This window comes from Procambarus clarkii, chromosome 48 (assembly GCF_040958095.1).
Source record: "Procambarus clarkii isolate CNS0578487 chromosome 48, FALCON_Pclarkii_2.0, whole genome shotgun sequence".
Classification (NCBI taxonomy): Eukaryota; Metazoa; Arthropoda; class Malacostraca; order Decapoda; family Cambaridae; genus Procambarus; species Procambarus clarkii.
Window position 1 is genome coordinate 10,343,298 of NC_091197.1, and position 263,856 is coordinate 10,607,153.

At 40.8% G+C, this 263,856-nt stretch overlaps 9 protein-coding genes and 1 long non-coding RNA gene across 23 annotated transcripts; 4 read left to right on the forward strand and 6 right to left on the reverse strand.

Moving 5' to 3' along the window:
• Positions 1-1,504: 1,504 nt before the first annotated feature.
• LOC138349691 (synaptic vesicle glycoprotein 2B-like) lies at positions 1,505-32,186 on the reverse strand. Of its 2 annotated transcripts, none has more exons than XM_069302595.1 (13): positions 31,546-32,186; positions 19,708-19,761; positions 18,488-18,649; positions 17,684-17,846; positions 14,687-14,808; positions 13,274-13,379; positions 12,014-12,146; positions 10,465-10,640; positions 9,335-9,413; positions 7,961-8,147; positions 7,020-7,179; positions 4,131-4,258; positions 1,505-1,745 (listed from the first exon to the last, which is right to left on the reverse strand). In XM_069302595.1, the coding sequence occupies exons 1-13, from the start codon at positions 31,589-31,591 to the stop codon at positions 1,690-1,692; spliced, it is 1,572 nt and encodes a 523-aa protein (XP_069158696.1). In that variant the 5' UTR covers positions 31,592-32,186; the 3' UTR covers positions 1,505-1,689. The 2 variants fall into 2 exon arrangements, with proteins under 2 accessions (XP_069158696.1, XP_069158695.1); XM_069302594.1 differs by lacking the exon at positions 31,546-32,186 and adding an exon at positions 24,886-25,090 and having other exon boundaries at positions 1,545-1,745.
• A 2,448-nt stretch (positions 32,187-34,634) lies between these two features.
• On the forward strand, positions 34,635-62,711 carry LOC138351047 (sodium/hydrogen exchanger 8-like). The gene is made up of 15 exons (XM_069302596.1): positions 34,635-35,140; positions 37,231-37,454; positions 38,412-38,542; positions 39,092-39,172; positions 41,679-41,737; positions 42,738-42,821; positions 44,450-44,551; positions 44,833-45,011; positions 49,465-49,709; positions 50,515-50,684; positions 52,962-53,103; positions 55,093-55,235; positions 56,044-56,127; positions 57,943-58,086; positions 59,613-62,711. Exons 1-15 carry the CDS (start codon positions 34,955-34,957, stop codon positions 59,718-59,720), a joined length of 2,082 nt encoding a protein of 693 aa, XP_069158697.1. The 5' UTR covers positions 34,635-34,954; the 3' UTR covers positions 59,721-62,711.
• Positions 62,712-64,556: 1,845 nt separating this feature from the next.
• LOC138351048 (large ribosomal subunit protein eL31-like) lies at positions 64,557-71,081 on the reverse strand. Of its 2 annotated transcripts, none has more exons than XM_069302597.1 (3): positions 70,980-71,081; positions 65,450-65,670; positions 64,557-64,740 (listed from the first exon to the last, which is right to left on the reverse strand). In XM_069302597.1, exons 2-3 carry the CDS (start codon positions 65,668-65,670, stop codon positions 64,587-64,589), a joined length of 375 nt encoding a protein of 124 aa, XP_069158698.1. In that variant the 5' UTR covers positions 70,980-71,081; the 3' UTR covers positions 64,557-64,586. The 2 variants fall into 2 exon arrangements, with proteins under 2 accessions (XP_069158698.1, XP_069158699.1); XM_069302598.1 differs by having other exon boundaries at positions 70,860-71,007.
• Positions 71,082-75,050: 3,969 nt separating this feature from the next.
• On the reverse strand, positions 75,051-92,953 carry LOC123764760 (non-SMC condensin I complex subunit H). 4 transcript variants are annotated; one of them, XM_045752866.2, is made up of 14 exons: positions 92,815-92,953; positions 91,381-91,568; positions 88,846-89,034; positions 86,766-86,858; positions 85,266-85,445; positions 82,522-82,680; positions 81,864-81,969; positions 80,362-80,568; positions 79,758-79,976; positions 79,135-79,348; positions 78,555-78,675; positions 77,793-77,951; positions 77,157-77,275; positions 75,051-76,512 (listed from the first exon to the last, which is right to left on the reverse strand). In XM_045752866.2, exons 2-14 carry the CDS (start codon positions 91,528-91,530, stop codon positions 76,281-76,283), a joined length of 2,148 nt encoding a protein of 715 aa, XP_045608822.1. In that variant the 5' UTR covers positions 91,531-91,568; positions 92,815-92,953; the 3' UTR covers positions 75,051-76,280. The 4 variants fall into 4 exon arrangements, with proteins under 4 accessions (XP_045608822.1, XP_045608820.1, XP_069158701.1 ...); XM_045752864.2 differs by lacking the exon at positions 92,815-92,953 and adding an exon at positions 92,442-92,594; XM_069302600.1 differs by lacking the exon at positions 92,815-92,953 and adding an exon at positions 92,335-92,407.
• A 2,870-nt stretch (positions 92,954-95,823) lies between these two features.
• LOC123764761 (metabotropic glutamate receptor 2) lies at positions 95,824-161,500 on the forward strand. 4 transcript variants are annotated; one of them, XM_045752867.2, is made up of 16 exons: positions 95,824-95,942; positions 132,004-132,097; positions 136,697-136,837; positions 138,656-138,754; positions 140,908-141,068; positions 144,762-144,953; positions 147,826-147,981; positions 148,147-148,305; positions 148,911-149,124; positions 150,850-150,980; positions 151,332-151,493; positions 152,424-152,549; positions 154,000-154,194; positions 154,802-155,053; positions 157,959-158,152; positions 159,921-161,500. In XM_045752867.2, the coding sequence occupies exons 1-16, from the start codon at positions 95,940-95,942 to the stop codon at positions 160,219-160,221; spliced, it is 2,580 nt and encodes an 859-aa protein (XP_045608823.1). In that variant the 5' UTR covers positions 95,824-95,939; the 3' UTR covers positions 160,222-161,500. The 4 variants fall into 4 exon arrangements, with proteins under 4 accessions (XP_045608823.1, XP_069158703.1, XP_045608824.1 ...); XM_069302602.1 differs by lacking the exon at positions 159,921-161,500 and adding an exon at positions 158,358-159,879; XM_045752868.2 differs by lacking the exon at positions 151,332-151,493.
• Positions 143,566-178,235, reverse strand: LOC123764762 (uncharacterized). 3 transcript variants are annotated; one of them, XR_006773619.2, is made up of 4 exons: positions 178,170-178,235; positions 167,950-168,116; positions 163,989-164,097; positions 143,566-144,890 (listed from the first exon to the last, which is right to left on the reverse strand). It is a non-coding gene; the product is annotated as an uncharacterized lncRNA (long non-coding RNA). The 3 variants fall into 3 exon arrangements; XR_006773620.2 differs by lacking the exon at positions 143,566-144,890 and adding an exon at positions 154,034-154,174; XR_006773618.2 differs by lacking the exon at positions 143,566-144,890 and having other exon boundaries at positions 162,989-164,097.
• A 1,474-nt stretch (positions 178,236-179,709) lies between these two features.
• Positions 179,710-188,251, forward strand: RpS12 (ribosomal protein S12). 2 transcript variants are annotated; one of them, XM_045752870.1, is made up of 6 exons: positions 179,710-179,830; positions 184,172-184,209; positions 185,586-185,717; positions 186,113-186,317; positions 187,884-187,963; positions 188,138-188,251. In XM_045752870.1, exons 2-5 carry the CDS (start codon positions 184,193-184,195, stop codon positions 187,947-187,949), a joined length of 420 nt encoding a protein of 139 aa, XP_045608826.1. In that variant the 5' UTR covers positions 179,710-179,830; positions 184,172-184,192; the 3' UTR covers positions 187,950-187,963; positions 188,138-188,251. The 2 variants fall into 2 exon arrangements, with proteins under 2 accessions (XP_045608826.1, XP_045608827.1); XM_045752871.1 differs by having other exon boundaries at positions 188,141-188,251.
• Positions 188,252-189,919: 1,668 nt separating this feature from the next.
• On the forward strand, positions 189,920-206,050 carry LOC123764764 (isobutyryl-CoA dehydrogenase, mitochondrial). The gene is made up of 9 exons (XM_045752869.2): positions 189,920-190,834; positions 192,075-192,175; positions 192,624-192,793; positions 193,442-193,628; positions 195,075-195,183; positions 197,728-197,892; positions 201,181-201,278; positions 203,246-203,398; positions 203,913-206,050. Exons 1-9 carry the CDS (start codon positions 190,672-190,674, stop codon positions 204,066-204,068), a joined length of 1,302 nt encoding a protein of 433 aa, XP_045608825.1. The 5' UTR covers positions 189,920-190,671; the 3' UTR covers positions 204,069-206,050.
• On the reverse strand, positions 193,365-215,858 carry LOC123764766 (centromere protein X). Of its 2 annotated transcripts, XM_045752874.2 has the most exons (5): positions 215,669-215,858; positions 213,218-213,301; positions 208,115-208,225; positions 206,287-206,336; positions 193,365-193,584 (listed from the first exon to the last, which is right to left on the reverse strand). In XM_045752874.2, the coding sequence occupies exons 1-4, from the start codon at positions 215,681-215,683 to the stop codon at positions 206,322-206,324; spliced, it is 225 nt and encodes a 74-aa protein (XP_045608830.1). In that variant the 5' UTR covers positions 215,684-215,858; the 3' UTR covers positions 193,365-193,584; positions 206,287-206,321. The 2 variants fall into 2 exon arrangements, with proteins under 2 accessions (XP_045608830.1, XP_045608829.1); XM_045752873.2 differs by lacking the exon at positions 193,365-193,584 and having other exon boundaries at positions 204,917-206,336; positions 215,669-215,857.
• Positions 215,859-217,781: 1,923 nt separating this feature from the next.
• LOC123764767 (double-strand-break repair protein rad21 homolog) lies at positions 217,782-248,170 on the reverse strand. Of its 2 annotated transcripts, none has more exons than XM_045752875.2 (18): positions 246,554-248,170; positions 235,800-236,071; positions 235,266-235,393; positions 234,636-234,708; positions 233,354-233,469; positions 232,704-232,912; positions 231,754-231,861; positions 231,430-231,574; positions 230,530-230,596; positions 230,154-230,313; positions 229,037-229,186; positions 228,491-228,682; positions 227,311-227,432; positions 226,321-226,409; positions 225,777-226,094; positions 222,972-223,155; positions 221,232-221,590; positions 217,782-219,986 (listed from the first exon to the last, which is right to left on the reverse strand). In XM_045752875.2, exons 2-18 carry the CDS (start codon positions 235,940-235,942, stop codon positions 219,913-219,915), a joined length of 2,637 nt encoding a protein of 878 aa, XP_045608831.1. In that variant the 5' UTR covers positions 235,943-236,071; positions 246,554-248,170; the 3' UTR covers positions 217,782-219,912. The 2 variants fall into 2 exon arrangements, with proteins under 2 accessions (XP_045608831.1, XP_069158705.1); XM_069302604.1 differs by having other exon boundaries at positions 246,541-248,170.
• Between the last annotated feature and the right edge of the window lie 15,686 nt (positions 248,171-263,856).

Genomic DNA, 263,856 nt, shown 5'->3' on the forward strand with positions numbered 1-263,856 from the left:
TAGCGAGTCTCATACTATAGTGGGTCTCATATTAGAGTAGACCTCATACTAGAGTGGGTCTCATACTACAGCAGGTTTCATACTAAATTGGGTCTCATACTACAGCAGGTTTCATAATAAAGTGGGTTTCAAACTAGAGCATAGGTCTCGTACTAGAGCGGGTTTCATACTAGAGTAGATCTCATACTAGAGTGGGTTTCATACTATAGTGGGTCTCATACTATAGTGGGTCTCATACTAGAGTAGATCTCATACGAGAGTAGGTTTCATACTAGAGTCGGTCTCATACTAGGGCTAGTCTCATGCTAGAGCTGGTCTCATACAAAAGCAGGTCTCATACGGTCTCATACTAGAGAGGGCATGTATACAAGAGATGGTCTCATACTAGAGTTGGTCTCTTCATACTAGAGCGGGTCTCATACTAGAGCGAGTCTCATACTAAAGCGAGTCTCATACTATGCAGGGTTTCATACTATGCTAGGTCCATACCATACCTTGAGGTTTTCCGATGATCAATGTCCTCGCAGCCCTATCTTTGACCAGGTCTCCTGGTTGGTTGGTTGGTTGTCTGTTCACCTTTAGATGCAGCTTCAAGCATACTTAAGAATCACTGCCTAGTTGAAGGTTGGTTGTCTGATTCAAGGTGTTTCAAACACCTTCATTTGAAGATGTTTTTCAAGTTCTCACTTAAGGACCAACTGTTCCTGGTACCTTAAAAGATATGAATATTTTTCCTTGCAATGTTTAACAAAGATATTTTGTTACTCCTGCCATGCCTTTATAATAATGAACATGTGATGTTCATTACATTACTGGTGAAAAAAAATATCTCAACTCAGAGAGTGGAAATTCCCCCGAAAGCAGGCACTGTTACATAATCAAAACCCATTTTAAAGATATCATCTCCATGTTGTCTCGGGTAAAAGATGACATACACGTTTGACAGTGTCCATAGTAATCGATTAGGCCACTTTAATAGCATCTTAAAACTGTATATAACTTGCTTGATCCAGTGCAGGTGATATTTCACAGCCTTAGTCAGGTAGTGTGAGAACATGAACCTCATTTCCAAACAAAATGAGGGAGTAAAAGAAGCCAAAATCTTGCCAGTATTATAGCCCTTCGAACCGCATTTATTGTCTTGAAAGATGAAGGATCATATGTCAGATTATGAGTACCTGTATTTAAAAGACCTAAATATAGTTCAATCACAAGAGGGTGATCAATAATTTAAGAAGACATGTTGATAACATCAGCAACACTTGTGTCACACACAGGAACCAACAGCAACACTGGTGTGTGTCCATTGTGTTGATAACACTACTGACTTCAACCCACCTGACTGACCTCACTCCTCCGTGTTGACCCTCTTATAACACCAGTCCTGTGTTTATAGAATTTAGACTCTCCGTTAGACTTGGTAAAGCACTTACAGACAAAACAATCTACCTTTCACATCTACTTTCATCACGATGTTGCTCTGCAGCATTGTTAACATTTTCTGCTTTTTCTCTCTTTTTTTTTTTTTTTTTTTACTATGTCAGGTCTGACACTAATAATAATTTGAAAATTGCTATGCTTTCCAATAAACTAAAACCAATATGTAACCAAGCTGCATCTGATATCACAAGCTTACATATATGGCAGTAAAGCCAGTCTTCGTCTTTATAGATTGGTAATGATCCTGTTTCAAGTTAAAGACTTCCTTGTCATGTTAGGAAGCAAAAGTCCAAGAAGTCCCCCACCTGCAAAATAATAAAACCATATTAATACTCTCTATACTGTTATTATATCTATGAACTGTGAAATTCAATCCAAAATGAACTCAATCTATAAATAACTGTTACAATATTTATTTATAGAATTTCTGGTTCTTCAGCCCTTTCACTGCAGCACCTCATTGTTCATATTATTCTCACCAAAGGTTGAAAATCTACCTTTAAATGTAAGGAAACTCAACCTTTTATTGGATTCCTCGGTGGCTTCCCGACCTCTCCACCTGGTATCCTCCAAACGTAGTGTACCACACTAAGTTCCAACAAAACACCTATACCTACCAGAAACTGGGACCAGAATCTTGCCCCCCACCCCTCCCCTTCAATAAAGGCATAGGGAAGTCTGGGGATACACGATCACCACAGTAACAAAGGGAAATCTACCACAAAGATAAAACAAGAAACTGGTTAGACAACATTTGTAACCTTAATGTGAACAATGTACACACTTGTAGTCTCGGTACAGCTACTAGTTAGCACACCTTATTCACAGCCAGATGACAGCTCCAGCAACTAGAGAGTCACAGCTAGCTACCGGTCATTCATACATTTGGTGCAGTTCCTCCGGATACCTCACAGCTCTGCAGTCATTAGTTCTCAGCTAAGTTCTGGCTTCCTTTTTTGGACCTTGTCCTGTGCAAGGACATGTACTTGTTATATTTGTTCTATTTCAGGCTTCACATGAGTGCTATTTTGTGGCAACTTGTAACATATACCCCCAATTTCTTGTTCACCTCGGTTGTAAAGTATATAGCCAGAGTTGCCTTCTCTAGATGACACAAGCAATGCCCCTGAATTTGGTCAGGGTACTCTTCCAGGAGAGTTTGAGAATCCACCCCTTGAGATCCACTCCTAACAAGGAGCCTGACAGTTGGTAGTGCATGTGCCTTGGCTCCTCTGCAGATCCAGTAGTTGATGTCGGGAAGGGGGGGGGGGTTCAATTATGAGTGGATATTTTGGAGATATTGAAGGTGGCTGCACTGTTTTCCTGCAGCAGTTGTGGTGGAGGCTGTGCCCTGGTTGTTTCCCATTTTCCTGAAGGTTGTGGGGAGGTCTTTTCTGTGGAAAGCCCTTTGTGGCTCCCTGAAGCTATCACACTGAGATGGCTCTCAACTACTAAATCACATCAGTTGTGAATTTCTGTTTGGTCTACCAGGGACCAGAACCAGAACCCGGCCTTTCCCCTCCCTCCCTCACAGATGCACAGAGAGCTGGTGACACTTCACCACCTCACCAGGAAAGCATCCAGAAAGTCAGCAAAAAAATACAGACCACTCTGGGGTTCAGAGACCGAAGCCTCAAAACTGCCAAATGAACTCCCCCAACAATATAAACAACTGATCAAATCTCTAGAAACAAGCATGCACTCATTCACTCCAACCCTCCTACTTATTTGGGGGAAGGGGAGGGGGCGGGACAAATGCTGTCTGCTGGCAGGGCCATCAGTTCTGTCACCTTTGTTACCTCTCCTCCATTCTGTAGTTCGGAACACTCAGGATTCCTTGTCAGTTTTAAAGTGGTTGTGCAACAACTTGCTTTTGCCTGCATGATATTCCCACTGGATATGTTTGGCTAAGTGCACTATCCCAGTTTCTCCTGGGAAAGTTGGCTAAACCTCTGCAAGAGCCATCATGTCCCATTATTGGTAGTTCTGTGATGCTTTCTCTGTTACCACTAACCTCCTTGGGCTTCATGGAGTTTAAAGCCATGGTATCTTTCTCTCGTGATCTCCTTATTTCTGGACACATCAGCTGTCAGCTGAGGTCCATTTCTGGGACCCACCTCCTGGCTGTTCTGGACCATTGGGCAGTTCATCTTCAGCAAATGTACTTTACAGTTTACAAGTTTTAGCCGTTTGGTTTGATCTATGGTGTGTTTGTCTTAGCACACCATGTTGTGACTCCACTCCACCTACAACCAGAGCATGTGAATTCAATCTTTTCTGCTGTAGTTGCAGAGGCTACAATCTCGTAGTGAGTGGTGCTAACTAGCAGCCAGATCAAGAAAACAAATATGTACAGTTTGCATGTGGGTTGCAGGTGTTGTCCAAGCAGCTGTTTGTTTTGTGAATTACAGTTCAGGTTGTCTTTCCCTCAGTACTGTGGTGATTTTGTATCCCCCTGACTTCCTATGTCTCTAATGAGGAGGCCAAATTCTGGATCTGGTCTCCAGTAGGCCTTTCCTGTTCATGAAGGTCTGGTGTGGTCCCAAAGACTTGGAGGATTACAGGTGGGTAGCTCAAGGATCCAGCAGGAGGAGGCATTTCATTACATTCAATGCTGGATTTTTAACAGTTCTTTATGAAAATGTATGTACAGTATTTACACAGTAAAGAAAATAATTACATGTACTTACCAATTAAGAGGAAAGCAACCATAAAAAGTGGAATAGCACAATACACATCCACAAGATAGCCAAACACCACATTGCCCAATATAGCCCCTATTCGAGCAGCCAACAAGGTTACAGCCAAGGCTGTTGACCTGTAAAAAACAAATGGACAATTAAAAACAATCATATGGATTATAGTTACCATCCCACAGTCCCACCCACCTCGGGATTGAGATCACCGAAACAAAAGTTCTTGGTTAGATTTAACCTTCGACAGAAACTTTTCTGTAAAAAAGAACCTCTCTTTCAGTATCTTGCTAGGTTTAGTGGCCAGATTTGAGATCAGTGTCTGACTTCATAATCAAAAAGACATTGGCCATAAAGTCTGATATGGACACTATGGAATTTACTGAGCTCAATGCCCAGTAAACAGGTCACCATTATTGGCTTGTTGCAGCCAAGTTAGTAGAAAAATGTGATTGTAACTGAGGAGGACAGTGGGTGGCAGAGGAGTATGATATTGGTGCTAGTGCTGTTCCTGACATAATATAAGTAAAGGAGGCAGAAGATATGCAGTAGTTTGTGGGTAAAATAGAGAGCAGTGGTGGAAAAAGAGGTTACATAAAATGCATTAAAACTATCTAAACACTTAACCATGAGAACTGAGAATCTGATGGCCAAAGATTTAACAGAACCATAACAGACATCATGCCAATATTATAACTGCATTTTGCTGCACCGGGGTTATCAATGCCAGCCTGCCATTAAAAAACTAGCATTGAATGTAATGAAACTCCTTTTTCTGGGTGAGCCCTAGAGGCTTCCTTACTCCAGGGAGCCAACGGAGCTCCCCTCAAAAAATAAGGCAATACAGTAAACAAATTAATGGCATAATTATTATTTATATGCATATAACTTCTTTATTTATGTACAAGATATAAGTCACAGTAACGTGCCTAAAAATTTAGACACCCAACCCACAAGTCTGAAAATTTTACAATGATCCAGGATGGACAAAAATGTTGTCACCTCCTTTGTTTTCAGATTTGTGGGTTAGGTGGGGTTAAATAATGTATTAATATATACATTTGTTATATATTTTTGTATATGCTGAAACATTTATTATATCATTTGCTACAAGAAAAAATTGAAAATTATTTGGAAATCTGGATTGGATCCAGAATGATATGATTCATGTTTTGGAGATAGGAGTGTATTTTGTATGTGGCAACTTAAGTCTAATTTGTTACCTATAATTACCTAAGTGTATTTGCCAAAGTCTAGTTACAGGATGAGAGCTATGCTCGTGGTGTTCCATCTTCACAGCACTCTTTGTCATATACCACTTTGAAACTACTGACAGTTTTGGCCTCCACCATGCCTTGTACTGTGCACCCAAAGGAATGAGCCCCACCCCTGACCCTGGGTGGTGGTGAGCACTGGCCACAAAGCACCAACCCAGAGCCAAGGCACTGAGTTATTGGGAAGAGTGGCATCACATGACTGCCCCCCAAAAAGCCTGAAAGGGAAGCTACAGAAGCAAGAGCTGGCAAAAGGTAGATGGGACCCAAACCCGCTGGTACTGGTAGTAGCATAACAGTCAGAACCAGGAAAACCGGTACAATGCTTGAAGTCAAACTTTGCCCAGTGGGAAAACCATGCATGCAAAATTTTGGCTCCTGCGCACAGCTCGACCAACTGACGACTCACCTGACGAAGCTGTTAAGCAAGGCCATCGAAGGCAGGGACCTAGAAACTGGCCAAGAGTCCCAAACTATGCTTATTCAAGTCTGAACCTGAGATGGAACCAATTGGGCGAACCTCCAGAACCTTCAGTTCCTCTTGAACCTCCAGTTCACCAGGAACCTGAACCCAGTTAACTGGGGAAGATTGACTGCGAGGCCAACACCAGCAAATCATCTAGGTAGTCCAACACGAAACCTCCCCAGAGAGATGCAGCCAAGCCACAACGACCCAGGTTAACCTAGTAAACACACTAAAGCCAGCCAATCTATGGTCTACTGTAGGGTCCATGATGTTCATAAGGTCTTGGCTTTAGCCAGTTTTCGCCAATATGTCATGAGCTGATATTCCGCCTCAGGGGTTTCAAGACCTAATAGGGTCTTGGAGGCTAGGTAAGTCTAGCCTCCAGACTTACTATTGGCAAGTCCTATTTGGTCTTGTGTTGCCCTGGACCAGGTAACCTGGCCTGGTGTTTCTTCTTCAACTTTGTAACTGTCACCTATCATCTTTTCTGGTAACTTCCATTTGTTTCTTCTTCCCTGTTGTTAGTTAGCTTCAGAGAAGCCACCAAGGGATTGCCTCAGAAAACCAGCACTGAATGTAATAAACACCCCTCTCTGGGTGAACCCCAGTGGCTCCCTAACTCCCTTCTTTTCCCCCTACTAGGTGTGTTGGTTTTGTAACCCATCTCCAACTGACCGCTTGGAATGCCAGCTTGGCTGGGACATATGCGCTTGGGGTGTTTCTTACCCAGTTTCCTATGAACCATATTGTTTTGAGTGACTCTTCTCCTGTGTCTGTTAGAATTTTCAGTGCTTTTTTTTCCATGAACCAAGCAGTTGTCTGTAATTTCTGATCAGCTGTCTGGGTACTTTCTTGAGGATGGTTGTAACAATCTCCAGCTCCTTGTGCCTCTTTTTCTAGGAGGCCAGATTTTGGCTCTGGTCCACAGAAGAACAACAGGATGCCCATGACTGATGTGACTAAGTATTGGTAACCTATAACAGTGACATAGCTTCAAGGAGTCACCAAGGGGCTTCCCCAGAAATGTTCATTTGTTTCTTAGTGAAAAATGGAAAGGAGTATTTCCAATTGCACACACACTCACTGTCCAAAACAATAGCAGTTCTTTAACAAAAATAAAATAATATAAAACTCCCTAAACCATACCGTAGATGTGTGGGAAACAGTTCTGCACCAAGACAGTCAAGAGCATTGAAACCCATAGTTGAGACAGCTCCAAAAACACAGCCAAGTATAAGGTTGTCAGTTGCTGTCTTCACAAAATATACACCAAATGCTGCACAACCAGAGAGCACCATACTGAAAACTGAGAGGAAAAGGTTGTTAGTAGTCACCTATACAAAACATGTACTAAAAACTGCCCTACAGAGAGCACCACAATGAAGGCTGAGATATATGAAGTCAGGGTTAAAAACACCATCATAACCTAGTTGATCATCCTTAATTTTCCTACTTGGCAAACTCTACAATCACTGTTATACTAATAGAATATTATGAAATGATTCCTATGTTCTAGATCCAGTACTTCGTCCTGAATTTTTCTACCACTCATGTCTTTATTTAATAATACTGCACTCTTCACAGTTATTGATTCCCTTATTCTATTAAGTTTTCAAAATGGATTACTTCCAAATCTGCCAGATCATAACCTGAATGGTCTAAACCTACATTGTAATTATCCCAAGATCTAAATCATTTTTAATACACAATCAACCTTTAAATCTTAACAGGTCTACATTGCTGATACTATACAATGAGCTTTGACAAATTTGACGTAGTGATGCCCCACAAGTTTTATTTTGAGATATCATATCAAGCCAAATTATTGGCTTGATCAGATTAACAATATCAAACAAAATCTTAACATAAAAAGAGCTTTAAGAATAGGTAGTAGTTGTAGTTGTCATTGCTGCCACCATCATTATTTTATTCTACTTCTAAAACCCTAAAATTATCTGCAAATATCTTGCTTATTATAATAGTCAAAGCCATATACAGAATTGTACTAAAATAATATTAATGACATTATATAGTATATTATATAATACAAATAATTCATGAATAAATGCTCACAGCCTCTCACATACCAAGAAAAAATTTCCTCCCAAGGCTATCCATATAGAAAATGGTCCACAAATTAGACGGCAGAGGAGCTACAGCAGTGATGAGTGTATTGAGTAGAGCTTTTGGATCCACAGCTGGCTCATTTGACTCACATGGGGATTGCTCAATGGTATTGTTTCCCTGAAAGTTTGTGAGTTTGCACACACTCACCTGCAAATAAATACAACAACATATACAGCAATGTATTAAAAGAAAACATAAAATAAAAGAAATCAAGATATGTAGTGAATATGTGGGCCTGCGGGCTGCTCCAAACAACGGCCTGTTGGACCAAGTTATCACAAGTCGAGCCTGGCCTCAGGCCGGACTCCGGGAGTAGAACTCCCAGAACCCTCTCCAGGTATGCTCCAGGTATACTGTAATTGGGAAGCTTTAGCCGTTTATAGCATACACGAAGGGCTGATGAAGGTACAGCATATCCAATGCAACATTGAATATTGCAGAGGCAGAGACTGGCCCCTTCACAGAGGTGAAGAGGGCAGGTGACACTGACACCTCACCAGGAAAGGCACCTAGAAAGTCAGTGAACCAATACAGACTACTGCTGGGTTCAAAGGAGACCGAAGACTCACAATCCACTTGATGAACTCCCACAACAAAGTAAACAATCAAATCTTTCGAAACAAGGATGCATTCGTTCACTCCACCCTCTCCCACTCGTTTGGGTGAGGTGCTTAGAACAATGAAACATTCTGTTTTTGTTATTAGTACACTACATATACACATTATATATAACTACTGTATCTACATTTTCAGGCACCATCAAAAATCACTAAGCAGTTCTGGTGGGTGTATGGAGGTAATAATCTTGTAACCAGTTATCAGGATTTATCCTAACCCCACATGTTTTGTGCAAAACTGTAACTGCACATACTAAATATATTATTTTCTCTATATTTCTAATGTTTTTACCATTGTTTTTTCAAATGCAATGATTCATTGGGCTATCAATAAAGTTATTTTTATCACAAAACTTGTAGAACATTGGTACACATACATTTGTGTCACTAACATGCACACAACATTATATTCATTGAACAATAAAACATACAGTTTTTGCTGTTATAACACTATATACACACATGTTATATATAACTATCTACATTTGTATGCACCATAATGAACCACTAAGCAGTTCTGGTGAGTGCTGGTAATGAAATCGAATACATATTATTGGATTTCACCATAATGAAATCCAATATAATTCAGCGTGTTGTGCTGAAATACAGCGCCACAAACTACACCACCTGACTCGGCAAAATGCCCCCCCATTATACTACATACATTGCTAATGCCTGACACAACATTGTCATTAAAGTATTCAGAATTACACATACCCTGTCATCTGGATGATCATTGTAGAACTGCTCAAGGCGATTGAAAAGCTCAGGAAACCATAACCAGAGCCCATAGTACCTATAACAGTGATTCAATATAACATTAAACTTTAAACCTGTGATATGACAACTGTGTAAAATATGCTAAAATAAAATGGATAAAATTCATTATGAAATATTTATCACTGTCGTATGGTATACAGCCAAGACATTTTGGATGCAGTTACAGTTTACACAATATTTTATATCCATAATCAACTACACCGATCACCTCTGCTGGCTACAGTGAATTGTAAGGTTAGCAAGTGTGTACAGTACCAAGATGGTTTGATCATGTTGAATGAGTGAATGATCATTTGAGATGAGGTGAATGTATTTGAGTGAACTAGATGATAATTCATAATTTAATTAATAATATAAGAACAATAATATAATAATAACGATAATAAGAAGGAATATATTTCTTATTTTAATAATATAAACAATAATATAAGTGCGATAAGGATAAGAAGACCAAATGTAAACTGTGTCAACAAAATTATTCGCACACCCTCCGTCACTATGTGATGAAGTGCGAAAAGATATGTGAATTTAGAGACAATTCTATAACCAATGTTCCAGCGATGTGTAAATATTTCATTCAAAATGATCTGCTACCAGAAATTTTAGCCAATTATCCCCAGTTTGCAAACTGTAGGTAGTAATTAAGTGATTGTAACCTATCCACCGCTGCCCACTGGATGGGGGGGCGGTGTGCAGGACAAACATATAAATTGTGACTCTAGCTCTTCACATATGTCAGTTGCTTAATTTAGAAACTGTACTTGTGGTCGATCTCGAACCCATTGTTGATGTGACGACTTATATTGAATTTTGTAACTAGCTCATCAAGATTGTAACTTGCTTAGCTAAATGAATTGTGGAGTTCAGTCCCTGAGCCCATTATGTGCCTCTGTAACCCCTTTTCACTACCGCCCACAAGATGGGTATGGGGTGCATAATAAATGAACTAAACTAACTACTAAAGTACGTTGATGCACCAAGGTACATAATTATGGTTGGGTGGTATTTGAAATGAGTTGTAACCAACTGCAAAATCTGTAAAAAATATATATAACATTTCTACGTACCCAAATTGTATAGCAAAATTAATTAGTAGCATGATAACCGTGATCCGCAGAAGAGAGCGGCCAAACAGAGCATTGGTTTGATGAAAAGTAAGAGAGAAAGCTTTTTTAAAGGACTTCCAGAAGCCCTGGTTGATGGTAGCTTGCACTCTCAGTCCAGATGGGTTAATTAATACAATCTGCAAAGAAAATACAACTAATAAAGTTGCCTTAAAATTACTAAAGCTACTACAGTATTAACTACAATATGGTTTGCAAATATGAACATCAGAAATCAACAAAATTATAAATAATCTGTAGAATTTAAACAAATTAAACGAGAAATGGCTGTGCACGACACATCAAGACTGTCTGGTGATTTTAGTAACATATATATAATCTATTAGTCAGACTTTACAAATTTATGCTTTCAGAAAGTTGAGAAAATGTTGGTTAAAGTTGACAGAGTATCCAAGTTATTGCCTGATTTACTAAGTAACATACAGTGGTAAGGACAAAATCTCAAAAAGTACATTCCTTGCCCAGCATTCTAGATAAAAGCATTTTTTTCTCAGGTTCGCTAGGAGAATTCGGGTGGTTCTTGGCTCATTTCCTAGATTTTCAAGATGCCTATGGGTGCATTCCCATCCATCCAGAGTTCAGGGATTGACTGGTATTCATTGTGGGGCATCTCTTGAACAACTTACATGTTCTGCAGTTTAGCTTGAACTTGGCCTACAGGACATTCACCAGAATGACCTGCATGGTTCTTTAGTGTATCTGTTGGGGACCCACATTCTTGGGTTTCTTGTCAACTGGAGGAGGTCTCAATTGTGCCCTCTCAAGTTCAGACTTGGTTAGGCCTGGTCTGGGATGTCAGGAGAGCCTCCATCTAGCCCTGTGGAAGTTACATGTTCACCAGTCTGGTGTCACCGAGTGTTTGATTTTCCTGTCAGTCTGTCGAGCATCTGTTGGGCAGTCTTTTTATTTTTGGGGGGCATAGAAGGCTTTGGTTTTGTGGCATCCTCACTATGCATTGTTTGAGCTGTTTAAAGATGCATCAGATCATTGCTATCTGAGGCCTCATCAAGCATTCTTCGATTTCCAGCCAGGATTCTTTTTTTAGGCTCTAACCCCAGCACTGATGGGGTCAGGGTTCTACTCACTGGCAGTGTCTCGCATCTCTTGATGCTTGTTGCCTGCCATCGAGTGGTAGTCAGGCACACCACAGTTAGGGTACTTACCCTGCAACAATAATATTTAGCCTGGCTTCCATTGGAAGCTTTCTTTCTTTCTGCTTTCTTTCAAGCAGGCATTTATTTTGTTGCACTATGCTTGCCGATGGATTTTCCTAATTTTGTTTTTGATCTCTGATTTCCTGTTCTACTTGCCACATAAAGTGAGCCAGATTCTGGCTCTAGCTCCCAGCAGGTGACGAATGGTTCTCAGAGTCCTAGTATATTAGGCTAATGTTTAATGGAACCAGAGCTAAGCTCAAGGAGCTACTGGGTCCCCACAATAAAAGAGTATTTCATTATGTCCAAGCTTGATTTTTGTTTACACCATATCTTACCGGATATTTTGTGGGTGGCATCCGTTTATTCTGAGCAAATATTTCTTGGAGAACGGCTATAGTTTCATCATGACGTCCCCTAAGCAGCAGGTACATTGGAGATTCTGGGAGCCAAAGCATTAATATGGCAGTGCTGAAAGAAAGTATAAAATATTTTACATTACACAAGCAAATATGTACCGTATAATAAAAACTTTAGAAATTGGACATGTAAATGCAATTTGAGTATCTTGGTCTACATTAAAATTTAAAAACTACATTTCCCTTAGTATTCTAATGATAATGAAGACACTACCAATAAAAATGTTTACACATTTTGTAGCTATTTGGAAAAATTGTAACTGGATGATGTGGAAAAATAGTGAAAGAGGCTGACTAATTTAAATATCTTGGAAATGGGTGCAAACCAAACATGGAGCCGTGTTTGTAAGAAATACAGGAGAGAAGTTTAACAGGAATATGATAAGATCCCCCATAGAACATACGAGAGCAAGTTATTATGACTGCCAAAAGGAACGATACTTTCAGCGTCAGAACCATAATGGAAAGGGACACAGAAAATCTAACAAAATCCAGTGACCAGGAAGATATCAATAGCACATGACTAAGATAAAGATGACAAAACAGAAATACCATGATGGTCTTGAGCATGAGACAATGTTCCTTAAACATCCAAGACTTGTGGATGTCCGCTCGGCCACTGGCGCCGAGCGGACACACACACACCGGTGTGTGTGTGTGTATGTGAGTGTATGTATGTATGATTAAATGCAAACCTATGCATGAACCCAGCAATGTGCTGCAATTCCCTTTAACTAGTTGAGGTGCAACATGACATGTTCTATCATACAATTGTTTGCAACTGTGAGCTGAGCTCACCAATTGTGGGTCAGGTTGAGAGCAACTAGAGGCAAGCCAATGTTTCTCTCTCTGAGGACATTTTGTAGTTGTTTGACAGCAAGTGTGAATTGTATAGCATTTGGAAATTGTAAATTAATTATAATTTACTTAGCTTCCTCAAACAATCTAGTAGCCTGCTGCATTTACATTATTATCATTATTATTACCAGACATTAATGACTTTTTATGATGAAAGCAGAACTAGCAAGGCCTGTACATCATTTAATTCAGCACCTCAAGACATTTAAAAAGACCCTAATAAAAACACTCCTTAATGAACTTTGGGGTGAAGGGTAGACTCTATAGTATAACTATTACACACCAGTAATTCAACATCAATTATAACATTTAATTTCTTACATGAATGCAGGAAGAGCACACACCGTGAGGAAGATTCGCCAAGAGTTGTAAGAAAAGCTTGGGCTCACGAAGCCAATGTCATAGGGAATGATCGCTACAGCAAACACTGCAAGATCAAACGCATTAAACACAAATTAATATGGATGCACTTAAATATTTTATATGACATAACAAATACAATATAAAAATTAATATTCATGAAAAAGTAATGAAGCAACCATTACGAAGAAGTGAAAATTTACATCACACCATCACCAACTTGCATTTAACCTTACTGAAACACCTTATGCTTTAAAACCAAAATAGCTGTTTAACACAGTGACATAATTATTCTCAATGTATATACATGGCCAGAACATATTTTCAATCTTTTATTCAGATTTCCTACCCTGGGAACCACCGGGATCCAAGCCCAGGAACCACCAGGCTCCCCAGGCTAGAAACTACCAGGCCCCCCTGCCTGGAAACTACCAGGTCCCTTCCCTGGAAACTACCAGGGGCCCCCTGTCTGGAAACCACCAGGCCCCCCCAACCCAGGAATCACTGGGCTCCAAGCCTGGTGGTTGCCATGCCTGAAATCCTGATAATCAATGGGCCACTACTCCAGGTAACACCAGGCCCTCAGTTTAAGGATTTTCTGCCATACATCTAAGAAACCTTGTGGCAAGTAACCCAGGAAGTACTGAACATGCAACCCAAGATTCAGAAGTCATACAGTCCATTCACCAAATAGCCGGCAGTCGAGGAAGCAGTATGATCTGCAACCTGGAAACAATCAGGCATGCCACTCAAGAACTGCCAGATATGCAGTCCAGAGCCCAGAGTGATAATTCAGCACCAGGGCAGGAAAGCACAGTCCTGGAGCAAAGACCACAGTGCTGGAGTGCAACATCAGGACCTACAGGTGAACCTGCATATGGCCAGAGCAGGCAGTGCAGACACGCAACCAGTCTGACATCATACCAAGACGTATACATAGGTGGTGTGAACCCCTTACTCAGGGAATATGAAAAATATGAAAGGGATGGTCGTACCCCAACAAGGCTAGAGAAAAAACCAAACATAACAGTTGAAACAAAGCTGGGGCATCACACAATCAAATAGTCATGGGAATATCTCACAAACGTTCTACACATGGAATGGAAATGGAGAGTGCTGAGGGGTAAGGATGAGCTACGTGATGCAAGCAAAACACAACCTGTAACACCAAAGTCTGTCTTGGTAACACTGGCCAAAAGAGGGACTTCATGAGCTACAATCGCCACAAACGCAATAAGAGTTCCAATCGTAGGATGAAGAAAGTGACAAAATCTTTGTTATTAAGTAAAATGTATATAACAGAAAAGTATTACCATAAATGCAATAAGTAAATCCAAAAATAGCAATAAAGTGGTTACAAAAGTCAGTACATGCCTGCAACAAGAATATTTCCAACCATCCAGAAGGCAGCTATAACACTGAGTGCACCACCACGCTTGTTGGCAGGCTGAAATTCACTGATGTATGCCCATACTAATGGTATGCTTCCACCAACCCTAAAGAGTAAGAATAAAATATTTACCAATTGATATTATATATAAGTATAATGTATTTATATAATTTTATTTCATTGTAAAATATAATAAATCAATTCACAACTAAAATGTGATTTGAATCTGACATGGAATGACACAGAAAACAGTATTATCAAGAAATCTCCCCACTGTACAATAAAAATTAAATGTCATGGATATGAAGAAGTAAAAAAAAAACAGCATTGAATGTAATGAAACGCCATTTTCTGGGCGAGCCCTGGAGACTCCCTGGAGCTTATCGGGCTAATGTATGTTATATTAGACCGGGACATTAGCTATGGAGTTCAAACCTACCATGGACCATGAGCCAGAACCTGGCCCCTTCAGAGATGTTGCAGGGAGCAATGGCCTTGGAAACCCCCCCCTCGCGATTTGGGGTTTTCCTTATTTGAAATCGACCGGGGTTAGGCACCCAGAAAGGTAGGCATAACAAAACAAACCCCACATTGTAAGAAACTAACAGCAAAAACCGAACAGAGAGGAACTCCCTACAATCCCAAGGAAACAAGCAAACAAGCTACTGCTGCGCCGCTCGTCCGTGCAGCCCTCCCTCCCTGAGAGGGGGAGGGGGGGGGGCCAGACCTCACCGCGCCGGCTGCATAGCACTCCAGTTCGGAAGCTAAGCTTCAACAAACGTAAAAAAAATGCCGACTGGTGGGAGGGAGGGTTGCCAGGGAGCCTCCGGGGCTCACCCAGAAAATGGCGTTTCATTACATTCAACGCTGGTTTTCTGTGGGGAACCCCTATGGCTCCCTGGAGCTTCATACCCATAGAGAAGGAAAAGAAAGGGCTGACCCGGGAGGCGGCCGCCACAAATTCCGCAACGCGAAGTCGAGACAAAAGGCTGCAACCTGCGACCCAAAGCAACACCAGAACACCCAGGAGCAGACATGCTAACAAAATAACGGGCGGCCACGAACCTGTACGACCTCCAAATCCCTGCCCCCTAAATGAGCCCAAGACACGTTACCAAACACGGCAGCGAAAGCTGCAAATGTCCGAACTGCACGAGCGCGAGGATAGACCGCAGGCTGGCTAGACCTGGGAGACCCGAGCCCTGAAACAGGGAACAAGGGAAACCAGATCAACACAAAGCTCGTCCCTGGTGTCAGAAACCGAGGTGCACAGATAATGGCGAAAAGCCATAACAGGACATGAACACATGATGCACCCCCGGACTGACCAACCAAGTATCAATGACCCATAGACATCTTGTTCATCGCCATAAAAAAAAAAAAGAAGACAGCTGCAAATGAATAAACTGACTATCAGGACCAAAAGAGCAGAAACCCTTGCGCTGGAGGAGAGCATGAAACTCACCAACCCGACCCCCAGAGGCCACTGCCAGCAAAAACAGAGCCTTGGAAAAACAACCATAACTGATGGGGTGGTCGCCATAAACCAAGGAGAAGACAGAAAAGAGAGTCCCTGGTCCAAGGACCTGGACAGCTCAGGCAGCGCATGAGCAGGCCGGAGGTGAAACAATGCACAAAAAAACTTTCAAAATGCGGCTAAGTGACATCCTCCCCGAACGCAAGCTGAAGCGGTTCTGCCAGTACCGCACAATAAGAGGCAACAATATTGAGCATCAAATGACAGTTCTGAAAAGCCAAGAGAGAAAGGATAAAACAACCCTATCAGAAATCAAAGACAACCTACGAAGAGAGAGAAAATGGCGAAAAGAACGCCAGGAAACTTCATATTGTCACCGAGACGAAGCTCGCAGGTGAGACACCATCAATGAAGCCACCTGATCACCATACAAGTGGTGACATACCCACGTCAAAAAGACCAGATGCCAAGAGCGGAGGAGTAAACCAAACCAGCATTGTACCGGACTGGTCCAATCTGCTGAAAGAGGCGGAGCCGCAAAAAACGCCCTGGGTTTGAACACCGAGCAAACAGTGCCTGAAACCAATGGTGGGCCGGCCACCAAGGAGCCACCAGGACGACTCTCCCAAGGTAAGTCTCCAAACCAGCCAGGACCCAAAGCAACAGCTGGACCTGGGGAAGAGGTATAAATAACCCCACCTCGACCAGTCCTGCCGAAAGTCGTCCACCATGACACCTCCGCAATCGGGGAAGGGTGCCACATAAATCAGGAGATGCCGAGACCATGCCGATGCGAAAAGGTCCACCTACGGGAGCCCGTACATCCGGCAGAGCCAATTGAAGGAGTCAGCGTCGACCGTCCATTCCGTGGACAGTGGAATGAACTGAGACAGGCTGTCTGCCAGAACATTGGACACTCCCCAGATGTAAACAACACGGAGAGCCAAACCCCGAGACTCCAGCAGATGAGTCCCCCAGAGGCCAAACCAAGCGAAGGGGGGAAGGGATGTCCCCGAAAGAACCAGAACAGATGCCGAAGCCAGACCCAGCCCCGCTGGTAAACCAGCACAGCGAAGTTCAGACTCCCGCACAGCTACTCGAGCAACCGCTGAGTGACCCAGGAACCCCCTAGAAACACCTGAAGGCTGGACCGCAGCCACAGCAAAGGGACACTGAAAGGAAGGGACACTGCTTCAAAGCAACAGTGGGAAATGGGGTAATAATAATGTATATATCTATATACTGTACTGTATATATGAAGCAAAATTTAGGAAATACTGTACAAGAGAGCAAATAATTTACCAATCATGCAAATAAACTATATTACATATAAAGCACATAACATTGAGGTGGCTTATACAAAAGACTGATTCTTAGGACAGTACAATACTGTAATATTGAGTTTCCTGATAAATGTTAATTTTTATCTCAGTTTTTATTATTTTCTGCATAAATTCTTAGTGTGTGGGAAGAAATAGCAATAAATTTCAAAATGATCACTTACCCTAGGCCTGATATAAACCGGAAGAAGAGAAATAGGGGAAAAGATTGCGCAAAAGATGATAAAATCCCAGCAAGGGCATTCACCAATAGTGAGACAATTAGGACATTTCGACGTCCATATATATCCCCAAGACAGCCCCAGATGTACCCACCAGCCATCATCCCTGCAATGATTCCAAAATAAATTTCAAATATAGTACAGTAATAAATTACATGGCCTGCCCACTGAATTATCTATCTGATCATGCCATAAAAACACAAAACTGCTTAATATACTGTAAGGCCATTACCCAGAGAATATCATGTAACTTGGTGTAATTAATGTCCATTAAATTATGTTCTTACTAAATCAAATCTGAAAACTTAGAAACTATCAAAACAATTGAAGGTCCATGTAAATTAAAATATATACAGCAGTTTAATGTAAAATGAGCATAAATTCCATACTTTAATAATAATAACATTAGAAACGCTAAGGCATAAATCTGAGCAAATTATCAAAGACATTTTATATAAAGTACAGAATTGTATGGTTTACTATTTTGGGGGGACAGAAAGCTCATTAAGCTTATCAAGGTTTCCCTAGACTAACTACTACAGGATGCAGCCACAACTGTTGCCCAACTCCCAGGTATCTATTTACTGTTGGGTGAACAGATGCATCAGATTAAAAGAAACCTGCCCAAACTCCTCTATCCTGCCAGAGGAATCGAACCAGGAAACTTTCATCTGTGAACTGGCTGTGGTGTTCAAACCAACAGAAATCTATTATACAACATATCTAAAAGCATATAAAATAGCTTACCAAAAAAGACTATTGAACTAAGCCAGCCTTTATCACTTGTAGTCATGTTTAAGTCACATTGTGCTGCTGGTAGAAGAATGGACACACACAGGATTTCAATTGCATCACTTGCATTTGCAAAGCCTCCAATGACCAGAAGCCAGTAGTGGAAAAATCCATAGCCTGTAAATAAATATGTGACTACAGTAGATTCTAACCAGAAACAAGAAGCATCTTATGTTGATATACTGTACTGTATATCATCCATCATGTTATACTACCCCTCAAAAGATTTAAATGCTGAAAATAATAGCTGCCAAATTTACAAACTAAATAGCAAATCACAGCAGTGGTAGACGGTTGCAACAAGTGAAGTGTGAAGGTTCAAGTTCAAGTATATTTATTGAGATAAGAAAAAATACATCTCAAAGGGATAGAGTAGCTTAAGCTATTTCTACCCCCCCCCCCTCTACTTCAAGTCCCTCAAGGGGCGCACAAATTCAGTGAATACAAATACACAAATCACAGTACAAGAATCCCATTTAACATTGCAGGTTAATATAGTAAGCACAGCATATAAGTGTTAGACTCTTGGGGCAAAATTCTTGCAGCTCCTAAGTATTCTGTCTATCATACCATTATCATACATCCAAACAATTTGATGTGGTACACTACTTATTTTCTTATTTCTATAGTTATCAAACAGTTGACACTCTAATACATAACATAATGTTCTAAGGTGTGGGCATGCGGCATACTACATAATTTACACTCCTTATCTTTTTCACTGACATCAACACCGTATTGCCAGATATATTTGTATCCTAATCTTAATCTTATGTAAATTGATTCCTTCCAAGTAGATTTTCCTCTACCATAGGTGAAGGACGAATTTGTATATATTATTGAATAATTCTTAAGTGTGTTACTACTGTCCACCATTGTCATTCTCTTTACCATTCCTTCACCCTCTTGGATAATCTTGATTCTTGTTTTTATTTGTTTCAAGGTTAACTGACATACAACATCAACAAGAGTTTTTTCCGTGACTCTCTTCGCTATATCATTAAGTGTAAAAGTGGTGGAGGCCAAAACAGTCAGTAGTTTCAAAGGACAAAAGAGTGCTGGGAAGACGGGACACCAATAGTGTAGCTCTCATCCCGTGATTACCATGCACATATATCTACGGTATATACAAACTGCAAATGTAATTAATACTGAACAAGTCATTAAGACCTCACCAGTGGCACTGATGGCTGTCTCAAAATCATCCCCTTCTTCGTCCTCAGCATCATCTGGAATGAAACAATGTCTAGTTTATTTAACCTTCACTTGTTAGAATAACCAACAATCAAAATCCCCCCCTCACCCTTCCTGTGTGTGCGCGCACGCATGCACAAAAAAAAAAAAAAAAAAAAAAAGCCGGAGAGCCGGTGGCCGAGCGGACAGCACGCTGGGCACGTGATCTTGTGGTCCCGGTTTCGATCCCGGGCGCCAGCGAGAAACGATGGGCAAAGTTTCTTTCACCCAATGCCCCTGTTACCTAGCACCTTATGCTCCTGTTACCTAGTAAATAAGTATCTGGGAGTAAGTCAGCTATCACGGGTTGCTTCCTGGGGTGTGTGTGGTGTGGGAAGAAAAAAAAAGTAGTAGTAGAAACAGTTGACAGTTGAGAGGCGGGCGGAAAGAGCAGAGCTCAACCCCCGCAAGCACAACTAGGTGAATACAATGTGAATAAATGTCACATTATGGAATGTTAAATATAAAAATGAGCCACAAGCAACATACAAATTATGTGAAAAGGCTTTAAAGAACTCTGATAAATAAATACATGGCTGCTGCTCGTTAGAAAACTGTCACCTATGAACCGCATAGAGAACAGTGTGCGAGGAGCCTATGGTACGCTGTCCAACCTCAGAATCTTTTAAATATGCAGTAAATGTATGACTTTAATATATCAAGAAGCCCATCAGTAAACTATTTATAAGTACATGACACAGATACCAGCCAAAGATAAAGATAATAAGTAATGATACAGACACTGTACCGTGCTAATTTATTTATTTATTTATTTACAAGAAGGTACATTGGGTTTGTGAGAATACATAGCATAGTATTTACAATCTTGTAAAGCCACTAGTACGCATAGTGTTTCGGGCAGGTCCTTAATCTAACATATTATAAGGACAGAATCAGAACAGCTTCTAACAGACTAATGCATGACATTCACAGACCGACAGTTAAGCAACTGTTAGAACATAAGAATGAAGGTAACTGCAGAAGTATTGGCCCATAAGAAGCAACTCCTATTTATTTCCACCAACCCAATTGTGGGTTGCATCCTGGGCAAGGTCGGTAGTGGGCAAGATTAGTACTTGGCTGAGGCCAGCCAGCCCGTCCTCCAAACAAAGACCCAAAAGTGATTCCATGCACCTGCCAACCCCCCTGTTTATGAATGAAAAACGATTTACACACAACCCGTCCTTGACTCAAGTCAATTTCCATCTAGCGGTCGACCCCACAGACGCATTCATAAATTTTAACATGCTGCTCATTCAAAACAGGAATCTTCTCAAATATAAATTAATATTATAATATACAGTATTAGCATATTGTGCATATATAGGCATAGGTTAGGTTAGGTGTTTAGGTTCTGTTGGCGATTATTTGTATTTGTAGTAAGTGGGTGAAGCATTTATAGCGTTGTGGTTCGAACAAAATTCGTCAGTGAAGCACTTGTTCCGGAAGTGTTCGAACAAAATCAGTTGAGTCGTATGTAACAGCCCGTCCTCCAAACAAAGATCCAAAAGTGATTACATGCACCCGCCAAACCCCCTGTTTATGAATGAAAAGCGGTTTACACACGACTCACAACTGCTGACGTTCGAACATATCCGGAACAAATGTTTCACTGACGAATTTTGTTTGAATCACAACACTATAAATGCTTCACCCACGTACTACAAATACAAATAATCGCCAACAGAACCTAAACACCTAACCTAACCTAACCTATGCCTATATATACACAATATGCTAATATATTATAATATTAATTTATACTTGAGAAAATTCCCGTTTTGAATGAACAGCATATTAATTAAAATTTATGAATGCGTCTGTGGGATCGACCGCTGGATGTAATGGACTTGAGTCGAGGACGGGTTGTATGTAAACCGTTTTTCATTCATAAACAGGGGGTTTGGCGGGTGCATGGAATCACCTTTGGGTCTTTGTTTGGAGGACAGGCTGTTACACATGACTCACAACTGATTTCGTTCGAACCCTTCCGGAACAAGTGCTTCACTGACGAATTTTGTTCGAAGCACTATGCTATTAATGCTTCACCCACGTACTATAAATACAAATAATCGCAACAGAATCTAAACACCTAACCTATGTCTATATATGCACAATATGCTATTATTGTGCATATATATTATTGTTGTTGAATATGACCGAAATGGTAAGATTAATAATTCTAACACGAATTTTCTCAATATTTCTTATGATATATATATATATATATATATATATGTATATATATATATATATATATATATATATATATATATATATATATATACATATATATATATATATATGTCGTACCTAGTAGCCAGAATGCACTTCTCAGCCTACTATGCAAGGCCCGATTTGCCTAATAAGCCAAGTTTTCATGAATTAATTGTTTTTCGACTACCTAACCAACCTAACCTAACCTTTTCGGCTACCTAACCTATAAAGATAGGTTAGGTTAGGTTGGTTAGGTTCGGTCATATATCTACGTTAATTTTAACTCCAATAAAAAAAATTGACCTCATACATAATGAAATAGGTAGCTTTATCATTTCATAAGAAAAAAACTAGAGAAAATATATTAATTCAGGAAAACTTGGCTTATTAAGCAAATCGGGCCTTGCATAGTAGGCCGAGAAGTGCGTTCTGGCTACTAGGTACGACATATATATATATATATATATATATATATATATATATATATATATATATATATATATATATATATATATATATATATGTCGTACCTAGTAGCCAGAACTCACTTTTTGGCCTACTATTCAAGGCCCGATTTGCCTAATAAGCCAAGTTTTCCTAAATTAATATATTTTTTCTAATTTTTTTTTTATGAAATGATAAAGCTACCCATTTCATTATGTATGAGGTCATTTTTTTTTATTGGAGTTAAAATTAACGTAGATATATGACCGAACCTAACCAACCCTACCTAACCTAACCTAACCTATCTTTATAGGTTAGGTTTGGTTAGGTAGCCGAAAAAGTTAGGTTAGGTTAGGTTAGGTAGGTTAGGTAGTCAAAAAACAATTAATTCATGAAAACTTGGCTTATTAGGCAAATCGGGCCTTGCATAGTAGGCTGAGAAGTGCGTTCTGGCTATTAGGTACGACATATATATATATATATATATATATATATATATATATATATATATATATATATATATATATATATATATATATATATATATATATATATATCAGAACATATGTGTGAGAAATATATGTGTGAGAAAGCTGCATGAACGCGCAAGCCATTGACGATCATTGGTGCGGTGGTCACGGTACTGTGTACGTTTAGGGGTGATCCTGGACGGCATGGGTTCGAATCCTGGCCGGGTCAAAGAGTTCTTAGTGATATATATATATATATATATATATATATATATATATATATATATATATATATATATATATATATACACAGTATATATACAGTATATACATATATATATATATATATATATATATACACAGTATATATACAGTATATATATATATATATATATATATATATATATATATATATATATATATATATATATAAATCGATAGTGCCAAGTGTTGGTGCTTCAAGATGCACTTTATTTTCGTTACTCTTTTTCGTTGATAGGTGTAGATAGTGGAATATCATTAGCTAATTTTTGTACATAGCACAAGAATTAGTATTACATTTGAAGAGGTTGTCATTACTTCTACTCAAGTTCAAGTATGTTTATTTAAGACAAGAAAAAATACATCTCAAAGGAATAGAGTAGCTTAGGCTATTTCTACCCCCTCTAATTCAAGTCCCTCAAGGGGCGCACAAATTCAGTCAGTACAAATACATTAATCCCATTTAACACTGCAACTTCTACTCAATCAGTTCGTATACAAGGCTGATGCGTCGATGGCCGCACTTGCACGGCTAAATCTCTCTCTTGACCTTGATACAGATCGTGTTTACCTGCACAATTCTTTCGCAGTTGGTGATTAGTTTGAGCTCTTTCATGTTGATGAATTGTACATCTAAAGGCACCCACAATTATACTTAAGGCTTCATTTTATATTATTTTAAGTGCGGTAAGCCCAATGCTGGGGAAATTTCGACAAGAGGCGACGTACGGCATTGCATTTTACACAATTTCGGAGTGAGGTTTGGTTTCACTCAACTGTTTCGATCAGCTAGTGAATGACCACGTGTGATAGGAAATAAATAACCCACTAATGTGCGCAGGTGACCACTTGCGTCACCTGCAGGTGTTACACCAGCAGCAGTTCGTGTCACCAGCCGATACCACAATATACAATAACTGAAGATTTGGTGATATACGTTAATTCGCTTCTAGTACATAGATGCTATGTATGTTCAGTGTACGAGCTGTGAATTAAACCCATAAACAACAACTCTACTAGTATCCTGTTAAAATCTAATATTGAAAAGTATGATATTACCAAAAGTACCTTCACTGTACAATAATAATTTATATTGTTAATACGTATTAGTTGCAATGAGATAATTCTCTTGCTACAAGGCATTAAGAAAGAAACAGAAAATCTAGGGACTGTCGGTGAAGTCAAGAGAGCTGTGAAAATACTAGCCAATCAGGAAAGGGTGATCAAGTTCTTGTGGATTCCATCCCACGTTGGAATCCGTGGAAATGAACGATCAGATATGTTGGCGCCGAAGGAGACCATATAAACTATTTCATACCCAAAACTTCTCCCAAATTAGAGGTAACATAAGACATAACAACACAGTGACAAAGTAGCTGGGGGAAGGAGGATAGAACAAATAAGTGAATCTGTACCCTGGTATGGTAGCATCTGACAGCCTCAATTATTATGGACGAGAAGGAAAGAATCTGTAATAACGAGAATTCGTCTTGGATACAAATTCCCTAGGAGATACAAAATGGAAACGACCGCAGAGCTGCAAAATCTGTGGTTACAAAAAATGGACTCCACCTTGACCACTATTAGATACCGTGCCCACGTAAGATGATCGAAATATGTTCTTCGGCATTGGCTTACATCAATATATTTCAATTCACCATCCAAACTGGACTTGGAGAGAACTCTCGAAACCGACTACAGGTAATTCAACACACAAGACACACTTACCATATTTCGCAGGCTGCGGCTGTTGCTGATGCACCACTTGTGAGAGTGTTTGAACACGTGCGCTCTCTTTCAACTCCATGACGAGGCTAGCCTAGCCACACAGCTCGCTCTAACCACGCGTAAAGTCAACAGGTTTAACTGAATATATGTTTGGTGTATGTATACATATGTATAGATGTAATTTTAAGTATGTGTAATTTTTATATTAATGTAAAGCAGCAAGTATTTAAATTTATCAGATACTTCCTGAATCAGCCTTTCAGAATGGTAAATCCTAATTGAAATGTACAGGGAAAGTCAAATTTGTACACAAGTTAAACAGGTTAACACGGAAATCTCTCTTGCTTCTCTTTTTCTGTGGGTAATTGTACAGTTCCGAATGCAACGTCGCCCAAAACATGGGGAAGGATAAGGCAATAAGCTCTCCTCCCTTGATACTGGTCAAAACCTCAAAATAACCGTAGCTTTTACGTACCAGCTACGGGCTCGGGGGCAACGATAAGACAAGCTACACTAAACGAGCCTCTCGCCACACGACCTGCGCACGTGGGATGCCTCAAGTCACCACCATAACACATCGAGTGTTTATCTTGCTACTGATACCAAGATTAACACTTGACCAAAGTTCTGTTTTTTTTATTTAAACATAGATTTTCAGCAGCGTCATGACTACATTTCTTGGCTTAAAATATTGGGCGAGAACATAAGATTAGTAAATGTGAATTTCAAGAGCCCATCAAGTTCTTGATATTAACATTTACTGATTACATTAATTAACATTAACGTGTTATCAAACATCATATCACTCGCTCATCAAGACTGGAACTTGTTTAGGTAACTACATTTTGGGGTTCAGTCCCTGAGCCCATTATATGCCTCTGTAGCCCTTTCCACTACCGCCCATAGGAATGGTATGGGTGCATAATAAACTAAAGTTAATATGAAGGTTCCACAACAAAGAGCTTTATGTACTGAAATCAACTACAGTGTTAAATGGAGGATATAATTTATATAATAGTAACCATGTTCAGTCATTTATCGGTTGTATGAATATAAATTAATAAAAACTTGAGATATTTCCGTCCATTAAGGGAGACCCAATTAATTAATATCCTGTGTGTGGGACACAAATGTAGTTAACCAATAAGAGAGCAGTCTTGCTTGTTTGTCTTGAACATACTTAGGAGAGATATCGAAATCACGAAGTAATGTTAGACTGACGAGTCTTCACTCAAATGTAAAAATGTGATAAGTAATTAATTCATATAATACAATTCATTGCGTCGGGTAACAGGGAACCAGTGCGTATATACATGTTGGGCTCATATCGATGCCCTTTCCGAGGTCAAACTACTGACCCTCCCCAGGATACAACCGCACAAGCTAACTCCTGGGTACCTATTTACAGCTAGGTGAACAGTGGCATTAGGTGACGTGCCCAACCATTTCTGTCTCGCCAAGGATTCAAACCTGGAATTTCCGATCGAGTCGATAACGAACCCAACTGTACGGCTTGGCACTGATTGCAGATGGCGGTCAAGCAAACACATTATCAGCTGGTATGGGACTGTTACCGCTCAACAACTCCCTCTGAAGTGCCACTTGACTTATCTAACCCGACCCTACACTTGATGCAACCAACGTGGTTATGGTTGGGTTGGCGTGTACAATAACAACAGTGCATACACCTGAAGTCAGAGTACTTGGATGGGGTTCTAGGAGTTCTTCAACTCCCCAAGCCTGGCCCGGGGCCAGCCTTGAGACGAGACCGAAAACGGTTTAAATCAAATCAATGTCTATATCGAGAAAATGTAAAGTATGCTACATGTGATTCTGGAGAAACACAAAATAAAAAGTTCAGAAAACAATGCCACAGACATAATAATTTCCCGGTGACTGCTCCCCACCGCGAAGTCCAGTACCATCCATTAATGGTTGTAAATGTGAAAAACTGCCAATATTATAATGTAAACAGAATTCCAGGCAGAAAAGAGAATTTGTTAGTGACAAACCTTCGATTTCAGAAGAAAAAAGTGGGAAAAATGAACTTGGAAAATAAAAGCCTCGCAGTTACTGTTACCTGTACTAAAGAAAAGCAGGTAGACTTTGTACCTAGTGCGGCAACTCGTATTCAACTTGCAAGTACAGACTTATGCAATACTATCCTTAACAATCGCATACCTGGACTGGACAAAATCAGCAACTTCAGATGAAAATCCGTGAAAATATCAAAAGCAAAAAAACTTTTCATGAATTATTCTTGGATTATATCAATCGATAATCCATGAATATGATTATCGAGAGAGCTGTACGTGTGAGGCAGGCAGTTAATCAGTCTCTCTTTGTCTCATTCTCTCTCTCCCAGTCTCAGTCTTTCACTCTCAGTTTCTCTCTCTCTCTCTCTCTCTCCCAGTCTCAGTCTTTCACTCTCAGTTTCTCTCTCTCTCTCTCTCTCTCTCTCTCTCTCTCTCTCTCTCTCTCTCTCTCTCTCTCTCTCTCTCGAGCATTCACAACGTCACTGAAGTGATGTACAGTGTACTAAATTACCCGAACCTAACCTAACCTAACCCAGGATTTATGAATAGAAACCAGGATATCACGTCAATTTTGCGAGCAGCTGTGATTTTTAGTAAATACGTTTTTAATCTTAAGAGATTTATACGTCAAAAGGCAATGTACTATTCGAGAGGACATCTGTCGAATAGTACAGCGAGACAAAAGTGCACTGAGAGACAATAGTACATCGAGACTCACACTCACTCACTCTCTCTCACCCTCTCATCCTCCGGCGCTACAAGAACTATATCAACAGTCCAGATCCAGTAGAAGGCAGAAAAAGAGGTGGCATATTCTCGGCAGTAGGCAAGAGATATCTTTATAGCCCATATTCCTGTTATAAGCTTTATACCACGGGGTTTGAGTCCCCTCATGGTTGCTACTGATTTTCTCATTGATACATCATGCTAATGAGATTTCATTGTCAATATTACCTCTATATTTCTGAGTGGTTGCAGGGCTCAAATGAGGGCAGTTGATACGATCCTCACAACACTCCTTTCTCCATTACTGAAGAGCTCAAGAGCCTGCAGGATATTACAGATTTCCTTCAGAGAATTGCAGAGTTTAACTAACGATTGCAGGAAGGAGTGCCCCTTTTCTCTTTAGATGTTTCTGCCTTATACCTCAAGTAGAAGCAGCATGTCGAGACGCATCTTTCTTCAAGGAATACAAGGGCAAAATCGCAGACAATCAAATCAAATCAAATGTTTATTTAGGTAAGGTACATACACATACAATCAACAACATGCCAGAGTAAGACGTCCCCCAGTAAAGATGTTACGGTCTAGAAGCCACAGACTGTGACCATGACACGGAAGTGTATACAGTATAGCTATTCTCTTTACAATTCAAAGTTTCTTTGATGCCCAGGGAAGATTTCTAACTTGGGTACACGATTCTGGTATGGGAAGAGTTTTCCCAACATGGCCACCAGGAAATTTACTTAATGTTGGGAAATTGTCTATCTTGGGAATGGTTGCTTCTAGCCAAGAATTGCATAGGTCCAAAATTGTTCACTAAACTTTATTACACTGTATTAAGTCACTTATAACATGATTTACCTGCTTTATTTGATACACTGTAAATGAATTGCATACTAAATACTGTACCTTTATTTTGTTTTTCTAAAGATTCTGTAATACTTTGATGAAAAATTCAATTTGAAAACAACATGGAAGGCAACTTACGCCAGTTGCCAGAGAGTTACCTGTTAACATTGGCATTCCCTGGGGCAGTATACCGTACTTGGTCCTCTCCTCTTTCTCATCTACATCAACGACCTTCTGAATGCCTCTCAACCCCTCAAGCCAATTTTATTTGTTGATGATACAACCTTCATTTTCTCCAGTCCTAACCCTCTTATCCTGAATGACACAGTGAATACTGAACTAAATAAAGTCCATCTTTGTGTAACTGCTAACAAACTCTCCCTTAACATTGATAAAACTTTCTATATTTTGTTTAGTAATAAATCCAGTGATCAAATTAACCTAAAAACAACATTCAAATTAATAACAGAGTAGATGGTAAATTCCTTGTTCTCATTGATAAATTAAATTTCCAGTGCCATATACAAAATATAGCTAAAAAAAATTCTAAAACAGTTGGAATTCTTTCTAAAATCAGATCCAGTATCATGTACCTCACCCTGCCCTGGTAACACTCTATTACACTCTCATCTATCCTTATCTCACCTATGGTATCTGTGCCTGGGGTTCCCAAAATTATCTACAACCTCTAATTACTTAACACAAATCAGCAATTAGAACAATATTAAACTCAAGACCCAGACAACACTTGGCTCCCTTACTTAAATCTTTGTATATGTTAGATATTAAGTCACTACACATCCTCTCAAGTGAACTCTATACTGTATATAAAACTCTGAACTACAAAGCAAATCCGGACTTTAAATGCTTCCTAGAGGGTTGTAACAGAATCCATGGGCACCACACTAGAAACAAATATCTATTTAATATTCCAAGAGTGCAACTTAACCAAAGTAGAAATGCTCTGCAAATCAAGGGTCTGAAAATGAGGAATGACCTCCCCAATCACATCGTCCCTCTTTCTACCAGTCTAAATGACAAACTAAGTACAGTACTACCTAATCAACTCTATGTAACCTACCTTACTTCCTAAATGTCAATTACAATATGTTTTTCTCTTAATTAATATTTAATTTAACTGAACCTGTAAACAGCTGATATCTGTTGTGTAAAAATTAAAAAAAAAATGGATCTCTTCTGTTTATTTAGTGACAATTACTATCTATTGTTCTGTTTCCATTTCTGCTGCACCAATCACCATGTAATTACTGTATTGTCATTTGTTTATTTCTATACTTCAGTTCATTTTTGCTTCTGATCTCAATTACTGTAGTTTAAAGTCTTTAATTTTTAAACTTTTTCCACACCAGGCCCAAAATGCTGTGTGTTTTAATGGCTTTAGGCATAGTACTTGTCCTACCTAGAAATCCAACATTCTTCTTGTATTGTATTTTTCATATACTGCATGTACTTTTGCCTGAATAAAAAAAAATAATAATTATTATTATTTTTATATAGGGAAGGGAGTACCATCTCTGGCTGGAAGAAAGAGACCCTTAGCCTCGGAGGACCACACAACGCATTAGAGGGAATGTTTAGGTCCCCTCCAATACAGTTTCTGTGTGCTTTTCTCCTACCACCTCCTTCATTTTGATTTTTATTACTACTATTATTATTATTATTATTATTATTATTATTATTATTATTATTATTATTGAGACAGTACATCAAAATTGTGTTTCATATGTGGAGTAGATGATAACAGAAAGAAAACATACAGGACTGACAATGGTAGGAAACAATTAACTGATGCTTCAAAGACTTGTGATGATACAGATCTACATGGAACACTAGAAAAAGGAGTTGAAGTGGTTTATCATCTAGACTACTATAAGAAATATTACTTAAAGCCACAAACCATATTAAGGGCATCCAACATCCTTAAAGAGATCTCTCCCCTACTCTTTAGGCATTCGGTTAAAGCAGACAATGTGTGCACAGCAGACTCAAAAAGGATTTACATACATTATGGTTGTTCTTCAGGGACAGGGGATACCCAGAGAGGATTCTACAGGAAACAGCAGAGAAACTTTTGGGACTACAAAGGCAGGTCTTTCTGAGGAACAGACAGCACCTGATTTCCCCCTCTAGAATGGTGCTCCCTACAATGTACAGTATATTCCTACAGCTACAAGAACTTACAGGAAGGAGATAAACATGCTTTGGCAATGCATGGAGGGCACCTTTAGGGAACACACAGGATGGCAACATTTTCCCTCAGAATCTCCTTTGATAGCCTGGAAATGGGCAGCCTTCTTGCATGTTATGGTAGTAAGGGTATGTTTCCCTGCCCACCCATGGATTTCCTTGGTAGAAATGGGGATAACAGGAATAGAAACCCAACCTATTCTAAACCAACCTTCCTATCCTGATGTAGACCATAGGGTCTCCTTTGCTTTGACTGAAATGCATGCAGCTACAGGAGCTCCTAACATATATGAAACATTGATAGGAAAATGCTTGTTTCCTCTGTCAGGTCATTGACATATACAGTATAAGAGACAGGATGGGCACCAGAGCTGACCCTGGTACTTCACTTGTAACCTCTCAAATCTTATATCTCCAATCTAACTGTAACCCATTGCTTCCTTCCTTCCTGAGAGGTACTCTCTGACCCACCTTTGGACTCTTCCCCAATATACAAGTCTGCCTCTCTAACTTCTCTAACTTATATCAAGATTCCCCTCCCCCCCAACTTTCCACAGGTCGAGCTACTGTACTGACTCTCCCCAGGATGCAACCCCACAATAAGCTGACTAACTCCTGGAACCTATTTACTGTTAGGTGAATAGAGGTATTAGGTGATAGGAAATGCACCCAACCATTTCTGTCTTGCTCGAGATTCGAACCTGTAATTCCCGATCGTGAGTCAAGAACGAATCTGACTGTATGAGATACAGTGCTTCTTGTATTACTATTCAGGCTATTACAATATTCCTGTACTACTAGTATTCAGGATACTGGAATGAACAATTAAGGCTTAGATACTCACCATCTAGCCGCCCCTCCCCTACATCCAGCAACACTCTCCTCTCCATGGGTGAAGCACTAAGTGTCAATTTTACATTTAGCCAAGCCACTACTGGGAGATGCCTATTAGCAAACAGGGGTTAGCAAGTAGTCCAGTAGTATCTCAGTTTGCATGAAGGCTCTCTTTATAACTGCATGATCAGTGATGGCGATGGTTTAATTTCTTCAAATTTTACTTCATGCGCAAACTTCACAACAGAATACGGTTCATGAAGTTTGCATGAATATAACCCCCTTATGACTGCAAGAGCTGTGCATTGCACTGGGGTACATGATTACTGTTATTTATGATTGGAGATACACTATATACCAGAGTCGTCCTCTTTCCTCTTGGAGGTCAACACAATTCTTATCCTTATGTTGAATATCCCGGACTACACTGGGATAAGATCACAATAATAATTAGCGTCTTATGGTGATCCCTGGTGAAGCAAGAGCTAGACTCTGCCACGTCCCAAGGACAAAAATGTGTTCATAGATGTCTTCTTCTTAATGGTTACAAGCAGTTTGTGTAAAGATTTCCTCCTCTCGTTAACTGCTCGAGTGGTAATATTTGGGAGACGTGTCACAATGGCCCACTGACAAGGGTTGGTTGTTGTTGTTGTGTTGTCAGCTGATCGCTCCTGCTTCTGTAGCCAGGGTTTCGTTTTCTATGTTGGTTTGAGTTGTGTGAATGAGTCAAATGTGTTTTATTTATGTATTTATTTATTTATTTATTTATATACAAGAAGGTACATTGGATTTATGAGATGAGCGTACATGGCATTGATGTTTTCACATTCTTGCAAAGCCACTAACAAGCATAGCGTTTCGGGCAGGTCCTTAATCTGACATCATGTAAGATTACTAATGTACCATGTTCGTGATCTCTACCAAGAAGAGACAACGGCACTTCTCTGTACTATAGGGGAGATCATGACCCATATTTTGTAAATGTTTTGTACACTTCATGCAATTTTTGTGTAAAATTCAGGTAGAATCAGAATGCAATCTTTTGCCATACATACATGCCACAGCACATAGAAGGGATGCCAGAGCAGGGAAAGGCATGCTGTGGCAGGGCAAGACCTGCCATGCCACGAGTTATGCATACCACCGCACGTTGAAGTGTTATGAATAACACAGCACTTACAAGATTTGGTAGGAAATGTATATGTTTATCTCTCAGAATGTTCGGTAATACGTTCATTACTTGTGATGTGTATCTATGTATGTATTAACACGATGTACTGAACGGGGTGAGAATAGCTTGAGCTACCTCATCCCTTTGTGTGTATTTTACCTCAATAAACTTATTTCAATTTCAATTTTCAATACAAGATTTGGTGTAGTGGGTATGGCGTTTTGGGCAGTGACGTCGTCGTTGGCATGTTCGCGTTCCGGTCTTGTTCTCGCTCTCATGGTGGGTAGAGGGAATAGTTCCGTTATTTGAGTATTTATGGCTGGTTGTTCAACTTTTATGTGAATGGTTTCAAAAATTTGTAATCTTACATATTGGGTTTGTCTAATATGCAAGTATTTGTATTCAGCATTTATCTTGTTAGGGTGATGTCATGGGCTTCTCTCATGTGACTTTTAAGGGCACGTGATTGAAGTTGATAGGTCAAACGCCTCTTGAGCTTGGTCGACCTCATACCTATGTACTTAGATTGAAGGTTATATCCTTCATGGGGATATGCATGTACACCACATTCAACTGCTGTAAAGGGTTCTCAGGTGGCTTCGGGCTGTTTTTAATGAGGTCTGTGGTCTTCTTTGTTTTCTAGTATATGATGATGTCTATGTTTTGGTTAGGGGTTGTGCATTTTACTCCTTTACTGATTATTTCTTTCATTATTCTTTCTTATATTCACTGTGCATGGTGGATTTGTAATTAAATTTTATTGGAAGTGTTATGGTTTCTGTTCTTGGTTCAGGGTTGTACCACCGGTCCAAGAGTCGTCTTATAGTAGGTAGTGTTTATCTCGTGGTTACTATAGCCATTGTTCGCCAGTACTTGAGTTATCCTTTCAAACTCCCTACTCACGTTGTTCCATTCGAAGCAGTGGGTAATGGCTCGACGAATATAAACGTTGAGGACACTAGCTTTATATTTTTTAATATAAAGCCAGTGTTCTCAACGCTTATATTCGTTGAGCCCTTAAATGAATTTAATTAAATCGCGAAGAAATGAACACGTGATGAATAACATGACAATATAGAAACTTTATAACTATGAAGGAAAAATGTAATAATAAATTACTGAAGCAATTTCGTGTCAATCAATACTTCATCACAAGTACCTGTATATCATGATTTATTCATTAACAAGAAAGTGCTTTTAACAAGAAATCAACAAGAAATGTTTTACTTTTCCTTCGTGTTATACATTGTCATATAATTGCATATATGTTCAGTGACTAAATCGAGTCCTTGAAGGCGAGATCAATTGTGAACGCCACATAGCGCACAAGTACAAAATCGCTCAAAATACTTTAACACAAAAGACAGGTGAAGACAGGCGTGTGGCTTCTAACTTTGTTTTTATTATTTAATATTACATGTTAGGCGTTTACCTTTAATATATATTATTATATACAAGTATAACTATCACATAGTAAATGTAATAGGAGTTTACCAAAAAACTGGCTACAGTCTAGTGTTTAGTGCGTTCGATCATGTTTGTGGGCCTTTAGATGTGTATTGTTTATGCTAGCGGGCATCGTTCTTATAAAGCCCGGATTATATCCATCACATCACTGAACTTCATTTAATAACTATATGTCTATTAACTATAAGACTTTTAACTGTTAATAGCATTATATATGTAGTTATACTATGACCAATCACAAATTTTGTGTCCGAAATGGTGAAAATGTGTTCGATCCGTCTACTGTACTAAGTATAAATAAATAACAAATAAATTTTTATTCAGGAAAAGTACATACATAGTTGATTTACAAACATAATGTTGGATTTATATATAGAGCTAGTACATACAATACCTAAAGCCACTAATACTCATAGCGTTTTGGGCAAATACGCATAGCGTTTCGGGCAAGTGACTAGTATCCGCTCACAGTCAGCTGTTGTCACATTGAGTCCAATCAGCTGATGCTACGGTCACTGTTGTGATCGTCGTCGCCCCTCAACCAACAACAACAACTTGGTTGTTGTCACAGTCATCCCACTGTAGCTAGAAGCTAGTACAACAGTTAACTGGTGGTAGTCCACAGTCTGGTTGTGTTATCTACAGCTGGAGATACGGTCAGCTTGTGTTAATACGAGCAAGGCGCTGCTGGTTGGTCTGGAGACAATGACAGACCAGAAGGGACTTGGCACCCTAAGTCAAGAATAAAGTATCAGCACTCTTGAGTTTAGAGCTGGTGATAATGCAGTGGAGGCTACTAGTGGTGTCAGCAGGGTTGTGTGTTGTGTTGGGAGACGTCTCCACCTTGGACGGCCAAGCCAAGACTGGCCAGTTCTCGGACAATGGTAAAAAGAATGCCACGACAGTACCCGGGCCAGGGCAGAGTGGCGTCAAGCCCATGGCTGTTCGAGATGAAGCCGAGTTGAAGGTTTGCTCTTCGTGTATTTCGTTTTTGACGTATACTGTGCATTGTTGTATGATCATTTGTGTGTGCTGGCTTGTATATTATATAACATCTTTATGCCATATTTAATGTAGGGATGCCTTTTTTTTTCTATGCAGTACATTTGCACAAATTTTTTGGCTCACAATGCAGATATGAGCCTGACACATTGTATAACCTTGATTTTGTAGATATTGTACTACAGTCATACAATATGGCATAATAATAATAATAATAATGAGAAAATCTGTAGGAGCTGTGATGAGGGTTCAAATCTATGCTGTAGGTGTTCACACGCTTTAGTCAACTAGGCCACAAACACCCGCCACATAGGTTTGAACCCTCATCACGGCTCCTACGGATTTTCTCATTGACACATCACATTAGTGTGATTACTCTGTGTAATAATAATAATAATTATTGTATTTAAAAAAAATATTCAAAAGAATAATATACTGTGGATTGGATTAATGAGTGTTACAATGTATAGTATAATTAATGAAGAAACTAATACTCAAAACATTTAAGAAATTCATTAGGGTGATATGAAGATGTGATGAAACAATACTTAACAGGAAGTAAGCAAACATAAACATAGTTCAAGGTATTTAGTAAATGATATACTGTACAGTGGTATTTTAGTTTTCAAATTTAATTCGTTCCCAGAGACAATTCGAAAACCGAAATGAATTTTTCCATAAAAAATAATGTAAATTGAATTACTGTAATCCGTTCCACACTCCCAAAAATATTAACTAAAAAATGCACTTTATACAGAATAATACTCATAGGTACCTTACCTTTATTGAGGACTCTTGTTCACATATGGAAGACAGAAAAAGGGGAGGAAGAGAGGTGTTAGTGTTTGGAAGGGGAGTCCCCCTTCCATTATAACATAAGCAGTGATGACATTTCTAGGGTACTCTCTTACGTTTTGCAGGCATACCACTAAGACCTGGCTGTGGCTCACTGCTTGCTTGTCTTACTAAGAATCTGTCTATAGACACTTGTTTTTCCCTAAGTTTTAACACTTGTTTGTAGTGAGACTCACTATTAATGATCTTGTTTTTCCTCTATCATCATCCTCACAACTATTTTCTTAGGTTGAACTTTACCATTGACATTTTTGGAACCCATGGCATGATATATAATAACTTTTATGTTCAGAAACCAAAAAAACACAAAAACAATGAAATTCTTCACAAAGAATTCAAATGCGATATCACTAGGCGGGAGACACTGGTAAACTGAAGCACGCTATGTACTCGGTCAGTTATATGTGTATTGACAAACTCGTGCAATGTAAACTTCGAGTACTGAGTCAAATTTTTTGAAGAAATTGAGCTTGAGAACTGAAAAATTTGAAAACGGGGGCATTCGAAAACTGAGGTTCCACTTTACAACTTTTAAAGAAGGCATAATGTAAACAAAGCTAGGAGAAAATGATAATGAGTTATGGGGTAATACATCGCTAATTCTAGCTACAACACTGCTTTTATTACAGAATCCTGGTCACTAAATCCTAAATGTGAATAATTTTCCACATGTTCATTTTCTAAAGGAACACGAGGTCCTGTTTCATGATGCGTCGATGCACCAAACCGAGGCTGTGTGCTGTGGATGTCTGCCTCGCATTATGAACGTTGTAGCCAGCATTGGGTTACAATGTTCATAATGCAAAACATCCACAGTACACATCGGAACCATGCACATAGTCTTTAGCACTGTTAGGATCTTCTTTGATACCATTATTAAATATTTGCAGATGTACTTGTTTTTATCATTATTAAGTGATGTTGTGGACATAAGCTACGTATGTACATCATTGGGAGTGTGAGACTAATCTCTCAGTAAAGAGAAACTGAAGTTAGTGTCACAAATGTAAACGGGAAGATACATTGCACTGTATTACAGTATTTACTATTTATTTACATACAGTATTGCACTGTATGTATTTAGTAGTATTCCAAGAGTGTGGGAATACTACTAAAACAAGAATTAAGTATAAAGTAGATTTTTGGTATAAATACTGTACATTATTGTGCCTTATATATATGATAGATTAATTTCTACAGGATGCTGATGCCAAAGGCTTCCTTCCCACATCTTCAGTGAGAACAGTGCCTATGACCACCACCACCACCACCACAGAGGCTCCACAGATCAGTCTTCATGTCGGGAATAACACCATCAGCAATGTTTGCAACATTACCTCTGAGGATTACAGCAAGTTAACCTCCTTTTACCCTCAGCACTGCACCAAGGATGATGGGGAGCCAGAGGGACAAGACACAGATGGGTACAATACTTAAATGCTCATCAGTAATTAATTTTAATAAATATTTTTGAGGGTTGTTTTCCAGAAATATATTGTTAAGCTACAGTTTTGTGAGAAAAATGGCAATGGAAAGTTCCACAGCTGAGGAAAACATGAGTTCGATATTTTTTTATGTAACATAAAAATCTTTATAACCCCTTCTAATATGTCATATGATGTGAGAGCTCACTTTCCTCAAGTTTTTCATAATATACCATAACAAAAGATAAATTTGCGATTACTGCTTCAGGAGAAAGTCAAGGAGGTTTCCTGTTGCTGTAGAAAAAAAATTACCTGTATACATAGCGAGAACCCCCCCCCCCCCTCCCCCACTTCATTAGGCACTTTCAGCTTAGACATGTCTTGGTGTTTGTTTTTTCAATAGATTATTCTCTGTATCAACAATGGCACAGGTTACAGTCTCTCCTCGAGCCCTGTATGATTTCTGCCTAACACTTAGGTTGGAGTTTAACAGTCTGAAGGAGCAATGAAGCTTCTAATGGAGGTAAGGAGCTGACCATTGATGTGAGGCAGGAGGATATATAGCAAGAAAGCTGGAAAGTTGTGGGCAAAAGGAAAAATAGGCTATTTCCCTGTAAGGTGGGGCATGTATTTGAGTCTTCAACAGCATGAGTTCCTTTGTGTGAGAGAAGAGTCTCACACAGTAGAAGAGCTATAGATAGCACTTAATTAATTCAATAAGAGACTACAAGGATATTAATATGCAGGCAGAAACTAAACAGCATTCATTTGATAATAATGGAAGTTTTTAAGTCAGAGAGAGACAACAAAACATGACTTTTAGCTATCCATGAATTCACTCTTATTGGAAGCTATTCCAATGGTTAGTGTTAGTGTAAAGACACAGTACTGTATTATAGAAGCAGATCACTTCCCAACAATGTGTCGGTGTGATATGGAGTTGATGCTTTACTGCAGAGTTGCTGTTGATGTTGAGGCTGCCAATGAAACCCAACCATGCCACACTAGTGTTGACCTCCCTGAAGTAGGTGCTGCGGAGCAAGAACACCTCTCGTCCCTCTCCATATTTCTCATACTCTGCGTACTTGGTAAGTGCAATCATTATTTGTAATTAGCTGGTCATCAGCTTGTATGTAGTCACTATACAAGTTGGCAAAATGGAATTTTCTGTGCATAAATATTAGCTTGACTTTTAATATTTTTGGATGTGCAGCACAGACGCAAATTAGCTTTTAGTGTACTAAAATAAACACAGCTAGTGTCTGTGATGCAATGGCACCTTGCCATTCTGATACCCTACGGATTGGCAGCCTCAATGCTATGTTCCATGAACTATGAAGTGACCCAGCAAAAAAAAGTGTTTAATTACATTAAATGATTTATTTCCTTCTGGATATGAGCCCCACACTATTACTGCATACTCTGATTTTGGTTTTGTGTGTGTCAAACATTATTTAACATACGCTAACTCATTTTATGTGTGTAAGCAATTCTAAAATTAACCAGAATAACATATTCCTCTCTAACTATGCCCTTGAAATACAGTATAGATAGACATTGTGGTCAATCTTTTGTTGATATTGTTTACGATTAGTACTTACAGAATTATTTCTCTACTGTTTGGTATATTTTTTCAGCTGTGTGTGTGATACTGATCTTCTTTCTCCTGAAGACTAAGCTGAACTACCTCCCAGAGAGTGTGGCCTGTGTTATAGTTGGTGAGTTACAATCCTAAGCTTTGGAGCTTATCATCGGAAGAGCTCTGCAGTATATTTCAGGATTTAAAAAGGTTTTAATATTTGTAATTTTTGTCATATTTTTGTGTGCTTGGTGCTATGATTTTTTAATGTTATACAAGGCATTAATGTGTGTGTGTGTGTGTGTGTGTGTGTGTGTGTGTGTGTGTGTGTGTGTGTGTGTGTGTGTGTGTGTGCACACTTTAGAACTGGACTTGTAAATTTTTCTTTCACTGATCTTCAGACTACCTGATGGCTATACTTATCCACTTATGCAGGACCACTACTCTACTCTCACACAAAGGAACTCATGTTGTTGAAGACTCACATACATGCCCCACTTTACAGGGAAAAAGCCATTCAAATAGCTTTAGAACATGCTCTTGCTGAGCCAATAAGCATATCATCATACTACATTATAAATATTTGAGAACTGCTATATAAACCTTTGCAACAAAAGTGCCATTGTGATGAAGTACAGGCATACCTCAATTTAAGAGTTTAATTGGTTCCTGGAGATGCCTCGTATTCCGAAAACTCGCATTCCGAAGCTAATTTCCCCATAAGAAATAAAGGGAAATGAATTAAATCCATTCCTGACTACCCCAAAAACCCCACATCAAACTAAATTTTTATACCTAATTCATCTAAATAAACCTACAAAACTATGTTCAAGTTATTACTTACCTTGCTGTTGAATGCTGTAGGCGTCTGGAAGATGGTGAGGAGGTGGGAGGAAGAGAGGAGTTACTGTTTGGAAGGGGAGTCCCCTTCCATTATCACATCAGGCAGTGAGGACTTCACTGGTATGCACACTCTGGCACATTTTGCCTGCATACCACTAGGACTTGCTTGTTTTACTAAGAATTTGTCTAATGACACTTGTTTTTCCCTACATTTTAACACTTGTCTGTAGTAAGACATCACATTATCATTTAAAAGGTCAATGCAACGGCCTGCTACAGCTTTATCTGGGTGAGTTTTTTCAACAAAACTTTGCAGTTCTTCCCATACTTCACACATTTTCTTAATCAAGAAGGGACATCCTTTACTGCCTCTACTCACAGCTATTTTCTTAGGTTGAACCTTACCAATGGGTTTCTTGAGACCCATGGCAAGATATATAATGACAACTTTTATGCTCAAATGGCCAAAAAAAACGATAAAAAACTGTAAATCCTTGTGAAGAATTCAGGTGGGATAGTCACTGGACACGAGACACTGGTAAACTGAGGCGCGATCGCCATGCCACCACGCGCCAGTCGGCCTGTACACGTATCAACAAACTCGCGTCCCGAGGTAACCCTCGCCTTCCGAGACATATTTTTGGAGTAAATTCTGCTCGTCTTCCGAAAAACTCGCATACAGGGACACTCGCATTCCGAGGTACCACTGTACACCTTTTCACAAAAGTTAAAACTTTAATGCAAACACCGAGTGCCAAATCATGTAGGCATATCAGGTAATGATATTGCAAATGAAGCTGCAAAAACTACAACTAAAAGGAGGAATATAAACATTAACATACCACAGTCAAGCACAGTTAAAACAATTAAGAGTTAAGGCAATGCAGAAGATGTACAGTGATCGTAATGCAGCAGTTGCAGTGTAAAGACCTGGAGGATTGTACAAGAGTTTTAACTATGAACTGATTGTTTTATTGAGAGGGCACAATGGAAGAAAATAGCTGCACATGCACCATATCAAGCTTGGATATCCATATGCATGAGAAATAAGCTTCCAGGTTCCAGAGAACCTGGAAGGTTCTCCACAATGTCAACGATGTGGAGAAATGTAAGAAAGATCACTGGAACATTATCTAGCACAGTGCATTTACAAATTAAATCAGATTACCACTGATACTTAAAAATGCAATTGTAAAATACATGAACATAAACATACTGAAGTCAACATAAGAGTCAAACACTCGTCCACTGCTTAGGTAATATTGACATAAGTACAGGGTGTCCCTCAACTATGAGCAGGTTACATTGTGAAAAGGTGTTTGTAAAGCATTTGTTCAGAACATGGAACAAGATTTCTCACAAGCACAATGCTGTTAATGAGGGATGCATTCCTGGACCACTACATGTATGTGTGTGAATTGTAGCACAAAAACTGGGACATGGGAGGCAGTTTTCATGGGCGAGTGTTTGTATAGTGGGTGTTTGTATAATGGAGGACTACCCCCTGTAACACATAGCAGGCCAGCCAGAGGTTAAGGCCTGCACAAAAAAATTCCAGCAGAAAAAAAGTAGATCATTGTGGGTCATGGAGGCCTCATGTGATTCATAAGGCTTGGTTGTACCAGCATGTAATCTATAGGAAGTTACAGAGAGACCACCAGAATAGTGCATTTCATTACATTCAACGAATGATTTGCAAGATATTCATATACAGGTATTGTGATGAGAAACATTGCATGAACTGTACTGTAATTGTAATCATTTTGTAAATATACCATAAAGGTTTTTCATTGTGTTGGCAGGTGGTGTGATTGGTATGGTGCTGAAGATTTTGTACAGCCAACATATAGCAAACTGGCAGGTAAAATCGATTTCTTTACTATTTCATTATTTATAATTTTATTACTGTAATTGTTTTATTACTGAACAGTATTGTATTCCTGTTGTCTTGAAGTAGTGATATACCCTTATAGGAAAATGCTTCATATAATTTGAATACAGTAGAATCATGATTCTATGGAGATTAGTACTTTTAGACCTGTAAAAATGGACCAGTCAGTACAAGTTAGTGTATGTACTGAACTGTGGCGGTGATGGTTTGCCTCGTCTCCTCATAGTACCGTACCTAATTTACTCCAAGCAGTTGCTTGTTTTGTTGTACTTATGCTTTCTGGTGGATTTGTTCTCAGTCTAGAGGTGATATTTGATTTTCAAGCCTTCCCACATCTCTTAGATAAAGCCAGATATTATTGCTATCTCCTGGTAAGGAGTAGTGGGCCTTTGCCAAGTGCACCAGGCAAAGGCCAGTGCTTAATTCAGAGAACATACCAGAAAAGGGCATCTCATTGCATTCAGTGCTTGATATGTTAATAATATTTCATTGGAGAAGGATAACTTTCCTCATAAATTAAAAATCTAAAAATGTTGTTTTGCGTACAGTATAACCTAGATTATTGCCTATTGCTATGAAGCAGGAATTGGACTTTTCTGTTAAGGTTGTTTTTCTAAAAAAAAAAAAAAGTCTTAAAATTATAAAATTGGTATTTGAAACCTGTTATAAATGACAAAAAAAAGTGGAACTATTTAGAAAGCTACATATACTGTATGTTGATGTGCTGCATACCTTTGAATTGTGAAGGTTGATCTGAAGATTATTAAAGTATTAATACAGTACACGTATACAAGGAAATAATCATTTTCTTGGAATCAGAAAATAGTACTGTAGTTAAAATTAAAGTCACAAGCTTGCTTTTACTCAATTATAACAGTAATTTTAGCAGCGAGAAATCATGTTATCATAATGTAGTATTTCATTTGCTCCATTACTTTTATTAATTATTACATTCATTTTGATGTAACAGAAGGAGGAAACGTTCTCTCCCACGGTGTTCTTCTTGGTCATCCTTCCCCCCATTATATTTGAGTCGGGCTACAATCTTCACAAGGTAAGTAAATGTCCCCATTCAAATTTAACTTACATCCAACTTTCCAATAGAATTATATAAATAAATAATAATAATAAGTAAATGTTTATTCAGGTAAAAGTAAATACATAAAAGATGAGTTACAAACAAAATGTTGGATTTCTAGATACAGCTAGTACATACTATGCATGAAGACACTAATGCGTACAGCATTTTGGGCAATTGATTGTCTTAGACGTGATAAATTATGAAAGCTGTTCCTGAGCTGTTACATTCACCTGCACATGAACCCACAAAATGCATCCAAATATAAAGTCCAGATATTTTTCAGTTCCTCCTGCTGGATCAGGACCTTATCTCATTTATGGGCCTGGCCTCCTTCGGGTCTGCATCTGCCTTTTGGCTTTGGTATAAGGCCCTTGATTCTCTCTGGAAATCCTCTACTTTCTTTAAGGGGCTTGGCAAGGATTCTCTTGAACCTAGACACTTGAATGGCAGGAAGTGAGTTCAGCCTTTCAGGTGGTCTTGGGCAGTGTTTTTTTTGTTTTGTTTTTATCTTTGCACTACTTGAGAACTACTTGTTTGCTCCAGAGCTTCCCAAGGATGTAGGCAAGTGGCAGCTCCATGTTCAGCTGCCAGTGTTCTTTGGAGTTTTTATTGCGGAGAATCACAGGACTCGTTCCCATTTACCGGATGTTCTGGCATTTGTCCCCGATATTGTGACAGATGACAGGAACCAAAGAGAACTACTCCTTCCATCTGGTTGAGACACTGAACCATGGGTGAACAGTCCAAATGGAAACAAAGCCCTGAGCCTGAGATAATCTGAATCCTCTGCAGTGCATGCCACATGGCTGCAAATTCCCACACTGTAGTACTTTATGTGCTGAATGAAGGGGGAGGAGACCAGTGGCCCTGGCCAGCTTGGCGAGCACTGGTCACAAAGCCTCAACCCAGAGCTGAGGCATCAGTGAAGACACCAGGGAACCGAACCTTAAAAAGCCTGAAGATAAAGTCGGCGGTGCAGCAGCCAGTGAAAGGCCAATGAGGCCTGCACCCAATAATCACGGCAACGGCAAAAGGGGCTGCAGAGATAGATACCAGAACAACCATCAAAGCCAAATTCTACTTAGGGGGAAAACAACGAAGCTAAAATTCAGGCTTTGCATAACTGTTCGAGCAATTGCCGAGTCACCTGGCACTGACTCTGCGCCATCAGACAGTGGTGTTCCAGTCGGGTCAAGGCCCCCAGAGGAAGGGGTAAACGAAACCAACCAAGAATCCCACATGAACCCCAGCCAAGTCCAATCGTGGAATGGAACCAGCTAGGAATTCGTACAGCTCACCAGGACCCCAACCCTGGCAAGCTGGGAAAGAACCAGATCCCTGGCTAGTAGACACGTGGAACCCACCAGGAACCCACACCAGCCAGTTATCAAGGTCATAAGCCAGTCACTAGAAAATGGAGAAATGACTTTCACCATTTTCTGATGTGTGGGTACCCAGGTAGCTAAAACAAAGGAGCCACTAGGGAACCACCAGAAAGAGATATTTCATTACATTCATCACTGGTTTTTGTTACCTGATTACAATAATGCACTTGTATTATAATGCGTAATGTGATGTAATTTGTGCTTTGTCTTACCCAGGGCAACTTCTTTCAAAACATTGGATCCATAGTTGTGTTTGCAGTGATGGGCACATTGATCTCCGCACTGATTGTTGGCGGAGGGGTTTATCTCTTGGGACAGGTAAGCTCATGTTAATATTAAATTAAGTATAAAAATCTGTTTTGAGTATATTTATGGAGCCATTACAATCATCTGAATATATATATTGTAAATTTAAGTCATTTTCTTTTTCTCTATAAATTACACATGGATTTTCTGGTGTGAAACGTAATATTTCTCCTCTGTATTGCTAACTAGTTAATGATAATATAATTTTGTAACAGGTATATTTAGTTTCAGTTCACTTTTGTGGTCTATATGAGTGCATGTTTTTACCTGTGCACATTGCTTATTAACCGCAGGCTGATGTAGTATACCAACTAAGTTTTGTGGAGAGCTTTGCCTTTGGCTCTCTTATATCAGCTGTGGATCCTGTGGCAACATTAGCCATCTTCCATGCCCTAAATGTGGACCAAGTGCTCTACATGCTGGTGTTTGGGGAAAGTATCCTCAATGATGCTGTCTCCATCGTTCTCACCAGGTGAAGCATTATAATGATTTGTTCATCATGATTATGCTTATGTTTATGAAGAGTATGCAGCAGATGGTTACAACAGCAGGAGCTTTGCGTGGTTTCTCGGGGAATGTAGAGTACAGTATAGTAAACCAATTTTAGAGGGATCAATTTATGAAGTTCAGTGTGTTAATGTGGAGCTGCAGGGTAAAGTGTGTGAGCAATTGTATGTCAAACTGACACCTTCACCATTGAAAAAGTATAACGTTATTGGGATGTGTTTGGCCTTGGACACCAGGATGTGCTTAGCCTCGGAAGCCAGTGCGCTTGGCTGTGATTCCGGGGCGTGCTTGGCTTCAAAGGCCAGGGTGTAATTGATTTTAAAGGCCGAGGCATGCTTGGCTTCAAAGCCAGGGCATGCTCAGAAATAGACATCAGGGTCCTGCTTGGTTTCAGACATTGGGGCATGCTCGGCTTCGGACATCAGGGTGTGCTTGGCTTCAGACGTCGGGGTGTAATTACCTGAGTGCAGTTACAGGATTAGAGCTATGCTCATGTTGTCCCATCTTCCCAGTGCTTTTGTCATATGACACTTTGAAACTACTGATGGATTTGGCATCCTCTACCTTCTCACATAACGTGTTCAAACCATCTACTACTCCATTTGCAAAAGAGAATTTTTTAATATTTTCCAGCACCTTTGTGTCCTTACCCGAAGTCTGTGACCTCTTGTTCTTGAAGCTGCAGGTTTCAAGAATTCGTCTTTGTTAATTTTAAGGATTCCTATTATTATTTTGTGTGGATTGATTCTGTCACACCTAATTCTTCTATCTTCTAGCTTTGGCATATTTAACACCTCTAGCTTCTCCTTGTAACTCTTGTTTTTCAGTTCCAGAAGCCACTCTGTGGAAGGTCTTTGCACTTTTTCTAGTTTATTGATGTGCTTCTTGAGATAAGGGCACCATATAACCACAGTATAGTCCAGTTTTGATCTCACAAGTGTTGAACAGTTTTTTTACCATTTTACCATCCATATATTTAAAAGCAATTCTGAAATTGGAAAGTGTAGCACATGTTCCTCACACAATGTCCTTTATCTGGTCCTGTGTGAGTCTGCTATTCATAATCACCCCTAGATCTCTTTCTTTGTCAGGGTTCTTTAGTGTCTTTCCACATGTGTAGGTTGTGTGTGGCTTATTTTCTCCTAATCCACATTCCATAATATTGCATTTATTCACATTCAGTTCCATTTGCCAAATGTTGCTCCATACATTTGTTTTGTCCAGGTCATCTTGAATGGCATGACAATCATCTAAGTCTCTTATTTTGCCTAGTAGCTTAGCATCATCAGTAAACATGTTCATATAGTTCTGTATTCCTTCTGGTAGATTGTTCATATAGGTGATCAACATTACTGGCACAAGAACTGAACCCTGTGGTACTCCACTGGTAACACTTCTGTGTGATACATTACTTCTGATTACCACCCTCATCTTTGTCAGAAAATTTTCATCCATTGTCAGCAGTCTGCCTGTAATGCCTCCAGCATGTTCCAGAACAACCTCTTGTGTGGGGCTCTGTTAAAAGCCCTTACTTTTTATTTTTATTTAATTCCAAATAAACACGGTGAACCCAACCATCTCTTTCCTATAAAATCTCTGTGGCTTTATCATAGAAACCAAGTAGAGATGTTACAAAGAATCTTCCTGTTCGAAAACCATACTGTCTGTCTGTCTGTTATTGTGCAAACAATGAGTCACAACATGGCTAAAAATATGATGACCAAACAACACATCAGAAGATGGAGAAGCGAGGACGTTTCAGTCCGTCCTAAACCATTATCAAGTTGTATGTATATGTTATTGTATTGGCTTCAGACATTGGGGCGTGCTTGGCTTCGGACAGTAGGGCACACTTGGCCTCGGGCAGTAGAGCACACTTGGCCTTGGACACCTTAGCTTCCTTTTCCTTCAACAACGGGGTGTACTTTGCCTGAGTCACAGAGATGTGCTTGCAGTTGCTTAGAATATGAGTAGTGGATGAGTGGAATGTGAGAGGAATAGATGAAGATTATAGTACATTTAAATGATGTGCTTTTCATAATAAATTTCAAATTAAGGCATGTGAAATGAAATTAAAAGGTAATGAATTATTAAAGCTGAATGAAAGATAAGGTAAAAGTAGCATCACCTTGGATTGTAGAAGCTGAAAATGGTTAGTGATTAAATGATGCATTAAATGATGCATTGTATATAGATGGACACAATACTATTGATCACTTGCAAACACTAGCACCTCTCATCAACTCATCAAACTACTTTTTCTTCCTCATTAAATTCATCCCTTGGTGAATTCATTCCCCAAAACATATTCATCATCTTTTCATACATTTGTTTACCTTCTCTCAAAGCATCTTGTTATTTGCTCTACATATTTTATCAAAACATTTTCTATATCCTCATTTAAATCATTTCTTCCACTCCAATTACCCACCTGGAGTCCGCCAAACCTCAGGTATCATCGGGAATGGAACCTAGCCTCACATCATTCATAACATTTTTGTCTTTCATAATTTTTCTTGAACTACAACTATCATTTCTGCCTTTATTGCTGTGTGTGTACATAACATCAATACAATTTACAGTATTAAAATTTATTAATAATAATAATTTATATTACTGTATAAATTGCATTAAAGATGAGTTGATTTTATAATCTGGTGGAGATTAGTTGTGCTTCGATGGTACATATAATTATAATTTGTATCAAGTTTATTGCAGTAAGATTAGATAAAGTAGTTACTAAGTAACAACATTTAATGGCAATAACATGGTTACCTCTGATATTTTTGTTTTCAGTGGTAATCAATCCAGTTCAACTGCCTCCGTATCCGATTCAAAAGGGGCAACCCCCTACCGAATCGGGTCAATACATAATGTTTGCACCCACCAATAATTCTTATATACAGGAGTTAGGACTTTGATATGAAATTGGTTATCAATAATTGCTCTATTATATGCAATATTCAAATTTATAAATACATACTGTTATAAATCAACTTTCTGATAATTTTTGTTTAATATAGATGATTAATACAAAAAAATTTACTTGAATTTACCCGAGGGTCACTAACACACTAGTGACCTTGACGAGGGCGGGAAGCCAGCAGCTTCCCAAAGATCCCCCTATTTGTCCTGTTGATTTTTTCAACCTAAATATATTTTAAAGTTCAACATAGTTTTGGCATTTGTTGCTTCGGCAGGTATGCGGTTCCATGGGTTAATAACCCTATGAGTGAAAAAGCATCTCCTGTTTTCTGTTCTACATTGTGGTTTGTTGAGCTTGAAACTGTTGCTCCTTGTTTGTGTTACATCTGACATTTTGAAGAAATTGTCTGGCTCAATATCCTCCAAATTGTTCAGTATTTTAAAAGTTTTGATGCGATCATCCCTGTCGTGTCTGGTTTACTGTGATGTTCGCCATGTGGCCCTCGGCTGTTCCTGGTATGAGAGGTGACTTAGTTATGGAACTAGTATTGTTGTACTGTACTTAGTATTGTTGCCCGGTGTTGAACATTCTTCAAAGAAGCTATGTCTTTCTGAAGATGAGCCATGCTTGGATACAAGAACTCAAGTAAACACCAGAGATTTATACAGTTGAACAATACTTCTTTTTCCTTAAAGACAAAGGTACACTTGATTATTCCTGATGTGTTATAATGGATTTGTATGTGCCCAAATGTGCTTCATTGTTATTAATGACGGTATTTCACTAAACTACTCTCCCATCAGTTTATTTACTCGGCCTTTAAATACATACTGTCATATGTATTTAAAGTACATATGACAGCACTAATGGCAATCTTGTCGTTAGTTTGTGAAGGTAAATCGCAAACATTTTCATGCATTATAGTGGATGTAAGCCCATTGATTGTTTTCCTTGAAGGAATGGGGTTGCCTTGGGTCTTGGCAGGTCAAACAAAATTCCTTATGGAACAAAATGCCTCACCTCATATAGTTCATTTAAGTGAGGACACACTGTATACTGTATATATTTTAAAGTCATAAAGAAACAACACAATGCTGCATTATTTTCACATGTATTTTAAAACCTTCACTAGTCTCCCATTCACTTTAATGAATTCTGCAATTCTCTTTGTATATTCTTGTATGCTTGTTCTTGTCCTATAAGATAATGTTCCAGAGTGTATTACCAAAATATAACCACCACCTTGACATCTCTGCTGATGTTCCACAGTCTCCTAGAGTTATTCCTATTCTTTTTAGCAATTTTATTTACACAGTTCAATTTTATTTACACTGCGGTAACCTGTGTATCTGGAAAAAAAAAAACATTTCCTTACTGCACTGCTTCAAACGAGATGCCATACAAAGGATATTCTTTAAGTTACACCTAAAATATTATTATTTATTATCCTTAGAATACCAATAGGAATGTTTTTTATTTTGCTTTATTTCAGTACCATCATTGAAATGGCATCTCCAGCTATGGCATCCATGGGATCTGGAGAAGCAGTTCTTTACACAATCTGGAGATTCTGTGTTATGTTCTTTGCGTCAGCGGGTATTGGCGTAGCCTTTGCTCTGCTGAGTGCTCTGACCCTCAAGCACGTTCCTCTGAGGGAGTACACCTCCCTCGAACTCTGCATCATGATCGTCTTCATTTATGCTCCGTACACCCTTGCAGAGGGCATACATTTGTCAGGTAATACAATATGTAGTATGTCTAATTATCTACACTAATACCTGCTAAACACAACCATATCAGCTGAGAGTTTGGAATAAACGAATTCTGATAGTTCTTTACAAGAATTTAGTTTTTCTGAGCTGGCCTCCTTGGTTACTTTCTGAGTGAGGGTCCGCATACACTAGAAAGTTTTCTTTTGCAAACAGAGTGGTAGACAGAGCAAGTTAAGTGAGGTGGTGGTGGAGGCCAAAACTGTCAGTAGTTTCAAAGTGACAAAGAGTACTGGGAAGACGGGACACCACGAGTGTAGCTCTCATTTAGTAACTACACTTGGGTAATTACTACAGAGGCCAGGTGCCAGGCACTCTATGACTTTGTCCCACCATGGCATGTATCTTTTCAAACAGTCATGCAAAGTGATTGGGAGGAGAACCAGAGGAGAATATCCTTGGTCTTCTGCTAAATCAGTCACACTCTGTAAGACAAAAGATCTGAAACAAGCTGAACACCCAATTCCTAACAATAATTTTGTCAACAGGTAACTCCACTGGTGACACTCCTTAGTGGAGTACTACAGGGTTCAGTTCTAGCATCAGTAATGTTCATTGTCTGTATAAGTGATCAATAGTCTGGGTGTTGAGGAAATACTACTAATAATTGACATCATTCTCCTAAGTACAGTACTGTGAATTTTAGTCTGCCACTGACTTTCCAGATTAGTATTCAAAAAAAGGTTGTCGATTCCCAGAATTTGGTTGCTAAATTAGACATTTGATGATACAAATAAAGCTTATTTTCTTTAAAGAAATTTCCCCCTTTACAGGTATAATGGCGATCTTGTTCAATGGAATTGTGATGTCGCACTACACCCATTTCAACCTGTCACCAGTGATGCAGATAACTATGCAGCATCTTATGAGAACATTGGCCCTTATTGCTGAATGTACAGTTTTCATATACCTGGGGCTAGCACTTTTCAGCTTTAGACACCAGGTTAGTTTTTAAACTTTCAGATGAGTTGACTATAGCAACAAATTGTCTGATACCTTCGTTTTAAAATGTTAAAAGAATTATAAAGTTCATAGAGTACAGTATAAACATGTTGATTCTCCACATCATATAGTATTTGCAGTTTATAATGTACATATATTTTTGAACTCGGACGTATATTTGGGGACAAATGTGCGTATATTTATACTTGATCATCAACAACACCTGGAAGCCACCCACCAATTACCAGTCAGCTTTCTTTGGGGTCCTAACTAAGAGTGTCTGATGTGGAGCTAAAGGAAATAAAAATGTGAAGTTTACAAGGGTCTTCTAAGAGCAAGATGGAGATTAAGGGAAAATAATTAGGACTTGGCAATGAATGGATATCATTGAAGATAGGGATATTAGGAAATACATAAGAGAGCAAAGATAATGACAGGAAGTAACTGCCCATCAAGGTCAGGGAATGCAATTGACTGACAACCGAGTCAAGGGATCTGCAGGGCCGAACAAGGCTGCATGGAGGGTTATTCATACAAAGATAAAGACGTATATGAGGGGGGGAGGGGGGGGGGGGGAGGGATGCGAGGAAAAACACTATAAAGTGAGCAGTGAAAAATTTAAGAGGTGTGTATGTGAGGAAATAGTTAATGCAGTACTAAGGTGGCTGACAGGCTCCAGGCATATATATATAAATGGAAAGACCATTGAGAGGATACAAAGATGATAACAGGGAAGCTGGGTAAAGATTATAGAGCACCTAAGGGATAAATTCAATAAGGAATAAGTAAAATATATAATAGGAAATAAAGGGAATGCAGAAGATGCAACAGCCAGATGTATACAGAAGAGAATGAAACACAGAGGGTAGTTAATTAATAAGAAACCAAAATGAAGGCAGAGTGATGATTGTAGAGAAAATGTACTCATTGGAAAGTATATACTGCATTGAAAAAGACTTTGCCATTTTTAAAGTGGCACCAGGTTACAGGTGGAGATATAAATGTGTGTTATTTCTGCATTTATAAACTGCCAGAATGAGAGAGATGGACAAGGGCAGGCACAGTACTGCAATGAGGCTGGGTAGAGTGTAAAATAGGATCATTCATAAAGTCTGAGAGAGTCCTGCAGTTCGTGAGATTGAATAGTGTACACTACCTGGAATATCAGGGGTAATCAAGAGGTCGAAGAACCAGAGGGGAAAGGAGTTGTTTCTCTCTTGAGAAAGAAGTGGTTGTTTCTCTTACAATACTGTAATGTGTTGAGGAAATAACAATGATAGCATTAGACAATCTTTAGGATTATGTAGGCATGACAGCAGCAGATAATAAAAGGATAGTGACATTAGGCATATATTTAACTCCCCGGTAAACAGCAGAAGGCCCAGGAGAGAGTATGATAAAAGCAATAAGTACCTGAAGATTGTCGAGAAAGGTGGCAATAGTGGCAGAGGTTGTAGTTCACAAATACTTGAGATATAAATATGAGAATTGATTGTGCCTACTGTTACCAACTCTTGTATGTATATCAATATACAATACTGTATACATATATATATATATATATATATATATATATATATATATATATATATATATATATATATATATATATATATATATATATATATATATATATATATATATATATATATATTATATATATATATATATATATATATATATATATATATATATATATATATTTATATATATATATATATGTCGTACCTAGTAGCCAGAACTCACTTCTCAGCCTACTATGCAAGGCCCATTTTGCCTAATAAGCCAAGTTTTCATGAATTAATTGCTTTTCGACTACGTAACCTACCTACCCTAACCTAACCTAACTTTTTCGGCTACCTAACCTAACCTAATCTATAAAGATAGGTTAGGTTAGGTTAGGTAGGGTTGGTTAGGTTCGGTCATATATCTACGTTAATTTTAACTCCAATAACAAAAATTGACCTCATACATAATGAAATGGGTAGCTTTATCATTTCATAAGAAAAAAATTAGAGAAAATATATTAATTCGGGAAAACTTGGCTTATAAGGCAAATCGGGCCTTGCATAGTAGGCCCAGAATTGCGTTCTGGCTACTAGGTACGACATATATATATATATATATATATATATATATATATATATATATATATATATATATATATATATCTTACTGTACTTGTATATACATAACTATAGCTCAACAAAATAGGCAAGATATTCAGATTTGATGTGAGTGTAATGTTTCACTGTTGCTTTTCTCTCCATTTTGACAGTTTCATTTGGCCTTGGTATTATGGAGTATTGTGCTGTGCCTCCTGGGTCGGGCCATGAATATTTTCCCTCTCTCTTGGCTTGTTAATAAGTTCCGTGACCACCAGATCAACTACAAAATGATGTTTATTATGTGGTTTAGTGGTAAGTAACAGAATTTTTCAAACAATTTTTAGTGTTATTTTTAAGTCTAAAGATGGTTTATATAAAGTTTATAAAAAGTCAAACTTTATTTTAAAAATTAAAAGTCATTTAATCTCCAAATGGTTCTGGTGTGAATGGCTTCTAAGTATCTGGTGTAATTAAGTGTAATTGCCTGACTGTACTTGCAGAATGAGAACTATGTTCATGGTGTCCCGAGTACTGTCATATGATGCTTTGTAACTACTGACTGTTCTGGCCTCCACCACCACCTCACTTGTTCCAACTGTCTACCATTGTTTGCAAAAGTGAACTTTCTATATTTTTTGGCAGCTTTGTTTTCTTAGTTTGAGTCTATGACCCCTTGTTCTTGAAGATGTAGATTTCAAGAATTCTTCTTTGTCACTTTTGTTGATTCCTGTTATTGTTTTGCACATGGTGATCATATTGCTGCTCTTTCTTCAATCTTCTAGCTTCAGTATATTTAACATCTTTAGCCTCTCCTTATACCATATAAACACCTGCACCACAAGTATATGTACAAACCCCCCTTTTCTTACCTTATCAACATCAGATTGGAGGTTTGCAGTGTCCTCTATATTGTCTACTCTCATGGAAAATCCTTGTGTCATCTGCAAAAGATGATACAGTACTATACAGTAGTTTGTATCCTTGTCTATGTCTTATATCCTTGTCTATATACAGACGAGAAAACGTACCAGAGCAAGCACGGTATCTTGGGGGACTGAGATTTTTATGGTGAATGATCCGGAGTTTACTCTGTCGATTATTACACTCCAAGATATTTGTTAGAAAGTTAAAGATCCAACCCCCTACTTTGCCAGCAATTCTTTTTGAGCGCATTTTGTATGCAATAACACGATGGTCACATTTTTTTTAAAGCTTTTGCAAATTCTGTATAATACATAAGCATCTTGCTTGTCTTCCAAGGAATCTAAGGCCATGTCTTAGTAGTGTAGCAGTTGTGAGAGGCAGGAGCACACTGTTCTGAGCCCATGTGGCCCAGGGTTATGTAGGTGATGTGATTCCATGTGTTTTGTAATCCTACTTCTTATCACTTTCAAACATTTTTATGATGTGTGATGTTAGATCATATGAACACCTCCCCTACCACTGTGTGAACGCTCCCCCCACCACTGCAAGCATGTAAACGCTTTCCCCCACCACCAGAAGCATGTGAACGCTCTTCCACCACCGCTAGCATTTGAACGTTCTCCCACCACCGCTAGCATTTGAAAGCTCTCCCACCACCACTAGCATTTGAACACTCTCCCACCACCGCTAGCATGCAAACGCTTTCCCACCACCGCTAGCATGCGAATGCTATCCCACCACCACTAGCATGCGAACACCTTCCCTCTCCCCAATAACTAGCTATAATGATAATGGTCCAGGACAGACCAAAACATTGTCGTCTTTTCATCTTCCGGTGTGTAGTTTGGTCATCAACAAAATCACAAAGTATCATACTGACATACAGTATGTTCATAAATTAGATATTAAAGCCGTAAATATTCTTCAGTTTTATATTTTTCAAAATAAATCGTAGGGCATAATGAAATTGAGCATTTGAATGACTGCCAAAATGAGTGTGATACACAGGCTTACTACACCATTCATAAAATGTTTTTGGTGGAGACACGTACCTCATAACTTGGTGCACTGTGTATCCAAGACGTATCCCGTGTATCCATATCAGAGTACAGTACAGTATATTTACCTTGGTCCTTGAAGTATTAAATTTTATATGCCTTTTCTACACACCACAGGTGAATTGAATACTGTACTGCACATTGTTTAGTCATATATATATAGTACAGTACAGTAGTTAGTCATTGTATAGCAGGTGAATGACTAAAACTCTGTACATATAACTAAAAAATCCAGTAAACGAGTCATACTATTTTCAAATTCCCAGAGATTACTCCCTAGGAAAGATTGATGTAAAATGAACCACTTCATTTTTCCCAGGATTACGAGGGGCCATTGCTTATGCTTTAGCCCTTCACTTGGAGTTCAGTGATGAGAAGCGGCACGTAATTGTAACGACGACTCTCACCATTGTATTGTTCACCATATTTTGTCTTGGGGGCTCTACCATGCCTCTTATTAAGGTAAGCACGGTATATTGGGTTAATTCCTCGCTAAAAAAATGTTGATTAGAACTTAGGGGCCCCAAGGATGGTTTATGTCAAAGCTGAAAGTTCTTAGCTTTAAAATCTTCAGCCTATGCTGATATTCGAGGTCACTCAGTTTTGTGATGAATTTGGTTACAGTGCATTGAACTTTTACATGTGATGGAATGCCCTCTTGAACGTTCAAGCATGACATAACTTAAGGAAACTCTAGAGAGAGCATTACCACAGAGAAAAATGATAGTGTCTATATGGAGAGTTATTAATTACAAGTGTAGCAATAGATGCAGTGACAAAGATGAAACATGAGGCATTGTCCTTAACCATAAGAGGGAAACATTGGAATGATGGAACAGATAGAAATGGAATAATGGCTGTAGAAACATTATTTAAGAAATGCAGGTGATATTAAGTGGAAAGGGATAAGGAATAGGAAAGCATACACAACATTTTGAACAATGAAGAATTCCAGGTGTCAAGTGTAGGATTGTAACGTGATTTAAGAGAAAACCCTTGTAGAAACCTTGCTTGGACATGTAGAAACTGTGTTGGTGGAAGGGGGAGCAGGAAGTAACCACTTATCATTTCAAGGGGACAGCAGAGGAAAATAGATAACTTTGCCTATAAGGTAGCTTATTCTATGCTAAATAATCTTGTGAAGGGACTGCTACAGTACATGCAAAATTTATAATACCAGTTGCACATAATTACTGTAATCAGGAAGACAGATGAAATAGAATACTGTATTTTACCAGTAATTTAATTTTACCTGTTTTGTCTCCCTAAGTACCTTAAGGCTGACAAGAAGCAGAGAAACAGACGACCTAAGGAACGCGATAAAGAAATGACCCTGAGCAAAACTAGAGAATGGGTAAGTTTAATATTTTTTTCAGGAGGGAACCCCCAGTGGCTCCCTGAAGCTTTCTTGCTGAGATTGCTCCATACTAAAAGATCTCACCAGTTGAAGAATTTCTATTTGGCCTTTTTACCAGAGCCAGAGCCTCGGGCCCCCCTTCAGAGGAATGAGGAGCAAGTGACAATCCACCACCCACTGGAAAAATCCTCCAGAAAGACAGCAAACCTTTACAGACAACTGAAGGTTCATAGAAATGAAGCCTCGGAATCACCAAACAACTCTCCAAATGATTCAAATAGAATAAGGGATTTACTCAAATTAGTCCAAAATTCACTAGTACTGTACTGATTACCACCATCAGGCAGCCCTGCCCTACCCTTCAGCAAAGTCCCCATCTTAGTTCTGTTTGCTCATGATGCAGTGAGAAGAGCTGTTTGTAGTGTTCTGGTCCATCAAATTCTGGGCAAGCCCCTGTTTCAAGACAAGTGCTGGCCATCCTTCAGTTCTGTTGTCTTGTGGAGGCAGGTTGAGAGTCTTCAGTCTCTTTTTTTTTTTTTTTTTTTTTTTTTTTTTTAAACCCAGCAGTGGTTTGTTTTGTTGCAGGCAAAACTCGCTGACTTTCTGGACATTTTACCACCTCACTGGGTGAGGTGGCGAAATGTCACCATTCCCTCGCCTGTGAGGGTCCAGGTTCTGGTCCCTGGTAGGCCTAAGAACAACATGGCTGACGCAACTTGGTAGATGGGAACCATCTCGGTGTGTAGCTTCAGGGAGCCTCCAGTGTCTCCCAAAAAAAGGCATTTCATTAAATTTAACACTGGTCTTTTGTTCTGAGGTTAGTTTGTTTCACGTAGCACTGGAAAAACTTCCAGAAACCCAGTGTTGAATGTACCTCCCCCTCCCCCTGCCATCCCTCCAGGTTCTTCGTGGGTTGTTCATCCAGCCCATCCTCCTAAGATTTCCCAAAATAAAGAAACTATCATATTAAAATGCCCTTACCTTAACCTACCAGAGGACCCAAAACAGAAAACGGGACAGTGTGCCAACTTATCGAACTACTACCGTTTTCTAGTGCGACAATTTTTGGCCTTGGGTAAAGTATTGAACATGTACTTTAAACGTGGACAAAATGAGACGTTCTATTAGGAGGACGGGTTAGTTCATCAGCTCCAGAACTGAGATGGGGAGTTGGCTAAGGGCTGGTACCAGGCTACCGGGTGGCTGTAATCAGTATTTAACAAGTTTGTAGCTAGTTAAGTTAATCCCTTGTTCTGTGTGAATCATTTGCAGAGTTGTTTGGTGTTTTTGAGGCTTCAATTTCTGTTGTCTGTAATGTTTTTGCTGACTTTCCAGAGACAAGGGTTTTTCCATTGGGGTAATGCACCTCTGTGGAGGGCTAGGTTCTTGCACTGGTTCCTGGTAGACTAAACAGAACTTCCATTACTGATAGCTTCAGGGTGCCACCAGGGCTTCTCCAGAAGGCATTTCATTACATTCAACAGTGAGTCTTTTTTTCTGCTTGTTATTTTAAAACATAACTTTTCTTAATAGTTTATGCAATCAGTGTCCCAGAACCTGACTTTTATTCATTCAACCATTTTGAAATTACAGTAGTACTTAATTTTTTCTAAATGGGCATCATTCATTGAAACAAAAAGCACCCAGTTGGGCTGATGGTTGAACCCATTAAACAACCCAAGGTATCTGAGCAGATCATCAATTGGCACCATGCAGATTTCAGATTTCTCTGACTCTTTCACAAATACTGTATATTAAGGCCCTTCAGATTAAATTATACATTTTGTACAATGTACTGTGTATAATTTTCAGGGTCAAGCATTGGATTCTGAACATTTATCAGAGTTCACAGAAGATGAGAGCGACACACCAATGGGTGCACAGGCCCGAGGATTCCTACGCCTCGACCTTCTGTATCTCCGTCCATTTCTCATTAGGCGTGTGACACATCAAGAGGTAGGCTGTCTCATCACTGCTGGTGTCTGATATTATGAATAATATTTCTCTCATTTTTATTTCCTAAAATTATACTTTCAGATTGTAATAGAAGAAAGGTACCAATATGCATAATCAAATTAAATTATTAACAGGAATGATAATCTTTCTTTTTAAAGTAATGATGTTTGAATACCTCTGCACACCATTCCTGCCAAAACCCACCATGTTGCCCAGAGTTGTTGCCTGGTTCCTTTCCAGTTGCACAGTACAGTGTGAGCTTGTAGCCATGTGGCATGCCCTGAGAAGGATTCAGATTCCTGTAAGCTCCAGGCTTTATGAATTGATCCGGTATTCTTGGTTTCCAGTTCCAAGACGCATGTTATCCAGGTCATCAGGGTATCATGAAGTCCACCCAGCCTGCGATCTCCCCGCATGCCTACAATATTCAGAAATACACTGCCCTTTCCGCAGTTTTTGCTATCATGTTCTGGGCTGATATTTGGACACGAGGTTTTAGCAGTCTAGCAATTATTTGGGTTTTGCCTCTCGACCTGGAGTCTCGTCTTCATTCTCACTGCCTGTGGTTTCTCCTATTTCCTAGTGAGTCCCCACTTTCTTCTCTGTGGGTAATTAGCTTCAGGGAGCCACAAGGGGCTCCCTGAAGCTAACAAATGTAATGAAACTCCTCTTTGTGGGTGAGCCCGTGGCTCCCTTATTCCCTTTTTCCCACTCAGGGCGTCAAACAGTGGGCACTATAACCTCCAGGATTCCCTTCACCCAGTTTGTAGGTGTTAAAGCTAACAAGCTTGTGCTTGTTTTGAAAAATTCAATCTATTTACATTGTCATTTGGGAGTTTTGGGGCTTCATTCTCATTAAACTCGGCAGTGGTCTTCATTGATTCGCTGACTTTCTGGATGCTTTCCCAGTGTGGTGTCTCACTCCCTATGAGACACCTCCACAGGATGTCTCATTCATCACCGATCGTGAATCAATGACATCATGAGATTTCCTCTCCACCACAGCCAAAGCTACATAAACAATTTCTTTTTAAATCTCCCATTGCCAGTGAATGCATTTTAACATTACAGTACAGTATTAGAACAAATTTAAAAAATTTCGTGCACACAATGTAGTTGTTATATGAAACAGGTGTGTAATATAGGGATTAAGTTTTATTTTGTGGAGTCTACAGGTATGGTAAAGTTTTGATTATTACTGTACAGTATATTTATTGTGTTAATAATTTAATACGGTGCATCATAATTTACAAACCCTGAGATCACAAAGCATTGCTATATCTTGATGTGTTCTGATATCTATAAACAATATTATCGATGTTTCTATAAGTTGGAGTATCTGCATCGGTTTATAAGGTAGTATCTGCATCAGCCAAAATTTGGGTATCAAACATTTCTAGTTGTTATATCCAGGGATCTGGATGATCTGAATCCATATACAGGACTATAATGTGAAGTACAGGTATACTGTGTATAATTCCCTAAATCTTTATATATTGCAACTTAGCCTAATATATCTACCACAGGTGCGGTCACATGCCAATGACCTGAAAAAGCAGTGCTATCAGTCAATCAATGTTCAAGCCTCAGAGTCTGAAGAAGAAGAAGAAGACGAAATCTTCACAGCTCGCTAAAGATTTTTTTTTTTTTAACAAGACTATGATCAGTTTGCCTGTTGTTGAACTGTTGCCTCAGTGCTGCCCACACTTCTTTTCTTGGTTTATAATATCGCACTAAAATGTGCTAATCTGTATTAATTTGTCTTCAGTTCAGTCAAAAATATACTGTACTGTAGACAAGAATATTGAAAGATATTATTATTGGTTTTCTTTTGGTGAATATTAAGAGTATGGTGTGCCAATACCAGAATACTGTTGTCTGCAGTGTTTACAGGCAATATTTCTGTAAATGTTCAACAGGTTAATAACTTAAAGTTTTATTGTATAATGCATAAGAGGTTGCCATCTGAATTTTGACATGATGAATACCTTAAAAATATATAAATGTATTGCTCATTTTACAATTTCTATATACAGTAGTGTTATATAATTGCTAACTACTTTGACAGTTACAAAGGTATGACAACTTTCTACATTGCATTTCACGCCATAAATGTTTATATTGTATAAATTTGCAGAGATCTGGTGACTACTATATAAAACACACATTTTATACGTCTTCTGTGTCCAAGTCATTAAAACAATTTGCTATAGAATATTTTTAATAAATTATAATGTGGCCATACATAACTGTAAATATAATTGTACAGTTGTACCTATTTTGTTAAAGTATCCTTGGTAGGGATATCTTTGGGTTGTCTTATTTTATTTTCTTCCAATACGTTTGTTCAGCATTTGGAATGCCTCATACTATTATGAATGTGATTCATGAATAATTCATAATGCTAAGGCAGTGTGCTGCCTATGCAGTCCCTATTGACTTTTAACTAAAAATCTTGTAGTCCCCTCCCCAATCTAATGAATTGATTCATACTGAACCTGTATACAGGGAAGTTCCCAACATACGAACATCTGAACTTATGAATAGTCTCAAATCCCCATTTTAGCTCCTTGTCCTGTTATATGAACCCATTCCCATCTCCCCACATTATGGATAGTGCAGGTAAGCGGGAAGAGTCGCTTTTACAGGGTAAAAACTGGCTAATCAAGGTATGAAGGATCATAACCGGATTGAATTTTGCTCATTAAATGTATACAGTACTGTAGATGAAATCTGGGTTCAGGTAAATAGGACTTTACTGTACACTCTAGTATTTTTTCTAATTTGACATATTTGTGATACAAAAGTGATGTGGTTGTAACCATAATTATCTAGTCAGGTTAGGATTTAAGTGAATTTTGAGGTAAAGTTTGTAATATTTAACAGTAAACAGGTAGTAATAATTTTACTTTGCAAAGAGCATTTCTTAACAATATTTATCCTGGTTCTCATAATTCATTACATATATACCAGTCTAATCTTTCCCACTTTCATGATGTAGGGTGTTATCAGCCTAGAGGAGAAGAGTGAGATACAAAGTAAAAGGTTACAGACTTTTAATAATGAAACATTAAAAATATCACTCGAGCCATTCATATAATCATTCACAATGCAATATAGCATCACAGATACGCACACATTACTTCACTCCAGCAACCAACACCAGTGAATTGGCATATACAGTACTGCAAATTATATAAAACACTTCTTAAAAATTGCTTCCACCTAGCCTTGTTCTTTGCTATATTCTATGCACTAACCATACATGCACATCATGTCTGCACACTCTTTTCCCTGACAATCTTCCTCTTCCTTAAAATTCACTTTAATATACACCATTCTGTTATCCATTTGTGCAACATAACAAAACCACCCATCTTGACATACTCTTTACTTTTGCAATTTATTAACTTTCACACTACACATATCCATGATCTTTTTATTCTTTACTTAATCTACTTTCCTATTGCCACACATGATTACCAGATTGGCCATTTCTACTGTTTTAACTTAATTTTAAATATTCATACCACCCATCATCTAGCAACTATAAACAAGTTGGGCACCATGACTTCATGCAGATCTCTGACTTTCTATTTCTAATTAGTGTCTATATAATATATATATATATATATATATATATATATATATATATATATATATATATATATATATATATATATATAATACATTATATATATATATATATAATGTATTTATATTTTATGTATACATACAGACACAGGTTTCCTCTTTTTGCCAAATTCATACATACTCATTCTTCGAAATCCTTCTCTTTGTCATGCTAATTCATATTCCATGCTTGCCATGTGTAGTTCTTATGGATTGGTTGTGCAAGCTTCTCAAAAAATAAGAATGGTACCAAAAATCGTAATGACTCTGAGGAAACACAAATGGTTAAAAGGAAATCAACAGTATTAACTAGAATAATTTATGAACATTAGCTTTTCCAAATTTGATTTTTACTTGACCCTTTGATTTCTAGGCACAGAAGTACACACTAGGGTGGCTTGTACCTTCCTCCAGTCTAGACATGTATATTTGCCATCGATTCATTTCTGCCTGAAATCAAACCTAAAATGTTATGTCTGTATGCATGTCTTACATATTACAATCTAACCAATCACTTTGTACATAATTATTAGGCAACATATCAGTATACATCGAAAGATGTCTCAATTTATTGCCATCTGGGCACAATATAAGAATACTTTCTCATTTTATGGATTACGTCAAGAAAGTAGGTGACAATTGATATTTTGCTAAATAGATATGCTCACTCCAAATGAATAACAAAATGTTCATAAAATCATGCTTTATTTCATTGATGTGGCCCATTTTATCACCTAAATCACTTTACTAAATTTAATCTTAGTACAGTACATTGCCTCACATGGGGAAAGTAGGCCTGTTGTTGTTCAGGTGTTATTTCATATGGTTGACTCATTATTCTGTGATAATTGTACCAAGTAATTGTTTTCCATAAAGTAAAAATATAGCCTGACTTTAAAATGTTTGTACAAACTTCACTAGTGACAATATGATCTGATTTCCAGGTTGTGATTTTGTTGGCTGCATTAAAATATCATTGTTTCATTAAACAATTATCTTCTCCTTAACCTACATTTGTCCAAAATCATATATGATAGTTGCACATGATAGTCTGCAAAAGATGAAAAAAAACTATGATTTACAGCAGTGGCCACCCCTTCAAAAGTTTCACCTTGTGGTGAGAGGGGCTCACATATGACTTCCTAAAGTTAGTGGGGGTTGTCTTGGTTTTCTCTCCTGCCCCTTGCTGGTCATTGTACATGTGAAATGACATGGTTCCCATTCAGGTCATCGTACAACCCACTCGTCACCCAGGTGCTCCCCTTTGGGTGTCCAGGTACCGGCGAGAGAACGTAGGACTGTTGTCGTAGGACTCCGTTAAAGGGTGGGTACTGCTTGAGAATACACAGCCTCCCTTGCTTCCCTGATATTCCTGACTGGGACCCTAACCTTTGAAACAATGAGGCATGGTAACATTTCTCAAACCGGCTTGCAGAATGGACAACCCGCCAAAACTGATGGAAAATCGGGCTCCATAGCCCCGGACCATTCCCCTCCTTCCTTGGCAGGGTAGAGCTACAAGCACCTAGTCGTTAAGTCACTCATCCAAATGGCATGGTTCCATATTTTGACAACTGTGCATTTTACCTTCCTCCTTAATGTGGGCTCACAGCAACACGAGTGAGTCCTTAAAACATTGCTACATTCCATGTTTGCCCTTCTATGCGGCTAATGAAGATGGTTGAAAGCATGGATATCAGCCTGGATAGATATTTGTTGAGGGCCAGAAGTCTAAGATAGTGAAGTGGAGAAGGGATGCACTGTGGTTGGTAGAAGACTGGGAGGAAGTTCTAGTTAGTGATGGAGGAACACCTTCAGTCTCGGATCATAGAGGTGCAGAAGGGAAGCCGGTGGAGCAGTGCAACACGTCGAAAAATCAGATGAAAGACCTAATGCCTTGCACTGTGGCAAGATATGTGGTCATGATGCCCAAAGATGTGGACTGCTTGTTAATTAATGGTTTATGTATGGGAGAAGGCAGTGTGTAATTATAAAGATGGTGCCAAGCTGGGAAGACTATGTAGCAAAGTAGTTTGAAGAACGAGGTTTCAGGTGGTTTTTAGACCAAACCTTTGACCAGAACAAATTGTTCTGGTCAAAGTAGAGGTGACAACAAATAACCAGAAACAACACTAGATGGAATTGAAGTTAATGTAGAAGAGGTTTAAAAAAATGCCTAGAGGAACTAGATGTAGCATAGATTACTGAAGGAATCTTGTTACCCATTAATCGTAGTGTTCAGCATTACAATTACGGGAGACAGGAGACCTAATAGAAATCTGGAAAAACAAATGTAGTTCCAATATTCATGAAAGGGGGCAGAATGAATACTGTAGTAAACTATTGACCCGTGTCACACATGAAAGATTCTAAAAAAATAATCCGAAAAAGAACATCTGGGGTGTAAATTTTATCAACACTACTTCAGGTAGGTAAGATCATATTTAAATTCTATTGAATTCTATGATAATCAATACAAGACAAGGAAGAGTGGGTGGCATGTAATTTTCAAAAGCCAGGGAAAACTATGTAGTATTAAGACTAGTAGGTTGCTTCTTCCTAGATTGTCAAAAAACTGTTGATACAGGTCCTCAGGAAAGGTTAAAACAGGTCTCTGTACTAGGACCATTGTGTAAATGACTTCGCAGAGGAAGTAATGTGTTTGATGACACAGGCTTGAGAAAAGGGGAGGCTATATAATAGTAAAATGACAGTGGTGACTGAATTACATGATGGATGCCATATTTTTTCCATACTACAGTACACAACATGGACAAACAAGCTCCAGCACAATTACAGTAACATTAAATATCAGCAAGGAAATAGAAAAAGTGAAGTAAATTTTTTTTCTTTTATTGGTTCAACATTCAATCATCGGAACCTTCATCGACATTTTCAGTTCCAAGTCCTTTGAATGAAGCAACAGGCACAAACGTAACTAGAGTGTAAAAGGGTTGTGTCGAATCTTCATCTTCGTTACGACGACGCGAGAGACGAACACGAATCCGGAATGGAACATTCCTGAAAAGAAAGTTAAGTTTTGTTCATATCATCGTACCAAAAAGAGTCTGCATCAGGAATTAATAGATGCCTGCCCAGATTGCCACCATGCAACCTTTCACAGCTCATCCAACTAGTAAGAATTTTAAGTTTCTCTCACATTTTGCATACAAGTTAATAATTCTACAAGGAAAACATGTTAGAATTTTTTTTTTTGCACATAGGCAGGTATGACCATATTTCAATAGCTGCATGTTGAGGGGTTAAAGTACAGTACACAAAAGTAATACCATCTGTGGTTCTAAATGAAAACTAAATGTGTACACACACAAATCACAATAGCGTTTGTGATTTCTGTGTGTAATGAAGTAAGGGCAAAGAGGTAGAACGGCCTATTGACATAGCTCGAGTGCATGGGGGAATTGTGTAAAAGCCTGGTTTGTGTCTCAGAGGCTGAAGGATCCAAGTAAATTCAGTAGAATGTCTGGCTGCAATTCTTATACCATGTCGTAGCTCAGTCGATTAAGGCAGCGTCTGGGATGCTCTCAGACGAATCGAATCCTCGATTCGGACGAGGTTCGAATCCTCGTCACAGCCCTTGTGGATTTGTTCAAAATGTGTAAAGTCATCTGCATCATGAGCGGTAGCAGACTCGTCACCTAGTATTACTTATAACAAGTGATAAAACACAAGTAAAGTCATGTCAGCCGACCTGTCAAAGTTTGCTTACCTGATGCCACGGCACCAAATGTGCTTATTCAATCTGGTATCAATGCGCACATCCTCTGTGTTCATTTGCTTCTTGGCAAATTTGCGAATTTCCTTAATAGCACGGGGAGCTCTCTTCTTGAAAGATACACCATACAGCCGCTTGTGCATATTTATGGTGTACTCCCGGGTCACCACCTTATCAATGGCCGACTGGCCCTTCTCGCCTTTGACACGGGGCATCTAAAATGTAACAAAATAAACTTGTTAATATTAGTTTTAATATGCATACTGTATATACTAACAGACATTGGATTAGTTTCCCCAATACCTTACCTACCGTGAGTTATTTTCAAAGACCACAGCATGATCTCTGACAAGAACTTCTACCAGTACAAATACATTACCAGAAAAAAGCTCGCAACCTTCACTGTATTTTAGCCAATCAGTAGTTGTGTACAGCACTGGGCTACCATCTTGACAACTTAAGATTCAAGCAATTGAAGATGTCATGGCATGAATACTATTTATAATATTTCCTTGGCACTAAAGACCTAAATACTTTAAATGGTCAAAACTATTTGAAGCTACTTATTTGGGGGGCTACTTTAAATATTTAATGTAGCCTAAAAAATTTTCTTTTCCATACACAGATTGTATTTTAATGTTTCGAAAAAGGAAAAAAATTCCATTTATATTCACCATGGGAACCAGTCAGCTGAGCAGACAGCACACTGGACTTGTGATCCTGTGGTCCCGGGTTCGATCCCGGGCGCCGGCGAGAAACAATGGGCAGTTTCTTTCACCCTATGCCTTTGTTACCTAGCAGTAAAATAGGTACCTGGGTGATAGTCAGCTGTCACTGGCTGCTTCCTGGGGGTGAAGGCCTGGTCGAGGACCGGGCCGCGGGGACACTAAAGCCCCGAAATCATCTCAAGATAACCTAACCACTAATTATAGCACCCAACTGGATTGTACATGGATGGGGTTCTGTGAGTCCTACTCTCCAAGCCAAGACTGGGTCCAGGGTTGATTTGCAAGAGCTTGATCCAACAGGCTGTTGCTGGGAGTGGCACGCTGGCCCACATATCCACTACAACCTGGCTGGTCCAGTATTTATTGCCAAAAACTGTCCAGTTTTCCTTGAAGACTTCAACTTTTGTCTATCAATATCAAGGCCTGTTGTATTATCATGCCGTCGGTGCTATCTGCTACACTTCCCTGTCATCTTTACCCCTGGCATACCAAATCATAATTTAAAACTTCCTAACTTCAGTTTCATCCCTTAAAAAATACTGACGCAAGAATTACAACTCCTGCACTAGCATTCTTTGTTTCTCACTCTCTCTGGATAGAATGGTAGGCTTCCAATGAATGAAACTTCAGTCATGAATCATGGTATCTAGGAGTTGTTTTAATATATTCCAAACTTGACAAATAATTGTAGCATACCCAAAGTAAATGTCCTGCTCTCAGTCCCTTGCTACTGCTCAGTTCTATACAAAACTCATGGAATATATTCTTACATATCTAACATACAATTCCCATTGTTCGAGTTTTTCAAGTATTTATTGCAGTTACCACAAGTTAGTTTGTTACAGCCATATTGCTATTGTTTACAGTTGTGTGTCTCATGCTTGGGAGGACCCTCCCCACAGTTGCAAAGTGTTGTGTGTGCTTGGTTTACACTTCTCGTCTTAAGAAAAATTCAAATGTAGCTATTTAATTGTAACACTGTAAAAGTGTTTGGGTTAGGTTATTTAAAATATATATAGAGTACATGAGTCACAGACAAGGATCTGAGAGGCGCCAGTTGTCTGCCTGAGATCTCACACCTCAAAGCGTTAATGACCTCAAGTGACCTGAGGTCAGATCATGAGAATTTCACCTTGCTTCCGCTAAGCTCTTAATTGTAGTCTGGTAGCCTTCAAACAAGCCGACGTTTAAGGAGTGGCTTGGTAGTGCCGGAGGCTATCTATTTGTGGGCGGAGTTAGCTACTAGGTTCCCCAATATAAACTCGGAGAGCTATCCAGAAAGAGCATTAACAGACAGAGCAGCAGACGAGAGAGAGAAGACGTCCCTACCAGGGAGGCTGTCGGCCGGCAGGGGCGAGACAGTCTCTGTCAAGCTACAGACCCCCCCCCCCTCTCTATTCAACTTAGACTCAGTACTCGGTGAGTGAACATTAAGGTGACTTGGTCGTGTTTACATATGTTGTGTGATGATCAGGGGCAGTCAAGTTGTAGGGTTCTCGAATTCTTGGATGATGACTCACTTTGCATATTAAACTGGAACATTTTAATTGAATTGCTAAATTATGATACTTCATGTGAAATATAATTATGAATTTATTATTTAAATTGTGTTTAACTTTGTTCCCTAGAGCTTTGAGTTGAGGATTTGAGACAGCCTCTGTGGTTACTGGGTTCATGATATAAATGAGTACATGTTTGGAGTTGATACATGGTACAGAGGGAACATACTAATAATGAACTCATGATAACATCCTTTGAGAATTTTGTGATACAGGCAAGTTCCATTCCTTGTCTTGTATGTAATGATCATGAATGGATGGTGGCAGCATTTCGTCTTCTACTATCTACTCTTCTACTTCTACTATCTACTCTTCTCCTTCTACCTATCTACACCTCTCCCTCCACCCCTCTCTAAACTCTCACTTTCAACTAATGACCCTCCTCGCTCCTCCCACCTCTCTCCCTCTCACCCCAAACCCTCACTAATTACTTCACTATGCATTTCTTTCCTTTCGTTATCTCTTTTACGTTTGTGGCTATGATTTTTGTATTCTAGAGTTCTCTCTAGAGTTTCGGGTAGCCGATCCAGTTACGGCGCCTTGTATTCTTAGCACCTAGGTAGTCAAATACCTAGGTTACAAGGTGTTGAACGAGAGAGGTTGCCTTAGGAACTCTGGGAGGTGCTCTAGAATAGTTAGCTAACTGGGGACGGGATAACGGACTAGAGAGAGCTGTTTCCCCCGGCCTCGTTAGTTAACTGGGGGGTGGAATAATGGACAAGATAGAGTTATTTCCCCCACCCCCCGTTACATAATGAATATGGATACAGGTCATGGAATTACCCAAAGCCACCCAAGGCCTCTAGGATATATGTAGAGGAAATATATTTTCTTACTACCTGTATACTGTAATGTAGAATACGAAAACAATTGTAACAAATATAATAAAAGGAAACAAAATTGATAGAGGGTGATGGTAATAAGTCTACGACACACAAAAACCTTGACTCATTGATGTCATCTATCAACATTATTTTTATAATCAACTGAGGTTATTTCTAAGTATAAAAAAACTTGTTCTACATTCAACACCATAATTATAGTGAGCAAATGTCAATTTATTCCTTATTAATGTAATTAAAGGAGACTGGCTGGCTTGGGTAGCCTAAGATAGCCTAGAGTAGCTTTTGGTAAATCTGTGGACCCCCCTCCCCAACCAAGACAAATTCACCCATGGATATTATCTATATAACCAAACTACAATATACAGTAATTTTAACAAGTAGAAAAAAGTTGTCAAGTGCCTGAATACAATCTAACCTTACCTCAACACAATGCAGTAATGAAACTGCATTTTGGTTGCATCCGTTTGTTAAACAATTTGGCGGGTCGAATTCCAAGAAAAATAAGAATAAGGACCTGCCCGAAATTTTATGTATGTTAGTGGCTTTACAAGAACGTAAGAACTCTTGAATATATAAAAAAATAAATGAGGAGAGATTAGGGAGTGATAGTGCTTTATTGCTTGAAGCAAAGCAAGAAATGCACTGAACTGAAAAAAAATAAGTAAATAACAGGCTCCATTCACATGGTACTAAGAGCTTCAATAAAGTGTCATGCACTGAAAAAATCAATGTCTACTCATGAAGACTGCATAATTTATCCCCCCTCCCCTAATAATATTAGTACAGGTATGATGTTCTAGGCATAAGTAAATATATTTAGAAATGAATCAATACAAAGTCCATTTAACAGTTTAAACTATCCTGCCTCAAATGAACATGTGCTCATTAAATTTAAGTAATGAAACTTTTAAGACAATCTTCACTTGGATAAATACTTTCAATTTTACATTGACCAACAATTTGCTTTTAATACAGCTTACAAAAGAGCATGGAAGATGCTTACAAAATAATGTAAAGGTAAAACTATATATTTTGACAATTAAGATTTGACCAGTACTCAGCAGTCATTCTTAAGTTGGATTTTTTTTTTTTTTTTTATATACACGAGTTCTTACATTCTTGTACTGCCACTAGTGCACAGTGTTTCAGGCAAGCATTTAATCCTACTTTTCCCAGGAATACGACCCACCAAATCGTTTAAGCAGGTACCCATTCACAGCTGCGTGAACAGAGGCTACAGTTAAGAATTGGCGCTAAGTAAATCCTCACCTGGCCAGAATACGAACCCAGGCCAAAGCGCTCGCGAAACTGTAGGCGAGTGTTACCACTTCGCCACAGGGACTATCAAGCCTCAATTTAAACAAACGACTAGAGGGAATCTTTGAGGGGAAAAGGGAGATTGCCACGAAAGCCAAGAGTGCAGACTATATATATATATATATATATATATAGACTATACTGTACAAGTATATACTTGTGCAGTATATTGTATCTTCAGATGGTGTCATTAGCCTTTTCCAGGTCAAAAAGGGCAGCAGCAACAGAGGTCTTTGCAGCAAAGGCAGTACAAATGTAGACCTCTCAAGCAAAGACCTCAAATATTACATATTTGTTCATTAGACCTCTTAAGATTACTAAAACAGTCGTGCAGCAACACATGATAGCCAAATTGAGAGGGAAGAAGTGGTGATAGTGTTTAAAGCACATTAGATGACAATTGGAAAAAAGCATATTCAACACACCCGTTAGTGTCTGTATACAAATTGAACAGCCACCTTAATTATACAAGGAGCAATGGTTTCAAGCTCAATTAGCAGCAATGTATGATAGAAAAAATATTTTGCACCTTAGGGGTTATAAACCTACTAGCCAAATTCATAGCTGCCAATATTACTGCAGTACTGAAAATGCAAAATGAAACTAGAAAAATTGAGCATCTTTCGGCAAGCCGGCGGCTTCCTGTCCCCATTTGACCACTAGAGACGTGACCCTTCAGGTAAAACGTGTGTACAAAACTTCAGCATCCGTCCAGGCGAGAGGACTCGACCCTTAACGGCTATTATACACAAACTGACTGGCTGATTACTTGGCCCAAGCACTGTACCGACACTTAAGCAGTGATCATGCAGCAGAGAGCGCCTGGAAGACACACTTAAGTGTGTGTGAGAGAGACTCAAGGTGGCGGCATGAGGCGGCCTGGTGACCACATGTAAACAAGCGTGGCCACTCTCCCTCCCTGTTATTCTCCCTCTCCTCTCCCGCCCTGGCTTACCTCTCCTGCTCTAGCGTCGCCTCCACCTCCACAACACTACCCACTATCACTACACTATACACCACACTCACAAAAGTGAGAGCAATAGTGAGAAATTTGGACCAAGTAAGGAGTAGCTACCTCGCCTGACGGAGGCCGACGGTAAAGAGGCGCACCACAAGATGGCGGCGGGTGACCGTAGCCGTGAGCAGCGACGAGCGCATCCGCCTCCCGGTCTTAGATTGGTTTTGTTTATTTATTTGTAGGAAAAAAAATAATAGGTTATTATTTATAAATATTTTGTGTAAATGGTATATTCTCATAAAGCATCGTAATTTAAATCTGTAAAGTAGATAATACAGTCTCCTGGTGTAGTTGCCTTCGTTCTCGATTCACAATCTTGGACCCGGGTTCGATTACCAAATGGGACAGAAATGGTTAGGTATGTTTCCTTTCACTTAATGTCTCTATTAACCTAGCATTAAATACGTACCCGGGAGTTACTCAACTTTTTATTTTTTTTTGTTGCCGCCGGAGGCGGCTAGTTTATTGTGCACCCCATACTCACCCTTTGAGTAGTAGCGCAAAAACCATTACAGAAGGCACAAAAGGTCTTTATCAGACCTCAACGGAGATTATTACATAAACAATTTCATCTATCCTTCACATCTTATAATTACAATGTCAGCTAGCCTAAAGTAATACAATATATATATATATATATATATATATATATATATATATATATATATATATATATATATATATATATATATATATATATATATATATACACACACACAGACTTCCTGTCCCTAACAAAAACGAATTAATAAATCGTTCAGACAGGTTCTCCTATGGGATTAGTCAGTAAATGGATGGATGATTGCACGGACAGACTCCAAATTCTGAGCACACCTTCACCAGGTAACACCCACCTAGACAGGTGCCACAGCCACACCCCAAGTACTCCTCTCATTTACTCGAGGATTACCCTCGAGGTGACTTATCAAGGAATGAGGAACCGCAAAACACCTCCTGGAGGGAGCTGATAAGTGATCATTTCATCATGGAAACATCATGGGAAAATTTTAGGGACATTACAGATCTCGTTCAAAAATATGTGCCAAAGTGGAGAAAGAAAACAAAGGGAACTAGATGGATGACACAGGTAGTAAAAAGAGGCATTGATAACTAAGCGGAACCTCTGAAGAAGGTATAAAGTCACGATGAAAATCAATGATTATGAAATATATAAACGTACACTAAATTCAACCACCCAGGAAATTAGATCAGCCAAAAGAAACTACGAAAGAAGACTTGCCCAAAACATAAAGAAAGATCCTAAGACGTTCTATGCCTATACAAGAAGTAAAACCAAAACAAAGGACTCGGTAGGACCCTTAAAAGACGAGACCAATCAAGTTATAATGAACGTTAAAAGGGTAACAAACACTGAATGAATAATCTACATCAGTGTAAAGTATTAAATAACATCCCATTGCCCATACAAATGTTTGAAGGGGGTGAAGAGAACGAATTAGGGGTATACCCATAACGTGCGACAATCAGAAAGAGCATTGATCGACAAATGCTCTACTAAATGCCAAACTAAGGACTCAAAATCCCCAAGTTGCACAATAAGTGAGTGCGGCAGTAAAAACAGCTAGCCAAACCCTAGGAATAAACAAGCGAACCTTTACCTGTAAGGAAAAGAAGGTAGTCATTCAATTGTATGTCTCTGGTGCGCCCTCATTTGGATTACTGTGTCCAAGCATGGAGACCTCATCTTCAGGAGGACATAGCTGCTTTGGAGATAGTTCAACACAAGGCAACAAAATTCTTTCCAGAACTACGTCAACTCTCATTCCAGGAACAGTTGAGAGCCACAGGACTAACAACACTGTAAACCAGACGTGACAGGGCAGATCTTATCAAAACTTTTAAAATACTGAACAATTTGGAGGATGTTGATCTAACTTTCTGCAATTTCTGCAAAAAGGTCACATGTAACACGAAGATGGAGCAACGGTTTCAAGCTCAACAAGGGACAATGTAAGACTGAAAACAGGGGGATGTTATTTCCCACCCACAGGGTTAAAAACCTATGGAACAGCCTACCCGCCGAAACATAAATGTCAAAACGTTATTAAAATTTAAAATCCAGCTGGAAAAAATCATCAGGGCAAATAGGAGGATCTTTGACAAGCCACCGGCTTCCTGTCCTCGTCGAGGCTACTAGTGTTAGTAGCCCTCAGGTAAATTCAGGTAAATACTCTCCAAACCTACATGCATCAACACAGGGCAAGTTTCAGCCCACGGGACCAGCTTTGCGATCGCCGATCACTTATTTCAATGACTCGTAATCTTCTTGCTTCTTATCATACGTTACATTGAAACTATATGTGGAACTGGTTCCATATTCATCCAACTAGTTTTCAATCCACTTACACATTTACTTGTGAGTTTTGCTTAGAGGCATGTCGTTGCTCGTCCTCCGTTGTCACTATATAGTAATCTACCTTTGTATAGGGATAATGCCAAACTTTGACACTTGTTTGTCTTGGTTACCCCATGTCACTCACCTCAGAGTTAAATGTTCTAAAGTCTTGTTCCGTACTTTCCTAAATGGAAATGGAGTTTACATGGCTTCTACACAAGTCAGAAGCCTAGTAAATAAATCTGATGCAGTGTGGTTATACGCTGGGACAGTTTACTTGCTGAGATCTGTTTTGAAGAATTTATGATGGAGTAACTTTGTTTCAAGGCCTCATAGTTTTCTGTAAATATTATTAATTATTTGCCAGTGGTGGTGGTATACACACGGATACTCCACAATAAAGTAAACTTTGAACTAATCAGAGCCAAGAGCTGTGCAGTCATAATTATTAGTGGACGAGGCTGTATTTCCAGTGATTTACTTATTTATTAATTCATTTTTATTAGTAAACATTATTTACATACTCTTTCATACTACCGCCTCCAATTCTATGCTGTGCCATGCTATCTCATATAGGGGGTTAAATAAACCCAGGCTACTGTATTACTGAATACCGAGTCAAATTGGAAATATCAGAACATTACTGAGAGGTTATAAAAGTACATTTTAACAAGAGTGAAGGACTAGGCGGATGAGAGCAGAGATGGTCGTCGAGGCAACATTCTTTCCTGGTGGTGTGTCAGTTCCGGATGAAGGCCAAGGAGACCAGGAACCAGCAGAGGTGTTGACGGTGTCATCAACCATCATCAACTAAGTGATTTTGTCGTAGTGGTCAAGTAGCTGTGAGAGGCATGATCTTCCCACCTTAAATCCATGTTGGCTTGGCTGAGAAGGTTAAGGTGCTCTAACATCTGTGGCAGGATTGAATTACAGCTGACCAGATACTGCAATAATCCCCAGCTTTCTGCACCTGTGTTGGGGCCAGGTTCAAGCTCTGGTCCCCAGTAGGCCAACAGGACCCATGTGGCTAATGTGACTCAATATTTCTATGAAGCTATCTCAGTTAGATAGCTTCAGACAGTCACCGGGGAGCTCCCCGTGTGCGTCCTCGTCCGAGTTCACCCTCGCCCGTATGCACCCTCACCACGCCCTTCCTCTGATCTTGGTGTGTGCAGAGTTTACGCCATTCTCTTTGGATATTACTTTCATTTACAGTAATAAGACTTGAAGTTTATAACTTTAAATTTAGAATGAAGTGGAACAAATCTAGCCAGAGGCATACAAACGTCAGGCCATATGCCATAAAACACATATATAAATATATTTAAATATATAAATTTGTCATATAAATGTGACAAATATATTGTATGACATGGACGTGGGTCAGTAATTCTTCTTGGCTTCAGTTGTAGTCAGGGAAAGTTGAAAATTTCAGTATGCAGCTTCTGAAAACTTTTCTTTTTGAGACTGCCCATAGCATAGTTGGCAATTTGGATGGCAATTTATACTTTGTTAAAGTTAATTGATGCATCATTTTCACTAGATGAGTCATAACAGATGAAACAGTACCGGTATTATTTAAAAATAGGCAGCACTTTTGTGTGTACAAGCGAGACAAGAAATCCTAGGAAAGTAATCAATTGCTGGCAGACTTGATGCATTTCAGGTCTCACAAAATCAACTGCTTGCAAACAATGTATACACTAAGTAATCATCAAGAGAAGGCATTAAGCTGGGATGGGAACACTCTGAGGTCTTAAACAAACACAAGAGAAATTAACATTTTTATGTAATATTATGTACATTTTAAAATTTGCACAGAAGTGTTTACTCAAAACTAATTTTTTCCATTCCATATAAGCAAAGACTAACCAAAAACAAATAATGGCAGATCTGTAATTTGCACAAAATAATAAATTAGTCAACACTCGCCAATATTTAATTTTAGCAAGATTTCACACCATATTCTTGAAATTATGATAAATTCTATACTATTTGATTAATTTTTTCTAAACACATTTAAATATAATTCAAATATTTCTAATATAATAGATTTACCATAAACACCAGTCTAATTAAAAAAGATCATTTTATATATACAATTTTCTTTCAAGGAACATAACGATTTGAATAATTAAACTGAAGTTTAAGTGTTGAAAAGAACTATACAGTATATAGATGTACAAAAAGGAGAAGAATTTTTTTAGATATATGAGAATTATAGTTTCTATATTAAACGTCCATTTTTATAAAACCTTATGAAATAGTTCTACCTTAGACTGCCTAGCATTATCAGGTACAAGTGGTATGTAATATGCATCATAACAGCATCACCTACATCAATGTTGAACACCATCATATTCTGATACCGGTCTAGCGGCACCAACTTGTGCATATCTATCGCTGCCTACAGGGATGTCATCTTTGTCATCTTTGAGTCAAGATGTCATCTTTGCTCTTTAAACTATGCATGGAGGCCGCTTCCAAAATTTTGTGTTATACAATGAATTGACTCCAGAACTGGGGACACTGAATGACAGTAATTTAAGTTCCTTTTATAGAGTGGTCATCCAATCTCCTTAGTCCCAAGCTAAAAATAAAAAGTCTGGCCACAAGTTGGTATTACCAAGGTGGATTTTGAAAATGGCCTAAAGCACAGCCCCCTATTCTTGGACCCTTGTGATGAACAGCCCCCATTCCTTGCACGATGAAGCAAAACCCTTATCCTTGCACAATGCTGATGCACAACCCCCCTATTCTTGCGTGATGGTGAAACACAGCCCGCCCCTAATTCTTGCATGATGGCAAAACACTGCCCCCTATTTTTGCATGATGGTGAAGCACAGCCCCCTATCCATCCATGATGGAGAGTTACAACCCCCTATCCTTACTTGGTGAGACAGCCCCAATCCTTGCATTATGGTGAAGCAACAGTCCCCTATCCTTGCATCATAGTGAAGCGACAGCCCCTTATCTTTGCATGATGGTGAGGCAACAGCCCCCTATCCTTGCATGATGGTGAAGTCCAACAAGTCTCCTCTGTCACAAAGCTTCAAGCTGTGCTCATTAGCCAAGTGAAGGAGCGCGATGAATGCCAATGGCACCGAGAGGTTCTCCTGCATCTTCGAAGACAATTTTGGGCTCAGTTTCTTGTATATACCAGAGAATTCAATAATGTGATTGGGGTCCATTTTGTCAAGGCTCTCCTGCAAGTTATCAGCTTGGTTCTCTGATCTGAAATATTACAGAAAAATATCTAAAAATATATATAAATATATGGAATTATCTTTTCTCTTAAATAAAATGAAATGCCATCAAAAGCACGTGCCCCAGCATGGCCGACACCAACCCCTAAAGCAGTCAGGCACACATGATTACAAACTTACTCTCAACACAATTTCAAGCAATTCAATGAAGAAACTGTTTAACTGTCAGCCTGAAACAATAATACTTAATTCAAATAATTTATTAATTTCCCAATGAGCCAAAGTATATCATGATAATTGAAATAATAATAATAAATACCCTATATAAAAGTAAATACATTTGATACATGAAACAGTGGAGAATTTGTTGGCAAGAAATGTACATAATACAAAGCAATTATTATGCAGTGCATTTCAGAAACAACAAAGATAATTACAAGATTTATTTATAAGTTTAATGGAGTAATACTTAAAACTAAAAAGAAAGTAGTAAATTAAAATTTTTAATTGTTACAGATATTTAACAAGTGTTAAAATTTGTAATGATATTTAAAAACTGCAGTGTTTAGCGTGAGTACAAATATAGTATTAATGTTAACAATAACAGCAAACAAAGGTTGATATGCAGGATGAGGAGATGCGAGTAAAATAACTAAACTATACCATACTTACTGTCGTTCATTTTCCTTGTTATTTGCTGGATCCGCAAGCAAACTCCACAATGTTCCCTTGAGTTTCTTCATGTCAACTTTTTTTGCAGTTCGAGCATAACCGATGGTAATTTTGGCCACCTGAAAAGTAAGACAATATATTTCATATTTCTTACAAATTTAAAGGGAAAAATCTAGCATTGAATGTAATGAAATGTTCTTTCCTAGACGGCTACCCCCTGATTTCTCTCCTTTCCCTCCCCACCAGTTTAACTCTTAGTATGATCAAGACTTGGCTCAATACACCAGGCCTCAGTGGTGTATCTGTCGCCTACTGGGAGCCAAGACCAGAATCTGGTTCACTCTATGTGACAAAGGTAGCAGGGCCAAGGGATCAAAAATATAACTGGGGGTAAACTGAAGAAGCAATAGCCCATTCTCCATTGATGATAGTACAGTACTTGTAGTAACTATCTGGTGAAATGAACAAAAATTGGACTGTTGGACTAAAACAGTTCATGTTTTCACTTTTGAATTAGCCCAATTGACATAATGCATAATGTACTAAAAAAATTTAAAACTAAAGAACCACCCATGAAACAACCCTGATATGCGCAATTCAAGGGTTAAAAACATAAATAAATGTAATTGTTCTGACCTTATTTGGAGCAGTAACTAAGTTTTCTAAGAAGTCAGATGCTCTATTCTCTGCATCCTCTCCATTGAGTGGCTGTGAGCCAACAACAGTCTGACTAAACAGCTCGGTCATGTCGTAGCCTGGTACCGAGTTGTCACCATAGCCACTCGCGCCATCATCCTGCAAGGAAAGTGCTGATGATAATGCAATTATAACACCACAAAGCATAACATATGAAGCTCAACTACCTTAGGCATCATTGAAAAAATTAATGAAAATATGCTTGTGGCAACTTGCGAGTCTTGAAGCGCCTGCACAACCGCCTCCGGGAACTTACTGCATGGGCAAACACATACCAGTGACATCACATCGCATCTTCTCCATGTCGTCACAGCCAAAGTAACTTGTTTTTTATATATTTTTTTACATATGCATGTTCAGGGAAAGGATTTTAACAATTTACAAGGAATTTTTTTTGGTGGGGGAACACTTCAACTTCCGTGCACCACCAGAATGTCACAAAGCTGCGCAGCACGGAGGTTAAATTCACTAGAATACACTTTTCACGAGTCTTTTATAATATCTGTACATGTACTTTATGTAAATAAAAATTGGTGGTTTAAAAATTTATTCCAATAATATCTGTGTATAAAATAAATTTCTTTTAACGATGAAAACAAATTTAAAACAAAACCAAGCTGTACTATGATTTTTTTAAAAGCTAAATTGTCTAGCATAGAAAAAATTTCTTTGGAACAGATATTGAGACAGAATTATACTCACCACGTCTGCACAATAATTATCTCTATCATTCTGGTTATCATAGTCATATTCATGGATGCTGTCATCCACAGTAGCTGCCTTTTTCTGCCTCTGTATGACAATTGCTGGACGCCCAAACAATCTAAAAATTTAAATAAATCAATAGTGTTAACTCAAAATAACAGGCCAAAATTGATCTGCATATTATTTTGAATTCAATACAGTATTGTATTTCTTAAACTGGATACTCTAACATAACACATACTAAATACACAAGTCAACTTAAACCAAAAGATAACCGAGCAAAATTCTAAACAATTAAGTTAAGAGATTTGGTTACGTTCAGCATATTCAACAAGAGGATATTTAAAATTCAGCTGAATGATATCGCTTATAACGTGAGACGGTTTTGTGTGAAATAATGATATTTCTAACATTGTGAATATAATGCACAGACACAAGGTTTACCATTTTCTAAAAATTCCTTTATTCAAAGGTGCTAATCAGCACAATTCTATTTTCCTCCAGCAAAGAATCTATTATCCCTGCCAACATATTTAACTTCTATTCAGGGAATATACTTATGGTAAATAAAACTAACTTGGTGAAATTTCTTGATTCATAGTGAAGATCAATAGGCAAGGTGGTTTTCTCTTTGCTCCAAACTTTTAGAGTGGAATTTGATAGTTTGGTCGCTTTGCGGGTGACAGTAAATAACTTGGCAATCTCTGGATCTTCTTCCTCATATTTTAAACTGATCAATTCCTTTTTCTTCTTTTTTGCCTCATCTGCTTTAGTGCTGCTAATGGTTTTTACTGCAGAAGAAAATTGTATTTTACCATTTAATTTTGGAGAGACATTAATGAATTACAAAAATACATACATACATAATTCAAGTAACTGTTATTAACCTCTCAATTGTTGTACTTTAACTGAGAATCACAAGGATGGGACACCCAGGCTCAAAGAACCATGAATTCTGCCAATCATGACAAAACTGTACTCACCTCTCTTCTATCTCAACATATTACACATAGAATTTTTTACCTAAATTGTTAAATATTTGACTATGGTGAACTGACTTAAAAGTAGCTTATCACATACTGGAACATACAGTAGGTCATGTTTAACTAAACTTTAACAATGGAAATATTTTCTCATAAGAGAGATAGTACACCTCTGTGCTATAAAGACTGCCTCGAATCTAGACACAGTAACTACAACCTTTAGATAACGGTTTCATTCTCCAATGTCCAGGGCCAGCCCAGGCTGACAGCAAGTGGTTGTCAAAGTAGGAGTATTCAGATGGGTTTAGCGCCAGGTGATCCTTGAGGTGTACAGCCTCCATGAGAGGTGGTGGAGCTTTCTGGTACCCCTCATGTCCAATGGTGACCACAGTGCCATCCTCGGGGCACTCGTCGTCGTCTCCCATCTGGTCTGCTCCTTGAGGTCGGTAAAAGAAACATTATAAATATTGAAAATAATTTAATTTGACTTTAGTTTGCTTTCTGTTAATATTTAGAGCATCTATCCCCATCTACAGACCCATCACAGGAAAAAACTAAATCATATGAAAGTTGAATCTGGCTAAGATAGGAAGCCTCAACCAATACCCTTATTTTATCCTGCCTACTAAACCCATTTAATATTCTGCACCTCTCATGGTCCTTCCCATGCACTCTTCCTATCATGATTCTGAAACAGTACTGCTGACTTCAGTAGCTAAAATATAAACTACCAAAATAAAATATATTGTGAACACAAACACACAAGCACAGTACATAAAACTTTTATAGTTTAACATGTTAAATGATTAGACTCGACCTACCATACTCATCATCAGCATCAAATTCATCATTGCCAATTGGTGCTGGTATAGCATTGACATCAAATCTGTGGGAGTCATTTCCACCTTGGTCATCATCCTTCTCGTCCATTAATTTTGATGCATCACAAAAGGAGTCCTCATCACCTAACTTCCAAGTTGTGAACTCAAAGGTTGCAAATGTTGGGCATATCATCAACTGGCTCAAATCTGTTCAAAGAAATTACGGCAAGTATTATTCATATTTGCACACATGAATAAGGCTGCAAAATCAAGAAATTATCACGTTATGTATGCTGGGTCAGAAGTCAATCAAGAGAGTGATTCTCAGGCAGGCAATCACAAAATATAAAGTGGAGTAGCAGGTACAGGTGTAGTGGTTACAACCACTTCTATTCACAACTTCAAGACAACATATAACTCAGAACATAAATATTAAAAGAGGAAATAGGCACACCAGTTATAAAAGCCTATTAGGCATGGCATAGACCTAAATCTCCCTCTTCTGAAGTCACTGATACTTAAGTAATTCATAAGCAAATGCAAGCATCATAACACTGTTCTTCCCAGAGGCCTCTGAGAACCACACACTGCCCACATGCCTCTGACAAATCCCCCCCTCTGCTCACAAGGATCAGACACCACTACCACCACCACCAGTTCAGAGTAGTTAACAAATGGAATGCATTAGGCAGTAATGTGGCAGAGGCAGACTCTATACACAGTTTCAAATATTGCTATGATTGAGTCCAATAGGCTCAGGAATCTGTATATCAGTTGGTTGACAGTCGAGACGCGGGACCAAACAATTGAAGCTCAACCCCCGCAAGCACAACTAGGCAAGTACCACTCTGCTGACAATGCTCTGACAACAACTCTTCCCACATGGTTCTGACAACACTACTTTTCCTCACACGGCTCTGACAACACTACTTTGACTTGTCAACCACACTATTGTGGAAATAAACTCCTGGACCTCCAAGTGCCCAGGTGAATGACATTTATTTCCATGGTAGTGTAGTTGACAATTTATATGACATGGGCGTGGATCACTAATTCCTCCGAGCTTCAATAGTAGTCAGGGACAGTGGAAATTTTAGCGGGGCAGCGGTTAGTTGCTTCTGGAATCTTTCCTTATTAAGGTTGCTTGTTCATAGCCCAGTCAATAAAGCTTCTGACTTACGCTCGTGGGGTCGGCAGTTCGAGTCTCCAAGTGCCCAGGTGAATGAAACACTACTTTGCATACATCACGATAACAATCCCACTCTGCTAGCAGGGCTCTCATAACACTATTCTGCCTAAAAAGTTCTGCCCACAAAGCTCTGACAACACCACTCTGCCCACAAGGCATTGACATATCACTCTGTCCATAAGGCTCTGATAACACCATTCTGCCCACAAGGCATTGACATCATCACTGCCCATAAGGCTCTGACAACACTATTCTCCCCCATAACATTGCACCCCGACTGCAACACAAAAGTAAATAAACGTGCAACTCTCACCTCCTGGTTTTGGTATACATATTTTTTCCGTCTTTGCAGGAATTGTGCCTCCGGACATATCCATCATGATTGTTTCAGAATCAAGAATCAAGAAGCATGAATCATCCTGTCAAAAAAGAAAAAGAGACATGGCATTCTCAATTACAAAAATTTAACAGAAGTAATTTTTTTTTACATCAAATACAATACATACAGTTACATAAAACCGACACAAGCATATTGCTAATTTATATTGTAATACCAATTTCAGATCCAATTAATAGGCATCTTTTGTGCATGTGAATGTGTGTGTGAATGTAATTGCCTAACAGCTATGCGATAAGAGATACTGTATTGCATTGAATGGGTTAAGGAAAGATTAATACGAATTAGTACTGATAATGCACATTAATCTTTAGGTATACAACATTCTTTGTAGTAAGTTGAGTTATATATATTAGTGATGGGATGACAAATGGAAACCGGCATCAAGAATCGGAAAAATTGATTCTTCCCGATTGGCTGCCTGATCAACCAGGTCTATTACTGCCAGCGGCCCACAAGGTAATGTAGCCATAACAACCTAGCCAATTTGGCACAAAAAACCTGCAAGGTTCAATCAAACCACTTGTACAAAATACCATGTTAGCATATAGGGATACCTTAAGTAAAGACTTACCTGTAAATGGAGAGCATTGAGAAATTGTCCACTCCCTGAGCGGCCTTCATCAAACTGTGAGGTAGTCTTCTTAAACAGAGGGTCAACATCAAATTCTAGATCAAATTTGGCAACATTGATGTTCTTTAGGTTTGTTTCCACAACAGCTTTCTTTTTTACCTAGAATAAAAGAATAAAGTACAATATGACAATTATTCTAACTTAACATAGCAGATAGGCATAAACATTTTAGGAATTCCAGCTCTAATCTCAAACACAAATTACAATTACAATCTGATACATAACTAACAGTGAGGCAGTGAATCTCAGTCTAGTTTCCTTTATTGGTTATCTTATAAGGCAGTCATAAGTGTCATATATAACCTAACTGCAGCATCATGTAGCTTCTCACACTACCTAAACTACATAACCACTATGTACACAGTAAGCTGCCCACCCAATTGCAATATTGTGATATTATATCCAGATCCGAAAAACTTATTATTACATAAGCATTACCTCCATGTAATGATTACCAACAGTGATAATTACTAATAATACTCAACAGTGAACTATAATTATATTGGAACACTGTGCCCTCTGATGGGGAGATCAAAGCAAAGCAACAGGGTAGATATGGCTAGATTATTTAGCATGGGTAATACACAAACAAGATGACACAGATACAATTAAAGTACCCACTGGAGCCACAGAAATATCATAAATAATTTTTCTAAGTCAGGATAGTGAACAAATGAAATGCTAAAGTGAAGTGGTCAAGGCAAACTATTCACAGCTTAAATGTAGATATGACAGCAACCAGGCTCTGGAATCTACACAGCAGTCAATTAAGGGTTGTGAGGCTGAATCCAAGAGCTGTTGCTCATCTCCCTGACAATTAACTAGGCATGCATAGGACATCATGTGAAAAGCCCACTGGGCATCCCATTCTGGTGAGCATTTACACAGATGATGAAAACCAGCCAGCTAAGCTGGTAAAACACCCAGCTCACTAAATAGCAGCAACAAGAAACAGCTGACCGGCAAAAAGAAAAGAAAGATGGGCACAAAAACAAAAGAGGGACTTAACTCAAGACAACTCTCCATAGAACTGGCAGGCACAACTCCTCTATGGTAAGCAAGTAAGTCGAAACTAGAACAGACATACAAACTCCAGCACCCACAGAGCAGGAACAAGTCCAGAAAATACCAGGGCAACACCCCTTCTCCAAGGCAAGAGGTGAAACCCAAGAGCCTGGCAGGGTCAACAGAGGACCAACAGGGAGCCACATAAAACCACCTCCACTATGGGTGGCATTTGCCTTAAAGCGAGTCTGGAGTTTTTTGCTTCAGTCTTTCCCCGGTTGGAACACCTTGGCTGGTGGAGTGCACTGGTTGCAAGCATGCTACACTTCAATGCACCGTGGTAGTTTTTCCTAACTGTCTCATCCAGGCTGGGTTACTTTACATGGAACTTTTAAAAGTACTGGCATCATGTCCCAGTGCCTGGGTGCCCAGCTTGGATTAAGTAAGTTAGGGGGCCCCCTGTAAGTTAGGGGGCCTCTGGAGTGCCCCTGACCCCTCCCTCGCTTCTTGCGAGATGAGGTTTGGTCATCGTCTGTCACAGGGAGACGTTTATTGCGCGTGCTTCTGCTATGCTGCCTGTTGAGTCACACACACACACACACGCGCGCATGTATATATACTGTATATCTCTGAACCTAAATCTTATAATTGTACACACACAAATTGTATTTGCCTGTAAATATATGTGGTAATCATTCAATTGCTATTGTTAAAAGTTTGATTGTTCCTAGTATGGTTGCCCTACACATTCAGACACTGGATGGTGATGCACCTGATAGGGGAAGTCTGAATATTTTTACTTGGCCCTCAAAGGAAAGAAAGGGACTTAGGATCTTTCCCAAATATGGCAATTGATTGACAGAGGTCTCTAGTGTCAAATTACATCCCCCATAGACTGGGGGGCTATTTAAAAAATGGGGCACCTTACATCATCTCCAGGTAATTGGAGCACATGGGCCAATTACCTGGAGATGATTGGAACAATTTAAGGGTTAAATGGGTAAAAAGATGTCAGTGAGACAAAGGTAGAGTGAGCAAAAAATAACCCAAATTTAGCTTAAGATACACAATTAATATTAAAATAGGATATAGTAAGTGGACAATGTGGAAGGGAAGACACTGGTACAAACCAGTAAGCAGCACTGCCATGCGAGTCTAGCCAAAGAAAAGAAGCACCAGTTCAGTAAACAGATCTTGTATGCAGGCGATGAGTCACAATAACCTGGCTAAAGTAAGTTGACCAGACCACACACTAGGTCGTCATCCTTTCACCTTCTAGTGTGTGGTCTGGTCAACAGATCTTGTATTTTTCAAATACAGTATTTTCAAAATATTGATTTCCAGAGGCAGACAATAAGTTACAATAATGTGGCTGAACATATAATGACCAAACCACACATCAGAAAATAAAGAAACATATTTCGGTTCATTACACAACTGGATAATGGTCCAAAAGAGACGGAAATGTGGTTTCTTCCTTTTTTGATGTGTGGTTTGTTCATCGTTGCTTTCCAGAATTAAATTTACACATACTTCAGCTTCACCAAGAAAATCTAATAAATATATACTTTATTAATTCAATACTCAGTGTCCTTCCCCATGACTAACTCAACAAGAAAACTGGGTATTGTTTACAATAGAGTACAATAAAGAAAGAACAAGATCATGTGACCATTTACCTTCCGTTTTTTTTTATCTCCTTCGACTCCATCTTCTATGTTCATATCATCATCTTCCTTATTCTTTTCTTTATCCTGAGTTCGCCCCAAGCCACCTGCCATTTTCAGTGTGTCAGTATGAACGCTGTCAACACGGTAAGCATAAATCTTTGTGCTTGCATCCAAGGTACAACTAGCAACCTACGGATGAAAAAATTATACATGAATGAATAAGTGCAATTTAAATAAAAATATATACAGTACATAATTTTAATTTGATTAAGCACACACATACACACACACTTTATTGACTTTGCTCACCACATAGTTCATATAAGGTTACCCTGCATTGCAAAAACAAATTTTGCATGGCATCTGAATGATTTATCTGTTTTAAGAACTAGGTCTTTAGTGTCAAATAATCTAATATTAATTTAACCTCTGCAATAGGTTTAAAACATAAGCTAAGCTTGCCAAGAGAATGAAATACTTAAGTGGTATCCAATCCTTTAGCAAGATGAGAGACCTAACTAGCCAAACTCAACTGCCTTATGGTTGGTCAGTGCATGGTTCATCACAGAACGGAGAGAGGGCATAGGGAACTCCAACTCTGATAAAGCTACATTCACTACAAATTTAAGGTTAAAAATTCTGGATAAAAGTTTGTTTTTGTGTTTTCTTGTTGTAATTTCATATGGTTAAAATGTCAAATATGTCAAAATGTTAAAATACCAACATACTGTAGTTATGAAACACAACAGCAGTAACTGATAACGAAGATAGTAAATTTTGTTTAGGAAGGCATTTTCGATATACTGTATATGACATCAGTTGGAACCTGGTCCCAAGGTAATGCCGAATACCACTTCATGCTGGGCATAAACTTCCATGCAAGCCTAGAGTAGGTATGGTGCAGCCTTACAAAAGTTGTTTCATCACTGTGCAGGGCATCTTTTATGGCTGCTTATGAAGATGGCTGTACATGAGGCCACAAACAAATTTGATGATAGGTTCAACAAAGACCATGGTTGAGAAATTATCAATGTCTATAAAATAGTCTATAAAATAAAATTATCATGGGGTCTATAAACTCTGTGGGTTTATAGACCACAAGAAGTAGCTGAAAGATGACATTTATTTAAGCTGATGGCCAAGCACTGGAATATGAAGATTATTCAGGTTTGCAATTCATTGAGTTTACTAAATACTAGGAATGCAAATATTTGGTTGAGGTTCAGTTGTTTGATATAGAAATAATAGTGACTTGAGTTACAATTGGCTTTATTAAGACTAAAAATTATAAACACACACCAGCCTGATGTGAAAGTGATCACATGTTATACACAGCAGTTCACTATATGTACCTCAGGGAGCGGCACAATATACCTGCATATCCTCAGAATATAACACTGTTTACATTTTTTCTAGTTGTATATACATGATAAACTATTGATAAACCTGATTATTTAGTATTAGTCATGCTACAAATGTAAATAAATGAAATACTGAAAACAGTCTAACCTGGAAGTTGTTCATATCTGAATCTTTTCTTTTAAGCATCTCAGACATGTAGTCAATAAGCTGCAGATTGAATGCATTCTTCACACTGATTTTCTGAAACAAACAAAAAATTATTACAAAACTGTAATGACCACTTGACTAATTTGTAGCAGCATTAGGTATTCTTAATGCCGTTTCTAAAAATATCCATTTAATAACAAATTGAAAAGTCCACTGGCAGAAGGAGTCATGTAAGATTATGAATGGAAAAAGGGTAAAAGGCCTTTCTGGGTTTCTATGATGTAATGGTTTTTACCACATTCTTCTGAGCACAATGACGTTTGGAGCAGTTTGTGAGGTTATCTAAGGAGCACTTGGTTTTCATTAGGTATAGTTCTGCTGGCGATGCCAAAGTGTTTTAGTCTTGCTTAATATTCGATCAAGTTGACATTTTTAGCCATTCTTGTTTTCCTGCTTTTGCTAACAATTTCACTGATATGGAGAGTTTTGGTCATTTTCAAATAGCTTTACTGGCATTCATTTGGTTTCTCTGATGTGAAATACTAAGCAGGCTTGGCCATAGCAGTCTCTCAATTAATAAGCCACTACACAGTTCTGGCTCCATAGGAGCCATCACGGCTCCTACAGATTTGCTCACTGTTACAGGGTAGTTTCTGGCTTTGGTCTCCAGCAGACCAAACAGAACTCCCGCAACTTATGCGACTTGTATGGAGCAATCTCAGCAAGATAGCTACTGGGAGCAATCAGGGCTCTACCAGAAAGAGGGATTTTATTACATTCAATGCCAGGTTCTTTACTTTACCACTGATACCTTAGAACCATTCCACTTACAGAATTCGCCTAGAGCAGATCATGCCGGGCAAAAATGGACTATGTGGTACTATGATAACATACTCAAACATGATAATTGACAGAATTTGAAGGAATTTTATCCTTTGATTTATTTAAAGTTTCAGTAATGTAAGTAATAAAGATTGTATATTATATATAAAAAATAAAGTATTGTAATAATGTAGTTTCAACTTCCTTTACATTATTATTTTGATCTGGAAAAGAAACTTAGGCATTAGGAAATTAATTGTTCCTATCTTGGTAATTTTTTGGCTCTTGGCATTTGCAACTTGTTAATTTTCATTGCACACAGAAGTTAAATGTCAATTACTATAATTTATTTTTCCATCGGTTGTGATATATTTCAGGAGATAATTGATTTTGAATTTCATTGCTATATTACTTAAATGTTCCAAGATATTTAATGTTTAGCATGGAGCAGACACACCTGGAAACCTTCCCTTCACTGCCCCTCAAGAATTTTGGAAGGGCCTTGAAAAATTTTGGAATGAACCTTGTGGTGATTAATTTTGGTAAATGAACATCCCACATGCCTCTCCAGCACCAGCATAACCCAGCAGGGGTATATGAAAACATCGCTTCTGAGCTGGTGCACAGCATTAGTATGTCCAGATAATATCCAACATCTTACCCAGGTGACCAATAGGATCAAGCCTTAGGAAGCAACACGTCTCGTTTTTAAGAAGTGCACTGGGCGATGCATCGAAATAAACATAAGTAACTTGGCGGCACGATCATTGGTGTGACATGTGACAAGAAGACAGGTCAACTAACATGGTAGACAATCATATCTTTACCACTTAATCATTCCTTGCTAAAGTTTGAAGACAAAATATATCAGGTTAGATTAGGTAATGATAAATTTGGATAGAATATATTAGATTATGGTTTGGAGAAAGTTGGAAAAAAAGGTTATTTGTACCAGGAACCTCGGAGTGTCATGGATCGAGCACATCACAAGTAAAAGGAATAGGGTCTAGTCCCAAATACAGCAGTTCATACAGGCAAGGTTACACTACAATCGGTAAACAAGAGGAAAAACAATTGCATGCAGCTAAGAAGGTAACAATGTTTAGATATGAATCTTGATATTTCTAAGATATAAACCATAGTACTCTATTTTTAAAAGCTCAATTAATTTGCTGAATACATACATAGAAGGTCATAAATAAATTAACCTCTAACAACACTGTCAGAGATTAAATATTAAAGTGATTAATATGATTACATTTTCAGCAGATAGCTGAATGCACTTTGCATAGTGCTCAGTAAGTTGCTGATTAGTGAGACCAGCAACGGCACTGAGGGACTTGCGTTTGTCAGGCTGTGCTGAGCTGGGAGAAGAGTAATGCCTCGCCTGCAACTGCTGCTGTAGACGATTCAACTGCCGCTCCTTTTTCTCCTGCTCATCATTATTCTGAAAGTAGAAGCAACAAATTACTTCTACGCATTCAGTTCAAAATAAAACAATGATGCACAGCAATGTGAATAAGTAATAGTAGTCTTATCACAAACACAATAACATAGGATAAAAAAGCCTCACTTATGTATTTATGTAAAGGTCTGAACTACACCAAGACTTACTTGCCTCAGTACATTTTAAAGGTCTGAGTACTGTATAAGGTTAGTCGTTGAGGTGCAAGTCTTGTCCAAACCATATATACTGTACTCAGACCTTGATAATGCACTCAGGAGAGTACAAAAGACTTGGTTCAGAAAGTTCAAATCTTTACATAAAATACAGAAATACACAAGTGTGGGTTGTTTATCCAACAATGTAAATGAAATGCAAATTATTTGTCAATAAAACGTTAAAACTAAAAAGATAAATATTAGGTTATCTATACCTAAGAGCATGTGTGGCATCACTCCCATTGGCCTGATATACAGTACAGTATTTTTATTTACAGATAAGTAACTTTGACAGACCTATGAATTGAGAAAACATGGAGAGATGAATGCCATAGGAGTTGTACAGTATACTGATTATGTTGCTCAAATATAATAGAACAGATTGCTAATGGCAGATTTTTAACTGAAATTTTTAAATGTGGTCAACTACAATTATTTTTATACTCTTGCCACTCACTCTGAGGGCAGACTTTCCTGATATTTCTCTACAGGCTATTGCTGCCTCTAAGTCAAATTAACAATTAAAACATAATTTTTCCAAAGAATACAGTACATAAATTTGCTTTTAAAAGTTTCATGCTTTTGATATTAAAAGAGTTCCCAAAATGTCCAAGATCATCTAAGCACCTGCTTTGAGCACAAGACAGACCTGGGACAAAGAGGTCATCCAAAAGGAGGGGACAAGGAATGAACCGGTTCAGCCTGGAAAGATTGAGAATGAAACAAAGGTTCAGTGAATCAGTATCGGAGCCAGAAAAAGATTTGAGACTTACAGAAGAGATACAGTCATTTCAACCACACCAGAAGCCACCCAACTCCACGATGCCCCAACGAAGGTGAGGAGAGGAGAGGAAACCTGCCCTGAAAGGTTTCTGCTTTTAATTGCTTTTAAATACTATACATGGATGGTGAAATACTAAGGAAATTGTTCTCGACCTTCGTTAAATCAAAACTGGAATACTGTATGCAGCGGTTGTGTGGTGCCCATATATTAAGAAGCACATCAACAAACTGGAGGAGGTGTAAGGACGTGCAACTAAATGTCTCCCAGAACTGAAGGACAAGAGCTACGAGGAGAGATTAGAGACATTAAATATGCCAAAACTAGAAGATACTGTAGAAGAAAGAGAGGCGATATGATCACTTCGTACAAAATAATAATGGGAATCGATAAAATTGATAAGGAAGAATTCCTGAGACCTGAAACTTCAAGAAAAAGAGGTCATAGATTTTAACTAAACAAAGCCGCCAAAGAAATATAAGAAAATTCACTTTCGCAAACAGAATGGAAGACGGTTTGAACAAGTTAGGCGAGGAGGAGGTGGAGGCTAAAACCATCAGTACTAAGTAGTTTCAAAGTGATATATACAAAGAGTGCTGGGAAGACGGGACACCACAAGCATAGGTCTCATCCTGTGACTACACTTAGGTAATTACTGGACAACGAACCCATAGGGGATATCCAGCCTGCAAGGGGTAATAACTTTACTGGAAGCCCAGACTCTGGGATGCTACGCCTACCAACTTTCATCTAAATCTGAGATGATCATACTGGGAGCTTTGATGAGTTAGCATAGAAGAAGGAAGTAGAAGACCCCCCATTAAAGTAGAAGAAAAGGTGATGCACCGGTGGGAACCCATTGACTCAACAAGGATGAGAGATTAGATGAATTTATCAAATAGTTTTATCAGAATAAGATTCAGAATAATCAGAGGGGTACCCAATATGAGAGAACAATATTCAAGGGGAAATATGGGAATGTAATACAAATTTATTTAATCTACAATATTCAAGAACATGCCAAACATAGCTCAGAATATGTAAATAATGAAGCTAATGAAGAAAATATACCTGCTCTTACACTTTTAACAATAATGTACATAAGCTTTGGATAATTAATGTATCAACAATCAAAAGATGTTTATAACACACATCACATGAGGTTAAGATGCATGATAAAATAAATTTATTTAAAATATTGTAAGACAGTTTTCCAATTACTAATACATACTGTGATAATTTAGTGCATATCTATTGAGAAACTTAGCATCACTCATTATTTATAAGGAAAATATTAATATTCAATTATCTCTATGATGGTATAGATGACATAAATGGTACAGTACTCACTTCTGGTACATCAAGGAAAACTTGATCTGATGTCATTGACACATCAAGAACTGAGTGTCTCTTGGAGCGTGGACTATCAGGCATAATGCTGCGACGTTTGGTGGGGGAGAGTGTGAACCCAATCGTAGACTGTCTATTGCTTCGTGGCATCTTGGCATACCCAGCCTGGCTCAACCATCAAATGCTAACTGAAAGTACAGTATTCATAAACATCACGATGTACAGTACATTTGTGTGTAATATTATATATATATATATATATATATATATATATATATATATATATATATATATATATATATATATATATATATATATATATATATATATATATATATATCTATATATCTATCTATCTTCCACACATATATTATATATATAAAATAATTTACTATGGGCTCCAGCCCATAGTACATTTGAGTTCAAAATTTGTGTTCAAAATCATATAGTGGCCTGGTAAAGTTTTTTATCATAAGTTGAAAATTTAAATAAAAATCGACCATTAAAGATTTTACTTCAAATTTTATTAAACTTCATGAAACTGCTTAAGATATAGACAGCATGCAACGATGTCCCACAGTGAAGCATATACATGGGTATGTCAGAGCCTCGACATCCACAGATACTTTATCAGTGGCAAACATGTTATATGAGAGGCATGATGCCCAATGATACATTACTGGCAGAAGCTCACATAATACATATTAAATCCACAATGCCCATTGACACATTACCTGTGGAATCTGTGGGCCTCGACGTCCAGACTTCACCAGTAGACTCTTACATATATATACACGAGTCTCTTGACCCCTACAGATACTTTCCCAGTGAGAGCTACGTGTGTCTGAGGGTATCGCCACTTACAGCTACAGTACCAGTTGAAAACACATAGGAATACGAGTCAACTCAACTATCAAATGTAATGCTATGAAGTGCCTGATTAAATCAATTTACCCGCAGCAATATGCAGCAAGGTAAGAGCCTAACCACAGTGGGTGAGATAAGAGGAGGGACAGAAGGTGGGTGTACAGCCTGGTGTGACACCCTCCGGAGCTACTCACCAAATATCCCCCAAAGAATTCTTTATTCTTCTCTAGACTCGGCGTCTGCGAGTGGGTGAAGGGTAGTGGGTTCTCCTCCGTCAGTTACCACCAGTTACTACCAGAAGGGGGTCACACTACGTCGCTATTCCTCATATAATACAAGTTATTCCCAATTCGCGCGGGAGAATCTTCAACCAAAACAAACATATTGGGGGGGAGTAGTTTAGCCCCCAGACCTCGGTATAATGGCTCCCCTGCTCGTCTTCTCTTCTTTATTCGCCCCTCACGCACACTCCAAACTTTTATCCAGCCCTCATGCCTAGCCACGCCTTTCTATGAATACAAAATAAGACCTAAATCACTTAACAGAATTTGAAAAAGTTGTACCAACCCGCCGCTAGTGGAAGTTGTGGCGAGATCTCGCGAGACCCCGCGAGACCCCGGCACTCTGCGCGCCAAATTTGATTGTATCTTTCAGTACATGCTGAGGTAAGGTAATTATTAGGAGGAAACGCTTAGCCATTATCGCTATATAATACTTGAAAGGGATGAGGATAAGGATTTGGGATGAGAAAGGGGCGGGGGAAGGAATGGTGCCCAACCACTTCCACCGTCCAAGTTGGACGGTTGGGGACTGAAAGCTGATCGACCTGCATGAAGCTAGACCGTCGCTCTACCGTTCACCCCAAGGGGTTGGGCTTACTACATGTTGAGTCACAACTATCTTTATATCTATACCGGCAAGCATGAACAAAACTAATCACAATATTTAAGATAATAGTGTTCAGAATGAAGGTCCAATCTCTCAGTCCCCTAGGAACAATGTATAGAAATAAAGAATTTAATTACCTGGTAATTAAACTTGACACGTTGATCAAATTCGTTTATTTTCGTGTTGTCGGTGACAGGAAGACTGTGCACATATATACTTTAGGCTTGTATCGATATCCTCCCCTTCCCAAGGTCGAACTACTGATCCTCCCCAAAATGCAACCTAATAACCGTTCCCCAATTCCCGGGTGCCTGTTTAATGCTAGGTGAACAGAGGAATTAGGTGAAAGGAAATGTGACCAATCATTACTGTCCCACCTGAGCTTCGACTCGAGTTGACCGGCTTTGCCCAGGTCTCTTTTCCCTCCTCCCCATCTTTCTCCTCCCCCTATTTCCCAATCTTTCCCCCCCCCCATTTCCCAATCTTTCCCCCCTGTCTCATCTCTCATTCCCTATTCCTGCTTCTGTTTCCTTCTCTTCTCCCCTTCTCTCTCAATCTTCCCTTCTCTCACCAAATTGATATTCAGACCCCTCTCCCCCCTCTGGTCTGAACATCACACCAGAAATAAACAAAATATATCTTTGATATTCCTGGTCTGACTCAGTCTATACAAACACTCCATACAACATAAAATTTAATATATTAAACTCCGTTCACAATGCAGTCAAAAAGTGTTCAACCTACACTTTATTCAAAAAGTAAAACCATGAAATAGTTGTAATTTCCTTACTAGTGTGTCCCATCTTGTGCTAAGTCACCATTACTCTGTAACTCCTCATAGATAGAGCTGTATATCCAAACTTTGCGTTTATTTCATTTATTATGCATATCATACCCATCATGTGGGCGGTAGTGGACTCCATACCCATCCTATGGGCAGTAGTAGACTCCATACCCATCCTGTGGGCGGCAGTGGAAAGGTTATAGAAGTATATTATGAGCTCAGGAACGGAACTCATATTCAGGTAAGCAAGTGACATCATTGATGACCAAGTTACAGACCTTGGTTATATATTCATCAACAGTCTACTCACAGGTTCGGTAAGTTTAGTATAACACGAAGGTGCTACAGTTACATAATGGGTTCAGGAACCTATAAAATGTAGTAGTTACAGGCACTCAAAGCAGAAATGCAATGCAAATTAGGGGCCCTAAAATGTGGAATGATGTTCCAAATGTGATTCTATACTATATATGTTTTGCTAGAACTACAGATTCCATAATAAAATCGTCTGTGTCTTTCTTCATTAAGTATCGCTTAAAATCTGTATATCATTTGCTAAATTTCTTGAACAATTCACATATAAGTTAACTTACTTCTCGTTTAATATTAAGTGTTTATTTCATATATTGTATGTACATACTCTGTAACAATTAATAAACCATTGTATCATATTCTTCTGTATATTTGTTAAATCAATTATTATTATTATTATTATTATTATTATTATTATTATTATTATTATTATTATTATTATTACCTCATATATCTGTGATAAAGTTATACATGGCTGTGATATAATTTCCTCACTGTAGCTATATGATCATATGTATCCCATATGGTCATGGGAAAATTATAAGTAAGAGACATGTAGGCAGCGCACACTTACACACAGTCACTACACTATCTACACATATACATATGTTAATATTAATAAAATGAACCCCATTACGTTGGATATGTTTTCCATGTACTCACCTTGTTGTGCTTGCGGGCGTTGAGCTTTGGCTCTTTGGTCCCGCCTAGTATGGATGTGCTTTTCAACTTCCTTACCGGCTTTAAGACTGAAATATGAATTATTGGCTTTACGAGAATGTAGGCTAAAAACTATATTCCCAAACTTGTAAAAAATAACCTATTGTATCTTAGAAATTATTAAACAATTAAGTTAATAAGAATGCACGGTAATTAAATTGCCCGAAACACTGTGGGTATTAGTGGCTTTAAACATAGAATATACTCGTTCTAACTAGAAATCCTATATTATGTTTGTAACTCATTTTGTATGTATGTACTTTTATCATTATTATTATTATTATTTATTATTTATTTATTATTATTATTATGTGATTATTAATTATTTATTAATAGTTACTCTATTATTAATACTAAATCTCTATAAACACTCAATGCAAATAAAAGGACCCAGTCTATGGAACTCACTCCCTGATGAATTAAAAAAATTATCCAACCTGTCTTATTCAAAAGTAAAACCAAAAATTACCTAATTTCATCCTCATAGTTTCCTACCTTGTGGTTGGCACACTGTATCTTGTACTACCCACTTCCCCAATGTCAGTACTTAAGATATATATCTTTACCATCTTTACCACTTCTGTCAGTTTATATTGTAGGTATTTATTGATATAAAATCTTGCTACAATGTATGTTAGATTAAGGATCTGCCCGAAAGGCTATACATGTTAGTGTCTTTGCAAGAATGTAAAAATACCAATGTTATGTAATCTCACCAACCCATTGTACCTTCTTGTGACTAAATTATTATTATTATTATTAATGAGTGCGATATATGAAGAGTGATGGAGGTGCCAGACGTAAGGTGGTTGTCATGGTGACTACGGAAGCATAATGGCGAGCTTCTGGCGGCCGGGGACGCCAGTTTAGCAGGAGAGGCGAAGGTGGGACGTACACCCCCCGCTCTCTGTACTCCCTCAGGTTCTCTACACTGCGGCGCCTCCTCCACTCTCACCATCAACACTGAGACACGTCGCCAAGAGCTACAATGGTGAGTGTCAGTCTCTGTCAACCTGACTATATGACATCTCTATTGTTTACATTATAAACTTATATATATAGCCTACTATGGAAGTTTTTTTGCTGCAATTATCACAAAGTTATGCAGTTTGCAACTGGGTGATATATAGCAGTAATTAAAATAATTGTCATCATTTACATCTTTCAAACGTTAGATTATTTGAGTGTCCCGCTAGTTCAGTCGGGTTTGTTCTCGATTCACAATCGAGAATTCCAGGACTGAAATGTTTGGGCGCATTTTCTATCACCTAATTATCCTGTTCACCTAGCAGCAAATAGGTACCCAGTAGTTAGTCACCTTGTTGCGGGGGTGGGGGGGGGGGGGAGTTCAGTAATTCGACCCTTTGGGGGGGTCAGCAATTCGACCCTGGGGGGGAGGGAGGACCTGTAACCAGGGGCGCGTTGCTAGTTACAAACCAGGGGACCATTTATTCAACTACCTCCAGAAAGCAAGAAAACGGGTAATAACAGTGGACAAGAATTATGAGTAGAAGCGAAATCCGTCAGCAATTAAAGTGCTGCAGGTCAGAAGCCCTTCCATCAGAATTACACCAGGGGGGCAATTATAGATAGGGATCTTGCAGCGAAAATACACGCTGTACCTATAATCCAAGCCACAGATATGAAACGAAATGGAAGTGACTACCTTTTATTCATTCCTGCTGGACCCTTGGCAAGTCCTAACTGAGAAAAAGTAGTTTCTTCAGGACGTGCCGAAGCCTCGCTACTTCCATTTCATATGTATGGGTTTAGGGTATTTCTGTCCAGCCACATTATTTCGACTTATTTCCTACATATAAAATATAATATTGCCGGCTTCAAACATAATGTTATTGCAACGGCCACAGAGAAAGTTACCAGTAAAAATATGTACAATTTGATGTGCACATATATCATAAGCACATGATATATATGTGCACATATATCAACGCATATATACTTGGGGCAATACCCTGGTGGAGACCCTAAATTGCCTCCTCTGCTGAACGTCAGACGGAAACATGTTCTCCGCACGCAGTGTTACTGTACAAATATGCTTATAGGACACCGGGGGTGTCTATATCCTAGCATGGAGACCTCGCCTACAGAAGGGCATTATCACACTGGAAAATATTCAAGTTACTGAATAAGGTAGATAACATAATTCCAGACAACTGTCTCAATAGATCCAGCATGACTCGAACAAGAATCAACACTTAAAGTTATCAAGCCTCATTGAATCTTGAACAATGCAAAATACCAGTTCGTCCTCATCAACAACATCCAAATGCTTGTTAATCCATCCGCCAAACCCCCTGTTTATGAATGGAAAAACAGTTTTCACAAGATTCTTAAAAAAAAAACTGTCCTCATGCAAGGCTCGATAAAGCAGTGGCTGTCCAAGACCCATTCATAAATTTTTACGTATTATTAAAAACAGATTTGTTTTCATATATAAATTAATATTATGAATTGACGATCTATTTATAGTTAGGTGTAGGTTAGATTAGATGTCCAGGCTCTGTTGAAGGTTAATTTTATTTGAAGTACTTGGGTGAAGCAATTACAGCGTTGTGGTTCCAACCTTTCCTCGGACCTAATCCATTCCATCTAGTGGTCGACCCCAAAGACGCATTCATCCAACCCGTCTTCCAAACGAAGACCCAAAAGTGATTCCATCCACCCGCCAAACCCCCTGTTTATGAATGAAAACCCGTTTACACACGACTCACAACTGATGACGTTCGAACATTTCTGGAACAAGTGATTCACTGACGAATTTTATTCGAACCACAACGCTGTAAAAACTTCACCCACATAATACAAATACAAATAATCGGCAACTGAACCTAAGCACCTAACCTAACCTATGCCTATATATGTACAATACGCTAATATAATATAATATTAATTTCGAGAAAATTCCCGAAGAAACTTTCTTTCTCGGAAGAAAATTCAGAGAAAGAAACTCTGCCCATTTGTTTTCGTCTCCGCCGGGGATCGAACCCGGAACCTTAGAACTACGAATCCCGAGGTGGTGGGAGAACGCAATGTTCATGTGGTGGTGGTGGTGGTTGTGAGAGAGGGGGGGGGTTTAACCGTCCACAGGGGGGGGGGGAAGGGAGGGGTCCCCCCAAGATGGGGCTGGGGGTGCGTGTCCGCCGGACCCACCATGCATGATTATGGCACTAATTACGTTACCTCCCCCTCTCCCTACACTGGTGGTTCCTCTCCCTACTCTGGTGGTTCCTCTCCCTACACTGGTGGTTCCTCTCCCTACACTGGTGGTTCCTCTCCCTACACTCTGGTGGTTCCTCTCCCTACACTCTGGTGGTTCCTCTCCCTACACTGGTGGTTCCTCTCCCTACACTCTGGTGGTTCCTCTCCCTACACTCTGGTGGTTCCTCTCCCTACACTCTGGTGGTTCCTCTCCCTACACTGGTGGTTCCTCTCCCTACACTCTGGTGGTTCCTCTCCCTACACTGGTGGTTCCTCTCCCTACACTCTGGTGGTTCCTCTCCCTACACTCTGGTGGTTCCTCTCCCTACACTCTGGTGGTTCCTCTCCCTACACTCTGGTGGTTCCTCTCCCTACACTCTGGTGGTTCCTCTCCCTACACTCTGGTGGTTCCTCTCCCTACACTCTGGTGGTTCCTCTCCCAACACCCGCAGTTCCTCCCCCTACACCTCACCTTCACCGCCCCCCCCCCATTCCATTGACCGTTGCAGTCCTTACCACCCGCATACAGTATCTCCCTCTACTTATAAATCCTCACTGCCCCATCCACCCGCATATCTCCTTACCCCTCCACCCCCACCCCATGCTTAGCGGCTGTGGTGGTGGTGTGGGTGGGTGAGCACCGGGTGGAGGTGGACCACGTGCTCAGAATAGTGTCGCGGGAAACTGGTTCTGGGGGTGAAGTAAACTATAGTAAAAGCAGGGAAAAATATGCCAACCTGTGTCCTCTTGCCTCCAACGTCTATTTTTGTGCAGAATGGACAAATCTGTTAACAATGCGGCGAATTTAGTAATGAGAGCGTCATATTGGTGAGAATGTATTTTTGTCGGGTTCGATATGTTAGGTGGGGATGCTGGGTTTTGTGAGCTTCTGGTTAGATGGTTGGGGAGACGACCCACCTCAGCAGACGAGGGAGCCAGGTACCTGGTTAGATGGTTGGGGAGACGACCCACCTCAGCAGACGAGGGAGCCAGGTACCTGGTTAGATGGCTGGGCAGACGACCCAACCATCTAACCAGGTACGACCCACCTCAGCAGACGAGGGAACCACTAACCTTCAGCGGTGTGTGAAGGTAAACACCGGCGACCAGAGTTGGGTGCCGTCGGGACTGTTATTGCTAGTAATGATTTTTTTTCAGTCATAAAGGGTAAACAAGGAAGGCTGGACGGACGGGTCCACAAGGCTGGGGAACCACGCAGTCACGCGTCCCATAAATCTTGGGTAATAAATTCAGGTTTCCCTTGGAGAGGTGTCCCGGCCTGGCACTGCTTCCGTGGAGCTTTCCGGCACTCAGCTCTGCCCTGCCACGCCTGCCACCAGTAATGGAAGTAAAATTATGGCTCTCGTGAATGCTAACAACCAGGTGAATCGAATTCACACCATAACTCCTCCATACTATCCCAAGGTCAGAAAGACGCGTGGGTGACCTGGGTCGCCCCGGGCACGAGGATGACGTGAACCTGGAGGTCAATACCAGGTTGCGTGAGCGTTGATGTCTTCCGCTTGTGTCGGTCGCCTTCATCCGCGGGTCGTGCCGCGCCTCTCATTACTCGCCTGAAACAAACACGCACTGGCCACATGCAGTTGGCCAGCGCATCTCGGGTTCAATTCCTGCGGCAGGGCAAAAGCGTCTGTGCAAAAGTTTCTTTTTATCCGATGCTTCTGTTCACCTAGCAGTATAGGGGAGAGTTTGACTGTTGTGGGTTGCATCCTGTGGAAGCGCAGCAGTTGGCTTAGGGAGGACCTTGAAAATCCTAACGAGCTTCTTGTCCCCTAACTATGAGAAATCACACCCGGGTGAGCGGGCAACCCGTCTCGCAGACCCGTGAAACGGGTCAGGGCATCATCCAGGGCATCAACCACGGGTGTGCAGCAACCATGGTTGGTGTCAGAGGTGGCTCACAAGTACAGTGCTGAGAGTTGTGGCTGTGTCCCATTATAGCTTTCCCCCGCCACCCATAACTCTGGTAATTCACATTCTACAGTGTTACAGGCCACATGTACGCTGCAGCAGGAAGGAGCACGGTGTGTCGTGATGCTCGGGGTGATGGGGGCAAGCCTGCGTGTTGACTACACATGGTTTACGTCACTTTATTAAGTGTCTCTTTGAGTACGATAATGTAAAGTTATGTGACATTATACATTGGTCAGGCTGCATCACACAAATAAACCTTCTTTTTTTTTGAGTTGGCTAATATATATATATATATATATATATATATATATATATATATATATATATATATATATATATATATATATATATATATATATATATATATATATATAGTGGTCTACACTACACGCTGTTTACACTTGACAAAAATTTACACCGGAGGGCACAGGAGCAGTGAACTCTGACCTGTTAGTAAGCTTGCAGCTTCATCTCCCCATAGCTCATTTTAAGCCTTATTTACATTTGTATTCTTCTTTATAACACAATTTGACAATCGGTTTATAACCAGGTCCGCAAATTAATACTTTGTTAACATGGTCAAACAGCTAAGGATCGATGCGAAATCATTTTGCATTCACTCCAACTGTACTGAAATTATATTGGTCATTATTTTTCCAAGAACTATTCATGGTTCAAGTTCAAGTATGTTTATTGAGATAAGAAAGAAATGCATCTCAAAGGGATAGAGTAGATTAGGCTATTTCTACCCCCTGCTATTCGTGGTAGACTACACAATTATAATCTCTCCCTTCCCACACAAGAAGCAAATTTAAGATCGTGCCAAACTTGGTCTAACGGCAAAGTAGAACACCTGAAGTGATTGATCAAGGAGGGGGTGTCACCCCCGGGCTGCATGCTTTACGACGACAATTCGTCATGTTGGCGGGGTCCTCGCTGGTAATGAGAGAGCTGCGAGTGAAGAATGAGGCGCTATGATGAGCGACCCGCCTGGGGATATTAGATTTACGGTGGAGTTATGTGTCGGCCCCGGTTGACAGGCTTGTGGGCCCCGGAGGGTTGCCAGGCTTGTGGGCCCCGGAGGGTTGACAGGCTTGTGGGCCCCGGAGGGTTGCCAGGCTTGTGGGCCCCGGAGGGTTGCCAGACACCCTGTTAGCGTTGCCCTGAGTATGGAGCTATACGATGTACTCACCTAGTTGTGCTTGCGGAGGTTGAGCTCTGGCTCTTTGGTCCCGCCTCTCAACCGTCAATCAACTGGTGTACAGATTCCTGAGCCTACTGGGCTCTATCATATCTACATTTGAAACTGTGTATAGAGTCAGCCTCCACCACATCACTCCACAAAGAACCCAAATTACGGAACTATTCACTCTACCCACAATGAGAGTAAGAACAAGACCGGAACATGAAGATGCCAACATAGAAGACACTGCTCAACATACTCGGCCTCCTACACCTGATTAGTCTTTGTATGTACTTCGTCCCTTGTTTTCACCTTTTTTTCTTTTATGCCTTACCTTTTCCTTCATTCTTGACCCATTTGTATAGATCTACTTGTCTTCACCTGACCCCTTACTGGTATAAATCTAACATGCCTTGTATTTTCTTTTCACTTGAGAATGAACCATGTAGGTTCGAAACGTTGTGCAAATTTTGTAATAAGTGTAATACATTCTACAGTTATTTATTTCTTTTTCTTCACCTCGAACGAAGATGACCTTTGGAGAACTCCTCTTTCAATTAAACCAAGATGCTAGAACACTAGTCAGAGGGAGAGACGCCCTAAACAAGAAAATAATCAATACAGAATATGCAGTCATATTCAATGAAACATATATACATATATATTTATTTTTTACTCAAATGTTTCCGCTGCCTGTGTCTTAAATGTCATGATGTTTGATAATATTTTACTTTCAGTAAATCACATTATTATCCATATTCATTTTGATGAAATAATTCTTGCAATAAAATCCAAGCGGTATGGGTAGGAAATCACAGACAGTGTATTTTTTGTTTTACCTTAATAGGAGACTAATTTAAGCTGATTTTAAGACAGATTCACCTGGATATATAAATATAGATCCTGAATTGTTGTCGCCTCTCAGAGGGCGTATACTGGCCGCTCTGTGCACCATACTGCTGCGTGTACACGCACTGTGAGTTTGTTATAGTCCTGTGTATTGTGCAGGCCTGAAGGTTGGCGAGTTAGGTAGTTGAGGAGCTTTATAACCACTGACAATGATAGGTTATGAGCCCCGCGCTCTGGCCTGGCGATCCAAGAATCCTGAGTTTGATTCCCGGTTGGGAGGCCGTGCTGTGTGCACGGAAGTAAACTGACGCTTGTAGCACCTGAAAGGTGAGGTTGGGGGGGGGGGTAGGGGGGAGGAATAAGCATGGTTCATCTCGCATGTAAACTGCTGATTTACACACAACGACTGCCTTATATTTCCACGTGGGGCACTCAGTACTATTTCCTATCACTTAATCACTGTAGGATATAAACAAATCATATGTTTATATTGTCATGCTCGGTACCTCATAAATGAACATCCTCTCGTTGACTTTTAAACATTCAATGTTAAGTCATGTGTTATATTACATTGTTCTTATGGTGGTTCAGTACCATTGGGGAACGTGTCGTCATTCCTCACATATAGTGTTGTCACTGAGCGCGGGGCTCGGCCTCCCACCACCACACTTTTCCAGGTGTTGCATGATGAGATTTGCATCACCCAGAGGCTATACGCTGTTTCCTCACATCGTTTCCAACATTACCTAACCTTAACTTGTCACAGTACGTATGTAAATTCACCTAGCATTGCCTGACCCTAAATCACCTCATGTTGCCCACGCTAAAATCACCTAACATAATTTTGTAACCCAGTCTATTTTTCCTTTATTATGTGTGCCTGATAAACATACATATATGTTTATCGCTAAAACAAACACACACACACACACACACAGTGGTCTGACCCAGGGGGCCTCTCGGTTGAGTGGAGAGCGCTCGGAGATCGTAGTTCTAAGGGCCCGGGTTCGATTCCCGGTCTAGGCGGAAATAAATGGGCAGAGTTACTTTCATCCTGATGCTTCTGTTCACTTAGCAGTAAATAGGTACCTGGGAGTTAAACAGCTGCTACGGGCTGCTTTCTGGGGGTGTGTGTACGTGCGTTAGAGATAAATATATGTTTACCTGAGAGCCACTAACACTAGTGGTCTCGACAAGAACAGGATGCCGGCGGCTTGTCGAAGGTCCAAGAGGTAATAACTCGATTCTGCAGACACAAATAGTAAATACACACACATATATCCCCAGGAAGCAGCCCGTAGCAGCTGTCTAACACCCATGTACCTATTTACTGCTAGGTGAACAGGAGCTTCCGGGTGAATGAAACTATTTGTTTCTGTCTCGGCCTGGAATCTAACCCGGGCCCCTAATTACCCGACTATGACCCCCGAGTGCTGTCCACTCAGCCGCGGGGTGAGAGTGATTGTGGGGGGGTGAGTAATGGGGGTCAGGGTTGTGGGGGGGGGGGAGTGTGTTGGGTGTAAGAGTGGAGAGTGTGAGAGCATAGGGGCGAGTGTTGAGGGGGAGAGTGTGGGTGAGAGCGAGAGGGAGGGGGAGAGTACACCTGGTGTTTACAGGAAGGCTGGGCGGCGGCCGCTGGGGTCAGGCGTGGCTGACTCGTGCCGGAATTAATAAGACAACCCTGGATGTTGAGCGCGCACCTCTCCTGGAGGAAGCTGCCCTCTATTACCCCTCCCTAATTACCCGCCGCCCCAACCTACGCCATCCCCCTCCCCTCCCTGCCTACGCCGACTCCACCCTTCGCTGCTCCCACCCTACGCTGTTATCTCTGACGGAAAAGGGAATGTTACACAATCTGTCCCATCTATTAACCTCTTCTACGCGAACTTCTCTGTCTTGTGAGCCCAAGAATAGGGGAGTGGTTTGATTGAATTGGGAGTGGATTGCCACCTACAATGGGAGTTCCCTATTGTAGGTGGCAATGGGGAACAGCATGACTGGTACCGACACGACACAGGTGACCTGTGTCGTGTAAGCAGACGACACAGGTGACACTATAGGAGCACCGCCAACTTCCTCATGATGGAATCTCCCGACACCAAACAAAACACCGTGACAAAAAGACGACTGTCGTGTATGCCTTTACAGGCCTATACGGGCACTTCCAGCCCCAACCATCTCGGTAAACAAAGAAAAAATAAGAAGTAATGAATTCAGAGTCGAAGTAATGAATTCAGAGTCGAAGTAATTAATTCAGTCGAAGTAATTAATAGAGGGTCGAATTATTATAAATTAATTATGTCGGGGGGACAGGCAGCCAGTTTATATATACAGTATATGTTAGACATATCGAGGTCCCCCCCCCCACCTCAGGATTCAACTCCATAACAAGCTGACTAGTTCCTGGGTACGTATTTACTGGTAGGTGGACAGGTGCATTAGATGATAGGAAACGCGCCCAACCATTTCTTTTCCTCCCTGGACTCGAACCCGGAATTCTTCATTGTGAGTCGAGAACGAACCCTACTGTCCTACCGGGACCATACAAACAATCAAAGCTCTGTCAAAGAACACATAATCAAAGCACACAAGCAAACCATAACCAGAAATATCTTGACCAACAACACAGAAATAATGGAGAGATACGACCATAACAGAAGATCAGACATTGCCAAAGCTCTTCGTGTCACGCATCCAAGTATCAAGAGCCAGCTTCACTGTCATGATTATAAACAGTACTACCACTGACAGATACCGTTGATGTCGTCTAGGCGTCCAGGATATGGTAGACTCCTTGTAAATGGCCAGGTGAGGACACTCACTCACTCACTCACTGTGGTTGCAAAGGCTGACCTGTGTGCCTCATTACCAGTACCTGGAAGCGGCCAACTATGGCTGGAGGACATTTTCAAGAGGAAACTAGATTTATTCCTCTAAGGAGTGCCGGACCAACCGGGCTGTGGTGGGTATGTGGGCCTGCGGGCCGCTCCAAGCAACAGCCTAGTGGTCCAAACTCTCACAAGTCAAGCCTGGCCTCGGGCCGGGCTTGGGGAGTAGAAGAACTCCCAGAACCCCATCAACCAGGTATCAACCAGGTGTTGACCATCTGGTCGTTAAATTAGAGGAGGAGGCGCGGGGCCAGGTGTCGACACGGAGGTATTGATTGGGTCGCACCACATAGAGAAGCCTCTGATAAATAATCATCTGCCTAATTTGTAACAGGTTGGTCTGTAATTTTAAAGGTCCCGAGCTTAGTGGTTCACTTGTTTATGGTCGCGTATATAAATTAACTGTTTGTTGTGTAAAACTCTGGTTTGTGTCTCGGAGAGGCTGCAGGATCCAAGTCCAGTAGAACTTCTGGTTTCAACTCTTTTTACCATGTCGTAGCTCAGTCGATTAAGGCAGCGTCTGGGAAGATCTCGGACGTAGGTTCGAATCCTCGTCACGGCTCTTGAGGATTTGTTCATTTGATAAATTAACTGTAATGGCATTTCTGTTGTATACTAAATCTACTTCATCCCCCGAAAAATTATATAACTTATAGCAATTAGTTAATAAAACGTAATAAAACACGCTGTTGAACTATAAAAGTTTAAGTTTTGTACTATTAATTTAATAATTGTTATCGTAAATGGCACGTTATGGAAATTGAACTTTCTAAGCAACCTAATAATACCTGTCATAGGCCTAAATAAACAATTCTAGGCCTAATTTAGTTCAATACACTATACTAAGCCAAGAAAAGATTAGGGTTGGTTTTTGAACGTGAACTTTTTGGATGAAACGGTCCATTTTGGTACGTTCCAAGAAGTAGTTGTTATAAGTACTATAATTTCTGGAAGACGGGCTAAATTGTAATTAGTCTCAAACTTGTTGAAGTATAAACAGAAAAATGCATTCAGCTCGACCTAACAAAATTATTGATTTGTCCAATTTGGAGGCTTGGGGTGGACGGTAGAGCGACGGTCTCGCTTCACGCAGGTCAGGTTGGGCGGTCGATTCCCCATTCCTCCCCCCCCCTCCCCATCCCTAATCCTTATCCTGGCCCCTTAAAAGTGCTATATAGAAATTTTAAATTTTTAAATTTTGCCCCGAGGGGCGAGTTTATTGGGCAGCACCACTCATCTTGTGAGTGAACATACCGCCATAGCAGCATGTACAACACTCCCCAATAGGAAGAAAACCCGCTGGGTTGTTCATCCTGCTATATAGTCTTAATAGCTTGGCATTTTTACATGATAATTCCCTCCCCCTCAATTTGGCGGGAATTTGATTCATTGTCATAAGAGTGTTTTTCCACTTGCGTGTTTGGCCGGTGTGAGTCTTATGGTCGCTCTCACTGTCCTCACTCCTATCTCACAATTATGCCACGATAATTATGCTTCATCAACTATTTCTGCTGTGTCAACTGTTTATTAGAGGGGAACTTGCAAGTATCATTAGCTGACAACCGCGTTCATAGCTGGGAAAAAAATATTGCACTAGGAATACAAGAATTCCAGTATATTGTACAGAAAGCATTACAAAGTGCTCATAGCTGAAGTATGCAGTAATTACAGAGTTGGCCTCGATATTAAACGCACATTAGACAGAGTTTTATTACTCTGATGTATTGCTTTATTGCAAAATATTTATCTATAAAGGAAGAAATGTATGTATTTAACAATCAGACTATTCGGTAAGGCCTCATCCCTTTGTGTGTATTTATACATTAATAAACTTCGCATTTGTGTTGCTCACGTGGCCCCAAAAAATGAGGTGATTTGATAAAATAACTATGCCCAAGATTACCATCAGAGTGCCATCGGGATGATGGGCAAATAGCCTCGGATACCATCCTCTTTTGTACGGTCGTGATGGTCGAGTGGTTAAGGTCTCCTGTACACCAGTTACATAGTGCTCCTGGCAGTAGGGGTTCGAGTCACTTGTGTGGTGTGGAGTTTTCAGTTGCATATATGCCTGGGGACCATTCAGGCTTGCTCGCATCAATAAACTTATTTAAATTTCAATTTATTCATAATTTATTTTTCGGGTGGTAGTTTTGTATGTATACTAAGGTAATTGTGCTTGTGGGGAGTTGAGCTAAGGTTCTTTGGACCCTCAATTCAACCTTCAATTTACTGATGTATAGGATCTTCTACAGATCTCTGGTGCCTCTGATCAATTTACAATTGATTGATGTATATAGATCCTCAATTTCCTGTATTTCAATTTACTGATGTATATAGATCCTCTACAGACCTCTGGTGTATACTGATCCTCTACAGGTCTGGTGCGACCCCCATTTGGACTAGTGTGTCCAAGGGGAGGGGGGCGCCTCATTTTCAGAAAAAAGCATATCTATTATGGAGAAAGATCAACACCGGGCAACAAAAATCCTCTCTTAGGAACGGCTGAGGACCACAGGACTGAAAACACTGTCAACCAGACATAGGCGAATCTCATAGAAACTTAAAACACTGAACCAATTTAAGGCTGTATTAATCCAGGTGACTTCTTTGCAAGGCCACATGTAACACATACAAGGGGCAACAGTGTCAAGCTCAAACCACAATGTAGGACAGAAAACTGAGGTTTTTACACCTATACGATTATAAATCCAATGAACAGCTTGCCCGCCGAAGCCATAAATGCCTAGACATTTCTGCAGGGTGAGAAGGGTGTTAGATTGTGGATCAAGTGCTCACATGTAAGTGTAAACATCTGTCTTACCCAGATGAGTTGTGTATTGTCTTGTAAGACTTACTGTGAGGTCTTTTGAGTTATAACAAAGACTTGCTATGATATTAACACTGTACACCTTATGATTGGCTCGGGCAGGCACTTACCAACCAGCTACTCTCCCTCCCCCCACCTTACAACCAGCTACAAACAGTTGTTTATTAACAGTTAGGTGGTTTATAATGCGTTGTCTGTGAAGTCGCGCTGTGTTCTCTTGGTGGTGGGCCTATGGCCTCACTGCGCCTTAGTCACACTGGTTCATGCCTCGCTTTATGTCTCGCCATGATATATGGTATTTAACCTTAAGCTGGTTATAATCCTAATGTTGTACACGTTGACTTCCTTGCTTCTCTCTTCACTGGCACTATCATAACTCTAGCAATACTATATGACCGCGGCGGCACTGTTGCTCTGCGTGGCACTCTTGTCGTGCCCACGTGGTGGGTTCTTGCCTATTTAACCCAATGATTAATGGCAATCGCTGACATTTTTATTTTCTAACCGGAGTTATGCGTTTCATAATATCGCTAGGCTACTGAAATGTCACGAAATATGAATACCTTTTTCCAGGAGCGCGACTACACGTTTGCCTCTCTAATTGGTGTGTGTGTGTGTACTCACCTAGTTGTGCTTGCGGGGGTTGAGCTCTGGCTCTTTGGTTCCGCCTCTCAACTGTCAATCAATAGGTATACAGGTTCCTGAGCCTACTGGGCTCTATCATATCTACACTTGAAACTGTGTGCGTGTGTGTGCGTGCGTGTGCGTGTGCGTGCCAGCCCACCTTGTTGGGTGTGGTAGGGTAGAGGGTCGAGGAACACCGCTAAGTGATCACCACTTCCTCCTTCACCCCCCGCCGCCTCCTCTCACTTCCTCTCTCCCTTTGTTACCCTCCTCCCTCTACGGTGGTTTATACATATCACTTTACTGGATGCACGTTTTATCGTGCGGGATACACCGAGATTGTGGCGGCAGCGGCGGCGGTGGTGTAGGGTTTAGGTTCAGCCCGGCGCTCTGTTGGGCTATAATCCCACTCTTCCGCCCGGGGCCCATCCGGATCTCCTGTAGTTTGACCTGAGAAGTGTCAGTGCTTATACTGTTTTATTTAGGAGTGTATATATGTGGAGGGGATTGTGTTGGCCGGGTGAGATGGTCCTCAAGCTGTGTGTGTCCAGGAGTCTGCATGTGTCTCACTGCGTGTCCAGCGAGAAAGTTGGATGTGTCTCACTGTGTGTCCAGGGGAAGGCTGCATGTGTCTCATTGTGTATGTATTTTAAATTACATGTTCTCTTACATATGTGGCTGCTGACTGGAACATCTCCTGTACACTACCTTTCCGAGAGAGAGAGACACTACTCTCGAAAGTTTCTTTTAGTTCTACCAAATGAAAGAAACTCGGCTCATTTGTTTCTGTCTCGACCAGGAGTCGAACTTAAAACACTTCCTTTAGGTCTATGACCCCCGAGCGCTGTCCACTTAGCCGCGAGGACCCCCCCCCCCTCAGTGTGTGTGTGTGTGTCTGTGTATTCAGCTAGTTGTACTCACCTAGTTGCGCTTGCGGTGGTTGACCTCTGGCTCTTTGGTCTCGCCTCTCAACTGTCAATCAACTATTGGACTCCGTCAATTCTACATTTGAAACTGTGTATGAAGTCAGCCTCCACCACATCACTGCCTACATGTGTGTGTGTGTGTGTGTGTGTGGGTACTCACCTAGTTGTGCTTGCGGGGGTTGAGCTCTACTCTCTTGGCCCACCCCTCAACTGTCAATCTATCAACTGTTACTAATTACTTTTTTCTCTCTTCACAACCCCCCCCCCCCTTCCTCCAAGAAGCAGCCCGTAACAGCTGTCTAACTCCCAGGTACCAATACACTGCTAGGTAACAGGGGGCATCAGGGTGACAGAAACTCTGCCCATTTTTGTTTCCGCCGGCGCCAGGGAAATCGAACCCCAGACCACAGGAGTACGTATCCAGCGTGCTGTCCCCTCAGCCACCAGTGTGCGCGCGCGTGTGTGTGTGTGTGTGTGTGTGTGTGTGGTGTGGGTTAAGGAGGGGCAGGAAGAGGGAAGGTGGTGTTGGGTGTCTCATGTGTTCGCCAGATGCAGCTCCGTCACACTGTGCTGTGTGACGGAGACACTGCACAAAAAAGATCTTCGACTGATATTTGAGCGCCTTGGTTTCCTGCACGTGGTTTTGGTGCTGTCGTACCAAACTGGAGAAACTGTCGTACCAAAGTGCCTTATCCTAGCCTACCAAGAGGACCCGCTGTCTGATAGAAAACGGGGACATTATGTCAATTTCGCGAACCGCTACCATTTTCTAGTACGACAGTTGGGTAAAGTATACGTCAAATTGCGACGTGGTATTCAAAATTCAAAAATTCTGAATGTTTATTCAGGTAAAAGTATATACAAAAAAGATGAGTTACAAACATAATGTTGGATTTATAGATAGAGTTAGTACATACAGTACCTGAAGCCACTAATACACACGGCGTTTCGGGGTGTTAGGAGGCCGGGTTGGTGGGTGCCTCCACTTACAAGACGGCCTGCTGCGTGCCTCCACTTACAAGACGGCCTGCTGCGTGCCTCCACTTACAAGACGGCCTGCTGCGTGCCTCCACTTACAAGACGGCCTGCTGCGTGCCTCCACTTACAAGACGGCCTGCTGCGTGCCTCCACTTACAAGACGGCCTGCTGCGTGCCTCCACTTACAAGACGGCCTGCTGGGTGCCTCCACTTACAAGACGGCCTGCTGCGTGCCTCCACTTACAAGACGGCCTGCTGCGTGCCTCCACTTACAAGACGGCCTGCTGGGTGCCTCCACTTACAAGACGGCCTGCTGCGTGAAGCTTGTCTGTAGAGTGCACAGATTACCTCACATTAACTTGGCTGAGGCGAGTAAACAACACCTTTAACACTGGTTCAGGACGGCCAAATACGTGGTCTCTTTCACATGTGTGGATTGGATTATTTTGGTGTGTCAGGTGTGTGTGTCCAAACACGTGACTAGCGAGTGAAATGAACTCATTGGGAGTGTCTTGTCGGGGAGGCATTGCTTATTTTGTATACTGGAGGAACATCAATACAGACTTCGGTGTCCTCTTAATTCTTCTTTCTGTATGTAAATTTACGTTTAATTCTTGTAAACAAGAGTTCTCTTGTGAAACTTTCGTCTAAAAAATTAGGAAAAGCGTCTTTGTTGTGAGAGTCATTAGAGTCGAGAGTGTCATGAAACGCAGAGTGAACGCTGGGTTAGTGTGTCACTCTTATGTACTCGCCTAGTTGTGCTTGCAGGGAGGGTTGAGCTTCGGCTCTTTGGTCCCGCCTCTTTATGCAGTGGCGGTGTTTGTGAGCCACTACTGGGAACACCAGGCTGCAGCCTGGCCAGTAGTCATTCATCTCAGATACATAGATTATCTCTTTTTGCCTGAATTTACCTGAGGGCTACAAGCTCGAGTGGCCTGTGGTTCTGTGAACCACAGAACCAGGTGAAGCTGGGGTCTGGTGTGAACCACAGAACCATGTGAAGCTGGGGTCTGGTGTGAACCACAGAACCATGTGAAGCTGGGGTCTGGTGTGAACCACAGAACCAGGTGAAGCTGGGGTCTGGTGTGAACCACAGAACCATATGAAGCTGGGGTCTGGTGTGAACCACAGAACCAGGTGAAGCTGGGGTCTGGTGTGAACCACAGAACCAGGTGAAGCTGGGGTCTGGTGTGAACCACTGAACCAGGTGAAGCTGGGGTCTGGTGTGAACCACAGAACAGGTGAAGCTGGGGTCTGGTGTGAACCACAGAACCAGGTGAAGCTGAGGTCTGGTGTGAACCACAGAACCAGGTGAAGCTGAGGTCTGGTGTGAACCACAGAACCAGGTGAAGCTGGGGTCTGGTGTGAACCACAGAACCAGGTGAAGCGGAGATCTACCGTAAACCATAGTAAACTAGAGCGAACTATTATAAACAATTCAAATACTGTGATTTACAAACCTGTATAACTCCATCTGCATGATAATATTGGTGTACATTTGTCCTAGCTTGGTGGGGGGTGGGGCGTTGTTCATAAAATATTCAGACTATCCGCGGTGAATCTGTATGCAATGTACACGCGGGCCCTTGCAAGGCTGCATAACCCAGTGCAAAGTTGTTGCGTGGGATTGAGGGGGAGTTGCACGCGATAATGGGAACTGTGTCGTCGTCTTGCTCAACTACACGGCAGCCGTCACCTCTGGCAATATTGTGCTAGTTTTACATCATATAATTGTGTTTCATAAAGTTGATAACTTTGGTATACAGTTGAGTAAAAATGTCGTTATCGTAAACTATGTGGGTTCTTCCTGGGTGGGAGAGAGAGATTGATAAAAGCAATTTTTGTTGTATATTTTCTAGCGTACGTTGATTTAATGTTATATATATAACCAAAAACTCACACCCGAGAAGTGACTCGAACCCATACTGCCACGAACACTATGCAACTGGTGTACAGGACACCTTAACCACTCGACCATCATGACTGGACCAAAGATGATTGTAGCCGAGGCTATTTCCCCATCATCTTTTGTCCGGTTGTGATGGTCGAGTGGTTAAGGTGTCCTGTACACCAGTTGTATAGTGCTCCTGGCAGTATGGGTTCAAGTCATTTCTGGGGTGTGAGTTTTCAGTTGCATATATGCCTGGGGACCATTCAGGCTTGTTCGCATATATATATGTATATATATATATATATATATATATATATATATATATATATATATATATATATATATATATATATATATATAATATATATATATTATGACCTTTTATGGACAGGTGTTAGATGTGTTCTCCTACATACAGTTGAGCTGGTTGATGAAGCACTTGGCTTACTTTACTGACTGTTCATGAGACCCTTGACCAATGTTGCTGTGGCCATGGTCCACTAGTCTGGTGGAGAGTTGATGCATCCTTCATCCGTGACGCTTAACTCATCCTCGTGACCAAGGGCTCAATTCATCACCACCATGACCACTGGATTTACTCATCTTCTCTTGGATCAAAAGCTTGTATTCATCACGTGGGCCACTACACCTTCTCATCTTGATGAACTCAGACGCCTCGGCCTCAGATTAGCTTACTGTCAGTTGTTGTTGTTATAGATTCAGCTACTCGGAACAGGTTCCAAGTAGCACGGGCTATGGTGAGCCCGTAACTTACCTGGCGTTGCTTTGCTGTCAGTTTGCAGCACTTAAGATATAGTGAACCGGTGAGCTTGTGTCAGCCTTGTTGGGAGGGAAAAGGTGTTGGCAAGACTCGTCAGGTCCAGACTAGATTGATTGATTGATAAAGATTAGGCCACTCAAGAGGTGGCACGGGCATGAATAGCCCGTATTCCAGACTAGTACTTACCTCTCAGGATTTAACTGGGAGTGAGGTCTCTCCTACCGCCCAGGGTGACACAGCTCCCGCTCCTGTGTCAGGTAAGTCTTCCACGGGCTCACCATAGCCCGTGCTACTTGCCGCTCCTGTGTCAGGTTAAGTCCTCCACGGGCTCACCATAGCCCGTGCTACTTGCAACGTTTTGTTTCGAGTAGCTGAATCTAAAACAAGAAACAACCCAGTGTGACCAAAAGGTTGTGACGAGTGACATAAGAACATAAGAACATAAGAACAAAGGTAACTGCAGAAGGCCTATTGGCCCATACGAGGCAGCTCCTATTCTATAACCACCCAATCCCACTCATATACTTGTCCAACCCGTGCTTGAAACAATCGAGGGACCCCACCTCCACAATGTTACGCGGCAATTGGTTCCACAAATCAACAACCCTGTTACTGAACCAGTATTTACCCAAGTCTTTCCTAAATCTAAACTTATCCAATTTATACCCATTGTTTCGTGTTCTGTCCTGTGTTGATACTTTTAATACCCTATTAATATCCCCCCGGTTATGTCCATTCATCCACTTGTAAACCTCTATCATGTCACCCCTAACTCTTCGCCTTTCCAGTGAATGCAACTTAAGCTTTGTTAATCTTTCTTCATATGAAAGATTTCTAATTTGGGGAATTAACTTAGTCATCCTACGCTGGACACGTTCAAGTGAATTTATATCCATTCTATAATATGGCGACCAAAACTGAACTGCATAATCTAAATGGGGCCTAACTAGAGCAAGATATAGCTTGAGAACCACACCAGGTGTCTTGTTACTAACGCTGCGATTAATAAATCCAAGTGTCCGATTTGCCTTATTACGAACATTTATGCATTGATCCTTTTGTTTTAAATTCTTATTAATCATAACTCCCAGATCCCTTTCGCAATCCGACTTCGCAATCACAACACCATCTAGCTCGTATCTTGTAACTCTATCATCATTACCTAACCTCAGAACTTTACATTTATCAGCATTAAACTGCATCTGCCAATCCTTTGACCATTTCAAAACCCTATCTAGATCAACTTGAAGTGATAGTGAGTCCTCCTCCGAATTAATTTCCCTACCGATTTTCGTATCATCGGCAAATTTGCAAATGTTGCTACTCAAACCTGAATCTAAATCATTTATATATATTATAAACAACAGAGGTCCCAGGACAGAGCCTTGAGGCACTCCACTTACAACATTTTCCCACTCTGACTTGATTCCATTTATACTAACTCTCTGTTTCCTTTGGTATAGCCATGCCCTAATCCAGCTTAATATAACACCCCCAATACCATGAGACTCTATCTTTTTAATCAGTCTTTCATGTGGCACTGTATCAAAAGCTTTGCTAAAGTCAAGGTATACAACATCGCAATCCTTACCACTATCAACTGCCTCAACAATGCTAGAATAAAAAGATAACAAATTTGTTAAACATGAACGGCCATTTATAAAACCATGTTGCGACTCAATTATTAATTTATGTTTTTCAAGATGAAGACGAATTTTATTTGCTATTATAGATTCGAGTAACTTTCCCACAATAGACGTTAGGCTAATTGGTCGATAGTTAGACGCAAGTGATCTATCTCCTTTCTTAAAAACTGGTATCACATTAGCAACTTTCCAAAACTCTGGCACTCTGCCTGACTCTAATGATTTATTAAATATGGTTGACAGTGGGTCACAAAGCTCCTCTTTGCATTCTTTAAGCACCCTGGCAAACACTTCATCCGGCCCTGGGGATTTGTTTGGTTTGAGTTTTACTATTTGTTTAAGAACATCCTCCCTGGTAACTGTTAAACTCGTCAACCTGTCCTCGTCCCCACCCACATAGACTTGTTCGGCTGAAGGCATATTGTTAAGTTCCTCTTTAGTAAATACAGATACAAAATATTTATTAAAAATACTACTCATCTCTTCATCACTATCTGTTATTTGACCTGTCTCAGTTTTTAATGGACCTATCCTTTCCCTAGTCTTAGTACGATATAACTGAAAAAACCCTTTAGGATTTGTCTTTGCTTGCCCTGCTATGCAAACTTCATAGTTTCTTTTTGCTTTCCTTATCTCTTTTTTAACATTTCTAACCAGTTGTACGAATTCCTGTTCTAAAGTGACCTCCCCATTTTTAATCCTTTTGTACCAAGCTCTCTTTTTACCTATAAGGTTCTTCAAATTCTTTGTTATCCACTTTGGGTCATTAGTATTTGATCTATTCAATTTGTATGGTATACTACGTTCCTGTGCTTTGTTTAGAATATTCTTAAATAAGTTATATATTGAATCCACATCGAAATCCCCATTTAAGTCACCTATCGCTGGGTTCATGTCTCGCTCCAAGACCGGCCCACACCCCATACCCAAGACTTTCCAATCAATTTGACCCAAAAAATTTCTTAGGCTATTAAAATCAGCTTTACGAAAATCTGGCACTTTAACAGAATTTTCTCCTACTGGTCTATTCCATTCTATGCTAAATCTGATTTCTTTGTGATCACTGCTCCCTAGCTCACTCCCTATTTCGATGTCATTAATTTGCGTTTCCCTGTTAGTTAACACTAAATCTAAAATATTATTTTCCCGTGTTGGTTCCTTAATGTGTTGCGTAAGAAAGCAATCGTCAATTAATTCTAGAAAATCTTCTGCTTCACTATTCCCTGTTTTGTTCAACCAGTTTATTCCGCTAAAATTAAAGTCACCCATGACATAAATACTGTTAGATCTAGATGCTCTAGATATTTCATCCCATAGATGCTTTGCTTCCATTCTGTCTAAATTTGGTGGCCTATATATTACTCCTATTATAATATTATTAGCTTTTTCGTTTAACACTGGATAGTTACGTGAGGTTGTGAGTGGGTGGTTGTGAATAGTGACACATCACTATAAGTACGTGTATGCATCTAACATACAGTCACTCACACTGGCAGAATTGTGTAATGGTGTTACTGAACTGTGAATCATACAAGTCGGCCTTTAGCAGACTATGTTAGTCCCCCCCCTTCGTGACCTAACCAATCTGTCCTTGTTAAACCACTACTAGCGTATGCAGATTTCTAGGATATACGTAACGCTATCATATCTTTGTGTTATGATTTGTATTAATTTATATACAAGGTACATTAGCTTGTGATAGTACACAACACTGGTATTCTTATATTCTTGCAGAGCCACTAGCACACATTGCGTCTACGGTAGAACGGAATATATGATATAGTATGTATGATATAGTATGTATGATATAGCATGTATCATACTATAGCCTAATTTTTCCGAGGCTACTATTCACTGTGCAAAATAAAAGGGTGATCACGACAGACCTTTAAATGGGGCAATATTACTCTCACCATCTGTTACTTCTTAACGTTTATAATCATTTTAATTCGTCTGTTCTCCCAGTCCAATCACTTGGGCTGGACGGTAGACCGACGGTCTTGCTTCATGCAGGTCAGCGTTCAATCCCCGACCGTCCACAAGTGGTTGGGGCACCATTCCTTCCCCCCGTCCCATCCCAAATCCTTATCCTGACCCCTTCCAAGTGCTATATAGTCGTAATGGCTTGGTGCTTTCCCCCCTGATAGTTCTTTCCTTCCTTCCTTCCTTCCTTCCTTCCTTCCTTCCTTCCTTCCTTCCTTCCTTCCTTCCTTCCTTCCTTCCTTCCTTCCTTCCTTCCTTCGTGTGTCGTCCCGTAATGCAGCATAACCTGGACCCACGTTATCATGTCCTCTATCTTAATATCAGAAGCAACTTGGGAGGACCGTTGTTGTGGACGTTGCCACCATAGCGGGGAGTTCTTACCTTGCGTGTCTAGTGTGTGCAAAAATAATTAGTAAAAACTCTTTGATATTGCACACGCGTGATAGTGACTTGGCCAGAATGTACCACTTAATCATCAAAATCTGTACTTTCGCAACCTATTGTACCGGCTTGTGTGTATTTATGTATGTATTTAAATAATGTAAATCTATCTACCTATCTATATATATATATATATATATAATATAATATATCAACACAACACGACATTGCTCGCCTCACAGCAGTAGCAGCCCCACATGCAGGGGATTTCCTGTTAGCAACCCCAATGTCGGCAACTGGCACGCGTCTCGCACCTCACGCCCTCCGAATTGCTGTGGCCCTCCGCCTTGCTGCCCCAATCCACACCAATTATAGGTGTATTTGTGGGGAGGTGGTGGCTGACAGGTACGGCCACCATGACCTACTCTGCCAAAGCACAGGAGGATGGCACTCGAGGAACAGTGAAGTTGACGACATCATCAAGAGGAGCCTCACCACAGCTGGATGCCTAGCTAAAAGAGAGCCCCGTTACCTATACGCCCCGTAACTCTTATTGGCTAACACCTACATTAACTTCGGTGTTGCACAACCAGGTGGTACTGCCACTCACAGAAAATCAGCCAAATCCCGTAAGTACAGGGAATTGGATCACCACTACAATTTTGTCCCCATTGCTTCTGAGACACTCGGCTCCTGGGGCAAGAGTGCCACCAGTTTTTTGAAGGAACTGGGTACTAGGCTAATTGAAACAACAAGAGACCCTAGAGCTGCCAGCTTTCTTTTCCAGCGCCTCAGCGTGGCGATACAGAGGGGAAATTGCACTCTGCATTCAGGGTTCCTGCCCGCCGTCTGAGGAGCTGGAAGAACTTCACAACTTATGATAATCATCTTTGTTCCCTATATGTAACTCCTTTTTTGTAACAAAGTTTAAATAAGACAAATATATATAATATATGTAATATATATTTATCCGATAAGCAGGCCATGAGTCACAATAACGTGGCTAAAGTATGTTGACCAGACCACACACTAGAAGGTGAAGGGACAACGTTTCGGTCCGTCCTGGACCATTCCCAAGTCGACTGTCTTGATCGTATTGCCATACTGACCAGCACTTTATCCGATAACGCTTGACCCCGCCCCCCTGAAAGATTCGAACCCGGTCAGTCAGGATCGCCATGCCCCCCTGGCAGTACAATAGCCAACACCGTCAAGTGCTCACATGTCCAGCACAGTCTATACCCTCCCACACTGACTGCTCCAACACAGAGAGTATAGACTGTGACATTCTTGGTATTTTGTAAGCTTGGTAACTATGAACTCTAAACATAGGATTTAAGCTACCACTTGGTGGGTCGTGTTGGAGAGTGTGGGGCACTCAAGGGGTGTAAACCTCAGAGTTACGGCTGCGAGTTACGGGGCTGTGGACTGCCTTCCCCTGCAGACGAGGGCAGTGACATTGATTGTGGTCGGGGTCGACGTCAAATCAAGGTCACGCAAAATGTTGTTATCCAACACGAAGGCCAAAAGTATCGTTTTGAGAAGAGTTTGTTTTAGTTTAGTTCATTTGTTATGCACCCCATACCCATCTTGTGGGCGGTAGTGGAAAGGGTTACAGAGGCACATAATGGGCTCAGGGACTGAACGCCACAATTCATTTAGCTAAGCAAGTTACAATCTTGATGAGCTAGTTACAAAATTCAATGTAAGTCGTCACATCAACAATGGGTTCGAGATCGACCTCAAGTACAGGTTCTAAATTAAGCAGCTGGCATATGTGGAGAGCTAGGGGACTATAGATTTCTGACTAAAACAACATGTTAATTTTCGTTAAAAATCGCCTGAAAAAATTATAGCTTTCTGTTAAGTTAAAAATGTTATATTCCGTTTGTGAATATGAGAGATGACTAAACCTTAAAAATTACAACTGAATAATTTAATCACAGTGATTGTTATATCTTAAATAAAACTTCTTACAGTTTGGTTAGAAGGTGTGGAGGGCACGGACGGTATAAAGAGGACAGCAGACAGACAGACAGACAGGCAGTTACGGGGTTACCATAGCCCGTGCTACATGGACATTTCGTTCTGAGTAGCTAAATCTACCTTCGACCACCACCTGCCAACAGACAGGTCATCCAACTTGCCCTCTTACAAAGAACGTCGCCTTTCCCTCGTATGCGTTACATAAGGCAAAAAATTGTCGTACTAGAAAATGGAAGCTGCTGATGAAAGTGACGTACTGCCCCGTTTTCTGTTTTGGGTCCTCTGGTAGGTTAGGAGAGACCACATTAATTTGGCCATTTTCTTGGCGTTGGGAAACCTTAGGAGGACGGGCTAGGACATCGTAGATGGTAATACCAATGTTTCCATTCTCTGCCTTGGTGAATCACAACTCTTTAACCTAAGCCTTTATTCTGCTCCCTGATCGACGTCTTGATCAATATATAAGTACTTGTTTACCTCTGATATAAGTGGCGCCGTAATGCCATACTGACCAGCGCTTTCTGATAATTGCTTCAAAAGTTCATATGTTAAGTAAATACAAATACAAATAACTTGCAAATATGTACCATACTTCTCCAGTAATATAATTGAGCTTTGTAATTCAACTGGCGGATAATAACTAACACTTTATCATAGGTTTGTTGAGATCTTGACAAGACCAGCAACAGACTTGTGTTGTGACAGTGGCACCACACAACTAACTGGTTACAATAATTATCAACGTATATTCAAGTCCACAAATTTATAATTGGTGCTATAATTGAAAATAAATTTTGGATTTTCTTTTCCAAAAAAGCAAATTAAGGGTCCTAACCTAACTCTGGTAGGTTAGGAGGACAAGAAGTTCTCCTAAGGTTTCAATGTCATGAAAACCGTTAATTGAAAGTTTCCTCTCCTAACCTAACCGAGTAAGCCAGAGGACTCAAAGCAGAAAACGGGACAGTACATCACTATCGTGAGCCGATTTCATTTCTAATTACGTCCATTTTTGGCCAGAGCGCGCATACGAGCGAAAAGCGACGTTTTTAAGAGGAGGGGTTGAATGAACAGTGCTTTGTCTTTTTTTTTAATTTTGCACGGATATTCCTGTGCGGGCTCTAAGCCTCTGATCAATGAGTAGCACTAATACAGGAATGTGCCTAATACATATTTGTATTTGCAATACGATCAAATATACAACCTTGAGATTTTGCAAATGTAAATAAAATACAAATATTGATTTCACTGTATTTGCGAATACAAATGCGCATTCGTGCCGGTCCCAGGTTGGGTCGAGGTGTGCATAATATATACATACCTTACAGCTTGCGGCGTCAGTGACCAGATGGCGTGACAACAGAGGACGCACTTGACCATTCATTCGCACGGCTTTCAATGCAATTTTAGAAATTCCCGTAAAAGCGATCTTTGCGAAAGAGATGATTTCTAAGAAAGTTGTGTTCCACCCTCCCGGACCTCACCGGCAGACTTCATGCAGAGCATGAGTCTGATGCATAGCTGGCAGACACACGAGGAACTTCCCTCCGTAGTTGAGGCTACCATGATCACATAACCTTATAATTATTATTATTAGTTTTCGGATATCTGTTTATTTGTATATTCTACTGGTACTTCTGTTCTTGCTGCTCTGGTGAGCTTGTGTGTTGTCTCCAGTCCTCAAGTATTGTCTTATCATTTGCAGATGATACTTGGATTTTCACGAGAGTAGACAATATAGGGAGGGCTCAGCAAACCTCCAATCTCGTATTAAACGGGTCTTTTAGTGGGCCACAAACTACAACATAAGTTTTAGCCGGGGTACCTTCTAGCATAACACAAAAATGTTAAAAATAAATAACTAAGATAAATAAATAAAGTAGGCTGCTGATTGAGCATATCATTACATTTCGCTAATTACGTTGTTTCCAGGTGGGCGTGTGCACTAGTTGTCTCGGGACTATCTGGACGCTTCCCAGTGTCGTACACTGGTGTTATTACCACTGTACTCACCTAGTTGTACTTGCAGCACGGGTTGAGCTTTTGCTCTTTGGTCCCGCCTCTTAACTGTCAATCAACTGGAGTACAGATTTCTGAGCCTACTGGGCTCCATCATATCTACATTTGAAACTATGTATGGAGTCAGCCTCCACCACATCACTTCCTAGTACATTCCATCCGTTAACTACTCTGACAAAATTTGACTACTTTGAATAACTACTCTGACACTGAAAAAAATAAAAATGTGTGTAGCCATCATGATGATTGTGCTGGCTGAAGCTGGACTCTTGGGGGGGGGGGCGATCAAGAGAAAGCGCCAAGCCATTACGACTATATAGCATTGGGAAGGGATCAGGATAAGGATTTGGGATGTTTTTGTTTGGGTGAAGTCCTGTCAACCACGAGGATTATGAGACCAAGCCCCCCCAACCTTGCAGGAGTCATGGCGAGTCCAGCCATCACCACTACAGTAGTCCTTATCACAAACACAGCACGTTTTCTGCGTGGTCAGCCACTCGACCGAAGCAACCAGCAACCCTGTTAGGGCGTCCCACCTGCTTACACCTGCGCCCTCAACCACCCCTGCCTGTGTCTGGGGGCAGCACGGAGGCCCGGCCACCTTCCACCACAGGCTCGTGCCTTCGTCCTCATCACCGCCACACTGACCCGCCTTGTTGTGTCGTGTAAGAACAGGGTGAGGATATAACAGACTTGGTCAAGACAACACGGGCGGGCGGGCGGGTGGCCCATATTAAGACCCTGTCAAAATAACTCCCTTTAATTCAACATGCCCAGCACCGCCCTCCCGCTCGACAGGTGTTTGGTTCCCACTTGCATTGTGAGACCAAAGTTACTGGCGGCGCTGATGGTGTTAATTCCTGAAGTCCTCTACCGAGTGTAATAAATAACATTATGTGTTGTAAAACGCGATGAACATTTGCCATAACCACGACGACTAGACTTCATGGTCCTTCCCAACGGCTGTCAAACATGCAGGCAGATTTCTTGTGTTTTATAATATCGTGTAATCAGATGCTGTCCAAGAGGAATGTTAGGGGGTCGGCATACAACCAGAACAGTTAGTAAGAATATACATGTGAAGGCAATTTGCTCTGTAATCAGAGGCCCAGAATAACACTGCTGTTATTATTTCTCAATCATCCTGGCAGCAATTTCTCTATAATGGAATAGTGGCCTGTGCGTGTGTCAGCTTCCCAGAGCTCGGGCTTTGCAAACACTGCACCTGGGATTACCTTTCTTCTCGGCTATGTGCAGACACGCAACCTGGGGTGTTGGTGAGTCGGCAACACTCCCTCTCTGCTCTCCTCTGCATCACGCATCACAAGTGACCCACATGTGCCATGCTTGTAGTCATGTTAGTCAGCCGGTCCTGTCTTCCACTAGCAAGGCTAGTTCATTTGATTAGCTTTATCTTAAGAGCCATTTTAATTTGTAGCGATCTTGAAATATGTCGCCGGTATGTAGTATAACCGTATCTAGTTTTTCAGTGAAATGTTGAATTTTAAGAATATGAAAATGGACTACTTTATCACCTATCAACGCATATATGATCTAGTAACCGCCCTAGCAGCGCGTCTATCACCCAGTAACCACTCTAGCAGCGCGTCTATCACCCAGTAACCACTCTAGCAGCGCGTCTATCACCCAGTAACCACTCTAGCAACGCGTCTATCACCTATCAACCGCCCTAGCAGCGCGTCTATCACCTAGCAACCGCCCTAGCAGCGCGTCTATCACCCAGTAACTACCCTAGCAGCGCGTCTATCACCTAGCAACCGCCCTAGCAGCGCGTCTATCACCTAGCAACCGCCCTAGCAGCGCGTCTATCACCTAGCAACCGCCCTAGCAGCGCGTCTATCACCCAGCAACCGCCCTAGCAACGCGTCTATCACCCAGCAACCGCCCTAGCAGCGCGTCTATCACCTAGCAACCGCCCTAGCAACGTGACGCGCCTGCCCACCTGACTATTTATGACAACAATGCGTCTAGACTGCCTGCGCTTGCACCAAAGCAAGCAATTATTCTTCGATCAAAGCCCGACTGAGTTTAAAAATTTCAGACTCCTTCGTCGCTTTGAAACCATTGAATTTTTCATAATCAATTTGTTTAATAAATGAGCGAGATGATGATGGAACGATAGTGGATGACTGGAGAATACGATGACGGACTGCCTTACCCCGTCAAACATAAAGCTTTGTTAAGGCAGGCGGTGACAAAGCTTTTAATAACATGACATATGTTATTATAAGTTATGTAAAATGTAAATATATGACCCGGATAGTTTGTCAAGCACGGTATATTAATAATATTCCTGGTGTTGGGGGATAGGCAGCCTGTACTTAAGCTTATCCAGTCCCCCACTCCTACTACCCCCGCTACCCTTCACTACGTCAACCCAGGAATTTCCGCAGGATGCAGTCCGCACCAGTTGCAGGTCATTGAGTACTGTATGACTGTGAGAGAGTACTTGATCTAACACTCACTGGCGGCTAGTTATGCACTGCTGTCAGGCTGATCCAACCATGGCAGTGTTTGTGTGTGGGACTATATCAAAGGCTTTTTGGCAATCTAGGAAGTTGCCATCCATCCATCCTTTTCTCTTGTTCCGTACCTTGGTGATCTTGTCTTAGAGCGTAATCATACTCGTCAAGCAAGCCCAAGTCCCCTCGGAAACGATTCTGTTCCGTAGTTGCAAAGTTGTCTTCGGAGGTTCCACTCTGCTGTTTAATTAACTTTTCCAGTAATTTATATGGGATGCATGTTAGTGAAGATGGTCTCATATCCTGAATATAGGCATCACCTTGATAACATTCAGGTTTTCGGGAGGGAAGGGGGGGGGGATTCTATATTCACTTGTGATGTATTATATACCCGTGTTAATGGGTCACAGAACATCTCTGCTTCATCTTTAACCGATTGTAACCGTGATATATATGTGCTTCAGCCTACAGTTTAGACCTATTGTCTTATGTATGACCCTCTGTCCTGCGTGACAGTGAATACCAGCATTATCCTCACTTTAATAAGACTTTATCAAAATCCTCAGATTAGGCAAAATTGTAATTAATTTTGTCAATAAAGATGTTAATAATAAAATTTAACCATCCTAGACTGTGTGTGTGTGTGTGTGTGTGTGTGTGTGTGTGTGTGTGTGTGTGCGTGCGCCTCAAATAGTACATTACAAAAGGTAGCAAAACTTTCACCACAGCCTGGGGCTGGTCGACCTTTGACCGGCCCAGAATACGTCAACTTTAGTGATCTTTGCTACACAGACAACCAGGAAAGAGTAGTGTCTTGTGGCTGCCTTTCTCTGCAGGTAAGAACTCTTTATCATACATCAGCTCATCTGAAACCTGCCCCCTAGAGACTCATTTATATCACGAGATTATTATTTGAATCATTAGGAATAAACTTTATTTAAATCTAAGTAACTATCATAGAAGGAATAGGATAAGACAGTAGTCAACCGTGTGTCAGAGGCGGTATGTGATTGATTGATCTCTCGTGTATCAACCTCTTGAACGAACAAGTTCCAGATGCGTCTCAGTCTAGGTATGAATGATCACTGATGGAGTGATGTTCTTGAGAAAAGCAGTTCCAGCATGCGACTGCTGAGAGTCTTGTGTTACAGGTGCCAACTACTGGTTGTTCACGAAGTTGGGCCAGGTGCGGAACTTTGAGAATGTTGGCCTTGTACATAACAGTAAATCCACCAACATCATGACGGTGTTGGATGCTCTGATATACAAACCATTTCAACCAGACTTGGTCATGACTAGAGAAGACATGGCCTTCTTTTTTTGTTTATTATAAAAAACATATAAATACAATTAAAGGCAAGGTACCGAAGCACCATAACAAAGTCAAACACCACAGGATACATCACCAGCAACAGAGCACTAAGCAATACAAAAATAAATACACTAAATCAATACATAAACAAAAACATCATTAGAGATACAAGTACACAAACCAGGGCACCGCACAAATGCGCGCACGAAGGGGAACCATAACTACACTAGGGAAGCACAGATGGGACCAAAGGTGACCAAAGAACCAGAGCTCAACTCCCGCAAGCGCAACTAGGTGAGTACAGGTACTCACTAGTACCTGTACCTGGTTCTGCAAATATAGAACTAGGACCACACAACACGTAAACACAGAATACACAAGAGATGAGCCTTCTCGCACAGTTCTCCACTTTTAGAATGCTCATTTAGAGCATTCTACTTGTTAACTACTCGCGCAAGGTACCAGTACTTCCTTATATCTCTTCGGCTCATTTGCGCTTCTAGCTTCCACCTGTGTCCTCTTGTCCTGCTTTCTCTCAATCTGAAGAGGCTATCTTTGTCCACCTTATCTATTCCCCTCAGTATCTTGTAAGTTGTGATCATATCCCCTCTGTTCCTTCTATCCTCTAGGGTTGTGAGATTTAGTTCCATTATCCTAATGTTCGTAGCTTAACCCCTCTTAGCTCTGGCACCAGTCTTGTTGCAAACCTTTGTACTTTTTCAGTTTTGGCTTCACGGATCAGTAGGTACGAATTCCATACTGGTAATGCTTATTCCAGTATTGGTCTAAGAAATTTTTGTAGATTGCTTTGAAGGAGTTCTGATTCAGGTTCCTAAACGATGTTCTTATATTTCCCAGCGTCCCATATGCTGCAGATGTTATCCTGTTTATGAATGCTTCCCGTGTGAGTGTCGGAATTATATCCATTCCCAGATCTTTCTCTCTTTCTGATTCATGTATCTGCCTTCCCTGTATGGTATAGTTGCCTGCTGGTCTTTCCTCTCCCTTTCACATTCTCATTAACTTATATTTGTTGGGATTGAATTCCAGCAATTGTTTGACTACTCCTAGAGTTTGTCAAGGTCCTCCTGTAACTTTCTGCAGTACTCATCTGTTTTCACGTTGCTCATCAACTTTGCATCATCTGCAAACATTGACATGTTTGAGCTCACTCCCTCGGGGAAGGTCGTTCACATAAAATTATGAACAGCGGGGGTCCCAGGACAGAGCCTTGAGGGACCCCACTTGTTACATTCCTCCAGCTTGAAACCTTCTCTCTGACTGTGACTCTTTGTTTTCTGTCCTTCAGGTACTCCCTTACCCAGTTCAGTGATCCCCCAGTTATCCCAGCATGGTTCTCCATCTTGTACAACAGTCTTTCATGAGGAACAGTGTCAAATGTGTGTATGTGTAATTACTTAAGTGTAGTTACAGAATGAGAACTACGCTCGTGGTGCCCCGTCTTCCCAGCATACCTTGTCACATAACGCTTGGAAACTACTGACGGTTTTGGCCTCCACCGCCTTCTCACTTAGCTTGTTCCAACCGTCAACCACCTGTTTGCAAAAGAAAACTTTCTAATTTTTGTCATCACCTTTGCTTCCTTCGCTTGAATCTGTGACCTCTTGTTCTTGAGGTGTGTGCGCGCGTGTGTGCGCGTGTGAGCGCCACGAGACAAGCTCCTTCTCTCCAATTTCTCTGGATAAGTTTCCGCTGGCTTCCGACATTCTGAAGACGCTTATATTACCGCCGAAATCTTTAAACACTTGTACGATTTCTCCGAATTTCCCGCAGTCAATCGTCTCTTGCTTGTCACGCTCTGGCGGGAAGGTGACAAATTTGCCCCACATTTAATTATACACGTTTAATGGACCTGACACGTGTCTCTAAAGGATACCTCTCGCAAAATGACATCTTAACACTATCGGAGACAGATGAAAAGTGAATACAAATGGGCTTTGACAGCAGTATATATCACCAGCTGGTGAAAAGAGAGCTGGGGCGGTTATTGAGTGTAGTGCACTCGGTAATCTTCGTGTATGCTAATGGGTTGGCTGGGGCAGTAAGTTTGGTGTAAACTACCAGTTTTCTCTGTCGAGCAGTTAGTAGGTCGCATCTGATTGTAACTGTGTACAATCTGATTGGCTGTGTATAATTGGATAAGTTTGAGTTGCAGTGTTTTAACAATATCTGATCATTTATTGTCTCTTTATCTGTGACTTATTTTAGTGATGGTGGTCGAGATATCATCCATCGGGATGCCACACCATCTGTGGTGATGGTGCTGTTGTGTGTAGAGATGATAGGGCCTCCTTACTCTCGTAGGATTCAATAGGCTACATCTTTTCTTCAGTGCTGTAAGAAGGTAACGGTATTTGCCTTCACATTTGCTTTTGCCCCGAGGATGCTAAGGTGTACTTTCGCGACACACGTCAAGCTCATTAATAGTGTAAAAGGAACTTTGGAAAGTTTATTTTTCAACTTCCTTCACAAGTGAAGACCATAAGAAATATAGACGAGATTCATGCTAGAATCATTGATCTATCCCTTCTGTTCATATTGAATATTATGTCTTGAGTCAAGGTTATTTGACTCCACTATCATACTAACAGGAAATTTTTCCTAAGAGTCGACTGAAAAAAAGTTGTTTTTCCGATGTGATACATTAAGCAAATCTTACAGTTGACTCCAGGGAAAATTTCGTGATGTTAAAGATAAGTAATGTGAGAACTGGGAAATTGGATAAGGACTGGGATTGTAAGTTTGGATTGATAGGCTCAAAGATTGAACCTGGAATATGTTTTCCAATTCCTACTTGCAGGATCTGATACCTAAGCAACCTCTAACATATGAAATGTTTACTTTGGTTTTTGCTTTTATTGACGTTTTGGATTGGTCGGTAGAGCGTCGGCCATGTCTCTCACAGGGTGGGCGTTCGCTTCAACTACAAGTCAATTTAATCCCTTGGACCGGAAGGTCCAGGTGATTAAACACTTTTCCTTTCGCACATCCTGATAATGTAGTTCCTTGTCCCCCCATATCCCACCCAATTTTGAGGATAAAGCTTGGTGCTTTCTGCTCATAATTATTATTGACTTGAGGGTATGTTAGCCAACGACCTGCCGGCAGCCATATTAATACTCCTAAAGTTTAGATTCCGAAACCTTCACAAGGGTGACGATTTTTGCCCCACGTCCCAGGAGGCCAACCTGCCCTGGGTATGTATGAATGATGCCGAGCAATAGTTTTATGTATTCCCCTTCTGCTACTTTATATAAAAAGTACAAATTTAAATTGCAAATATATTATAGTCCAGCATACTTACAAGAGGCTATGTATAGAGTTAACATTCCCCAGAGTACTTGCTTGTTTAAGAGTTACTTAGGAATCGACCAGGCTGCCAAAAATACGACTTATTGGAACCAATTAAAGCAATTTTGCCAGAAACGCTATGCGTAATAGTGGCTTCATAGATTGTAACACTCTGATACGACGTTTTCTATGCATCAGCTTCCAATGAGTTAGGTGGGTTCGTACATTTCTCGTGAAGGAAATCAAGAGAACGAATTGAACTCTCTTCCTTGAACATTTATAGGGCAAGGGTTCTCTAGTAAACATGCATAGCTCTAACGCTGTTTCCGGAATATGTGTGTTGTCATGTGACTATACAGTAACCAGCAGTATTGTGAGCTGCATGGCGCGAGAGCGCGAGGCTTGGCGGGCTCAGCGCGAGACTTGGCGGAAGAGCACCAAGCTTGGCGGGCTCAGCGCGAGACTTGGCGGAAGAGCACCAAGCTTGGCGGGCTCAGCGCGAGACTTAGCGGAAGAGCACCAAGCTTGACTGGCGAACGACAGGCTTGGGGGAAGAGCCCCAGGCTTAGAGGACCAGTAACACTACATTCATCCATGATATCTTAAAGGTACAGGTAGTCAAGCCTTCACAGCCAATATTACCAGCGACAGTCTCGCCTGAAAGCGGCAGGAAGGGGAGGAGATAATCTCCATACACGGATATATATGACAAACCCCCATTGGCCAGAGAGCTAGAGAGGCGAGGATAGAGGCAGGTGGAGGTGCCGGGATATAAGTGGAGGCTAGCCTGACCAGGAAACACCAGGACAAAAGGGTCATCCATATATACAATTTCTTTGGGAATGAGAGAGACAGTGCGTGGCAGGAGTTGCCAGCGACACTCATCTGTGGGATTCTTGTGGGGACTGTAATGCCCCCCCAACCAACGTCAATTTGTTCACTTGAGCGGCTTGAAAGTTCATTAATCAATACCTGAGTGTGGGGTCAGCAACACACAGTAGTGCTGTTGGGTGGAACACGTTGCCAGCAATAACCTGGACATAATGCCCGTTGTCGGGGACAGGAAGCCTATTAGGCTTCTCCAGGTCCTCTTATGCCAACTACTAACCTTCATCAGGATACAACACAATAATTCCCTAACTCTAGGGTACTTTTTTACTACTAGGCAATCGGAGACATCAAATGAAAAAAAATGTGCTAAATTATTTCTGTTCCACCTGGGGTCGAACTCAGAATCCTCGATTATGAGTCGAGGACGTAAACCATTATCCTACAGAGCATCCTATTGCAACTCTGAGCTGGGATTGAGGGGCTGAGTGCAAGACTGATTGGTTCATGAGTGCAAGTACTTCACATTTTCCTATAGTTTTTTTCGAATTTGCAAATTATTAAAAAAGATATGTTGACGCCTGTATTAGTACTTTCTAGTGTATTGGTCACAACAATGGTCACATAAGCGAAGCAAAATATATATTTTGCTTTCCCCGAGATGACTTTCCGTTTTTCGGATAAATTGGTTTCGGGTCGTCGATTTATTAATTTAATTTGAACCTTTACTTCTTTGAAAGTAATAATTTGGTTGCATTAGTCCTAGCTGAAATTCAGATGTCTGCACAAGGGGCTATATACACCAGTATAGATGTACCACACTTCTCTATATACACGGAGTTTACTATAGTCGTCAAATTTGGTCACAACTAAAGTGTAGTTGCTGGTAGACTAATAAGTTATTTTGGAGGCCTTAGTAACCCCTGTACAGATTGATAGAAATAAACCAAGAACCAACCAAGAAAACTTACAATAGATGATAAGCAATACTTCATTGACGAACATATCAGTGAGAAATTAAATTTTCTCTTTTTTGTTAATTTAGGTGTGAGGCTTTGTCACAGCTTCGCACATCGCAAAGTCATTAAAGAAGATGCAGTCAATGGAGACTTAGTGGCTATTTAAAAGTTTACGAGCAACGAAGTGCTACGAAATCGTCCACGATAATGACATTGGGTTGAGGATGACTTCGTAAACTGTTAAGAAATTATTGACTGAGCCGCCATGGTAAAGATAAGAGGTACAAATGTTGTAATATACACGAAAATGCTTTATAAATTCTAACCCAGGCTGTCAGCGTTAGGTTGGGACCAATGGAATGATGACTCTGAGGGCTTTAGTCAGGCAATGAGCCCAGCCTTCTCGTCATGAGGCTGCCAGCCGTGTAATTTGAAGACTGTTTTAAGTGTTTTCTTCACGCAGACCAAGCAACGTCACCGTTTGCCACTTAGCGGCAAACGGTGTAGCAAGTTTCTCAGTGCTGCGTATCAATAAAGTATCCACTTGGGGGTATGATGAATGAATTAATTTACAAGAATATAAGTAAGTAATTATCTGAAGAAGGCACCAAGCCGGGAAGACTATGTATCATATAAGAATATAAGAACTCTTGAATATATAAATAAAAAAAATAAAAAAATTACTTACATAAACCTCAAGTTAAGTTCCTTACTCGACTAAAATATAATTTTCAACACGTAGTTTAATTTAATTAAAGTTGATCATATTACCCGAAACACATGTTTGCACTTAGACATCCACTAGACAGTGTGATATTGTATTGTAATTGCCAGAATTAGGCTGGGATATCGTTATCAATGGTAGGTGGCTGCAGGTAATGAATCCCCCAATGGTGAACATTCCAATTGTAAACTATGTGAACAAGAGCTAGGTTGCTAGGACATACATTATATATCAACATTATATCTGTGATTGCCCTTTTATCAATGATTTCAGGCCAAATGGTGTGAGGTACTTTGAGCTCTGTAATTACTTCATATACTCAGGAATATTGAAAGATATTCTTGTGCTGTACCGAGATTTTGCTAGTGGAGGCTAATAGATCAGCCTTACATTTAATGTTCTCTCCTGATTCCATGTATAACTAACCATCCTGTGAGATGGGGATATTAGATTAACTTATAGCTAGTTTTTGATCTACGCTGTGTAATCTTTCATATAGAATAGGGTAGCAGCACATTGCTGTGTCTACCTAAGCATGTTAAATAAAAAAATATGCATACAAAGCCGCTGGAGCATGCGTGGAGAACTTGGTCCAACAGGCTGTTGCTTGGGGTGCCCGCAGGCCCACATATCGATTTCAACCCGGTTCGTCCGAAGTTCTTGCAGAAAACTGTCCAGTTTTGTTCCTAGGAACCTTCGTAGCAAACCTGCTTACGAAGAAATACATGGAGCTTTGTGAATCTAGGTCCTGGACCATTCTCACTTTCGTTCCTTCACTTTCTAGTGTGTGGTTTGGTAAACATATTACATAACCTTCCCGGTTTGATGTCTTCTTTTAATAATTACTTACTTACTTGGTCAACATATATATTGGGCCTTTCCTTTACCTTCACTAGATCAATAATACGAAATTTACATAGTTTTCCTAACAGTTGAGGGCTGAACTTATTTTTTTATTAATACATTTAGGTACATCTGCATTTGTGCAGCTGCCCTAGACAATATGACAGTGTGTCAAAAACTAGCTAACTACGTGATGCTAAAAATCCCCATCACACAGGATGGTTAGTTATACAGAAGCATGTGATAAGTAGTCTGCACTGGCTGAACTGACATGAACCTGTTTTGGATAGACTTGGTAGAATTGCGACTCTGACAATACTTCAGAATATGAACCCATATATCAGGACATTTGTATTATTTTTAGTGCTCTTCTCAAGAGGTGGCATTGAAGGAATGCAGTCGCTGGTTGAAACAGGACGTAAATACTCTTCGAAGTTATTAGTCTGGTTAATTCACGTTTTGTCTTATTTTTCAGGCGAGAATGTTACTGATAATATTGGTAGGAGCTGTGGGAGTGACTTGGTCGCTGGACCCCGCACCTCTGTCCCTGCTGGGGGACGTTACTATAGGTGAGTATCACACCTCTTCCTCTCCACACTAAAATTTATTTATTTATTTAAAACACTGATTTTATAAACACATTAGTGTTTTAGGATAAATTATAGTCTTTCTGTTCATACGACTTGAGTTTCTCGGTAATCTCAGTACAGTATAGTGTTATTTAGTCCCCTGTAACAGGACGGGCCGAGTCAAACTGATGACGACTGAACACTTCCGGAACAAGCGCTTCGTTGACGACTTTCGTTGGAGCCACAACGCTGTAAATGCTTCACCCACGTACTATAAATATAAATAATCGCCAACAGAATCTAAACACCTAACCAATGCCTAAATACGCACAATATGCTATTATATGTTTTAGATCTTGTGCTAACAACAGAAGAGGGTATGATTGATAAAATTCTTGTGAGGAGAAAAGCTAATCCCCTCATGCGACCACCATGTTTTAAGATGGACGACGAATATAAAAAAAACACATAAAGGCTTAATTTAGAAACTGTACTTGTGATCGATCTCGCCCCCTATAACAATGTGACAATGTGTATTTAACTTTGTAACTAGCTCATAAAGATTGCAACTTGCTTATCTAAATGAATTGTGGGGCTCAGTCCCTGAGCCCATTATGTGCCTCTGTAACTCTTTCCACTACCGCCCACAAGATGGGTATGGGGTGCATAATAAATGCACTAAACTAAACTAAAAATAAAAAAGGGCCATTTTCGGACCTACCGTTTTTGTCATATACGTCAATGGCATAGATGAGAATATTACAAACCACATCATCAAATTTGCAGACGACACAAAGATTTATAAGTGGGAAATAATAATGATATTGAAGCCTACAAAGAGATCTATATGAACTCCACAAATGGTCAGAAGACTGGCAAATGCTTTTTAATACTGACAAATGCAAGACCATGCAAGTGGGGTATAACAACCCATGCCACGACTACCAAATTAATAGCATTGCATTACGGCAGATTGACGAAGAAAAGTACTTTGGAGTTAAAATTCACCACTCATTAAAAGTTGCACAACAGGTGGGTGCAGCAGTCAGAAAAGCTAACAAAACTCTTGGGATAATCAAGTGTACTTTTGACTATAAGGAAAATAAGGTAATAGTTCAATTGTATAAATCTCTGGTGTGCCCCCATTTGGAATACTGTATCCAAGCATGGAAACCTCATTTCCAGAAGGACAGAGCTGCTCTGGAAAAGGTGCAATACCGGGCAACAAAAGTTATTTCAGAGCTAAGTCATCACCCATATCAAGAACGCTTGAAGGACACAGGGCTATCAACACTGCAAACCAGGCATGACAGGGACAGATCTCATTGAAACTTAAGATTCAGATTCAGATGTTTATTCAGGTAAGGTATATACATACAAGTGATGTTACATTAATGGATTGATATATAGATAGAGCTAGTACATACAATGCCTAAAGCCACTATTACGCAATGCGTTTCGGGCAAGAAAAACATTAATATCTAGAACTTAATACTAATTGAGCATAAAGAATAAAAGATGTTGAGAACAAATACAAATAAAGATAAAAAAAAAAGGGGGAACATGACTGAAAAAGCAGCACAAATACAATAGGTTGACAAACAGTGTTGATTAAAAAAAAAAGAAAAAAAAAAAGAAAATAACAGACATGGGTTGACAATAGAGGAGTGAGGTAGATTACAGGGAATTTATTAGGTAGTGTTTAGTTTTTATCTTAAACTGGTTGAGAGAGGTACAGTCTTTAACATGGTTGGGAAGGTCATTCCACATTCTGGGCCCCTTGATTTGCAGAGCATTTCTAGTTTGATTAAGACGTACTCTAGGAATATCAAAACTGTATTTATTTCTGGTGTGGTGCTCATGGGTTCTGTTACAACCTTCTATGAAGCTTTTAAGATCAGGATTGGCATTATAGTTTAGCGTTTTATATATGTATAATACACATGAGAGAATGTGCAGTGACTTAATATCTAACATATTAAGAGATTTGAGTAGGGGTACCGAGTGATGTCTGGGGCCAGAGTTGGATATTGTTCTAATAGCGGCTTTGTGTTGGGTAATTAGAGGACGTAAGTGATTTTGGGTAGTAGAACCCCAAGCACAAATACCATAGTTGAGATAAGGATAGATAAGGGAGTAATAGAGAGTCACCAGAGCAGGGCGCGGTACATAATATCTGATCTTAGAAAGAATACCCACAGTTTTTGAAACTTTTTTTGATATATTTAGAATGTGTCCCTGGAAATTCAGCTTGTGGTCAATGAGAATGCCAAGGAATTTGCCATCTAATTTGTTACAAATTTGGGTATTGTTTATTTTGAGATTTATAAGACTAGAGGATTTATTGCCAAACAGAATATAGAAGGTTTTGTCAATGTTAAGGGTGAGTTTGTTGGCAGTTAGCCAAAGATGGACTTTATTTAGCTCAGTATTTACTGTGGCATTTAGAGCAAGAGGGTCAGGACTGGAGTAAATGAAGGTTGTGTCGTCAGCAAATAGAATTGGTTTGAGGTGTTGGGAGGCATTTGGAAGGTCATTAATGTAGATGAGAAAGAGGAGAGGGCCAAGTATGCTGCCCTGAGGAACACCAATGTTGATGGGTAGGGTGGGAGAAATTGTATTATTCACAGAAACATATTGGAGCCTGTCAGTAAGGTAGGACTCGAGGTATTGTAGGGAGTGTCCTCTGACTCCATAATGATGTAATTTAAGAAGAAGGTTATGGTGGTTGACAGTATCAAAAGCTTTACGCAGGTCCACAAATAACCCAACAGGGAGCTCCTTTTTATCAAGAGCTGTATGAATCGAGTTAAGCATACTAATAAGTGCATCGTTAGTGCTTTTTTTGGGTCTGAAGCCATATTGGCAAGGGCTAAGTATATTGAGTTTGGCTAGATATGAGTAAAGCTGCTTGTATATAAGTTTTTCAAAATTTTTTGACAAGTTTGGCAGAATTGATATAGGTCTGTAGTTGTTAACATCTGTGGGGTCACCACATTTGTGGACAGGCGTTACTCTCGCTTTTTTTTAGAATATCTGGAAAGGTTTGGAGTTCAAGTGACTTGTTGAAGAGCAAAGCAATAGCAGGGGCTAAAGATCTGGAGGCTTTTTTGTAAATTAAAGTTGGTATCTCCTCAAGGGCACCAGACTTGGTTTTAAGGGAAAGGATTATCTCATTGACGTCAGTGGAGTTAATAGGCTTTAGGTACAGAGACTGTGGATAGTTACCTGTAAGATAGTCCTTAATGTCAGTACTGGAAGATGGAATATCATTTGCAAGGGATGAACCAATGGAAGAGAAGAACCTATTGAACTCAATAGCAGAATCAGAGGCTGAAAGCTGACCATCGTTATTAGACAGGAGAGTCGGTTTGTTATTTAAAGATTTCTTTGATCCCAATATTTGTGAAATTGTGCTCCAAGTTTGTTTAATGTTGCTCTTTATTTGAGTAAATTTATCTTCGTAGTAATTAGTTTTGGCTCGTCTAATTATCTTAGTTAGCAATAATGAGTAATTCTTTGAGAATTCTTTGGAGACAATTCCTAACCTATACTTCTTAAAATACTGAACAAGTTAGAGGATGTTGATCTGGAAAATTTCTTCAAAAGGTCATATGCAACACAAACAAGGAGCAACGGTTTCAGCTCAACAAGCCACAATGTCGGACTGAGAACAGATGCTTTTTTATCCACAGGGTTATTAACCCATGGAACCCCCTACCCGCCAAAACCGTAACTGCCAAAACTGTGTCAAGTTTATAATATACCTAGAAAAGATCATCTAGGATCAAATAAAATATATTTAGAATATATTTGTTCTACAATGTACCTATTATTACATTTTTCAGATAGCTTAAGGACCTGCCCAAAATGCTATGTATGTTAGTGGCATTGCACTGCTCATTATAAACTCTTACAACCCAATGTACCTTTATTATATATATATATATATATATATATATATATATAATATATATATATATATATATATATATGTCGTACCTAATAGCCAGAACGCACTTCTCAGCCTACTATTCAAGGCCCGATTTGCCTAATAAGCCAAGTTTTCATGAATTAATGTTTTTTCGTCTACCTAACCTACCTAACCTAACCTAACCTAGCTTTTTTTGGCTACCTAACCTAACCTTACCTATAAATATAGGTTAGGTTAGGTTAGGTAGGGTTGGTTAGGTTCGGTCATATATCTACGTTAATTTTAACTCCAATAAAATAAAATTGACCTCATACATAGAGAAAAGGGTTGCTTTATCATTTCATAAGAAAAAAATTATAGTAAATATATTAATTCAGGAAAACTTGGCTTACTAGGCAAATCGGGCCTTGAATAGTAGGCTGAGAAGTGAGTTCTGGCTACTAGGTACGACATATATATATATATATATATATATATATATATATATATATATATATATATATATATATATATATATATATATATATATAAAATAATGAAGGATCATGTTTTCTCCTACTATTTTGATCAAATATCTTTATGTGTAGGTCGAGTTATTTATTTATTAACAAATATGTTTAATTTTACAATAGTAAATGTTTTACAATGCAGTTTGGTTGGTACAGGTGTTGTGGGCGACTTACATGGGCGCCGTGGGTCAACTGGTGGGTGTGGTGGGTTGAGCAGCCGGGCAGTGGAGCAGGTGGGCGCTGCAGAGTGGGCCCTCGCTACCATTAACAACCAATCCTACCATGACTACACCATTGGTACGACAAACAACACATTCTCTTTGTATGTTTGATGGCTCCAGGGATATTAAACTCATTATCAAACTAGAAAACAACATTAGAAGTTAGTGTATAGAGCCTCAGCAATCCAACACTACAACACCGTTGAAAGAAAATACTGTATAATATTGTTATCTCTCTTGCTGAATTAATACTTCATTAATATAAATTGTGATGCACGATCTCATTGTGACTCGCATTCATCTCACTTAACTCAACCCACCTGATACAACCCCTCTACCTTTTTATCCATGATAATGAAATGTTATCTGGAAATTTGTCTGTTCTCATCTTGGTATTTCCATATAAATGTATCCATACACATTAAATTGTGATTGACAATGAATCTGCTAGTTTGTGTTTGCACTCTGGTCTTTTCACATTCATCTTCTTATGTTCTGCTCCATAATTTAACACTACCACTATGCATATATGTGGCCCAAAGGCACAAAATGCAATTTTGTACATCCCAGAAAATTCTGAAACATGCTAAGGAAAAGTGTATGCCATTTTGGAACATTACGTAGATACTTCCACCCTAAGCTGTGCAAACTCTCAATAAGAGGGAATGCTATGATCTTCAGTGCCCAGATTTTCACATCAAAGGAACAAAGCATTATTGATTGGAGGAGGACCAATATGATAATTCTGAAAATTTTGTAGAGGCAGGCAGAAGCAGAGTAAAACATATACAGTATGAGAGGAAACCAGGCAGATAGAAACGTTGCAAGAGTACAGGTTAGGAGAGAGAAACAAAAGTTATATTTAGCACCCGAGTAAGTAGCATGAATGTTCAAATTCAGGAATTCCACCACAATGTTCATACTATTTAAATCACTAATGTTGTCTCACCACGAGTACTGCTCTTTACTCAATTTCCCTTTCAGAGCAGGAAAGAGTTCTGAAATAAAGGTAATACAGAGAACATATACCACACACACACACACAGATATGATAAAGCACCTAAATTATTGGGACTGTCTCAAAGCTCTCAAAACGTACTCAATAGAATGGAGACGAGAGGTATCAAATATATACCTGTACATTGGAGATACTGGAAGGCTGAGTCCCAAATTTGTACAATAAAGTAACATAGTGGAGCAAATTTACCTGAGGGCTACTAACACTAGTGGCCTCAAAGTGGACAGGAAGTCGGTGGCTTGTCAAATGATATGGAAAAATATGCAGAATAGAACCAGTGAGGAGTAGAGAGTCATAGGCACAATCAGAGAATACTGGAACAAAGGTGGACTTCTTAAGAAACAATTAGAGAAGTTCCTGCAAGATGTACTCGACCAACCAGATTGTAGTGGATATGTTGCTTCAAGTAACAGCCCATTCAACCAACTTATCACAAATCAAGCCTGGCCCCAGGCTGGGCTTGGGAAGTAGAACTCCTGGAACCTACTTCAGGTAAACTCAAGTTTATTTCCAATTTGACCCACTGAATTGCACCAGACAGATTTTCAGTGTCCCATGCTATTAAGTTTCTCCTTACTGATTGCAGTCAAGTTCTCATATAAAACAAGTTCATTACATCTCTTCATTCTTTAAATGGTGGGTGGTACTCAGAGAGATGGATTTTCCCCTTCCATTATCTCATTTACTTTCTTTGTGTATATGCATAATATGTACAATTTATTACCCAAGCTTTTGGTATTTGTGTAGACATTTTAATTTCTTGACATTGTTTTTAAAAGGAACAACCATAACTTTTATTTCATAAATTTGTATGTATCCTTATGATGCAAGTATTAATTTATTTAACTAGTTCTGTATTTGCATGTGTCTTTGCAGGGATACGAATATATGATGCCTGTGGGGACCCTGATCAGGCCTTGAGGCAAACAGTGAGGCTTCTCCAGGACTCTCAACCACCGCAGCCACCTTTACTGGGTACCGAGATATCTACAGTACCTTATTTCTCTCGAATACAATATCTAGATTTAAAAGCTATATTATTTTTCAAATTAAGAATAGTAAATGGTCTATGGCATTTACACCTTTTAACCAAGCAGGTTTAGTACTTTGTTGCTAGAAACCATGGATCAGAATATCATTTACCTTGGCAGTAAAAGGTAGTGGCAATGATTTTATGGATAAGGTCATATGCTGTAACAGCAAAATGCTGGATTTTAGAAATGTTAAGATTTGTTCTATAGTGACATGATAGGAGGTGAAGAAATAGAGAAATTTCTGTAAAAAGCCCAGAAAGATACTAAAACAATCTGCCACAAACTCCATAAACCCAATATTCCTATTCCTATATACTGTAGTCCACCTTTGGTATTTCTATCACTCCTCCTAGACCTAATTGTTGGCATTTATTAAAAATCCTTATCAAAATAGTTTGATACTACTGTATTATGCACATCTTGACACACACCAACAATTTACTACAGATTATCAAGAACAATAAGGTGAAGAATAGGAAGCTTGCTAGTCTGGATATCACTGAGCTGTTCATCACCTCATCAACAAAACCCTGAGATTATTGAAAGAAGATCTGCCAAAACCTGTTAGTAGATCTTGGGATAGGATATATGTAAATATGGGACATCAGGAAGAACATGCAAATACTGTACAATCACCATAGAAAGTGTAGAAATATCCTTAGTACAGGTAAATGTTCCAAAAACTTCAACTTTTTTCACCCAAAACTTTGCAAGAGCTCTTTAAATAAGAGAGCCCAAAATATATACTAGGGAGATTTATTTTTAGCAAGAGGAAGAAGAGAAGAATGGCTAAAAATGTTTAGACTTTACCACCAACTCAGTCAAATGCTAGAGGAGACAAAAACAGTGGCCCCCTTACCTGAGCCCCCAGCCCCAGATATTTACACTAAGTAAAATGTCGAACACTTCAACAAATACAATAACATCATTTGTATTTGCTAACATTCAGGGTATAAAAACATGCAAATGAAACAAAGTTCACTTTATAGCTGGCCTTCTAAAAGAGGCAAATGCAGTGTTTGCAGCCTTAGCTGAAACCCACACAAATGACTATTATAATACAGTATGATATAGATATTTCACTGTGATTGCGAAATATGGATTCCAGAGTACAACCTTTTCAGATATGACAGGAAGCACAGGCTGTCAGCTTGTACATCAAAGATACACTCATATGCACTGAGCTGTTAAACACCACAAATGATATGGTGGAAGTGCTGTAATCAAAATAGAGATCCTAAATGTGGTTATTGCCCTTGTATATAAGTCACCAGAGGCAAATCCTCAGCAGTTTAAAAACCAGCTAATGAAAATAGAATACTGCTTAGAAAAACTCACAAATCCAGCCCCAAACATCATCTTGTTTGGGGACTTCAACCTACAACACCTAAAATGTAAAAACATAACAAATGCAGCTATATCAGAGAGACTCCTAGAAAGTAACATAAGTGAACTCGCACACAAATACGGATGTGTGACAGATTTGCCTTAAACCAGCAAATAGTAGAACCTACTAGAAAAGAAAATGTGAGACCTTCTCTTCACAAATAACAATGAATTGACCAGGAACATAATGATTACAAATGCCTGTTACTCAGATCACAACTTAATTTAAGTTGTGATCAATTTACTGTATGTGTACCACATACAGTAAGTTCAGACCTGTGCAGCCAATCCTACATTCTAAAGGAGGAGGAGGAGAATACAGCCAATTTAATTATAATAATGAACATTAACTGGGATTAAATAAACAAAAACCTCATAGACATAATCTGGGAAGAATAGCTAGAAAATGCAAACCTAAACCTGTGCCTGGAAAAATACTCGGTAGCACTAGAAATTTGCTTATGCAACATACCCCCAAGAAAAAAAAGAGGAAGAGATGCAGATTGGAACAGAAATGGCATTCCCTCTCTAGACAAATAAAATGAATCATGGAACAACTTGAACATTCCACCCTATTTCAAGAACAACAAAGAAGGCAACAGTACAGGATTTCGAAAAATAGAATGGATTTCTTTTTCTGGATCTCATGATTCTTGTAGCTACAGTTCAATTGTTTTTATTAATAATAGTAATTATTATGTTTGACAGGTGTGGTAGCTCTTGGACCTGCCACAGTAGTATCAGGGACAGCCGCACCATTACACGCTTTCAATACGCCTATCATCATCACTGATGCTCGCACTGCACACACAATTATCCCAGCTGATAATGTCTTCACCACTGCTCCACACCTCACTGATCAGTTACAGGTGGGCCTTCTTATCTTATTTTACTGTAGGTATGGTGAATCAAATTAATCTAATGTATTTAACTGCTTGGACTGGTCAGTATTGTATAGTGATGATCTCACTTCTTGCATGTCGCCATTCGATCCCTAACAGTCCAAGTGATTGTGCACCATTCCTTCCCACCATCATCATATTCCTTTCGATTGAGCACACACTTGTTGCAAGAATTTTTTTATCATTTGTTTACATTGTTGGGGAAATGTGCTCGGCAGATTGTGAGGCTTCAGTCTCTTTGAACCCAGCAGTGGTCTGTATTGGTTCGCTAAACTTCTGGGTGCCTTCTCTAATGAGGTGGAGGAGTATCACCTGCTTCTTGCAACCATGTGATGGGGGTCTAGGTTTCTGATTCTGGCTCTGGCTCTGGTCTCCTTTAGGCTGAACTCAACTCCACAGCAGATGTGATCCATAGTTAGGGGGCCATGTCAGCAAGATAGTTTCAGGGAGCCACTGGGGTTTTCTATTTTGCTTTCCTGACTGCAATGCGTACTTCACCAATGTACACGTGGCAGACGCTTCACAAAGCTGTTGGAATCCAGCAGAGAAAATACAAGAGCAACTGTACAGGGCCTGGGAGCAAGGTTGAGTTAGAGTTCTTGAGGGTCTCTTCCCAGAGTAGCCTCACCTGGTCCTGATCCACGTTAGTCGTTGGAATCTCCTCAATGCTTGAAACACTTTAAGGAACTCTTAGGGTCCTCATCACATTTATAGTTTAGTGAATAATAGGCAACTCGGTGTTGAAGACACCTGGAGCTGAAGACTTGAGTAAATAGTTGGCAGTATTCAGAAGTGGTTCAACAGAAACACTGCATAAAGCTTAATTGTAGTTTATTTACAAACTTAACCACTAACACAAAGGGTGCTTGATTTACTTTAGATTGGCATCAGAAAGACTATGGTTGCATTAGCGACTCATGACGTCTGACTAATCGATTCGGATCCACTCGTGGAGAAACAGCTAACTTAACACAATTGACAGCCAATCATTAACACGGCAAACCTAATTGCCGGTGTGCAAAGGGTTATCTTGAGGTTATCTTGAGATGATTTCGGGCTTTTTAGTGTCCCCGCAGCCCAGTCCTCGACCAGGCCTCCACCCCCAGGAAGCAGCCCGTGACAACTGACTAACACCCAGGTACCTATTTTACTGCTAGGTAACAGGGGCATAGGGTGAAAGAAACTCTGCCCATTGTTTCTCGCCGGCGCCTGGGATCGAACCCAGGACCACAGGATCACAAATCCAGCGTGCTGTCCGCTCGGCCGACCGGCGCCCTGAGGGTCGCAGAAGTTCCAACCGGATACTCGGGTAATGATGATGCACAATAAATCACAGTGGCACTGTCAATGGGATCATGCACAATAATAATGTCACACAATAACTAAATGTGTGGTGTATGTGAAACTCACATTCACAAATGAGTGTAATGTCGTGATACCACACAGATAAACACGCATACACCGTCGGATGTCTAGGTCTTCACCTATACCTGTGTCAGGTATGAGAAGGTGAGAACTGTGGTTGATCCCTCAGATCAACCCACAGACAGACACAATAACAAAACACAAGATCACCCAACATGACAGTTTTCGATCCAGGGTTAACAGAGGTAGGGCTTGTGCACGAGATCGGTGCACTGTGTACTGCAATGAGTCATTCAAGTCAGCTGTGGGATATTTTGAGAGACCATACTCTCACACCGGGGCTTGCCCAGAAATTGGCGCTTCATTACTATTTTTTTTTTTTACTGCAGCTCCCACTTGGTGTGCAACTTTCAGCAAGTGGTTGATTCTGACTCAAGGTCCTTTTGTTCATCAATCTGCTGGAGGGCAATATTGTTGATTTAGTAGTCTTGATGCACATTGTTATGCACCATATGCAAAGGTCTTGCATTTACCAATCTTCCAATCATTTGTAGAGTTTGTGTAGATCTCTTTGTATGATTTCAGTATCATTTTCACTTTCTACTTTACCATAAATCTTAGCATCGTCTGCAAATTTGATATGGTTTGCAATATTATCATATATGTCATTGCTATATATTACAAAATAAGTTGACCGCAATATGGAACCTTGTAGTACACCACTAACCAAATTTCTCCAGTTAGATTCGTTTTAATTTAGGATGGCCCTTTGTTTTCTTTGTTTTAACCATTGCTTTATCCATTCTTGTATTATAACATTTATTCCATGTGCTTGAAATCTCCTTGCTAGTCTTACAAGTGGTACCTTATCAAAAGCTTCATGTATGCTACATCGACTGGAAATCCTTTGTCTGTATAGCTGGTTACCATTTCCAAAAATATGAGCAGGTTCATATGCAAAATTTATTTTAACAAAATTATGTTGTGTTGATTTTACTGGATTGTTCACGCTGAGATGGTGAATGATTCCTTCGTTTAGGATTCTCTCCATGAGCTTGCAGATATGCGATCAGGCTGATTGGACGATAAAAATAAAATAAATAAATAAATGTTTATTCAGGTAAGGTACATACATACAAGAGATTTTTACAAAAATTGCTAGGTTTATAGATAGAGCTGGTACATACAATGCCTAAAGCCACTATTACGCAAAGCGTTTTGGGCTGGAAAAACATTAAAGACGATAGTGTTCTGTTGAGCATTTTCTGCCTTTTTTTTAATAGGAGTGACATTTGTATATTTCTATCCTGGGGACTTGTCATTGGTCCAGAAATTTCCTGAAAATAAGTTTCAGCAGTAGACATAATTCATCTGTTAGTTCCTTTACAACTTTAGACTGAATTGTGTCCACACCTGGGGATTTTGAATCTTTAGTTTGTCAGTGCTCTTCTTCATTATATAATGCATTATGGGAATATTCCTTAATTCATTCTCTTCACTTGCTTTAATATCTTCAATATCAATGTTCACAGACAATATATAGCATCATTGTTTAAATTTCTGAACCTGCTAAACATACCAGTTTCTGAACATGTAAAACATACAAATCTCTGATTATATGTGATATAATCACTATGTGCAAAATAGCAACATGAATCGACAAAATTGACAAAGAATTTTTTTTGAAAACTGCAGCTTCAAGAACAAGAAGACATAGTTTCAAACTAAGGAAACAAAGCTGCCAAAAAACTAGTTAGGAAGTTCACTTTTGTAAACAGAGTGGTAGACAGTTGGAACAAGTTAAGTGGTGGTAGAGGCCAAAACCATCATTGGTTTCAAAGCATCATATGACAAAGTGTACTGGGAAGACTGGACACCATGATAATCCAGTCTTCCTCTCTCATCATGTAACTACACTTGGGTAATTACACCCCTGTCACCATGTACCACATGCATGTGTTACCGTGTATAACATGCACATACAATTGTCACCTTGTACCACATACCGTAAGCTCATTGATCATAAATAAGTAAATAATAAATAAATGTATATTTAGGTAAGGTACATACATACAAGAGATTTTACAAAGATTGATGGATTTATAGATAGAGCTAGTACATACAATGCCTAAAGCATTATTATGCAAAGTGTTTCGGGCCTAATATAATAAATAATAATACTGATCCTTGGCAACTGTACTTTAAAAGGTTTTGCGTGTAGATTCTTATATGTAAAGTTCAATAAATAATCAGTTTAGTATAGATCTATCATTTATTTAAATGCCAAACTTTCAGGCGGTGCTTTCTGCTGGTGTGCGTCTCGGCGGAGGTGTTATGGGTGTGCATGTGGTGTCAAGCTGCAGCCATGCTTCCCAAGTCTTAAAGGAGTGTGCATCAAGAGCAGGACTCCAGATCCTCAGTGTGCTGCAGGTTGAGAATGAAGACAATATGATGAAAGATATAACAGATTTTATAAACAATGAAGTGGTAAGAACACATGTTTTTGTGCATGCTGTATAAATTTACAGTATTTTTGTCAGTTTGAAGGTAAAAGGTAATGCAGTAGGATACATTTTATCCATTGGAAAAATTGTTTCTGAAGCTTAGTGGCTTGATTCTTTTAATATCAGGTGGTTACCTTCAATACATTATACTGTAATTGAAATTTGATCCAATTATGATTTGTTCATTGTAATGCATAATTAATTTAATGAAACATAATTAATCCATGGAAATATTGCTACCAATAAGACTAATGCCTCAATAAGCAGCCTCAAAACCAATGAGGTTTTGAGGCTGCTTATGACACCACCAACAAATGAACTTTGATTTTTTTGTCATAAGGTAATTTGATGACCTCATTATGGAATATCATATTAAATAAAGTAATTTTCACGTCACCACCTTATTGTGGGCTTCATTAATACATACACCAAAACACTAGGGTCTGAACCCAACAGTTGCAGTGACAGTGAAATGGGTGAACCAAAGAAACCAAAACAGTCCCTAAAGTCACACCCTGCCTAGCAGAAAAGCCACATGGGCATAGTTCAGGCATCTGCACAACTGCTCAAGCAAACACCGAGTCACCTGGAGCCATTTCAACACTTAAACAGTGGCAGCTTTGCAGCCACAGCAAAGCCGCCAGGAAAAGAGAAAGCAACACCAAACGAAAATACCACACAAAACCCAGCCAAGTTCAATCTTGGATCAGAACCATCGGTATAAGCGAACCATGAACAGTGATATACTGTACCTCTGTGAATTGCGAGAGTAGAGTCGATGAACAGAAAATGAGCTGACAATGGGAGGCGCATATGACACTGAATATGTCTGGAATGGAGACCTACCCTGACCAGCAGAAGACAAAGACCCGGCCCTACCAGGCCACATCTGAGAGCAAGGATGAGAATCCCGAGAACATAGGATGTGACATAGGTTGTCATGAAGCGACCGCTGAAGACAAAAACTGGACAACAAAATCTTCTGGCAAAAGGAGAGTCAAGGAAGAAGAGGTGAGGTGGACAAACAGGCCAAGGTCCAAGCCAAATCTAATGACTGGGCCAACACAGCCTGTCGACACATAAAACAGGTAAAATAGAATGCACCGACTACCTCCTGGAGCATGGGCTCATAGAGCTTGAGCAAAGCCTCTGATGCCACCATGGAAGGAAACAAGGCACATGCACCTGACACAGATCCAAGCGTATCAACATCCTCACAAAACCATTCAATATACAGCTCCACAAGGGCTGTGTACTGGATCAACATCCTCCACAATTTGGATATTCATCCAAATTGAGGATGTTGATCCATACAGTTTCTTCAAAAGGCCAGATGTAATACAAACAAGGAGCAATGTTTTTAAGCTCAACAAGCCACAGTGCTGGACTGAAAACAGGAGATGCTTTTTCCCCTATAGGATTATAAACCCATGGAACTGCCTATCTGCCGAAGCCGTAAATGCCAACACTGTTTAATTTTAAAATCCAGTTGGAAAAAATCATCAGGGTAAATGGACCTTTAACAAGCTGCCAGCTTTCTGTCCTTGTCAAGGCCACCAGCGTTAGTGGCCCTCGGGTAAATATTATAAAGTAGACCAACACAGCCTAGTCAATGTGGCTGTGAAGGCCAACCTCGGCATGCCATGTAAAAAAGTGCACAAACCACCAGTGTGCCCTAATCAGCCAAAATGTTTGCACCCACCCAGGGGTCTAAATAGAATGGCAGAAAGACCCCCTGACACCCCCAAGGTGAGGTCCTCACCCCGGTGGGCTGGCTTTTGAAGAGCTAACTCCTGAACACACCAGAGAAGATGAGTGTCAGTGCATGAACAGTGGTAGGGAGCACATAGGGAAGGTACCCCTGAGCACATGCATCTCCAAGCACCCTATGAGCTAGGTCCACACAATACAAACTTGACAGAAAATATGCATGTGAAACTTCAGTAAAACATGGAACAACACCAAGTAAATAGCTCCTGCAGGAGAAAGTCCAAGGATGGCTGGTACTTAAATTAGAAGCATTGGGACCCCACATGGCTTGCTGATGACCCAAAAACCCTTCAGTGGACCTTCACAAACATCCACTTCAGTGAGAGAACTGCTGTGGAAGGCTGGAGGGGACTGGGAGCTCTGCACTTCCCCCCAAACTGGTGGAGGGGTTCAACAGATTCAATCATTTGTTTACATTGTTGAAGTTTGTTTGATGGTTCTGATTGAGGCTTTGGTCGCTTTGAACCTGGCAGTGGTCTATATTGGTCAGCCCGTCCTCATAAACAAAAGCTAAAGTCCATTCCATGCACCCACCAAACACCCTGTTTATGAATGAAAAACAGTTTACACAACTCACAACTGATGACGTTCGAACACTTCCGGAACAAGTACTTTGCTGACGACTTTTGTTTGAACCACATTGCAGTAAATGCTTCACCCACGTACAGTACTACAAATACAAATAATCGCCAACAGAACTTAAACACCTAACCTAACCTAATCAGTGCCTAAATATGCACAATATGCTAATACTGTATATAATAATATTAATTTATAATTGAGAAAATTTCTGTTTTGAATGAACAGCATGTTAAAATTTATGAATTTGTCTTTTGGGTCGACCGCTGGATGAAATGGACTTGGTCTGAGGATGGGTTGATATTGTTTTATTGACATTTTGGATGCTTTTCTGGTGGGGTAGCAGTTTTTCACTTGCTCTCTCTGCCTCTGTGAGGGGGGACCAGGTTCTGGTCCCCAGTAGGCCAAACCGAATTCACAGCTGATGTGACATTTTGACGAGATAGCTTCAAGAAGCAATATAGGACTTCCCAGAAAAGCCTTTGATAACTGCTATTTATTTTCAGAGCTTTGGAGGAATTGTAATATTGCTGTTGAGTGCTGCAGAACTAAACATCTTCAGTGCTGAGGTTGATAATCAAATGTTGATAAAGTCCAAGCTTCATTGGGTGCTTTCTCCATTAGATGGAGAACCGCTGGCTGTAGAGTTATCCGAGGATGAGGTAACAAAATGCATGTCTCTCACTGAGGAAGAATCTTCAAATAAAAAAACAGTACTTTGCTGTACTACTAAATTTATTGTGGAAAATCTTGGTTATATTTTATATTGCAAGTACAATTGTCTGTAACAATGCATATTATTATTAATATAGTATTTATTCTCTCAGCTAAGGAAAAAGTTGGATGGAGCACTGTTGGTGGAGGCTCACTCGCCTGTCATCCCAGGGTTCAGACAGTATTTTGCCGCTGGTATCCACAGTAATACATCAGTGGTTGCTCCACTAGCCAAGCAGTATATGGAGATTATATCCCATTGTGATCCTGAGGTATCTCATTAATATCCATGTATTTTTGCCCTCTATGAGAATTTAGTGCATTTAAACTTTTGGTGTAAACTTGCTTTTGCAGAAATCTTCATTGAGAAATTATGGAAGGAATATTTGGATACAAATTTTGAATGTTTTGAATCATAGTAAATATTATTATAGTTAAAATGTATTTAAGATAGCTTCATAAGAAAAATACATAGGAGTAGAATAATAGAAAGAATGTTGATGTGTTGTGAGGGAATATTGTATTGTATAGGTGGTGTGAAGGGAATATGTACAGTATATATTGGTTTAGTCTGCATTAATTAATTTTCACATAAGACCAGGAGATTACTGTATATAATTAAAGTGTAAGCAAATCTGTGTATTTTAAACCATTTAGAATTTGTTTGTTTGTAATCAATATTCTGGGTTAGTAAGTCTTGTGGTCAATAGAGAATCTTTGAAAAAAATATACTGTATAATAATTACATCTCTATGCCGTATTTAATTTCACAAGTTGTGTAGGAAAATCTGTTACATGACGAAAATAGAGCTTGACTTACTGGTGGTTTTTAAATGCTGTTGTTTAAAATGAGTATTGAAAATATGTGATATTTCAGGCTGTTATTCTGCCATCATCATCATCATCAGCCTCATCGGCGCCATGCTCACGCCTGAGCGTAGAGGAGTTAACAAAGTCTGTCAGCAGCTCCCCGACCACAGCCACTGTCAAGGCTGTGTCGTCCCTGGCTGCTGCATTCCGTCTAGTACAGATAGAGAGGTGTTCAACGGGGGTCCACTGTCTAGATGTTCTGCGCCATGATCTTCACCAAGGTGTGTTATTCTTGCAAAGTTTATTCAATTTTATGATACATCATGTTTTCGGAGACATGTGCCCATACAACTGTTTCGTGTGATCAACACAGCATTATATGACAGAGAGAGCTGGGAAGACGGGACACCGTGAGCATAGCTCTCATCCAGTAAATGCACTTAGGTAATTTACAGATTTCTGAATGTACAGTACTCTAAAGAAACTGACCTCAAAATATATTTTAATTTTCAAATCAAATTATGATTTATTTATTTTATTTATTTTGTTTACTTATACATGTATATTTTTATTTATTTTTGTTTATTTTTGTTTCTTGTATTTATATAAACAAAATAAATAAACAAAGTTAAAAAAAAGAAAGTAAGTTTGGGTTCCTTGAGAGTTACATTCTTGCAAAGCCCTTAAGGCTTTAAATCCGGACTCAAAAAGGGTGCCTCTTTGGTACATGCTTCATAAGTGCACCTTCTGGGATGTCAAGGAGATTACAAACTGGATCCCGATAAACTCTGTCCATCCTCATTCCAATAGTCTCATCCTATTGAGAATGATGAGACCTGTGAACAGTAACTCAATATTAAGAGACACTCCCTCACCTACATCGCATCAGGTTTGGATACCCATGTGCATTGGAAATAGGCTTACAGGTTCCGGAAGATGAGAGGAAATGTCAGCACTGTGGAGAAATGCCCAACAGACCACTGGAACATTATCTAACACAGTGCACAGTTACAAACCCATTAAGATTTCAATTTAGATTCAACAGAGCAGAAGTTGTTAAACACATATGGCAAAATCTTACTGAAGTGACCATACGAGTCATAAATACTCATACTCCGCCCAAGTAAAACAGAAACAAGCAACACTTAGTGGGCCAGCCAGAGGCTTAGGGCCCACGCAGGAATATCCCTGAAAAAAAAAAAAATTACTCCTGATGCCAGTAACCCCCACAATAAGTCAACAAATTCCTTTGGAAACCTAAGGCTGAAGGCAAAATTTGTTAAAAAAAAAAAAAAAGCACAAGGTTAGAGAAGCACCTGGTGCTGCTAACCTGGTACTGCTCTAACCTGCTCTAAGTTCTCATATCCATACATAAATTTACCTGAATTTACCAGGGGGGGGGGGGGCACTATCTCTACTGCTATTTCATACAGCCCTCTGGCAGCATTTCTTCTTTTCATTTTAACCAAGGCTTTTATTGCACTACTGTAGTAATTTTTCTACTCCGACTCATTCATTATAAGCTTGCATTTACAAATTTCTCTTTTGTTGCACATTCAAGATATTAAAACTGGTCACACTAGCAATTCTGTTTACACAAATTTCACACAGAATTTTCATCTCTCTCCATTACTATAACTTTACTTTTGTTCAAATATACTTATAGCAGTGTTCTCTCTCACATATCAATAAAACTTACAAGCTACATAGATCTATCAATCTCTTAAATGTTTGGCATCATCCACATTCATAAAATTTCACATACTCTACTGTACATCAATTGCTTCTGTTGGACAATATTCACATCTTTTTCTAATATTTTTATATTTACGTGCCTCATGGTCCCATCCATATATACAGTACTGTATATTGAACAACCAAGGGTACATCACCCAAACTTGGTGTACACCTATAATAATATCAAACCTCATTCACTCATTACACCAATAACTCTTACTTCTCTACTTCCTATATGAATACTAACATTAATGTGATTTCTGTTGCAGATATATTAAAGGCACTACTGAAGCTGTCATTTACAGTGGGTGGGGGTGCTGACAGGATTCGTTACACTGCTGATGGTCGTCTTGTTAATTCTTTCACCATCAAGCACACTACTTCAAAAGGTCTACGTCAGGTTGGTAACATGCCAGTTTTCTAAAAGATGTTTATTATGAATTAGTCTTTACATGTCCATTTAGTTAAGTACAAATAAAGGAAAGTATTTTCTGTTTCTGTACTGTGGTTTGGCAAACTTAAGTTGTTGAATCTGTGATGGGTATTTTATTCTACTATAAATGTGATATATTTGGAGTATTACCGTACACAGAATTACAATTTTATAAGTTAAATTAAATTTTTTATTATGAAGCTCCAATTTATGCAGTGTTTTGGGTGTTATAATACTAATAAATATGTTAATTAAACATAATTGTATTAAATATAGTACTATTAAGGTCTTACACACAACTCACTCTCTTATGAACAGGTAGGTGTATACCGTGAGGACACTGGTGTAGTGTGGACCCCTGGGGAGACACTGGCCTCAGAGAAAGTGGAGCGTGGACGAGAGGGAAGAACATTGGGCTTAGTATCTGTCAGAGAGAATGAGAACAACAGTGCTGTTCGGTCTGTTTTGCTAACTCATGAAGTAAGTTCAGTCTTGTCTTTGCAAGTGAGGTAATCATAAGCTATTTTGAAATTTTAATATGGATTGGTTAATCTTCAACATGTGGCTGTAATCAAAATTGTCACTTTGCCTGTACAGGGGAAATGGGGGGAACCAGCATTTTTACCAAGTAATGAAAAGTAATGAAACTTTTAAGCCAAGTAAAGGAAACCAAGTAATGAAACAGTTGTATCCCAACCTCAGTACGGTCAAGATCTACCTGCTCCCTCATCTAGGGGTGAAGTTTATTTTGGTGTTTAGCTCAGTCTACACACAAGGGGACTGATTAATACCTACCATATACTGCGCACCTTGTTCCATGCGGGGGGCTGAGGCATGTAATGGCATGGAAGATCAGATAACAGAGGCATTGGCTACTTCTCATGAAAATTTTGACATGGACATAGACCCAGAAAACAGCAGATCAGCGGAGAATGATTTTCAGGAAGTGTTAACCAGGGGGGCCAAGGCAAAGTGTAGACAGTGACAGTGAAATTAATAGAAACAATAAGAGACTGTAGAACGATCAAACCCGTGTCAATGCTAGGAAAGAACAAACTTTGGAATTTGCCTAAGAATGTTACAGTCAAAGGAGGTAGAGGTTTCTCTTCCCCCCCCCCCCTCATGCACACTGACATAGCACCAGAAGCTTCTGTAGACAGGCAGTCTAGAAAGAGAGCATCACAAATTCAAGCCATTACTGGGTTGAATTTGTGTAATCACCTATGTATATACTTTCACAATTCATTGTACCTTCTTATGTATAAAGAAATTAATTCAGATAAATAATACAGTAACATCACTGGAAAGGTGGTATGTGGAATCACAGCATAAAGTAGCAGTGTATTTATTGAAAAATAAGAAATGTTCACAAAATATATGTATCTGACAATTCTCTCACATGGGTAACAGGACTATGTGGGAAGAACTTGGGCCTTTTCCGTGCTAGTTGTGGCGTGCTTGGGAGTGGTGGTCTCACTCTACATAGCTGTTTATGTGGCTCTGCGTATATGTGATGGAACTCTCACTGGTTCACAGGTAAGGTCTTGTAACCCTTGTTGACACCTACTCAAGCAGCACTTGTCTGTACTGTACTTTTAAAACTCAAGTTTGACGTTATCTTTATTTATGATTGTCACTGTTTTAAGTTATTTTATTCTTGGGCTCTAATATATATATAAAATATTATCTCAGTTCATGCAATAAATTAAATAAATTCTTTAGTTTAGAAATTTGAATTGAAACAACAAAATGAGATCATAATCATTAGTCTAGTAATCACACTGAAAAATAATTTATATTTAGTATAACAATTGTGTACAAAGTGATACATGCTATGATAATAATAAAGTATAACATGGTGAACCTAATTTTACATAGCAATGGGGATTAGTGATTTGTGAGGCTTTATATGGATTTCTGTGGAGAACCCCTCAAGCTCCCCCGCAGCTATACTGGGCTGATATGTATGTATTAGACTACGGCATCAGTCAATTCGATTGGAGTTCTAGCCTACCGGGGACCCCGAACCAGAACCCCCCTCAGAGAGGCATGAGGAGCAATGGCCTATAGAACCCCCCATGTGGTTGGAAGCATTCTATGTCTGCCATCTACCGGGTTAGGCACCCAGAAAGGTAGACCCCAACTGGTGAAACATTGCTACCAAAAACCGAACTGCTGAGCAGTTCGGTTTTTGGTAGCATTTATACAATCTGAAAGCAAGTAAAAATGCATGACATCACTCCCACCGTTGTGCCGCCTGTCTGCACAACTCCCCCTTCTCCAGGAGGGGGAAGTGGGGGGCCCCAGACCCTTGTGCCGGCTATCCGACCTCAGTTCTGAGGCTGTGTTGTTAAGTGGCAGTCGTTCGACTCTGACTCCTGACTCTGAGCAGTGCTGTGCCTTGAGGGGTTGTTCTGCTGTATTGTGGTGTGTGAGCCAGGAATAATTCAAGAAGTACTGGGGATTTATGTGCCTAGGGTCTTCTTCCCTAGGTGCCCTGTAAGTACTGCCCTTGTATCTTGGGGTTCTCTTCCACAAGTTGTTCAGGAACTACCTCCATAAGGGTCTTTTGCTACTCAATGATTGCCCGCCCTTGGGGTCAACTGGGACCCCAAGGCCCTAACTGTTCTTTGCCATTGTTTGACCCTGGGTGAGAGGTATCGTCACTGGTTCTGTGAATGGGAATGGGTTGAGGGGAATCAAAGAATGGGATCAGCATGGGGTACACAAGGGATGGGATCAACATGGAGGTACACAAGGGATGGGGGAAGACAGTCCAAGAAAAGATGGAACATGTTAAATGGAGAAACACAGACAGCAATAAAATATATATGTACACCATCACTAAGGAATAAAGGGAAGAGGAAATATAACAAACCTTCTCCGTCCCTCCCCATCCATCCATTTATTATCTTCCTACATGTCCTATATAAATATAGTAATAGCATATCTCGTAAGAAAGCTAAAACATGATTTACATGACCAGGTTCTTGGTGCAGTGCTGCTGCTGGGGGTGATGGGGCTGTACGCCTCATGTGTGATCTATGTCTTGCCTCCAACGTCCATCACTTGTGCTGTGCGGGAATGGGTGCCACCTATGTGCCTTGCACTCTGCTATGGCATCCTTCTTGCCAAATCAATGCATTTGCGAGCACTGGTGTCTATTGGGGTTGGGGGAGAAGTAAGTACCAAGATGTTAGTAAATAGTTTCTCAACTCCATAGGTGTCAAGGATATATATATATTCCACAACTCTTAATTTACTTTCTTGCTTCTGGTCTTCCTTGGCACAACTTGATAAAGACAAACCAAAATGTTGCCACTTTCCTTTTTTTTCATATGTGGCTGAGCATTCATTTTCAACTGTGTTATTCTGACTTATTCTCTGCATATTTCCATGTGGCTAGAATACAAAACATAGTTTAGGTTAAATAATTACAATTCAATACTGTCAAATATAGTGGTGGAGTGAAGTCAGCCTACAAACGATTATTTCTGGGCTAGATTTCCGGGCAGAGCAAGATGCTCGAGTATGTTTCCTTATACCAACACCACCACTACTATATACTCTCTTGTATTCCCTACTGTCACTACCTCTCCTTATACTCTTCTGTGACTGTACATGTGTGTAGTAGGTGTAGTTATTAAACTCTCAAATTGCTTGGAATAATAGCTTGAAATTTTGTGCATTGATCGAGGCTGATAAGATCTTATAGAGCACTATAAATTATATCAATCATCTGTGATTGGTGGGTTATCAGGGCTAATATTTGTCTTGACATATTTCAGGTGTCTCAAGTAAACCTTCATGTTTCCCTGTTGTTTATGGTGAGTGTACAGGCTGCACTGTGTATGCTAGGCCATGCAGGGGGCTTACTCACACAAGAAGAACCCCTGATCAAGATTGGACTGGATGGCAACAGGCAGTGTGGGCAGAAGCGTATAGCCACACTTGCCACTCGCGTCTATCTCCTCCTCCTGCTGTTTCTTACCCTCATCCTAGCCACTGTGAATCGCAAAATACAAAGAAACCATAATGAGGTAAGGAATGTTGAACTAGTTCTTAATTAATGTGGATGACTCATTAGGTTTAGTGACACTAAAATATCACTTAGATTTTATCATAATTTTGTAGTCCATATTCACCTACAAGTAGCTGTATATGATTTCCTGTTTTGAAGAGGTAAATTATACTTCTGTCAATTGACTATCTCCAAGGCATCTTTTTACCATAATGCTCGATGAACACGGGCATTATGTGTAAGGAAATGTGCCCAAATGTCTTGCTCCGTCCAGAAATTGAACTTAGGTTCAGTCACCTATGGAATGATTCCTTGACAGTGTTCAAGTATTCTGTTAAAACTTTTTTCAGAAGGAGCCTCTTGGTTGCTCCCTGAATCTATCTTGCTGAGGTGGCTTCCCACTACTGAGTCGCATCAACCATACGAGTCCTGTATGGCCTAACCAGGAACATGAGCAAAAACCTGATCCCCTCCCAGAGGCACAGGGAGCATGGGAGTGTTACGATCACCCTCACCAAGAAAATATCCACAAAGTAAGCAATGCAATGCAAACAACTGCAAGGTTCACAGAGGAAAAAGCACTGAAACAGTCACATAACTTGGCAAACTATTAATTAAAAACGATTACTCACTCAAAACTAGCTCGAACCACCTAGTGCGAATGGCCACCAACAGAGAGCAGCCCCCATGGAGCTCTTAAGCTCCTGCAATGAGTCAATCCAGTCGGATAATGGATTAAAGATTTTGGAACCCGGATTAACCTCTGGGATGCACAGCTATTAATATTTAACAGCCCGGTGCACAAGGAAACAGAAAAAAATAAAAGAATCAGCAGTGAGTGTAATGAAATGGCAATTTCTAGGTGAGCCCTGGTGGCTCCCTGAAGCTATTACACTAATTCAGTGCCATGCTACTAGGTGCCATCAGTTGTAGTTCTTATTGGCCTACCGGGAACCACGAGCCAGAAACTCCCCCCCCTCAGAGAAACAGGAGACAGTGGCACTATGAACACCTTACATTTAAAGTTATTCATGTCTGCCACCACCTGGCAAAGCACCCAGAAAGTCAGTGAAACAAAACAGACTAATGCTTGGCTAGAAATGAGACCATAGCTGGGGGTCTCGCGGCTGAGTGGACAGCACTCTGGGGTCCTAGTCCTAAGGGCCCAGGTTTGATTTCCAGCAGAGGCAGAAACAAATGGGCAGAGTTTCTTTCACCCTGGTTCCCCTGTTCACCTAGCTGTAAATAGGTACCTGGGAGTTAGACAGCTGCTATGGACTGATTCCTGGGAATGTGTGTGTATGTGTAGAGAGATGCAGTATATGTATGTAGTAGATATAATAAAGAAAAAATGGATTGGTTAGAAAAGCGGGATCCAAGAGCTAATAGCTCGATTCTGCAGACACAAACGGTAAATACAGCCTCAAAACTCCCTAAAGAACTCCCCCCCAACAATGTAAAGAAATGATAAAAAATTCTTGAGACTAGCATGTGCTAGAATGCACCATCTCCCCCTCCCCCCCTTGTTCGAGGGGAGACAGGCAGGTCCAGCCCGCTGCCTCCAGTTCTTATGATGATGGAAAACATGCTGATGCCCTGGGGGTGGGAGGATGTCAGGGAGCCACCGGGGCTCGGCCAGAAATTGGTATTTCATTACATTCAATGCTGGTTTTTTTTTGGGGGGGGCGGGGGGGGGGGGCCACCTTGTAGCTTCCTGAAGGTACTGTATCTACCCACAGTGGAGGAAGAAAGGAGACACACCGAGGAGGAGGAAGCACCACAGGTATCAAGACAAAAAGAGCTCAATGGCCACAATTCCAACCCAAGGTCACACGAAGCCACAGAAGACCGTGAACATCCACAAGAAACCCAGTTGCTGGTACCCTTTGTGACCACCAAAACTCCTGCACCCAAAGAATGGCCCCAAGACAAATGAGCAAAGAATTCCAAAAGAGAAGCCTATGGAAACAGAGCAAGGGTATGAGGATAGACCACAGGTTGGCTAGAGCAGAAGATATTGCCGACAACCTGAGAAATACAAGCCCTGGAACTGGGAACCAGGGAAACTAGAGTGAACCACAAAGAGATCACTGAAACAAAACCTGTGGCACGAAGGCAGTGGCATAAAGCCCCCACCTGACAGCACATGATGCACCCCAGGCAAAACCAACCAAGCGTTCACCACCAGACAAACCCTCCCCCCCCCACCATCAGAAGCCACTCAACGCATTCGCCCAGTGTTCGTTTCTGAACCCTGGAGGTGCCGCACTTATACAGGGAGGGGGGATAAGAAAACCCCTCTCCCTGCAACAAAAGACCCTTTGCAGAAGGTATTAAGGCCCACAAAGAATCAAACAGGATCTAAGGGCCCCACTTAGACTCCCCCAAACTCCGGGAACTGCAGAAGAGGGCCCCCCTGGGGAGAGCCATCATCCATGGCCACTGCCCGGGATAGAAGAGCCGAGTCCACGGAAAAGGCTTCAAAAGAAGGGGCCAGCTGGAAAGACCCAGAAGCCTTGGTGTGAGCGAGAGGTTCGGTTCAATGTGCAGTTGTGTTCAGCAATCACCAATCCATGTGCCTCTAAGGGGGGCCAGGTTTTGGTTTGTGGTCCCTGGTAGGCCAATAAGAACTCTGCGAATGATGGCACCAAGTAGTAAAGCATTGTATCAGTATAGTAGATTCAGGCTCTCGGAATATACTATAGTTTGCTTAATGGGCATGCAGAAGACTTACTATCATGAAGAAATTAAGTTCTTCTAGCTTTTCTATTGAATAGAATATAGCTTGAGTAGTTATTTTTACAGCTATCCAAACCCTTCCCACTTCCCCCTACACTTCTGAAATATTACTGTAATTCGAGGGTTTTAAAAACTACTGAATGTGCATTTTACAAGAGTACATGTCCGTTATTAACTTTCTTTAGGGACAGTGGCTGCTGCTAACTTCGTGCGTGTCTGTCCCTGTGGTGGCTGTGTGGTCAGTTATGAGTTATCTTGCACCGTCTGCCTTGGAAGCTCCTACAACCAGTGTGGCATTGTTGGTTCTGGCCTCAGTAATTCTGGGACTCGTATTCATTCCCAAAATGAGGATCATTGCTCAACAGGCCAAAGACTTCAGGTACAGTATTTGTAACATTACATGTGGTAATAAAGTAATGAAAAATGTAATAAAAATATATTTAGTAGAAATAATGCACTAATATAAACAAAATGTTACCACAAATTGTAGGTAGTGACAAAATACAGTCCCACTCAGTGGTGGGTAGTGGCAAAAGGCAGTCCTATTTATTTAATTATTTATCTATTTTTTATTTTTTATATAGGTACTGTACATCGAGTTGAGAAAGTACATACATTGAGGTTTGAGTGTAACATTCTTGCAAAGCCACTAACACGCATAGTGTTTCAGGTAGGTCCTTAAGCTAAACAATACAAGTAACAGAATATGAGTTAAACATAACTACATTACAAATTGATAGAATAGATTATATATCATTCACCCGGGCTGTACAAGACTCGAACCACGGTCCCCACATGTGTGAGGCTGAAGCTCTATCGACTGAACTATGAGTAGTCTTAATAAGGAAAGATAACAGAGGCAACTACTGCTGCCATCTGGAAGCTGATCCCAGATCCCTGCTGCCTCTGTAATCTTTCTTATTAAGACTACTCATAGATCAGTTGATACCTCACATGCGTGAGGTCCGTGGTTCAAGTCTCCTAAAGGCTGGCGCATGCAGCACGAGCTCACAGCACCACTGTGCAGCTAAGGGTCACAGCACCACTTAATAATGATGATTACTAAAATAGGTAAAAATCTGCTATCAGAACAATAAAAAACTTTGTTTTCAGACAATACGCAGCCCCAGTTTAAATCCTTAAACATGTTAAACAAACTCACTCCACACATTCTCTTATGCCATTTACATATACAAAACCTTGTTCCGAGATGCAAATCCTGATCTGAAACTCTTCTTTGACAGATGTAATGGAACCCATAATCACCACACCAGAAATAAATATTTCTTTTGATATCCCTAGAGTCAAATTTAATCTGTGTAAACACTCTGCAAATAAAGGGATCTAGTCTATGGAACTCACTCCCAAATGAACTGAAAAGTTGTCCAACCTATACCTTATTCAAAAATAAAACCAAAATGTACCTAATTTCATCCTCATAGTTTCCTACCTAGTGCCTTAAACTTGTACTGTATTTTGTGTTACCCACTCCCAATATATGTGCCTAAGCCATATTTAACTTCATCATTGCAATCACTGCTATCATCTTATTCATGGTTGTTATATTAAATGCATATTTTACTACATTATACCTAGAAATAATCCTAAAATTATGCTACAATGTACCTACTAATCTTCATCAAATTTTCTTACAATGTACCTATTAACATTTATCAATTTTGCTATAAATTATCTACTTAAAATTATCTGTTAAATTAAGGATCCGCCCGAATTATTATGCGTGTTAGTGGCTTTACAAGAATGTAAAAACATCAATGCTATGTATAGTACTGTACTCTCAAAACCCAATGTACCTTCTTGTATATAAATAAATACATAAATAAATGAATTATGTACTCCCACAACCCAATGTACCTTCTTGCATATTAATAAATACTGTACATAATTAAACCATCTTGAAGATATCTTGAGATGATTTCGGGGCTTAATGTCCCCATGGCCCGGTCCTCAACCAGGCCTCCTTTTTGTTACACACCCCAAAGAAGCAGCCTGTAGCAGCTGTCCAACTCCCAGGTACCTATTTACTGCTAAATTAAACGCTGCTAAATAAACCATACATTATTACTTATTTTGGCAGATATACTGTATGTTCTTGGCTTGTAATATTGTTTGTATATTATCTGTAGACACAAACGAATGGCAGCTACAGCTTCCATCTCCACCATTTTTACGCAAATGGAAGAAGGCCCCTTCGGTGGTGTGCCAGCTCTTCAGGAGGATCTGAAGCCTCTCTCCAGCAACAGCCCTCGAGCTCATCACACTCATCGAGACAATTCAGGGTCAATAAGATCGTCTCTTGCCTCTCAAAACAGCTACAGAGCAGCTTTTACTAATGTCTATGGCTTGCCTCAGCAGTCTCCTCTAACCACTCCCCGCCAGGTTATGAGGAACCATATTTGTGAGGCTTCACATGGAGCTTATCCATGAATTCCTAAGCTAAAATCAAAGGAAAATGTCTATTTTTTTAATACAAAAATGACTTGATCAAAATCCAGTCATAATATTCTTAATGATGCAAACCAACATATTTTTAATGAGTAACTGAGTATAAGACCAAAATATATCACATTAATTTATGTGAATAAAGTTTGAAGAATTTCAATTACAGTGAGTAACTAGATGGGGTATTTATGGAGTATATCCAGACAGTTAGATGTGTCAGAATTAGTAGACATGCTTAGTGTACAGTGAGAGCTCAGTTGACTGCATGTTGAATACACATACAGTACTTTATTTTGATGGACATTGATGGACATGTGATTCATTGTCCTTATCATACATATATATGGTATGTAACTGAAACAATATACTCATACACAATATTAATTATAACTAAAACAATACACTCTTATCATATACAATATTAAATAATATTCACATCTTGCTACAATCTGAGTAATATAGCAATGTGTGAAATAATGAATGTTAAATATTTGTATTATAAAGGATAATGTACAAACTTGTTCATATAGTTGCACAAATTGTCTTGATGTTTGTGGAGCATGAAAGCATGTAGTCACTGTAGTAGTCAGTATAGTAGCCAGTGCAGTAGTCAGTGTATTAGTTAATATAGTAATGAATGTAGTAGTCAGCATATTAGTTAATGTCATAGTCAGTATAATAGTCAATATAGCAGTCAGTAGAGTAGTATAGCAGCCAATATAGTAATAAATTTAGTAGTCATTACAGTAGTGGTGTTGTAGTTGTTAGTGTTGTAGCAAACATAGAAGCCAGTGTTCAGCATGATGAACAGTATGCCAAACATTAACTAGGCTACATTTTTGTGTACACAAACTAATGACTGGCAGTGTGATGAATATGCTGTACCGTATTTTACATTTACTGGCTTGTAAAACTAAATTTCTTGCAAATGGAGTACTTATAAAAAAAAGAAGATACAGGTTACCGGACTACAGTGTGACTTTGCTTGAACGAATCATGTTGGACTGGAACCCTCAGGGGGGGGCGAAAAGAATGAACTAATGGACAAACTCCTGGTGAAATGGAACATGCTGTCTATGCCAATAAATTCTTTTGATAGACTGGCCTGACTTTGCCAAACAACTACAGTACTGTACCTATATTCTGTAGTTTTTATGTTTTTGTTCTGTCTTTAGTACTAATACTAATAAAAATTTATTTGTTTAAAAATATTTCATTGCTGTACAGTACTTGAGTATGTAATTAATAAAACTTATTTAATAAAGGTTGTTTGTGACCTTTTTTTGTGGTGGTTGTAACCCTATTGCTACTAGATAGCACCAGTCTCCATGGTGTAGTGGTAAGACACTCGCCTGGCGTTCCACGAGCGCTCTGTCATGGGTTCGTATCCTGCCCGGGGAGGATTTACTGGGCGCAAATCCTTAACTGTAGCCTCTGTTTAACTCAACAGTAAAATGTGTACTTGGTTGTAACAATGATTCTTCGTGGCGGGGATCGTAATCCAGGGACCTGCCCGAAACGCTACGCGTACTAGTGGCTGTACAAGAATGTAACAACTCTTGTATATATATAAAAAAAAATTGTTAGGAACAAATCCACAAGGGCCGTGACGAAGGTTCGAACCTACGTCTGTGAGCATCCCAGACGCTGCCTGATATTTCTGTGTGTAATGTTAGGACGCTTTGGGTAGTTTGCTAGGAAGCTTTGAGTATCTTTGGGTAATTAGACGAGTCCGTCTTGTTTCACAAATTATCTCAAAGCTTTGAGTAGCTTTAAGTCCGTCTAATTACCCAAAGCTTCCTAACTAAGCTACCCAAAACTTTCTAACATTACGTTAGTAATGAATAAATATGATATATTTATTCATTATAATGTTGATGCTGAATGTAGAACATGGAAAAAATATATTTCTACTCTGAAAAAACATCATTTCATAACGAAATTAGACGAGTCGACGTTTCAAGCGACTATGTTTTGGAGCGACTTATCCAAGACACATTGTTGCTTGGAGTGTTTGCTGTCATATCAGCCTTCTGTACCTAACCAACCTACCCAAACCTAACCTAACTAAACCTAACAATATAAGCTGTGGGCAACAATATATCTTGGATAAGTCGCTCCACAACCTTGTCACTTAGATCGTCCACTTCCTATGGCCTCTCGGGCTACTTAGTTTCGACTAATTTCGTTATAAACGTACATTATTTCAGAGTAAACATTGTTTTTTTTCATGTTCTACTTTCAGCACTAACGTTATTGTGAGTAAAAGTATTATATTTCTTCATTACTTACGTAATACTAGGAAGCTTTGGGTAATTAGACGGACCCGGGAAGGGGTACCTTATTTATTTATTTATTTATTTATATATATACAAGAAGGTACATTGGGTTTGTGAGAATACATTGGATAGTACAGTATTTACATTCTTGTAAAGCCACTAGTACGCGCAGCGTTTCGGGCAGGTCCTTCACCTAGCAGGAAATAGGTACCCAAAAGTCAGTCAGCTTATTATGGGGTTGCATACTGGGGAGGGTCAGTAATTAGACCCTAGGGATAGGGGGGAAAGGGGGGGGGAACCTGGATACAAACCTAACATGTACTGTATGTATAACCTGGCTGCCAGTCCTCCAACTCAATGAATTATTATTATTAATAAATTATTCGCAAAAAATTCTTTTATGATGCGTCTTTTTTATGGATTTTTTATGGATTTATGGATTTTTATGGATAATTTGGTATTAAAATTATAGATGTACACACACACAACTTTATTGAAACCAAACATTCAAAAGGAGAGAACTTTTTCACCAAGCTTGAGAGAGGAAATGAGGAAGGGATAGTCTCACACCCTCCCTCCCTCTTCCCCCATGCCCAGCATTCAGCCGACTGCTGTTGCTTTGTCACACTTTTGGCTCACTTCACGCTCATGCCATAAATTTTTCAGTAAAGTGAAAATGTATTTTGACTTAATTACAATCTTCGGCACAATAATTACCGAATAATGGACATCCATGTTAGTCACAAGGGTTGAGTTGACGGTTCTCCAACCTCCTATCAATTAAAAAACTAGAAAGATCAGACCTATGTGGCAGGTATTGAAGTATTATTAGTGTGACTCCAACTGTACACACAGAAGATGATGCAAGGCACCAACATGGCACACGAGTCAGAATCAGACATAACACACACTAAAATACCCAGCAACAGACCTGGCCACGTGGACCGAGTCCCAAGCAGTACTGATGTAATGGCAACTCAAAAGGAGAAGCCCTGACTAGGACAACACCCAGAATCTTGAAAAATATTACTGGTGGGAATGGGTAATACAAACTAGCTACAAGGCAGAGAGTTGAGAAACTAAATCAGAATGAATGAACAGCTAAGGGCACACAAGATGGGTGCCTTAAACTGACAAGTGAAGCATGAATATAAACAATACAAAAAGCATGGCTCCCACAGAAAATGTTCCCATGAATGCCAACATCACTTACATACAATATACAGTAGTTCATAAAATATGAGTTGAAAACAAAAAAAAACTGAGCAAGCTAGTGCCAGGATGAATAGGGATGATAGTGGTAGACAATAGGGATGATACCGTGGGCTACAGTAGTTCATAAAATATGAGTTGAAAACAAAAAAAAACTGAGCAAGCTAGTGCCAGGATGAATAGGGATGATAGTGGTAGACAATAGGGATGATACCGTGGGCTTCAGAACAGACCCTATAATGCCAGAAACCCAAAACTTACTCTCATCATTAGACCACACATGCTGAAGATCATGCCTAGTACATTCATGTAGTCAGTAGTTGGATCTTCACCAGGGGCCCCTGGAGTCCCTTGTGCTGATGGTTTGTACCTGTCAATGGTCAAATTACATTATATTGCAGTTGGTATGTATAAAAATGTAATATTAATGTATTATTATTACTGTATCAGTAAGGTGTTATTGATCAAATAAGTAACATTAAAGCATGTGTGAGAAGGCAAATAAAATGAATTCAATAAACACAGGTTTTATAATTCTCTTTGCAAGAAGCGATTAGTTATGGAAAATCAGGAGGGAAGAGGAGAGAACATATTACAAATACAAACAACAATGAAGTTCAATAATTACTGTACACAAACCCTCACAAAAGTAACATTATTTGAAAAAAAAAAAAAAAATACAGCACTGAATGTAATGAAACACCATTTTCTGGGTGAGCCCAGAGGCTCCCTGGAGCCTACAAGGCTCTCCACAGAAAAGATTTTGAAAAGTTTTTTACTTGTATCGTACTTAAGTATGATTTCCCATTGGGACAAAGCCAGTTAGGTTTATCAAGGTCCCCTCTAGGCCAACTACTAGTCTTTCCCAAGATGCAACCAACAATAGTTGCCCAACTCCTAGGTACTTATTTACCGCTAGGTGAACACAGGCATCGGGCAAAAGCAAACGTGCCAAACGTCCTTGTCCTGCGGCAGAAATCAGTCCCGAACGTTTCAATTGCGAGCTGACTGTGTTGACCACTACACTACAGTATTTTGAGGTTATCTTGAGACGATTTCGGGGCTTAGCGTCCCCGTGGCCCAATCCTCGACCAGGCCTCCTTTTTGTTACACCCCCCAGGAAGCAGCCAGTAGCAGCTGTCTAACTCTCAGGTACTTATTTACTGCTAGGTAACAGGGGCATCAGGGTGAAAGAAACTCTGCCCATTTGTTTCCACCTCCACTGGGGATCAAACCCGGAACCTTAGGAATACAAATCCGGAGCGCTGTCCACTCAGCCGTTAGGCCCCCCCTGACACTTCAATATTATTCACTACAATGGGTTATTTGTACAAATGAATCGCCATTATCTGTACGTTCTTGTAAAGCCACTAACATGCATAGCATTTTAGGCAAATCTTAAAGCTAACGCAAAATTTGCAGTGAATTTTAAATTATTGTACAAAGGAAACAGTTAATCTTAAGAGAACAAATCTACAAGGGGCCGTGACGAGGATTCAAACTTGCGTCCAAGAGCATCCCAGACGCTGCCTTAATCGACTGAGCTACGACATAGTATAAGAATTGCAACCAGAAATTCTTCTGAATTTACTTGGATCCTGCAGCCTCTCCGAGAGACAAACCAGGATTTTACACAACTCCCCCCATGCACTCGAGCTATGTCAATAGGCCGTTCTACCTCTTCGCCCTTACTTCATTATACACAGAAATCACAATAGCGTGACATCTAAGCTAAGCTAATTGTTAAGCGAGAGGTAAGGTAGTAATAAGGGTGATGAGAAATTATGTTGATGGAGTGCATTTGTAGATAGTACAGCACTAGATGAGTAATTAGCACAATGTAGGATACTAAAGTGAAGACATTGGGTTAGGAAATTCCACACATTTGGTCTCTATATTCTAGAGACCTGCATAGAGAATCTTAGAGATATTTCAGCAGTGATGTTCATGCAGAACATCACAAACATTCTTATTTCATACAATTCGGAAGTTTAAAATCTGAGTTAGTATTAAGGAACAGAGCTTTGCAAGTGTTTATAATGTGAAGAGAATGAAGAGTACGGATTAAATGTTTAGTACTGTATGTCCAGGGGTTTGAGCAAAGAGGCTGTATGTTGTCTGAAAACAGAATTTATTATAGTTGAGGGTATCACAGTGTAATCAACTCTCATACCAGGAACAGTTGAGGGCCACAGCACTAACAACACTTCAAACCAGACATGACTTAGCAGACCTCATTGAAATTTTAAAATACTGAACAATTTGGAGGATGTTGATCCAGATAATGTCTTATAAAAGCTCAACAAACCACAACATAGGACTGAAAACAAGAGATGCCTTTTACCCCCATACGGTTATAAACCCATGGAACTGCCTACCTGCCAAACATAATTGCCCAAACTCTTACATTTTAAAATCCAACTGGAAAAAATAATCAAGGCAAACGAGGGGACTTTGGACAAGCTTTTCTGTTCTCGTCGAGGCCACTAATACGTTAGTGGCCCTCAGGTAAAGTCAGGTAAAAATCGGTTGCCTTCCCCCTTGACTCCCAATTGGGGATCCTGGGTTCAATTCCCAGTCAGGACAGATATGGCTGGGCACATTTCCTTTCACCTAATTCTTCTGTTCACCTAGCAGTAAACAGGTACTCGGAAATTAAACAACTGTTGTGGGTAGGATGATATAAATACTGTACTTTGTAAAGAAAACCAGATACAGTTCTGTAATAACAAAATATATTTAAATTAAGATTATAGTGCATTTTAAAATCTGGTTATGTGGTCGCTGATGGAGAGTTTCCATAAATACGTAACTAACATGAAACTGGCCGCTAACAGTTTCATGTCAATGGCTGCTTCGGCCAGCTGCATTTAGTTCAATAAACATTTCTGTATATTACCTGTTGATGGTTTTAACAGTTCTTCACACACAGCCTGGCCTTTATACGGGTCATGAAAGGTCTACCAGAACCTAGTGAGTTACTTGAAACACCTAACATTTTTATGCAAACTTTGTACAAAATTATTAATTACTACTATACACTGATAACACAACTGTTGTTTTCCAATAGTTGTGTTAGTCCTACATTGCTTTTTTATCACTAGTAAAACGGTCTGTAATAATGTGTCACCCTGTACACATGACTGTTCACCAATGGATTGGAAAATTTACCTAACCTTACCCAGGCTAACTCAAACCAACCAAGCCTAACACAGCCTAATCTTGGCTAATACATCCTAACGTATCAAACTTTATGGATGGTACTTTTTGGACATGAAATAATTCGACGATGCTCGTTTTCCCGTTTGTTAAAACCGTATACACTATACTGTTATGGTAGGATGTATTAGCTTAGGTTAAGCTGTACTGGACTCCATTGGTTTGGGTTAGGTTGATTCTTGGTTTGGTTAGTTTAGGTTGGGTTGAGCTAGGTTATCTTGAGATGATTTCGGGGCTTAGCGTCCCCGCGGCCCGGTCCTCGATCAGGCCTCCTTTTTTGTTACACCCCCACCAGGAAGCAGCCCGTAGCAACTGTCTAACTCCCAGGTACCTATTTACTGCTAGGTAACAGGGGCATCAGGATGAAAAACATTTTGCCCATTTGTCTCTGCCTTCACCGGGGATCGAACCCGGAAACCCTAGGTTAGATAGGTTTTAACATTTGTTTGCGAGTCATCGTGTATGTGGTATGACTTGTATCTGATTTAATATGGTCTTATCTGTCAAAACTAAAAATTAAGTAAAAATCTTATATACCTTCTTGTATATAAATAAATAAATGAGCTTTGTTTAACCCTCGCCATTTCTTTTCAAACTCCAAACAAAATGGGAGTAAAAAATCATTTCAACAAGGCTACTTTTCTGATAAAAATGTACTACTAAGTTAGACTTGGTTATGTTATATGGATTAGGTTGTTTTATTATTAATCATTATCGTTTTAAGTCTGCTAACTAAGCATCTTGTATACGTAATGACCTATACCCCCTACAGCAAAAATACCGAACTATAATACCCTAAATCCCACCCATATAGGTGTACAGACAAGTAATTCTTTAAACATCACACCAAAGCATTGTACAGATACAAGAAAACCCATGCCTATATAAGAACGAATTGTCCATATGATGACCTACTAACTTCCTCCCCCACACACACACAGATCCTCATCATTACACAATAATAACATCTTGCACTACAATATCCCCCCCTACATTCACTTACCTAACAATCTTATCCACTCTCCGTGGGTCAGAGCTGTTGTTTGACGTCTGCATTTTGAGTGGGAATGTTGCTGGCGAGCTGCTCCTGTATGTCGTCTGCTGGTCCACAACAGTGCTGGTGGAGGCCGAGGGTTCCGGGCCACGGGGACCTCGGTTGCCAGATCCAAACTGCGGTAAGTACCGAATTTGTAATAAGAGTAATATATATATTATATATAATGTATATATTGTTAAATATGACCAAAAAGGTAAGATTAATAATTCTACCACGAATTTTCTCAATATTTCTTATGTTTCTTTTTTACTGTGGATGGTAATTGAAAAATCAATTCTCCAAAATTCATTTTTATTTCTAGTCTGACGCGAGGCTTGAACGCGTTTCGTAATAACTTGTTACATTTTCAGAGACTTTAGTTTATACACACACAACTGTAACCTGAGAACACTAAACAGAGTTTTACTTATGCTAACATTAAACAGCTTGTCTTATATACTCGCATTTGGGTGAGGTGATGTGTTGCAACAGTTTTGGAAGAGGTGAACAAACTTTTGACCAACGCAGAACATGGAACAATGGGTATAAATTGGATAAATGAGAGGGAAGAATGGAAGTAACTGCAAAGGGCCTAGTGACCCATACTTCCTCTTGATGCTTCTATATTGGTACGGAGTCTTGAAGTGGGTAGAATATAGTTGTGCATCAATTGGCTGTTGATTGCTGGTGTTGACTTCTTGATGTGTAGTGCCTCACAGATGTCAAGCTGCCTGCTATCGCTGTATCTATCGATGATTTCTGTGTTGTTTGTTAAGACTTCTCTGGTGATGGCCTGGTTGTGGGAAGAGATATGTTTCTTAATGGAGCCCTGTTGCTTACGCATTGTTAATCGCCTGGAAAGAGATGTTGTTGTCTTGCCTATATACTGAGTTCTTTGAGGCTTACAGTCCCCAAGTGGGCATTCGAAGGTATAGACGACGTTAGTCTCCTTTAAGGCGTTCTGCTTTGTGTCAGGAGAGTTTTTCATGAGTAGGTTGGCTGTTTTTTTGGTTTTATAGTAAATTGTATCTTCTGATTTTTGTCTGTAGGGATAACGTTCCTACTAACAATATCTTTCAGGACCCTTTCCTCCGTTTTATGAGCTGTGGAAAAGAGGTTCCTGTAAAATAGTCTAATAGGGGGTACAGGTGTTGTGTTAGTTGACTCTTCAGAGGTTGCATGGTGTTTCACCTTCCTTTTTATGATGTCTTCAACGAAACCATTGGAGAAGCCGTTGTTGACTAGGACCTGCCTTACCCTACAGAGTTCTTCATCGACTTGCTTCCATCCTGAGCTGTGGCTTAGAGCACGGTCGACATAAGCGTAGACAACATTCCCCTTGTACTTGTCTGGGCAGCCAACCCTATGCCCTACCAAGAACCCACCCGAAGCCGGACAGACACCCACCTGGAGCCCAAACAGTCACCCACCCGGAGCCCGCCAGCTGAGTGAACCGGGGCCCGCCAGTTGAATGAACTGGAACCAATCAGTTGAGTACCTGGAGCCTGCCGAGCCCGACCAAGAACCCACCCAGAGCCCTACCGAGAAACCACCCCGATCCCTACAGAGAACCCACCCCAAGCCCTACAGAGAACCCACCCTGAGCCCGACCAAGAACCTACCCCGAGCCCTAAAGAGGTACCCCAAGCCCGAGAGCCCACCCCGAGCTTGACAACCGAGAGCCAACCCTAAGCCCTACCAAGAACCCACCCCCAAGCCCTACCAAGAACCCAGCTCCAAGACCTACCAAGAACCCACCCCCAAGCCCTACCAAGAACCCACCCGAAGCCGGACAGACACCCACCTGGAGCCCGAACAGTCAAAACACCCAGAGCCCGCCAGTTTAGTAAACCAGAGCCCGCCAGTTGAGTGAACCGGAGCCCGCCAGTTGAGTGAACTGGAACCCGTCAGTTGAGTACCTGGAGCCCGCCCCGAGCCCTACCGAGAACCCATCCCGATCCCTACAGAGAACCCACCCCGAGCTCGACCAAGAACCTACCCCGAGCCCTACAAAGGTTCCCCAAGTCCGAGAGCCCATACCAAACCCGAAAGAGCCCACCCCGAGCCTGACCGGGAGTCAACCCCAAGCCCTACCAAGACCCCACCCCCAAGCCCTACCAAGACCCCACCCCCAAGCCCTACCAAGACCCCACCCCCAAGCCCTACCAAGACCCCACCCCCAAGCCCTACCAAGAACCCACCCCCAAGCCCTACCAAGACCCCACCCCCAAGCCCTACCAAGACCCCACCCCCAAGCCCTACCAAGACCCCACCCCCAAGCCCTACCAAGACCCCACCCCCAAGCCCTACCAAGACCCCACCCCCAAGCCCTACCAAGACCCCACCCCCCAAGCCCTACCAAGACCCCACCCCCCAAGCCCTACCAAGAACCCACCCCCCAAGCCCTACCAAGAACCCACCCCCAAGCCCTACCAAGAACCCACCCCCAAGCCCTACCAAGAACCCACCCCCAAGCCCTACCAAAAACTCACCCCCAAGCCCTACCAAGAACCCACCCCCAAGCCCTACCAAGAACCCACCCCCAAGCCCTACCAAGAACCCACCCCCAAGCCCTAACAAGAACCCACCCCCAAGCCCTACCAAGAACCCACCCCCAAGCCCTACCAAGAACCCACCCGAAGCCGGACAGACACCCACCTGGAGCCCGAACAGTCACCCACCCGGAGCCCGACCAGTCAAACACCCGGAGCCCGCCAGTTTAGTAAACCGGAGCCCGCCAGTTGAGTGAACCGGAGCCCGCCAGTTGAGTGAACTGGAACCCGTCAGTTGAGTACCTGTAGCCCGCCCCGAGCCCTACCGAGAACCCATCCCGATCCCTACAGAGAACCTGCCCTGAGCCCTACCAAGAACCCACCCCAAGCCCTACAGAGAACCCACCCTGAGCCCGACCAAGAACCTACCCCGAGCCGTACAGAGGTTCCCCAAGCCCGAGAGCCTATCCCGATCCCGAAAGAGCCCACCCCGAGCCTGACCGGGAGCCAACCCCAAACCCTACCAAGAACCCACCCCCAAGCCCTACCAAGAACCCACCCCCAAGCCCTACCAAGAACCCACCCCCAAGCCCTACCAAGAACCCAGCCCCAATACCTACCAAGAACCCACCCCAAGCCCTACCAAGAACCCACCCGAAGCCGGACAGACACCCACCTGGAGCCCGAACAGTCACCCACCCGGAGCCCGACCAGTCAAACACCCGGAGCCCGCCAGTTTAGTAAACCGGAGCCCGCCAGTTGAGTGAACCGGAGCCCGCCAGTTGAGTGAACTGGAACCCGTCAGTTGAGTACCTGGAGCCTGCCCCGAGCCCAACCGAGAACCCACCCAGAGCCCTAACGAGAACCTACCCTGATCCCTACAGAGAACCCACCCCGAGTCCTATCAAGAACCCACTCTGAGCCCTACAGAGAGCCCACCCTGAGCCTGACCAAGAACCTACCCCGAGCCCTACAGAGGTAACCCAAGCCCGAGAGCCCATCCCGAACCCGAAAGAGCCCACCCCAAGCCTGACCGAGAGCCAACCCTAAGCCCTACCAAGAACCCACCCCCAAGCCCTACCAAGAACCCACCCGAAGCCGGACAGACACCCATCTGGAGCCCGAACAGTCACCCACCCGGAGCCCGACCAGTCAAACACCCGGAGCCCGCCAGTTTAGTAAACCGGAGCCCGCCAGTTGAGTGAACCGGAGCCCGCCAGTTGAGTGAACTGGAACCCATCAGTTGAGTACCTGGAGCCCGCCCCGAGCCCTACCGAGAACCCACCCTGAGCCCGACCAAGAACCTACCCCGAGCCCTACAGAGGTTCCCCAAGCCCGAGAGCCTATCCCGATCCCGAAAGAGCTCACCCCGAGCCCTACCGAGAACCCACCCCCCAAGCCCTACCGAGAACCCACCCCCCAAGCCCTACCGAGAACCCACCCCCCAAGCCCTACCGAGAACCCACCCCCCAAGCCCTACCGAGAACCCACCCCCCAAGCCCTACCGAGAACCCACCCCCCACGCCCTACCGAGAACCCACCCCCCAAACCCTACCGAGAACCCACCCCCCAAGCCCTACCGAGAACCCACCCCCCAAGCCCTACCGAGAACCCAGCCCAAAGCCCTACCAAGAACCCAGCCCCAATACCTACCAAGAACCCACCCCAAGCCCTACCAAGAACCCACCCGAAGCCGGACAGACACCCACCTGGAGCCCGAACAGTCACCCACCCGGAGCCCGACCAGTCAAACACCCGGAGCCCGCCAGTTTAGTAAACCGGAGCCCGCCAGTTGAGTGAACCGGAGCCCGCCAGTTGAGTACCTGGAGCCCGCCCCGAGCCCTACCGAGAACCCACCCTGAGCCCGACCAAGAACCTACCCCGAGCCCTACAGAGGTTCCCCAAGCCCGAGAGCCTATCCCGATCCCGAAAGAGCCCATCCCGAGCCCTACCGAGAACCCACCCCCCAAACCCTACCGAGAACCCACCCCCCAAGCCCTACCGAGAACCCACCCCCCAAGCCCTACCAAAACCCACCCCCAAGCCCTACCAAGAACCCAGCCCTAATACCTACCAAGAACCCACCCCAAGCCCTACCAAGAACCCACCCCAAGCCCTACCAAGAACCCACCCCAAGCCCTACCAAGAACCCACCCGAAGCTGGACAGACACCCACCTGGAGCCCGAACAGTCACCCACCCGGAGCCCGACCAGTCAAACACCCGGAGCCCGCCAGTTTAGTAAACCGGAGCCCGCCAGTTGAGTGAACCGGAGCCCGCCAGTTGAGTGAACTGGAACCCGTCAGTTGAGTACCTGGAGCCCGCCCCAAGCCCTACCGAGAACCCACCCCCCCAAGCCCTACCGAGAACCCACCCCCCCAAGCCCTACCGAGAACCCACCCCCCCCAAGCCCTACCGAGAACCCACCCCCCCAAGCCCTACCGAGAACCCACCCCCCCAAGCCCTACCGAGAACCCACCCCCCCAAGCCCTACCGAGAACCCACCCCCCCAAGCCCTACCGAGAACCCACCCCCCAAGCCCTACCGAGAACCCACCCCCCCATGCCCTACCGAGAACCCACCCCCCCATGCCCTACCGAGAACCCACCCCCCCCAAGCCCTACCGAGAACCCACCCCCCCAAACCCTACCGAGAACCCACCCCCCAAGCCCTACCGAGAACCCACCCCCCAAGCCCAACCGAGAACCCAGCCCAAAGCCCTACCGAGAACCCAGCCCAAAGCCCTACCGAGAACCCAGCCCAAAGCCCTACCGAGAACCCAGCCCCAATACCTACCAAGAACCCACCCCAAGCCCTACCAAGGACCCACCCGAAGCCGGACAGACACCCACCTGGAGCCCGAACAGTCACCCACCCGGAGCCCGACCAGTCAAACACCCGGAGCCCGCCAGTTTAGTAAACCGGAGCCCGCCAGTTGAGTGAACCGGAGCCCGCCAGTTGAGTGAACTGGAACCCGTCAGTTGAGTACCTGGAGCCTGCCCCGAGCCCTACCGAGAACCCACCCTGAGCCCGACCAAGAACCTACCCCGAGCCCTACAGATGTTCCCCAAGCCCGAGAGCCTATCCCGATCCCGAAAGAGCCCACCCCGAGCCTGACCGGGAGCCAACCCCAAACCCTACCAAGAACCCACCCCCAAGCCCTACCAAGAACCCACCCCCAAGCCTTACCAAGAACCCACCCCCAAGCCCTACCAAGAACCCTGCCCTAATACCTACCAAGAACCCACCCCAAGCCCTACCAAGAACCCACCCGAAGCTGGACAGACACCCACCTGGAGCCCGAACAGTCACCCACCCGGAGCCCGACCAGTCAAACACCCGGAGCCCGCCAGTTTAGTAAACCGGAGCCCGCCAGTTGAGTGAACCGGAGCCCGCCAGTTGAGTGAACTGGAACCCGTCAGTTGAGTACCTGGAGCCCGCCCCGAGCCCTACCGAGAACCCACCCTGAGCCCGACCAAGAACCTACCCCGAGCCCTACAGAGGTTCCCAAAGCCCGAGAGCCTATCCCGATCCCGAAAGAGCCCACCCCGAGCCCTACCGAGAACCCACCCCCCAAGCCTTACCGAGAACCCACCCCCCAAGCCCTACCGAGAACCCACCCCCCAAGCCCTACCAAAACCCACCCCCCAAGCCCTACCAAAACCCACCCCCAAGCCCTACCAAGAACCCAGCCCTAATACCTACCAAGAACCCACCCCAAGCCCTACCAAGAACCCACCCCAAGCCCTACCAAGAACCCACCCGAAGCTGGACAGACACCCACCTGGAGCCTGAACAGTCACCCACCCGGAGCCCGACCAGTCAAACACCCGGAGCCCGCCAGTTTAGTAAACCGGAGCCCGCCAGTTGAGTGAACCGGAGCCCGCCAGTTGAGTGAACTGGAACCCGTCAGTTGAGTACCTGGAGCCCGCCCCGAGCCCTACCGAGAACCCACCCTGAGCCCGACCAAGAACCTACCCCGAGCCCTACAGAGGTTCCCCAAGCCCGAGAGCCTATCCCGATCCCGAAAGAGCCCACCCCGACCGAGAACCCACCCCCCAAGCCCTACCGAGAACCCACCCCCCCAAGCCCTACCGAGAACCCAGCCCCAAGCCCTACCGAGAACCCAGCCCCAAGCCCTACCGAGAACCCAGCCCCAAGCCCTACCGAGAACCCAGCCCCAAGCCCTACCGAGAACCCACCCCCCAAGCCCTACCGAGAACCCAGCCCCAAGCCCTACCGAGAACCCAGCCCCAAGCCCTACCGAGAACCCACCCCCAAGCCCTACCGAGAACCCACCCCCAAGCCCTACCGAGAACCCACCCCAAGCCCTACCGAGAACCCACCCGAAGCCGGACAGACACCCACCTGGAGCCCGAACAGTCACCCACCCGGAGCCCGACCAGTCAAACACCCGGAGCCCGCCAGTTTAGTAAACCGGAGCCCGCCAGTTGAGTGAACCGGAGCCCGCCAGTTGTGTGAACTGGAACCCGTCAGTTGAGTACCTGGAGCCCGCCCCGAGCCCTACCGAGAACCCACCCTGGGCCCGACCAAGAACCTACCCCGAGCCCTACAGAGGTACCCCAAGCCCGAGAGCCCATCCCGAACCCGAAAGAGCCCATGCACCCTGAGCCTGACCGGGAGCCAACCCTAAGTCCTACCAAGAACCCACCCCGAAGCCCTACCAAGAACATACCCGAAGCCGGACAGACACCCACCTGGAGCCCGAACAGTCACCCACCCGGAGCCCGACCAGTCAAACACCCGGAGCCCGCCAGTTTAATAAACCGGAGCCCGCCAGTTGAGTGAACCGGAGCCCGCCAGTTGAGTGAACTGGAACCCGTCAGTTGAGTACCTGGAGCCCGCCCCGAGCCCTACCGAGAACCCACCCCGAGCCCTACCGAGAACCCACCCCGAGCCCTACAGAGAACCCCCCCCCCCGAGCCCTACCAAGAACCCACAGACCCCCGAGCCCTACCAAGAACCCACACCCCCCCGAGCCCTACCAAGAACCCACACCCCCCCGAGCCCTACCAAGAACTCACACCTCCCCGAGCCCTACCAAGAACCCACACCTCCCCGAGCCCTACCAAGAACCCCCCCCCCCCGAGCCCTACCAAGAACCCACACCCCCCGAGCCCTACCAAGAACCCCCCCCCCCCCCGAGCCCTACCAAGAACCCACACCCCCCCGAGCCCTACCAAGAACCCACACCCCCCCCCCCGCCCTACCAAGAACCCACACCCCCCCCGAGCCCTACCAAGAACCCACACCCCCCCGAGCCCTACCAAGAACCCACACCCCCCCCGAGCCCTACCAAGAACCCCCCCCCCCCGAGCCCTACCAAGAACCCCCCCCCCCCCGAGCCCTACCAAGAACCCACACCCCCCCCCCCCGAGCCCTACCAAGAACCCACACCCCCCCCGAGCCCTACCAAGAACCCATACCCCCCCCCCCGAGCCCTACCAAGAACCCACACCCCCCCCCCCCCCGAGCCCTACCAAGAACCCACACCCCCCCCCCGAGCCCTACCAAGAACCCCCCCCCCCCCCCCCCGAGCCCTACCAAGAACCCACACCCCCCCCCGAGCCCTACCAAGAACCCACACCCCCCCCCGAGCCCTACCAAGAACCCACACCCCCCCCCCCATGCCCTACCAAGAACCCACACCCCCCCCCCCCGAGCCCTACCAAGAACCCACACCCCCCCCCCAAGCCCTACCAAGAACCCACACCCCCCCAAGCCCTACCAAGAACCCACACCCCCCCAAGCCCTACCAAGAACCCACACCCCCCCAAGCCCTACCAAATACCCACACCCCCCCAAGCCTTACCAAGAACCCACACCCCCCCAAGCCCTACCAAGAACCCACACCCCCTCCAAGCCCTACCAAGAACCCACACCCCCCCCAAGCCCTACCAAGAACCCACACCCCCCCCCAAGCCCTACCAAGAACCCACACCCCCCCAAGTCCTACCAAGAACCCACACCCTCCCAAGCCCTACCAAGAACCCACACCACCCCAAGCCCTACCAAGTACCCACACCCCCCCAAGCCCTACCAAGTACCCCCCCCCCCCAAGCCCTACCAAGAACCCACACCCCCCAAGCCCTACCAAGAACCCACACCACCCCAAGCCCTACCAAGAACCCACACCCCCCCAAGCCCTACCAAGAACCCCCCCCCCCCCCAAGTCCTACCAAGAACCCACACCCCCCCCCAAGTCCTACCAAGAACCCACACCCCCCCAAGCCCTACCAAGAACCCACACCCCCCCCAAGCCCTACCAAGTACCCACACCCCCCCCAAGCCCTACCAAGAACCCACACCCCCCAAGCCCTACCAAGAACCCACACCGGGCCAAGCCCTACCAAGAACCCACACCCCCCCAAGCCCTACCAAGAACCCCCCCCCAAGTCCTACCAAGAACCCACACCCCCCCCCCAAGTCCTACCAAGTACCCACACCCCCCAAGCCCTACCAAGAACCCACCCGAAGCCGGACACCCACCTGGAGCCCGAACAGTCACCCACCCAGAGCCCGCCAGTTGAGTACCTAAAGCCTGCCCGGAGCCCCGACCGACAACCCACCCCAAAGCCCCGACCGACAACCCACCCCGGAACCCCGACCGACAACCCACCCCGGAGCCCCGACCGACAACCCACCCCGGAGCCCCGACCGTATCTCAGAATTCTCATTATCTGCTGATGTAGACCTGACCAAATGTAAACTGTGTATCAAGATTGTAACTTGCTTAGCTAAATGAGATCGTATTCCAGGGACCTGCCCGAAACACTACGCGTACTAGTGGCTGTACAAGAATGTAACAACTCTTGTATATATCCCCCCCCCCCCCAAAAAAAAAAAAAAAAGTTATGGGGTTCAGTCCAAGAGCCCATTATGTGCCTCTATAACCCTCTCCACTACCACCCACAAGATGGGTATGGGGTGCATAATAAATGAACTAAACTAAACTATTGCAGTATTTGTACATTGGCCTGTCGCTTGTCACTAAACTTAGTTGTTAACTATTAACTTGATGAAATAATATTACCTTATACGCGAGAATAATTCTGAATACACAGCGATAAAATTGACGAATGAGGCTTTGGGTCGGGCGGCGGCGTAGGCCAGCCTGGCCTGAGGACAGGCAATTGTAAATGCCTCTCCCTCTATATACTTCAAGTGAAAATAATTGCCAACAGAACGTAAATACCGAACCTACTATACGCCTAATTAATTATAGAATATAAAATTAATTTATACACGATAAAAACTATTTTTAATACACAGTACATGAAAGTCGATAATAAATGCGTCTTGGGATGTGGGGGTAGACGACCGCCGCGTTAACGAGCCTAGCCTGACGACGGGGTAGTTTAACAATGGGGAAGTGTATTCTACATAATATCCTACCCATATAATGTTGACAAATCATGATCCTCAAAATCTTCCACAATATCCGAGAGAGAACAGACTATTTAGCATTAGTGGAATACAAACATTTGAATACTACAGAACCCGGATGAAAAAAAAAATACGAAATCAATGACCCGCGAGACATTACAAAACTCAATGTTATAATAGCGAGCAAATGTATAATGCATTAAGCCTTGTAGGTGGAGGTAGACTATATATTCATGCGTACCTCCCAACTGCTCAGATATTTAAAAAAAAAAAAACTTATCAGCCTTACCTACACGGGAGCGACATGCTCACGGCGCCGCTGCTTCTTGACGACTGACGGGGTCGTCGTCGATACCCCGTAGCGACCAACCGATCCAGAGACTCCCTGCCTAAAATTATTTGAACGCCTTATTGAAATTCCTAGTGTATAGCGCCAGGAATGTGTAAATTAATATTTATATGCATTATAGGCCTTTCTAAAGTAATTTATAGATCTGAATATCATATATTGTCTAACAAACGAATTATTTAAGTTAAGATTTTAATTATGCCACATACAAGTCTCATCGAGGCACATAATCGGTTCAGGAATTGGCCGTTAAGTCTCATCGCACACAAGAAGATTCGTCAGCGGATTTTTTTTTATTTATATATAAAAAAAAAGTTTTTAAATTCTTGTAAAGCCACTAGCACGCATAGCGTTTCGGGCAGGTACTTAATCCGTGGTGTATATACAGTCTCCGTGGTGTAGTGGTAAGACACTCGCCTGGCGTTCCGCGAGCGCTATGTCATGGGTTCGTATCCTGGACCTATAATAATAATAATAATAATAATTTTTATTTAGGTAAGGTACATACATAAAGAGATTTTACAAAGTTTGTTGGCTTTATAGATAGAGCTTGTACATACAATGCCTAAAGCCACTATTACGCAAAGCGTTTCGGGCAGGAAAAACATTAATGACTAAAGCTTAAAACTAATGGGTAAAAAGAATAAGATGTGTTGAGTACAAATAAAAATAGAGGTAAAAGAGGGGGGAACATTGTTGAAAAAGCAGCACAAATACAATTACAAATTATTACAGAAAATTACATTCAAAGAGCGTTGATTTGAAAAACAAAAAAAACAAAAAACATACATGGGTTGACAACAGAGGGGTAAGGTGGGTTACAGGGGAATTTATTAGGTATAGCTTCGTTTTTAACTTAAACTGGTTGAGAGAGGTACAGTCTTTAACATGGTTGGGAAGGTCATTCCACATTCTGGGCCCCTTGATTTGTAGAGCATTTCTGGTTTGATTAAGTCGTACTCTAGGAATATCAAAACTGTATTTCTGGTGTGGTGCTCATGGGTTCTGTTACAACCTTCTATGAAGCTTTTGAGATCAGGATTGGCATTATAGTTTAGCGTTTTATATATGTATAATACACATGAGAGAATGTGCAGTGACTTAATGTCTAACATATTCAGAGATTTGAGTAGGGGTACCGAGGGGGTATCTTATGATAATGAGGTTTCAATGCTTGAAGTCAATAATCAAAGTGAGGCTTCACCACTGTAGCGAGTAAGCCTTATAAGTTACCTGAATACCTGAATTACCTGAATTATTACCTGAATAAACATATGTTTAGTCATTATTATGAAATTGAAATTCAAATAAGTTTATTGAGGTAAAATAAACACAAAGGGATGATGTAGCTCAAGCTATTCTCACCCCGTTCAGTACATCGTGTTAATACATACATATACACACATCACAAACAATAAACATATTACCAAACATTCTGAGAGATAAACTTGCACATTTCCTTTATTATTATGTATATAATAGCGGCGAGGGAGTGTGAGTGCGCAGGTCGGTGTTCACTTGTGGGGTGAGCGGCGGCGGCGGCGGCCCCGAGGCCTGGCCCCGGCCTCATGTGGTGAACGTGGCGCTGGACACTGACGGTCGTGAGTTGCTCCTCTTGATTCTCGGTTTTCTCAGTTCCTCACACCCGTAGTGAGTTGTGGGCGGCGTGGTGGGTGTCGTGGGCGGCGGGTGGGGCGTGTAGCGGGAAGGTATATTGGGGAATATGAGGGTTTTAGGCGAAATTTGTGTTTGTGGACTTGGGATTTGCAGGACACCATGTGGTGGTGTAGCTAGACGGCCCCGTCACTTCCCGCAAGACAATTTTGGCTTCTTAATGAGAGATTAGTAATGTTTTAATGCGTGCATTGTGAGTGTAAGCCTGGCTTACCGGGTGGTGTGGTGTGTAGGGAATTTAATGGAGCTGTAGGCAGGTCGCAGACCATTATTAAGTCAAAAGTCTAAACTATGCCGTCTGCACGCACTATAGCGACCCTAGGAGTTCATGTTTGTTATTAACACGGTGGGTTGTGGGCTTTAGGTTAGAAGTGTTTGTGTAATTGAAATGTATATGACATTTGGTTTCACGTAATTTTTAAAACTAGCATTGCCTAAAAAAAAATAAAAAATAAAAATATTGGGTTTCTAATGAGTTATTTATCTTGGTATTTGATCAATCTGTATACAGTACTTGGACAGGCCACAAATTGTACTTAGCATAACATTGATACTAGTATAAACACACTTGATTCACACTCCAAAGGTTGCTGGGGTTAGTCATTAGTCAGCGATCCATAGACATAGACTCAAAGCCTCATTAAATTACGAATCCAAAGGTGAGAATAATTTTACTTTGAAATATAATGAGACCAAAATTTGTGAGAATTCGTAAGAAAATTTGTATGAGCCTCGAGGAGTATTGTAACATGCTCTGGGTACTGCCAAGCATATGCCTGGGTGAGTACCCAGAGCATAGATTTAAAGCCTCCTCGTGGCTCCGACTGATTTTCTCATTGATCACATTGTAATTTCTTCGTGCACCAAAATTGGTGGAAGACGATGACCATAAGTGCGCCATCATCTGGTCTTATTTTGTTATAAAGTTGAGTAAAATTGCTTTTTCACATTCTACAAGTTAAGCAAATGTTATATTTCATCTTGTGTAATTTAAAGACTTTGGATGGCTTTGGGGTACTATGGATCCTTTACTTTTACAATTTAACCTCATTTCATATAGTATTTTGCTTTTTCATGTCCATTTCCAGTGCTGCAATATATATATTCAGCTTTATGCATCAGCCATATGTTAGACCAATTGACTAGTTTTTAGGTCATCTTGCACTCTGCTGCTGTAAGTGTTGTAGCATTGCTGTTTGGTTCTGGCAAACTTTTAGTGTGCTTCTAAAGTACATTTGTAATTTACTTTTATATAAAAAATAAGGCATAAGTCCTAACTGAACACTATCACTGCATCAAGCCATCTGTTTTCATGTGACAACTTTGTGATGCAGGGATAATAACATTAACTGAATTTTTTTAAATGTGCAAGATTTCAATATTGCCAAATAATTTTCATTTCATTTGTTCACAAAGCGTGAAAAACATTTCTCGTTAAAATGTAAAATTTAATATTTTTTTGCACCCTATTGAGCACCTTAAGGTGCTATTTGTACTGCAGGAATTGATGCATTTCCATCCAATGCTGAATTTTTTTGTGCCCAGTTTGCCAATTTTCCATTCACGAGTCTTTTATACCATGCACACTTATCTTGAAAACAAGTTTTCTATGGTGAACTTTGTTGAAAGTTCAACATTTTCGAAATTTTTGGTTGCCTAACGTATCTGCTAGCCTTTGTTGAAAGGCTAGCAGATACATTAAGCACTTTTTACAATGCTGGGAATTGTCGATCTTTTGTTAAAAGTGCACTGTTTTGAATGTTTCCACAAATTAAGTCTACTGACATTAAACTTATTGGTGGATAATTACACATCAGATTTGGCTCTTTTTTGTGTTACATTTGCACGGTTCCATTCTGGTAAAACTACTGTATTCCTGTTGTAAGGGTAAAAAATTTGTTTTGCAATTTGGCTTTTTACTTTAACACTGCAGTGTGGCTATTATCAAAATTGCTACCTCATGTCCAAAAAGAATATTTGTTCCTAAATACTAATGTTTGTACACAAGAAGCAAGGTGGCAAGGTCGGTGTCTGTTAGATGCAAGGTTTGCAGTGTGATACGGCTAAATGGATGTTAGTTTCTTTACTATTTTACACTGTTTAAACTCGTGAACAAATACACAAGGGCTTTGACGAGGATTCGAACCTGCGACAGAGCATCCCAGACGCTGCCTTAATCGACTGAGCCCTTGTGGATTTGTTCATTTGATGCATCACACTATTGTGATTTGTGTGTAATTGTATAAACTCCTTTGTACATATTGGCAGTACATTGTGATGTGTACTTTTTGCAAGGAACCTTATGAGCACAACCTTAAAAGAATGTCTGATCCACTCATTTGCTGTGATATGGCTAAAAATGTCATTCAGGCATGGAATCAAATTCCAGCAGTAAACAGCAAAGATAAACAGTCCCCCTAGTACTTGATAACTTTACTTACATAGCAGTTACAAAGCTGCAGCAGAATTTTTCATGTCACAGTAAACATTAGCATTATAGCTATCATAACTATGATTTGTGTAAAAACTGGGCAACTACTAGCTATGTGACCAAAACTACAGCAGCAATGGACAAATCATAGTTAAAGCACTTAGGGATAGTAAATACTGTACAAAAATATGGTAAGTAAAAATCTTATTAAAACCTGCTATATCTGCTTCATAATTTATTAGTCTGGCTTTTATAATTTTAACCCTTACAATGTCTGGAAAAATGGTTTGTAAAAAAAAAAACGAAATGCATGCAAAATATCAGAAAAATTGGTAAAATAAATCTCATTTCACTGGGTGGAGGTGCTCTGCAAGGCTGCAATCACTTGTCAACCTTTGCTGCTCGATTTTGCTGATGCTTCCCGTTTTATCTTTCACTGGTTTTCATTCTTTATTTACATCCATTGAGCTATTATAGCCTTATTTGCATCATACATGTAAAACCCAAATAATAGTTTATATTAAAATTAATTAAAAAAAATAAAATTGGTAATGACAAAAATTGCATTACCCTGTGAATGTACATACTGTACAATATTATGACTGCTACCTAAGGATTATGGTTGAATGGTGTAGGGTTCTGAGGCTAGTTATTAATAATTAGTAGGAATTTAAAGTACAAAAATCATTGCACAAATGTTTGGATAAGGCAAATAGGCTACTGGGATTTTTTTCTGTTGGCAACAAAACACTTCATATTATTCCCGAATTAACTTTCTCTTCTTGGGTCTCATTTCGATTATGCAGTTCAGTTGTCACCATGCCATAATGTACATACATAAACAGTATAGAATGTACATGTATAAACTTGAACACTTTCAGTGAATTATGAGTGTTATCCCAGAAATTAGCAGCCTTCCACATGAGACGTTTTAGATTGTTACTCTGAACAAAAAGTTCCAAGCAGCACGTGCTATGATGAACCCATCATACTCACCTGGCACAGGAGACTGAGAACACTTAATTTATTTTCTTTAGAAAGGCAAAGCCTCGAGTGACACGATTGAAGTGTACAAGTGGAGGAATGTATAGAACAAGGGTGATAGTAATAAGGTATTAGATATATCAGCACAATAAAACATGAAATAATTTATATAAATTGGAAAAGTATATTTAGGTCAGACCTGTGTAAATACAGGTTACAAAGATTGTAAATTTGTCGAACAAATTACTGGGTAACATAAGATACAGGATCACTTCATTGTTTTAAGTGCAGGCTATTCATATACATGAGTTGAGTTTGGATGGATATAAATGGGAGCTGTCTCACGTTAAAATTTCTAGCCTGGTGCCCCTCAATGTAAGTAATACTGTTAAATATATGCACAGTTGAGGGATTTAATACTGTTGTACACAGATATCACAATAGCGTGATACATCAAATGAACAAATATGGGGGAATTGCGTAAAATCCTGGTTTGTCTCGGAGAGGCTGCAGGATCCAAGTAAATTCGGTAGAATTTCTGATTGCCATTCTTATACCATGTTGTATAAGCTCAGTCGATTAAGGCAGCGTCTGGGATGCCCTCGGACGCAGGTTCGAATCCTCGTTACGGCCCTTGTGGATTTGTTCATTTAATATTGTTATACAATACCGCATGGCATGTAGCGGTACGAAGTTACTGAAAACCCATCAGACTTGTCGGTGGATAACTAAATTTTTTTTTATTTTATTCTCCCAAAATATCAAGTATAAAATACGGTAGTTACAAATTACGTTAGTTTAAACAGTATATAGTATGCATTGTTTTAGTTAATATTTTCTTTTTTCTTTTCAGGAGGACATCCTATAGTTCAGCATGTCTGACGTGGAAGGGTAAGTTAATAACTTGTTAATCATGTTAAAATGGTACTTTTTTGAATAAGCGAAGAAAAGCTTGAAGCAAATTTGAGTAGGAAAGAAATTTGTAACCTAATTGCCATTTCTGTTACCTAAATTCATTGCAATATGGCAATCTCTGTACGTTCTCAATATTAATGTTAAAATTTCTGTATCAGATCTTCAGTTTATGTCCTAACAAATGATTCATTTAATTATTTCCTCACACCCAAACAATTATTTATGCTAATGCCTTGCTAATGTTACATCTGAAGTTCAGTGAAGTGATAGTTACCCACTTACCTGACCAGACTGGATTTTTTTTTTTAGCTTCAACCCTGCAACTGTGCATCAGTCGGGGTTGTTTTAAGTATAAATCATAACTCCCACACAAGGGGGGGCTCATCTGCATCCTTGGGCCTCCAGTAACCATTCCCCATCTTGAAAAAAAATACCAAGTCTCACTTTCATTCTAAGGCCTTAGTAAACAGATGATCATGTCTGGCACATCACCATCCAGTGTTTGATTGGTCAGGGAGACCATACTAGGAGCCATTGAACTTTTTTTCTTTCTCAAATTATATATAATGTACACCATTTACACATCAATGCAATTAGTCAGCATGAAAAAACTAAATATAGAAACAAAGAAAATAAACATAAAAAAAATACAGCTAAACCTCAAGAGATAGACTTCAGTTTTTATGCTTCCAGGATGCCAATTAATATGCTTATCAATCCCCCCCGCCTTCCCACCCGCATTGCAGAATTGGTACATTTATCAGGTGTGCAGGGGTTAAAAACCCTGAGCTGGTTAAAAATGTTTGCTTTAATATGGACCAACTTAGTTTTCTATTTAAATTTAAAATGGCATAATTTTATCTATTATAAGATACAAATATTCAGCCTTCCCCAACCTTGTATAATGGGCCTCGTAGCCTGGTGGCTAGCGCGCAGGACTCATAATTCTGTGGCGCGGGTTCGAATCCCGCACGAGGCAGAAACAAATGGGCAAAGTTTTTCACCCTGAATGACCCCGTTACCTAGCAGTAAATAGGTACCTGGGAGTTAGTCAGCTGTCACGGGCTGCTTCCTGGGGGTGGAGGCCTGGTCTAGGACCGGGCCGCAGGGACACTAAAGCCCCGAAATCATCTCAAGATAACCTCAAGATAAGATAACCTGGATGGGTTGAGTTTAAAAAGTTTTTTACAAACCTGAATAGAAACCAGAATTCATAGTCATCTTGTGTGTGGGATTTAAATCAGGGCTAAGATAGTATAAAGTGTGTAGTTTTATTCAGATTGTTTATGGTTTACTGGATTTTTTCGCACTCTTCCCCACTCTTAATTTGTTTGAATTTTATTTATTTTCAGAGACGTTAGTGTTCCCGTGGCGGTGGGTGGCCCCATGGACTTGAACACCGCAGTCCAGGAAGTGCTTAAGCAGGCTCTTATGGCTGAAGGTCTTGCTCGTGGTCTTCATGAAGCTGTGAAGGCTCTTGATAAGTAAGCACACAATAATTTAACATTAATGAAAATGAACATGATAGTGTATGAAACTTTTAATAACCACTTCCTGCATAAAATGCGTCTTGTCATAGAGTAGCATGAGTCACTTGTTGGTTCATGTTGCTCAAAGATGATCTGGACTGTGCAAGGGAAGGAGAACAATTTTCATCCATACATGCTCCCTCAGGACCTCTTTCTTAATGTCTAATTGGGGTTGAGCTAATAAATGGATGGTACAGTCACCAATGTGTTATATCATGTTATATCATTGGTGTCAATAACCAATGTGTTATGAGCTAATAAATGGATGGTACAGTCACCAATGTGTTATATACTGATTATTAATAAATACTTGTATGGAGGAAAAAATATTAATTTAATGCTTTCAACAGACGCAAGGCACTTTTGTGCTTATTAGCCAACAATTGTGATGAACCTGGGTACTCTAAACTTGTTGAGGCCCTCTGTCAAGAACATCAGATAAAACTCTTGAAAGTTGATTCTAACAAGATGTTGGGCGAGTGGGCTGGTCTCTGCAAGATTGACCGTGAAGGGAAGGCTCGCAAGGTCGTTGGATGCTCATGTCTTGTTGTTACTGTAAGTACTGTATTAATAATTGTATGCCAAAATTCTTGCTCATCTTGAACTATAAAATTTCTTCAAATTATTTCCAACCCTTACAGTTCAGTTTCAAAATTTGATTGCACAATTTAAGAAAAAATTGGAAAATGGTCTTTCTTTGCAAATGAACTAGAGTAGGAAATATTAAAGCTGCATTCCCTCTGATACAGGCTTCATATATAAAGCCCTGAAATTCTATAGGGTTGTCCTTTAATTTTAAGTTTGTTTATTTAATGAAAAAATACAAAAATGGCGAGGCATTTATGATTAATGTTTAGTTTTAGCGTATTTATTTTTTCACTGGTACTGCATTGCCTCCACCTGCATTATTAGACCTTAGCTTTATTATTTTAATTCCACCAATGAAAGTAAAAGGAATTTTCTTGTTAATTCTTAATTTTGACTTATGTTCACTGAATTTTATTAGTCTTGTGTTAAAAGACCAATTAATTTAATTGTCTTGGGACAAATATTTCTTTTCCTTTGATATTAGGACTGGGTACAAAAGTCTTGGCGATTGTGTGAAAAGCTAGATCACTTAATCACCGACAGGAAAAGTTCTCAGATTGGAATTTGTTAAAGTGCAATGATGTATTGGTCTGTCAGTGTTTGTATCACAGAACATGCAGAACTTGCAAACAGATATACTTGTCACTAATATGTGCACTATTATATTCTTTGAACAGTAAACCATAGTTTTTGCTTTATTACACTGTTACTTGCATGTTGATACTGAATGACATTTTCCCTTTATAAGTGGTATAAGTGATAAGTCAAGCTGATGTAAGGCATTTTCATAGGGTAACTGCATTCTTTCTTTCCAGAATGTCTGTAAATACCTTTGCATGGTGTCACTTTTGTCATCTGTACTAAGTGTAAATGATTGCTAAAGTTTTTCAGACTGCGCTATTGTTTGCATCAACCAGTCTAGAACTTGTGAAAATTTAATTTGTGGGCAATGGCATGATTCGCACATAATCTATCATAAACTCTTAATCGATACTCTAGAGGATTCACCAAATTTATAGTTATAACCCTACAAATAACTTAAAAAATGCAAAGTAAATATTTTGTCGCCATGTGGGGCCTTGAGGAGTTCAGAATGTTTACTGTCCAGAACGAGAAGGGCCGAACCACAAAAGTGGTGGTTACTTCTTTCCGGCTTATTGTAATGTCTGGGCTGGTCAAGCATTGTACTGTTATATTTTGCCCGGGTGCTCTGTTAAACTCCTCTCCGCTGTTTGAATGTTTTAAATCTTCCCTTCTGTTCTTGTACTATTATTTCAGCTTCTGCACCATTGTTTTATATCCATTCTGCCTGTAGAGTTGCTAGGCTATTAAAGCCATTACTCTGTCTTTAGACAGAATAATGTTATCCAGATGATATGCTTCAGGCATGCAAATCTGTCCTGCATATCAAAAAAAAAGGTGGTGACCTTCTTGCAATCCTTTATTATTTTTCACTTTTGGACAAGAACTGTGAAATTCACTTGTATATACATGTAATTGTTTGTTCAGAGCTCTTAAGAACATGTTTTCCAGGACTATGGTAAGGAGACCCAGGCTCATGATGTTGTCAATGAATATTTCAAGAGCAAGGGGCAGTAAGGAATTATATTCATGTAAGTATACTGCTATGTACTAAGTTATTAAAATACATAATGATGATACTCTTGATACAGAATTCCCGTGTTGGTATCTAAAGCTGATTTAATGAGTCTGAATTTGTTAGTTTTTCTTCATAATGTGTGTATAATTGTAGTAGTTTTAATTACACAATATTTTTTTTTTACCAGCAGATACAGCCATGGAGTACAACAGTGAATCGGAGCTGCAAGATTCTGCTTTGCATTTTCAAGGGGCTGCCGATTTCCACGTTTAAAAAAAATAAAATTAACAAAAAAAGTGAACACGTTTTTTCATTGGCTCATATGTTGACATTTATTATTCTGTAAAATTAGTCATATTATGCATAAGTAGAATGTGAAAATTCATTACTTTCAATCTGTCAAGCTGCTTTTACTTAAAACGCAGTGGCTAGCACGAACAAGCTATGAGACCTTGCCAGAAGGTTAAATATCAGAGCTGGTGTTACATATGATCTAACCTAGACACCTAACCTACAAATCTTAAAAGATACTATTTTATCGGTTATAGTCAGGCAATAGTAGATATAAACTACATGAGCAGTGGAATATTCATAAGTACGGTGCCTAAAGTTACAAAACTGCATTTCAGGCAATTATTTTTGTTTTCCCCTTTGCTGATCTCTTGAAAGCTTCCATTCTAGTTCACCTTTAACTATTTTTTCTAGTCATTTAGACAGTATGAAGATGCTCACAGGGTAGTGTCCTTTATAGATGTGTGGCTCCTCTTGCATCATCGATGGAATTACTCTTCTCACTGCGTAACGGCAGAACTTTGCTATTTTTGTGCTGTTCAGCTGCTTTATCAATCTACCTTTCATTTTCGCAGTGCCCTCACGGCTCTTAGTCCTGTAACCCGGTCCATCCTGTGGTGAAATTCAACATTGCAGATTCTAGCAGATTTAGGAAGAATTTTGCTGGGTTCCCAGCCATATTGGTGTCCTTAAATGAGTGCGGACGCTGCCCTAAGGAGGCTATTCGCACTTATCCCATCTGTAAAGGTGTTCTTTATTCCGGCATCTACTAATACTCATTCCTCAATCCTTACCAATTTGCAGAATCGTTGGTCTGTTACTGGTAACAAACTGCGTGTTCTTAGGGTAGCATGTATGGTCAATTCTTACCAATTGACCATACACGTTTTAACTCTTGGGCATTTAATAAGGGCGGCACCCCATTTTCTCTTAGTTGTGCATATCCTTGTTGAATGTCCAGACTTGCTTTCCCACCGTCCCTCACGGTCACTAGAATTCTTGGTGAATCTGATACCTTTGATACCGCTCGCCTTTTACGTTTTTCTCTTATTGGCATCCTTAGTGATAACGCCTTTTCAATATCTCATTTGATGGGGCTATATAGCCTTCCAGGCTTGGTGCCTTCTTTTGATAGTTTCTTGCTGTAAAATCCAACTGGAAGATATCGTTTTAAATAACTTTTTTATTCTGAAATATGTAAATTAGTTAAACAGGCGGTTGGTCATATTTTGCCCAAATTAACCTGTAGTTTTCAAAATACGATGAATATTGAAAATGACGAGCGGAATTCAGGCTGATTGCACGAATTTGTAGTTTATAAACTACTTTTTATCCCGAAAATATGTAAATTGGTGAAAACTGCGGTTGGTCAGATTTTGCTCAAATTGTCCTAGTTTCCAAAATAAGAGATCTTTCGGAAAAATGACGAGCGTTATTTTTTTAGCGGAATTCTTGGTGATTGCACATATTGGGAATTGTAAATTACGAGTTTGTTTTACCGAAAATATACAAATTAGTGAAAACTGAAAGGTCATAAGTGCAAATGAGGATATATTTGACACGCCCCCGACTTCCTGTCCTCGTCGAGGTCACAAATGTGTTGGTGGCCCTATCTTGAAATGGTTTTGGGGCTTAGCGTCCCAGCGGCCCAGTCCTTGACCAGGCCTCCTTTTTGTTACACATTCCCAGAAAGCCCGTAGCCGCCGGGTTAACTCCCAGGTGCATATTGTAAATGTGTGGCCACGTTTGTGGTAAAAAATAATAATAAAAAAAAAAAAAAGTGCATATTTACTGCTAGGTGAACAGGAGCATCAGGGTGAAAGAAACTGCCCATGTGTTTCCTCCACCGGGGATCGAACCTGAACCTTAGGACTACGAATCCTGAGAGTTGTCCACTCAAAAAAAAAAAATGAAATAAGCAGGCAACCAAAGAAAGCGTAAAGTTTTTAACTACAGCAACCAAAGCGACTATCCGACGCCATCACAACAACAGTCATCGCCCACCGCCGGCCTTCAGATTTTCTCTGCATCACCACTAGTGCAGGCACCTGGAGGGAAACCTTTCACGCAAACTGCACGTATCATACAGAGGAAGGAATACATCTAATTCTCACCGCCAAGCATCAAGTCTAATTCTAATTAAACTATTTAGGCCTTTCCTAACCATAAATATTGGCGTCAGTGACTGTCTCCCAACATCATCACTCGTGGAGTAATCGCGAGGAAAAACCCTAATGCAAAATACACGCATGATAGACATGAATAGATCCCAAGAAACTTGTTACTTTTGCCCCTAAACAACAACAGTATTAGCAACACAAAAGAGTCTTGCCTAACCATTGACATTGACCTGTGAGCCTACAATACCACTTGTGCACCCATTGGAGGGAGGACATCTACACACACACACACACACTAATCTTAAAAGATATGATGGTGGCATTGAGCCTGAGAGGATGTGCGAGGCAGGTGAGGGCCCTGCAGGGAAGGCTAGTCAGGAGTGAGGCCCAGTGGGGGGGCCTCGTCAGCAACATGGCACCACTAGCGGCGACTGTAATGGTGCCACGGAGGCGGTTGGTCACTTCCCTACACTGTGAGTTCTACCAGATAAAACTGGGGGTTGCTTTTTCTATATTAAATATCTGCCAAACAAAACGTAACAGTATTAGTAATATTTTTGTAGCTTCTAAATTTCTTCGTTTAAATAATAGAACCTTTTGTAGGTACTGTAGTAAGTGATGCCTTGTACTCATTTATTTAGTAAAACTATTGCAGTGCAACTAGAGACATAGTAACTGTAACATGCCAGAGCGAGAGTTGTTAGTTTAGAAGTGACGATGATCCTTGGCATACTGAAAAGTATTAGAAACTGCAACCACGTTTTTATTTTAAATAAAATATAGTGGAAACATAGCATAAATGGAGTTGAGTTTTAGTGGGAAAGCTGTTGTAAGTGAAGTGCCCCAGGTCTGTTCTGTCCTCTTCACATGTACAGTATATATATGATTAAGATAAAGGACTGAACAGCATTATTTCTAATTTGCAAATACTGCAAAAATAAGGTTGGAAATAAATTCAGAAGACTTAAATTTGTGAAGGAGCATCTTTACAACTGCTCTCTACTTCCGATCCTCCAACTTGGGATGATGCCTTTCTGTCCCAAACATTGGGCATAGAATATGCCTCTGCCACGGTGCCTTCATGGTTGGCTTCTGGGACCAGGGAGGGAGCCCATGGAGGGTCCTTGGGTGCCCTACAACCCTTCTTGGACATTAGCTCCTTTTGGGGAGGGTTGTGATAATCCCCTGTGTTTGGGGAGGTTCAAGTTGATTATGATAATGATTGACTTGATAATGGTCCAGGATGCACTGAAACGTTGTCACCTCATCTGGTGTGTGTGTGGTTTGGTTATCATATCTTCAGCTACGTTATTGTGACTCGTCGTCTGCATTTGTTTACATTATTTGGGGGGTTCTATGGCATTCTTGAGACTGCAGGTCTCAGATGCAGCCAGCAGTGATTTACTGTACAGTATTTGACTCGCTGATCTGCTGCCTCAGTGATTGCATAAATTAATAACTTAATATATAAATGCCATGGATCTCTGCATCTCTGTGAGGGGGGGGGGTCCAGGTCCTAGCACTGGGTCCCCAGTGGGGGTGTATAACTCCGATTTAGTTGTCATGACTGATGGCACCTACATTGGCGATAATAGTTTTAGGGAGCTAACAAGGTTTACCCAGAAATTGACTTTTCATTACATTCAATAGTTTTTTTCACACTAAAACAAGTTAACTATACAGCCTTTATTAATGCCATACTTTCATCTCCAGCTTCCCAAGGTCTCACAGAAGAGCAGACAGCTATCCAGCAGATGGCAGCAAATTTTGCTAGAAATGAAATGCTGCCTAACATGGCAATGTGGGATGAAAAGGTCAGGAAGCTGTGCATTGTAATTACTGATATTGCATAATGTATTTTGGTTATAATTCTAAATTATTTAATTGCTATTTATTTTTAGGGCTTGAGTGCCTTATAAAATTATTTTTTATGGGAGGGTTCCTCACCAGGCCCTTTGAATCATATATGCTTATTGGGGACCTTTACCATAATCTTGGCCCTTCAGTAGAGCTAAGACGGGTCAAAATAGATGGGAAGAGCATCTGAGGGTCAAAATAAAAAAATCTACAAGATTTATTATCTATGCACAAGACAAGCTTATATTTTGTATAACATAATACTGTATAAATTTCAATTATCTTTTACTGATTTTGTGTGCGTATTCTGCATTAATGTCAGATTTTCTGCACAAACACTGTTTTAATATATACTGGTAGTTTAAAACTTAATCTCATTTTAAATTTTATTTTGTGTTTTAACAGGAGATGTTTCCAGTAGACACAATGCGAGCAGCTGCTGCCCTTGGGTTTGGGGCTATATATGCCAGTGAGGAGTTTGGTGGTACAGGACTGAGTCGTCTCGATGCCTCTATTATATTTGAAGCTCTCTCACAGGGATGTACCTCCACCACAGCATACATCAGTATTCACAAGTAGGGTAACATGAAAAGTGAACTAGAGTATATAATTAGTTTTGTCAGGGACAAGCAGCCTGTTTATATATATATTTGATAATAATTATTATAATTTTTCATTGTGTCGGGTGACAGGCAGCCAGTGTCATACACGGTAGGCTTATATTGAGGTCGTCCCCCACCCAGGTCGAATTACTGACCCTGCCCAGGATGCAACCCCACAACAAGCTGACTAATTCCTGAGTACCTACTTACTGCTAGGTGAACAGACTCATTACGTGAAAGGAAATGCACCCAACTATTTGTCCCGCCCGGGATTCGAACTCAGAGTTATAATTTTCCCAACTATTCCCACTGTGAATAGTTGCCCAGTAATCTTCTGAGTACTGTACTGTATTCCCATTGTAAAGTATAAAAATACTGTTCAGAATGTACCACCTACCTTCTGGCTTTTACCATGGTAGTTTGTAAGTCATCAGTAAAGCTGACTCAATTTGGTGTTTCTCTACATTGTCAACACTTTGTTCTGTCTTAAACCTTATTCATTGATGATTTTTAAGTATGCTTAAGGGAATAAGAAAGCTCTTCATACTTTTATGTACATTAAATTTTGGTTTTAATAATTATTATTTATAACATACTGTACCAGAAATCTTATACTTTCAGCATGTGTGCATGGATGATTGATGAATTTGGAAATAAATCTCAGCGAGAGCACTGGATACCTCGGCTAGCTTCAATGGAAAAGTTTGCTTCATATTGTCTAACAGAACCCGGTGCAGGTTCCGATGCCGGCTCCCTCTCAACAGCTGCAAGAAGAGATGGAGAAGACCTTGTTCTTAATGGTTCGAAGGTGAGGCTGGCATATACTAAATTGTCAGCAAATGTATTTTTCTTTTCACTTTAGGCTTTTGTTTCTTTTATGAAATCTCAAAATGTTAGATGAAATGTGCAGTAATATTGCACTATCACACAATGATGTTCTTTGTCCATAATATCTCTTATAAAATCATTAATGTAAAATTTAAAAAATTATATTAAAGAGTTTTATCTATTGCATTGTCGGCAATATTTCTGGTAGGGGGCCTCCCTTTGTTATCTCGCCGAGCTGCACACTGGTACACCTGTCAAACCTCCAGTATCATACCAGGCTCTAAAAATTTATGAGTACCTACCAGAGACCAGTACCAGAATATGGGCCACCTAAAAGAGGGAGAGGAAAGTCTGGGGAGGTAGGGGTTGCGTCTAAGACCACAACAATAACCAAGAGAAAAGTCTACCTGAAAGGTAAAATGTACCGAAACAAACAACTAATTGGATCATATTTGCAACATCAATCCTAACCTATGTAAACAATTATTAATTGAACCACAATATTTGCTTGTAGCATATTTGGAATTGACCAAGTCCACTTTCAGACTTCATCCTAGATATCTCAGGCCAGGAGTGGATTCATTAATTAATTCTTGTTGTAACTACTGCATTTTTTTCACAAATATTGTTGCAAATAGTGACATATTCCATCTTCTTCAGCCCAAAGGCTGTCAAATGAATGTCATGTTCAATACTAGTGTTTCACTGACTTTGGAGGTGTTGCCACCCCATGCAACAGACACCCATGTCTGTCAGTGATTCAGTCATTCATGAGTGAGAGGAAGATTTGACTTGTGTGACTGGATTGCCTTGTCACACTCAGCTATTTCATGAGGTATCCCAGAAGGAAGACCTCATAGTTTTCACTTTTTATTTTAATCCAAATTTAGAGTTTACAAAATATCCATAGAATGCATTCTTGAATCTTTCAACATGCATGTTGTTGTAAGTGTACTTCATGCACATGTTATATTATGGTTTTAGTATTTCACATAGCCTCAATATGTATTTCATATGCCACGTGGTTTGACTCTGGTGATACATAACCGTAACTCTGGCAGGGGGTGACAAAATCCAATATGAAGGCTAACATTCACCACTACGAGTTATCAGAGCACTACTTAGCAATCATTTTTCATCTTGCGAGTGCTGGGGGGGGATATTTTGAGTCCTTAAGAATGTTTTGTATGGGGAGTTCTCGGTGCTAGATTGAATGTTCTCCAGTGCTTCCTAGTACCAATAAGATGCTGTAGAGATTTGTTGAAACTGACCCTGCATTGTTGGTGCAGTGTGTAGCTCTGTCTTGACTTTGTCCTGTCCATAGGAAGCAATGAAAGGTAATGCACAAAGCTTATTTTATTATTTTTTAAATTGAACACCAATAAGCTTAATGTTGCAACTGAATGAAGATGTTCTTTCATGATAGGCATTCATTAGTGGCGGAGGTGATGCAGACGTTTACCTGGTGATGTGCCGCACAGGAAGTGAGGGGCCCAAAGGAATCTCGTGTGTGCTTGTGGAAAAGGGAACACCAGGTAAAGTTTGCTTGCTTTTATTACTATATTGACACTTTATAAAATGCTCATCACCACTGCCATTGCCTTAAATGTCATTTTTATCATCATTATCAATCATTACTATTATACATCAGCATCAATATCAATCAATATCATCATTAACCCTTTGCAGATGTTATTTTCCATATCTAACTACCCCAGTAGGATTGAGTTTTTTAGATATACTGTACTGTATTGGAAAAATTACTATTTAATATAAGGAAGGGCCACTTTCTGGTGGGCCCCTTTGCAGCTTCTTTAGATACATGCCTAGCTATCCGACATACAGTACTTAAGAACTGCACCAGGATCCATTGCTTCACGAGCATCTGTCGGGGACCTGGACCAGGTCTGTGGCAGTTATTAACTGAGCTGAAGTATTTGTCTGTCACTTGTGCTCCCTGCCAGGTGGTAACACACTTAGAACACCAAACCCTCCAAGCCTCAATATTAGCCCTCAAAGAGCAGATATATATCAAAATTGTCACCACACCTATATACCAATTTTTTTTTATGTAATGAAACCTTTCTGGGTGAGCTTCAGTGGCTTCCTGAAGCTGTCTTGTTGAGATTACTCCCATCTACTAGGTCTCAGCAGTCGCAGAGTTCTGTTTGGCCTACTGCAGACCAAAGTCAGGACCTGGTCCCCTCATTAGGCTCAGAGAGTGAGTGACATTCTGTCACCCCAGAATGCTTTATTGACTTTCTGGATAGTTTCCTGGTGAGGTGGCCAGAAAACTGGTTCTTTCACAGTTTACAGGGTTAAAATTCCTGGTGAGCTGGTAGTAGTCCCAACTGGTTCTGTTCCAGGTTCGACCTTTGCTGGGCCTCATGAGAGATTCTTGGTCAGTTTCACTTTCCCTTCCTCTGGCGACTTTCCTTTGGCAGCAGCACCACTGTCTGCTGGTGTTGAGGCAGCCCCAGGTGATTCAATGGTTTCTTGACAGGTTGTGCAGGAGCCTGAACTTTGCATGCATGGTTTTCCTGCTGGGCAGAGTGTGACTAGAGGGTTGTTCTGGTATCTCCAGTTCTGCTCCTTTCACCGTCATTGCAACTGCTGGGTGCCAGCTACATCATTGCCGGCCACCTCTTCGGGCTTTTTGGGATTCAATTCCGTCGCCTGCCTACGCCCCCTCTCACTTGATGTCTTTACGGGCACCTTGGCTCTGGGCTGGGGGTTTAATGACCACGCTCTCCAAACCGCTCAGGGTCGTTGCTTGCTCTAAGTAAGATTCGGATTCCTCTGGGCTCCATGCACCAGCTTTATTTGAGTTGTTCTCCTGTGGTTCATTGTCTGGATGACTGTCGATAATGGTCATTCTCAGTTCATGGCCGTTGGTTTCTTTTTGTCTTGTTCCCTGCAGTGCTTCCTCCTCCCTAGTGATTGTCGTTTCTTCTTTCTCTGTGGGTAGTTAGCTTCAGAGAGCCTCAGAAAAGCAGCATTGAATGTAATGAAACGCTAATTTCTGGGTGAGCCCCGGAGGCTCCCTGACATCCTTCCTTCCCCAGTGGGCCGGGATGGTTTCCATCATCATAAAAATCTATGATGGAGGCAACCGGCTGGCCCGGCCTGCCTCCCTCTTCACCCCAAATGAAACGGGGAGGTGGTGTGTTCTAGTGCACACTAGTTTCACAAATTTTCAATAGTTTGTGTATGTTGTTGGGGGAGTTCTTTTTGGCAGTTTTGAGACTGCGGTCTCGTTCTAACCATGCAGTGGTCTGTTTTGTTTTGCTGATTTTCTGGGTGCTCTCCCTGGCGCTGGCAGACGTGAATACCTTTAAATGTACGGTGTTCATAGTGCTGCCACTCTCTGAGCCTCTCTAGATGGGGGCCAGGTTGTGGCTCGTGGTCCCCGATGGGCCAATAAGAACTCGGCGACTGATGGCACTGAATCAGTGTAATCGCTTTAGGGAGCCTCATGGGGCTACCCCCAGAAAAGTAATGAGTAATGTAAAGTACAATGTAATATTTACATCTGCATGTAAATTTGTTCCTGACACAGCTCAAATCCAATCCTTTGCTACTTTTCTGTCTGGTAATGGCGTCCAGAAATAAATTCAGACACTGGTGGGAAAAAACAAATTGTAATTTCATAAAAGTCAAAGGCTACTGGTACATGATTACCTTATTGTACAGTAAGCAATTAAGAATTTTAACTTTGTTAACACCTTTACACACATACAGATGTATGTGAGTGTGTGGAAATGGTGAGTGTGTGTGAGAGGAAGCATGGAGCAAGTGTGAGTCATGCATTGAATACAGCATATAATGGACAAAGCTGGGTGGAAGCAGTTTATAAAGAGGGCATGAATGCAATTGAGTATATTGTACAATATGCAAAAAGTCATCTGAGATGTGGGGCTGTTTTATTTGGTATAATTTGTAACTTTTACTTTAAATGATGGAAACGTTGTGTTCTTAGCAGCTCTAAAGAATGCCACAATAATTAAGTGTTTGAATTAAAATTTATAATAATAACATTAATGAAACAGTAATACAGTATGGAAATTTAATATTTGCAGGCCTCAGCTTTGGCAAAAAGGAAAAAAAAGTTGGGTGGAATTCACAGCCAACGCGGATGGTGATCTTAGAGGATTGTCGTGTGCCAGTTGCAAATATTATTGGGAATGAAGGCCAGGGTTTCAACATAGCCATGAAGGGCCTTAATGGAGGCCGCATCAATATAGGTAAGTTATTCTTGTGTGATTCGATAACGATCTTTATGAGTTTAAGAAATGGATTTTAAAAAAGAAAGATTTTAAATATATGATGATGTTCTACAAGATAAAATAAAATGTAGATTTATTTATTCCACATTAGTTTTGCTATACAGTACTGTATATATTTTGATTAGAGAGAGACAGATAATGCAACCCGTTCTCGCAAATTTAATAAGTCAATATTGACTTATTAAATATGTGCATAGGTGACATACTTAACATAATAGTTTCCCTTGAAAAGCTTCATAGAAAACACCGACCTTACCTAACCTACTTAGTAGGTTTAGATAAGCATCTTATTGCTTCGTAATTACAATTATTACCTAACCTATACCTATAATAGGTTAAGTAACAATTGTAATTACGAAGCTATAAGATGCTTATTTTAACATACTAAGTAGGTTAGGTAAGGTCGGTGTTTTCTATGAAGCTTTTCAAGGGAAACTATTATGTTTAGTATGTCACCTATGCACGCAACTAATAAGTCAATATTGACTTATTAAATTTGCGAGAACGGGTTGCATAATGTGGGTTGATCCCTCCATGTCTTATACTTTTCTGTATTTTTATATTCAATTTACCTGTTCAGATATAAGTATTTTACCATTTTATTAAAGAAAATAAGAATATATATATATAAATAATTTGCTGGTGATAAGTTGCTTAATTATGACTTTCATGAACTTATTTGTTTTTGCAATTATTGTTTATGTAGTAAAACAATATTAAATGATGTTTCTCTCCATTTTACTTGTTTTTTCATAAACATTAATAAATATCAAGTACTTGTGACTTCATTAATTATACACCCAGACCAGTTTGCAACTCTATTTCCTGATACAGTACTGCCAAGCCTTAACCAATCACATGAGGCCTCTGAGACCCACCCTTGGCTACTGAGAGCCAGGTAGGCAAGGAATTTGAGAATCAGTAAGAACAGGTGCTACTGCTTGAAGGACATTAGGACGAAGGACTCGCGGTAAACAAGTTAAACGATCATTGGTGTGGAAATAAACACACTGTGATACACCTAACTGCCACCAGATGGCAGCCCAGGTCACCCTGGGTCTGGGCCAGCCTGCCACCTCATTCACTGAGGTGGCAGGCTGGTGTTATTAGCTGCACATCTCTCTGACTGGGCCAATTACCTGCTTCATGCTTTCAGTGTTGGTGCTGGCTGCCTTCCCCAACAATGGGGAACCATTTAAATCTTAGTTTCTGCAGAGGTCAGTCCTTTGTTATTGTTCATTTATATGTATCTCATATAGGCCACCAACTTTGCCTGTGCCTAAACTTCATATTACAGTCTAGTTGGGGACATGGTTATTTTCCCTGGGGTCAGATTGAGTTTCTTCTAAAATCATCTTACTTCTTGGATATTGGATGTAACTTTTTCCCCAATGCAGGGCTTGTTGACGGGAAGAAACAGACATTTGACAGTGTCCTTGTATACCCATCATACCTGGTCCTGATCCTAGTGCATATTGAGCCGTCATGCTTTAGCCGAGGGTGCATGCATGCATAATTCTTATCTGTGGTTGCATATGCCCTCTTTCTTTGAGGGTTACAGGTAGAACTTCATTGTTTGTTTAGCGGAGATGCTTGCCTAGTGCCTGGCATGCCTGTGTCAGATGAGTAGCAATTGTTCCCCCATCTGAGGACCAACCAGGCTGTAGTGGATAATATGTGGGCTTGCGGGCTGCTCCAAATAACAGCCTGTTGGACCAAGTTATCACAAGTCGTGGAGTAGAAGAACTCCCAGAACCCTCTCCAGGTATCCCTGTTGGGTTTCTATCATGTAAATCTTGTCAGCCAGGTTACAACTTTGCCTTCTGATTCTGTACCTGATAATGCAGTCTAGAGTTTTTCAGGGTGTGATTTTATTTTTTAGACTCCACTGGCCATTCCTGTTGCCTTCATCTTGCAATCTGTTAGGTTTAGGGGTCCTGTTCACCCTTGGGTGTCTTGTCGATTGTCAGTACTGAGCTTCTGTCTTAACAAAGTTGCCTTCTTAGGCCCATTAATCTGCAACTGCTTTATATGACTTGGTTTGATAGTATAGGATCTTGCATCCTGTCATGGATACCTTTGCAAAGCTTCTGCTGGATTTTTTTGCCACTTCCAATTCAACGGCTTCTGTTCTTCTGGTGGATAACCAATTTGGCTGGCTTCTATTTGTTTGGTTTTCAGGGCCTCCTTCGTCAATTTGTTTCTAAATGAGTGTCTCTTAGAGGCCTGGTGCAATTGACTAAGGCTTTGTAGTGCTTAAGCTCAGGAAGTTACTGAAGATCTGGCAGGAAAGAGCGTTGATGTAATGATATATTTGATTTTTCAACCAGCTTTATTATGAATGGCAATGAAGGTGCATTTGGGATATTAGGGATTTGGGATATTTGGGATATTTCCACACACTGCAACTTGCCAATACAGTATATGGTAACTCCGAGCCAACCAGATTTGACAGAAATTAGTTGAAAGTTTGATCGCATGATAATAAGGGGCGACACTTTGATGCTAGTATATTAACTGTTATAACCCATTATAACAACTGTTAAAATTGAAACTGCATCTTGGGTTTGTTTTCATTTCTTGCATTATATGCCCTCACTAAAAGGGGCAAGTTTAGTTTAGTTCATTTATTATGCACCCTATACCCATCCTGTGGGCAGTAATGAAGAGGGTTACAGAGAAGGCAGTGAGATTCTCCTGTACTAATAACAATGCAAAATATGTGTGTGGACTGTTTGCCATCCATCATAATGTGATAATTTTCATCCTTTAGGAAGATAGATTATCTCCTGTGTTTTCATGTTCCTTGTCTTGCATGAATAATATGATTTTGGATAACTTCTTGTATTCTGTACAAGTTCTGTCTCTTTGGTTGATCTGATTTCCTGTGTGGATGCATACAAGATTTGTTTTTAGACATTTTAAGCTATTCTTTGTTATGCATGTGGTAGAATAGTTGATGTAGCTAACAAATTTTTATTATTTGTTTAACCCATTAAACACCTTAACAAATTTGGCGAGTTCAGTATAGGAGGTAATCGTAGATATCAATTAGAGCAGTGTAGGGGTTAATGGTTATGAAGGCACTCCAGCAAAGTGGAGAGGCCTAGTCCTAATTCTGTAATACATAACCTTATATGATAATATTTATATAAGCCTGAAAATGACTTTTTCCTTAATAAAAAATAAATCCAATGATTACAAATATTTTAAAAGATACAACTAATGCTTTGAAAAATTTTCCAGCTTCCTGCTCATTAGGGGCAGCACAAGCAAGTATACAAGCTGCAGTTGACCATGTCAAAGTTCGAAAGCAGTTTGGGAAACCTCTCTCAAGTTTTCAGGTTTGATATGTATTCTTTGATAAGTTTCCACTTATATTTCTGCAAGCTTTCTTTATCCCTTGCATGCATGCACTTGTTCACTTTTTGGAGAAGCCCCATGGCGGCTCCCTATAGTTATCTTGCTGAAATTATTCCATACTACAACTAACATCAGTTGCAGGAATTCTGTTTGGCCTAATGGGGACCAGATCCAAAACCTGGCTCCCGTCAGAGGCGCAGAGAGCAAATAACATTGTATCATTTCACTGGGAAAGCATCCAGAAAGTCAGTGATGTTTTATAGACACTGGCTGGATTCGCAAGAATCACAACCTAGAAACTGCCAAACAACTCTCCAAACGATTGAATGAAAATAAAGCAGTTCCCTCGAAACTAGCTCGAACCCTTTTGTATCAATCACCTCTGCCAGGCAGCCAGGAGCTCGGTTCTCTGCCAGCTTGCCATTCAGTTCTGTCACTGATGTCTTGCCAAGTGCATCGCAGTAGTTCTCCATGGTCATCATCTTTCACAGTAGATCCCATTGCTCCTAAGCCATGTGACAACCAGTCTTAAGATTTGTCTTGTATATCATTTGCCTGTATATTGTTCCATTATAATATAAGCTTTATGTGCATGTTTCTTATCTGATGTTCTTGTGTGGACTTAGCTTTTTATACCCTCACTCCCTTTCCAGCCTGTTGTCGTTGTGAGGGGGGCTTGGTGGGCGGCTGCCGGGGTGTGATGCTCCATGGGGGCAGTCCTCTGTTCTTTTGAAGCCTTATACTCCTGCTGCCATCTTTACATTTACAAATTGTGCTGGATGGCTTTTTTCCTCTTATGTTTTTTTTTCCCCTCCCCCCTCTTTTTCTTTCTGATTGTCACTTCCAACTGACTTTTTTACTTTTTTTATTATTTCTTTCCAATTTCTTCTGTTTTGATGCTGGGTGTTTAGGGACACCCGGCATCAAAAGGCTTTTTGATGCCGGGTGCAAAGACGCATGACTGAGGCTTTTACCCTTCCTAGTTCTAAAACACCTTTTTCTTGCTCACTTTTCTTCACACTCCAGCTCCATCTCCATCTTCCCCAATGGATCTAAGTCTGCTGGCAGTGTAGGCTACTTCGTTGTGTTTCCTGACTGCACCTATATATGTCGCCTGCCTCCAGAGACTAGCATTTTCACGGCTTAACTTGTCGTGCATATCCTTGTTGAACGTTCTGACTTCCAGGATGTGCGTGCATCTTGCTTCCCAACTGTCCCTTGTGGTCACCTGACCCTCAGTATTGTCCTTGGTGAATTGGATGCCTATGATGTTGTTCGCCTTATGCGCTTTTGTTCTTGTATTTGCATCCTTAGTGATATTTAGTGCCTTTTGAATATCCCGCACTTTTGACGGTGCTACATAGCCTCCCGGCTTGGTGCCTTCTTTTGATAATTACTTACTTGGCTTTTGTGCTTCAAACTGCATGCATCCAGTGGTTACTTCCCTGAACTAGTCAATTAAACAATTCCAATCATGGATTGATTCATGCAAATTTGTGGTATGTGAATCAGTTTTTGAAAGAAATAATATTGACTCTTCATTTATCAAAAGTAGTGAATTAAATAATGTTATAAGTCCAGGATTATATAAATTAGATAGCTTTGTAATTGGTAAGATTTGTGATAGGTATAAAATTATGTAAAGGATAATTGTATGTGTAGAACATTCCATGAATTATGACATACCCTGTTAATCATCCCACCTTCATGTCATTTCCATTATTATGGATCTTCATCTACTTGGGTGTAGTGGGATATATACAGTACAGTAATCCCAAACTCATGTCTTCTGTTTATATTCTTTGATGTGTTGAAATACAAGAACATTAGGCATTTTCATTTCATTTTCCCAGTGGATACTTGTGCATAACCGAATCATGTGTGTTTTGTGATTATTTTTGCAAATAAAAGATGTAGTACAGTTTAATGCTTGGTCTTTGCATTTCAGAACAGTCAGTTTCGCCTGGCAGAGATGTCAACTGAACTAGTAGCTTCACGTTTGTTGGTCCGGAATGCTGCGCAAGCCCTGCAAGATGACCATCCAGATGCTGTTGTCCTCTGCTCCATGGCAAAATATTACACTACAGAAAAATGCTTTAATGTAAGCACAATAGTGAATCTCTATAGAGTAGACTAGTTGGACTGGACCTCTTCCATCTCACCAAGGTTCCAGACTGCCAAGGTCTTAGCCAATTTTGTTAACACTAATGGTAAACACATCTTGAGCATACTGTATACAGTGTATATATACAAAATATAAACAATGCAGTTTAAATGTACTGTACTGAATATTATAAGAGAAAAAATTATGAGACAATTTTTAGGAAATTTTAAAACTTTTCCGAGCTGTTTTATCAATAACTTCCTAGAACGTAGGCAATAGTACCGTAGGACCTCTTAATTAACACTTTCACTCGGTGATTACTCAATGTTGAGTCGTCCGTTTAGTAGATGGACTTCCAGCCACGACGCAATGCTGCGTCGTCAAGCACTTTAAGGCGCTATGCAGGGATTAAGCAAATTACATTTTAAATGTTACACCATTTTGGATTAACACATGTTCAGTGAATATTATGGAAACACTGTAATGTGTTTATAATTTATAATATTTGCAGATAATCAATGAGGCACTTCAACTTCATGGAGGGTATGGTTACCTGAAAGACTACAGTGTCCAGCAGTACTTAAGGGATTCGCGTGTTCACATGATTTTAGAAGGAACCAACGAAGTCATGCGGATTCTAATTGCACGTCATGTTCTTGCTGATTGAGATTTGTGTAAATACTGTAGTGAAAGATGTAGTGATATTACTACTTTTCTAGTTATAATTTCAGGTAATGTTAAATCATCATTAACTGTGAAAACATATATTGTATATATGAAGTATATATCACAGGTAGGAATCTGTTTGTAGATATGTACCTCCAAATCCTGTTATATGATTGCATAGTATTACTACAGACCAGAAAGAATTGCAATGTGTGGTGCAAAAGTCTGTATATTTTTCTCACTCTTGCTGTTTATAAAGCTAGGTTAAGTGAATGAATAAATAAATAAATGAGAAGTAAAGGATGTAATCAAGTGCCATTTGAGGATAGGAAAGCCAGGAAGTTGGATGGCCATAGTGAATGTGTGAGGCCAAAGGATTTAATATGGATTGCACACAATATATTAAGGAACAGGCTAGGTGGAAGCAATCTGTAAGTGTGAATGAATGTTATTGTATATGACTGCACTGCACACCTGGTCTTGTAAAGCAATATTGTACTACTGTAAATGACTGACATAAGACAAGTATCACCTCACTTCAAGCATAGTATGAATGATATAATGAGCGATATCAAGATATCTACAAATATAACATTTTGCAAATTTACTCATTTTCCTCCATACCAATGCCTTGCCATGAATGAAAATGCTCAATGTAATTTACAATTTATACAATAATTATTACCTGAGGTTTTAAAGCACTGAGTATACTTCCAATACAACAGCTACTTTAATGTTATATAAATATTACCTTCTGTGATTGATATTATCAAAGTAAAAAAAAATGTATATTTTTTACTCGTATTTTTTTCTTTAATTTAAAGTATGCAAGTAAATTAAGCGCAGAAATAAATCTCAAATATTTAATAAACCTGACTTTCATATCTGCCACAATGCATTTACAAAATTAAATTATAATGATCCTTTATATTTAATAAGAAACATTCAGCCTTTACAGTATCACACAACTAGAGTTAAAACATCTCTCGTATATTTTTTTTTTTTAAGATTTTCTACTGTTTATATTCTTAATATTCATCTTCACACTCAAAAGATAATGGTTTGTAGACAAGAGTCAGCACTATCACCGCTCCACAAAGTCCTCTGGTTACAGTCCTTCCCGTCTTGAATCTTCTAACCAGATTTTCATTACACTAACCACTGTTTTCAAACCTCTCAAATTCCAATTTTTTATTTTTAATCACACACATGCCAAGTATTTAACACCTAGACAGCAGTTATCATATGTTGATTTAGTCATACTGTAGTCACATAACGATTTAAACAATTATTATCTGGGTTTTACATGTATGATTGAAATAAGGATATAATAGCTAATACAGTATCCTTATTTAAGGATGTAATGGAGTTTACCTTGACCCATGAAGAAATCCTGCTATCATTTCATGGATATGTTACTAGGTTAATGAAGTCATTGTATAAAATTCCATCATTACATGTATTCCAATTATGTTTATATGGTTTTCACAAATGTGTATGGTTGTAATGGAGTATACCTGGTAAACCAACCATCAATTGAACCATTATCATGTGTTACGTGTACTAGGAGCCGGGTGGCATTGGTGGCTTACGCCTTTGTTTCAATCTATAATCTCACCCATATGGTACCAATTAGTCCATATGTCATGGCCCAAAGCCCACCACCATTGTACATTATGTTCATATGATTTTCACTATATTGTTGTAATGAAGTATACCAGGTACACCAATGATGACCAAACAAGAAAATGTAGATATGTTGTCATTTCTCCATTTTGTGGTGTGGTTTGGTCATCATATCCTCAGCCACATTATTGTGACTCATTGTGTGCAGGTAAACCAATCATTACTTGAAACATTATCATGTGTTGTGTGAATTACAGCATGTAATTTATCAAATATTTCAACACACATACTCTTGTAAATAAAAACATTGTGTAATTTGTTTAGTGTATTATTTCATATAAAGATGTACAAACTGCATACTGATATGCATCTCCTTCTACAGAAATTAATTTTAATTACAAATTGCTGCCCAGTTTAAATTGGTCCCTACATTTAATTCAAACACTAGTTGCCTAACAATAGATTGCAGTGATTAATAGCAGTCTGATGGCTTAGGCTATTGCACATTTCCATGTTTCAACTATGCAAATCCAATATCAGCCAGCTATGGATGATTCTTAGGCAAACACGTGTGATTTTGAAAACACACCTACCTTCACGAGTAATTTTACTAATACCATCTCGAACTTCATAGATCCAGTAACTGAAAATATAAATCAAAGTTAGTATATAAATTACATGGCAGAAAAAAAAAATATTTTGAGCTCCTAGTTACAATTCTGTTAAAACACTAGTTACAAATAATGTTAGACAACTACTGTACACCTACTTTATCCCAAAGGCTAAATAAGTTGCCCGAAATGCAATGCATACTAGTGGCTTTAGGTATTGTATGTACTACCTCTATCTTTAAATCAATCAGAATGTTTGTACTGTAACTGCAACTGTGTATGTACTTTTCCTAAATAAATTATTATTATTATTAGTCAAAAGAAAACTACAGTACATTGCTGAATAAAACTAAATATCAAATAATATCAGGAACTCTTCAAATATAATGGCTTAGCACTTTCTTTTCATTATTACTTACTACAAATATTTTATAGCAACATGCTAAAATATGAGATGGTGAATACTGTACTGTATTTAAAAATCCAGCACTGACTGATATAAAATGCCTCTTTCTGATGAGGTCCCCTCTGTACTTCTCTAAGGTCCCCATCTGGAATGTTCCAAATATAGATACAACACTAGGCTCTAATGAATCACAAGCACCTACTGTTGACCAGGACTAGAATCTGGCTCTGGCAACAGGAGAGTGGGAATACGAGATAACCACAAAACAGGAAAACCACCAGAAAAGTAGGGTGCATGAAAATAAGCAACTGTTAGGACAAAGCTGATTACAACTACTGTATGTACACACTCGTTTTCTAGATACAACCATTAGTTAGCTCTACTCCCCCATCACCAAATGGCAGCCCCAGTGACCCGAGAGTCCCAGACAGCTACACCAGTCACTTTTGCATCACCCAAGCAAGGCTCCTTTTAACACCATGTTAAGACGGGAACAGCGAGGTACAGAGGGGGGACCCACTAAAGAGGTATTTAATTAAACGACCATAGGGGAGAGGTGTAGAAGTCCCAGAAAACAGAGCTCAAACAACCATCCAGGACCAAGTGACCATCGAAGTTGGTAGCACACCAGGCAGCTCACAAGATGAACTTAAAAAAAAAAAATCAGGAGTGTGAAATTATTTCATATGTCCTGTAATAAGTGTAATGCACACACATTGTTCGAGTTCCACCAATTAAAAATATCGCATCGGCTCCGAGTGTTTACTCTCGTGCTTGAGATGTTTCTTTATAATAAACACTTGGTCCATATTTCTGATTTAAAGTACAGTACAGTAATGTACATATACAGTATTGCAAGGAAGTAAAGGATGGGGTTCGATAGATTGTACTCCAGTGTATGGATTAGAAGCTCATGCCCTTACAAGGGCGACCTGGGCAATGCTTGGTACCAAATCCAGTAAGAGATATACTATAGAAGAGATTGATTGGAAATGGTAGTCATTATGAAATGCATGAACTTCCAACATCATTTTATTCCTTGCTAAGCTATTGTACTGCTGGGAGGTGCCTGATTGAGTGGCCAAAACATGGGTCATTGTGATCCCCTCACCATCATCACCTGACCAGATTACCACTTCTACCTGCACCTTCCCTTCCTGTCCCACTAGGTATAACATTTTTGTATTGTATATATTCACTATCAGACTAAGAAACTTTTAAATACCCACAATCTTGTACGCCAAACCTGCATCAAATTTTAGTTTATCGTTTGAACAAAATTACAGTTCAGAACAGTATAATAATTACAGAACAGTAAATGTTTTAATTTACAATATGTAGTACTATTGTAAATTAAAAGGCAACACATAGTACTATTGCAAAACAAATTTTAAACCACTTTACCAACTGTGCAAGAATTTTCTCCAGGTGTTCTATGGTGACCATGTCTGCTCCCTCCTGCTTGGCCTGATGCGCTGCTCGTGTTGCACCTTCTGTTGCTACCAGCCGCATTATCTGAGCCATTATACATTATTACTGTATTATTATTATTATTATTATTACTACTACTACTACTACTAATGGTTTGTACATTTTCACTGACATTTCAGCCATAACATGGGTCACACTAGGGTCACACTAGACCCAAAAGGCAAACATCAAAATATGTAATGGAGGTGTATGGAGACCAATTTGGGGAAATATTAAAATTACACCAACTAGCAACAAAATGAATCACTGCCATTACATTTTTAGCAAAATATCCACAACAGTACTCCCACCACTTTATGACCAGATACAGTGCTCTCTGCAATTTGTCATGAGAAAATATGCTAAACAGTCACTCCATCTTAACAGGAGGTCCCCATTATACCAACACTCGTCCATCCGAACAGCCTCCCAAGTCCCCGGTTTTGTGTGTCAATCCTCTAATATACTGTAATTACCCAAGTGTATTTACAGGATGAGAGTTATGCTTGTGGTGTCCCATCTTCCCAGCACTGCTTGATACCTGCTTGATGAGGGTTCTGGGAGTTCTTCTACTCCCCAAGACCGGCTCGAGGCCAGGCTTGACTTGTGAGAGTTTGGTCCACCAGGCTGTTGCTTGGAGCGGCCCGCAGGCCCACATACCCACCACACCCCAATTGGTTCGGCACTCCTTGGAGAAAACTATCTAGTTTTCTCTTGAAGATGTCCACTGTCATAACGCATTGAAACTAGTGACAGTTTTGGCCTCCACCACCTTCTCACTTAACTTGTTCCAACCATCTACCACTCTGTTTTTCTACTACTTTTGTTCTAATATTTTTTAAGCACCCTTGTTCCTTTAGCTTGAATCTGTGAACTCTTTATTCTTGAAGTTTCCAGTTTCAGGAATTCCTCTTTGTCAATTTGGTTGATTCCTGTTATTATTTAGCAAGGGTGATCATATAACCTCTTTTTCTTCTATATTCTAGCTTTGGCATATTTAACACTTTCAGCCTGGCTTTGTTACTCTTGTTTTTCAGTTCCGGAAGCCATTTTGTATCATGCTTCTGCACCTTTTGCAGTTTAATGATGTGATGCTTAGGATATGGGCACCATGCAACTGCTGCATATTGCAATTTTGGTCTCACAAAAGTTATGAATAGTTTCTTTCGTATTTCACCATGTAATTAAATGCGATTCTGAAGTTGGAAAGTGATGCATGTGCTCTGCACACAATGACCTTTATGTGTTCCTCTGGTGATAGTCTATCCAAAATCTCCCCTAGATCTCTTTCTATGTTAGAGTTCTTTAATGCCTTTCCACTTGTAAGTTGAGTGTGGTCTATTTTCACCTGTTTCACATTTCATAACATGGCATATATTCACATTTAATTCCATTTGCCACATGATGTTTGACATACTTATTTTTATCTAGGTCCATTTGAAGGGCATGATAATCTAGGTTTCCTATCTTCCCTAGTAGTTTAGCATCATCAGCAAACATGTTCATATAATTCTGAATTCCTTCTGGTAGATCATTTATGTAGACGATGAAAATTACTGGTGCAAGAAATGAATCCTGTCGTACTACGCTAGTAACACTCTTCCAGTAAGATACATTGCCTCTAATTACTGCCCTCATCTTTCTGTCAGTTAAAAAAAAAATTCATCCATGTCAGCAGTAGTCTCCCTGTCAACTCTCCAGCATGTTCCAGTTTTCAAAACAACCATTTGTGTAGGACTCTGTCAAAAGTATTTTTTTAGGTTCAGATAGACAAAGTCAACCCAACCATCCCTTTACTGTAGAATCTCTGTGGCTCCTTACCTTGAGGTGCTTCCGGGGCTTCGCGTCCTCGCGGCCCGGTCGTCGACCAGGCCTCCTGGTTGCTGGACTGATCAACCAGGCTGTTGGACGTGGCTGCTCGCAGCCTGCCGTATGAGTCTCAGCCTGGTTGATCAGGTATCCTTTGGAGGTGCTTATCCAGTTCTCTCTTGAACACTGTGAGGGGATTGCCAGTTATGCCCCTTATGTGTAGCGGAAGCGTGTTGAACAGTCTCGGGCCTCTAATGTTGATAGAGTTCTCTCTCAGAGTACCTGTTGCACCTCCGCTTTTCAACGGGGGTATTCTGCACATCCTGCCATGTCTTCTGGTCTCATGTGATGTTATTTCTGTGTGCAGGTTTGGGACCAGCCCCTCTAATATTTTCCATGTGTAAATTATTAGGTATCTCTCCCGCCTGCGCTCAAGGGAGTACAGATTTAGGCTCTTAAATCGGTCCCAATAGTTTAGATGTTTTACTGAGTTGATTCTAGCGTAAAGGATCTCTGCACGCTCTCCAGGTCAGCAATTTCTCCAGCTTTGAAAGGGGCTGTCATTGTGCAGCAGTACTCCACTCTAGAGAGCACAAGCGTTTTGAAAAGTATCATCATCGGTATAGCATCTCTAGTGTGAAAAGTTCTTGTTATCCAACCTGTCATTTTTCTTGCAGTTGTGACAGCTACTTTATTGTGTTCTTTAAAGGTAAGGTCTTCCGACATGAGTACACCCAGATCCTTTACATTGCCTTTTCGTTCTATATTCTATCATAAAAACTAAGTAGATTTGTTACACAGGATCTTCCAGTTCAAAAACTACACTGTCTGTCTATTATTATGTCATTACTCTCCAGGTGTTCTACCCATATGGTTTTAGCTAGTTTTTCTAGTGTTGTGACTATCACGCCTTGTGTCTGGGCACCTGACAGCTGGGTGGACAGCGCTTCGGATTCGTAGTCCTGAGGTTCCGGGTTCGATCCCCGGTGGAGGCAAATGAGCAAAATGTTTCTTTCACCCTGATGCCCCTGTTACCTAGTAGTAAATAGGTACCTGGAAGTTAGACAGCTGCTACAGGCTGCTTCCTGGGGGTGTGTAACAAAAAAAAAAAAAAAAAAAAAAAGAGAGGCCTGGTCGAGGACCGGGCCTTGGGGACACTAAGCCCCGAAATCATCTCAAAATTACTTCAAGATAACCACTGTTAATGATATGGGTCTATAATTTAAAGGGTCTTCTTGGCTACCATTTTTTAGACTGGAACTATGTTTACCTATTTCTAAACATTTGCTAAGAATTCTGTAGAGAAAGATGTCTGGAATGTCAGTTGAAGTGGAATGAATCCACTCTGGGTGTGGTCCAGGCATGCACCTCCAACACTTCTCTTCAAATGCACAAAGAAATCACATTAACGTGATGTATCAGTGAGAAAATCAGTAGGAGCCATGAGGAGGATTTGAACCTAAACGCTGAGTACTCCCGAGCACACATGGTGTAGTAGTCCAAGGCGTATGCTTGGGGGTACTGTACTGTACTCTACCCACAGCATAGATTCAAAACCTCCTTATGGCCCCCTACTGATTTTCTCAAAAAGCTAATCTTCTTTACTCTCAAGTTTTTAACTGACCAAGATAATGTTACATGTAACTTTTGGCACAATTAGTATGAATAGTAGACTACTTGTGTTGTTGTTTTCAACAACAACACGAGCCAGAATCAAAACATGCACAAAAAGCTACAAAGAGCAAATGACCTCCACAGGACAAGCAAGTTCATATCACCAGCACTTAGCTTGAAGCTTTTGAACAAATCCACAAGGGCCATGACGAGGATTCGAACCTGCGTCCGAGAACATCCCAGACACTGCCTTAATCGGCTGAGCTACGACATGGTATACGAATTGCAACTAGAAATTCTACTGAATTTACTTGGATCCTGCAGCCTCTCCGAGGCACAAACCAGGGTTTTACACAACCCCCTCCCCACCCCCATGCACTCGAGCTATGTCAATAGGCCGTTCTCCCTATTGGGCGAGTTCTCCCAAGTAAGGGCGAAGAGGGAGAATGGCCTATTGACATAGCCTGAGTGCATGGGGGGAGTTGTGTGAAACCCTAGTTTGTGCATCGGAGAGGCTGCAGGATCCAGTAAGTTCAGTAGAACTTTGGTTTCAACTCCATTTGACCATGTCGTAGCTCAGTCGATTAAGGCAGCGTCTGGGATGCTCTCGGACGCAGGTTCGAATCCTCGTCACGGCCTTTGTGGATTTGTTCATTTGATGCATCACACAATTGGGATTTCTGTGTGTATTGAAGCTTTTGGGCTTGCCCATGAGCTGGCATGACTGGAAGCACTACAAGTTGGTGCAGTGACACTACCATCATGAGCAGAAATGACTTGAGGAGCTGGGGCTAGGCTGCCTGGTAGTGGTAATTGGTACTAACGAGTTTCATGCTCGTTTGAGTGAATCCATTGTTTTGTGTGACTCGTTTGTAGTAGTTTGGCAGTTTCCGAGGCTTCATTTTCTGTAAACCCTCTAGTTGTCTGTAAAATGGCTCTGACTGGAGACTTTTTCTGTTTGGTGAGGTGGCAGATTGTCACCTGTTCTCTGCTCCTCTGGGAGAGGGCCAGGTTCAGGCTCTGGTCCCTGATAAGCCAAACAAAACTAGTTTTGGCTGATGTGACCTTTCAGTAAGAAGCCATCTCAGAAAGATAGCTTCAGGGAACCACAAGGGGCTCCCCCTAGAAATACTGCAATGTCATCTTTTCTGTGTTTATAGCGCTAGTGTTTCTAGTGTGGCGAAAAAATAGATTGGAAAGTTAATTGACAAGCAAACCATATGTGGCAAGAAGTCACATATAATAAATGGGAACAGTTTACATACAATGAACAAATCCACAAGGGCCGTGACGAGGGTTCGAACCTACGTCCGAGAGGATCCCAGACGCTGCCTTAATCGACTGAACTACGACATGGCAAAAGAATTGCAACCGGGAAATCATCCCGATTTACATGGGGGAATTGCGTAAAACCCTGGTCTGTGTTTCGGAGAGACTGTAGGAACCGTTGGTAAATCGGGACGATTTCCAGGTTGCAATTCTTTTACCATGTCGTAGTTCAGTCGATTAAGGCAGCATCTGGGAGCCTCTTGGACGTAGGTTCGAACCCTGTTAACGGCCGTTGTTGTGATTTCTGTGTGTAGTTTACATACAATATTATAAAGTATACCTTACCTCTGCAACCAACTTGGTGGCATCTGCATTGATACGTGTCTTGTTGTTTTCAAAGTGTGGCTTCATGAATTCTTGAATCAGCTTCTGAAAGGCAGTACATTTATGTAAGACAGTTAATACTTAACACTTAAAGTGTGGCTACTATTATTCTGTACATTGATCCACAGGGTAGTGCTGTTATATAATTTTAGTTATTTTTATCTGTTTTCATAAAAATGATGAAAATATGGTTATACTACTTGTACATCTACATGGATGTAATGGAGTTAACCTAAACCCCATATATTGTATTGTATTTCATTTTCCTTGTATACTATTTGATTATGTTATCACATACCAGCAGCCTGCAACCATTGTATCACAATTTGCCTTATACACCAGTATTTGAATCTATTCCTGGATGACATCCAGGTAAAATAACACCAAAGTAGGTTGCAAGACTTTCTTTGAGCCATGTCAGAAACAAATGTGCAATATAGATGTATATCACCAGTGACTTGGTTCCTGACTCGATAGGGGATCCCGAGTTCTATCCCTGGGCAAGACAGAAATGGTTGGTGTTATGACCAGGGTGGTCTTGGATAGTGGAACATGGTATATTGCAGATAAAAAGTACTTTTTGAGTCCGTGAGCAGTTGAACCTACAATGCTGCCAGATGTATGACTGATTAAACCAGCCATGTAAGAGCCTGGCTGGTTTTGAGATGTTGGCGAGTGAATTGCAGTTCCAATTAGTGAATTATGAATTTGTAATCCCCATGGCGCAGTGGTAAAGCACTCATCCACCGGCACTTCACATGCACTTTGGCCTGGGTTTGTATCCTGGCTGGGGAGGATTGACTGGGTGCCAATCCTTAACTGTAGCCTCTGTTCACCCAACAGTGAAAGGGTACCTTGTTGTTAAACAATTTGGCAGGTTATATTCTGGGGAAAATATGGATTAAGGACCTGCTCAAAATGCTGTGTGTGTGTGTGTGTGCTAGTGGCTTTACAAAAATGTAAGAACTTCCCCAATATTAGTACTTAATACATATCTTTACCAGTGTAATCACCTCTTGTCAATTTATATTGTAGTTATTTGTTGATATAAAACCTTGCTACAATGTACCTTTTCATCTTGCCTGATATGTTAGATTAAAGACCTGCCTGAAATGCTGTGTTAGTGGCTTTGTAAGAATGTACAAATACCAATCTTAGGTAATCTCACCAACCCATCGTACATTCTTGTGAATAAATTATTATTATTATTATTGTGATTATTGAACCTGTAAAATTACTCAGATTTTTTTGTGCCTAGTGTGGGGGCACAATATACTGTATGACCATTTCTCCATAGCCACTGTCTAAGGGTTAAAATCCACCTGGAAAAAATCATTAGGGCAAATAGGAGACCTTTGACAAGCCACCGGCTTCCTGTCCTTACTGAGGACGCTAGTGTGTGGCCCTCAGGTAAATTCAGATAGCTTAGGTTAGGCTGTATTAAGCCTGGTTAGGTTGCATAAAGTAGGAACCATGTGACTTTTATCTGCCTGTATGGGCCGGTTACGGTCACTTCGTACCATAGAGTTTGCCAATAGATTTTAAAACCTACCTATCTTTACTCAACCCAACCAGACCTAACACTGCCTAACCTAATGATATAAATGGGTTTGACAATTGGAAAACAAGTTTTGTCGAAACACCTTGCGTACGTTTTTACAATACAATCTTCTTATGTCCTATGTGTATTTAGAATAAAAACCCACACTTGAGTATTTGTGAAATTTACATAAGGAATATACATAAAATCTTTTGCACTCTCCTGAGTGCTTTGTCAAGGTCTGAGTGTGTGATTAGGCCAAGACTTACATCTCAACGTCTAACGGTTAGACGTTACACACAGAAATCACAATAGCGTGACGTATCAAATGAACAAATCCACAAGGGCCGTGACAAGGATTCGAACCTACGTCCGAGAGCATCCCAGACGCTGCCTTAATCGACCGAGATACGACACGGTATAAGAATTGCAGCCAGAAATATTACTGAATTTACTTGGATCCTGCAGCCTCTCCGAGACACAAACCAGGATTTTACACAACTCCCCCCATGCACTCGAGCTATGTCAATAGGCCGTTCTACCTCTTCACCCTTACTTCATTACACACAGAAATTACAATAGTGTGATGTATTAAAAGAACAAATCCACAAAGGCCCTTGCGGATTTGTCCACAAATACAACAAACAAATTTTTGTTGTGTTCATTTAGGGAACAAACAAATTGTATATATTACCTATATATGTATAGGTAAATTATGGTTACAGTATTTGTCTAGGGATTTTGGGTTATACGTAGTGTGAAGACAACATCTGGAAATTGTTATATAATAAACATTTATAATCACCATAACACGAGGGTAAACAAAAGGTTAATTTGAATATTTGCGCGAATATGATTAACGTAATGCTTACCTCAGAGAACTTCATGGTCAACACCTCTCCCGTGATACTATGCCACCTTAGATGCTAATTATTTTGTTGCAACAATTAATATATAACTACGTGAATATTAGAGTAATAATAGAGTACTGAGAGAGCAGGAGCACAGTACAGGTCCGTCCTACGCCTGGCAACACCCTCCTCTCCTAACAATGCGCAGAACAATCTGTCACCTCTATGATTTTGCGTCTGGAATGTTATTATTATTTGTGTTGTTCATTTATGATGTAACAATATATGCATTAAATTTTGTAACTAGCTCATCAAGACTGTACCTTGCTTAGCTAAATGAATCGTTGGGGTTCAGTAACTTGAGCCCATTATATGTGCCTCTGTAATTACCGCCCAGTTATAATGGGTATGGGGTGCATAATAAATGAACTAAACAAACATATATTTTATATAATATGATTTGATCAATATTATTATATTGCGTTACGGTTTACGCAACCGAAATGCCCCCATATTAGTCATTTGGTACACAAGACGGTTCGCTCACATTTATTTTTTAGAATTTTATACCTAAAAGAGGTACCAGCTCTGGTGCAGGTGTAGGGACCCATAGCCTCGGAGAAGAAAATAAAGAGTACTCAGAGAAGACCTTGTGGATCCTCACTGAACACTTTGATATTTTCTTCTCCTACCACCCCTATTCTTTTGGTATGTGTTATGGTTCGGAACATATATATATCTAACTTTATTTGAAAATGTCATTACACAAAAAGGGTTACAACATGGTTACATGCAGGGTACAAGGCTACTTGTCACAAGTTGTATAGCTCCTCCAGCTCCTCAGATGGCGGGCAGGAACCATGGATGCAGTGAGCATTTCCTCTCTGGATCGCCGCACTAAGGTGCTGAAAGAGAAAACTGGCAGCTCTAGGGTCTCTAGTTGTTTCAATTAGCTTGGACCCCAGCTCCTTCAAAAAACTAGCAGCACTTTTACCCCAGGCACCAAGTGTCTCTGAGGCAATGGGGACAAAATTGTAGTGGTGCTCAAGGTCTCTGTATTTACGTAACTTGGCCGCTACCCGGTGATTAGCAGCACCTCCTGCTTGTGTAGCACTGAAGTCATCATAGGTGTTGGCTAAAGTTGAAACGCAAGTGTAGTTCCACACCAACTGTCTACCTTTCTTCCAGGGATTCGCCGTGATTCCGTCTGGGTGACCGACAGGCTCATCAGAGTTGCGGGACATTAGGTAACGGGGCTCTCTCTCGCTCTCTCTGCTGGACAACCGGCTGCGGTAAGGCTTCTCTAAATAATAGTGAGTACATTGTAGCAAAATTTTAAGAATATTAATAGGTACATTCCTGTCTCGTTTCTGGCTCCAGGCTGCTCGTAATTTGGTTGATGAGAAACGGCTTGTCTCCTGGTGGGTGTTATTAATACCTCGTGAATCACTTGAAAAAACAATTCCAATGGTAAGTGAGATTGCTGCAGACTATCATTTGTAGTACGTGGAATTTCTTGGAAACATATATTGATGTAAATAGTGCTTGTGGGATTATTAGGAACTTTTGTTTGCAATACAATTTCTTGGAATTTCTTGGAAATTTCTAGCCGCAACATTATTGCTAATATGGTTGCTAAAATGCACTGTCTAGTTCTTTATTTTTAAAATTAAGACTATGGGTTCATTATTGGGAATGGGGCTGATGTCTAACGAATCTGCAGGCCAAGACATTTTTATTCTACACCTTTATATACCCTGACCAGGATACAAGCATAAGAGCAGACTTCGTATACCCTGAGAACAGGAATTATCTCCATAAAGCCTGACTGGAAGAGTGAGTACTTGGCTACAAGAGATGCTGAGGGAGGCTCTCAGAAATACATTCTATAATACATTTTGTATGTACTAGCTCTATCTATAAATTCATTAATTTTTGTATCACCCCTTGTATGTATGTATTTTACCTAAATAAATATTTGAATTTTCATTTGAATTTATAACAATTCACTTTCTATATACATTAACTCGCTTATTTCTTTTTCAATTAAATTATAATACATTGCTATTTTACCATTATATGTTAATATCTAATATAAATTTAATTTGTTAATGCTAGTATTGATACACACACAACTTTAAAAATTCTTTTATTTTTTTTGGCTGCATATATAAAATATTGTTAATCCTCGTTCAGGTATTAACATAAGGTGTAACCAAAGACAAGTCATATGAACACAGTACACTGTCGCCACCATTCCTCTCACACTTCAAAAAATACTTCCAAATAAAACTGAGAAAAAAAGTTTCAATTACAGCATTTAAAAACAACCCATCCTCCTGTTTAGATAATATCTATTGTGACGGTCGTCAATAGTCAAAATTCATACGTTCTTAGCTTTTAGATAGTAGTATACTGACTAGTAAGGAATTCTTGTAAAATAAATGAAGCTAAAATATAAATATTCCTAGGCCTAGTATGGCATACATATGTACTATATTCGGCCTCAGATATCGTGTATTAGGCCTAGGGAGGTTAGCATAGGTTAGGTTAGTTTGTCAGAGCCACACAAGTAAAAAAATAGTTTTCAGGTTTGTCCAACTCAATAGTTCGGATTTTTACGCTCTAATTTCGTTGTACGTCGGTATATATATATTATGGTCCTCATCTTTAATATAAGTACTACCATAACAGAAGGATGGGCAGTTTAAAAAAATAAATTTTAAAAGATTAAATACCCCAAAATTAATTCAAGCAAATTACACTTCAGTAATTAAATAGAAATATCAGGAATGTGTTAAGTCATTCGTGCAGGTTGTACTCTTTGACAGTCATCTCTACAATGGCACGCACTTTAATTGACCAAATTTATTACAATTCAAAAAGTTATTCAAAGCTGGAAATGACTGAATTCTAACATCCGTTTATTAATTTCATAACTAAACACAAAATTTTCAACATGATAAAAATTAAGAACATTCACAAAATAAAATTTAAGTTTTCTAACCGGAAAATTTGCTTCTCCCGTTAAAAGCAGGAGTTACATAATGTTCTATACTCTGGGGCTATATAATGTTCTCCACTCTGGAGCAATATAATGTTCTCCTACACTCTGGGGCTATATAATGTTCTTCTACACTGGGGCTATATAATGTTCTCCTACTCTCTGGGACTATATAATGTTCTCCTACACTCTGGGGCTACATAATGTTCTCCTACATTCTGGAGTTATATAATGTTCTACACTCTGGAGCTATATAATGTTCTCCTACACTCTGGGGCTATATAATGTTCTCCTACACTCTGGGGCTATATAATGTTCTCCTACACTCTGGGGCTATATAATATTCTCCTACACTCTGGGGCTATATAATGTTCTCCTACACTCTGGGGCTATATAATGTTCTCCTACACTCTGGGGCTATATAATGTTCTCCTACACTCTGGGGCCATATAATGTTCTCCTACACTCTGGGGCTATATAATGTTCTCCTACACTCTGGGGCCATATAATGTTCTCCTACACTCTGGGGCTATATAATGTTCTCCTACACTCTGGGATATAATGTTCTCCTACACTCTGGGGATATATAATGTTCTCCTACACTCTGGGGCCATATAATGTTCTCCTACACTCTGGAGTTATATAATGTTCTCCTACACTCTGGGGATATATAATGTTCTCCTACACTCTGGGGCTATATAATGTTCTCCTACACTCTGGGGATATATAATGTTCTTCTACTCTGGGGCTATATAATGTTCTACACTCTGGGGCTATATAATGTTCTCCTACACTCTGGGACTATATAATGTTCTCCTACACTCTGGGGCCATATAATGTTCTCCTACACTCTGGAGTTATATAATGTTCTCCTACACTCTGGAGCTACATGATGTTCCCCCATACACACTGGGGCTACATAGTGTTCCTCAAACACTTGTGCTATACAATGCTCCCACATTATACCTCTAAAGTGAACATATAATACAATGAGTGAGGGATGTACATACTAACAAAGCGCGTATCTTTCTTAAGAGAAACATTTGACATGCTATTAATGATTCAGGTGTGTGCAGAATGTCACAGCCCCCGGTCAGTCTCCACACTAAGGTGGTCCTCATAGCTGAGTGTTGTCCCCCCTCATTACCGCCAAAGGCGTCTATAATAGAGCTGAAGTTATCAATGACATTCCAGAACATAACACCCTTATACTAGTCTTGAGCAGAACACAGCGACGGTGGTGACAGAGATCAGGAGACCTCTAGAGTCGGGTGACGTATATTGGGCCAAAGGAAATCTCTTGATCCAGGCGTACCAGTCTTTTTTTGTGCATCTCTGCGGGAATGGAAAGCAAATGAATATTATGAAACAACGTCACAATTATTATACGATGTTATCTGTTGTTTTTCTCCCCTAGGTTCCCTTAGACCAGCTACTGACCTTCCCAGGGTTGCAACCCACAATAGTTGTGCCTGTTGTTGTTGTTATAGATTCCGCTACTCGGAACAAGTTCCAAGTAGCACGGGCTATGGTGAGCCCGTAACTTACCTGGCACAGGAGTGGGGCAAGTAGCACGGGCTATGGTGAGCCCGTAACTTACCTGGCACAGGAGCGGGGCAAGTAGCACGGGCTCTGGTGAGCCCGTAGTGGACTTACCTGGCACAGGAGCGGTGCTCTAATAATGCAGTTGTGCCGTTCTCGGGTACCTAAATTACACTACTAGGTGGCCAGGCATCAGGTGAACCGAAATTTTGTCCAAACGCTTCTGTCTTGCCACGAAAATCAAACACGGAATCTTTCGGGTTCAAGTTCAAGTATGTTTATTGAGACAAGAAAGACATACATCTCAAAGGGATAGAGTCGCTTAGGCTATTTCTACCACTCCCCCCCCTCCCCCCTTTCTTTCGGGTGTAACTCAGCTGCGCTGACTACTGAGCCATAGGACACTGAAGTACTCAAGTTAAGTCTCTTGTCTATATACAATCCTACGAGTTTTCCCACACTTTTACTCTCAATGTTAACATTATCCGAAGGTTTGCAGACGAGGAGTCACAATAACGTGGCTGAAATATGTTGACCAAACTATACACTAGAAAGTGAAGGGACGACGACGTTTCGGTCCGTCCTGGACCATTCACAATCGACTTGAGAATGGTCCAGGACGGACCGAAACGTCGTCGTCCTTTCACTTTCTAGTGTGTGGTTTGATCAACATCCGAAGGTCTTTTTTGTCAGATGATTTGTTTCCAAATAAAATGTAGTAGGCCTTTTCTATGTTTAGTATGAGGATGTTGGTTGAAATCCACGAGTGACCTTTTTAAACGGGTTATTTACTATATAATTTATGATGTGGGGGGTCGGGGCTAGAGAAGGTAGTAGCATCACCAGATAATACAGGTGTAAGAAAGTTTGAAACATTTGTTAAATCACAGATGAATATTTAAAAATTGGATAGGGCCTACAAACTGTATTTAGGAATGAAGAAACATTAAAATAAGATTGGTAAATGACAAAGATAACTTTGTACAAATACAGTGAAAAGTGACATTCAGTGAGACAAATGTTGGGAATAACACTTACCAAGAAGAACGGAGAACATGTGGGCGGCCTCGCCTCTTGTAGGGTTGGGGGGCAGAAGACTGTCTAAAGTGACCTGTGCTCCTCTGGTCAGGACATCCGTTAATGCTTTCTCGGTTTCATGTGGTTTTAAGCTACTCGGCGAAATCTGCCGTATGGGGGAAATAAAACTGGGAATAAAAGTGTCGCTGATGTCAGCGGGTCCAGGCGGAGAATGAGGACCGGGCATTCCTACTGGTGCCCTGGGAGTGCCACCTTCTGCAGGCACTTGCCCCGTAACTGATTCTTCAACGCCAACTGGAGAAACCACCTCGGCTACATCAAATTCTTGAGTAGTAGGGAGAGGCACTCCATTCACAGTCCTGAAGGAAACAAGTTGGCAATATAATAATAATTAACTTTTACCAATCTGGTCAGTTAATAGAAGATTACCGGCACTCATTCTCTTAAGGAACACGTCGACATAAAGACAGCACATTTCAGCTTCAATAGTTGGGTTGGATGCTCATCAACGCAACACAACATAAGGGGGACCATCCTCAGTTCCTATCCGGCACCATCAGTTTCACAACCTCTATTAATTTTACAGTAATCTTTCATTTAACTGTATTTAATAAAGTAGCAAATACAGAACTGATTGTGGCTGAACAAAAATCATTATCTAAGTGTAATTACCAAAGTGTAGTTACAGGATGAGAGCTAAGCTCGTGGTGTTCCGTCTTCCCAGCACTCTTTGTCATATAACGACTTGATACTACAAACGGTTTGGCCTCCACCTCACTTAACTTGTTCTAACCGTCTACCACTATGGATCCGATACCTTCCAAGGTATCAGGTGAAAGGAAACGTGCCCAACCGTTTATAGGGATATAAACGGGATTGAACTCTGGTCTCTTTCTTGTGAGTGGAGCATACAGACCCCTGCACCACAGGACCCTATGTGAGCTCGCTTAAGAAGGTCACTTCCCTCCGTGTCTGCATTCTTACCTTTATGATAACCTGGTTAATTCCTGGTCACCACTGCATCAGAGATTATATACAGTACAACTTGTCTCCACCAGTACTGTTACATCACTGGGTCCTTCTCTGAACGTGTGTTTCCATCCACTCATACACACATCCAAACGTGTTGGTTGTGAAGCAACCAACGACCTTAGAAGAGCTTTAAGAGTCCCTGAATCTTGCAGTGGCCACCCTGAAGCCATCAACACAGCCACTCTCCTGGTCAAAAAAGGTGTCCAGCAGCTGGACATCCTCATAAAGACTGTCAAGCAGTATCCTCCCCCGCGATAACAGCTTGACGATTAAATGCAGCCTCAGAATACGGAAAAGAGTTACTGAACAAAAAATTGTACCACTTACGGGCTATTCATACCCGTGCCACCTCTTGGGTGGCTTAATCTTTATCAATCATCAATCACTCCTCTTGTTCCAGATTACAGCGACCTTAGCGTGCCACATTTTTGACTGAAGTAGATGGCTGACCAACAGTGTTAGAGGAGCGGTAGATGTGTGACCAACAGTCTCAGAGGTAGATATGTGACCAACAGTGTCTCAAATGTAGATGGGTGACCAACAGAGTCTCAGAGAGGTAGATATGTGAGCAAAAGTATCTCAGAGAGGTAGATATGTGAGCAACAGTATCTCAGTGATAGATGTGTGACCAATAGTGTCTTAGGCAGATGGGTGACCCAGAGTGGCATAGACGCCGACATAAGGAGTCAACAGTTAGGTATAACCTACCTTTTTTGTGGGGAATGATAATGAACGTCGGCTTGTAAGGTAACGAGAGTGGCCCCGCCAGGAGGCGAGCGGATAGGACCTCTCTCCGGGGTTCTCTCAGGAGGGACGAAGCTGCTGACTCGCGGCGGTTTTGGTAACATGCCAGGGGGCGTGGCAAGCCCGATTTCCTCGAAACCACTTTGATCTGTGAAGAAAAAGTCCCAATTTTGTCACTGAAGCAGAGGCCATGAAATCCACACATAAAAGAAAGAGTAACAACGTTTTGGTTTCTGAACAGATGCATGAGGAGAAAGGAAACCTACCCAGCCTTTTCTGCCCTACCTGGGGATTGAACCCAGGCCATTTGATTGAGACAAGGACGCAGGCCACTGTGCTACAGGATCCATTTGGTATTGGTATGTCACACTTGCAAATATTTGTCAGTTACTGATCTGTTCCTTTACTGTGGTGTGTGGGTACTGTGGCTCTAACCTCTTACTTTACTGTGTGGTGTGTGAGCACTGTGGCTGTAACCTCTTACTTTACTGTGTGGTGTGTGGGTACTGTGGCTGTAACCTCTTACTTTACTATGTGGTGTGTGAGCACTGTGGCTGTAACCTCTTACTTTACTGTGTGGTGTGTGGGTACTGTGGCTGTAACCTCTTACTTTACTGTGTGGTGTGTGGGTACTGTGGCTCTAACTTCTTACTTTACTGTGTGGTGTGTGGGTACTGTGGCTCTAACTTCTTACTTTACTGTGTGGTGTGTGGGTACTGTGGCTGTAACCTCTTACTTTACTGTGTGGTGTGTGGGTACTGTGGTTCTAATCTCTTAACATCCTACTCATACAAATTTTTAACACTAATTAAATAACATCTTGCTCTGCTAATAGAGCATACAGAATTTCCTCTACCTTGTAACATACTCGAGGACAGGAAATTAAGACTATTACCTTACACAGTAAGGTGAAGAATAATACATATATACAGTTGTTAATATTATGCTTGCTCTTTAACTTTAGTTGCTATAGTTTTATAAGAAGTGTTCTTGACGTGCCCATGTACAGTACACAACACACAGCTCTTGTACACTACAGTGAGGTAACCAGAACCCCTTTATTGTTCCCTGTCGTGTACAAGGACCCCCGTCACACGTGTATGTCACCAAAGGTAGGCACCCGCTCCTCAAAATAAACAGACATACTGGTCACAGTCTGTGTCTCAAAATAGACAGACGGTCCCAGCCATGGTCCTTTCGGAAGAAGGGAACTATGACCAACTTGTTCGTTGGATTAAACATGCCCGGCAAGTGCTATATTACTGAAATGCAGCTGAAGACACAGAAAATCGTTAATATTTGATTTCAGGAAATTATAAGTTAAATTCCAAATAAATTAATTAATACAAAATTAATATTAGGAAAATAGGAAAAATTATAATAAGTTGAATGCTTCAGCTTCCATTCAAGACGGCTGTCACCGAGCCCTGAAGTCTGTAGCCTGAGGCCGTCTTCCCCAAAGAGAAGTGCCTCTCCCCGACGGCATCAGGGAGGGAGGGAGGGGGGGATAAGCACAATGAACTTGATAAACAAGTCCTTCAACGCTGGGCTGAGGAACAAGCCCTTGTTGACGATGAAGGGTTTCAATTTCATAGGTCTCTCGATGAGAAATTTCTTCGCTAACTTGATCCCACTTGGTGTCTCTCTTTTTTTTCCCCGCCCTCGTAGAGCCCCAAAGACGTCTTCAATGGTCGTGGTCACAATGTTGTAGTCATTCTCACCCTCGCTGCTGCTGGTTTCCTTTCCTGAGCCTGTCAGGATCTTGTCCACAACAGACACCATCTGCTTCTTCACCTTGGCAGTGACCCCATCGTTCAAGGCCAGTTGTAAACACATTTTTTTTGTTTTTGAGATATATACAAGAGTTGTTACATTCTTGTACAGCCACTAGTACGCGTAGCGTTTCGGGCAGGTCCCTGGAATACGATCCCCGCCGCGAAGAATCGTTGTTACAACCGTAGTAAGTACACATTTTACTGTTGCGTTAAAGAGGCTACAGTTAAGGATTTGCGCCCAGTAAATCCTCCCCGGCCAGGATACGAACCCATGACAAAGCGCTCGCGGAACGCCAGGCGAGTGTCTTACCACTACATCACGGAGACTGTAACGCAGTCATCTTCTAGTTTTCAAAATAAGGTTTGCCAACTTTTTTAAAAAATAACGCTGCCTCATGATGGACACAGTTGCAGACATTCGGCCCTTTTTGGTCACTCAGTCCTGCCCACCTTGGAGTATAACATTTTCCAACACTTAAAAAACAGTAATAATTAATGGAAAATACTAAAAGGAAGTTGAAAGTGCAATATTTTGTAATTATGGCTGGGACCTTACCCCCCCACCCCCTCCCCGTCCCTCAATAGGGTTGCAATTAGCATACACTAGTTGCTTGCAACCAGTGTATGCTAGTTGAGGCACCGTACCTCAACTAGTATACTTGTTGAGGCACCGTACCTCAACTAGTATACTTGTTGAGGCTAGTATACACAAAATGTGTATGCAGCATTTTGAGGCCCAGACTGGGACGAGCAGCGTCTCTCCATTTTGACCGCCTGTTCACATAAAACAATGACCTTCACCTGTGACAACTGGCAAGAGCTTCTGTTTTACCGAGCAACTCTCTATCTTAATACTCTATGATTAAATCAATGTGCAGTACTATGAGGCAAGCTTATTTATATGTTTATATATATCTCTACCACATTTTCGTTTCCTTTTATTCCCACCTCTATTACTACATATAAATCATACATTTGTATTATTTTATTTCACCTGGTTTTGGAGGACGAACTGGAACTGGCTTCGAGGTTATCATACTCCTTGGTAGGTCGCGCTCTGCTTGCTGTGCATCAAGGGGTAGTGATAGTTCAGCCGGTGTGACCTCCGTCAGTCTGGTCACTGTCAGTGTGACCTCCGTCAGCGTGGTCACTGTCAGTGTGACCTCCGTCGCCTGGGTTACTGCTAGTGAGGGCTCTGTAGGTGGTACCTCTGCCGGCGGGGTCACTGCCAGTGGGACGTCTCCCGGTAGGGCTACAGGAGGCCCGGGCTCCTGTAGCACAGGCGGCGGGAACATCTCCACACCTTGCTCCTCTGTCAAGAACACAAGGTTGACAAAGTGACAGCGCCACTCACAACGAAGTGGCCCAACACGAATAGTGAAGATATCCACAAAGAAAAATGCCATAAAATGAGTACTCTGAATTAACTATGCACATTAACATTACATTTCAATAAGTGAGAGTGACATTCTTGTATGGCAAGGCGCTAATCATATACATTAGAACGTCACTATTTGAACGATGTTAAGTAGAAGTACCTTGAATGGTCAGCAGCTGGGTGGTGTCTTGGAAGAGGCCCGGAGGTACACTGACCTCCAACTGAGCAGTCTTGGGGGTCATATGGATGCTGTAGGGAGGATAACTATCAACACACACAACCCGAGAATAAAATAGATGTGAAAAATACTGAATATAACAAGCTGCATAACAAATATATGATACAAAGGGAGTGGGGGAAGAGAGACCAGATGAACAGTGTGCTTATTACACTCCCACTACTCCCATTACATATTACATGTTGTTGTTGTTGTTATAGATTCAGCTACTCTGAACAAGTTCCAAGTAGCACGGGCTATGGTGAGCCCGTAACTTACCTGGCACAAGAGCGGGACAAATAGCACGGGCCATGGTGAGCCCGTAGTGTACCATTACATGTAAAGTGTATTTTATAATCTGGCAGAACTCTGAGGGTTGGTGGGGAGAAGCAGCGAACAAGAGACTTCGTCATATGGCGCTAGAGGTGATCCTGCCCTCTTCTTTGGCATAGGTACAATTAATTGGTGATTCTCTTGTTAATGGCAGGATTATGGGCTTATAAGCCTATAAGCTTTCTATAAACAAACAGCCTATTTAGGATCTAATGTGTTAATTCTAGCTGTTAATTCTTTTACGAAAGGTACAGATTTACAATGCCACCCATTTCTTTGAAACTAATTGTTACAAACTGTAAATCATTTGCTAAATTTCTTAACAATTTTAAATATGTTAGCTTATTTCTCGTATAATATTAAGCGTTACCCTATTCAACATATAAATAAATTCCCTAATTAGTTGAGGTTATTGCCGAAACGCTTTATTAGTAACTGTATATAATTTATATTGTGCATACCTAGTAATACTCCACTGTAAAATGCTCAAAAGTATATGGTATAAATACAAAAATAACATTATTACAAATAAATCTCTGATATCTCTGAGAGACCCTTCTGGAATTGATTTTGTCTTTCCTTTATACAAAAAAAAATTACCTCCTGCTGGATGAGCCTTTAGAAGACTCGTGGTGTGATAACTGGAACATGGAAGCATCGCCCAGGTCCATACTGGAGACGCTGGCTCCAGCAAGAGGCTCTTCAACAGACTCATCCACTAACTGCGTAAAAGAAATTGAGAGAATTCATTGAAGACTCAAGAACACTTACTTAAGAATTGTGATATTCCATTTAATTACATCAGTGACCAGAATAAGCTTGATAAGCAGGTGTAAGGTAAGAAAGTTATTATTGCAAGGAAAGCATTATGCCAGTAAGGTTATACACACCAACTGGGCCGCGGGCACGGTGATCCCCGGAATCAACAACAGGTAGGTAGGGTGCCATAGCTGACATGTACACTGTAGGGTGCCACAACTCCCAGTAATACGATGACCCCCCACCCCCACCCCCCCAGCTGAACACTCCAGGATGCCCCAGCACTATTGCATACTCCAGGGTAACTGATTGACGAAGATCAATCAAGACCTTAATCCAGTAAGTAAGTAGATACCTATAGGATCCAGTAAGTTCAGTAGAACTTCGGTTTCAACTCCTTTTGACCATGTCGTAGCTAAGTCGATTAAGGCAGCGTCTGGGATGCTCTCGGACGCAGGTTCGAATCCTCGTCATGGCCCTTGTGGAATTGTTCATCAATCAAGACCTAATTTTAGCGCAAAATGATCATTTGTTTTCTAGATATCATCTGAACCCAAGACCAGCCAGGGCAGTCGGGTAGAATTTCCATACTTGCCAGCACACAGGTGTCTGAAGACCTGTGCAAGGCTTGGCGGACTTATGTTTCCACAGGAAAATTACAATGGCGCAGAGGGAAAAATGATGAACAAGAAAATGAGATGAAGAGGGAAACGTAGGACCAAATTATGTATTAAAAATCTAGACCATAGGATGCTTTCAAAATATGAGAGCAGGACGCAAATACTCTACCACCAATTGTTTAGAGATCTAGTCGAATATTAGATCTTTGCTAATTATCTGATTAGCCAAGAAACTTATACAAAAAGAAGTTTAAATAAAGCTGAATTTAACAATTATATACTCTTTCCATCTATCAGAAAAAATTATAAGTAACATATAGCACTATTAAATAATAATTTTCCCCTGTTTCATGAAGGTACATGAGGTCAATTTAGCGAGGAGTGGCAATAAACCTCCATACCTGAAGCTGTCGTCTAACTGGGGGGTGAGCCTCAGGGGCATCCAGTATGGGCAGCTGAAGAATGTAGCGTGAGGCGAACATGTGAGCGAGGCTGGTGGCCAGGGGGCGCCGATGGGTCACTTCGGACAGCAGGCGACCAACGGGAATCTTGTGGCGCAACCCATGAACGTCGGCCACGTCCTCGGCTGAACTCTGTCAACATATAATAATACGCATGTACTTGAAACACATATATACTCTACTATATGCACAGTACTTGAAATATATTTGATTAATTTTGACAGCATCGAGGTCAATGATGCAGAAATTGGCAATGACGGGTTGCGATGTAGAGAAAAAAAGTTTTTAGGTTTGAGATAGCATTACAAATCTGAGGCAATAACCGGATATAATGTAGGTCAATTTTAATATTATCTTGATTATATTTCCGAATACAAAGAGGTTTACCCCTAGGCCATCAACTGACCTACTCCAGAATACACTCCACAACAGTTGCAAGGCTCACACACATACTCTACATTAGTACACCCCGTAAGGAAGGCTTACCTCACGCCGCATGGTAGAGGAATAATCTTGAATTTGTGCTCTGATGTCGGCGGTGGTGATATGAATGTTTCGGTCGATGATCAGACGTCGCCTGTGTCCTCTGCCCCTGCCCCGGGGCGGCGCTCCTCTCTCCAGGGGCCCCAGCCTCAACTGTACGCCACACCAACCTCTTATTAATAATCCTCTTGATTACTTTTCGCAAGAGGAAATTACTTGTTAAAAGGTTATGCCGCTTTAAGTATTACATATACTGGGAGGGGAGAGGGGGTACAAGGCTGCACTAAGATCTCTCTTTCTTCCAATCTCCCTTTCTCTTCCAGTCTCCCCAGTTCTCTATCTTTCTCCCATGAGAACCCCCCTCCCCTTTCTTCTCTACTCTCCCTCTCAACCCTTCTCCACCAACATCCCCCATCTTACACTTCTCATCCCTTCCCTTCACCATACACCTCTTCTCTTTCTCCTTTCTTCTCTCTCCCTCTTCTCTCTTTTTCTCTGTAATACTGAAGGTGATTGTAAGGCTTTTAAAATGATACCCTACACACATAAATACATACAGTTACGTCTGGCCTACATAAACAGTGTTTGAGGTAGGTTCTTCAGAGTCCAGTTGCGTGAGGTCTCTTCTCATAATACAATGAGTTACATTATTGTGATAAGTTTGGTAACTTTCCGGGCTGAAGCCAGCTTGACCTATGTGATGGTTCAAGGCACAAGTTACAACCTGACATTTTGCAATTGTATAAGGCCATATAAATGTAATTTTCTAATGGAACACAGAGCACCTGTTTATACTAATATTTTGTATTGTGATTAGTATGCAAATTGATTTATAATTCGATAATTGATTTATGTCACCACCAGGGTTGTCTCTCTTGGTAGTGTAGCTTGAAATATTCTAGACAACGTTATTTACTCAAGACTAATGTATTAATGCAAATTTACTCGAAACAAACTTATTAATTCATAAATAATACTGTTTTGGTGAGACTTGCATGCCAGTACGAGAGAATCAGTCAACAACATGACATACATAAAAAATATGTTGGCATTTCAGGTAATCATTAGGTGTATTAAGCGTGACTCTGGCATCATTAATATTCAAAGACTCAAGACAGACCGGTTCACTGTCGCTCGGTAGTAGAGGCTGCTGGGGCTCGAGGAGGGTCTGGTCCTCGAGTGCCTCAGGGAGTTGGCCCTTCTTCTTTAACAAATCATCTGGCACTGTCGGCTGCTCAGGGGTCTTCTCCACTGGAGGCACCACCACCATCTCAGGCTGCCTGCACCAACCATCCCAAGTTTAAGTAAACACCGGTAATAAATATATATAACAACTTTAACATTCTAGAAAGAGCTTCTAAGCCTACAAAATTATAATTGAGTTGGCAACTATCAACTGAACAACGCTGAAATTGCCCAATCGGAATATGACAAATATCTGGGTCATGATTAGCACGGATCTTTAGCTGAAAAAAAATTAGGTAATAAATACTTACTGAGGAGGCGCAGTATCTGTGACCGCCAGCACAGGTGAGACTGGTGGCTCAGGTAGGAGTGGTCGTGCTGTGGAAGAATGGAACTGTGAGACACTGAATCGGGACTCTTGCCAGGTATCATGCGGCGACGGACATTCTCTCCAGTCACTGCCCAGCAACAATAGAGAGTTCAAGTCACCCAGAGGCTCCACTGCCCAGTTACAATAGCGAGGTCAGTCACCCAGAGGCTCCACTGCCCAGTTACAATAGCGAGGTCAGTCACCCAGAGGCTCCACTGCCCAGTTACAATAGCGAGCTCAGTCACCCAGAGGCTCCACTGCCCAGTTACAATAGCGAGCTCAGTTACCCAGAGGCTCCACTGCCCAGTTACAATAAGGAATTCCCAATATCTCCAATTACAACAGGGAGCTTCCAAGATGAACAATCATAACAATTTCAAGTCTGAAATCATCCCAAAGATATATCCACATAGAACACCAAGAGAATTTGTGAAGAGCATACAGACAAAATATACTGCATAGTTAAATAAGCAAGGGGTAACTCCCCCTTTAGTCACAAATATCAGCGAGAATGACTTTTTGACTGAACAGTGAGGAGCTTCTCTCTTACAAAGCGGCCTTCGCTCCAACAGAGGGGCCAAGCCTCTAATAGAGGAACCTTCTCTCTTACAGACGGGCCAAGTCTCTAACAGGGGAGGGTCTTTTCTCTAAAAGAGGGGCCAAGCCTCTAATAGAGGGAATCTTTTAACAGAAGGGTCTAGCCTCTAACAAAGGGGCCTTTTCTCTAACAGAGGCGCCAAGGAACTAAGACTACAACAGAGGAGCCAAATCTCTAACAGAAGGGCCAAGTCTCTAATAAAGTGGCCAAGTTTGGCCAATAATGAAAATATTATTCACTAACGTAAAGGCCAAATCTGGAGCTCCTCCTCCTCCAGCGGTTGTTCTGTCTGACGAGGGAGCTCACGCTCGACGGCTCCCACATCCGCACTTCCCTTCTCTGCTGTATCGCCTTCCAGTCGAAGTCTCTTTGTAACGCTTTCAATGGTCTGAAAATAGTCACCAATTGTAACACGTGCTGAAAGGGAGTCAAGGATTTATATGCCATTTTCTGTAAATATTCAAGTAAACAAAGTGTACATGATAACAAAATACACAATTCTACATAGTTGTTTTCAAGCTATATGACCATCTAAAGTTTCAACATTAGTTAGTGTTAGAATCTTACTGGGGATGAGGGAGGCTGGGGGGCTAGCGGACCCTCCCAGGTGGTGAAGGAGGGCCCTAGGTCTAGCGGTCCTATCTCCGTCATCAGCGCCTGCTGCTCCTCTGTCAGCTACAAGGGATCAACACTAGTAATCATATTTATTACCCACATTATCGTTTTCAAGATACAACATTTTGGCTTCGGACATCTGTGACTTTATTTCAATAAGTATTATAATAATAGTTCATTTTCTCCGGGGACAGGCAGCCAGCTTGTACATGTACAAGTTAGGCTTACATCGAGGTCTCTCCCCAGGATGCAACCCCGCAATAAGCTAACTCATGGGTACCTATTTATCTCGAGGTGGACAGGGCCATTAGGTGAAGGAATAAATTTCCATTATTTCAATAAAGTCCAATATAATCAACACTGTAAAGCCAGCAGACGCTAAGTGATTAAATAATTACACAAATGATATTGTTAATACAAATGCTAATTTAAACTATTCACTGTATACCACCTGCAAAATATTTACCACAAATTTTAATTGATCACAAACAGAACAAAGTTTATGTTGTCATCAAACAAGCGCTCTCAATCCACACAGCTAATTACTCCAACACATTTTGACAGACATTTTTAATATTGCCAAATATCCATCACAAGTTTGTAACCTGTGTAAATACCTTCATGCTCTCCAGGTCATTGATGCAGGCTGATGCCCCTTCTTAGCTTGACCTCTCTTCCTTAGTTGTCACTATATTTCCCATTTTCTTGTTTGTCACTACCACCCTATTTTCCTTGTTTGTCACTACTCCCCATTTCCTTTGCCACTACCTCTCCCTTTTCCACTGTTGTCACTACCTTCCTATTTTTTTTGTCTCTCACCGACTCCTCAGTCTTTCAATATGCAATATACCAAAAATCCCAGAAGCCTCTATAGTACAAGAAAACCAACATTAATATAATACCCGCAAGGAAGCAATTTGCAACTCATCTTCTTGCAAGGTGATGTCCTGGGGTCTGGCGCGAGTAGGGGTGTCCTCGCCCCAGTCTATAGCAAGAAGAGAGAGCAGGTCGCCTTCAACGCCGCTGGGTTCCTCTCTCAGAAACTGAGACTCGGAGAACGTGTCAGGTCTGCGGCGCTTCGGAGTCCCTTTCTCCTCGATCTCTCCGCGTTCTGTGAAATATTCCGTAATTAGAGATGTCGACCACACACACGAGAAGGTGAGGAGTTGACGACGTTTCGGTCCGTCCTGGACCATTGTCAAGTCGATTGTCTTGGTTTTCGGTTCAGGACGGACCGAAACGTCGTCGTTTCGTCTTCTGGAGTGTGATTTGGTCATCATATCTTCAGCCACGTTATTGAGACTCGTCGTCTGCGATTGGAGATGTCGCCACGAACACATCTACAAAGTAACTACAGCAAACATTTAACCACACACTGTTATATGGTTTTCACATTATCTGGTTCCTTACATGACCATTTTTTTTTTACCCCTCCACGACCACTGTGACTCAAAACATCAGTTGACCTACACGTCAGCAAACACAGAATTGACCACTGTGATCAATGCAAGCAAGGTAAATGTGATGATAATAAATGAGTTGGTAAACTGACTTCTCGGTGTGATGAATGCCCCGAATCGTCGAGGTGGTGGTGGGGGACCCATGGTGGTCCACTCTAGGTCTCTCATCACCTGCTGGGGCACCTCTGCCAGCGTCACCGACGACCTCCTGGTGGGGAAAACATGCACGTCATCTCCGGCACTAACACCAGTCTAAATGATCACATATCATACCATACCTAAATCATACCATCAATATTTAATATTACAATTGGTGATTTGGTTAAAATAGTGCATATCTAGGAATTGTCAACAGACACAGACTTTCAGTTTACAATATCAACTTTAAAATGCATTCCATATCCAAACGTCATATCTTGAACCCTATCTATCTATATCTAAAAATAGAATGTCTGTCTGCTTGTCTGTCTGAGCAAGGTAGGAGGCTAGACGCTTGGGGCTAGCTAGCATCATCCAACTTTTCAAGATAACACATAGGTGGTATGTGAATGTCATAGGCCAGTCGTAATCGACTCCAATGCCACACTTTAAGAAATTGCATTTACCGCGACTCCATGCGTGATTTTCCTGCTCTGAAGACTTTGTATTGTCATTATGTTATGATTCTTTTCCTATCTTTAATGATCGCTCGCATGTGGATATTTTCGTTTCATATTTACATTCCAAACATTTAAATTCTTCTTTTACTTATGCAAGTGAGGAAAATTCAAAGATTTAATTTCTTTACATATTAATTACAAATTTTACAAATTTGAAAATTAATAACATACATACAAATTCTGGGAATTTGCATGCATAGGGAATTGTATTCCCTATCCATCTGGGAACACCCACAGCACAGGTTCAAATCCTCATCACAGCCCCTGTGGATTTTCTCTCTGATATATCACGATAATGTGATTTCTGTGTATACATACTAATTAATAACATAATAACACCCAACAAATTACATATGTGGCGGCTGTGAGCTAATTAGTGAAGCCTTAACGCACATCAACCTGTAAACATGTGCAACAACTGGCTTAATGGGCATTTCCGGGTTGTGACATCACCAGACAACTGAGGTCAACACACTACTGATGTCATAACACTATTGATGTCATCACACTATTGATATGTCATTACACAAATGAGATTATCACACTACTGAAATTTTTCTCATAATTAAGGTCATTACACATCTGAGGTCATCACAATCCTCTGATTGATCAACTGAGGTCAATCCTCCCTGGCCAAATCGCTCGCGAAACGCCGAGCGAGTGTTTTACCACTGCGCCATGGGGGACTAATTACACAATTCACCACATAACTCACCACACGGAGGGCACGTCCACGTCAAGTTCCATTTTCTGCCGCTGAATTTTTTCGAACATTTCCAGGGCTTCACCTGAAGGAGGAGAGAGACGTGAACCCCCACACAAAGCCTTGCCCCCACCCCTGCACTACTCTACTACACCACAACCCACCCAACACTAGAAGGTGAAGGGGACGACGACGTTTCGGTCCGTCCTAGACCATTCTCAAGTCGATTGTGAATGTTGTCACAATCATTCTCACAATCGACTTGAGAATGGTCCAGGACGGACCGAAACGTCGTCGTCCCTTCACCTTCTAGTGTGTAGTCTCTGGTCAAACATACTTCAGCCACGTTATTGCGACTCATTCCCCCTGCATACAGTAACTATATCTTAGCTGAGAGGGAATTTTCAGATAAACTGTCACTAAACTGTCTTAAGACTACCTTATCTACCCCCTCCACCCCTCTTCATCTCGTCCCAGCAAAGCTAAACAATGAGAACGTAGGTTCGAACCCTTGTCACGGCCCTTGTGGATTTGTTCATTTAATGAGAACGTTGTTTCAACATTGTTCTTATTCTCGTGCAAGTTTCGCCCAGTGACAGCTAGTGAAGGAGTGACAGAGGTAGAGGAAGACCAGTGACTTACTAAGGAGGAAGTAGATCTGGCGGCGGTAGACCTTGATGGTGCCGTACATGAGCATGGAGGAGAGGTAGAGGGAGAAGCGGCCCTCCTTCCTCTTGTCTCCAGACACCACGTACCGCAGGATCTCCTCGCTGGGGGCCATCACATGGAGATCACAATCCCACAATAAATGAACAAAATCACAAAAATTAGGATGTGGGGGCAGAAGTAATCTTAGTTACATCCTTCACAGTAATACATAGGCTCTCTTCAACCTTGACAGCACGTAAGTGCTGACTGAATGATAATATATACGGTTTAATGCAAGAAATATGATCCATCCACAACTTTTAAGTCCAGATTCGTCAATAATGCAAAAGGTACCATAGAGCTAGACCTCACTTCCCCGTAACCAATAGATAACTTCTGATAGTTAAGTACACGAGACAAGTACTCTTAACGTACTTACGACTAACATATCTCTAACCGTTAAATTTACTAAAAACATTTTTTTTTTTAGATGCCCAGCCTACAGTACTAACGTGACTTGCTACTGACCAAGTATGGGTGACTCTGACATTGATGACGTCCCTGAAGTTCTTGTCTTGGCGCTTCTGGTACTTGAACCTGCCCGTCGCCACCAGCCACACCACGGCCAGCTTCCCCTTCCTGGGGTTGAGGATGTCGTAGCTGTAGAACATAGTTCTTGCTGCTGCTGCTGGGGGCTGCCACTGGGGCTTCTACTCCTGCTGTCTTCCTCCTCACACTTGCTAAGAAGTTCCTTACCACACCTCACTGCTATCCGTGGGCAAATATTGAGCCACTGAGCACTGCAAATGAGGACATACACGTTCATGTTGTTAAACACAGCATTCTGAGCCTTAGGATATTTGTTTTGATCACATAGAACTATACTAATACACAAGAATGTCATAAGTAAATAGGTAGACGTTGCCCTCTGAGGCAAATTCAACTATATGATATTATTCATGAGTCGGTATTTCTTATTGTTGACATTATTTTAATTACGTGCTAGTATGTAGCCTAATGCTTAGCTTGATATATCCCGTGATATTATATAGCCTAAAACCATTGTCTAATATATCCCACGTGATATTATATAGCTTAATACTGTAGATTAATATATCTAACGTGCTACTAGTAGCCTAATATATCCTATATTATATACCCTTATGTTATAACCTAATATATCCTGCATATATAGCCTAAAGCTGTAGCCTAATGTATCCCACGCAAAAATTATACAACCTAATGCTGTAGCCTAATATATCCCACGTAATATTATACAACCTAATACTGCAGCCTAATATATATATATATATATATATATATATATATATATATATATATATATATATATATATATATATATATATATCTATATATATATATATATATATCTATATATATATATATATATATATATATATATATATATATACATATATATATATATATATATATATATATATATATATATATATATATATATATATATATATATATACATATATATATATATATATACATATATATATACATATATATATATATATATATATATATATATATACATATATATATACATATATATATATATATATATATATATATATATATATATATATATATATATATATATACATATATATATTGTGACGATAATCTCCTTCAAGAGATTGAGCCTGCTCTTCCCTCCAAAAATTACGTCTTCACAATTATATAAAAAGACTATGGAAGAAATGTCCAACAACGACAACAACACCAACACCAGCAAGGCTTGCAAGGGTGAGCAGAAACGTATGCAGCCCGCCACCTGTTCGGACCCAAATCACCAAACTACCCGTTGATCGCTACGGCTCCGCTGATTGGTCGCCGGTCTGGCTGCACCTGCACTCGCCCCCCAATACTACCCGATGTCTGGGGTCGCCCCAACATCAGTCTTGAGAATGTTCCGTGCTTTCGTAGCCAGCACTCCTCCCAGCTAGACGTTAGCGTGTACTGAGAGAGGTGGTGGCTTTAAGCCAATATTCCAGCACCTCCCACTTAAACTTTGTGTTGCACTTCTTGTTATTTTGCCTTAACGTAACTTTCATTGTGTCATTTAAGTATTCTTATTATTTTGATTCATTGATTTTATTATACATATTTGTTTGTCCATATTTTCATGTTTTGATTTATTTAACGTAATTAAAATTTCATTGTTAAAGTTTTACTTGTGTTTTGTGTGTCTTCTCCTTACCTTACCACAGACGAAGTTCCAGTTTTTCTATTTTTTTTTATAACTATGTGACGAGGCCATACCCCTAGCCTTAAACAGCCGAACACCAACGCGTTACCGTCACAAGTTATATGGGGGCCTGTCCTAGGAGCTTCACTCAGGTACTGGTGACAAGTGGTAATTTATGGTAAGCGTATTTAACTTTGTTAACGTAGCTTTACTATTTTTCATTCAATTTCATTTTTTATAAGGTGCGGTGTATTGTGCATTACGAGAGTAACATATAGTGAAGGTGAGACAACTTTGGATTACGTGGTGACTGTAGGCCTCAGTCATACTCTTAATTGGTCATCTCTCCCTCCATGTTATTACTCGTATTTACCATCTATGTCCCTTGAATATTTCTCATTCTGACAGATCATCATATTGGTACCCTGGTACTGTGGTCTGCCCCGGGTCAAGAGTACCCAATCTTCTGCAATCTGACTGTAGGAGGACAAAGAGGGCCATAGTTCCTCTAGCTCGAACTTTAGTTGCTGAATTGGGACCTCAGCAGCAGTTCTCGTCACCAGTTGACACCTCGCACCCCTACACGTCAGTCAGAGATGATGATACATACAACGGTAGGGAATTAGCTTATTTTTTCAGAGCACAAAAGTTCGCTAATTCTGTAAGTATCATATTAAATTCAGTAGGAAAAACTTGCTTTATGTCCTATAGAGACTTGGCAAGGTATGCCTACATCCTTGGACTACCAATTTTACTTTTGAAGCATTTAACTGTTTCATTTGTTTTCGAAACTTTGTTTCATTTGTTAGTAGGATTTTCTTGCCCTTATTCTCTTACATGAGTACCGGGTACAAGATTTCCTGCGCCCTTGATTTAATTTAATCATTTAATATCTTTCACTTAACGTTAATTGTTAAAGATCACACAGGATAGGTACCAGTTGCCACGTTGTCCTGTTTCTGACATTTCATTATTGAACATTCGTGTACCTTTATTTGCTAATTTCACCATGTTTCGTCTCCAAACTTTCCGTGCAAATCCAGCAGGTGAAATAGGGACTTTAAGTCGTGCCAAGAGGACTGAACTACAAACTCTTGCACATGAGTATCAACTAGAAGTTCCCTACCAAGCCAACAAAAATGACCTACACAACCTGTTGCTGGATTACTATTTAGAGCAAGGTAAGATAGACTCTGAAACTCATGAAACTTACTATATTGCAGATAAAACTGATTTGGCAACGCTGAAACTCAAACTAGAGCTGGCCAAGATTGAACGTGAGCAGCAAAGGGAAGCCCGCGAACAGCAAAGGGAAGCAGCTGACATACGAAGGGAAGAAATCACCCTCAGAGAACGTGAAGCTGCCTTGAGGAGAGAAGAACACGAACGTGGACTCGCCCTCCAGGAACGTGAGGTTGCACTACTCCAGGAGCGGGAACGAGTACAGCTTGAAACCAAACGACGCGAGTTGGAGATGCAACGCGAACATGACAAGCAACAAGCGACTCTGGCTCTAGAGTGTCGTCAACGGGAATACACGTTGGAAACTTCACACCTCGCTCAACGCCAGCAAGCTACTGCCAATCTTCCCGTCAGTTTTAATATATCACATGCAAGTAAGTTAATGCCATCCTTTGTAGAAGCAGAAGTTGATGTGTTCTTTACCACCTTTGAAACCCTTGCTAATCAACTCAGTTGGCCTGTCGACCAATGGGCCACACTTCTCAGAGTCCATCTTACAGGTAGAGCTGCAGTCACACTCAGTACTTTGGCGTCTGAGAATGACTACTACACTCTGAAACAAGCAGTGTTGGACGCCTACCTCCTCTCTACTGAAAGTTATAGAAGGAAATTTCGTGACCACCTGAAGGCAAGTACCACTACCTTCCTTGAGTTTGCTAACACGAAACGGAGGTATTTCATGAAATGGCTGGAAGCAGCACATGTCTCTACTTTTACAGAACTCGTCAACCTGATGCTTGTTGAAGAATTCTTGAGACGTGTGCCGCCTCCTGTCCGCCTCTACTTAGCAGATAAAGAAGAAACCGACTACCTGAAGTGTGCTAAGTCGGCTGACACTTACAGCCTCATCCACCGGCTGACACCTGAACCATCCTCCAGTAAGAAGTCGTGGTACAGTTACGAGAAGGTGAGCCCCGATCAAGCTGGTTCACAACTGTACTGCAAGTATTGTAGACTCTATGGACATACCATAGACAAGTGTGGTAAGTCTCAATACAAGGGAACCACTGACCAACAACGACCCAAACCAACTCCTCCTAAGTCCGGTAAGCCTGTGATGAATGTTGGTGTTGATGTTAATGATCTTTCTCTTTTCAGTAACCACCTGTATACTGGAACTGTCTCTGCCAACGGTTCAAATCCGGAGGGACGTTTCAAATTGAAGATCTTGAGGGACACAGCGGCTCTACAATCGATCATCTTGAAGTCGGCTGTGCCCAACATAGTCTACACCGGGGAAACAGTCTTCATCACTGACCTCACTGCTACCACTCCATACCCTCTCGCCAGAGTCCACCTGGATTGTCCCTACGTGAACGGGGAAGTCCAAGTCGCCGTCAGGGAAAAGCCTTTTCCCATGCCTGGAGTGCAACTTCTCCTAGGCAACGACTTGGCAGAAGACCTGCAACCGACCAACCTGATCGTCATGGACAAACCCCAGGTGTGTAACTCTGTGCCCAGAAACCCTATTCTCGAGTATGTTCCAGCAGAGGTTCAAGAGAGTGATGAAGTTTCTCCTCCGGTTCTCGTGACCACCCGTGCACAAGCCGCACGTCCACAGCCAGCTGACTCTACTGCTACCGCTGTCCCTCAAGACCCTCAGAAACTACCCCCGCATCTGACCAAGTTGGAGTTCCGTAAGTTGCAGAGGGAAGATCTTACTTTAACACCATTGTTTTTCCAGGCTGAGACTCAACCCGACAGTATTCCTGGGTTCTTCCTAGAGAACGACTTGCTCTACCGCCGATATAGACCCAGTAAACTGAAGGAGGAGGACGATTGGGCCAACACCGAACAACTTGTGATTCCCACCAGCCTGCGGCCCACTATTCTACACCTGGCCCATGGAGCATTCTCCCACTACGGCTTCAACAAGACTTACCATGGGATTCGTCAAGACTACTACTGGCCAGGTATGGTAAATAACGTCAAACAGTACGTAAAACAGTGTCATACATGTCAGATGGCAGGCAAACCGAACGTCTCCATTCCCAGAGCACCACTGATTCCCATACAGGTGCCTGCGGAACCTTTCCACAGACTCATAATAGACTGTGTTGGTCCTTTACCTCGGACCAGTTCAGGTAACGCCTACATCCTAACCATCCTGTGTCCTACCACCAGATTTCCCATAGCAGTTCCAGTGAAGAACATCACGGCTGCTACGGTTATCAAACATCTACTGAAGATCTTCACTCAATACGGATTTCCCAGGGAGATTCAAAGTGACTGTGGCACCAACTTCACCAGTGATCTCTTCAAAAGAACACTGGAGGAGTTCAACATCAAACAGGTATTGTCCAGCCCCTATCATCCTGCTTCACAGGGTTCTCTTGAACGTAGTCATCAGACCATCAAAGCACTCTTGAAAAAGTTTTGTAGTGAAACCTCAAAGGATTGGGATAAGCAGATTGACCTAATAATGTGTATTTTCAGAAGTCTCCCCAATGAGTCCCTAGGAGTATCTCCTTATGAGATGCTCTACGGCCGTAAGTGCCGTACTCCCCTTAAGGCTTTCAAAGACTCTCTCAGAGATGCCACCTTCAGTGAGCATCAGAATGTGCCCCAGTTTCTTCAAAACCTTCAGCACATTCTAGAGAGAGTCCACCGCTTTGCCCATGATAATCTATTGAAAGCCCAGGTGAGAATGAAGACTCATTACGACCAGACCAGCAAAGTAAGAAAATTCAAGCCGGGAGACTTCGTCCTTGCTTATTTCCCTATCCCAGGTTCACCTTTACAAAACAGATTTTCAGGACCCTACTGCGTCAAAGAGTGCAGGAATAATAATAATTATGTGATAGAGACTCCAGATAGGCGGCGGAAGACCCAGCTGTGCCACGTCAACCTCCTGAAGCAATATAATGGTACTCCTCCCACTGTCTTGATTAACTATTCCACATTCACAGAACCCTACATCCACAGTGAGACCTTCCCAGCTTCTCCTCCCGAAAGCACTGACAAGGAGTCAGCGCTTTCTAATTCCGAAATCCTTAATGATCTTCCCAAATACTTTCAGGATAATCATAGTGCACCTCTCGTCAAGATCTTCAGAGAACATCAAGAGTTGTTCAGAGATGATCCCCAAGAGTGTAATGTTACCCAGCACGACATCCAACTGCTCCCCGACACCCGGCCGATTCGTCAACCCTTCTACCGAATCAGCCCGAGCAAGAAGGAAGTCATGCGTGCTGAGGTGCAGTACCTCTTGGACCATGGACTGGCTACACCTTGTGAGTCCCCCTGGGCCTCACCTTGTATCTTGGTGCCCAAACCCCAAGGTAAGGTGCGGTTGTGCACCGACTATCGAAAACTGAACTCTGTCACTGTCAAGGATGCTTACCCCTTGCCAAGGATAGATGACATCCTTGATGCCATTGGTAGTGCCCAGTACTTGTCCCAAGTGGACTTGCTTAAGGGGTACTATCAAGTGTGTCTAACGGAGCGCGCTAAAGAGATATCTGCCTTCATCACTCCTTTTGGACTTTTCAGATATGAACGCCTTCCTTTCGGACTATGTAATGCCCCGGCCACCTTTCAAAGAGCTGTCAACCGTGTCATCCAGGGCTTGGATAACACATACGCCTACCTGGACGATATCGTCGTAGCCTCCAACTCCTGGAGTGAACATCTGCTCCAGCTGCGACGTCTGTTCTCCAAGCTCCTGACAGCCGGCCTCACCATCAACCTGGGCAAGTCCACTTTCGCGAAAGGTAAAGTGCGTTATCTGGGTCATGTTATTGGGAGTGGCAGCATAGCTCCGTTAGACTCACACACTCAAGCTATCCTACAGTATCCACAGCCTACCACCAGGAAGCAGCTCCTGCGCTTCCTTGGTCTTGCCTCTTACTACCGTAGGTTTGTGAGGAATTTCAGTACAGTCGCCACACCTCTAATTCTATTAACCAGTCCCAAGCAACGGTATAATTGGACCATGCAGCAAACCGTTGCTTTCGAACAACTCAAATTCCTCCTCTGTTCTAACCCCATTCTCGCCTCTCCAGATATCACCAAGCCTTTCGTCCTTCATGTCGACGCCAGTGGTACCGGCGTTGGTGGTGTCCTGATGCAACTACGAGGCGAGGAGGTTCTACCTGTCAGCTACTACAGCTACAAACTGAAACCACACCAGAGGAACTACAGCACTATTGAAAAGGAGCTACTATCCATCGTCCTGAACCTCCAACACTTCGCTCCGTACCTACAAGGCGCCAAGTCTACCACCATCTTCTCAGACCACAACCCTCTCCGCTTCCTACATCAAGCCCAATTCACCAACCAGCGTCTTCTACGATGGGCTCTGTATTTACAAGACTTCAACCTGGAGATCCGCTATATCAAGGGTTCTGACAACACCATAGCCGATGCCCTCTCCAGAGTTTATGAAGTAGAAGCGACTCCATCCATTACTCCACCACATAACGACGTACTTCTTCCAGAACCGCAGGCTTCGGGGGAGAGTTGTGACGATAATCTCCTTCAAGAGATTGAGCCTGCTCTTCCCTCCAAAAATTACGTCTTCACAATTATATAAAAAGACTATGGAAGAAATGTCCAACAACGACAACAACACCAACACCAGCAAGGCTTGCAAGGGTGAGCAGAAACGTATGCAGCCCGCCACCTGTTCGGACCCAAATCACCAAACTACCCGTTGATCGCTACGGCTCCGCTGATTGGTCGCCGGTCTGGCTGCACCTGCACTCGCCCCCCAATACTACCCGATGTCTGGGGTCGCCCCAACATCAGTCTTGAGAATGTTCCGTGCTTTCGTAGCCAGCACTCCTCCCAGCTAGACGTTAGCGTGTACTGAGAGAGGTGGTGGCTTTAAGCCAATATTCCAGCACCTCCCACTTAAACTTTGTGTTGCACTTCTTGTTATTTTGCCTTAACGTAACTTTCATTGTGTCATTTAAGTATTCTTATTATTTTGATTCATTGATTTTATTATACATATTTGTTTGTCCATATTTTCATGTTTTGATTTATTTAACGTAATTAAAATTTCATTGTTAAAGTTTTACTTGTGTTTTGTGTGTCTTCTCCTTACCTTACCACAGACGAAGTTCCAGTTTTTCTATTTTTTTTTATAACTATGTGACGAGGCCATACCCCTAGCCTTAAACAGCCGAACACCAACGCGTTACCGTCACAATATATATACATATATATATATATATATATATATATATATATATATATATACATATATATATATATATATATATATATATATATATACATATATATATATATATATATATATATATACATATATATATATATATATATATATATACATATATATATATACATATATATGTATATATATATATATATATATATACATATATATATATATATATACATATATATATATATATATATATATATATATATATATATATATATATATATATATATATATATATATATCCCACGTGAAATTATAGTCTAATGCAAAGAAATTACATTAGCGTAATATAGCAATGCGAAAATCAGTGTGTAGATTTGAATACTCATAATGTCTACTGACTGTTTCGTACAGTTTAATGTTAGAGGGCCATATGACTCCTGGCAAGCTGACATATATAATTCTAGTTGTGTTATTCTGTGGCCTACCAATACGGTAACCACTTTTGTTGTTTATACGTACTTGCATCGAACAAAGGTCGGTTTTGGTTTTTAATTTACCATTTGAGTATCTTATATAAATGAGGCGAGACATTGAGTATGAGGGTCAGCTGTGGCCATGAACTAGTGAGACAATAAGGTCAGCTGTGGCCATGAATTAGTGAGACAATAAGGTCAGCTGTGGCCATGAACTAGTGAGACAATAATGTCAGCTGTGGCCATGAACTAGTGAGACAATAATGTCAGCTGTGGCCATGAACTAGTGAGACAATAATGTCAGCTGTGGCCATGAACTAGTGAGACAAAAAGGTCAGCTGTGGCCATGAACTAGTGAGACAATAAGGTCAGCTGTGGCCATGAATTAGTGAGACAATAAGGTCAGCTGTGGCCATGAATTAGTGAGACAATAATGTCAGCTGTGGCCATGAACTAGTGAGACAATAATGTCAGCTGTGGCCATGAACTAGTGAGACAAAAAGGTCAGCTGTGGCCATGAACTAGTGAGACAATAAGGTCAGCTGTGGCCATGAATTAGTGAGACAATAATGTCAGCTGTGGCCATGAATTAGTGAGACAATAATGTCAGCTGTGGCCATGAACTAGTGAGACAATAATGTCAGCTGTGGCCATGAACTAAAGAGACAATAAGGTCAGCTGTGGCCATGAACTAGTGAGACAATAAGGTTAGCTGTGGCCATGAACTAGTGAGACAATAAGGTCAGCTGTGGCCATGAACTATGAGACAATAAGGTTAGCTGTGGCCATGAACTAATGAGACACTAAGGTCAGCTATGGCCATGAACTATTGAGACAATAAGGTCAGCTGTGGCCATGAACTAGTGAGACAATAAGGTCAGCTGTGGCCATGAACTAGTGAGACAATAAGGTCAGCTGTGGCCATGAACTATTGAGACAATAAGGTCAGCTGTGGCCATGAACTAGTGAGACAATAAGGTCAGCTGTGGCCATGAACTAGTGAGACAATAAGGTCAGCTGTGGCCATGAACTATTGAGACAATAAGGTCAGCTGTGGCCATGAACTGAGACAGCTGTGGCTATGAGCCAATAAGAAGGTTAGCTGTGGTCTGAACTAATGAGACAACAAGAGGGTTGCTTTCAACCTGGTTGCTACAGGTTGTTAGTTTTCCACCAATCTGGCCTTCCTCAGACTTAGCCACGGAGCCTAGGTTTGCTCAGTCTTAGTCACTGAACCTGGGTTTGCTCAGTCTTAGTCACTGAACCTGGGTTTGCTCAGTCTTAAGTCACAGAACTTGGGTTTGCTCAGTCTTAGTCAAAGAACTTGGGCTTGCTCAGTCTTAAGTCACAGAACTTGGGCTTACTCAGTCTTAGTCACTGAACTGGGCTTGCTCAGTCTCACTGAACCTGGACTTGCTCGGTCTGTCATTCAACGTGGGCTTACTCATTCTTAGTCATTCAACGTGGGCTTGCTCAGTCTTAGTCATTCAACGTGGGCTTACTCAGTCTTAGTCATTCAACCTGGGCTTGCTCAGTCTTAGTCACTGAACCTGGGCTTGCTCAGTCTTAGTCACTGAACCTGGGCTTGCTCAGTCTTAAGTCATTCAACGTGGGCTTACTCAGTCTTAGCCATTGAACCTGGGCTTGCTCAGTCTTTGTCATTCAACGTGGGCTTGCCCAGTCTTAGTCATTCAACGTGGGCTTGCTCAGTCTTAGTCACTCAACCTGGGCTTGCTCAGTCTCACTGAACCTGGACTTGCTCGGTCTGTCATTCAACGTGGGCTTACTCATTCTTAGTCATTCAACGTGGGCTTGCTCAGTCTTAGTCATTCAACGTGGGCTTGCTCAGTCTTAGTCATTCAACGTGGGCTTGCTCAGTCTTAGTCATTCAACCTGGGCTTGCTCAGTCTTAGTCACTGAACCTGGGCTTGCTCAGTCTCATTGAACCTGGGCTTGCTCAGTCTTTGTCATTCAACGTGGGCTTGCCCAGTCTTAGTCATTCAACGTGGGCTTGCTCAGTCTTAGTCATTCAACGTGGGCTTGCTCAGTCTTAACCACTCAACCTGGGCTTGCTCAGTCTTAGTCACTCAACCTGGGCTTGCTCAGTCTTAGCCATTGAACTGGGCTTGCCCAATCCTAGTCATTCAACCAGCTGGGATTTCTTCAGGATAATGTGTGCCAAAGAACATTACGTACGTGTAAGACTCACGGTTATTAAACTTGTAGAGACCGGTTGAAGAAGGCTCTTTAGAGGAAGAGGGTCCCAAGGTACGCAAGACTCATGGCGGTCTCTGGCCGACTGGTCTGCTGGTCGCCTTCCCGCGAAAACTTTTATTTTGGTTCCAAAAGGCGGGAAAACTTGTCCAATTGCATGTCTGACAAGTCATGATTTCGGGTCCTGTAATTTATTATTATGGCAGTAATCTTGTGTTAATTTGTATAAATATAATATAATTAGGAACTACTAAATGTTTCAGTGTATATCAGTAATTCCCTTTAAATTAAAATATTGTAGGCTATGAATTGTTATGTGTTGTTTTCGTAATGAAATATTCTGTCAAGCTTTAGATCAATAACAATATTTTTGATTTAGTCATTTTAAACAAATAAATAACAATTGAAGAATTATATCCTGCTGGAATTCATATGTAAATTGCATCAGTACAAATTTAAATGTATATCTTCTTGATAATATATATTTAACATAAAAACTTTGATGTGTATAATGTACTGTAAAAAAATATGAGCTAAATGAAAATTAAATATAGCTTTTTCACAAGATGGCTCATGGTTCTTTACTATAAGTGAAACGATAAAATTGTATCTGTGGTGGCCGGAAAGATCTCCAGCTGGGTAGAAGCTGTATTATTGTTCCATGATGCTACATAACTTTATACTGTAACGTCTTCATCAAGAGTGAGTTTGCTAGATCATTGAAGAAAGCCTGTTGAAAGTTTAAGCCTGAAAGACATTATTGAAAGAAACGTGAACCTTACCAACACCAACTATCAGAAGATTAACTTGACACGCTACTACCAGAGGAAGAAGACCACCAACTTACTCACGACGAACTCTCCTGACACCAAGTGAAAAGCTTTGAAAGAGGCAAATGTCATTTATGCCTTCACATGCCCACTTGCGAACCATCAGGTGCAAAAAATCTCAGTATACAGGCGAATAAGTAATTATCAAAATAAGGCGCCAAGTCGGGGAACCTATGTATACAGGCAAGGCAGCAACATCTCTTTAAAAGTCGCCTGAAAATGCACAAACAACAATGAAGTCTCCATCAAAGAACATATAATTTCTACACACATTAAGATCATAACCAGAGACATCCTGATGAACAACACGGAAATAATTGACAGAAACAACGGCAACAAAAAAATCGACACCGGGGAAGCACTATATGCATCAGAAAATGTCAACCGACTATGACATTGTCTGATCTCTATGACAGCCAGCTCTCACTGAGGCACATTTTATAGTCTTCAAGACCAAAGTAGAATAGTAAAGCACCACTGCCCCAATCATCATAAGAACATACGAAGTATGGAAACTGTAGAAGACCTATTGGTCCATGTGACACCTTACCTTTCTCGGGTGCTAACTTGCTAACTTGTATTACAGGCTATTCATGCCCGTGCCACCTCTTGCGTGGCTGAATCTTTATCAATCAATCAATAAGCTAACTTGAATACACGTCACCTCTGTCTGAAGATTTTGGCAGGTTCAATAAAACGAATATCTTACCGTCAAGGCTGCCAAACTTGGTACTTTTGTACCAAATTTCGTACATTTCTTGCTATTTGGTACTAAGCGTTGATAATTTGCTATTTTCTATAATTCTACTACTCTGATACAAAATCAAGATATAAAATTTGAATACAACAAAAAATTGATGATGTTTCTAATTTTCCAAATTCTCATTCATAAATTTATTTATTTATTTATTTATTTATTTATTTATTTATTTATTTATTTATTTATTTATTTATTTATTTATTTATGTATTTATTTATTTATATATACAGTATACAAGAAGGTACATTGGGATTGAGGATACATAGCATAGCAATTACAATCTTGTAAAGCCACTAACTAGTACGCGCAGCGTTTCGGGCAGGTCAAACATTTATTACTTCTACAAATTTCTTTGTAGAAGTGTCAGCAGTACTTATTGTGTGAGTGTGTACCGGAACTGACCACGTGCGGTCCTCGAGGAGAACTTGAGGTGTTATGGCGGCGTTACTCTCCTCACCTGTGAGGGCGGCCACCCTGCTACTCTGACCAGTCACGGACGCGCTGGGTTGTGAGCTGGTCGTTCAATGTCAGGTGCTTGTTTATGGCATATTTTTAATCCCCCATCATAGTGAGTCGGAAACAAAGGCAAAACTCTGGCCGTGACAGCGGGTTCGTGGCGACTTTAACGAAGGAAAACAGTGCAAAAGTGTGAACACAAAGTGTCTTAGCAAAATATTGGATGATAAACTATGTTGGGAGTGGATCGTTAAGAGTAAGAGACCTGAATAAAGCATTTTTGTAAATACTGTGAATGTCAAATACAAGGGAGTATTACCCCATATACAAACTTTCAAAAGAAAAATGGGGAAATAAGAATGGTTTCCGGGCATTATCCACATTCATGGTGAACCTCCCGCCATTGTCCTCTTACCCTGCACCTCAGACAACATTTTCTCAACATATAAATGAAAAATCGATCAAGTCTTAAAGGCGAAACTATTAATGATCTCTTACATGCTAAACGTTTATTGCAAGGACCAGACGGCACTAAATACACGCCACCATTCCACCTTCGTGATAAGATCAAGCAAGGAGCATTGTGTAAGCAGAGGAACATAGGGAAGAGGCTACCTTCTTTGCAAGAGGTAAGGAATAAATATTCTATGATATTTTACCGTCTACAGCCCTGTGGTTCCCAAACTCTTTACGGTCATTACCCCTTTTTCATATAAAGTCATTAATGGTCCCTACTCTCAATAAAAGGCCCTCTCGGGTATCAGTACACTGCCTCAACTTAATGCCACCTACAATATGGGGGGAAAATGCCCCCCTCCCCTCAGTTTGGGAACCGAGGTCTACACGGTATTACAAGTATATTGTATTTTTATAAATATAATTCATGTTTCTACGTTAAATAGTAAATCTTCTACTTTTTTATGTAGTAATTTTGGTATATTCATTTAAATATTTTAGGCAGCCCAGGTTAGACCTTATAAACTGTAACAATTAACACAGGTGAGTTAATTTTTCAAATTGTTTCTCAAGTGAAGAACTTAAGAAATATAGAGAAGAGTCTTGATATATTAATTAATCTCACAATCGGGGATCCCAGGTTCGATACTGGGCGGGACAGAAATGGTTGGCCCACGTTTCCTTTCACCTAATGCCGCTGTTCACCTAACAGTAAATCGGTTTTTGGAAGTTAGGAAACCGGTGGGGGTTTTAACAAGTCGACTACGGGCTCACTATAGCCCGTGCTACATGGAACTTTTTTTGTTCCAAGTAGCGAATCTTAAACAACAACATGGTGTGGGTTGTATCCTGGGAGGGTCCCTAACACCTTGTCATAGTGTTAGGGACCATAACACCTTGACCTTGACATAGTGTTAGGAGGTAGGAACCTCGATATAAACTTAAGAGTATATATGTACACAGGCATCCTGACCCCGACAAAACGTTATGCTGTATTGTTTTAAATCGAAATTTCACCACTTTGAATTCGAAAACAGTTTTATCCTGAGCGATAAATTCAGCCTTTTTGTTTATTGTTAACCGTTTATATACAATATTATATCACCTCGTTCACTGACTTTCAAAAAAGTAACTTTGTTATTAAAGGCGTAGCTGACCGTTATATCTAAACTAGGCTGTGTATATATGAAGACAAGTGCTTGTTTAATCAACTTTAAAATGTATTCACAGTATTCTCTGAATGATATGTTAGTAAAACTTTTCCATTTGTTTATCACTCGAATAAATAACACGATATTTTCCTTCGAAGAATTAAATAATTTGCTTATTTTTGGAAGTCTGTTGTTGAACGTTATGTTTGTGCAATATTTTAAGTATTTTTTTCTGTCAAAACTGCCTTGTCATTTAATAATCTCAAATACTTCTAAACTATTAAGTCACCTCTTATCCTTTTCCTTCCAACATTTTATCAACTAAATTCTCTTTTCGGAGTCTTCATATGATTTAGTTTTTGATTTAACATCATGCTCGTCGCTCGGTGTAAACAAAACAAAAAACTAATTTACCGATGTTCTTACTCAAACAGGACTTTTTAATATAATTATTAACAAGCTTAGGTATACACAGCAATGTGCTGCTACCCCCTATTCTATATGAAAGATTACACAGTGTAGATAAAAAAAACTAGCTATAAGTTCATATAATATTTCCATCTCACAGGATGGTTAGTCATACATGGAATCAGGGGAGAAAATACCTGCTTCAATATAAAAATAAATTAACTCTGACTAAATAATAACTTAATGATTTTCATAAGAGCTAAGCACTGAATCATGGAAATATTACATTATAATTACTTTTACCAGTTTCTATACGCTTCCTCTCAAATAATGTCTTTTGTTTTAACAAGCTTAGGTATACTAATGCTACACTATTCTGTATGGAGGATTACACAGTGTAGATAAAAAAAAACAGCTACAAGCTCATCCAACAACCCAATCTCACAGGACGGATACTCATACGTGGAATCAGGAAAGAACATGAAATGTGAGGCTTCAATGTGAGGGAAATATTAGCCTCCACTAGGAAAATCTAGGTACAGCACAAGAATATCTTCTAATATTCCTGAGTGTATGAAGTAATTACAGAGCTCAAAGTACTTCATACCATTTGGTCTGAAGTCAATGATAAAAGGGCAATAACAGATATAGTGTTGGAGAGTATGTCCCAGCTCTTGTTCACATTGTTTACAATTGGAATGTTCACCATTGGGGAATTCATTACCTGCAGCCACCTACCATAGATATCTATATCCCAGCATAATTCTGGCAATTACAATGTCACACTGTCTAGTGGATGTTTTATACTGCCCGTACATATAATTATCGGTTCTAAATATGTCATTGCTCTCTATACTTGTGCTTTCTGGCCTTTTAAGTGTCAGTAACTGTTCTGTTTTCCCTAATTTCCTGCTGAAATATTGCGGCTGCTGACTTCTTTCACATATGGTTGGGAGTTTCAGCTCCTCCCTCATGTTGATGATTCTTGTGCATCTGGGGGCGCCATGAATTATCCTCATGGCTTCATTTAGAAATTTCTCTAAAGCTTTCAGTCTATTGCTAGGGAGACTAATAAGGTGCAGGGCATTGTAGTCGACTAGTGACGTGATGAACATCATGTAGAACATTCTAGCATATTTGACATTAACACCAATGTGCTTTCCATCAAGCGTTTTAGGAGGTCTTAGCCTTTCTTTAAGCTTAAGGGTAGTTCACTTACAATGTCACTATTAATATTCACACCAAGGTATTTGTATTGCCTGCAGTTTTCAATGCGCTGATCATTGACTTTAAATACAGAAGGATTATGGATTTTGGGGGCTTAAGGTTAAAGGTCCTAGTTTTACCTGTGGAGACGATAAGCCCACATTCAATACATTTATTTGCAAGTGTTTCAACGAGAGTTTGCAGCCGGTTGTCACTGTTTGCAATGGCGCAAATGTCGTCTGCGTAGCAGATGACAGCCTCATGGACTTGTGTATGTATGTCAGCTATTAGTCTCATCAGCACCATCATCATCTAAAAAAAAGCTAGTTACTCTAGGATGAGTTCCCTATTAGCTGTGTCAAAAGCAGCTTGGAGGTCAAGAAAGGCAACGTGAGTGTTTGGTTCCTGTCTGATGAAGTACTCAGCAAAAAAAAAAAAAAAATAATACTTTTCCCAGGGAGAAAGTCATGCAACTTAGAAGTGAGTTGATTTTTTATTTTTAACAATAGCCTACTGAGAACAATCCTCCCAAGAACCTTGCACATGCAAGAAGTTAAAGATGTTGGCCTAAATTTGTTCGAGTTTGGCTTAGGTACAGGGATTATGAGGTTCTTTGTCCAACGATCTGGTAGGACACCTTGGCGTAGACTTTGTATGTTCATTTTTAGCAGCGGACTGTTAGGTATGTCGGCAAGAAGCCTTAAGAGTTCTATACGTTATGCCATCGTCTCCAGAAGTTGCTCTGCTCTTCTCAAGTGCAGTTTCAAGCTCAAATAGAGAAATGTCATAAGCATGATCTGGACTCATTTCACTACAGGCAACTTCAATATTAAAGCCCCCATTAACATTAGTCTAGCAAGGTGATGTATATTTTTGGGCAGATTCGATATGCAAGCAGTGCTTGCATACTGTTCTAGCAGCATGTCAGTATGAGTTGTTGGGGAGTGATGAGCGAGTTGAGGGGTGTTAGGTTTGGAAATCTTTTTAATTTTGGCCCACATTTGGGTTGAGGATGTTGCATGATTGGTGCTCCTGTAAGAATTGTTCCCAATATTGACTACGTACATGTTCTTTCAGTTCCATGAAAGCGCGGTTAGCTTGGAGAAATGCATTAAGTGACCCAGTTGTTTTGTGGACTATAATGCTCAGCAACATGTATTACATGATTATGCATGGACTTCAGGCGTGAATCACAGATCTAGAACCACTGCTATCCTCTATTCTTAGTTCTTGACCGTTTAGGTTTCGCCCATTTGACATAGTACTGTGTTACTTCATTAACAAGGTCCTCATATAGAGCATTAACATTGTTAAAGGCATATGACTGATACCAATCATATATTGCGCTTGAAGTGCATGTTAACTGTTGTCCTTCATAATATTGTGATTTAACATCTCTGATTGTGTTTGTGCTCAGTATGGCATGGTGATCACTAATTAGCTCTTGTACTAATGATCCGTGGACAAGATTGTCTAAGAGACCATGACCTATTGCACAATCAAGCCTTCCACCTGAGAGAGGGGTGACATTAGATGGGTTTAGCTAAAAAATAGTCATACTGTGTTTCCTGAGGAAACACAGTATGCGTTTTTTGTGTTTTTGTGTATGTGTTTTTTTTGTTTCCTACAAACACTGAACCATTTCTGTTTATTTATCATCCCCTAATTTATTGTGTCTTGCGTTAAAGTCACCTATTATGATGGCTTCAGAGTTGCTATTGATTGAAGGAAGAGATGTCTCAATCATTCTGTCACATCTCACATAGATGTTGCAGAGGTAGAAGGAGCCAGTCTCTGTGGATATCTGAAACTTCTGATTATAGGCGTCTTCACTCTTATGATTTTTAATATGTTTACAAACCAGACCACTTTTAACATATTTAGCTTAGGATTGCTTGCACAGGTTAGGCTAGTCACTTTTCCATTTTTTTAGGAGTAGTTGGGCTAATTCAGCAATACAAAACGAGGATTTTTGGGGGCCCAACAGCCCATTTTTGTACGTTTTAGCAAATAATTGCTATGAATACTATCATTATTGGAGGATGAGCTAGCATTATGAAACAAAAGCGAGATATTCTTATGCTGTACCCAGATGTTGCTAGTGGGGGCTAATAGATCAGCCTTACATTTTATGTTCTGACCTGATCTTCAGTCAGAGTTGATTTGTTCTTTTATTGAGGCAGGTATTTTCTCCCCTGATTCCATGTATGACTAACCATCCTGTGAGATGGGAATATTAGATGAACTTATAGCTAGTTTTTGATCTACATTGTGTAATATTTCATATAGAATAGGGTAGGTGCACATTGCTGTGTATAACTAAGCTTGTTAATAATAAAAAAGAGCAGGCAAGAATTATGTTGTTATTGGTATATTGCGGAACTTATTTAATTTAACTAATAAGTTGAATTAACTTATTTAATTCAATTAAATTAATTTAGTTGATCTCATCTTTAAGGATCCTACCAAGTCTTTGTCTTGGTTTTACTTCTAATATGAGTATATATAAAAAAAAAAACTTTGTATCTTAACGCTCTGAGCAAGTTTTATTTCACTTTCTTGTGGCTGGTCTGGTTTTCTGGGTAACTGAATTTACTGCCCTTCTGTATACCTAGTGATCTATGGGTCCTGGTGCAGCGATACTTTTTCAGTGGGTTGAGCTCAGTTGCTGGAATGTTTTACGGCCTTTGTCATCCAAATAATAATAATAATAATAATTTTATTTAAAAATATACAGACGAATATGATACAATGGTTTAACAATTATTACACTATATGTTTAGTTGTTTTGCTTTTCTTTTTTTATTCTTTATATAAATAAATAGCTCATTTAGGTAAAAGTACATATACATCCATACATATTAAGTTACAAGCAGAATGTTGAATTTCTAGATAGAGCTAGTATATATTATGCCTAAAGTCACTAATATGCACATATGTACATTTGTGCATATTCGGGCAAGGTATTAAGATAATAATAATAATAATAATAATTTATTTGTAAGAAGGTACAATGGGTTGGTGAGCTTAAATAATTTTGGTATTTTTACATTCATGCAAAGCCACTAACACGCATAGTGTTTCGGGCAGAGTACTTCTGGAGAGGAAGGTATTTCGTTTCTTGTAGTATTAAGGGATCTGTTTTTGTTTCATTAGACGAATTACTTGTGTAAAGGAGGAAATGTATATCTCTCAGAATGTTTGGTAATAGGTTTATTGTTTGTGATGTGTGTGTATGTATGTATTAACACGATGTACTGAACGGGGTGAGAATAGCTTGAGCTACCTCATCCCTTTGTGTGTATTTTACCTCAATAAACATATTTCAATTTCAATTTCAATTAGACGAACGACTGCTGTTAAGGAGGGACCCAGGAGCTAAACCTTTATTCAACAAATTGTCAGGCGAGGCATGATTATTTTTAGTTTAGATATTGGTTTAGTTAATAATTTGAATTATAGATTATGCCCGAAACGCAATGCGTACTAGTGGCTTTAGGCATTGTATGTACTACCTCCATCTTTAAATCTAACAGGATGTTTGTAATGTAACTCTTCAACTATGTATGTACTTTTCCTAAATAAATTATTATTATTATTATTATTATTATTATTATTATTATTATTATTTTTATTATTATTATTGTTATTATTATTATTATTATTATTATTATTATTATTATTATTATTATTATTATTATATTTTATTATGCCCGTCTTGAAATACTTTTTCTTTTAAAGAAAACGGATAATCACTATGAAAGCAAAGGGCTGACTAGTGTAGCCCACTTGATATATATATATATATATATATATATATGTCGTACCTAGTAGCCAGAACTCACTTCTCAGCCTACTATTCAAGGCCCGATTTGCCTAATAAGCCAAGTTTTCCTGAATTAATATATTTACTATAATTTTTTTCTTATGAAATGATAAAGCAACCCTTTTCTCTATATATGAGGTCAATTTTTTTTATTGGAGTTAAAATTAACGTAGATATATGACCGAACCTAACCAACCCTACCTAACCTAACCTAACCTATATTTATAGGTAAGGTTAGGTTAGGTAGCCAAAAAAAGCTAGGTTAGGTTAGGTTAGGTAGGTTAGGTAGACGAAAAAATATTAATTCATGAAAACTTGGCTTATTAGGCAAATCGGGCCTTGAATAGTAGGCTGAGAAGTGCGTTCTGGCTATTAGGTACGACATATATATATATATATATATATATATATATATATATATATATATATATATATATATGTCGTACCTAGTAGCCAGAACTCACTTCTCAGCCTACTATTCAAGGCCCGATTTGCCTAATAAGCCAAGTTTTCCTGAATTAATATATTTACTATAATTTTTTTCTTATGAAATGATAAAGCTACCCTTTTCACTACGTTAGAGGTCAATTTTTTTTATTGGAGTTAAAATTAACGTAGATATATGACCGAACCTAACCAACCGTACCTAACCTAACCTAACCTATATATATAGGTAAGGTTAGGTTAGGTAGCCAAAAAAAGCTAGGTTAGGTTAGGTTAGGTAGGTTAGGTAGACGAAAAAACATTAATTCATGAAAACTTGGCTTATTAGGCAAATCGGGCCTTGCATAGTAGGCTGAGAAGTGAGTTCTGGCTACTAGGTACGACATATATATATATATATATATATATATATATATATATGTCGTACCTAATAGCCAGAACGCACTTCTCAGCCTACTATTCAAGGCCCGATTTGCCTAATAAGCCAAGTTTTCATGAATTAATGTTTTTTCGTCTACCTAACCTACCTAACCTAACCTAACCTAGCTTTTTTTGGCTACCTAACCTAACCTTACCTATAAATATAGGTTAGGTTAGGTTAGGTAGGGTTGGTTAGGTTCGGTCATATATCTACGTTAATTTTAACTCCAATAAAAAAAAATTGACCTCATACATAGAGAAAAGGGTTGCTTTATCATTTCATAAGAAAAAAATTATAGTAAATATATTAATTCAGGAAAACTTGGCTTATTAGGCAAATCGGGCCTTGAATAGTAGGCTGAGAAGTGAGTTCTGGCTACTAGGTACGACACATATATATATATATATATATATATATATATATATATATATATATATATATATATATATATATATATATATATATATATATGCGAACAAGCCTGAATGGTCCCCAGGACAATATGCAACTGAAAACTCACACCCCAGAAGTGACTCGAACCCATACTCCCAGGAGCCACGCAACTGGTATGTACAAGACGCCTTAATCCACTTGACCATCACGACCGGACATAATGAGGTGATAGCCGAGGCTATTTGAACCACCCCACCGCCGGCACTCGGATAGTAATCTTGGGCATAGCATTTTACCAAATCACCTCATTCTTTGGGGCACACGTGAGGAACACAAATGCGAACAAGCCTGAATGGTCCCCAGGACAATATGCAACTGAAAACTCACACCCCAGAAGTGACTCGAACCCATACTCCCAGGAGCCACGCAACTGGTATGTACAAGACGCCTTAATCCACTTGACCATCACGACCGGACATAATGAGGTGATAGCCGAGGCTATTTGAACCACCCCACCGCCGGCACTCGGATAGTAATCTTGGGCATAGCATTTTACCAAATCACCTCATTCTTTGGGGCACACGTGAGGAACACAAATGCGAACAAGCCTGAATGGTCCCCAGGACAATATGCAACTGAAAACTCACACCCCAGAAGTGACTCGAACCCATACTCCCAGGAGCCACGCAACTGGTATGTACAAGACGCCTTAATCCACTTGACCATCACGACCGGACATAATGAGGTGATAGCCTCATTTTGGTAGCATTTTGATAGCATTTTGGTAAAATGCTATGCCCAAGATTACTATCCGAGTGCCGGCGGTGGGGTGGTTCAAATAGCCTCGGCTATCACCTCATTATGTCCGGTCGTGATGGTCAAGTGGATTAAGGCGTCTTGTACATACCAGTTGCGTGGCTCCTGGGAGTATGGGTTCGAGTCACTTCTGGGGTGTGAGTTTTCAGTTGCATATTGTCCTGGGGACCATTCAGGCTTGTTCGCATTTGTGTTCCTCACGTGTGCCCCAAAGAATGAGGTGATTTGGTAAAATGCTATGCCCAAGATTACTATCCGAGTGCCGGCGGTGGGGTGGTTCAAATAGCCTCGGCTATCACCTCATTATGTCCGGTCGTGATGGTCAAGTGGATTAAGGCGTCTTGTACATACCAGTTGCGTGGCTCCTGGGAGTATGGGTTCGAGTCACTTCTGGGGTGTGAGTTTTCAGTTGCATATTGTCCTGGGGACCATTCAGGCTTGTTCGCATTTGTGTTCCTCACGTGTGCCCCAAAGAATGAGGTGATTTGGTAAAATGCTATGCCCAAGATTACTATCCGAGTGCCGGCGGTGGGGTGGTTCAAATAGCCTCGGCTATCACCTCATTATGTCCGGTCGTGATGGTCAAGTGGATTAAGGCGTCTTGTACATACCAGTTGCGTGGCTCCTGGGAGTATGGGTTCGAGTCACTTCTGGGGTGTGAGTTTTCAGTTGCATATTGTCCTGGGGACCATTCAGGCTTGTTCGCATTTGTGTTCCTCACGTGTGCCCCAAAGAATGAGGTGATTTGGTAAAATGCTATGCCCAAGATTACTATCCGAGTGCCGGCGGTGGGGTGGTTCAAATAGCCTCGGCTATCACCTCATTATGTCCGGTCGTGATGGTCAAGTGGATTAAGGCGTCTTGTACATACCAGTTGCGTGGCTCCTGGGAGTATGGGTTCGAGTCACTTCTGGGGTGTGAGTTTTCAGTTGCATATTGTCCTGGGGACCATTCAGGCTTGTTCGCATTTGTGTTCCTCACGTGTGCCCCAAAGAATGAGGTGATTTGGTAAAATGCTATGCCCAAGATTACTATCCGAGTGCCGGCGGTGGGGTGGTTCAAATAGCCTCGGCTATCACCTCATTATGTCCGGTCGTGATGGTCAAGTGGATTAAGGCGTCTTGTACATACCAGTTGCGTGGCTCCTGGGAGTATGGGTTCGAGTCACTTCTGGGGTGTGAGTTTTCAGTTGCATATTGTCCTGGGGACCATTCAGGCTTGTTCGCATTTGTGTTCCTCACGTGTGCCCCAAAGAATGAGGTGATTTGGTAAAATGCTATGCCCAAGATTACTATCCGAGTGCCGGCGGTGGGGTGGTTCAAATAGCCTCGGCTATCACCTCATTATGTCCGGTCGTGATGGTCAAGTGGATTAAGGCGTCTTGTACATACCAGTTGCGTGGCTCCTGGGAGTATGGGTTCGAGTCACTTCTGGGGTGTGAGTTTTCAGTTATATATATATATATATATATATATATATATATATATATATATATATATATATATATACATATATATATGCACCCATTTATACAAATGCATATACACATTGATAATCTTTTTTTATATGACAAGTGATTCAACAAGAGGCTCACAACAGTCACTATACAAGGCACTATACATGTATAGTGAGTCACACAGTTACTAGTCTCGCTCCACACGGATTACGTTCACCAATAGCAACTGTGTTTTGATTCCTTTTACGGCTATCACAGCCATTTTAGCTTCGTTCACCGGGGGGGGGAGGGTAGTTGATTATCGAACAATTATAAACATGAGATTGCTGTACTGTTTCAAGCGTAGGTTTGACATATATGTGAATGAGTTTGAGTGGATATAAATAGGAGCTGCCGGGTATGGGCCAATGGCCCTTCTGCACTTTCCATTAGTCCTATTTTCTTAACCAAAATAGACTCAGTTTACATACACCGCAGAACGGAATACACCCCTCTCGGTGCATATATCCCTAAAGTAAACTCAGTTTAAATACACTAAACAAAGGAAAATACACTACCCGGTGTACATTTCCTTTGTTTACTTCCCATGCACCAGTAGACCTACTTATGTTATGTTTAGCTGATGACATCCATTCTCAAACTGTCGGAAGTCTGGTGTTAGGCCCTGGCACCCTGGCACCCTGGCACGGCACCCCATAAGACAAGTCCTCCACACACAACCACCTCCTCGCCTCTACACTACCCATGCCCACCCCGTCACCCACCTCTGTGTCTGGGTACAAGTGACAGGATGAACAACCCAGCGGGTTTTCTTCCTATTGGGGAGTGTTGTACATGCTGCTATGGCGGTATGTTCACTCACAAGATGAGTGGCGCTGCCCAATAAACTCGCCCCTCGGGGCAAAATTTAAAAAATTTAAAATGATAAGAAGACCAGAGATTTGTAACAGACCTAAATCTAGAGCTCAACTATAAGGCTAGGCTACAAGGAGCTAGATTTGACAAAAACAAGATTAGAGAGCAGTAGAGGAGATATGATTACTGCGTGCAAGATACAGATAATAATCAATCAGGTCACTTTATTCCACGGGGAAAATAGAAGGGTAGATTGAAACACAAATGATTCAGAAAAACGTAAGAGAGTAATGGAACTTCGAGGCATATTAACACACTAAGAACTAATAACTAGGATGCAGGAGCCCAAGAGCCCAGGTTTCTCTCCTGATTGGCACTCATAGGTAAAAATACGCACACACACACACGCGCGCGCACGCAGACACACGAAACAGACGCCGTTTCATTCATCAAGAGGGAGGGAGGGAGGCCTGGTCCGTGTGGTGTAGTGTGCCACCATTCCTCGAGTGCCTCCCCCACCGCCAGACAGCCTCGGGAGTAGCACTAACAAAACACTGCCTCTCACAGAGCATCTCAGATGGGATGAGAGGCGAGGCGGGGAGCTGGACAAGAGGGCCAGGGTGTAAGAAGATAGGGGCGGGGCACTAAGCCACACATCATGTCTACACTATAACCATAAACACCAGCTCTTCTATTACTCTCTAATATCCAATATTGAACATTATTTAAGTATAAACAAAATGACTTGCCTCAATTGTATAATATATTGTAATTGACAAAAGTGGCAGTGGAAGAAGCTTAATATTAAATGCAATCTGCAATAGCTTGAATGGGTCAACACTCTACAAAAATTTTCCGACCCACGTTCGAGTCTTCCAGATAATTAAGTTAAGGAAATGTTATTACCCATGACATTGCGGTTTGTATCTATATATTTCTCCAAGATTCAAGTACTGACCCTCGAAGGATGGAACCCCACACCAGTCGCTTAACTCCCAGGTACCTATTTACTGCTGGGTGAACTGATGTGTTAAGTGCAAGGATACGTGCCCAAATATTTCTGTCCCGCTCAGGGAACTCACGGCCGGGGATCCCGGGTTCAATCATTCACTTGATGTACATCTTAAAATCTTTTCGAGAGACTATATTACCTTCATAATGTAGCTTATAGAGACTAATTTAACCCCCCTCATCTCGTTGTTAATTAAATAGACCGAAAGTTTACGAGGCTATATGCATTGTGTGCGGAACACTCCACTGAGATAAGATTTATTGAAGAGGTAGAATAGTGGATTTTCCGGCACCTCACAATATGCACTGAGTGTGTCGTCATAAGTGTAAGCCCTTCTCTCATCTCCTAGCCTTTTAAATTTTTGAAATTTTGCCCTGAGGGGCGAGTTTATTGGGCAGCGTCTACTCATCCTGTGAGTGATTGGTTGTCCATGTCCGTCCTCACTAGCTTGTGCTCTTGCTATCCTAATTTTTCTGTCTTAATGCTGCAGGAGCTTTTTCCTGCTTTAAGCTACAGGGAGAGAGGAGGATGAGGATGTTGCACACGTGTACAAGCTCTTCACCCTAACTCTTGGGATACATTGTGTCGGGTTTTGGTGTATTAGGCTTCCATTTATTTACTCAGAACTGTATGCTTAACAATTCGTGCAGCTCTTGGCTTGTCTGGTCATATGATTGGTGTTCTTACTGCCTTGTTTTGCACCGCTTGTCGTATCAACATGTTGTTTCAATACCGGCATGGTACAGGTGGGTATTAGTCTTATAGAATGTAGCTCGGAATGTTTTCCTTAAAGATATCAATAAAGATAAAAGATAAAATCTCCTTACTGTGCTTAAATATGCTGTTTTTTTGCTTTGATTATTTTATTTAGTAACTAAGTCCTGCCAGTGAACACCAGGTTGTGCCAGAACACCAGGGCCTACCAGTGAACACTAGGTCCTACCAGTGAACACCAGGGCCTACCAGTGAACACCAGGGCCTACCTGTGCACAGCTGGCCCAGCTTGTGAACACCTGGCCTTGACCACGACAAGCTGGCCCTGCTCATCGCCACCTGGGTACCCCTGTCGACAGATGCCCACAGACCCGGGGCCACACTGGAGCCAGTGTGCAGCTGCCCACCTAAACAAGCATTTAATCAGTGGCATTTCCTGAGCGGGCGCTGCCGTCCGTGACCACACTAACTCAATGATTGCTCCGCCACCTTGACAGGTCCTACCATACTGACGGGACCAACAACGTTGACGGGACCAACAACGTTGACGGTACCAACGACGTTGACAGTACTAAATAGGTATACTAAATGGCCATAATCTAACCTAACCGAGGACTCACGAAATAGAAAACGGAACATTACGTCAATTTTGCAAAGACCTGCTGTATGATTTTTGGTACGTCAGTTTTTTTTGTTTTTTTTGAGGGGCCTTACGGGATTTATACGTCAAAATGCGACGTTCTGGTCGACAGGACGGGTTGAGACGTGACCACCCATCACGCGGACAAATATGTGATGGTGCGTGACCAGTGGTGGACACCATGCTGGGAGGCGGAGACACGTTGGTCTGTGCAGGATTGCTATACACTTTACCTCGCGCCACGACTCTGTTATGGTTCATAATTTATAATCAAAATTATTTTTATTTTTATTATGATATGCTTAAGGTCTGTCATCAACCTCTGGAGAGTTATTAGTGTTTATCAACCGCTGGATAGTTATTGAGGTTTATTAACCTCTGGAGGGTTATTAAGGTCTATCAACCTCTGGAGAGTCATTGAAGCCTATCACCTCATCATTCACCTGGTTATCATCGACCAGGTGATAACAGACCAGGTGGTAACAAAGCAGATGGTAATTAGAGACCAGGATCCCAGCTGGTAACAGACCAAGAGCGAACCAACCAGGTGGAACTGACGAGGTTGACGTTGTCCAGGTGGTAATTAACCAGTCTGGAGGTGAACAGGTGGTATATAAGCCAGTAGATGGTATATAAGCCAGTACATGGTATATAAGGCAGCATGTGGTATATAAGCCAGCAGGTGGTGGTATAAGCCGGCACGTATGCCTTCGCCGGGTGAGGTCCGCCTGGTGTGACCGCCCCGTGCACACAGGCTTACCATCCTTGCTGACTCACGGAAGTGGTCCGCCGTGACGGGTACAGCATGCTGCCTACACCAGCAGCTGCTGATACAGCATGTTACAAGCACAAGGCTGACGCTACAGCTCCAAAAAAAGGAACTCTGACGCTTCAGGTTTCAGATGCAATCACACTGAATGGGTTACAGGATATACAGACTTCGTGAGTTCGTTAATGTATATATATATGTATATATATATATGTATATATATATATATATATATATATATATATATATATATATATATATATATATATATATATATATAATGAGGTGTACAAGGCTTGCAACAGGTGTAGTGGCAGAGGTAGTGAGGTGTATAAGGCTTGCAACAGGTGTATTGCTATGCAAGCAGGCCAGACCTGTGGTTGTGGAGGAGTGAGTCATGGCAGCTTCCGGGAGTGAGGGAGGGAGGGAGGGTAGGGGGAAGGAGCTTCCTTGTCCTCAGGTGACACCTTAAGTGATGGGGGGGGCTCAGGAGGGGGGAAGGTGGAGGGAAGGGGGTCTTATGGGGAGAGGGTAGGGGGAGGGGGTTGGGGATGGGGTAGAACAACTGAAGGAATGCAACCTCATCAGTATACATAACAACTGAAGGAATGTAACCTCATCAGTATACATAACAACTGAAGGAATGTAACCTCATCAGTATACATAACAACTGCAGGAATGTAAC

Bases quoted from the DNA above. Each gene is read 5' to 3' on its own strand.
- LOC138351047 (XM_069302596.1), top strand. From the start codon at position 34,955: ATGCAGTGGAGGCTACTAGTGGTGTCAGCAGGGTTGTGTGTTGTGTTG. The intron at 41,738-42,737 runs GTAAAATCGATT...TTGATGTAACAG, and splicing joins AACATATAGCAAACTGGCAG to AAGGAGGAAACGTTCTCTCC. The intron at 53,104-55,092 runs GTAAGTAACAGA...CATTTTTCCCAG, and splicing joins GTTTATTATGTGGTTTAGTG to GATTACGAGGGGCCATTGCT.
- LOC123764767 (XM_045752875.2), bottom strand. From the start codon at position 235,942: ATGTTCTACAGCTACGACATCCTCAACCCCAGGAAGGGGAAGCTGGCC. The intron at 234,709-235,265 runs GTAAGTCACTGG...CTCCTCCTTCAG, and splicing joins CCAGATCTACTTCCTCCTTA to GTGAAGCCCTGGAAATGTTC. The intron at 231,862-232,703 runs GTATTATATTAA...GATCCCTTGTAG, and splicing joins TGCAAATTGCTTCCTTGCGG to CTGACAGAGGAGCAGCAGGC.
- LOC123764766 (XM_045752874.2), bottom strand. The intron at 208,226-213,217 runs GTAAGGTATACT...ATAATGGCTCAG, and splicing joins CCACCAAGTTGGTTGCAGAG to ATAATGCGGCTGGTAGCAAC.
- LOC123764761 (XM_045752867.2), top strand. The intron at 149,125-150,849 runs GTGTGTTATTCT...TTTCTGTTGCAG, and splicing joins GCGCCATGATCTTCACCAAG to ATATATTAAAGGCACTACTG. The intron at 155,054-157,958 runs GTAAGGAATGTT...AACTTTCTTTAG, and splicing joins TACAAAGAAACCATAATGAG to GGACAGTGGCTGCTGCTAAC.
- LOC123764764 (XM_045752869.2), top strand. From the start codon at position 190,672: ATGATGGTGGCATTGAGCCTGAGAGGATGTGCGAGGCAGGTGAGGGCC. The intron at 190,835-192,074 runs GTGAGTTCTACC...TTTCATCTCCAG, and splicing joins GTTGGTCACTTCCCTACACT to CTTCCCAAGGTCTCACAGAA. The intron at 201,279-203,245 runs GTTTGATATGTA...TTTGCATTTCAG, and splicing joins AACCTCTCTCAAGTTTTCAG to AACAGTCAGTTTCGCCTGGC.
- LOC138351048 (XM_069302597.1), bottom strand. From the start codon at position 65,670: ATGCCCCGTGTCAAAGGCGAGAAGGGCCAGTCGGCCATTGATAAGGTG. The intron at 64,741-65,449 runs GTAAGCAAACTT...CTTTCTTTTCAG, and splicing joins ATTTGGTGCCGTGGCATCAG to GAATGTTCCATTCCGGATTC.
- RpS12 (XM_045752870.1), top strand. The intron at 185,718-186,112 runs GTAAGCACACAA...TGCTTTCAACAG, and splicing joins GCTGTGAAGGCTCTTGATAA to ACGCAAGGCACTTTTGTGCT. The intron at 186,318-187,883 runs GTAAGTACTGTA...CATGTTTTCCAG, and splicing joins GCTCATGTCTTGTTGTTACT to GACTATGGTAAGGAGACCCA.
- LOC138349691 (XM_069302594.1), bottom strand. From the start codon at position 24,964: ATGGAGTTGAAAGAGAGCGCACGTGTTCAAACACTCTCACAAGTGGTG. The intron at 18,650-19,707 runs GTGAGGTCTTAA...ATTTATTTACAG, and splicing joins GACAGCCATCAGTGCCACTG to GCTATGGATTTTTCCACTAC. The intron at 9,414-10,464 runs GTACGTAGAAAT...TCACTGTTATAG, and splicing joins AATTTTGCTATACAATTTGG to GTACTATGGGCTCTGGTTAT.
- LOC123764760 (XM_045752866.2), bottom strand. From the start codon at position 91,530: ATGCCACGAAGCAATAGACAGTCTACGATTGGGTTCACACTCTCCCCC. The intron at 82,681-85,265 runs GTAAATGGTCAC...CTTTTATTCTAG, and splicing joins GAGATAAAAAAAAACGGAAG to GTAAAAAAGAAAGCTGTTGT. The intron at 80,569-81,863 runs GTGAGAGTTGCA...TTCTTTGAACAG, and splicing joins ATGTATACCAAAACCAGGAG to ATTTGAGCCAGTTGATGATA.